This window comes from Bos javanicus, chromosome 27, assembly GCF_032452875.1.
Source record: "Bos javanicus breed banteng chromosome 27, ARS-OSU_banteng_1.0, whole genome shotgun sequence".
Taxonomy (NCBI): domain Eukaryota; kingdom Metazoa; phylum Chordata; class Mammalia; order Artiodactyla; family Bovidae; genus Bos; species Bos javanicus.
The window spans coordinates 16376787-16665144 of NC_083894.1; the positions used below are offsets into that span (position 1 = coordinate 16376787).

Genomic DNA, 288358 nt, shown 5'->3' on the forward strand with positions numbered 1-288358 from the left:
TGGCAGAAAGTGAAGAGGAACTCAAAAGCCTCTTGATTAAAGTGGAGGAGGAGAGTGAAAAAGTTGGCTTAAAGCTCAACATTCAGAAAAATAAGATCATGGCATCCGGTCCTATCACTTCATGGCAAATAGATGGGGAAACAGTGGAAACAGTGTCAGACTTTATTTTTTTGGGCTCCAAAATCATTGCAGATGGTGATTGCAGCCATGAAATTAAAAGATGCTTACTCCTTGGAAGGAAAGTTATGACCAACCTAGATAGCATATTAAAAAGCAGAGACATTACTTTGCCAGCAAAGGTCCATCTAGTCAAGGCTATGGTTTTTTCCAGTGGTCATGTATGGATGTGAGAGTTGGACTAGGAAGAAAGCTGAGAGCCAAAGAATTGATGCTTTTGAACTGTGGTGTTGGAGAAGACTCTTGAGAGTCCCTTGGACTACAAGGAGATCCAACCAGTCCATTCTAAAGGACATCAGTCCTGGGTGTTCATTGGAAGGACTGATGCTGAAGCTGAAACTCCAATATTTTGGCTACCTCATATGAAGAGTTGACTCATTGGAAAAGGCCCTGATGCTGGGAGGGATTGGGGGCAGGAGGAGAAGGGGACGACAGAGGATGAGATGGGGGGATGGCATCACCGACTCGATGGACATGAGTTTGAGTAAAAGGTGATGGACAGGGAGGCCTGGCATGCTGCGATTCATGGGGTCGCAAAGAGTGGGACACGACTGAGCGACTGAACTGAACTGAACCTTGGTGGCACTTGGCAATAAAAGAAAAGTTTGCACACTTTCTCCACTTGAATACATTCAGCATTTTCCTTAAAATTAACTCCCACTCTGTTCCCTGGACTATACTCTTCAATGAACATATAACTCACTGAATGTTCTGTTTCTCTTGGTAAGTAGAACCAGAGACTTGTTCAAAATGCTGACAGCACATTAGCTCAGACATATAGAGACACACTCTGAAGACTGTAAGCTTTCTCCTCCACATTGTTTTTCTAGGCATCTACCAAGAGGGAATGAAAATGAGTAAGGCTTGGAGCAGTGTTCAGATCTTGCCATTCATGCTCCGCATTTTTAAACGGAGTCCACCTTTATTTGGTTACGGTTGGCTATTAACGGAGAGGGTTTGCGTTTAATTCTATCTGCTACATGATTGGAGCTATCCACAAAGAACATCTTGGTGGTACACAATGAGACTATAATTTTTCTGTATTCCTGCCTGAAATTTTGGTTCAGTAGTCCATATATGATCGCATTGAGGCAGCTGTTGAAATATGCCATATAGTAACTGGCCACAAACAGCCACTCAGGGATCCTGGGTGCCATGCTGGCCGGGTCCGAGGCCACAACGAGACCAATGAAGTTCAGAGGAGCCCAGCAAATAGCAAAGAGGACAAAAACCACAAACATGGTGACAAAATTCCTGAAGTCCTGGGGCTTCAGTTTCGGTTTGTTGTCAGGTTTCACCCTCCATCTGACCTGAAGAACCAGGGCCCAGATTCTCAGGTAACAGAAGATGACTACGAGCATCGGAACGATGAAATGGAACACCACCACTGCGATCGTGTAGGCTGAGCTGACGGACTGCGTGAAGGTACAGGAATAGATCCTCGGGTCGTACTGCAGGGTCCCCACACACAGGTTGGGCACGATCGCCACGAGCGTCAGCATCCATATCAGGAACACGTAGCAGAGGGAATTCGTGCTGCTATACAGCTTGTCGTATCTGAGGCTGTGGCAGATGCAGCAATAGCGGTTGATGGCAATTCCCGTGATATTGAAAACGGACCCAATGACGCTCAAGCCCATCAGGAAGCCACTAAGTTGGCAATGCAGGGAGCTCAGGCTCCACCCATCGTTAACTATAGACACCAGCGCCAAGGGGTATGGATACACAGCCACCAGCAGGTCTGCAACTGCCAGGCTCACCACAAACACATTCCCTAAAAGAGAAAGGTTTAGAAAACATGGGTTAGGGCCAGTTTCACAGGGGTTGCATGGGTTTTCTTTCACAGGTATTCAAGAAAGAGCTGTGTCGGCTGCTCGGATGACCCGATATCACAGTTACCGAAAGACAGTGAAAAGTGTCGGTGGCTCAGTCGTGTCCAATTCTCTGCAACCCCATGGGCTGTAACCCCATCAGCTCCTCTGTCCATGGGATTTTCCAGTCAAGAGTACTGGAGTGGGCTGCCATTTCCTTTGTGGTTAGGGCCAGTTTCCATGGGTCGCATGGGTTTTCTTTCACAGTTTTTGAAAAAGAGCTGGGTCTGCCACTCAGGTGACATGACGTCACAGCTTCTGCTGCATTCTAAAAGAAGTGGAAGCCATCTCCCTGGGAACTGAACTCTTCATTGTCCTTATCAGATCAACTCCACTGTTCCCAAGCGCCTGGATTCCCCAAACAAGGCATGTTTCATGGTCAAAACTATTCTCTTTTTAACTCCTTGGTTTCTCTTGTGCTTTAAAAAATATATATCTTGAGGATACTCACATCACGTCTTTTATTCTGGAATCGTCTACATTATCTGAGAAACCTCATATCACTTTTTTTTTTTTTTAACCTCAAGCCAGGCAGGACTTCCCTAAGTTCCAGGCCTTTTATCTCTAACTCATCAAAGGTTCTCAAATTCCTGTTCCTGGAAAACAGAGGGCCCTCATCCATAGCATAGTTATTTAAAAAGGCATCCCATTATCAGCGGCTGGGTTAGAATATTGGCTTCGCCCCTTACTAGCTGTCTAACTAGGGCAAGTTACATTATCACATCAAACTTCAATTTCCTCTTCTGTAAGTGGAGCTAATGATGGCATTGTCTTTGCAGAGTATGATGAGGACTAAATGAGGCCATCTCTGTCAAGTACTGAGCAGTGTCTGTCACATGATAGGTGATCAATAAATGCTCTACAATTCCCTCACTTCAATCCGAAGGAAAAGGGAGAAATGCTTTTAGATTTTATAAACAACTTAAGGTAGAAAAATTAAACTCTAGATAATCAGGGTAACAGTTTTATATGAACACAATAATTCAACATATTTTAAAGTTAAGTATACTCTAGTCAAATTTTACAAGCTCTTTTACAAGGATGTTAAAGTTAAGTCCCCTATACATGGACAAGCTCTGTCCCGAGAGCGTATTCTTAAGTCCAATTTGTTTGCATGTCCAACAGAGTTAGCCTAGGCACCCAACTAGTAGAATCGGCTAGATAGTACTGTACTGTAATAAGTTTATAATACTTTTCACATACATAATACATAAATGTGCTAATCACTCAGTCATGCACGACTCTTTGTGACCCCATGGACTGTAGCTCTGTCCATGGGGTTCTCTAGGGGTGAACAGTGGAGTGGGTTACCATTCCCTTCTCCAGGAGATCTTTCCAACCCAGGGATTGAACCCAAGTCTCCTGCTTTACAGGCAGATTCTTTACCATCTGAGCCACCAGGGAAGCCAAAACACATAAAAAACAAACACACAAAAAAATTAAACATTTTTAATCTTACAGATATTAAGAAGACGTGGCAAAATACACAGAAGAACTGTACAAAAAAGATCTTCATGACCCAGATAATCACGATGGTGTAATCACTCACCTAGAGCCAGACATCCTGGAATGTGAAGTCAAGTGCTCCTTAGAAAGCATCACTATGAACAAAGCTAGTGGAGGTGATGGAATTCCAGTGGAGCTATTTCAAATCCTGGAAGATGATGCTGTGAAAATGCTGCACTCAATATGCCAGCAAATTTGGCCACTCAGCAGTGGCCACAGGGCTGGAAAAGGTCAATTTTCATTCCAATCCCAAAGAAAGGCAATGCCAAAGAATGCTCAAACTACCACACAATTGTACTCATCTCACACACTAGTAAAGTAATGCTCAAAATTCTCCAAGCCAGGCTTCAGCAATACGTGAACCGCGAACTTACAAATGTTCAAGCTGGTTTTAGAAAAGGCAAAGGAACCAGAGATCAAGTTGCCAACATCTGCTGGATCATCAAAAAAGCAAGAGAGTTCCAGAAAAACATCTATTTCTGCTTTATTGACTATGCCAAAGCCTTTGACTGTGTGGATCACAATAAACTGTGGAAAATTCTGAAAGAGATGGGAATACCAGACCACCTGACCTGCCTCTTGAGAAACCTATATGCAGATCAGGAAGCAACAGTTAGAACTGGACATGGAACAACAGACTGGTTCCAAATAGGAAAAGGAGTACGTCAAGGCTGTATATTGTCACTCTGCTTATTTAACTTATATGCAGAGTACATTATGAGAAATGCTGGGCTGGAAGAAGCACAAGCTGGAATCAAGATTGCTGGGAGAAATATCAATAACCTCAGATATGCAGATGACACCACCCTTATGGCAGAAAGTAAAGAAGAACTAGAGAGCCTTGTGATGAAAGTGAAAAAGAGAGTGAAAAAGTTGGCTTAAAGCTCAACATTCAGAAAACGAAGATCATAGCATCCGGTCCTGTCACTTCATGGCAAATAAATGGGGAAACAGTGGAAACAGTGACTGACTTTATTTTGGGGGACTCCAAAATCACTGCAGATGGTGATTGCAGCCATGAAATTAAAAGATGCTTACTCCTTGGAAGGAACCAACCTGGACAGCATATTAAAAAGCAGAGACATTACTTTGTCAACAAAGGTCCATCTAGAGGTCCATGGTTTTTCCAGTGGTCATGTATGGATATGAGAGTTGGACTATAAAGAAAGCTGAGCGCCGAAGAATTGATGCTTTTGAACTGTGGTGTTGGAGAAGATTCTTGTCCCTTGGACTGCAAGGAGGTCTAACCAGTCCATCCTAAAGGAGATCAGTCCTGGATGTTCATTGGAAGGACTGATGTTGAAGCTGAAACTCCAATACTTTGGCCTCCTGATGCGAAGAGCTGACTCATTTAAAAAGATCCTGATGCTGGGAGAGATTGAGGGCAGGAGGAGAAGGGGACGATGGAGGATGAGATGGTTGGATGGCATCACCGACTCAATGGACATGAGTTTGGGTGAACTCCGGGAGTTGGTGATGCACAGGGAGGCCTGGTGTGCTGCAGTTCATAGGGTCACAAAGAGTTGGACACGACTGAGCAACTGAACTGAACTGAATTTTACAGTACTTTGAAATACAGTAGTACAGTACAACAGCTGGCACACAGGGGCTGTCATCAAGTGAACAGGCAAAAGGAATTACTGACAGGAGCGGGGAGAGGAGGTGGGAGATGGTAGAGCCGATTGTCAGCAGTAGGTGATGGAGGGCAAGCTGCAATTTCACTCACGCCTCGTGTGGATGGTACAGGTTCTGGTTCCTCGCTGGATTCAATTCTATCTCCCCTCTTGAAAAATCTGATCCTGTGTTGTCTGGATAGTAGCTCTTTTTGTTCTCATAGATAACAGTAGCACTGAATTGCATTGTGAAGAAAGGCTGTTACAACCCTTGTGTATCATTCTATGTTCAGCTCCTGTGCCTCAAAAGCTATCAGTGCCTCCTCAAACAGAACTAACTTAGGTGGCTGGACATGTGAATGCACGCTGACATCTTTGAAATTTTGCTGCTTGAAGGCTCACATGCAGGGGACTTACTGTATTTACTTTTGTGGTTTGTTTTCCTTTGTTTCATACTCTTCTTCTGCCCTGAGCAGCTCCTCATCTAACTTTTCATTGCTCCCCAGCCCTCCCAGTCTGCGTTAAAAGAAATGCTTAGAACCTTCACTGGTTTGCCTCACCACAGAAGAGCTTTCTCTTTTGAAGGTTCCTAAATCACTTTATTTTTACAACTTTCAATTTAGGAACTGTTGTAATAAATTCCATTCAGTAAAAATGTATTAAGTGCACAGGTTCTGGGGAAATGGGAATGAATGGGCAGGATTCCTCCGACCCTCAATCTTAGAAAAACAAACACAATTTAAAAGAGAAGGAAGAAGTACAACATGAGTATGTACAGAAGACGAGACAGGAAGGGAGGGGGCTGGACAGAGTGGGAAGAACGTTTCAGGCAGACTGGGGGGTATTCTGCTTTGACTACATTTACTTGTAAACTTGGCTTTCTTCTGTGTCCACACTGTCGTCCCCTGAGATTGTCTGCCTGATATTTGTATCCTGAATAGTACCCAGCTGAGACTTCTGCTCTAATGTTCAAGAAAGTAAATTAAATTGTCTTCTCTCAACATCTGAAATAAAATAACCTCTGTGAGTTTTCTGTCTGAAAAATTTTATTCCATCCTGAAAAATGCTGCAAAGAAGTGAAGTAAAAAAGCTGCAGTGACTAAAAAAGGCAAGGTTTTGCATGTAAGTAGGAATTTCAGATAGATTGTCATGAAAACAATTTTCTTTGAAAATTGGTTATACTAAGCCAAATTGAAGCAATAAAAGCAAATTTATTTTTCCCACAGTTCAATTTCAATTACCAATGAAATGTTTAAATTCTAACGTGGGCATATTTCAATAAATTTTTTGACTCAGCATGTTTAATACCTTAAAAATGAGTAGAATATATGAAACTCAGCTACAAATGAAATTGTCATGAAAACAGTACATTTTTACCCAGAACGTTATGATGACAAATGGGCTTGATATAGATTTTTAAGTTTTAAAATAAGATAATAAGTGATGTCACAAATTTCTTTCATGGCTTTAATCCTCTGCTCCATTTATTTTATAGTGATTATGCTTCTTTTCTGTTCAAATAATTACCATAATCAGATGATTCATTTACTTTTCTTTGAAATGATCCTATTTTACAAGAGGAGAAGAAAAAAATGAAGCCTTAGATTCTATGCAGATGTTGTTGTTGGGGAACTCAGCTAGAGGCTTTGTCACAGCTGCCGTGTGTGTGTGTGTATGTGTGTGTGTGTGTTGTGTTGTGTTGTGTTGTGTGGCGTGACAGGGAGGAGGAGGAAAGCTGATTCCTATTTTTCATTTAAGAATTCTACCAGATAAGAGTTATCACAATTAGACACCTTATAAGATCATCTCTTCCATCTCAGCTCTGGGTAACTCCAGATAGATACAACCTATCTGCTTTTACAGACATCTAGGAGTCTATACAACCAGCATAGAGATGCACTCTGAAATTTAAAATAATCTCTGTTAATGGCTTACTGGGTTCCAGTCCTTCCTCCAAGGTTCAAGTCTGACTTCACTCTCCCTCTTGACATCCATCGTTTCTTCTCAACTGCTTTGTCTGTGAACTTCAGGCTTGGGATGGTTAATTTTATGTGTCAACTTGACACTACCTTGGTATATGTGGTTTAACATTTCTGGGTGTGTCTCTAAGGGTGTTTCCAAAAAAAGTACATTGGAATCAGTAGACTGAGTAAAGCAGAGGCCCTCCCCAATGTGGATGAGCATCATCCAATTCATTGAGGGCCTAAAGAAACAAAAATTTGGAGGAAAGGAGAACTCAGCCTTGCTGGCTATCTACTGAGTGGGAACCTTGGTCTTATGCCATTGGACTGGGACTTCTGCCTTAGACACTCCTGACTCGAAGGTCTTCAGGCTCAGACTAGAACTCTGCCCTGGCTCTTCTGAGACTCCAGCTTCAGATGGTAGACTGTGGGATGCCTCAGCCTCCACAGTCATGTGAGCCAACTCTTCATGATAAATACAGCATCTTCAATGTATATAAATGAAACACATTTATCCCTGAAACTCTGATGAGTGCTGGGTGCTTCCATTTATTGCAGCTGCGCCCTTCTCCAGAGAAATGCCCTTAGGGGAACAATGAATGACCAGCTGACCCTGGAGCACAAAGGCCAGCCCTCCTGCCTCGAGTGGCGACAACTGCATGGTTGGATTTACTCCTAGAGGCCCTCGCCTCATGGTCAGGCCAAGTCTAGGCTTCACCAGTGATCTCACCCTTGCTTGACTCGTTCCCTGCCTGGTCTCCTTCCCTCACTAACTTCTGCTCCCTCCTGAGTGCACACTTTCTACAAACCATGAGCACCAAACCTCTGATCTTGTTCTCAACTTCAGCTTCTGGCAAAATAAGACAGACCTTCAGCTCTATAATGAGTCTGGGTGGTTTTTGAAAGAAGTCATCAGCTTCTTGGTGGAAAACGAGGAGCTAGTTCTATGCCATCTTACAAACCAAACAACCAACCTCTTTGGGTACAAGTTATAGACTCTGAATGCCTCTTGGCATCACTCTTCAATTCTTGCATCCTCGCTAGGGGTGGACATGCTTCCTACATCTCACCTCCACCTGTGCGTGGAGGTCTGTCTTCCTCTAAGACTGTATTTGAGATTTAGGACAGTGAGAAGGAATCTTTCAATCCTCCCTGACAGCAAGGTGCCTGGCACATAACAGGTACCAAGAACAGTTTCCTGGATGAACTAATACATCCCTAGTCTCTAAACAACACCTGTCCAGAGCAGAAATTGAGTGCTCTTATCTGCCCGAATTTGGGTTTCTCAACAGACCGATATTCATTCCTTCTTTCATTTTCAGCCTGGACTTCACCCATGTGCGGAGCATGATTAGAGACTCACTGAATTCATTGCTCATACAGACTTTTTTCAACTCCCCCGCAAAAAAACCTGCTGTGCCTAGACTTTAACATTAAACTGGTAAAGATCAATTAAAATGGGGGAGGGGGATGAGCTTCAGCTACTCTTGGAAACATTTTTCATTTGTTTTACGCAGGAAATCCATAGACCCAGCTCTGAGAAATCTGGTTTAATGAAGACTCTGTTTATAAACCTGGATGATATAAAAAATTCCATGTGCATATTAAACGTTAAGGGTAGGACAGGGGAAAGTTGAGATGTTGAAGGTGATGGGGTGCAGTACAGGGAATGCAGAAGGGCTTATTTTGCACATCAAAGCACTCCGGCCATCTTATATTCTTGTACTTCAAAGGAATGTATCTCAGAAACCTGTCTTTTTAGATTATCAGAGGGAAAGTAGACCAGATGCTCCGAAACAAGCCACACCTGAGTTCGAATCCTGACTATGTTGCTTACTAGATGACCTCAGCTAAATCAGAGCCTCAGTCTCTTCATATGTAATAAGTCACGATACTAACGGCCATGGTAAAGATGCAAGAGAACACACGGAACGTGCTTGGCTTTGGATAAACAATGCATTCCTTACTTCTCCTTGGCTGTGGTGGAAACAGCGTTCAGCTTCATAAAAGGTGGCTCCCCAGAGCAGATGCACATCAGGGCTGGAGGAAGCGTCTTGTCCGCCCTGGCTCTTGCCTGGATCCCTGTCACCTTGCAAGGGGCCTACTCCAGGCAAATAAGCCTGCTTTTCTTTTTTAAAACTTTCTCTTTGGCTGCACTGGGTCTTTGCTGTGGTGTGCTGGCTCTTCTCTGGTTGTGGAGCACTGGCTTAGTTGTTCTGTAGCAAGTGGAATCTTCCTGAATCAGGGATAGAACCCGTGTCTCTCTCCGGCATTGGTAGGTGGATTCTTAACCACTGGACCACCAGGGAAGTCCCCAGACAAACCTACTCTTACCCTCCTGTCCCTGCAGCTATCACCCTCTTCCTCACCCCTCCAATTTTTCAAGCAAGGCTGTCCCTCTATTTCCTTTCCACCAATTTTGAATTCACTTTCTAGAATACCTGGGCGCTCCTCACACCACATTGCTCAAACCTCTCTCCAGTCATCAATGACATTCTTCCTGACCCCTTCTCTCAGCTTCATCCTCCTTAAAGTCTCTGAAACCTAACACCCTGATCCTAGGAGACCTGTCCTTAGACTACCTTGCCTGAATAGTAGAAGACGCTGTTCCTACAACACACGACTGCGTGTGAGGACAGCTTGGCTCTCTGGCCACCTCCATCCTACTTCCTTCCTGGGTCTTCAGTCTCTTTCTCCGTCATGCTGCACCTCCCCATTCTGCTCCTTAATTTGGCCATGACTCCCTAACACTGAACACAGATGACGACTAGCTGCTCTTAACTGTTAGATAAATACAGCCTCTCTACAATAAAAGAGACTAAGAACACCATAAGGAGCTCAACATAAAGTAATATAGTACAGAAACATACCACTGCACATCACCTGTTTCAATTAAAAAAAAAAAAACTTGAGAAAAAAAAGGTAATACACCTGACCCTCTTGCCCAAGCTCAATTTTGAGTTTTTAAAGGTGTGAAATCTTGCTTAAGGATTCTGCTGATTTTCTAGATCTGGTCATTCTGTTCTTAGAAGGATGGTTCAGGGAGACACCTGTAATATGTAAATACCCATATTATAGCTGTATTGATCCAGTCTTTCATCCTTACACTGACTACAAATTACTCATGTCTGCACTATTTTTTATATCACAGAATGAAGGATGAAACTTTAAAGACAGAAATGGAATACTTGAACCACATTTTTAAAAAGGTAATCAAAAAACTCTATTAACTCTACTTGGGATGTGTGTGTGTTAGTTCAGTCGTGTCTGACTCTTTGCAACCCCATGGACTGTAGCCCATCAGGCTCCTCTGTCTATGGGATTTTCCAGGCCAGAATACTGGAGGGGGTTGCCATTTCCTTCTCCAGGGGATCTTCCTAACCCAGGGATCGAGCCCATGTCTCCTGTGTCTTCTGCATAGCAGGAAGATTCTTTCCCCACTGAGTCATTGGGGGTAGAAGGTCTCAGGGAAATGCCAGCTTTAGTAGACAAATTAGATGGTAAAGCATCTGCCCACAATGTGGGAAACCTGGGTTCGATCCCTGGGTCAGGAAGATCCCCTGGAGAAGGAAATAGCAACCCACTCCAGTACTCTTGCCTGGAAAATTCCATGGACGGAGGAGCCTGTTAGGCTACAGTCCATGGGGTTGCAAAGAGTCGGACACGACTGAGCTACTTCACTTTACTTCACTTCAATAATATCTCCAGTTAATTAGAGAAGAACTCTAAATTGCTAAGTTAAAAAAAAAATTCCTGTCAGTATTAAAACTGGTGGGACTTCCCTGGTGGTCCAGTGGTTATGAGTCTGTGCTTCCAACACAAGGGGCACAGGTTTGATCCCAGGTCAGGGAACTAAGATTTCACATGCCACACAGGTGGCCAATAAGTGAATATTAGAAACGGTACAATCATATTACTGCCCGTTTTATATGCTAAAATTAAATGAGGAGAAATAAAAAATGCTAACAATACAGAACTATAAGATTCTCATAAAACTAAGTTTTAAAACTTCAAAATTTTGTTCTTTTTTTGATGTATTTAAAAGGCATACATCTATATAGTATATGCATAATATATATAAACATATATATATTACATGTAGCAACCTTTTTAAAAAGCTTATTTGGTAAAAGAATGAGAATAACTGAAAGTACTTCAAACTCTAAATAGAGGAAATAATTAATGTCAGCTAGTAGAATAAGTAAGTAAAAAGGGCACAAATGAAATTAAAACTTAAAAAAAAAAAAAACTAGCAAATAAAACTCGTAAAAGCATACATTAAAATGTAAACCAAATCTTAAAATTAACTGGATTAGTGTTTGTTTTGCCAAAGAACTATGTCCCAAGCTCTGATATTATCCCAGACTTGGCACCTAGGAGACACCCAACAAGTATTTAAGTAAAGAAAAAAAAAAGAAATTGAATGTATGGAAGATAAAAGTACATTATCCCTTTCTAGATCACAAGAGAGTTTTGTATTCCTAAGTGTTTCAGAGGAGAAGGCAATGGCACCCCACTCCAGTACTCTTGCCTGGAAAATCCCATGGACGGAGGAGCCTGGTAGGCTGCAGTCCATGGGGTCGAAAAGAATCAGACATGACTGAGCGACTTCACTTTCACTTTTCACTTTCCTGCATTGGAGAAGGAAATGGCAACCCACTCCAGTGTTCTTGCCTGGAGAATCCCAGGGACGGGGAGTCTGGTGGGCTGCCATCTCTGGGGTCGCACAGAGTCGGACACGACTGAAGCGAATTAGCAGCAGCAGCAGCAGCAGCAGCAAGTGTTTCAGAAAATTACATAAGAGAAAATACAAACCATTGATTATAAACATTTATTATCTGCCATTTAATAGATACATGAGAAAATTTTTATGAATTTAAATTATCAGGCTGGTCCTCGAACCTTCCCCAATAGGTATTTCTTCAGGCTATATTAATTTCTTCACAAGATATGGGGCCAATATATTCTCCTCAAAGCTCTGCTTTTGTCTCTATTCTTGTCTCTACTCTTACTATTGACTCTATTGATGTTCTCTCATTGACTTGCCCTTAAAGGAAAGTTCACATTTCTCTGTTTATTACCCTCTATTCTTTCATCCTGAGGTAACACTTTTAAAAATGCTCATGACTCCTTTAAGCTCCAGCTATCACCTACCAATCAACTTGAAAAGTTTTCCTGTTATATAACATGTTCTGAGTCTTACACCTTTATACTCCATGTTTTATATTTATTTGAAAATAAAAGAACAAAATTTTAAAAGTACCTTGACTGCAGCCATGAAATTAAAAGACACTTTCTCCTTGGAAGAAAAGCTATGACCAACCTAGTCAGCATATTAAAAAGCAGAGACATTACTTTGCCAGCAAAGGTCCATCTAGCCAAAGCTATGGTTTTTCCAGTAGTCATGTATGGATGTGAGAATTGGACCATAAAGAAATCTGAGCACCAAAGAATTGATGCTTTTGAACTGTGGTGATGGAGAAGACTCTTGAGAGTCCCTTGGACTGCAAGGATATCCCACCAGTCCATCCTAAAGGAAATCAGTCCTGAATATACATTGGAAGGACTGATGCTGAAGCTGAAGCTCCAATACTTTGGCCACCTGATACGAAGAACTGGCTCATTGGAAAAGACCCTGATGCTGGGAAAGATTGAAGGTGGGAGGAGAAGGGGATGACAGAGGATGAGATGGTTGGATGGCATTACCAACTCAATGGACATGAGTTTGAGCAAACTCCGGAAGTTGATGATAGACAGGGAAGCCTGGTGTGCTGCAGTCCACAGGGTCGCAAAGAGTTGGACATGACTGAGCAACTGTACTGAACTGATCTGAGAGAAGGTAATCTGTTGAAATAGGAGCCATGTTTTACATATGCTTAACATTGTGGCTTGCATTTTGACAACCAAAAAGGATTTGTATTCTGTCTCATATGGAAGGTATTCAATAAATACTTATTTAAATAAATACTCAATTCAATCAGCACCAAAAGTGCTCAACATCAAAGCAAGTAAGCATCTTTTTAAGCCATAAGCTCAACAACTCAAATTCACCCTAAAATAGTCTAAAGAGTATTCAGACTCAAGTAGATTCTTTTTTTTTTTTCTTTTTGTCCATTTCTCTAAGACTAATTTCTTCAGTGTGGTTGCCAAAAATGTACAGCTCTGTAGGAGAAAAAAAAATTTAGAGAACGTCAATCAGAAAGCCCAAAAGTTTATCCTTCATTTGCAGCATTATTAAATTTCACTAAATTTCCTTGAGCTATCACCCAGAGTCCTCTGGTTTCAGGTCAGCTAACCTATTTGAAAGTTGAGATTAGGTTGCTGATTAAGGAATCGACTTTGTGAATGAGAACAGATAATATTGATGACACCATGCAATGTCCTCAACATGCAAAAAATGCTTCTTTAAAAACAATCCATTAATTGCCTCTTTTGGTAGCCTAGAAAATCCTTAGTGTGTGTATTTATTTTTAGAAGATAGGGCATTTCTGTTAGACAACTGAAAAAATATGTAGGAAAAATAGGGAAATTCAAGGTACCTTGTAACGATCTTACTATTCACCTCAAATGTTCAAATGTTCTAGTTTTTATTTTTCAAAAGTGTTAATAAAAAATGAGCAAAACAAGCTTGGAGACTCAATGGAGATTTAAAATGACTTCCAAGGCAGACATTTTTCAAAGCAGGTATTTTTTTTAAAAAAAAGCAGAACCCTCAAATGTTAGTGAGAAATAAAACCAGAAGGTTTATATTTTATCCTTAGTTGACTTTCTAAATTGCCAAGAGAAAAATGATTCTGAAAGCTGGCAAAAGTAAGTTCTATCTCATCCATGATTAATTTAATGCTGAAAATTACTGCTTTCTTATGAGACTGAATAATGGAAGAATGCAAGATCCAAATTTAGTCATGTGGACCCAAATTCAATCATGTATTTAGGAATCTAAAACCACTGCCCTAATGTTTCCAGGGAATTTGACAAGTCTGGAAAATTTAGAGTTCCATATTAAAATACTTTTAAAAAACAATGCCTAAGCATGCAAAGGAAAACATCAATAAAATGTCTTTAAAGGTAACATACTGCCTTGAGTCAATAATTTCAAACATCGTGGAGAATAACGGGAAGAAAACAACAGTCTGAGAAGAAATACATTAGATTAGGGATTTTATTAAACATTAACTTCATTAGCCTGAAATCATTCTCCATTCTACAAGTTTGTACATAAAAGTTAGATCATAACTTTCTCAATAATAACATACCTGTCTGAGAAAGTTTTTGTAGCTTCCAGGACTAATACATTTTAACTTAAAGAACAGTTTGGCTATTGAGATAGTCAGTCTCTCAGAGGGTGGATATTGAAATAATCAGAATCTCAGCCCTACTTTGCTGTGAAAGGTAATGTTCATTACAAATGGGAAAACTGAGGCATCAGAGAATTTCCATAAATTTGCATAATGCTGCAGGAGAATTAGATCCTAAATCTTCAGTTTCTGACATTACATCTCTTGCCATGCATAGCCTCCAATTCCTTTTAAAAAATAGGTTAAAAAAAAAAACCTGAGCAATAATAAATAAAAACAACCTAAGAAGAACTACTCACAGAATACACACTAATAACAACATGAAAAGAAAATGTCAGTCGCTCAGTTGTGTCCCACTCTTTGAGATCCCATGGACTGTAGCCCACCAGGCTCCTCTGTCCAGACGATTTTCCAGGCAAGAATGCTGCAGTGGGTTGCCACGTCCTTCTCCAGGGGATCTTCCCAACCCAGGGATCGAACCCAGGTCTCCTGCATTGCAGGCAGATTCTTTACCATCTGAGCCACCAGGGATAACATAGTAATACTTTTACTTATAAAGTATTTTATGACTTCAAAATGATAGGTAGATAGGTGGATGGGTGGGCAGAATCTAAGTTTATCCTTCCAGCATCCCTGTGAGATAAGTACCCCACTGGACAGATGGAGAAGCTGAGGTTTAGAGACATTGAGAAACTGGGCTCTAAACAAACCACAAATAAGAGTATTGCAAATACAAGACTCAGCCTGGGTCTTCTGACATTCATTGCTGTGTGCCTTCCGCTGTACTACATTGGGCTGTGTGCTGAGATAAGAAATACTGATCATTTATCTAGGAATTTGGGGTTTAGTTTCCTTTATCCACCTGAGGAGGCTGTTATAGGGACAAATAAAACAAAATGTGGGAAAGTACTTTGAAAAGTGTAAATTGCTGTACAAAGTATATTGTAAGTACAAAGCAGTAGACATTCCAAATAAGTTATTTTTCCACTTTATCCACAGAAATTGGACCAAATTTGCTGTCTGTGACAGTGTGACACAAAGTACAATTCCAGCAGTTTCCTCCTCTAATTTTTCTCAAGCTTGAAAAACGCTTCAAACACAAATTCATAAATAACTTAAAAATAGAACGGTAGGGTTGAAAAGCTGAACTCCTTTAATAATCGGGGTTGGTTATTTGATATAGATGCTGTAAAATATTTATGTGTTAAATGGAAATGTTGACCAAAGATGGCCAGCGGTTTTTGCAAAATTGCATATGAACCAGAGCAATAAAAAGGAGGCTTCGGTGTTATTACAAAAGGTTTAGATTTACCATTAAAAACACCAGACAGATCAGTGAGGAAGACTGTATATCCTAGAATCTAGGCCTCTGTTACTATGTTAGTTACCTTATAGCTGATGTCATGGATATTCAGCCTACCACACAAAAGCATCGTTGACAGTGGGAAGAGAATGTAAGGTGCAGAATGAATGCGTATTGAAAAAGAAAGTTCCTGGGACTTCTTGGTGGTCCAGTGGCTAAGACTCCATGCTCCCAATGCAGGGGGCCCGGGTTCCATCCCTGCTTAGGAAAACTAGATCCTGCATGCCCCAACGAAGACCTGGCACAGCGAAGTAAATAATTTTTTTTTTTTTTAAGAAAGTTCCTGAAAGGATAAAATGACTCGGAAGTGTTGAAAATGAGTTGTTTTTATTTCCCTTTTTGGATTCGGGCACTTGGTTCATATATAAATAGTTTAGATTCTGCTGTGTTTTTCTTTGGCTTTAAAGAGTCTACAGAACTCTGGTTTTTAAATCACCAGGAAACTATGTGACTAAGCCACTTTCATGACCTCTACACGGACATTCCAAATTGATACTGCGGGAGAGACTGTTTGATTCTTTATTTTAGAACCACTTCTAACATCTGCCTTTGAACACTTCCATGAGAGGGAAGCGTTGGCTTATGTGAACCCGCTGTTCTTCAGGTGTGCATTGTTGCAAACCGAATAGCCAGGCTGGCCATATATTGAGGCTGTTCCTCCTGAGTGGTTACAGTTTGAAAGGGTCACGACAGGCCTGGAGGAGCCCATCTGTCCCTGATGGCCCACCCAGAGGCATTCAGGATTGCTTGCTCACATACTCTGCTGGTCAGCTCATCATGTGTGTCCCTGGCTCACTCTGCCCAAACTCATGAGTACCTCATTGTGTCCCAGAGAAGTAATCCATTGCTCCACAACCAGAAACAGGCCCACCAGAACAGGCTCGAATTATTCTGGGTAGTCAGTCACTTCATGCTCTTCCAAGGAGGGAAAATGATATGGAAAATTTCTAAGATTTGTAAACATTTCTTGGGAAATAAAGTGGGGAAACAACATGCCATTAAGGTATTTTCCTCCAGCCAATATATGACAGATGAACCAGATAGTTTAGGACAAGTGAGGCGTACTTTCATAAGAACTATGACACCAATTATCACCATCTACACACACAGCACTGCAACCACAAGTCTAGTCAGTTTCATAGCACTATGATTCCCAACTTCGTAGTCAGTTTCATAATCACGTAAATCAAAGGACTCCGAATCAGAAAGGACTCAGAGATCTTGTCCATCAATTTACTGAAGTGCAAACAGTCCAATGAGATGATGGATTAACACAGATCCATTCAGGAAAGAAGGCCCAGAGCCTCGGTTCTGGACCCGTTCTCTTCCCAAGCTCCTTCCACACCTCCCTATAGGATCTGATTTACTGGTCTCCAACACAGGAGCTCTCAACTTATGAGCAGCTGCACATACTTATACTTATTTCCACCCTATCTCTGACTCTAAATCCATTCTCTATTATCATGTCATGAACCCGAACCCTCTCTTGACATTTCTGAATTAATAAGGGAAGCTCCCTCCCACTCCCACCCACACCACCCTTTCCCGTCCTCACAGGATCCCAAGAGGCTTAGAATTCAGACAAGGCAGGTTGTTTTTCAGAAGCTCACGAGTTTCAGGTGACCTAGCAATTCTGAAGATTATTTCAGCCATATTGTTGGTCTGAATGCTCTTGTGGACTAGCTAGCATAAGAACCAAAATATCATATACATATCATATCAATATCATAAACAATATTCTTCTAATATTGTGTTAATCGCTCAGTCGTGTCCGACTCTTTGTGACCCCATGGACTGTAGCCCACCAGGCTCCTCCATCCACTGAATTCTCCAGGCAAGAATACGCGAGTGGGTTGCCATGCCCTTCTCCAGGGGACCTTCCCGACTCAAGGATTGAACCCAGGTCTCCTGCATTGAGGATAGACTCCTTACCATCTGAGCCACCCGGGAGTGAACTTGTAGAACACAACACACTTACAAGTTCAGGGCTATTTTTTGCTGATGCCCAACAGACCCAATTAGGAAAAAGAGATTCAGGTACGACCTTTACTAAGTGACTGAGTCTAATTATGTGGTTGAAGAAAATCAGAGACCAAAGAGCGAAAAACAGACAATGGAGAAGAACAAAAGAGAAGGCAAACAGAGAAAGGAGGGGAAGGAGGCAAAAAAAACTAGTGCAGGTGATGAGAATGGTCAAGGGCTCAATCAAGCAGCTATGAACACATTCACTGGGACCTGGGCTGCAGAACTGATGACCAGGAGGTGAGCGTGGTCAAGGCTAACAGAGACGGCAGCGAGCACTGTCCTTCATGGCCTGAACAAAGGATACAAGCAAAGAGTCAAGTTCAACACAGGCAACGATCTGCTCATCAGTCAGTCAGTCAGTTCAGTCGCTCAGTCGTGTCTGACTCTTTGCGACCCCATGAATCGCAGCACACCAGGCCTCCCTGTCCATCACCAACTCCCGGAGATGATAGAAAAACTTCAGGTTGGTGGTTTTCAGTACTTGGATTCTGCATAAATTCTAGTTCAAGCTGTGACTAATACTGCCATCTATCAACAGCCTTATTTCACTTCCCAAAAGTGATGGTCACTTATGTAAATAAACATGTTAAAATACACCAAACTGTACACTTATGTTTTATGCATTTTACTAAGCTATACCTGAATTTGAAAATAATATTAGGTAGGCATTGCTAAGACCTAAAAGCATCTTAAGACCAGCCCTGGTGCATCCAAGTTTAAAATTCGTAAGTCAAGGCAGAGGCTCCATGTTTTCTCCAGAGTTTGTGCAGCCCTTCCACTGGTGACACAGGACAGACAGAAATAATGTTCAGTATCGACCTGAAAGAAACAAGGATGGGAGTGGAATACCAGTGTCAATCACCCAGTCTTGGAGTCACTCTGGGAACGTTTTTGTTTTTTTTTTTACTCTACTGAAAGTTTACCCCACTATGCACCAGACTGAAAAATAATAATAAACCTCAGGTATCTTTCTAAACTATTGCATCCTTGTCTTCTTAAGCAGAACATCCTGAATGTGATCAGGATCTTTCCTTGATGGCTCAGGGTCATAGGTAACAAATCCATCATTGTGCTCTGTTCTTCTCGGGATTGGTTAATGCGGGGCAGTTATTTGTTTCTGTACAAAGTTCCCATAAAAGGCTGTGCTTGTTCAGCTTTCCAGACCTGCTTTTAATGAGTCTGTTTCTACCCATGCTGTTTGCCACGTGTACCATTCCCTGATATGTGTCAATCTTCCTTCTAATTCACTGCTTATAATTTATGAGGGTGCAGATACTAGCCTCAGAGGTTTGTGGCACTCCAATGCAGAACAAATCAGCCATGGGTGAGAGTCCATTATTTTTGCTTACTTCCACTTATTGCCTATTTTCTACAGAGGTTATACTGCCAGATAATTAAATTTTAAATAAATAAATCTTGCTTTATTTTTTACCTAAAGTTTTAAAGTATAACATGTATGTAGAAAAATTCATAAGTCATAAGTCTACAGCTTATTTTAACAAACAGAATACGCCTGTGTTAGGTGTACCTAGGGGAAAAAAACACAATTACACCTGCCTTATCTTTTTCAACATATGCATCAATTTCCACACGCAAAGTTTGCAAAGTATCCTTTTCCAAATACATCATCTCACTAGGTAACCACAACAATCTGTGAGGCTAAAAGATTAGATATTTTCTGTATTTGACAAACGTGAAATGTGCGGCTTGGATGTCTTAACTGATTTCTTAGATCACAAGGTAGTTAGCAAGTATGAATGCCAATGTTTCAGTGCAGAAATCTTTCCATTACACTACGAACTTTGCTCAGAAGATGCAAATACGATACTGTTGGTTCTTAATAGCAAATTTTGGACAGGAGCCCAGCAGACAGTCTGTCAGCACCTAAGATCCCGTGGCTGGCTGGGGTTGATGTCTGCGTCTGGTATGGTTCTGATGAACAGGAGGAGGGGAGCTTAGACAATCATGCCATTCTACCACTTTCCCAGAAGAAAGTCCTAGTTCAAAGTTTAAGATGCCTTGGCATTTCTATTTTCTTATCTCACCTCTTCCATTCTCTCCCATCCATCTTTTCATCCTTAATACCAATAAAATAAATTTAACTGAAATTGACGGACTGTACAATCATAATTTTTCATAAGGATCCCAAAACTCATATTCGAATCAGTGCTCTCTATCACTGTTTCATATTACCATCCATTCTGTTGTTGTTTAGTCACTAAATCACGTCCGACTCTTTTGTGACCCCATGGACTGTAGCCCACCACCCTTCTCTGTCCGTGAGATTTTCACAGGCAAGAATATTGGTGTGGTTGCCACTTCCTTCTCCAGGGGATCTTCCTGACCCAGGGATCAAACCCGTATCTCCTGTGTATACTGTATTGGCAGGCAGATTCTTTAGCACTGAGCCACCTGGAAAGCCCACCATTCATTCTAGAAAACCTTAAATAGTTTGAATTGTAATAGTGGTCCTTTTGAATAAAGATCCCCAATTATGAAAGTATCAGATCAGATCAGTCACTCAGTCGTGTCCGACTCTTTGTGACCCCATGAATCGCAGCACGCCAGGCCTCCCTGTCCGTCACCAACTCCCGGAGTTCACTCAGACTCAAGTCCATCGAGTCAGTGATGCCATCCAGCCATCTCATCCTCTGTCGTCCCCTTCTCCTCTTGCCCCCAATCCCTCCCAGCATCAGAATCTTTTCCAATGAGTCAACTCTTCGCATGAGGTGGCCAAAGTACTGGAGTTTCAGCTTTAGCATCATTCCTTCCAAAGAAATCCCAGGGCTGATCTCCTTCAGAATGGACTGGTTGGATCTCCTTGCAGTCCAAGGGACTCTCAAGAGTCTTCTCCAACACCACAGTTCAAAAGCATCAATTCTTCGGCGCTCAGCTTTCTTCACAGTCCAACTCTCACATCCATACATGACCACAGGAAAAACCATAGCCCTGACTAGACGAACCTTTGTTGGCAGAGTAATGTCTCTGCTTTTGAATATGCTATCTAGAAGTTTCAAATATTTAAGCTCACCACAGGTCTGTCCCCCAGTTAGCTACAGGAATGCAATGTTTTACAAACTCTATCAAAAAATTGCTCAGCAAACAAAATACAAAGCAGTGTGACGGGACAGCACCCTGCCTAAGTTCTTTTTTGTAAGGTAAGAAGTAGACTTGTTCCAGGCATGTGGATATTTTTTTTAAATGAAAGGTTCTGTAGGATTCAAACTTTCCAAGTGCTGCAACTGTTGATATCAACTAAGTGAGGTGAGCTCTTGGAGAAAGATCTGAGAATTACACCCTACTTGACAATTTAGGGTTGAAAGCAAAGTCCTGTTATTAAACCCTAATCCAAGGAGTCAAAACAATCACTAACGCAATGAGACTATTGCACTGCAGATTAACCCATCATAATCAGAGCGAGCATGCCCAGAACCTGGAGATCCAGGGTGCAGTGGGGACTGGCAGGAAATCAGTCCTGGTGAGAAAGCAGGCTTCTCAACTCTGCTCTTGGGATATGACAGAGAATTCTCATACCAGGCTCATAGTGCTGGTCTCCCCATATCCTCTTTTTTTTTTTTTTTTTTAAGAAAATTCCATTTAACTTAAAAAAAAAAAAAAGAAAACAAAAACATTTCACCCATTTGTCTCAACCTCTCTACCCATTTCTGGCAATCTACCCACAACGACCAATCTGTTTTCTATATCATGAGTTTTTTTTTTTTTTTTTTTGGGGGGGCGGGGGGAGTGGCTTTACATGTATGAGAGATAATGTGCTAGTTGTCTTTCTCTGGCTGACTTATTTCCCTTAGCATAATGTCCTTAAGGTCTATCTGTGTTGTCACAAATGGCAAGATTTCATTCTACTGTATCCATTCAGTTCAGTTAGTCGTGTCTGACTCTTTACGATCCCATGGACTGCAGCACGCCAGGATTCTACTGTATGGCTGAGTAATATTCCATTGTGCATTTACACAACATTTTGTTTATCCTTTAAGCTGTCAATGGACACTTACCTTGCTTCCATATCTTGGCTACTGTAACCAACGCTGTGATGAACATAGAGGTGCATATATCTTTTCAAGTTAGTGTTTTGCTTTCTTTGGGTAAATACCCAGAATTGGAATTGCTGAATCCTAAGGTAGCTCTATTTTAAATTTTTTGAGGAACCTCCATACTGTTTTCCATAGTGGCTGCATCGTCTACATTCCCACTAACAGTGTAGAAAGGTTCCTTCCCTCCACATGCTTACTATCGCTTGTTCTCTCTCGTCTTTTTGATGATAGCCATTCTGACAGATGTGAGGTTCTATCTCATTGTGATTTTAATTTGCATTTCCCTGGTGATTAACTATAGTAAGCATCTTCTTTTATACCTTTTGACCACCAGTATGTCTTCAGAAACATGTCTATTCAGATCTTCTGCTCATTTTTTAATCAGATGTTTGGGTTTTTGCTATTGAGCTGTATGAGTTCTTTATAGACTTTGAATATTAGCCCCTTATCAGATATATAATTTGAAAATATTTTCTCCCATTCCATAGGACGCCTTTTCATTTTGCATGACTTCCCTTGCTGTATAGAAGACATTTAGTTTGATATAGTCCCACTTATTTTTGCTTTTGCAGTACTTTTGATGTTGGATTAAAAAAATCAATGCCAAGACCAGTGTCAAGGAGCTACAGTCTACATTTTCTTCTAGGAGCCTCTTTCCAAAGGCAGAATTCCTTTCGGCAACCTCGTTTCAGCCAGTCAGTGAAGTGAGGCTATTCAATGGACCAACTCCAATTCAATTCATATCACCAGGTGCTGATTAATTCTTAAACTACGGACAGTGCCAAGCATTACAGAAAAAAGGGAGCCCTCTCGGAAGGAACTCAACAAAATCAAATTGTTGACTGACTACCAGTTAGAACAAAAATACTGCTTTTAACAAATTTGTAAGCACACGGTTCCTTCCCATCCCCACCCTCACCTCCTAAAAGTGTGCCTCCAAATACAGAAGTAGCCATCTAGTCATCATTTAGAGGTCCAAATAGCCAGTGTCCTCCTACGGACACATCATTCTGGGGCTTCCACCAAGGATAAACTAATTTCAATTCATTGCTTGGAGAAAAAAAAAATGAAGTTTAACTCAAGCACAAAGTTAGCTCTAGTAGTACAGTATGTGAAAACACCCTCTTTATTACATCAGTATCAATGTTTAAAATGTAAATTTGTTTAACGAGGGGAGAATAACAGTCACTTTTCCAAGCAGGTATAGGTGTCTGTGGTTCGTCTTTGTATGCTAAAACCCGAAAACTCTTCCTGACAACAAAACTAAAAATTCTTTCCCTATCATCTTGCCAGCTTACATATTTTCTCATATTTGAACAACGCTGGGAAAAATCGGTTACATGTCAAACCAAGCAATTGATTTATTCATTGATCTGATTTGAAAGGAACTTTCTGCAACCTGTATGTGGTCTCTCTCAATCTAATAAAGCTCAGAAACTGAAAATTGTACAGTGAGTCCCCCCCCCAACAAAAAGAAAGAAAATCTGACTCTGACTTAGAAATTGAAGGCTTCTTAGTTGTTTCATGGAAACACATCTTAGATGGGCAGGTTCAAGAAAAAGTACTTTGGTCTCTATTTTAAAATATGACTCAAGGCCCCAGGATTTAAGAAAAAAAGTTTAACTTTTCTAGGAAAGAGCCAGTTGACAGCCCGAGGCAGCTGCGTGCTTGCAAAAGCGGCAGAACAGGGAGAGGTTGCCGTCGGGGAAAGATGGGGGCTTGCCTGTGCAGCCTGCCGGGTCCTGAGAGCCCCTACCTGCGTTCCTCAGCTTCTTGTTCCGATACACGGACAGGACCACCAGGAGGTTGCCCACGATGTCCACCACGATGGTGAAGATGAGGATGGAGGCGAGGGTGGCGGCCAGCCACGAGGGCCGCGGCCGCGCGCCGTCTCCGGCGCCGGGCGCTGGCTGCGAGACGTTGAGCAGCACACTGCTGCCGTTGCCCTTGGGGGTCCCGCCTGGCGAGTCCCACAGCCGCCCCGCCATCGCGCGGGCAGGGCCGGCACCGGCGGATCCCCAGAGCGGCGAGATCCCGCCCCGCCGCCTTTTATGACCCCGACTCCCCAGCCCGAGGCGGCCGGACTCCGCACCTGCCGCCCCGCCCGGGACACCTGGTGCCGCCCGGGGCGCCGCTGCCTGTGCGGACAGCGCCCCCGTGCGGGGAGCCCGGGCCGCCGCCTGCGCCCCAGGGGGGCCCTGCGCCTTCTTTTTTTTAAAAAAATTAATATTAATTGGAGGCTAATTACTTTACAATATTGTATTGGTTTTTGCCATACATTGACATGAATCAGCCATGGTCCCCCATCCTGAGCCCTCCTCCCACCTCCCTCCCCATCCCATCCCTCAGGGTCATCCCAGTGCACCGGGCGCTGAGCGCCCTGTCTCATGCATCAAACTTGGACCAGCGATCTATTTCACATATGGTAATATACATGTTTCAATGCTATTCTCTCAAATCATCCCACCCTTGCCTTCTCCCACATGGTCCTTGCGCCTTTTTAAGGAACGTTGCTCTTTGGTCCAGGGACCCTTCCATGCTCCATTAAACAGTGTCCCCTCTGGGACATTTCCCCAAATCAGGGCCAAACTGCTTGGGCTCCAACTCTCAGATCGGGGTACCTTAGATAACCATCATGCGCCCCAGGTTCCTCATCTGTAAAATGCGATGTTATAAAAAGTAACTCATCTAACCTCCTAGATGGTAAGAGATGAAAAAAGATTCAAGGAACTTTTGCAGTCAGGGGTCGCACCATAACCCCTCACCTCTGCCTCATATGCTGCAAAGGCCATCGGTAATGATGATCATCTATCCCCAAAGGTTGTTTTGGGGACTTCTTGAACACTGTCCTTAAAGCGACAAATTCTTGCCCTCAACCTCTGTGTACACCTCTACCTGCTTCCACTACGTAGGAAGAATGGAGAATGCTGTTGGCTTGACATGATAGAAGGTTCCACTGAGAACACTGGCTCACAGCAATCATAAACTCATTGTGCTTTCAAATGTCAGGGATTAAATAGATTCAAAGGAGCCACAAGCTTGTGTCTATAGCTGTTCAATTCAGGAAATTGTTCTCTACCAGACTTCTCCCAGGAACAGTACAGACCTAAACACCTTTACCCGCCAAATCCCCGCACTCTCCCTGCAGACATCTGCAAGGCACACCCTCACCCTACAGCTTTTAAAAACAAGCCTCCTTTTAAATGCTGGAGGTACCCAAGAAATCTGCAACCTCAATATGTAACTACCAGCCACCAGGCTGTGGGAGTGACTTCCAAACAGTGTGAGATGAGGCAAGCCAACAGCAGTCTGGAACTTTTCAATAAATCAGCCAAAGACTGATTAAATTATCCAGGAAATAAACCAATTCACCTGTATCCCAGGTTTTACTTTTGTATCTTTTCTGTATCCAGGCCTTAAGGGTACAGTCTTTGAAATCAATTTCCTTTCATTCATGAATGTACTTGTTTAAGAAAAATTGACATACTTGGCTCTATGTTTAAAATACAGTCCGTGGCTTCTTTTTGTGCTAACGAATAAGGTAAGAGAACAGGTCCTAGGATGTGTGCATGCTAAGTTGCTTCAGTCATGTCAGACTCTTTGCGACCGTATGGATTGTAACCCCCAGGCTCCTCTGTCCAAGGGATTCTCCAGGCTAGAATACTGGAGTGGGTTGTCATGCCCTTCTCCAGGGGACCTTCCTGACCCGGGGATCAAACCTGAGTCTCTTATGTCTCCTGCATGGGCAGCTGAGTTCTTTACCACTAGCACCACCTGGGACCTCTCCTTTTAAGTACTATCTTGCTTCCAGCCCTGGAGAGCCGGAGGGGCATGCTGGCTTGTCCCAGGTGCTGTTTTTGTTTGTTTTGATGCAAAGAGGACAGTTTAGAAGACCTCCTTTTTATCCAGGAGATCCTCCCAGAAAAAGCATCATAGAACCTGCCTGCCTGCCTTTCATTTTTCTCTTGCCCTATCCTTTGTGGTAGAGGAGCCTGGATGCTGTTACCTGTGTGAAAGGACAGGGTCAGAGGAGCATCCTTTGGGCTTGAGCTGGAATGTGTTGCCAAACACCATGCCTTTCAAGATGGTTCTCCGGCTCATTCTTAGAATCCTGCTTTGGGGACTGGTACTTTTATATGGAACGTGGGGTCCAAATGACACAGGTAGGGCTGCCCTCTGTTGCCCTCCTGCATGAGGCCCCTGATTAGGAAGCTGCTAGAAGAAGCCCCAGGCAAGCAACAGAGGCCACGTCCTGGGTAAGCCTTGTGGTATATGCTGGAGTCATACCAGCGTTCAGCTGACACCCATGAGCACCGTAGGGAGAACCGCACTGTTGGAAAAAGTAAAATATAGTCCTTACCCTCCAAATGGCAGTGAACACTGTGGGTGTAAATGTGAGATAACAGAGGTGAAACGAGTCCCAAGTGAGAGCATTGAGGACGGAATTTGAAAACTAATAGATACTTCAAATGAGTTGAGTAATAGGATTTTGTTGTTTTTTTTTTTTTTAAGAGAAATTTTAGGTTTACAGCAAAATTGAAGGCAAGGACAGCTATTTCCTATATACCCCCACTGCTATCTACACAGCCTCATCCACGGTCAGCGCCCCACACCAAGGCAGTACTTTTATTACCATTTATAAACCTATGTTAACACTCCTTTCTTACCCAAAGCTGTAGTTTACATTAGGGTTCTCTCTTGGGGCTGTACAGTCTGTTGGTTTAGACAATTGTATAATGACGTATGTCCATCATTATAAAATCATGGAGTATTTTCACTCTAAAAATCCTCTGTGCCCTACCTGTTCCTCCCTTCTTCCCCCCAACCTCTGGCAACCACTGATCTTTTTTATTGGCATAGTTTTGCCTTTTCCAGAACATCCTCTAGTTGAAATTATACAGTATGTAGCTCTGTCAGATTGGCTTATTTCACTTGGGAATTTGTTTTTAAGCTGCCCCAAGGCCCTTTTATTGCTTAATAGCACCTTTATTTTTAGTGTTGAATAATATTCCATTATTTAGATGTACCACAGTTTAGTTATCCATTCACCTAAGGAAGGGCATCTTTGTTGCCTCCAAGTCTTTGGCAATTGTGAATAAAACTGCCCAGTTGTCACACAAGCATTGTACAGGCACTCTTACCAGTAAACTTAAAGCCAGCTGTGACACACATCATAAGTAATTATCCTCTGTGACAACTTCACTAGACAATTTTTTTTCCATCCTGAACATTGGGGTCAAAAATGGTTTGAAGCAAAACAACAGATTTCCATTAGCATTCTTTAAATTTCTTATCCAGTTCAGCAGTATGATCTGAAAGTTATCAAATGTTTTCCATATGATTTATTGCATATTCTTCCCCATCCAGGAACAACAGCTCAAGGACAACATTTTTATCATTTCTCAATAAAACCACCTTCATTCTTTATACCTTCTTTCACTGACAGCACACATCCTACTTGCTTTGCACACTGGAATGCTTCCCTTATCATTTTAGTAGCTGTAATTACATAATATTGTATAGTATAGCCTTTTGTTAAGGTTAAAATTCTTAACAAAACCAAGAAGTAAGCAATTGAACTGTTACACCTGCACCTACTGATTGGCGAATAAGTACATATTCCATAACTTCTAAAATCTTATGTTTTTCTCATAGCATAATTTCTCTTTAATGTGGTACAAAGTGAAAGTGAAGTCGCTCAGTCGTGTCTGACTCTTTGCGATCCCATGGACTGTAGTCTACCAGGCTCCTCTGTCCATGGGATTTTCCAGGCAAGAGTACTGGAGTGGGTTGCCATTTCCTTGTCCAGGGGATCTTCCTGACCCAGGGATCGAACCCAGGTCTCCTGCATTGCAGGCAGACGCTTTACCCTCTGAGCCATGAATAAACCCAAACACCTTTTGAAATTCTCCTAATTAACCCAAGAAAGACTGAACTCAGGCAAAGTGGACTGTGTTTGTATTTTGAGGACAGAAGAGTTCACTTCAAACTTTCTTTTAAGCATAGTTTTGTTCTCTTGGGGTCAGGATTTTGAAAACAGTATTTTATCAAACTAGCTTTCTTTAACTGCATATGCAAGGGGAAAAAAAAGTTTTGGAATTTCAAAAGAGTTTCACCTTGACCATTTTCCCCCCAGAGTTTAAAGAATACCATTTCATAAATCATCAAAAATTTTTTTTCTCTTTAGTCATAATCTCATACTTCAATTTTTCTAATGAATTGAACCTGGATTTACCATTTTACAGAAGATAACACAGATGCCAGTCACACAAAGGGAATATCTGCTCACACACCTTCAAACCGGAGGGTCACAAAGCCTCCAGGAGCATGATGGGAAGGGAATCAAACCAATACCTCCGCGACACAAACGGCCTTCAGAACCAACTGGCAAAACGCCCGAACAGCACTTTGTACTCCAAAGAGAAGTTAGCCGGTGCACACCAGTGGACTTACTCAGCCTTGGAGCTTGTCAGCTCTTCCGGACGCATGTTTCTGCTCCACCAAGGAAGAGAGTACGCTGGCAGCCGCTGCAGGGCAGGGGAGAAGCGGGGAGGCTCCCCGAAACAAGTGGTTTCAGCAGCTGCTAGAAACGTCCCCCTAAGACCTCCTCCCGGGGCCGGTGAGCCAGGAGCGGGGGTTCCTCGCAGCCATTCCTGCGCGTTGTCCTGGCCTCGAGTGAATTCAGGAAAACCCTGGAGTCAGCTCAGCAGCCCCACCTGAGGCACCAAAAACTGTAATTAAAAGTGTCTGGGTCCGGCTTCCCACCCATCAAAAACCGATAAAGAGGCAAGGTTGGTGGAAAGGAAAGCTTGCTTTACTTCCGAGGCCAGAAACAGAGGGGAGGGGGCCATGCCTGCAAAGGCCGACTCCCGCTGCTGATGCTCACTGGGCAAGAGCTCTTATAGATGGAAAGAGGGGGCTAATGCAGGAATGGCACCGTCAGCTCTGCCAATCATCTTGAAATTGGTCCTGCGGTGATCTGGTCAAGTGTACTTGTCTTCAGTTCCAGTTCCAGGATCGACGTGCTCCCATTTCTTTGACGCCAGCTCTCAGAGTTGTGGCGGCTTATGTCGTGACTAGTCTGGTCATCATGTAGTTAACCTCTTTCACCTGGAGGGGGTTTCAGTGCCCAAAGAAAGGCTCAAAGGAGATGGCTCAGAATATAATCTATAGCCCTTGAGGATGAATGAAATTAAACACATTCTTTGGCTTAAGTTTTCCGTGGACAAAAGGCAGACAGAGCACGTGGTGGGGTGGGGGTGCACAGTGTCTTGCTCTGTTTCAATATCAATTAGAATATTACCTGCTGTACTCAAATACAGCGACAAAGTGGAATACAAATACACACACACACACACACACACACACACACACAGATCCCCACAGCTGACCGTCATTAAGAATTTTCCTACAGCTTGAAGCATCAGACATTTGTAAAGGATTAGGGCAGCTTGGTTCTTCCTCATTGTAACAGAGAAGACAAGCCCCGAGTTCCTTGCTGGCAGAGCTAGGACCTCATCATAAGCCCTAATGAGAGATTTCAGTCCATTTGTTCTAAATAAGAATCCGGTTTCTCCAGGCGGGGCTCCATCAGCTTGTATCAGGCCCTGGGCCTGCATTCCATGAGCAATCTCACACTAAATATTTACCAAGCACTTCTGAAAAATTTCAGTGAGTCTGAACCTTAATAACTCAGGAAGTACAGTTGTGTAAATAAGAGGTTTTACCACACTCAGGGAGATGAAACGGCACTGGGGGTGTTGTGTGTGTGTGTGTGTGTGTGTGTGTGTGTGTGTGTGTGTACTGGTGAAGGATACTCATGACATGGGGCTCGCTCACCACATGAAACACTTTAACAGATTACAATGATTTCACAGTGATGTGGGCAGAGTTCCTGAAGTAAGCCATGTCCTTCCCACTTCATTGGCTGCCTTAATGTTCCAAGCCTGGGGACGAATCAGCTTTGTCCCCAGAGTACACCTTGACAGAGGATAAGAGGGTTCACTCTGTGTTCCTGTCTCCTTTTGTGAAAGCATCAGAGCACCCGAAATCCACGAAGGGAGAAGCTGTGTTTGTTACTACATCTTTAACTGCATATTGCTTACAGATAATAATCTCCATGCCTCCATGACAGTCACTGCCAAGGTCCTCCAGATACATAGGGGTCAGAATCGTGCTGCCTGAGTTTCAAATTCACATACAGAAAACTCATAAGTCATAAGGAGACCGTCCTGATTTTGATTTACTCTGTTACTCCAGGCATGTAACTATTATTTCAGCATTAACAAATACTAGAGCTTTTTGGGCTTTCCTAGTGGCTCAGATGGTAAAGAATCTGCTTGCGGTGCAGGAGACTTGGGTTCGCTCCCTGGGTTGGGAAGATTCCCTAGGGAAGGGTATGGCAACCCACTCCAGTATTCTAGTCTGGAGGATTCTAGCTTTTGGGGAGTGGGGAGAATTCTAGCTTTTTAGGAGCTTTTTCAGGAGTGGGGGAAAAAAGAGTGCTAAAGTTTCGTAGTTCAGTTTTTACTAAATGTGTTGCTCCATAGCACACAACCCTGGACCACCCTGGAATATTTCTCGGTCAAAGGTCATGACTACTCATAAGTAAGCTTTGTTCACTTTATGTGCAAAGGGTAGAGATTAATATCTGTTGATGCAATCCACAAGATGAAAGGAGCTGAATGACTCAGAGGATGGATGAACAAAGCAGACAAGGGGCAGAGTGAGGAAGGGCATGCGAGCCTCGGAAGCACCAGTACTTGGGCCAAGATGAAATGTAGAATGTTATTTTTATTTTGTTCAATGAAGCAGGTAAGAGAATGAGGGGCCACAGGGTAGGAAGCTGTGATCTTGACCCTGAACGTTCCCATCTTATTTCCCATTAAGAGGAGGGTGGGCTCCCAAGGATGAAGGGGGCTTTCCACGTGGCATCTTTGTCATCATGGACAAATGGCTCCATTTCTCTATATAAATGGGGGGATTATAAGAGATACTCCCCCACACCATAGTTGTAACTCTTATCTTGCTAGAGTCATAGAAGAAAGCCCAGTGCATAGACTCAGGAAGGTTTGATGTTATTATTCTAGCAAAGAACAAACCTAGCCTTGTCATTCAGTGTGGCGGGGGGGGGTGGGTCTCCAGAAGCATGGATCATTCAAAACCATGGCATAGACAGTATATAGAAGAACCATGACCTGAGGATATTTTTTAATTTTGTGAAGCTCCTCCTTAGAAGTAAGCACTCAGCGTTTTTATCATTAAAATAAAACTCAGAATTTATTATTATTAATAACTATCTCAGTCCAATAAGTGCTTTTAGTTGGAGAATAGTTTTATATTTTGAACATTCAGTTTAATTAAAAGAATTCATGTGTTTAATAAGGTTTACGAATGAAGTTTTATTTTATCCATCCTAACTTAAAACATCTAAAGTAGGCTTATTTTTGAAAGAAGGGAAAAATACTCATTGGAGGTAAAAATTCAGATCACAAGAGCATCACTTTAAAATGTCATTTGTAATCCTAATTTGCAGGTGGGGTTCACATTTCAAATCTGTGGCCAAGAAATGGAACCGTGCTCCTAGGTCTGTGGCAGGCATGAAGGGCTTGACATGTCCTCTGGGGAGATGATTTGTTTCTTTTCCTATCTCTCCTCATCCTCAAACTGTTAGGTAATATCCATAAACATCAAAATAAATGGAAGCAAGAGTCATGAGACATTTTGAGAATTTCACTTTACCCCTTAAGATAATTGGATGATGGCTCTGGTTTAGAAATCACTGAGCTTACACTTCTCATCTCTTTCTTGCAGACCCTGCGAAAGGTCTCAGCTCTGCTCAAGATTTATTTGGTCCCATGACATTTTCATTCAAATGCTATGCCTTTCCTTTCTTCTTTATGTCCAGCTTCATCGAAAATGGAGCCTCTTCTGTGGTCACTCTTTCCAACAGCACAGTGACCCATTAATGACCCAAGTGTTCACAGAAGCAGAGGTTTTCTTGGGGAAAAAATTACTTGTCATTCTCTTCAAGTGGCTCATTCTGTTTGCAGTCGAAGCTGTAAACTGCTGGTAAGAAAATTACATTCTGACAAGCAACGCTCTCTCGGCTGGCGCACTAATTGAAATTGAACCACAGGCCTTAGATGGAGAGCAATCAGAAAGTTTATGGAATGAATTGGTTGTTGTTTAATCGCTCAGTCGTGTCTGACTCTTAGAGACCCTATGGACTGCAGCCCACCAGGCTTCTCTGTCTATGGGATTTCCCAGGCAAGAATATTGGAGTGGGTTGCCGTTTCCTTCTCCAGGGGATCTTCCCAACCCAGGGATTGAAACTGGTCTCCTGCATTGGCAGGCTGATTCTTTACAGCTGAGCCACAGGGGAAAACCCTCACGGAATGAACGCCAGTCTGCAAAAGAGAAAGAACAGCCCACACTGGACCGTCAAAAAGTGACTGACCAGACTCAGTAGGCTGGTGAAAGTGGGGAATGGCTACTAGAGGGGACCCCCATCAACTGAAAAAGAGGCTGGGGGCGCTGGGCGGGGGTGGGGATACTTTTCCAAGTCCAATAGACTCTAAACCTAGATGGTATATTTATATGGAGTCCCTGAAAACTGAATGGAAATGAAGGCAAATTTTGTGACGATAATCAGTTCTTGTCTAGACTTTATTTTTCACAGAAATAAATTCACAGGAACAGGAAAAAGAGCAGGGTTGTCCAGCATCCCCTAGACCAGAGCTTTCTGGCACCAAGGTCCTGACCCTCCAGCCTGCTGGGTGATTGGGAGGAGCCCAGGGCGCTGAAACACACGGCCAAGACCTCTGGTTTAGAGAAGCCTAGCGCCTCACGTCACCGCACCATGAAAACATCATCTCCTACCCATGCTGTAATGTGGAAAAGGCAGGGGAAAAAAGCGTGCATAGAAATATCACTGGAGAAGGAAATGGCAACCCACTCCAGTATGCTTGTCCGGAAAATCCCATGGACAGAGGAGCCTGGTAGGTTACAGTCCATGGGGTCGCAAAGAGTTGGACACGACTGAAGTGACTTATCACAGCAAGAGCACTAGGTCGATTGTAAGGAAATGATGTAAAAATGCCGTCAAAGTTCTGCCGTTTTTGTTGTCTTAGGTCTAAATTTTCTTGTAGGCAATATTTTGAAAACAATCCATGTACCTAGAAATCTGTCCTGAAGAGGAACAAAAATGGGGAACAAAAATGAATCTACAAAGACATTAATACTGGATTTAAAAAGACATTAATGTTGGGACCACTGTGAGAAATCATAAACATCATTAAGCGTAGTAAAATAGATAGGTTCCAAATCCATATGATGAAACATTATGCTCTATAAAAGCACAGAAACATTATGCTCTTCATATGCTCTATGAAACTCTTTAAAAAGGCATTTTCTAAAAAGGATCATTTACATGGTGAAGCGGTGAAAAGCAGGGAGCAAAACTGGATACAAAGTACCAAGTTTGTAAATCAAACCTAGGTAGCACACTCAGAAAAGAGAATCAGACTACACACACAAAACAATAATGGATTTGTCTCTGAGTATGTGTGTGTAAGTCGCTTCAGTCGTGTCTCTTTGCAACCCTATGGACTGTAGCTCACCAGGCTCCTCCATCCGTGGGATTTTCCAGGCAAGACTACTGGAGTGGGTTTGCCATTTCCTTCTCCAGGGGATCTTTGCAACCCAGGGATTGAACGTGTGTCTCTTGTATTGCAGACGGATTCTTTATTGACTGAGCTACCAGGGAAGCCCTGATTAATCTCCTGTGATGCTTATATTCAGATGTTTTCAAACATTAAAAATTTGAACTAAGCTGCTTCCTAAGAAATCACAAGAGGAAGCCAAGAAGAGAGACCCCAGGGAGGATGTTGAGAGCCTGGCAGTGTCTGGCAGTCAGCAGCAGTTCAGTGGCTATTTATGAGACAGGGGCAGGGATGAACACACCCAGCGACCCTCTGTGAACATGCAAACAGGTTACAGGGGAGGAATTCTCTTTCAGCAGCATTTTTTTTTTTATTAAATATTTGGCATACGGGATCTTTCACTTGGGCACATAGACTCTCTGGATTCTCTAGTAGCGGCATGTGGACTCGAGAGATCTTAGTTCCCTGACCAGGGGTTGAACCCGTGTCCCCTGTATTGCATGGTGGATTCCTAACCACTGGACCGCCAGGGAAGTCCCTCAGCAACGTTCTTAAAGGAAAAGAACTCAAAGAGTCAAAGCTTCTCCTAACCCTTGTAGATAACTTGGCTACTAATTTGCGTTTTAATGATCAATAAATAGCAGCAGGCAAAATTCTGTAACTGGTCGTTCTAGCAACTCAAAGCACTGATTCCTCGCAGCTTAATTCAGTCTTTTCATTAAAGGAGTAGACAACAGCTTCTGAACTCATATTACTCATGTACAGCAAGTGTGTCTTGGGTCACCCTTCGTTCTTCCTCCTTCACCATGTTTTTAAAATCAACCCCCCAGTCATAGGTGAAGCTTCGTTTCTTTGGGAGGGATGTGCGAACTTAGGCGGCCTCTTTCTTCTTGTCACAAATAAAAACCCAAAAGCTTAAGGCAGCTTCCGGAAAGGCGCTGGGTATCTCTCAGCACCTGGAAAACATCTCTCACACTCTGCAGATTTGTATGATACCTCCACACACTTTATGATAAAAATAAATGTGACGAGCACAATTACCTAATGTAAATAGACTCTTCCCATCATACACACTTGAATCTAAATTTTAGAGACCGAATTGAAAAAAGTCAGTCCAAAATCGAAATTCAAAAGTTCAAATGTTTCGAACTAGCATTTTTTTTCTAATGGATACTTAGTCTGCCGATCTCTTTTCAACTAAATCATAATTTCCAAGGGCAGCAGACAACGAATGTGGCAAATAACAAGTGGCCTTCAAATACATCACCAAAAAAAAATATATAAAACACCGAATCCAGATGGAAATGACATTTAGCAGTGCCCAGAAATACGCAGTAGAATTTTCTAAGGCATCTGAATTTTGCAAGGGACCTCTAAATGGGCAACACACAGTCAAAACGAAGTCTAGTTGGCGAAAGCGACAGACCCTGACTTATGCCTACCAAGGGCAATGGAAACAGAGTCTTTAAGGAAAAAATGGACAACCATATGCTAGTTCTATGTGGTTGCTTAATTTGTCTGTAATAAATGTGTTCAACACTAATTCATATGGTTGGTGTTATGTTAATCATTTTCATTTGAAACCTTTGTATAATCTGTTTATTCATTTCTAACTAGCTCCGGATGATGCCTCAAAAAAAAAAATGCTAATAGTCTTCAGTTTGAAATATAGTCTGGAGTTTTGGAAGGTCAAAGTATTGGCAAAATAAAAACCGACAGAGTGCCAATGGTGGTGGGTAGACTTCCAAGGCGATCCACAAGAACCCCACCTGGGGAGCAGTAGTATAATTTCCCCCTTGAGCAAAGATGTGCAAATACAACAGGAATCCCCATGATTAGGCCACTAATCATTTGACTTTTAATTAGTCAAATGGCAGAATATCCTGGATGGGCCTGACCTAATCAGGTGAGTCCTTAAACCAGGGACTGGGCCCCTCCTGAGGTCAGAGATGGGAAGCAAGAGGGAAGTTCTTCTGCTCGCTTAGAAGCGTAAGCTACTAAATTATCAGAGGATCACAGAGCTAGAACCTGAGTCAGAGGCTGCCAAAAAAGTGGGTTCAGTCAGTGAGAAAGCAAGACACTCAAGTTGTACAGCCAGTAAGACAATGGGGACCTATGTCTCAATGACGCCAAGGAACTGAATCTGCCCACAAGATGCAAGCCTGGATGAGGACCCAGACCTCAGGAGGCCACAGCCCAGAGGAAAACTTGGTTTCAGCCTTGCAAGATGTGAGCAGAGATCCTGGTCCTACCATGCTGGGCTTCTGACGTGCAGAACTGGAGCTAACAAATGCGGGGTATTTTAAGCCACCACATTATGGTAATTTGCAATGGAGCAACAGGAAACTAACATACTGATGTTTTTCTAGGCACTGGGGATCAATGGTTAAGAGCATATTCCAGACGTCCAGTTTAAGATGGCAGAGGACTGTGTTTCTTCTCTTGAAAAACCAAGGCAGGGAAAGGGAGAAAAAGTTAAAAAGCAACCGTTTTCAAAGCAAGTAAGAGGTAGCAACTGTAAAGCACGCTATAGCGTGTGAAGATGGGTGGTGAGGGAAGTGATAAATCCTGCCTTCGCAGAGGAGGAATCAGACCTCACAGCCTGGAGAGGTCGTGCAGCCTGCAATGATTTCTCATTGGAAAATGGGCAATGAATGGGTGAGTCCCAGGGGTATGGGCTGCTTCAGCTATATACAAGTTGTCAGACCCCAGCCTCTCAGCTCGGTGCTGAGCAGGACTGTTCCCTGGAATGAGAGCTGGGGGACTAAGTGCATGATAAAACCGCCAGTCTTCCCATCCAGTCAACTTTAAAATAAGAGCAACAGTATTTCTCAAGCAGAAATGGAAGGTCCCTTCCATGGAGAAGTGAATTCTTAAAGTAAAAGACCTCTGGATATCAGCAGAGGTCCTCTCGTAGGTTTGACCATGTCCCAAGAGGCACTTTATAAATCTATGAGACCACACCTGTTTCCCTTCTTTTCTTTAACCTTCTAACCTTGGCCTTTACACGAGCCCTTCTGCCAGCAATGCTGGTGCCCCAGGTGGTCCCACTGGCATCATTCCCCCTTATCAACTTCAGCTGTTTATTCAAATACCAGCTTGCCATTGAGGTCTTCCACTAATTCACCTCCCATCCCCAACCCTCCCCATCACTTTCCTTCCTACGTACTAAGTTTTCCCCTTAGTGCTCATCACTCCATACACTGCCTTGTATTCTAGTGATTTGCCATCTCCCCTTGTCATCCATCCTCCCTTCATATAAAATCTAAGATGACAAGAGCAATTTTTGTCCATATAGAACAACACTCAGTAGGTGATCAAAAAGATTTTTTAGATACATAAAGACTAACAAATTTTTTAAAAATAAGAGAAAAGTTAAGGCAATTAAGAAAGAAAGAAAGTTGCAAAGTAGATGGAAAGAAACATCATATACTACTTACCTCTGTGGTAAATATTTACATCATCAAAGCAATGAAAACATTATGAATGAATGAAGCCAAAAAAGTAAGCTGTAACAATATGGGAGGATAACAAGAGAATTAGAGGCTTAGAGGTTTGATAGGTTACATCATCTTCTGCAATTCCTAAAATTCGTGACTCAAGAAATAATATATACACTTAAAAATTTCAAAGGAAAAAGGAGAAAAACAGCTTAAAGAGTTACAAGTGGTTTCAGCAAAATGTGAGTTTGATGCTTTTGGTTGTACATATTTTAGCTCTCTTTGATGTTTAAACTATATGTATTAGATAACATGTCATTTAATAAAAGGGAAAATGCGTCTTTGCAAAGTTATAGGAACGCCTGATTCTTTGTAATTCTTATCACAGTGGCTGGCACGTGGTCAGTATTGAACAAGTAGCTGTGGGACAGAGGGATGGATTCTGACTATAAATACACATGGAAGATGACTTCTGGGTTTCATTTTAAATCCTACAGAAGTAGGATGTGTTCTTTGACAAGAGAAAGGTAAAATGCTTCACAGAAAGCTTTGTGATATAAATCATAGGTGAAAACTATACATGCACTGAAATTATGGCCAAGTAACAGCAATAAAATAATGTATAAGAAAACAATTTTTTAAATGTTAGAAAATGTTTATTATGAGTGCTAAAAAAAAAAAGTGCTGGGCCTCTATACCTATAGTTTTGAGCGGTATCACGTGGCCATATACTGCCACCTAGTGGCAACATCTGTAAGTACAGTCTGGTTTTGGCAACTGGGAGAGACTTCACATTTAAGCCAAAAAAGCTATCCATCTATGTCCATCCACCCTTCTTTCTCAATTCATTAACCGAATCCTGAACAGGAGTATAAATACGGAGGAAAAAACAGGCAGCAAAGCTAAAGTATTTTATTAATAATTTATTGTCAGTAAGAAAGACTGGTTAATGGTAGTTTTCAGTAAAAACCTTTACAAGACCTTGCATCACAAATATACAGACACTATAAAAATTGTGTCGTGGTGGTTTTGGTTCTAAACGATTCTGCAGAAGGTCTTCATTACACTTTCCAATAATGAAAAATGTTTATAATCCTAAAATACAGCAACCCATTTATTTAAGACATGTTCATGGATCAGATCTGTCCTCATCCTATGTACAGCTGGAAATGAATGACTATACTGAAATGTATGAATGAAATGTCCTACTTCAGCTGAAAAGGACAGAGAGTGAAACCCTGGTTATATTAAAAAAAAAAAAAATCAGGGTGCTAGGTAAATGACACGAACACCACCAAAATCCGGTCAAAAACAAAATGCACGAAGTTATCTTGAAAATCTAGGGGGAAACTATGAAAAATCAAATCTGTACATAAAATTTACAAAAAAAAAAAGGAAAATTAAAATAATCAAATCTATATAAATACATGAATCATGCTAACGAGAGAGAGGAGAGCTGATTTTCGCTTCATTGTTTTAACACGGGACAAATGTAAATACAAAAAAAAAAAAAAGTCTGGAAATGGTGCGGCAGACGTCAACCGCATCCGACAACAGTAGGTCAGGACACTGGCGATGGTGGACAGGTCAGGAGGCGCGGGTGGGGGTTCAGTGCAGCCATGCCCGGGGGCGGCTCCCCAGAAGAAGGGGCGCAAGCGCTGCTGCAGAGAACGGTGCAGGACAGGGCATCCGCTGCAGGGATCGCTCTAGGTTCGCTGGGGTTCAGGCACTTGGGGGGGTGGGGGCGGGGGGCGAGTCTGCGGGGTCAGACCTCCGTGTGCTGCTGCGAGTCCAGCGGAGGGACCGTCACCTCCTCGAAGGGGCCGTCGTCTCCGCTCTCGTAGTCACTCATCATGACCTCCGACTCGGCTTCGCAGCACGCGGACACGTCGGAGCAGGACGCCGTGGAGGCGTACACCGACAGCGGCAGGCTTTCCACGGCGGGGGCTTCAAAGGTCCTGGGGTACCCCGCAGGGTAGGGGGCGTAGGGTTCTCTGCGGGCGCTGCCGTCGCCAGCGCCGGCTTTCTGAGGTTCGGACAGGTCCACGGCGTAGAAGCTGGGCAGGTACTGGTTCGGGTGGAACCTCTGCCGGCCTCGGGAGGCGGAGCCCGGGCTCCCCGCGGCCGGCGCGTCCCTGGGCGGGTGTATGGATTCGAACTGGTCGCTGAACTCGGGGGGCAGGGGCGGGAGCTCGTCCGCGCCGGGGAAGTCCTCTGGAGGGGGCGGAAAGTCACTCTCGATGTCGTAGCCTCCGGGGTAATAGTCCGTATCGATGGCGTTGGGATCGGCAGAGTACAGGGGGGTCTGCTCGTCGATTACCTCGTAATTGGGGAATTCCTGGATGTCCGGCAGAGGAACGCTGGGCATCCAATCCGACGTATCCCAGTGATACCCTTGTTGGAAAAGAAAACCAGATGTCAACGTGTTTTCCTCCCCAGAGTGTGCCCCGCGGCAAAGGGCCCAGTGTATGCAGCACGCACAGGCGCAAAGGCATCCGTCCCGCGCACCGAGGGCCACCATCGGGGGAAGCCTCGGTCCCTGCTTTGACCCCCTCCCCTCCCGCGCCGCTTCTGAGACCCTCTATGAGTTAGGCTCTGCTCCTGAAATGAGGACTTACAGTTTTAGGTAAGTACCTAACTTTCAAAGAAACGTTAAGTTTTTAACAGAAGCAGCAGTATGCTAGCGCCTAGAGGACATGCACTTTTCTTCAAACGATTCCAATCATCCTTTCAGCTTCCTGCAGTCATTGAAAACCCTCTGCCCTCTATGAAGAAGAGTGTTAGTTCAGCCTTAGGACCTTGATAAAGAAATTTTGTCCTTGCAGAAAGGCGGCTCAAGAATGTCACCTGATCTGCACTACTTGTCATTAAAAAAAGATACCAACGAATGTGTCTTTCAGATAATAAAAGTAATCACTTAGCATGCAAAATTTTAAAAATAAATTTCCTTTAGAATGTCATAAACTTAATATTACAATTGTACTATTTTCCATGAGTCCTCAGAAAGACAATAAATTATATTTAGTAACACAGCAAAGCATGCCTCAAAATCAAATGAAAGGCAATTAAACATTGACAAATGTAATACAATTTTTGATAAACTACAGTAATTTTGTTTCTTTAAAAAGGACTAAGGGTCATTTTCAACTATATAAAGGTATAATTATTAAAAAAAAAAACCCTTCCAATTTTGGGGTAGCCCCCCACCCCAGGATTTTTGAAATCCTTTGGCAGCCAGTGAAGGTGAGGCAGGCACGTTTAGAATGCAGGCCGCGAACGAGGAGGCAGCAGTTACGGTGCAGACACGTGCAGCAAGTCAGCACTGGGTCAAGTCTCCGCCCATGTGTTTAGTGAAAAATGAATGAACAACTGGCATGCATAAGTCACCTCTTGATTTGCTGAGGTCAGGAGCAGCCAAAGACTCTTTTGGTTGCAGAGTAGAGAGAAAAGAAAACACTTGTAATTAAAAGAGAAAGACGGCTGAAAAGGCAATAAAGATAAGTCCATAACACAATATAAACTGTTTTATTAAGGCCCAGTCAGCCATGTACTGTGCCTTCTAGGCCATTATCTACGAAAATCCCAAACGGTGAGAAATTTGTGTAGCACAAATAAAATGGGACGTGGGAGTGGAGGGAGAAGATGAGGGATGATGAACTAGGGATGTGGCTGGGAAACTCGGACAGGATTTTACTTTCTTTCCCTTGTTTCTGGCAAGCTACTCCTGAAAACACAAAATTTTGTTAGGAGTAATTGAAATGGAGTCTATAAGGCTCTAATAAAATGTAAACTGATAAGGAATTTAAATGACCCCCTCATGTTACTGAGAAAGATTACAAAATCATTTTTTTTTCCTAACACTGGGTAACATCAGGTTGCTTAGGTGATAATGCAAAATACATAAGCTATAGCTACATGACAGACACAAAGTTTACGGCACAATATAGCCTTCACATGTCCGTAATTCAGAGAAACCACAAACACACTTAGATACTGATGAATAGCTAAAAGAAAACCTCACCAGACCTTGCCCTGGGTGAACATGATTTTATATTCACATTGTCCACCTTTCCTTAGAGACACCATCAGCTGACCTTAACCCTGAGCCCACCCAAATCTGTCTGGCCTCTCCCTCTCCTAGAGTCCTTGTTTTGCACACAGAACTCTGCATGGGGCAAAGTCAACGTGAATCACGTGACCGCAGGGCAGGCTGCTTACCCTGGCTAAGCTTCAGGCTCTTCTCTTCGAAATGGAGGTGGAAATCCCTTAGTTATTATGAGGATTAAATCACATAATGTAGGTCAAGCACTAACCATTGACTATCATTGTAATTCTTATTGTGAAATAAATGACAAGTAATTTTCTAAAGTAGACCCATGCTTTCTGTGCATTCAATGATGCTCTTGAAAACCCAGTGATAAAGTAACTTGGAACAAATAAGATTTGGTTGACGGTTCTCTTCTAGGAATTTAAATCAAAAACTGAAAAAATTGTGGTGATTTCTAAAACATGAGTAAGCCAGTATTTAGCTAACATTTACCTCTGGAACTATTCTAAAAAGCCTGCTAAAAATGTGGTAGTTTCTTTCCAAAAAGAGGATTGACAACTTCTGTTTACTAAACAGCCATTCCATTATTCTTAGTTTTCCATTTTAAACTCAATTTATATTTAATATGTCAAAGATATTTTTCAACAAAAGAGATTGCCATGAAAGAACTATTCGAATTCTGTTTCTTTAAACTCAGTCAATATATTATATAAATATTAGGGTTCCATCATGGGAGAACTAAGGTTCAGTAGACAAAATATAGATCCCCTTCTGATATGCCAAGTGAAGACATGGTAACTTCCTGGAAACTAAGTGTAAGGCTCACCAGTAACCCAAATGAGTAAGCCGCACCCATCAAACTTGGCTTGAAACCATCCTTCTCTTACCCATGTCTCAGCAAACCTATTTGTTGTCCCAGCAGAAAGGATTCCCTAAGCTTCGTGGGCCCCAGTGGTCTAGGCCAGTGGTTCTCCAAGTGTGGTTCTTAAATCAGCAACATCAGAATCAACTGGGGGCTGGCTTGTTAGAAATGTGCATTCTCAGGGCCCCAACCAGATTTGCTCAATCAGAAATCTTGGAGTTAAGGCCTAACGATTAAGCTTTTCACAAGCCCTACAGTGATCTGATTTCTAGTCTGAAAATACCTGTGCACTTTGCATGTGATAACTCGAATTCCAGTGCACGGATGGAGGGCTAATTTGAAATAATTTAAGGCAGGAATTTCTTAAAATTTTGAACAGATAAAGCTTCCTAGAAAATGATTTTTACTCAACCAAATATAAAAATATTGCTTTCTATCATGTTCTACAATTTTCCTCAACCATACCAGGGAAAATACAAAAGGGAAGACTCAGGTATAGGCAATTATAAAAGCTGTGTTATACTTAGTTTTACTCCTATTCACACGAAGAGAATTTTCTATATTAAAACATTTTTTTAGATAGAATTACTTTTAATTTCTTCATACTGTTCCATGTAAAGGCAGTTGTCAAGACCCTGTGGGTGACTTCTGGCAACTGTGTAAATTCACTGTGAACCACAAAAAAGTAACCAAGACCACAGACATAGGTAACATACGTAACATACATACATAATGATATTTGCAACACCTCTGGATTATGAATGGACACACCTGCATAGCATAAAAGTATTCAACCTCTTGAGAACCATCACATAAGGACTTTGTACAACACAACAGCAAAAGCACACCACTCCAGGGACAGTCACTGTGAACACGAACACAGAACACACACACAACTATACCTTCTTCAGTCACCATGTCAACGACAGCATTGACAAGGTGTATTACAGTCACTATGGAAGCTTGTGAAAAGGCACAAGAGCAGTAAATTAGAAAGACCTTCAGTGAGTCAGGAACCTGCATTAAATATGATGTCTGCATACTATACAGTTTCTACCTCATAGTTTAACGATGTAAATACTTGAAACATAGCTATATAATTATGTATGATCTTTGCACTTGTTCCTTATATGTCTCAGGTTTTTCCAATCAAGTTATATATTTGTTACCATTAATCAAAGGAATAAAGAGTAACCATATTATACTGTAATTTAGGAAAAGAACTTTCAGCCATAAATTTGTTTTACAATTACAATTATGAATCAAGTCAGGACAAAACAACCCTGATTTTAACATCCCATGGGCAAAAGCTTTCACATTCAAAGAGTCAAATACTTGGCTAAGCCAATTTTCTGGGTCCATTTAATACACTCATACATTGTTTGCAGGAAAAAAATTAAGAGCTGCATAATAAGGTAAAATATGCAATACGAATACAAAAATGGCTTTGTATCTGTTCTCTGTACTCCCACCCCAATTTTCCTGTCTTTCTGCAGACGAGTTAACAGCTGGTGAGCTAACATACCAGCAGAGAAACGCAGACTGTCTGCCTGGCTGTTTCCTGTGTAAATCCCCTTTTCATTCCTGTATCAAACTGTTTCAAAGTATTTATGCCAAGATAAATAAGTGTGCATGTAACAGGCAGAAGGATGGCCCTCTGAAAAGGCCACATCCTCGCCCTGGGAACAAGTTACCATCCTTGGCCAAAGGGGCTTTGCTAATGTGATGAAGCTAAAGAGCCTGAGATGAAGAGACTCCCCTGCAGGATCTGTGCAGCCCCCATGTAATCGCAAGAGTTCTTAAGGGGAGCAACTTTCCCAGCTGTGGTTGGAGAGCTAGGACTGCAGCAAACAGACCGGTGAGGCGCAGTGCTGCTGTCTTTGACAGATGGAGGCCATGAGCCATGGAATGTGGGGAGGTTCTAGAAGCTGGAAAAGGTACAGGACAGGGTCTCTCCTCTGGCATCTCCAGAAAGGAGACAGTCCTGCTGATATCTTAATTTCAGCCTGCTGAGACAAGCGTCACACTTCTAAACTGCAGACCTATAACAAATCTATCTTGTCTTAAGCCACTATGTAATCTATTACAATAGCCTTAGAAGACTAGAAATATGACTTAAATATACTTTTAATACAGGCTTCAAATTTACGATTCATAATGATTAAAATTATAAAGATTAAAATAAAGACACTCCTGGATAATATATTTTTTCTCACCTTGTATTATCTGGCAATTAATTTTCATAACTAGTTTGACCATAGCTTACTAAAAGTATCTAAGACTATTAAGAAGAATGATGTTTCAGTTAAAAGAAAAAAAAACCTAGGAAAAGAAAGAAAATACTGGCAAAATTCTGAGATTTATGAAGAGCATTTAAGGACAAAGATATAAATGATTATGTAAACTGGCAACTCTATAATGTTTTAGAATTAAACCTAATGAAAGAAAGAATTCTACTTTGTTGTTGGTTTGATAAGCAGAGCTCTGTCCAAATACTTTATCACTAAGTAATAGACACTGTTGTACCTTCATATCATATATAACATGCTTGAAATGGCTCAGGAATGAATAGAACATACATATGGCCATCCTTAGTTTCGAAATGGTCTCTGCAGTGTATTATGGACTACTTACTCTGGGTTTACAAACAATCAAATAATTATTAGTGAGTTATTTCCTTCTATCAATAAACTGTTTACACATGGCATTTTTATGCAAAAAAATTACAATCAAACTAATTCTGACATTCAAAAATTTCCACTAAAAACTCACTTTATTGGGTTTCTGGATACTGACAGTTTTCTCTACTGGTATGTGCTAATATGGTAAAGCTGCTTATCAACGCCATTCACCCTCACAGAAACAAAACTGGCAGCAAAGATCCCACTGTCAAACCTTCTTCATTAGAAATATAATCCAACTTACTAGCAATCTCTTAAACTGCGCTCTCAGTCAGTACGCTCTGATCCAAATGGGAGCTGAGGCCGCAAAGGAGTCGGTGGGGAGAGACAAATAGAACCTTGTAACAATCACAGGTGCTGCTCAAGTTGCCCATGTCAGACTATCGCATCTCCTCTTAGGGCCGTGGGGGTGCGAGCGTGTGTGCAATGCAGGTGTGCTCAAGGAAGCCGGTACGAGGTGTTTTTTTTTAAAAATCCACATAACTTCTATAGCATTCACTGTCACGGAAGAAAGGTCGCTGCAGAACTAACCCATCAGACAGAGCTTATCTTTCAATCAGTTACGTTTTCTTTCTTAGTATGACCAGTCACTACCGTTCCAATTCCTAAGCATGAAGGATGTTTGCAACATCGTCCCCGGCGGATGTTCATGCAAGGCTGTGTAACTGTGGTCTGACGTGAGTGTGAAGACCGTCTGAGATGGAATCAGCGACTATGTCCCTGTCCTGTGTCACATGAGTGGGGGCTGCGGACGGTGAGCACTGCGGATGCGTGTTTACTCACCATTGTCATCGCACGACTCCGACTGGAAGGAGCTCAGGGAGTGCACTTCGGACAGGCTTTCCCGGGCGCTGTACGGCTGAGATGGCTTCTCCTCCAACGGCTTTTTGGAGAGACAAGGATCAAGATCCACTACTTTAGCTAAAAGGAGATGACAGACAAAAGAGTTACATGCCATGAAGGCAGGAGACTCTCTTTTCTTCCCTGCTGTATCCTGACCCGTGGACTGCCTGGGATTTATTCAATGAAAGAACATTGAAAGAAAAAGAAAAGAAAAGAAACATCTCCAAAACAGAACAAGATACTAAATACAAAACCTATAAATACAGCTTGCAGACTCATAAGAATAGAAATTCTCAATAAACCGGCCTGTGGGGGAGACCATCAGACAACATGGGGAATTAAAATTTTATTTGAAAATGGTAATATATAGCTTTTTCTAGGCATCCAATAGACGTCAGGCCACTTAAATATTGTCGCTTCTTCCAGCCACATCTGAGAAAAAAAAAAAATCCTATCATGCGAATGCCCTCCCAATTTTTCGTCATAAAAATCCCCCCACCAATTAGAGTTGAGAATCCAGATCAATTACAAAAACAAAATGATCTTTCCAGATGAATGGAACACAACTAGATTCAATTCCTAAATTAAAGCAACATCGTGGCCACAGTGCTCGGTCAGAGATGCGAAGCCAGGAAAAGGTTCCCAGTCGTACCAGAGCTCTGTGGAGTCTGGGCACGTTCATCACTAACAAAGATGCTACACTGCCGCAAGGTCAGAGACATTTTATCGAAAAGAAGAAAACCATTCTTACTATCATAGTCGAAGTCCCAGCTAGGTTTCTGGATGGAATCGCTGTCAGAAGGAGAGTTTGAAGGCGGCGGGGGAGGCAGGTTTGGGGCCACGCTGCAGACGGCCACAGCTTTCCGGTGTCCATGCATGGACTCGGGGTTGAAGGTGCTGAACTCTGGGTGCTCGGGTATAGCTGACCCTTCAAAGGAGTTGCGGTCAAGGTTGTTTCGAGAGTCACTGGGAATGCTTGGGGTGTAGGAGATGGGCCGCACAGGCACCTGGGGTGGTATGTCGGAGTAAATGTTCTTATTCAGCTTGGAATCGAAATACGGTCTTTGCAAGAAAGCCGCGCTGGGTCCCAAGTGTTTGTCCTCGGGTTCGGGTTGGGGTTTCTTCTTCCGACTGATCATCTTGCGGCAGAAGACGAACACCAGCACCAGCAGAAAGATGCCTGTGATGAAGACGACGATGCCGATCCCCTCGGCCAGGCCGATGTTCCAGGGGGTCGACACGTACTGGTTGGGAGCCACGTCTTCGCAGTGTTTCCCCTTGTACTCGTGGCTGCAGTTGCAGTGGTAGGAGCCGTGCGTGTTCTCACAGAGGGCCCCGTTCCGGCAGGGGTTGCCAGCACATTCGTCCACGTCGCTCTGACACCTGCCGAGATAGCCCAGGGTTAGGAGAGGCCTTGGCAGCCATCATAGAGACTAAAGGCTATTCATCCCTTCCTAGTTAAGACTCAGCCAACACTGACCGGGGCTTCCCAGGTGGCACTAATGGTAAAGAACCCACCTGCCAGCGCAGGAGACACGGGTTCTATCCCTGGCTGGGGAAGATCCCCTGGAGGAGGGCATGGCAGCCCACTCCGGTATTCTTGCCTGGAGCATCCCATGGACAGAGGAACCTGGCGGGCTATAGTCCATGGGGTCGCAGAGTCAGACACGACTGAAGTGACTTAGCAACACTGACCCAGACGTAGAACAGCCAAAACACACTATCAACAATAACTACACAAAAATCCTTCGTGGAGGAATGACTCGTTTGAGTTTACACCCTGTACACCTGAGAGATAAACATGTCACATCAATGTTTAGCTGCCATTTTTCTAAGGATTCAACAGATGACTGACTCAAACTCATTGGCTAAACGTCAGTCTGTCTCTATTTCTGATCCAGAGATTTAGACAAGTGCATGCTAATAAATGTATTCCAAGAGGGCTGGATTAAATTTCTCCAATAACTTTCCCACAGGGGACTATGACTGCTCCATACAGCATGTGAAAGGCCAGAAAACTCTCTGTTTTTCATTTTTAGATGTTTCTCCATGTTGAAAACCCTCCTTAGCTCCTCACCCTTACAGAATCGCCCACAGGAAAGTCCCCTCAAGCCCCCTCCTCCCCTCCCCTTCCCAGTGGGCATCTCTGGCACCTGTGCGGGTCCTCCCGTCACCGCTCAAACCCTTCCTCCTCTAACAAAATGCATCCTCCTCTAACACCCCTATACTCACCTGGCATTACAATTTTGATTACTGGGACATTTTTGTCAACTATATTGAGTACTGACTAAGATACAAGTAGATTAATGAATGAAAACCACGTGACTGACGGTGAAATTCAGAATTACTACGAGAACAAAATGTTATGTGAATCCCTGCAGGCAGGTCACACTTCAAGCCTTCTAACAAAAGGGGCAGGTGAAGGCTTTTCTAGATGTATAGCACTAGGCACTTGTATGTAACAAGCACCAAGTTTTTAAACTGAACCTGGGGGAAAGTCTAAGGTGAAATGGTCCCTGGAACTGAAAACCATTTCATTCAAAGTCAACAAGAGGCATCTTTAGTGCCTCATATTCTTCATCAAAAATAATGATCACCTCTCAGACTATGCAAGGCTCACAAAAGATACCTAAAGAGTTGAGAAATGTTTTAGATGCTACATAAACAATGAAAAAAAAGTCATCTATCTTATAGATAGGTAACAACCCCATGAGCATCTGTTTTTAAAAAAAACAATCTTACTGTTTCCAGTTACTTCCTGCAAGTACCCATATGTTCCTTGTTTATAAATAACATTTTTAAAATATAGAAGCATTTTATATTCAAAGCATATAGTACTCCAAGCATTATATCATGTTCACTTGTTCAATATTTTTTTTTTAAAGAATGAAAAGATAAATTATACAAAGAGTCACCATGAGCTCTGAATTCAAATTCTAAAGCAACACAGTCCAAATTACTGAAGTTTTGTCGCATCTGCCAATCACTGTGACCCTACAGAGAGCTGCAAACACAGATCTTGAAAGAAGTCAGTTACCTTTCTCCCCTAAAACCTGAGTCACACTGACAGACAGCACCATCCAAACTGTCAAAACACGTTCCGCCGTTTTTACAAGGTTCATCTTTGCAGTAGGGGCTGAGCTGGCACCTGAAGGACAAGGGAAAAGTAAGCATAAAAACCCAGTGTTTTTTCTGTACCTACAGGAGCAAGTGAATGTGGACACTGCACGCACACACGACGACACCGGAAGTGCGACTGCTGCAGTGAGTGATGGAGTCTGGGCAAACCTACGCACCTCTGACCAGAGTACAGTCCTCTGCACTGGCAGATGAAGTCTCCGTTGTCCACAATGCAGGTGCCGCCGTACAGGCAGGGGTTGGAGGAACACGGGTTGACACTCACCTCGCAGTAGGTCCCGACGTACAAGGTATTGCATTTGCAGTAATAACCTAAACCGCAAACGGGAACCCAAAGTACTATCACTCAGTAACTCAGAAAGAGAAGTCTCAGGGTATTGGTTTTTACGTTTAAGTGAAAATTTGGCTAAGACTTGTAAATCCTATTCGATCCCCTATACCCTCTGGGCACAAAGCTGTCTGCATTACCAAACCTTTCACCGCTGGTATCAACAAATACGAAGGACTGAAGAGGGAACTCGTGACTCGATCAAGGTCATCCTAACTTACCCAAGGGGGCCCAAGGCCTTCTGGAAAACCACACTCCCACCCCCATCTCGAGTGAGCAAGGCTGGCAGGCCCCTCACTGGGCCGCCGGGTAAAAGGAGGCTTAGGGAGAACTATGTGGAACCAATTCCAACCCCCTGGTTGGAGTCCTTATGGCTGGAAAGGCATTCAGGGTCAGCCGTGGTTTCCTGAGGCTAGGGTGCAGAATGACACACGTCTGGAAACGCAATGTAGTGAGGCCACTGCTCAGTGGGAGAGAAACTGACCCCTCCAGCCGCTCCCAGGATGAACCCTAAACCCAGCTCCACTCGAGCTTCTCTTACACCGGCTGCAGTATGTGACCAAACTGCACACGAAGAAGAAAAGCAGAAACGCTGGGAGGCCTCGCCCCAGTGCACACACGTGGACGGATCACTTAGGGGAGGCTCTGGTGTGAGGCTTACCTCCCGTCGGGGAGGGGTGGCAGACGCCCCCGTTCTGGCAGGGGCTGCTCGAGCAGTCCTCCGTCACCGTCAGCAAGCACCCGGGAGACACATCCACCGACTCCTCAATGTGCGCGTAGCTCCTGGGTCTGTTGTTTAAGGGCAGCTCCTGCCCGTTCAGGTAAATGGAGTCCATGCAGCCCCGGAAACCATTGCCCACCTGGGGGCTCCGTCCGTGCCGCGAGCCCTGCTGGCGGACGTGGCCCCCAAAATAGACATGGCTGTCGAGGTTGAGGGTTTTCAGTGTCCCCGGGGCTGTGCCCGAGGCAGTGTGGACCTGATCCAGAACCAGCCTGGCGTAGTTCCCGTTCACCTCCAGGGACACAGCGTGCCACAGCCCGTCGTTGACCTGGATGCTCTGCACCGAGACAATGCCGGGGCCGCTGCCACAGTCGAACTTGTACTGCAGCCTCCCATTGTGGATCTGAGACAGAGACAATCACTGTGCGTGTTATTCTCACGGAATCATCGAGCCCAGCCTCGGATCACACGTCTAAAGGAGGGGCTGGGTCTGCCGCCTGAAGGCAGCAAGTAGGGATGAAAGGGAAAGTCGCTTAGTTGTGTCCGACTCTTTGGCAGAGTAGCCTGCCAGGCTTCTCTGTCCATGGAATTCTCCAGGCAAGAAATATTGGAGAAGGTAGCTTTTCCCTTCTCCAGGGGATCTTCCTGACTCGGGGATCGAACCCAGGTCTCCCGCAATGCAGGCAGATTCTTTACCAGCTGAGCTACCAGGGAAACCCAAGGCCTCACATTTAAGTACTATAGAACACGTGCTTCTTGGTTTACTGTACAAACAATAAAAACAGGCCTCTCGGGGATATCAAAGTTCCAACTACGTAACCTAAAGGCATTGTGTAAGTGACTGACAACTGCTAACCGAACAACAGAAGAGCATCAGATTTTGTTTAAAGCCAAAAACGAATCACTCTTGATTAAAAAAAAAAAAGAGAAGGTAAGCTGATCATCTCTTCAAGTGTATGTAGGACCTTTCCATAAACTCTCCATATTAGTAAGATTAATATCAGAGTTTGAATGTAATGGTCATAAGAACCTGAAAATGTTTGTAAAAAACAGAAATAAATGTCTATGTTGCTGCTGCTGCTGCTAAGTCGTTTCAGTCGTGTCCGACTGACTCTGTGCGACCCCATAGACAGCAGCCCACCAGGCTCCCCCGTTCCTGGGATTCTCGAAGCAAGAATACTGGAGTGGGTTGCCATTTCCTTCTCCAATGCATAAAAGTGAAAAGTGAAAGTGAAGTCGCTCAGTCGTGTCTGACTCTTAGCAACCCAATGGACTTCAGCCTACCATTTTCCAGGCAAGAGTACTGGAGTGGGTTGCCATTGCCTTCTCCGAATGTCTATGTTACTGTAGAGCAAAAAGAGCCTTTCATCCCACAGAACTTATGTGTTGGTATCAATGAATCATTTAAAGGAAGAACTCAATCATTTCATGTAGCTTATCTTATTCTTTTAAAAAATGGGCCATCTGAATATACAATGGAATTTATACTTTTAAAGTCTCCCACAAGCTCAGATCCAAATATGCACAAACACTCACCTCCAAGATGCTGTAGTCGGTCCCTCGAGCATACATGACAACCGCGTGGGCAGAGTACGTTCGAAGCCTCATGGTCAGCTTCATCTCTAACTTGTTTTCATTCTCCATTAGACGATATTTCACAAAGCTGTTTCCAGTAAATGTTACGGATGCACTCCCTGGGAATCACAAAGAGAAGAAATAAATCAGAACAAGTTTAAGCATATTTATATGTTATCCCACCACCACCATGCCCCAATTCAAGTTTTGGATCTAAGATTTTACAGTATAAAATTCAACTCAATGGGAAATGTCTATTTGTTTCAAAAACAGCAACAGCAAAACTGGATCTCCATTTGCAGCGAGTAAGTCAGACTACTGTAAAACACAGAGAAATGAATTCTAAGATAAATAAGAGATCCACATATGAAATATCCATTAAAAAATCATTAGAAAACAATTTAGAAAAATACGTAGCCTCAAGGTGGTTTGCCAAATGTTCTCAAGCAAGACGTAAAACAATTCATATTTTACAAAAACGATGAAACCAGAATCAATCCAGAGATGAAAACTATTTTGTAAAATTAATCAGAAATGAGAAAATAAAAATTAAACAAAAGACCAGTGACAGACAGACAGTGGGGTCTGTTAACACGTAAATAATGTTAATGCTCAAAATTATACAGAGTTCCATCCATTAAAAATGAGAAACAGACAAATAATCCATACAATCGAGCAGACAGCATGAATTGGCCAATCCCTGAAGAGGAAGTGCTACCAGGCCATGAACAAATGAAAAGACAACTTTCACAAGTAGCCATAAAAACGGCAATTTAAATAGTTAGATGTCATTTCATCCCTGGTGGCTCAGATGGGAAAGAATCTGCCTGCAGTTCAGGAGACCTGAATTCGATCCCTGATTAGGAAATATCGCCTGGAGAAAGAAATGGCAACCCACTTCAGTATTCTTGCCTGGAGAATCCCATGGACAGAGGAGCCTGGGGGGCTACAGTCCATGGGGTCGCAAAGGGTCAGACACGACTGAGGGACTAACACTTTTACAATTTTTCCCTCTTTTATTCTTAATTGAACCTCTCACCTGGGCACTGACCAGACTTGCCACCTGGACAGACGCAGGTATAGGTCTCCTCTCTGGGGTCAGTGACACATTCCGATCCTTCAGGGCACGGATTGTCTTCACATCCATGATGTACAAGTGGGCATTTTCCCTCTTTGTTAAAAAAAAAAAGAGGGGAGAGGGAGAGCTAATGAACAGGAATTTCAAGAAAACAGATCTTTACTGTGTCGCCATCGAAGGCTGTGACATGAACCGGCCCGCACGCCCATGTCCACCCCCGCGTGCGTTACCTCTGCAGAGGCACACGGCCGTCCGCCGGTGGCGTGGGGTCACAAAGCTCAGCCTGGCCGTGCTGTGCGTTGACATCACACTCTCGTCCACGGACACCTTCTCGTCACAGAACTTCCAGGGGCAGTCGAGGCCCGCACACAGCTTCCGGAACACCTCCAGGATCCTCACACCGATGATCTCCTCGACATCTGACACGGAAGAGTTGATCTTCTGCAGGAGCTGTCTGGTGGAAACGTGGGCGACACCCGACCTCTCTACAAACAGCAAGACGTCCAGGTGCGGGTGAGGCTCGGCGGGCTGCAAGCTGACGATCTGAATGTCGTTCCTCCTCACGCCCAGGATGTTCCGCAGAGCTCGCTGGAAGTTGCGCCAGTAGTCGCCAACGAACTCTTCCGGGGTGAGGTTGGCGAAGCGGACGGCGACCGTCTGGTTGAGCATCTCCTGCGTCACCTGTCTGACCTGCACCGTGATGTCGGCCGCGGTGGTGAACTTGCCGTCCGTCACGCTCACGTTGAGGAGGTACTGCCCTATGTCCAGCTTCTTGTGCGCGATCAGCTTGCCCCCTGTGCTGGACACGGAGAAGAGGCTGTCCATCTGCGGGTCGAGGCTGTAGGTTAACGTGTCGTACACGTCTTGATCAGTGGCGTGGATCTTCCCGATGACGCCGCCCGAGTACTCCTCTCCAAAAGCAGTGATGAAAATCTCCAGCGGCAGGATCGCTGGAGGATAGACGCTCTCTTCAATGACCCTGATGTCAATATACGTCAGAGACGACAGCTGAGGCTTTCCATTGTCTGCCACCTGCGGGGAAAGGGGGGAAAAATCACCTTCGTCTGTGTCATCGTTCACAACTTCTTAATACAAATATATTTACACTGCTCAAGTTCTAAAACGTGACCAACTGATAGATACTTAATTCTTTGTGTGAGAAGCATTATCAAGGGACAGGGTAGAAAGCTTTTTCAGAGTAGCTATGTTAATTGGTCACAGTGGAATTGGGGGTATGATGCTTGAATTCATAGGAAAGAGATTGTTAATAGCAGTGACCAAGTGGTAAAATTAATCGTGTACAGTTCTGGCATGTACGGGTTGTTGAAAGAAACCACAAGATAAATACTTCTTTCTGGCCCTTTCACTGATTCATGCTGAAACTTAGCTCCAGCAACATCTACGCTCAAGTGTGTGCTAAGTCACTTGAGGTGTGTCTGACTCTTTGTGACCCCATAGACTGTAGCCTGCCAGGCTCCTCTGTCCATGGGGATTCTCCAGGCAAGAATTCTGGAATGGGCTGCCATGCCCTCCTCCAGGGGATCTTCCCAACCCAGGCGATCAAATCCGCATCTCTTATGTTTCCTGGATTGGGAGGCAGGTTCTTTACCATTAGCGCCAGCTGGGAAGGTCTATGATAAAGCAACCAAATAAATATGCCCTTGCCAAGTGCTATGGGATAAAAATGAAGATCTGACCAAAAAAAAGAAAACCAGACTGTAATTCTAATTCAGTTTTGCAGTTTTGTCTTCTCAAGAGGCATAAGCTGTTTACCCATGAGAAGATAGATCACCGCAGTGGCTCTTTTCTATGAGTCCTCAAAAAAAGAAAAAAAAAAACAAAACCATGAAGAAAGGCGTGAATACCTTAACATGCAGTATGTAATGATCCTTCACTTTCCTATTTATGGTGGCCGCCGTCAGGAGGGCTCCCTGCTGGTTGACTTCAAACGCCCCCTCTTCGTTCCCGCTCACGATGCTGAAGAAGAAGGGGGGGCCGTTGTGGGAGGAGTCCCTGTCCGTCACCACCAGCTGCAGCACGCTGAACCCCATGGGCTTGTTCTCCTGCAGAAGGGAAGAGAACCACACAGCTGTCAACAAGACGCCACGCAAGCTCTCTACAACAGGGCATTTACAGCAGACAGACATCGCTGCTTCATTCGGAAGGAGGAGAGGGGAGAGGGGCTGGTGGTGCTGGCAAGAAGGGTAGGGAGAATGGGCGGGGAAGGGGGGACTGGAGGGGAGCGGGTGTGTAGAGAGACTGGGGAGGGGAGAGGTGCTTGGCGGAGGAGTGGGAGGGTCTGCATGGGGCAAGGAGGAAACGCAGGGCAGAACGTAAGGTTAAGAACCAAGCTACTGAGCCTAACTTAAAAACCAAAGCCAAAAAAAACAAAGACGAAAGCATTTTGGAAATGGCTCATCTTTCAGTACTGACCGAGAGCCCTGTAATGTCACCCTTCCCATTTTTCTCAAAAGCCGTCTTTGGAAAAGGAAAGCTATTTTGAACGAACAATCGAGCCCCGTGAGAGCACACATTTCAACAGGACGTATTCCAGGAGCCCAGGACCCACAGTCACCTGGATGATCAGGCTGTAGTTCTCCCTGGAGAAGACGGGGGCGTTGTCGTTAACATCAGACACGTCGATGTTCACGGTGGTCGTGGTGACTCTGGGGGGACTGCCATTGTCAGAGGCCTGCACGGTGAGTGTGTAGCCTGAAATCTTGTTGGGGAAAACACAAAGAGAAGCGTGTCCGTTTCCACAAGACCAAAGAACAGGGTTCAGTCTCAAGCGTGCTTCTGACACCCCCAGAGGGGCAGATCTGAGGGTCTCCGTCCCCTGAGCCCTGCAGGCGGGCGATTCCCTAACCTCACACAGGGGCATGGCCACAAGCCACCTGCAGAAGGGAATGTGTCTGCCCGACAGAAAAAGTTACTAACACGGAGGAGGATCTCAGGTGCCTCTCAAAAACGTACTTGCTCTGTTAAGGTGTTCTAACTTTGAAAACGTGCCGATCTATTAACAGAAATTAAGACAGAAAAGGAACACAAATGATGAGAAAAAACGTGCACACGTGTCAAAGAGTGCAACCTTCCCTCTGCCCCAGTGCGACTCTCAGCTAGAAGCAGACACACATCTAGCTGTCTCCGGCCCTTGAGGGCTCACTCATTCTCAATGCTCAGGACTCTCCAGCTCATCTTCCCCATCAACATTGCACTTGGATTGCCGTCACCTGCCTGAATCTCCCAAGACCCTTCTCTTTGTGACTTCCTACTAGAAAAGGTGACTTAAGTGGGGTGGCTGCTTTTCTAGGACAGCTCCTTTTAAGGTCTCTCTTTCAGAGGAAGCAGTGAAGAGGCCAGGAGGCTGGCTGCACCCCGGAGGACATGCTGTGAAGTACCAGTCCTGTGAGACATGCCCACATGCCCACAGGAGAGGGCGACTCTGCCTGGGGAACTCACCTGCCACCTCACAATGGACATGAGTTTACTCAAGGTTTTGGGAAGTTGGTTTCAAGTCAAAAACACTAACTTTTGTTCTGCCCAGCAGCACTGCAATCCTAAGCGTTAATGGTCATGCTTCCCAATCTCTTGGAAAGTCCCTGCTCAAAAATAACGGGTCAGAAAAGGAATTAAAGAATGGAGATTTTATGAAGTATCTCAGCACTATCTCCCCAAATGCCTTTCAACTTGGATGTGCCCACTATTCTTCTGAAATCACAGTCTGCCTTACCCCCGATGCCCTTCTAATTCCCTGAACGAAGGCTCTTTCACTTCTTCCCTTCATCGCCTCTGTGGCAGCTCCCCTCCTGTCTGTGAGAGAGGGTGAGTAAATAAGTAGATGGGTGGATTGGTGGAGGGATGGAGACAAGGAGGGAGGGCTTGCCTCTCTCCTCATTTGCTCACATTTACCTCCAAACCTCAGATCACTTCCATGATCATCTCCAGAAGCACATGCCTTTTCTGTATTTCCAGCTTTCAAGTCTCAAGTTGGACTAAAGTGGCCCTAAACCGGCTGAACAATTTTACTGACTGAATATGCCACTTTCCTTGACAGATCAGCACACCCATCACCACATTCGAGCACCTCTCCCCAGTGCCAAGTCTATGCCCTGTGGGCTCCTTTAATGGCACTCCTCAGTCACGGCAAGCCTGAACAGCACCAAGGCATCAGCGACCTCCGATCTCCGTGGCGGGCCACGGCTCAGCTCTGTGGTCCTCACTCTTCCTCTGCCAAGCGTCCGCATTTGTCTCTCACTCACGTGTCACTGCTTGCTGTCCCCAGTCGGGCTCCTGTCGTCTTGTAATGACTGTCACTGGTCCTCCTACCCCCTCACGACACTCAGACCTCCCACAGGCCTGGTCCTCAGAGACCATCCCCCTGTGCTGCTGCACTTGGGTGCACAGACGTCGGTAACCACCTAATGCCCGCAGTGTGAGCCTGAACCTAGCATCCTGGCTTTGTCTGTGGCCTGAAATCTGTTCCTAAAACACCTGATGTATCTCCTCTCCCTCACTTGTCTGTAAGATCGCTCTCCTCCAACACAACTGAATAAAATCTCCTAAATACACCCCGTGACTGCCTTTCTCCATTCTTCCTTCCACCAGTTCCTCATGGGGAATTCCCTCCTCTCAACACTAGCGTCTCCCAAATCTCTGCTGTTATGTAAAACCCAGATTCTAGCTCTGCGAAGTGTCTCAAGACACTTGGTACCAACAGCAGTTTCATCCTAAATACACAATTTTATTCTCTAAACTCCACAAGTATGAAACAAATCACATATTCCAGAGATCTTCATACTATAATTGCTTTTCAGGTATTTATATTCTGCTTGTCACTTCCTGAGAACAAGGCTGGTTCTTTCGACATCTCCCAAAATGTTGGCACTTCCATCTATTTATTTGATAATCTGTAAACAATTTCATTTCTCCACTTACTGTTTCCCGGTCTAGAAGTTTGGTCACCTTCACTTCTCCTCTAGCAGGGTCGATTGTAAACGGACTTCCCTGGTTGCCATCTATAATCGCATAGTGGATGTGGCTGTTTGAAGGTCCGTCAGCATCATCTGCCATAACCTAGAAAACATCACACTCCTGTTTAGGAGACAGATGAGGATGTGACAGAAGTCTATTGAGCTAATTTCTGGTATCAACAGCAGTTACTTATAATAGAGCCAGTAACTGGGTTAATAAGAGACATTTCCTCATCTTCCAATTATTTTCAAGGAAGGCCACTCTAAGAATTGGATGAGAGCGTCCCTGGTGGCTCAGCGGGAAAGAATACGCCTGCCAGTGCAGGACACACGAGTCTGATCCCTGGTCTGGGAGGATCCCACATGCCACGGAGCAACTAAGCCTGTGTGCCATAGCTACTGAGCTGTGCTCCAGAGCCCAGGAGTCACAACTGCGGAGCTGACGTGTTGCAACTACAGAAGCCCTAGAGTCTGTGCTCTGCAACTGATAGAGTACCCCCACTCTCCACAACTAGAGAAACCCTAAACAGCAACAATGACCGGGCACAGCCAGAAATAAACAAACAGACAAATAGAATTAAAACAACAGCAGCAACAATAAGAAAACTGGATAAATCCCTAGAAAAATTCTTGCAAAGACTCAGAAGAAAACTGCAGAGGGAAAGATACACACCGTAATGACAGACTGTTCGAGAACAGCGTCCTCGCTGACGACTGCCGTGTAGGTGTCTTGGCTGAACACTGGGGCATTGTCGTTGATGTCTGTCACATTGATGCTCACAGTGGCAACATCACTCAGTGACGGGGTGCCTCCATCAGTGGCCTCCACAGTCAGATAGTACTCATGAGAGCTTTCATAGTCCAGGTTCTCAATGATAAATATGGCTCCTGAGTAGAAAATCAGAGTTACTTCCAGTGCTTTAAAATGCCACCACTTTCTCCTCCTATGACTGAAATCTTCAAGAGTTTACTTACCACTTACGTATGTTTTCTAATTTCTTAATTCAATAATTAAAACAGGAATTGGCTCATCCTAGGAACTTTATTGCTTTTACTTTCCTGATATTCTTTGGAATATTTAAATTGCTTTTAAACTTAAATTGCTCAGTACTCACCATATCCCTGTTATAAAAATGATTACATTTCTTATCTCTTCTAAATGACAGTTTACTACAGACTTTAATAGAACAGAAAGAAAACATAAAAACTATCTTTGGCTTTTCATTTTCTTTTCCTTCTCCTACTTCTACAGAAATTCATATCCTTTTTAAAAATCTCTTGAATAACTCTTTGTTTACATTCTATCATTTTTTTAAATCCCTTTTTGATTTAATAATTCCTTTAATGTCTTTCAATGTCTTTCTTTTTAACCTCCTTACAGTCTATCCTACTTAAAGAGTCCTAAAAATAACAATTTTATATGTGCTAAAAATACATTTTAAGATCGCGTCATCACACACCTACCCTTCATCTGAAATAGTCACATACAATTAAACACAGTTTGAATGGAGAGAGCAACTTCCTTATAGCTATTTTAGTCGACAGGTTAACAAGACTACAAAAGTATTTATGCAGCCAGAGTCAAGAGCTCCACTGACTTGTGACCCCACTGGCAGTCCCTCACTAAGGAACTCAGTCCAGGTATTTGTCAGTTGTACACAGCTAGCATAATGAAGAAGTCAGTTTAATGAATTATCAGGTGCCCCTACTGAATCTAAGATCAAAGAGGTCACAACTCCTGTTTCACTTGGGAAGCTATTTCATATGAGATCCACAAGGGGCCATTATGCAAAATTTTCTACTATTTTCCACTCTTTATCTTTACTGATTTATTACATCTTATATCTTTACTAAATTACTAGAGTATGATGCTTTAATTTTCTCCTTAAATTTGCTCATATCTATAACAGACAAGCCAGAAATGATTTTAGTGTGTAGAACTATGCTATGCTATGCTATGCTAAGTCACTTCAGTCGTGTCCGACTCTGTGTGACCCCATAGATGGCAGCCACCAGGCTCCCCCATCCCTGGGATTCTCCAGGCAAGAACACTGGAGTGGGCTGCCATTTCCTTCTCCAATGCATGAAAGGGAAAAGTGAAAGTGAAGTCGCTTAGTCATGTCCGACTCCTAGCGACCCCATGGACTGCAGCCTACCAGGCTCCTCCATCCATGGGATTTTCCAGGCAAGAGTACTGGAGTGGGGTGCCATTGCCTTCTCCGGTATAGATCTATAGTTTTAAAGCTTTCTAAATGAATCCCACTATGAATCCCACTTCAGATAACAACACAAACGAAACTTGAGTTTTCTCTTTTTTAGGGTATCTACTGACAACATATGACCTGTCTTTGTACCAGTAAAGTGCTGAGCAATCTAGACTTTCTGGCAGTATAAGGGCTTCCTCACATTCGTAGTGGTAGGTTACCTGTTTTAGAGTCGATGCTGAATTTTCCGTGTTCATTCCCACTTATGATAGAGTAGGTGATTTCTGCATTTGCTTCAATGTCCCGACTCGCTGCGTACACTTGGAGAACTTCAGTCCCAATGAGAATATCCTCAGACACTGTGGCACCGTATTCACGGTATTCAAACACGGGCGGGTTGTCATTTATATCCAAAACAGATATGACAATGGTGCCGGTAGCTGTCAACCTTCTGGGCAAACCGTGATCCACAGCTTTCAAAGTCAGAGTGTATACTGCCTGGAGTTCTCTATCCAAAGGCTTTTCTAACTGAATGATTCCAGATAATTCATTAATGGAGAACTGCCCATCAGCGGAGTTAAGCAGTGAGTAGGAGATTTTCCGATTCAGTCCTGTCAAGACACCACATCATGTCAGAATGCTTTATTTCAAGAAATGTAAGCATGCTACTTAAAAATATGTACACCTATGGCTGTTTCATGTTGATGTTTGACAGAGAACAACAAAATCTGTAAAGCAATTATCCTTCAATTAAAAAATAAATTTAAAAAATACATGTAGCATACATATGAAAAGGGAAAATGCTAATATGTATTATTTAAAAATTCTTGTTGACTATGATCTTTAAAATGTAACTTTTAAATGAAAGATTCACTGAGTTAAAACAAATATAATTTCATACTCATTTGACTTTTTTTAAGACCATATTATATAGGAACTTATGTTCTAAAAACCCAGATCTTTAAAAATAAAGCCTACTTACTACTTAGCTTCAGTGACAAACATTTGAAAATTAATATATTTGATATTCTAACTCTTCAGTATAGGAATGACCAAAGAAGTTATTTCTATTCTCTGCTATCAAAATGCTATGAATATATATCCTAGAGTCTTACTTTCTCCAAAAAAAAACTTGAAAGATCTGTAAAACTAAAACAATATACTGTTTGCTTCTGTTATGTTCCTATGATACTAAATCTCTTTGTCACAAATGCTTTATTCACCAAAAAATAACCCTTTATTAATTAATTCAATGGGATATAAAAATCAGTTATCACAGGCTAGAATTTTAGAGGCATCACAGTAAGTTCACTGTGAACAATTTTGAGATTTTGAATATTCATGAAAAATGAGTTCCTTATTCTGAAGATTTCATTCAATTTTTAATGCCAACACATTTTAAGTTTTGTTTTTTTGATATGCACCAGTTTTAAAGTCTTTACTGAATCTGCTACAATATAGTTTATGTTTTGGTTTTTTGGCCACAAGGCGTACAGGATCTTAACTTCCCAAACAGGGATCTAACCCACACCCCCTATATTGGCAGGGGAAGTCTTAACCACTGGGCCACCGAGGAAATCCCAATGCTAACACAACAACAACAGTGAGTTACTCAACATGCATCAGGTTAGGTACGTGGAAGGGGATGAATGTGTTTTAAAACAGCCCCTCAGGCCACAGTCTGAAGACAAGAGCATCTTCCGGGCTATACCTGCATCCGCGTCCGTGGCCTGCACTCTGGTCAGGAGTGTGCCCGGCTCTGTGTTTTCAAACACGGTGATGGTGTAGGGATCAGCAGAGAACTCGGGGGCGTTATCATTCACGTCCTCTAATGTAAGCACAACGCTAGCTTGGCAGAACCTTCCCCCTCCATCGGTGGCCTTGACGAGAAGATGGTAAGCTGCTTGCTCCTCGCGATCAAGGGGGGCTGATGTTTTCAGTTCCCCTAAAAACAAACAAATACCCAGGTGCTCACTTGAAAGTGAAGATGTAACTGCTAGCAGACATGCTTCTTCCTCTTACATTTATAAAATCCGAATAATGGCCTTTCTCTGGAGAATAATTTTGTCGGTGACAGAGTCAACAGCTGGGGGAGCCCTCTGAGTTGGAGGTTGTCAAACCCTGCTAGGGGCCAGCTCTAAGCCATAAAGAGCTCTAAGCCATAAAGATCTCCAGGCTGGGGTCTCTTGTATTATATACAGCGTCAAAAAGCAGAAGAGTTGCCAATTTACCAAGTTCAAGGTATTTTTTAATTGATTCAAAAATTAGATTCAAATGTCTGTAATTAATTTGGGGGCAAGCTTAATAGAAAACTGTTACTTGATCCCCAATTTTAACAAAATATAAATTCGAAGAGAAATACAATCTTAGAGGTTTAAAAATAGGTAAAATATCATTAATCATTTTAATTAATATTCTGAATTATAAATTTATGGTCACAAGTTCAATAAAACAAACTATATGGAAAGTTGATAAAGCAGAAAGCTCGATATACTTTAACTTCTGAGTTGTTTTCCTTTTTTAAAGAAGGTGATATAAAAAACTTATAAATGTTAAATCCTTGATTCAAGTAGGTGATATTGCTGCTGTTAACTTTTTATCTCACCATAAAGTTTACAGTTAATTATTGCTTACCTTTCTAAAAGATGCCATTTTTATAGTAGGAGAGTAAAATTTACAAGAAAAAAATACAATTTCAAATTATCTGTGTGATCCAAAACCACCTGAATATGTGACTTTGTTGAAACAGAATCTGTTTTGCCCAAATTCCACCTTTACCTGTGTCTGGATTTAGTTTGAATTTTTCTGCACCTGGACCAAATAATGTGTAAGTAATTTCAGCATTGGAACGGATATCTGCATCTGTCGCAGAGACCTGCATGATCAGCTTCCCAGGAAAGGCATCTTCTGGAATCGTGTCAGAATATAAAGTCTACAAAGATTGTAAACAATACTGTTAACTTAGAACATTGAAAGTTAAGATGACTGCCAAGGGAGCAACAGAAATCATTTAACTGGGGTCACAGAACACATGGGAAATGAATAAAACTAAAATCCAAGGGGTCTGCAGAACTATTTTTCTTACAAAAGAGGAGTCAAGTCACAGCTAACAACCCCACATGCTGAACTACAGCTCTTCCTTGGTACCCATGTTGTCCTCTGTTAAAAACTATGGGCTCCGCGGGGGCAGAAGCCACACCCTGCACCTCTGGGTTCCTCCAGTGTGTGCAAAAGCAAGGGCTCTAAATACAGTCTGCTGGAGCAGAAGAGAGCTGTGTATCAAGAACTCCTGGCCTAATATCCCCTCCTCCATAACCTCACCCCCAGATGAAGGGAATCCCTTCAGGAAAATGTAACAGAGCATGTTTCGAGTTAACACACAACTGTAATCCTGTCCATAATTCACAGTATTTTTGAATGATGTTTTCAAGCTTTTTAAACATACCCCAAAAGTACTTCTGAAACTACTCCAACTCTGGCTCCATCAACCCCATCTCGACGTAAACACTAAGAACTTACAACGTGGAAGACATCTGAATTACTCCACGTGCAGTAGCACCGTGTGACTGTCCGACTGAAAGGTTTAAGAAAGAAATCTGAATTCATAATACATGAACTTACAGACAGGAGTAGCCTACCTTTTCACAAACGGGAGTGTTGTCGTTTGCATCGAGGACTTTGACTTCAACTATAGCTTTGGATGAGAAGGTCCCGTCGGTTGCTGTGATGGTCAGAAGGTAACTGTCCCTTTCCTCTCTATCTAGAGGTTTCTTCACATAGACCTTCCATTCATTCTGTATATTTTCAATAGCAAACTGCCCCAAAGGATCCCCGCCTATGAAATCAAAGGAAGGAGATGACAGCCAATTTGTCGAAATTCAAAAAAAAAAAGGAATAAGTAGTAGGAAAAACAAATTGTATAAAAGATATATAACTTAAAAGTTTTTAAAAAATAATTCCATTTATATGTGTTTTATTAGCTTTCCCATTTACTAAGCTCCCCCAAGCCTCAACAAAACCAAAAAACAAAGCAAGTAGCACTAAAATGTGTATCTGAACACAGCACGAAGCCAAACAGAATTTAAAGACCATCAGCAACACTTTCGCCTACACTGCAACTGTATTTTTTAAATTGTAATATCTTTTTTATATACTACGTATAAAGTTCGACAGAATGAATCATAAAAATCAAAATCTGACTAATGAAACAAGGACTGGCCTTGCTCAGGCAAAGAACTTGAAATACAGCTTAAGAGATTGTTACTTTCTACTTATTTTAAATATACTACAATTGAATCTTTAACTCTCAACTGCCATAAAAGAATGTATCTCAGAATCCATGCTTCTGATACCACTTGATTTGAAATTAAACCTTTTACATGTGTTACCTGTTATGTAGTATGTAACTTGTCTGTTGATCTCCTCAGAATCAGCATCTGTAGTGCTCACGATGGCAATCACGCCCCCAGGAGGGTCATCTTCACTCACGGTCCCTTTGTAGATCTCGGCCGTGAACCGAGGGGGGCTGTCGTTGACATCAGTGACCGTAACATCCACAATGGCTGTGGAGGAGAGCTGAACCTTCTCACCATGATCTGACGCAACCACCTTGATCTGGTAGCTGTCTCTCTTTTCATGGTCCAGTTCCCTCAACGTGGTGATCCAGCCCGTTTCCATGTTAACGGCAAAGGATTCAATGACGTCCACGCTTTGTGACTGATCTAGATTATACATGACCTGGCCGTTGCTTCCTGAATCCAGGTCAGATGCCCTGATCTGAATGACTCTGCTCCCTGCCGGCAGGTTTTCAACAATAAAGGCCTCGTATGGACTAGACTCCAAGACAGGGCTGTTATCGTTGGCGTCCTTCACCTGGATGCTAACGTCGACAGAAGCCACCAGCTCGTAGTCACCGTGAGTGCACCTGGCAAGCACGGAGAACTGGAACCACTTCGTGGTCTCGTGGTCAAGACTCTTCTCCAGTTTCAGCCTCCCGCTCTGCCTGTCGATCACAAAGAACTCATCTCTGTTGCTTTCGGGGGTATTCCCTTTGACCAGGCTGTAAAGGACAGTCCCGCTGTGTTCTGCTCGAATGAGGTCTATTTCGGTTCCGATGGGCACGTCTTCAGAAACTGTATAGGTGTAAAACGGCTCTGAAAACCTGGGAAGTCGCATTTCTGGTGGGAGCACTTTCACATAGACGGGAATAACCGATTCTCTTTGTGGGGACCCGTTGTCCACAGCTCTGACGAAGAAAGTGAAGACCTCGTTCTCCAAGCCAATTAAACTTTCCTTTGTAGTAATTACGCCAGATGCTCTGTTGATTTCCAAATTCTCTTTAACGCTTTCAGAATCTGCTTCAATGGCATAGGTGATGTCGGCGTTGGAGCCCTCGTCGGCGTCACTGGCGAGGACTTTGATGACTGACGTCCCTTTGGGAGCATTGGACCCGATGTTCACCTCAAACTTGGTTGCTCGAAACTGTGGGGCATTGTCATTGTCGTCTGTGAGGATGACATTAATGGTGCAGAAGGCAACCTTGCCTCCAGTGTCCTTGGCCATGAAACGAATGGGGATTACTTTCTCTGCTGGGGTTTCTCGATCAAGCTTTTCTAAAGTAAAGATCTGCCCCCGCTCGTTTGTGTAAAACCGGTCTTTGGCAAAGTCATTGACAATGTGGTAGGTAACATGACCATAAATACCCGAATCCCCATCGGCTGCTTTGACCTCAGTCACCAGAGTGTGCAGGGGAGCGTTTTCAGAGAGCTCCACTTCATACTCATTCTGAAGAAACACAGGACTGTGCAAATTGCCTCCAATCACAGTCACGTGAACCTGAGCAGAACTCCTAAAAACTCCATCTGACGCAGACACCTGGAGGCTGTAGGATGGCTTCAAGGCGTGCCGGCGCAGGTTGGAGAGTGTGATGATCCCTGTCTTGCCGTCGATGACAAAATTCTTATGGTCATTGCCAGACAGAATGGAATATTCCAACTTGTCTGCATCTGAACTGTCTGCATCATAGGCCCTTACACAGGTCACAAAATGCCCGTGGGCGGCGTGTTCACTAATTCTGGCTTCATAAAGCTGCTGGTCAAAGAGGGGAGGGTGATCGTTGAGGTCGGTGACATCCACCGTGACGACCACGTCGCTGCTCAGAGGGGGCATGCCGCCATCAACAGCCCTCACGGAAATCTGGTGCTGCCGGAACTGCTCATAGTCCAGAGTCCTGACCAGCGAGATGAGGCCAGTGCCGCTGTCTATGTGAAAATGATCATGGCTCTTGCTGTGATTCCCCACCATGTGGTAGGAAATCCCTCTGTTTGGTTCCGAGTCGGCATCTGTTGCTCTGACTTGCACCACAGACGTCCCAATTACAGATGCCTCGGACAGGGTGGTGGCATAAGACTGCTGGGCAAACACGGGAGGGTTGTCATTGATGTCCTCCACGATTATGTCCACAAAGACCTCGGCGTGAGCGCCGGTCAAGGAGTCCGTGGCTCGGATGCTCAGTTTATATGCCGGGTGGGACTCGAAGTCCAGGGGCGCCACGACACTGATAACTCCGGTGTTGAAGTTAACAGTGAACTGGCTGAAAGGATCGCCCTCGGTGATGCTGTAGTGCACTTTCAGACCCTCCGGACTGTTGGCTTGTACGTGGACAACGGGGCTGTGCAGCTGTGCATTCTCTGGGATCTCGGCACTGTAGAAAGGCTTTTCGAACACGGGCATGGCTTTGTTCATCACGGTGATGGGGACGATGACCTCGGCGGAGAAAGCTGGATCTCCTCCATCTCTGGCGACCACTGTGATGAGATACTCTTTATTCAAGGTGTCGGGTTCAAACGGCTTTTTCAGTGAGATCTCCCCAGAGGATCCAATCTGGAAGTGTTCGTGGCGCTCCTTGAGGGAGTAATGAACCTCCCCGTTTCGGCCGCTGTCCCTGTCGACGGCGGTCACGTGGCGGATAACCTGGCCCACGGCAGCATCCACTTTCACCAGGGCGTAGTAAGGGAGGTTGACAAACACCGGGGCATTATCGTTCTGGTCCTCGATGACGACCTTCACGATGACGTGGGCCACGGCTGGAGGCTTCCGCTCCCGCGTGACTTCCACCACCACGTCAAAGGCCTCCTGCTGCTCACGATCGAACGGTATGCCGGTGGTCGACAGAACTCCGGACGTGCGGCTGATTCTGAACCTGGGATCTGGGTTGAGGATGTGGTAAAACAGGGGCTCATTGATTGGATTCCCAAGGGCAGTTATGACAGCTAGTGTTCTGGCTTCGGTGGAATTCTCTTTCACTACGGCAGAGTAGAAATCCTGCGTAAATTTCAGCTGGCTCTCCTTGCTTTCTTTCACATTAATTTTGACGGCCGCGAAGCTTGCAAACCTGCCATCGGACGCTCTGACGGTTAGCTCGTAGCGGCTCCTCAGCTGAGTCGTGTTCTGCACAGTTATGGTTCCAGTCTTACGGTCCATTAGGAACTTCTCCCCAATGTTGCCTTCGGTGATGGAGTACATTAACTGTGAGAACGCACTTGAATCGGCATCAGTGGCATTCACCGCGACGACCTTGACCCCTCTGTAGGTTGGCAGCAAAAGAGATGCTTCGTATAATGATGTGGAGAACACGGGAGGGCAGTCGTTAATGTCAATGACGTGTATCGTCACATTGGCTGCGTATTCAGCGAACAAACGTGGGGTTCCCATGTCATGAACTTGCACAGTAAAGTGAAAAGTGCTTGTTTCTTCAAAGTCCAAACTTAGGACTGTATGAATAGCACCTGTGCTAGAGTCAATGGTAAAGTATTTGTGTACAGATGGTTCAACGATGTGATAAACAAGCAAGGCATTTGATTCTCTATCGGCATCAGTGGCTCGAATAACTAATGGGACATTCCTGTCTGTTAGGACCACGCTGTTAATCGAAGCTGATTCACTAATGAGCCCTGTATACTCTGCTTGCACAAAAACCGGCAAGTTGTCATTTTCATCCAGCAAGTGCACCAAAACAGTTGTATTTGTAGACAAACCAGCCATGTTAGTTCCTTGTATTGTCAATGTATAGATGGGCAAGGTTTCAAAATCCAAAGCTTTCTGAGTGATGATACTTCCAGAGTGTGGATTAATATCAAAGGCATCAGCTACATTTCCATCCTTTATTTCATACACCACTGATGACTGGCTGTGGGCTGTAACCATTCCGACGAAACTTCCAACGCCAACAGTTTCACTAATTTCAACAGAATATTCTTTTGATGTAAACTTGGGAGAGGCGTTGTCAGCAATGGTCACAAAGACCCGCACAGAGGTGATTTCACTCATTGGTGGGTCGCCTCTATCTGTAGCTTTCACCATTAAGTCATATGCCACTTGGTTACTTCGATCTAATTCTCTGGCAGTTTTTATGGAGCCCAAGATGGGGTCGATCGTAAAAGAATTTCCAATGTTTCCTGGGCGGAGACAGAGAGAGGCATGTTGAGAGAAAAATACAAGGACCGACCAACATTCGAAGGGAACTGGTTTCATTCAACTTGTCTCATTTCTCAATGCGTTTTATTTTTATCCACCGAAACTAAGGCAAACTTTTCCAAGTTTTGTCTATAAATTATCAAAAAAAACCCCCAAAAAACAGAACCTGTATCACTCTGCAACTAAAGCTAAAACTCTCTCTGGTTGAACCAGGAATGTGTTGTGGGAAAAGCTGATTCTCCTTCATAAAGCAGTGAAGTTAATCATTTCCGAGAGTCCCTCAAACCCCCTTTGGAATGTATTCATTGCTTGCAAATTCTCCAGAATCTTATATGAAAGGGAAGACTTCAATTAAATTCAACAAACTTCAATAGAGTTAGTCCGCATTTTAAACATTTGGGAACTGATGAAGAAGCCTGTATGTAATCTGCCCCACTTTGCAGGTTTTGAAGATTTCAATAATATTCCCTGAATTTTTTTCAGGTCAATTTAATTTCTAGGTGAGTGTTTCTCAACTCAGAGGCGATTTCACCCAGAGGGACGTCCAGTCGGACATATTTTAGGTGACCACCACTTCTGGAGAGAGGGTGCTCCTACCATCCAACGGGTAGAGACCAGGGATGCTGCTAAACACCCTACAACACACGGGACAACCTCACAACAAAGCATTTTTTGATCCAAAAATGTCAATAATGCTAAAACTGAAAATCCTAAGATAGTTTTACTTGCTTTCTTTAGACTTTTTACAGCTACATTATCTACAACAGCTACACGTACAACTCCACGATATTCCGTGGTTTTGCATCACTGACTGAAACCTATCCGAGGAAGCCAGTTTACTACGGTTACACAGTTTACTATCTTTTTGGGTAGATCATGGCAGTGTGAGGGTCCTCAGATTCGATCCATCCACAAACCCTTCGTCCCTTTCCTGTTTTCTAAACAAAGAATCCAGAATCATTTATTTGAGTCATAGAATTGAACTTATTTTCCCCAAACGAATTCTTACACTGACGCAAAACAAGGCTGACTTGCCACTTAACTGCTTTCTCAAACTCTTGCTTTCCTCTCAGTTTGCCATCAAGTCTGGCCCATTCACGGAGCAGAAATACCCGGAGTGACTTGCCAACCAGGGGCTCCCAAGGCAGCACTCCCTTCCTCACATCATTACTAGTAAACACTTCCTCAACGGCCTTCATTTCCTTCCTTCAACACATTTTCCAAAAATCCGTGATAGTTCTTCCTGAGGCCAGACCCAGTCTGGTTTTCATTAAGTCTGCCTGGCTCCGTGTCCAGGCCCCGGGGCCGTGTCCTGACCTGCAGCAGGACTTTGGCCTGAAACGACTCCAGGCCACGAGGTGCTGAGCTGAAGCCTGGCCCGCGAACGGTGTCACACTGCCTCTGCCAGGCCTTGCAGACACTAATTTCCGGCCTGTCTGTATTTACGAGAGCCAGTGACCCCGGATCCTCTCTCGCTGTGTTTCAGGCACTCATCGGAATTTCGAGGCCCTTTCTCAGCTACCTGTGCGTCTTCCTGCGTCCACAGCTGTGTCTGAGTGGCTGCCTGGCCTGAGACGGGGACCGTGAAAACCTTGGACAACCGTCTGCATCTCCGCCCTTTACTCTCCTGTGTCTGTACTGATAAAATATATTTTATATTCATCCATCTATATGCATTTCTCTTATTTTGTACAGTGAAAGCTTCAAATACACAAGGCCTTACTTGGAGGAGTGAATGGATTCTATCTGCACCGAGAGGCTCTTCAATCAGGTAAACACATCCTCAGTGGGTTTGGGGGGTGTCCTCTCCTGGAAAAGCCTTCCCCCCAGCTATTCTTCATTCGTTCTCTCTCTCAGGCTCTGCCCAAATGCCTCCTTCTTGGAGAACTCGACGGTGAGGTGTCCCTGACTGTCCCACTCATCACGGCTGGTCTGTCCCGCTACCCTGGCCCTTTTCTACAGCACGTCATACTGCCACTTGGTTCTTATCTGTTCCCCCCCTGGAATGTCGGCTCCACTTCAGCAGGGCTTGTCTTATTCGTTGTTTTATCACCTCTGCCTAGAAGAACACCTGATACTTAGGAGACACTCCACAAATATTTGCTGAATGAAACAACTTTTAGACATGTATGGAAAGAAAAGAAATTAATCACCAAACAGGTTGATCAGCAGCTTGGAAAAAATTAATACGTTCATTAAATACTACATTTCTATTTACAGTTTCCCAGCTGGTACAGTGGTAAAGAATCTGCCTGCCAATGCAGGAGATACAGGAGACTTGGGCTCGATTCCTGGGTGGGGGAGATTCCCTGGAGGAGGGCATGGCAACCCACTCCAGTATTCTTGCCTGGAAAATCCCATGGACAGAGGAGCCTGGTGGGCTGCAGCCCACGGGGTTGCAAAGAGTCACACATAACTGAGTGACTGAACATGCATATATATCTATTTGGTTTTCTTTTCCTCACTGATACTATACTTCAATCACTGCCAACAACCATTTATTACAGGTAGCACCTTATTTAAAAGAACTAACAAAAGGAATATGTAAGGACTAACTGGAAATCTGTGATAAAAATTTTCATCGGCAATGTGAAATTCAGAAACACTCTTTACCACGTGTAGTATTTTTATTTTGATAAAGACAGTTCTGAGCTTGTCAATGATAACAAGAAGGTTAAACAGGAACACAGCTGGTTAGTTAATATATGGATCCTACCCATATATACACTACAGCAGAAACCATCAGATTTGTAGATGCGAAAGCAATGTCACATTTACGTGGAAAAACCCCGAGGGCTGCTGAGTGGCTAAAATGCGTCTTTGTCTGATTGAGTAATAGCCACATTCACCCATTACTGAAATACACAGATGGCATTTGTGAACAAATTGACAGGGCAGTGACAAAAGTCTGTGCTAGGGTGGGGCCTCGGTCATTCACTTTAGGGGAGATTATCGCTGATTTCTAAAGTCTTAATTTGTTCCTTCTATATGAACAACGCAGTTATCCAGACAAACATGCAAATGTGTGCATGTCAGCTGTGACTGTATTATATATACCTACACCCCAAAAGGCATGTCCGAGAGCTGTGCTAGGACCTGCCTCTACCCACGGAGGACACGCTGTGGGTGCCCACTGCCTGACAGTACAGCAAGCTCTGTAAAAGTGGCAACTGCAATGACGGTTAACCTAAGTTTGGGGAAGAAAACCAATTCTAGTCAATACATATTTTTACTGAGTGTCTTCTAATTCCAGAGGTTACAACAGTTTTGAAGACACAATCATCTACTTTAAAAAAATAAAATACTATAGCTCAGAGTATGGCACAGATGTGTCTCTAAACACATAACTGTTTCTGAAAATATTCTTCAGGGACTTCCATTTTCCCTAAAGACTTGTCATCAGACCAAACTTTTTGCTCAATAAATTGCTGCTAATTAAACCGGCAATGTTATGGCCAGAATTTATAGCTACTCTTCTGAGCTTTATTAAATGACACAAGTCAGGAGCAAGTGAGTATGAGTACACTGTTGAACAAAGGCTGTGTGACCATTTAATACTGTCAACAAATTTACAGACACGTAATTCTATTGCATTTTAGTGGCAGTCATTTCCTAAAAATCAAGTGGAATAGTATGATTTTTACATTACCAAATCTATGAAATTATCTTAAGTCCAAGTTTTATATCCGAATAGGCCCCTTGTACTGGTTTTTGAGTGGAGACACAGTTCCATTCCTGGAATACCAGATTACTAATCCCATCAGTCATTACAGGCATTTAAAGAATTCTCATGCCTTCAGTCAGGCACCGACAATCATATTTTAAACACCCAGTTGTTGAAAGTTATGTGAAAGCTAAGGGAAAGTTTAGCATTTTCTCCTACACAAACCCAGCCAGTTTGTCTAGGAGAAAATTATTTTATTGAAGTGCTCAGGCATGTACAAATGTAATGTGCTGCTTTTTTTAATGGATAAATTTCTGAACCAGTGGAAAAATCATCTTTATTCAAGTCAACTACACTACACTACATTTCAACACTGCAACCTCAGGCAGTATATGAGGTTTTATTTGAAAGAAATGGCCTAAATTTGGTCATTTTCAGGAAAAACATGAAACTTCAAATATATTAAGAAATAAAAATCGTTTAACCACATAAAATACAGTGATTAAGCACTGTTTTTTAAAAAGTGCTCTCCATTTGCTCAGCTTTGGATTATGTGATCTAGAGTTAGTTATACCCCTATCAATTCTAATGCCTAGAAAGATATATAATTCCTAAATATGCAGAGGTATGGACTTATTTTAAAAAAAAATCAGGTGAACGGGATGATCTCAATATCCTAAAATCACCATAGGGAAAGAATGGAAGAGAGTATGAGCCTTGTACTAATGGCAGAGAGAGATGGGAAATTGGAAGCTGCTTTCTCCATATTTAAGCGCTAATATTAATACTAATACTTATAGTATTTGGCATGAGTCAGGCAAGTCCTGGAGCAAGGTAACTTCTGACTGGATAAGTCACATGTTCTAGAGCAGATCCTGGCTTCATCAGGGGCAGAACTCATTCACAAGAACATACGTCTGTGGACTGATGGAAGCCCCTACCTGCCAAGCACAAGCGTGAATGCTCCTAGCAGAGCACCTGGCACATAAAATGACAGTCCAGATGAAGACACAGACGACTGAAGAGCAGCCGCAAACAGACAGAACAGCATGCCACTCTGCTGCCGCCACTCTGCTGCTCCAGGAATCGGCAGCAGGCCTCTGGCGCCCTGCCAGGTGCTAAGCTGAGTTAGTCGTGTCCGACTCTTTGCGATCCCAGGCTCCTCTGTCCATGGGATTCTCCAGGCAACAATACTGGAGTGGGCTGCCATTCACACCCGGAGCTGTCCAGGCCCACAGTTCCAGCTGGACTTCCCACCCTTGCTGTCTCTTGCCCGACTGCAGCAGGGCCCCAGCCTTGTCAGCATTTCTTCAAGTCCTTGTCCCAACCCAGGGACCTACTGCAACCACCCTCTTCCATGAGTGAAATGCAGCTGTGAAAGATGCATGGGGTGACAGCGGCAGAAAAGCGAAACCTGGAAGGGGTAGGAGCAGCATAGTATCCTTCATCGGACGTGACCCAGTGAGAACTGCGGGAGTCAGCACTCCCATCATGGGGCTTCCTGCTCTGCCCCAGAGAAAACACTCTCTGACTAAATGAAAAATGTTAAATCACTGGGCCAGCCTTATTCTAAGAGTATCTGTGGAGGACCGTGACTGTGTGGTTAAAATCATTTTGGAAATCCTAAATTGGTCAAATAAAGTTTTCTTCACTGCAGGACTTCTCAGAGCCTTGAATTATGCTAACATTATGAAATCTTTGAGAACATCACCCAAACGTAGTTAGGACTCTCTATCTTTGCTTTCTAATGAGTTAAAAGTTCAACTTTTTTCCTCTTTCTCCTTTCGGTTTAAGCAGTTTTCATAGTGATATACAGAAATCTTTCAACATCTAGAAGTAATTTTAGAAGAAATATCTTTATAACAAGTGCAAAGTTATAAACCTATGCAGTGCTCCAAAAATACCTGATTCGATGGAGTAGAGTACTTCAGCATTTTTCCCTTTGTCCTTGTCCAGAGCTGTAACCTGCAACACAACTGAGCCCACAGCTGCCGACTCATAAACCCGCCCTTCGTAGGAGGAGCTTGTGAACCAGGGGGCGTGGTCATTGGTGTCGCTGACATTAACAACAATCCTTGCAAAGTTGCGCTTTACAGGGACATCTTGATCTCGTACCTAAAAGAATCAGCATATTATCAGTCCTGTTACGGGTAAAAATCACTCTCAATCACATGGAGCCCTCCAGGAACCATATGGTAGCAGAACAATGAACAGAAAGCCCTACCATGACTGTGAGAATATGCTGGTGAATGGCTTCATGATCAAGCTTTTCTGACGTACAGAGAGAGCCGGTTGCAGGATCAAGACGAAATTTCTTGAGACTCAATGGATCGATACTGCTCTGCAGAGTGTAGATGAGTTTGTTTTTTTCATCTTTATCCACAGCACTGATTTGCAAGATTTCTGTTTCTGGCACTGTGTCTTCAGGAATAATAACTTCATATTTTGATGTAGAAAATTGAGGACGATGGTCATTTGTGTCTATTACTTTGATGAATACCTGCAACGACAAAATGACTCACATAACAATATTCCTAATTACAATGTTTTCGTGTTAAAAAAAAAATCAGGAAAAATCAGATGCACACTGAAAAAAAACTAATTTTGAGCAAAACAGAATTCAAACATGAGAAATAAAGGCAACCAAAATCTGGAATAAAAAAACGTTTTAAATTTTTCATTGACATACTACCTGTGTTAATATGAGTAAGATAATAAAGACCTTTCTAAATTATTGAGACTAATTTTTGAGAGAAAAATGTAATACACATTTCTTTTTGAAATGCATACTTACTTTCTCTTAGGTCTCCAGAGAAGAGATATTTCTAGATTACTCATGGAAAGATAAAAAATTTACTTTACCAAGTTTCATAGATTGATTTCCTGTATCAGATTTGCACCTGTAACTACTAAGCTACTGAGGTGAGGATGCTATTTAAAGGTCACAATATCTGAAGTTCTTGCTCTAATCTTGCAAACTCCAAATCTCTACCCATAAGATATTATGAATAAGAAGGAAAATTAAGAATGTGCTTTAAAAGCCTTATATTTTTTGATCACAAACTACACATAGATAGTACAGACATTTCTCACTTAAAAGCAATGTTAAGTACACTGGAGATAGTTCTCTTAAGTATGCCAGCATAGGATGAAAATCTTAAAGGAAAAAAGAACAGATGTGTATAAAGTGAGTCCCAATCTAAACTAAAAAAAAAAAATTTACCCTGACAGTAAGAAGATTAACTTTTAGATTGAAAAGACACATGTGGATAAGGGATAGTAGAAATCACTATGATTACAAAAGGCAGTTCAGTTATAAACAAGAAACCAGAGCTTCACTAGCTCATATGGAATAAAGCTCAGTAGTTTGAATGGCACAAGAGGCCAAAGTCCCTGGACCACATGAGGGTGTTTAACCACTTTGGGGTTAACAGAGGTTAGCAAGTAGGTGGACCAGAGCCCTTTTCATGAAGATGATACTACCATTCTGTTCTAAGAATACCAAAACCTCAGTGGTGAATCTGTAACATTAAACTATGTGAATACTAAGTGCATCCACCAAACCCCAGAAGAGTTTTATGTAAAAGTTATGTATGTAAACATTTAAAACTATAGATACCTGAAGGTCAATGATGATCTAAAAGTCATAGCTATAAAGATAATTTCTATAAATTAAATTGTTATATATTCACTTCCAGTATACATTAAAAGACCCTGATGCTGGGAAAGACTGAGGGCAGGAGGAGAAGGGGACAAAAGAGGATGAGATGGTTGGATGGCATCACCGACTCAATGGACATGAGCTTGAGCAAACTCCAGGAGACAGTGAAGGACAGGGAAGCCTGGCATACTGCAGTCCATAGGGTTGCAAAGAGTTGGACATGACTGAGCGACTGAACAACTGAACAACAAATACATTAAAATGTATTTTTCTCACCAAGTGCTGGGCAGAAATAGTTTAATCCTTCTTCAAGATCACCTGATCCCACCTAAACAGGGACAGCTGGAGTAAGAACAATTCTTTTGATAAAGCAATTCAACTGACATATTTTCTGGGCACGTTCACACTCAGCACTTGTGTTTACGGAGGGTGTAAGGGAATTGTGGATGTCCCTGCCTGCTGAAGCTTTCAACCTCACTGGGCAGTGCCTTGCACACACAGGTTTCCTATATTACCAAGGAGGTTTTCAGGAGTCTAGAGATGGTCTGGGCCATTCAGGAAGCTTTCGAGGAGGAGGCAGACTCCGCTTGCACGGCTTTTCGACTGGCGGATGAAATACACCGGAGTGGAAGGAAAAGCTTGGGCACAGACATGAAGGCAAGGGAGGAATGAACATCCTGTCTCTAAGAGACTGCAGAGGAGGGCCTGGACCAGGGGTGACACAGTAGGAACAGGGAGAAGGGGATCCAGGAGCAGACCTGTCTCCCAGCAGCGGCGGAGAACTGCATGGCCTGTGTGCCCCAAACTGAGAACTGCGTGGCCTGTGTGCTCCAGACAGAACTTCATGGCCTGTGTGCTCTAAACTGCCCGATGGGGAAAATTCACCTCCCATCCTTCCAGTCGGGCTGACAGTCTGGTAGCAGGCAGGGCAGGCTGAATCGCTGGGATAGAGGATGGAGGCAGGAAGGTGACTCAGTGCCAAGAGGCGTCACAAGAGCCCAAACCGGTGCTCATGGGCAAGAGGGAACACACGGGGAGCACTCACGGGGCACAGGCCTGAGAGCCTGGAGAAGGGGACACTGGAGTGTTATCTTGTTTCGCCCTCAGAGGAGCTCTATGAGGAGGGAGTCACTGTGCCCATTTCCCACAGAGGGTACCTGCCCACATACAGGTGTTAAGAGGCAGAGCCCCCATTCAACCCAAACGGCCTGCCCCAGGGTATGCAATCATGATGCTCTAGAGACACCGAAAGAAAACATGAAAGTGAGGCTGTTTCCAAAATAAGAAAAAAAAACCCTGTAAATTGGATTTGGCAAGTTACCTTGAGATATCAGATAAAGCAAAGTGCCTTGATTTAATACCAGTCAGCATCCTCAACAGAAGACGGCAGGACGGGAAGGCAAGGATGGCAGTTGTTCCAACGGGGCACCGACCGCTAGGTCACAACCCTGCACCGCCCACCTATGTGAGGATGCGCCCAGCATAACCACAGCAACGCTTTCCATCCATGGACCTGACGCCTGCCGCTCCTGACCTTGATGAAGCAAAACGTGTTCTGTTGGATCCCGAGTTTCACCGGCAAACAGGCATCTACCCGCTGTGCCTTGTCAGCCTGGCTCTGATCTCCGTGTTCTTCTACAGCTGGTGCTTGCCTCTCTGCTCCCACTCAGATTCCTATCTTCCTATACTCAGCCCCAGACTGGGAATCAAAGCCTCATTACTGATTGTTCCCTTACCGCCCACACCTGGACAGGTCAGCCTAGGCCCTGGAACTGCTCTCTGATACTCTGATCAGCTCTCCCTGCCAGCAATTCACTACAATATTATCAAGATCCTCCGCGGATGACTCAGACTAAGTTACAGAAGTATGCCTGAAGCACTGAAATGGAAGAATTTCTGTGTCCCTGAGAAAAGAAAACTAGAACATATTTACTGGACTTTATGGGAATTTTAGTCACCATATTTCATATGAAGCTCCTAACTACAGCAAGGAAAACTACAATTACCAGGAGTTACGTTTTAAGTGGTAAATACCACCTGTAGGTATACCATCTTCAGGAATGAAAACGCGCGGCACCCAGGGTCATTTCTACGCTTTTAAGTTTCCTTTGCTAGACTTCTGGTTAGTCAATTACTTGAACTGATCTCCATACAGTTACACTTTTTAACCTTTCAAAATTATCCTGCTAAATTCATTACAACTTTTGATGCTTTTACTCCCATTTTCATGCTCTAGAGTCTAGCTTCTACAATGAGAACAGTTACTGACAAGATTGAATTAATACTGTGTTGGCAATTTTACATGACAATCTCAAAATGACCCCAAAGCACGATTCATATACCAATTCTAAATACACTAAAAATCACAAGCATTTGGAGAAAGAAATAAGGTCATTTCGCAACTGACTTTAAATTATCTATTCATTTATTAATTGAAAAGACGTCACAGACTGTAATTTTTTTTCTTCAATACAACTAAATGATTTAGCAGATGATCTGTCTTAAGATTTGAAGTATTATAATCTAAAGACAGGAAATTGGAATTCATAAGCATTTTATCTTCTAACATTTAATTTCTTCCTTTTACCTTTCAGACACAGCAAATCATAACACAAGCCTTTAGCTTCTACCATTCTAATGTAAACTCAAAGAGGACAGGACTCTGTGTCCTGTTATTCAGCTTTTGGAACAATACTTGGCACACAGCAAGTATTTAACAAGTTCTACAACCAGCCCTCACCATGAATCAAAGAGAACTGATATGAAAGAAGAGAATTTAAATGTAATTTTTAGGGCTCTGACATTTAAATTTGAAACTCAATGATCTGACCATGTCTTAATCATCAGACAGGAACAAATAAAGATGTTAGAGGAATTACTAGAACAGTTTAATCAGTTATTTTACACAACCAAAGGTAGCCAAGGGGAAAAAACAATTCGAAAAGGTATTTTAAAAGATAATCACTTTAACCAGTTTTAATGCAAATGACTTGGGACAAGTCGTTCTCAACAGTGATATACTTTATACTAATACAATTCAAAATGAGAATTAAAAGATTTTGATGGCATAAAAATGTGTGGGGCTTTTTAAAGTCTACTTTCAAATTTTTTAAAACTGGCTAATTGCATTCAAAACCTAAATCAGGGTTTATGGTGAATTTTCATTGCCTAAATAAAAATCCTCAGTGTGTACATGTATATAAACTGTATCAACACAGTAACTTCTGATGTGGGAACCTCAGAGGGCAGAACCAACTGCCCCACTGCCTGTGGACCCCTAGACCAGAATTCTGTGCCATCAGCCATTCACCTACCTGAGTCAGGATAGTGGTGGTCCCATCTGTAGCCTCAACTGTGAGGTTATAGTTTGATTTCTGTTCTGCATCAAGAGGCTTGGCAATAATGATGGTTCCAGTGCCCCTGTCCACATCAAAGTGACTGTCGTAGTTGCCACCTAGTTTAAGTTAGGACAAACAAAAGTAGAAACAGGTCACAGGATGAAAATCTACCAATTATTTTATGGCTTTCTAATTTTTAATGGCAGTTAAAAAAAAAGAAGAAGAAAGAAAAAAATTCTGATACAGTGATCAGAGTGATTCCAGGGAGCTTTTATTTTGAAAGACCAGAAAACAAGGACCAACTGGAAAGACAACATTTGCTTACTGAAAAAAAAGGAAGAAAAAAGGCTGATCCATGACTGTTGAGGAAGCTACTAAGTGAGAAGAAGCAAGAACTGAGAACAACAACAACAAAAAACCATTTCTAATTCTACCAACCAACTGCTGAATTACTTTCAGTTTGTTTCTTCAAGGGTTTTGAATACTTTACACCTCAGTAGCTACATATCGCATCATTTAGTAACCAAAGGTGGCCACTTAAAATTTTACTTAAAAATTTTTTTTACTTAAAAAAATTGTGACAATTAGAGCATACAGATCTAATAAAATAACTATTAAAAACAAATGTTAACTTTGAAAAAAATAGAAGTTAATGCCAGTTAGTCCTGACTCTACACTATTGGACATTTTTTCCCATTGCTGTGGGACACAAAGCTTAATGAAGCAAAGTTTTCTATAATATTAACGTTACCCAAATGCATTCCCCATCATATTCAAGACAAAACTCTCTTTTCAAAGCTATTGAACTTGAGATACCTATACCAATGAAATGAGATGGCATGAAAATAAAGTCTAAACACCATGATGAAGTTCTATGACTAAATCTAACCAAAAAGCAAAACAGCACATGCACAAAACAGAATGTTGAGTTAAATCTAAAAATCCAAGGATCTACGGATGTATGGAAAGTCAGTACATTTGCAACTGGGATGGATGAGCATGGACCCGCTATGAAAAGAAAAAGCAATGACAGATGGTCACTGGAAAGAATAAAATTTGAAAAATGGCTGTTTTTCTTTAGATCTCATAATCTGAGGCAAATTATGTGATCTCAGCAGATACCTTCTGCTGTACAGTTCAGGTCACAAGTCATCGGAAAGATGTAAAACACTTCTCTAGCAAGTGTGTCTCCTGGCACAGCCAGAAAGAAGCAAGCATGGAAGGCAAGCACAGAACAAGGACAGCAATCAGTCACAGTGGTTCGAGGCAGTCCGCTTACACGGCGGTGGGGGCTGGCGGGGGGCGGGGGTGGAGGGGGATGGGGGAGGCACTGAGAGGGTGTGAGGTGCTGCTTGGGGGCAGCCTGCTCATCTGGAAATGCGACAGGAATTAAGGCAAAGCAAGCAAACTGCTCTCACTGCAGTTGACTATGAAGAGTCCTTTTTGTTCATTTAAAACTAAACTGTAATGGTTTCACAGGTGTCAACAGGATCAACAATTTCATTCAAAGACCAAAGTTGGGAAAATAGCCCAGCTATCTAGAGAGAAAGTTTAAGGGGTACAGCCTGAACCCCGTGTCCCAGAAGCTTCAACCTGCTGAGACAGCAGCTGGGGCAGGAGAGCTCGGGGATGAAGAGGGAAAAGGGATACTGGGTTCCAGCTAGAAACAACCTGAATATACCTCTGATTTTAATTATCTTTGTAATTAAAATACTGTGTAGACATAAGAATTAAAATACTAAGATATCAAAGTCTAATGTAAAGTTTTCAGGATGTTGTACGACTTTCTACGCCTAGCTAAATTAAATGACAGAAAAAAAAAAAAAAAGAATTGGCTGAGGCATATAATTTTTTTAGCCTGATTTAATCTAGTGATCCCCCAGGCGGTACAGTGGTAAAGAATCCACCTGAAATGCGGGAGACATGGGTTTGACCCCTGGGTTGGGCAGATCCCCTAGAGAAGGGAACAGCTACCCACTCCAGTATTCTTGCCTGGGAAATCTCTGGACAGAGGAGCCTGATGGGCTACAGTCCATGGGATTGCAAAGAGCTGGACACGACTTAGTGACTAAACAACAACAATCCAGTGAAGCCTGCTTCCTACTGAAAACGAGGTAAATCAAACTTAAAAGTCATAGTTGACACTACCACTTATAAATTAGAAATTTTAACCATATTCCCTATAAAATACTGACATGTGACAATCACACAGGCAGTTATTTTAAACATTCAAATCATATTCACTAAAAATAGTTACGTGCCATATGTCATATACCAAGAAGGAAAAATTAAGAAGCTGTGGCTTTGGACCAAACATTTATATTTCTCTGTGTCCTTTTGATGTACTTTTAAAAACCTTACTTTTATATTAATAAGGTACATACACAGTGCTTTTATTTTAAACACAGTGCTTTTATTGTATTTTTATGTTGGTTATTACTGTAAAAAAATGTTGCAGGCAAAATGATGCAATTTAAAACAAATTCTCCACTTACAGGTCTTACTATCAATTTTAAATTCTGAGATGTGCACAAAAAGCAGAAAACCAGAAATGGGCTCCCCTCAGTGTGACCTAGACAGGACAATGAGAACTATCATGAACACTTACCGATGATGTCAAACCAGAGAGGTATGCCTGGAGGCTCAACAGATATGACTCCAATCATGTGAGCAACTGGATCACTTTCCATTACAGTAAAGGTAAAAAATGATTCTTCAAATGAAATCGGCTCCAGGGATGGTTTCGGTTTGGAAATCCATTCAATGTGGAGTCGAGTGGTTGATGACTTTTGGGGGCGACCATTATCAACAGCCTTAATCTATAAAATGTGGGCAGAGAGGGGAAAAAAAACCGCATATAAAAAGCTGCATCCCATAACTGAAGCATGCATTGGTTTGGGCTGCAGTCCATGGGGTCGCTTAGGGTCGGACACGACTGAGCGACTTCACTTTTACTTTTCACTTTCATGCATTGGGGAAGGAAATGGCCACCCACTCCAGTGTTCTTGCCTGGAGAATCCCAGGGACGGGGGAGACTGGTGGGCAGCTGTCTACGGGGTCGCACAGAGTCGGACACGACTGAACTGACTTAGCAGCAGCAGCAACACTGAACCAATTTCAAACACTTAATATCCCGTGCTGTCTATTCCATGTGTTTAATGCCTGATAAAAAGAGCAACCTTTTCATGCCTCGCTGAACAGAAATAACTGGAATAATGAAGGGAAAAACAAACCCACACTTCCCACTGTTAGGTTACCACAGGGAGGTCAGTAAATGAAGAGAGAGAAAGTTGTGAGAGAAGAGACTTAAGGCTAGATTAATAGTCAAAGCACGGAAGAAATTCAAAGACTAGATCTTCACTCACTGAAAGAATATCATATTCTCCAGCTCCAGAAAACTTCTTGGACAAAACCACTCCCGTTTTTGGCTCAATAAAAAATTTGCCGTGCTCATTCCCCTCTTCAATGCTGTAGGAGATTTCTGCGTTGGGACCTTCGTCTTTGTCTGTGGCGATCACACGATACAAAGGCTCTCGTTTGGCGTTTCTTTCCCGTTCTGGCTTTTCCCGCTCTGGGAGTCTGATCTTGTAGAACTTTTGCAGGAACTGGGGCTTGTTGTCGTTTTCGTCAAGGATCTTCACGATGACTCTTGTGATGGTTGACTTGGGGGGGCTACCGTTGTCTGTCACAGTAACCTGTTTTTTTTTTAAAAAAAGGTAGTATCAAGAAATGTTTTTAAGATATACTGTATAAAAAGTGAGTGTCTTCTTCCTAATGATAATCAGCTTTTGTATAAGCCTCTGCAGTTCACACAGCACTATGACATACACAGGTTCTCTGACCACTGCCCCGTGAGGGGGCAGGACCACCTCTTCACTTTCACACAGCAATTCGGGGCGGGGGGCGGTGGGCAGGGGATAGGGAAGAACCAGCTCTGAGCTCCGGCTCTCTCCTTACCCCGTTATCCCTCTTCCTCACACACCCTAACAGTAATGTGACAGCCACCAATGTTAAGCTCTCACAAACTTAGTATTTTTAAGTGAAGGAAGAGATACATGAAGATTTTGTTAAGTACTTAAAGAGTCCTCTTATATATGTTTAAAAATAGAATCTTAACACGCTGCATTTAAAAACTATCACTTTTAAACCTCATCAATAAAATAAGTTAAATCAGCCAGTTAAAATACACATTAAGTATAAGGAGCAAGCCTTTTAATACTAGCGATCATTTTGCTTGGCTCTCTTTTATTGTACAGAAGTTCTGGTAGAGAGGACACAAACACTTAAATTGAAGGCCAACTTATTAAAGAAGGTTTTCAGTAAAAGAAATGCAAAATAACTTTCATTCTAGGTATTCGTGTATTGAGTTTAGGTATGAAAATCTAAGATTCTTGAGGATTATACTGATGAATGCTTCTGTATGCATAAGAAACAATTTCACCCTCAAATTACATGTTCATTTCCCCTTCAATATGTACATTAAAAGGAATGACCTCAGTTATTCTCCCCTCACCCACATCCTCCCAAATTAATCAATGTAATACTAAAACCATTAAAGTAGACTGAAGTTTCCTGTGGAACTATGTTCCTTTTAAAGCTTGGCAGGTGTAAATTCTGTTGTTTATAAAAGTGTGAATGAATGTATCCTGAGGGTACTTGTCAAGACTATTTAAGTAAAGTTAACTGCTTTAATTAAAGTACATGATTTTCCTTCCCAAACTCTCAAAATAAAACCAAATTGTATTTACTATTTTAATTTTAACTTCTCAAAATATTTCCTTTTGATCAGTTTTCATATGATCCATAGGGAAAAGGAAAAGGAAAAATTAAAGAGAAATACACCATGTACTATGCTTTGTAGCATTCATCAAATTGTTCCTAAATTTGGGGTCCTAACCTGCCGCCAGTCACAAAGCTTTTCACATGTGACTTAACAAAAAAAAAAAAAAAATTCTTTTTTAAGACAGTCAAATCCATGCCAACTCTGGCCTTCAAATAAATGACCACAAAAGGACTCCAGAAAAACATACATGTTATTATAAGCAAACTAATCTTATTTCCCATCAATATCTTACTATCATCTTTGAAGCCCTAAGTATCTTATACCTGCTCCCATCGGCCTCTGACACTCACTGAGAAAACAGCCTCCAGAGTGGGGCACACAGCTAACAGGTGTGCAGTGCGGTTCTAACCAGGGTGACAGGGCCACACAACGAAGGCTGCCATCGTTTGCAACCTGCGGCTCTGGATGTTGTGGCATCTGTTTATTTTCTGGGAATAAAACGGTGTATAAAGGAGACCTGAACTATACTCACAGTGTTTTCTTTATTTTCCTTTTTCTTAATAACCAGAAGCTAATATAACAATATAGCAGCAGCTATGAATGACTAATGTGAGACCGCTCTTTCTCATAATATTTATGATTACAATAGTCTTCACATTATTACAATATCCTTCAAATTATTAAAAATAAAGAAATGCTTACTTCCAGTATGTGTTCATCTTGCTGCTCTCGGTCTAGTTTCCTTGCTGTGGTTGTGATGAGACCTATGAAATGATAACAGCTCATGAATCCTAACAAAGTAAAGTCCATTACAAAACACCGTACCTGAAACCACACACTGAGAGTCGAAGTTTGAGTAAACGCTTAATCTATTCTCAAGAGGAATACATTATTCATTCATATATAGCTAATTATTTTATTGACAAAAATACACATTATTTATTAACATACTTTATACTTTCTCAGGGCTTCTCCGGTGGCTCAGACAGTAATGAATCCGCCTGCCATGTGTATTTTATTGACAAAAATACACATTATTTATTAACATACTTTATACTTTCTCAGGGCTTCTCCGGTGGCTCAGGCGGTAACGCCCGCCTGGGTTCGATTCCTGGGTTGGGAAGATCCCCTGGAGGAGGGCATAGCAACCACTCCAGTATCCTTGCCTGGAGAATCCTCATGGACAGAGGCCTGGCAAGCTACAGTCCATGAGGTTACAAGGAGTCAGACACGACTGAGTGACTAAGCACAGCACACAGCATACTTTCTCTTCTTAATAGTTCTTAAACATATAAATGACAAGGATTAAGTGGAAAAAATCAGTTCCATTTAAAAATTTTGTTTAGTAGTTTCCACATTACATTTTCTCAGAAAAAATTTTTATAGAAAGATGAAATTATCCAGGATTTCAACCTCATCCGTATCTCCTGTGACTGCTGCAGAGGTAATTAAGAATTGACAGAAAAAGCTTCTATATCAAAAAGGACTACCGGAAAATATAATGTTGACTATGATTTATTACCTCTGGGCCATCCACCCTCAAACATGAGGAACTGTCATAAAAAGTAATGGGATTTTCCAGTAAATGCTAGTCAAATAACAATCTTTCAATTTCCCCCAAAAAGAAGAAAAAGATCATTATCCTCAAAGAAACCCCATGTCCATTATTCCTTTGATTTTCCTATCAAATAAGAATATCTATATCTTATATTATATAATATATTATATATATATATCTTAATATATTTTAATTCATTAAAATTAATGAAATATATTCTTATATTTCACACAAATTAAAAACAAAATCCCTCCAATCACTAAAATATCCTCTGCAAATTGTGTTGATGATGGACAGGTATAACCTGAGTGGTTCTGACATCAGATGTGAGGATCAGGTAAGGCCTTCAGGTGGCAAATCACCGCCATGACTAAGCCTCCTTTTGCCCAGCTTTCTGTGGCTTTCCACAGAGAAATTTCTCAAATAATTCATATTTAAGAACAGATTTTATCATTCTAATTGATTTTCCCCTATTATCCTAGCTAATTTGACAAAACTACCAACTGAAGGCTATTTAAAGCATTTCTCTAAACTTGTAAATGAAAAGTTTGTGTTTTCATTTAATTCAACGTCTTTTTTTCCCTTAAATAGTCACTAAGAATCTACATCAGCATTATCTTCCCCACAATTCAGTGAAGCAACGCTCTCTTTTTAATATGGACAACAAAAGACTATATTGTACGTTAGAATCTGGGGTTTTTCCAAAACCGTATTTCTAGATTAAAAGAGGTTCAAGGCAAATGGTTCACAATGCTTAATGGTGTGAAAATGTGGCTTACTGTCACACAGGTTTGATTTTCATTAGTCAAAAAACTTTTAAAGTTAATCCCCTTTTTCTCTCCTTATCAAAAGTTTACCACACTTTCTGATTGTGGTTTTAAGGAATTCAAAAATGACAGAAAATCGCTGTGATTAGTCCCATCTAATTGTCCTCATGTACCTATCAGAAACTTGCTCTTAATGTTAACATCGCAAGAGGCCACAGCTTGTCATGTTCACAGCAAAACAGGGTTCTGCTCTATAGAACATAATGATTCATTACAGGAAATCTTAGCAAATAACTTTCTGTGACCAATAAGTAAGTATCTTAGCAAATACGATTCCTCACTTTACAATTTCCTTACAGCACACCAGACTGCTAATGAGGATGACCTTATGTCCATATTACCAGTTCAGTATAAAGACGAAAGAGTTCCCTGGGTAGTTCAGCTGGTAAAGAATCTGCCTGCAATGCAGGAGACCCTGGTTAGATTCCTGGGTCAGGAAGTTCCCCTGGAGAACGGTTAGGCTACCCACTTCAGTATTCTTGGGCTTCTCTGGTGGCTCAGATAGTAAGGAATCTGCCTGCAATGAAGGAGACCTGGGTTCGATGCCTGGGTTGGGGAGGTCCCCTGGAGGAGGGCATGGCAACCCACTCCAGTATTCCTGCCTGGAGAATCCCCACGGACAGAGGAACCTGGTGGACTACAGTCCATGGGGTCGCAAACAGTTGGACATGACTGAGCGACTAAGCACAGAAAGACAAAAAGCAAACCTATCACCTAGGTTTGGAATTAACTGAATGCTCTATATCAGATCAGTCGCTCAATCGTGTCCGACTCTTTGCGACCCGATGAATCGCAGCATGCCAGGCCTCCCTGTCCATCACCAACTCCCGGAGTTCACTCAGACTCACGTCCATCGAGTCACTGATGCCATCCAGCCATCTCATCCTCTGTCGTCCCCTTCTCCTCCTGCCCCCAATCCCTCCCAGCATCAGAGTCTTTTCCAATGAGTCAACTCTTTGCATGAGGTGGCCAAAGTACTGGAGTTTCGGCTTCAGCATCATTCCTTCCAAAGAAATCCCAGGGCTGATCTCCTTCAGAATGGACTGGTTGGATCTCCTTGTAGTCCAAGGGACTCTCAAGAGTCTTCTCCAACACCACAGTTCAAAAGCATCAATTCTTCAGTACTCAGCCTTCTTCACAGTCCACAGTCCTTCTCACATCCATACATGACCACAGGAAAAACCACAGCCTTGACTAGACGAACCTTTGTTGGCAAAGTAATGTCTCTGCTTTTGAATATGCTATCTAGGTTGGTCATAACTTTCCTTCCAAGGAGTAAGCGTCTTTTAATTTCATGGCTGCAGTCACCATCTGTAGTGATTTTGGAGCCCAGAAAAATAGTCTGACACTGTTTCCACTATTTCCCCATCTATTTCCCCTGAAGTGATGGGACTGGATGCCATGATCTTCGTTTTCTGAATGTTGAGCGTTAAGCCAACTTTTTCACTCTCCACTTTCACTTTCATCAAGAGGCTTTTGAGTTACTCTTCACTTTCTGCCATAAGGGTGGTGTCATCTGCATATCTGAGGTTATTGATATTTCTCCTGGCAATCTTGATTCCAACTTGTGTTTCTTCCAGTCCAGCGTTTCTCATGATGTTCTCTGCATATAAGTTAAATAAACAGGGTGACAATATACAGTCTTGACGAACTCCTTTTCCTATTTGGAACCAGTCTGTCGTTCCATGTCCAGTTCTAACTGTTGCTTCCTGACCTGCATACAAATTTCTCAAGAGGCATATCAGGTGGTCTGGTATTCCCATCTCTTTCAGAATTTTCCACAGTTTATTGTGATCCACACAGTCAAAGGCTTTGGCATAGTCAATAAAGCAGAAATAGATGTTTTTCTGGAACTCTCTTGCTTTTTCGATGATCCAGCAGATGTTGGCAATTTGATCTCTGGTTCCTCTGCCTTTTCTAAAACCAGCTTGAACATCAGGAAGTTCATGGTTCACGTATTGCAGAAGCCTGGCTTGGAGAATTTTGAGCATTACTTTACTAGCGTGTGAGATGAGTGCAATTGTGCGGCAGTTTGAGCATTCTTTGGCATTGCCTTTCTTTGGGATTGGAATGAAACCTGACCTTTTCCAGTCCTGTGGCCACTGCTGAGTTTTCCAAATTTGCTGGCATACTGAGTGCGGCACTTTCACAGCATCATCTTTCAGGATTTGGAATAGCTCAACTGGAATTCCATCACCTCCACTAGCTTTGTTCGTAGTGATGCTTTCTAAGGCCCACTTGACTTCACATTCCAGGATGTCTGGCTCTAGGTCAGTGATCACACCATCGTGATTATCTGGGTCGTGAAATCTTTTTTGTACAGTTCTTCTGTGTATTCTTGCCATTTCTTCTTAATATCTTCTGTTTCTGTTAGGTCCATACCATTTCTGTCCTTTATCGAGCTCATCTTTGCATGAAATGTTCCTTTGGTATCTCTGATTTTCTTGAAGAGATCCCTAGTCTTTCTCATTCTGTTGTTTTCCTCTCTTTCTTTGCATTGATCTATATACTTAAAATTAATTCTCCCTTAATTCAAATGCAATATTAATTCCATTTAAATGCAATGAATTCTACTGTTCCTTTTTTTAATCATCCCAGCTGCTCCTACCCATTCTTCAGCCTCTCAGTTTAAACCTCACTTCTGAGGTCTCCTGTGACAAGCCTAGCCTGGGGTTCTGCTCCTGGGTCTTCCAGGCTCTCTCATTTGCTCTGTCACAACATCACCACACGGGCACTCCAGTCACTCATTTCAGTCTTTTTTGTATCCTTCAAAGCCCACAGGACTCTGCCTTTCCCGTGTACCTTGCTTATATTACTGTATCTCTACTACCTTAAAAACACACATTAAATGTGTGAACATACGAATTTCTTAAAACCGTTAAGAGTAGATTTTTAACATATGTATTGGAGTAAGAGGCATATAATAACCTACACTAAACTTGGAAATAATATAAATTCATAGCTTATATAAGAGAGGACCATTTAACATGTGTTTACAGGTAAGAGGCGTCAGGCCTTGAGGCCGGTGGTCTAGGTGACACTGGTGTCCAGCAGAAGACAATTAGAGGCACAGATGTGAAGTGCAGAGAAGTTGCCAGAGGCCGGGCAGACTTAATTACTCCCCAAGTACAGAAAGGAGAGTGAAGAATGGTGAACAGGGCGTGCGTGTGTGCTCCGTTTCTTCAGTCGTGTCCGACACTCTGTGACCCTATGGACCACAGCCCGCCAGAGGCTCCTCTGTCCATGGGATTCTCCAGGCAAGGATACACGAGTGGGTTGCCATTTCCTTCTCCTACCAAAAAAATAAAGAGGAGGGTTGGCCAACCTTATTGAAGTGTCCAGAACGCCATGAAGAAGCCTCAGAAGCAAAGGAGGGAGTCCCTCTGCCAAGGAACTTCAGGGAAGCTTGGAAAAGAAGACCAAGCGAGAGCCAGGGAGGCAGGAAGACCAGGAAAGGGATTTCTCTAACGAGGAGGGGACGGTCCGGCAGGCTAGCAGAGTGATTATAACCACGAAGGAAGGAAGACGAAGATCCAGATGTGGACTAACCAGTATAGGAGCTGCGAGCCAACCACACGTAAGGTGTTTCAGCGCTTCCTGCCTACGTTCGCACACCTGTACAAAAGGATGCCCACCCCGAGGGCCACAGTTCCCTGGTCCCTAACACCACAACAGGGAGGGGCAGGGCTAGCCTGACCACGGGGTGCTGTGAGGTGCAGCTGCCCCTCGGAGAAAATGAGTGCCTCCTGTGGAATTTCCACACAGAATGAACTCTGGAGAGAAAACGAAACACTATAATGAAGCAGGAACATCGAGGAAGACCGTGGATGCTCTCTGGAGGGGCGCTTGACCTCACCGCAGGCCACCACACCGGGAGCAGAACACCATGGAAATGCTAGCCAAGGAGCCATTTAGCTTTGGAATTCATGACGCAGTTCACTTCCATTTTCACCTCTGGAACTTTTTCACATCTCAAGCCGGCTAATCCTCCGCCTTGCCTGCCTGACAAACATCTATTTTCAAAAACGAATCCAGGGCATACCTTTTCTACATGCATGCTATTAACCCTGTCGGGATGAAATATGTAATAAATGTATCCATTTCTTTCTCTTTAAACGCTGGCGCTCATCTGTTATTTTTACCACTAAATCCCAGAAGCAGCTATACTTCATGAAATAGTGCACTATTTCAGAAATAGAGAGAAGCCTTTAAGATGATCAAACTCAGCTACCTGAGCCGGAGACAAATTAAATTCTTCCAATTCACCAGTAAATCAGCATCAAAGCCAGGATTAGAATTTAGTTTTCCTGAAGCCCAGATGAGAGGTATGGGGTCTAATCCTCCCTTCCCCATCACATCACACTGTATAATTTCCTGCACTTTGGTATTTCAACTCTCTGAAAATTCTCAACTGTCACTTACGTGAAGTTTAAGGAAAAAAAAACCAGCAACAGTTAATTATTCGTCATTTAACAGGTCCAAAAAAGTACCTTAGAGAATAAAATAGAGTGGGAGAAGGCAGAAAAAAAGCACATGCGAGTGCTGCCTCTTGGAATCTTGTATCTTTCTCTTCCTTTTCTCCTCAACTCTGTCAAGTTAAAAATAGAAATGAAAAGACAACAATTTCCTTGCCCTACAAAACATCCCATTTGTAGACCAATGCCATTATAAACAGAAACGGACTGAGACAGCAAATACAGTTTATTGTTGTTTATTTGAGAAGTTAGGTCTGGCTCTTTGCAACCCCATGGGCTTGTAGCCCGCCAGGCTCTTCTGTCCATGGGATTCTCCAGGCAAGAATACTGGAGTGGGTTGCCATGCCCTCCTCCAGGAGATCTTCCCAACCCAGGGATCGAACCCAGGTCTCCTGCATTGCAGGCAGATTCCTTTTACCATTTGAGCTACCAGGGAATCCCTTGCTGCAAAACAAAAGCTAACTAATGCATCAAATCAATTCATCTCTAATTGTTTTCTGGCTCAATAAATCCCCAAGTATTGTGCTATGACCTTTAAATGTATTATCTGACTCGATCCATAGGTATACATATGGCGATACCTGTATCATAATAAATAAACATTTTTACAGGCTCAGAAATTAAGGTGCTTACTCAACATCATCGAGCAAAGGGGCGAGATGGGAGTTGAGTGAACACCGAGCATCAGAGCCTGGAGCCACATTAAGAATGGAAGAAGCCAAGGAGGGACGATGGAAGGCTTAGGTTCTGGAAGGAAGGGTTTGAAGTATCAGCACCATGGATGCAATGAGATGGCAGCTGGAGAACAAAAAGCAAACGAAAAAACAGAATTTCTGAATAGGATTAAGGTCCAACTGCCTGGAGAGAGAAAATAACTTGTGATCTGCAGAAGGAGTTTTTAAAGAACCAAAACTATGAAAGAAAAAGTCCTGACTCTGAAAAAAAACAAAACAAAAACAAAAACGCTGTGTGGTCATGCGTTCACCTTGCTTGGCAGAAAACTTACTTTGAGTCATTTTCCAGTTATTCTACTTGAAAATAAGCAGAGGAAGGAGAAAGATCAAGGAAGAGAACAAAAGCCTGCTCACCTAATTAACATTTCCCACTATTCTGATTACTCCTGCGGCCAGTCTTCATCCTTTTGCTTGTTTTACAGAAACGCATGAACTACAGCAACATACATTCTGGAAAGGCACTGTGGTCACAGCACTCCTGGAGATGATGGACAAGTCCCACCTTGCGCACCGCGTGATACGCTGCCCCTCCAGCATACGTGGTCACCGAGCACTGGAAATGTGGCTGGTGTGAATGAGACACTGACTTTTCAAATTAATTTAAATGATTTAACTCATCTCTATTCCTTTGGAGAGTCTCCAATTTCAAATTATACATGTCAAAACCCAATTTTAACATCCACAATAGTCAGAATCTTTTTCTGTGGTTAAAATTTGAAGCAGTATTTCAATAGCAAACATATTGTTATATCAAGACCCAAATTCTGCAAGCAGCTGTCTTAACTCTAAACAGTGAAAATAGCGAAACTTTCCAAGATTTTGAGATGCTGATACTGTTCGAATTTTTTTTTTTAGTTTCCATGGTGCCTGCTCTGAGTTGTTAAGCTATCACAAAACTACAGGAACTAATCAAATGTATGGAAAATAAAGGAGGCAATACATCAGTAATTATTAGTAATAACTGTCAGTTACTCTAATTTTTTACTCTAATTTTTGGAAAAGACCCTGATGCTGGGAAAGATAGAGGACAAGAAGAGAAGGCGTGACAGAGGATGAGATGGTTGGATGGCATCACCAACTCAATGGACATGAGTTTGAGAAAGCTCTGGAGATAGTGAAAGACAGGGAAACCTGGTGTGGTACAGTCCATGGGGTCCCAAAGAGTCAGACATGACTGAGTGACTGAACGCCATCACCATTCCAATTTATAAAATAAAGTATTAAAGGAAGCAAAGGACAGTGAGACAGGAAAGCAAGAGCCATTAACTGTAGAATTCCATGTGGAGCACGTGACAAATACTGTCCCAAGGTACTATCTAGTCTACAGATCTTTGTGCCCAACCAGCTTTAATAAAGTGACAGTGTTCTCAAAACAAGACTGCTAACTGCAATTTACAAAGAGCCCAGCTAAAAGTCCTGAGGTCTGGAGAGTGGGTAGACAGAGGACACCACAGGAAGGGGGAGGACAGAAACCAGACCAAGGACAGTGTTTTCCTATTCAAATTTCTAAGACTCCTCTTCTAACAGGTGAAATGGAAATCGTATGAAATTTTGCTAATTTTTAGACAAGTCAACTGGAGAATAAGTATTAAGCAGTAACCACATCCTCCCTATTATGCTTGGTTCTCACCTTGACCCTCCAGGACCTTAGCCAGGACTGAATGACCACAAAACAAGCAAGATGAGACGAGCACCCGCAAAGGCAGGCAAGGAGGTGGGCACTGCTACCAGAGTTCGCATCTAAAAATACAGACTGCCTGACAGGCCAAGAGCGAACTTCCAGTTTTTCTGCAGTTACCACTCAGCATCCGTCCCCTTGGAGCTTTGGCCCTTGGGCCCAGCGATCCTCTGCAGCACGGCACTGTCTTTATTTAGGTGGTGTTCTAAGGCTGCATGTAACCACAGCCTGTCTGGAGCTCTCTTGGCAGCTGCCGCCATCTGAGCAGCTATTGTTTGTCTCTGCAGTCCTGGTGCCAGCGGGATTAGGCTTGGAGCCAAAAATGGAACTCTATTCATAGGCTGTCAAGGCTGGAGGGGCGCTCGGAACTCATTTAGTTCAAACTTTCACAGTCCCGTGGAAAACCCTCAAAGAATGAAATCAAATGACCAGCCTAAAGTCACACAAGCAGGGGCTGAGCAAGAATTTGCACCTTGAAATCTCCAGACTTCTCTTCTGGCTTTAATTCTATCTTGACTAGCTGCTTCTCACTGAAAAAATGGATGGTGCTGAGACATGAGATAAACATAAGATCAAAAGCCAAATGCAATTTACTGGGAACTGCCTTCAACATTCCCACAAATGTCAGATACAGCACTGATAGTGAAGGGAAGAAACCCAACCCATCTTATAAAGTTAACATCATGTTGATGTAAAAGAGGCTAATCTCACTTAGGCACTTAAATGCAAAATCTTAAAATACTGGTACTTAAAATAATTTTAGCAAATGATATCCAGCAACATAGAAAAGTACAGAATACTCCTTGAAAGAATTTATCTTAAGGATTCAAGATGAACAGATTTTGGGGGGAAAAGCTTATCTATTCCAACATGTGCAGAAAAAGCAGTGCACAAAATCTGATTTTTATTAGACTTTAAGGATAACATACTTCATGGTAAAATAAAAAATAAGCAGGAAGAACAGGTAAAATCTATAGAGTCTTCCTTAATATTTGCAAATATTTGGGAAAAGACCACAAATAAGTAAACTTTTTTTTTTTTAAATGAATTCCTCCCATTGTAAAATGACTGGCCCTTCATTTCCTTCCTGTGCTGCTATCAAATGTTACCGGAAACCCTCGGAAGTTGTTTGCAGCTATAGCTGTTTCCTATTGCACTTTGTTCAGCCACAATAAAATGCCATTTACTCTGATTGAGAAAAATCAGTTGTAATATGACACTTGACTAGAACATGGATGGTTACCCAGCATACCTATTCACTATTATAGCATTTTATGACTTTCCCATGCTTTAGGGACTACTATATATATATATGTACATGTGTATATATTTTATGTATATACATGTATACATATATACACATATATACATTATTCTATCTGCAATTAAAGAACATTTCTTACATTGAACATAAAATAACCCTACATTATTCTATTCAGCATGTAAATCAATGAATAAAAGGTCCCTGTATAAAGTTGTCCTCTACAAAGCATATGAAACTGTAACTTGGTTAATTTGAGCATGAACATCTCAATGCAGAATAAGGAATAAACAAAAATGGAGAAAATGGTAAAGATTTGATAAATATACATAAAATCAACTGTGAGAGCTGGAATTTCAAGCTCTGAAATATTTTTTAACAGAATATAATAGCACAAAGAAGTGTGAAAAATCTCAAAACTTGAAAATATTTTATCTTCTAACAAGAAATAGTTATTTCTCAAAGTAGAAGAGATCTGAATAATAGTCTATCATCAACTTGATAAATGTCTTCTGAGATTTCAACTTTGGTAACTAATATTCTACTCCTATTCTTTAAAGAAGAATTTTAATAACCTGGAGAAGCAAAATACAGATCTCATCTTTTTTAAAGTATTCACTGCTTGGAGTAATGGAAAATAAATTTAATTCTTACTGCAGGAATATCAAGTATTCTACCCTCTCAGAAATAAATCAGCAGTACCACCAGCCCATCTAGTAAATACATCAACATATAAAGGGTCAGAAAACTACTGCCAAACTGATTTTGTATAGCTTACAAACTAAGAATGGCTTTTACATCCTTAATCAGAAATAAACAAAAGGATATATTGTGACACAGGAAAAGTACATGAAATTCAAATTTCGATGCTCATAAATAAAATTTCATTGGCACACACAGCCATTCTCATTAATTCCCCTGCTGTCGAGGGCGGTTTTCACTCCGCAGTGACAGAGCTGAGTGGCTGTGACAGAGACTGTGTGGCATGCAAAGCTGAAATTATTTCAGACTTGGCCCTTCCCGGCAAAGGTTTAATGATCCTTGCCGTACGCGGTTAATAAAACAAGTTTAAACACTTAGTGTTATTTACAAGCTTTGTGCTTTTCAGTCTGAAAATATTACTAGAAATAAGATTCACCTAAAAAGCAACCATCATCTAATTCAGCAAAAAAACAGAGAAGGTACAGAAAAAACAGATCCAAAACCGCATGTACATCCCAAACCCGAAAGCCCATCAAGTGAACATGGGATCCTGCATCCCGAAGCAGCAGTTATGAAACTCATGTCTTCCTGGCTCTGACCTCAGGTGGCCTCTACCTCTCCCTGAAGCCTGATGTACTGGCGGTTTAGTTGCTCAGTTGTGTCCGACTCTTGTGACTCCATGGACAGTAGCCCACCAGGCTCCTCTGTCCACGGGATTTCACAGGCAGGAATACTGGGCTGGGTTGCCATTTCCTTCTCCGCTGAAGTCATATAATTTACTTGAAAACTGGGAAAAACACAAATGGAGAAGACAGCAGACTGCTGGCATTTGCAGTCTCTGCCCATCTCACAGGGTTTCTTATAAAGATCAACTCCGTGAGGCTGCTGTAATATAATATATAAAGTGCCACATGCTTAATAAGCTACACTTGTCACTGCCCTTCTGGCTTCTGGAGAAAGTTTTACTTCAGCCTGATCTAAAAGTGAGGTCAGGGGTAGAAGAGTGGGGATAAGAAAGATCAGAACACAGCACAGAAGAGCAGCAAAAGAAGGAAGGCCAAGGGCTGCTGGCTTCTCTTGGGCCGTCTCCTTCAAGGTCAAGTCTCAAAGGTAACAAGCGTGTGACGGTCTCACAGAAATCAGCCCAAAGAGAGGGAATCTGTGGCTTCTGTGATTCCAACGGTGCCATGTGCTCCGATCTAATAATAAGAGATTAAGAGTGGAGATCAGGCTCCAAAACACATGAAATCTTAACTCTACCAGAATTGATAAAGGAACAGCTAGGAAAACAGTAAGCTGAAACAGCCTCAAGAAATTTTTTAACTGTTTAAAATTTTAAACAGATGGAAACAGATCCAATAGTTGTCAAAGAGCCTAAACCCTTTGAAGATGTTCTTGCAGACACACAGAAATCACATCCACAAACACACTCTATATTCAAAAAGGACAGCTCTACTTAATACATACTTAATTAATACTTAATTTCTGATGAATTTATTTTTAACCATAAAAAATTTCTTTTCCAGTGTTTGTTCCCAAATAGGAAGATGTACCCCAATGAATGGGAAGATACAAAAAACAACAACAACAACCCAGAAACATTTACTAGATAGTGTAAAGTAAGTGGATCAGTGAAATGGGTATGAAAGGTACATGGATATGTACCTGTATTCTTATAATAACGTGGCAAGCCCATCAATGACTACAATAAAGTAATTTTCCTAAGGTACAGCCTCTAATGCTAATAAGGGAAAAACCCGAGATATTTATCACCGTGTTCAGTATGCTACCACCCCTGTGAAAAAGAGAAAAAAAAAATAACGCACGCTTGTTTGTACATTAGTAAAAGAAATACAAACAGTAGTTGCCTCCAAGTGCTTGAAAATGTAGGCTTTCTTATCATTCAAGAATGGTGAGGCCACCAGATCAGAAGACCACTGTCACTGAAAAGACAGTTTATTATTCACTGCAGCCAAGCGGGTCTGCATCGGGGTCAGTCAGGAGGCAGGAGGAGCAGGAGAAAGAATGGGTCGCAACCTTCCCTGCTGTTTCCGGGGAAAGGGCAAGATGCTGGAGCTCAAGCAGGTTTAGAACTGCCTGGTATGAACTATTTCAGTGGGCCCCGGTCCTCACTACAACATCCGTGACTCCCAAAAGAAAGTTATGTTGAGTGTAAGAACCTTTACCAAAAAAAAAAAAAGTATATACTCTATGAGTCTATTTATAGAAAATTTTAGGGAAGGCAAACTAATATACAGTGATTGAAGGCAGATCAGTGGCTGCCTGGGGGCGGGAGGAGGCAGCAATAGAAGGGAGAGGCTTGGGCAACTCAGGGAGAGAGATGGGTAGGTTTGCTGCCTGACTGTGGTGATGGTTTCACAGCTGCGAAGCTATGTTAAAACTCATCCAATCGCAGGCTTTAACTATGTGCAATTGATTGTACGTCAACAACACTCCAATACAACTTTTTTAAAAGTAAAGAGCAATACTTGCTTTGTGTCCAAAACTTGTAAAATACCAACAGAGATAAGGGAATAAAAGCGTAGTCGTTTCTAAAGCACGCACAGGCCCCAAATGAACACTTGGAAATTACATGCCAACTGTAAGCTACCTGCTCCTGCTGCTGCTGCTAAGTCGCTTCAGTCGTGTCCGACTCTGTGCAACCCCATAGACAGCAGCCCATCAGGCTCCACCGTTCGAACCTATCAGACCTCAAAAGTTCAAGTTGATAGCACTGACTAGAAAGACACTTTGCTGGGGCGGCTCCAGTTTGCTGAGGTTCCCCACAGAGCGGAGCCTGGGAGTGCACACTGGTCCCCATTGTTTGGGTCCCCTTCGTCTCTGTCCTTGACATTCTGCAAAGGAAGCTGTGACGCATGTGTGTGTGCAGGAGCCAGGCTGCCAGGGCTCAGACGATCTAACACTCTCTGCTCCTGCCTCTCTCCCACATCAAGCAACTGCATGATTTTTGTTAAAAGAAGCAGATTTACCCTGATACTGAGCATAATCAAACAAAAAATGTTATAAGAACTTCTGGTGTTAACAAAAGTGTGTATTAGAAAAGAAAACTAGATCAAGTCACTTTTGCTTGTACCTTCTGTTAAAAGGAAACACCCTGCCACCCCAGCTATAAACAACATAACTGGAACCATCTGAGATGCAGAAAGGCAGTTTCAGGCACAAAATACATTTTAAAATGTTCATCCAAACTTGTCACTGAGAACCTCCAATTCAGCTGATCAAACCCAGTCCTAGACAAGGTTTTTTAGTTCCATTTTAAAAAACATAGGCATCCCACTATGACAATAGGAGAGAGAAAGGTTCTAGGGGGATGTTTCCTCCTCTCCAGGAGGACTTTGTGAGGTCATCTGATTTAAGTTTATACAGAACATTCCAAGGGATTGCACAGAGACTCTCCAAAATAGGTCATTATTTATAAAAATAACATAAATATTATCCTTGAACCCTTCTTCTGGTATTTACGCCTTTCCACCAAGCACAGCCATTCTCTCATATACTCATCGAACCGGATTTCTTGGCCTCACCACTCCTTCCAACTGTCCCAACATGAAGAACACCCCCGAACCCCTTCTCCCTCCATCCACTTGACTACTTGCTGTATCGGCACACTACCTTTCCCAAGGGGCCTCATCCTCCTTACTGCACCACCACATCCGTCATCATCACTTTCCCACTTCCTCCAGAGGCGTTTATTAGCACCCGGGCACACATCTCACATTCACCTGTCTCTCTCTGCTATTTCACGCACGCAGACTACCAACTCTCAAGCATCTCTTAACATGCTGAATAGACAGCAGCGGCTCAGTAAACATCTGATGTGTAAAAAATGATTTGAATGGCAATGAATTCAGATTTCCTTCAGTCTGCTGGATGTTGTGATCATCACCAGGTTTCTAAATTTCTCTTCACCACTCAGAAGCAAGTAGACCCATTTTACTCCATCAGATCTGCTCATCCAAAGGACAGGCATGCATTTATCAATCTACTGAGACCCTGCTTATCTCACGCAGTGTTAACAGAGCAGAGGTAACTTACACATGCACACGGGCGAGGCCGTGGCATCTCTCCCAGCTGCAAAGATGCTCATCACTAATCATAAACCTAAGGACCTGGCAGCCAGTTTTGTCCAAGATCTCAGAGGTAAACCTCACTACAGCCCACATCTCATGCCTTCCAGCCCGGTGATTTTCTCCCTCTGCCATTAATAATTAAGCAACATGATTCTGGGACCCCAGGTGGTGTGATGGGTCAGCGCATCACAGGAACTTTCTTCTACCTGACTGTCTTCACCAGCTATCACAATCTGGCCCCCAGTGATCCTGACCAGCCTACTGAAAGTCAATCTGCTTTAAAAGTTCCGAGGCACATGTATCCTACGAGGCGTTACATTTGGACCCTGAAGATCATGCCCAAATTATCTGCTGAGTTGCGGAAACAGAAGAATCCAGAGGCGGACCTTGTGAGGCTGTATATTTACTATCTTCTTTTACAGTGCCCATGCTAACATATGGTTATTTCTAGACTTTTAGAGACTTAGGTGACTTGTAGAATGATCAGACATTTTTACGAACAACACTTTACTACATGCTTCACAACAAATAATCCTGAGTGCTAACTATAGTTATTCTCCACTGTTATCTGCCGTCAACTCATACATAAATAAAACCTCTTGGGAATCTGCATGAATTTTTCCCCACTGTTTTATCAACAGGATCTGTATTCCGCCCAAGGGTCTGGGAGCTAGCTGTGGACTCCGAAATGGGATTTCTTCTCCCCAAAGATAAGGAAGGGTTTTGAGGTTTCAGCAGACATCCCTTCCAAAGAGTTGTCAGAACAGACAGACTTAAAGGGAGTGACGATGCCACATTAATCCCGTTTCTTCAAGACATAACACAACAGCAGCGTCATCATCATTTCAGAGGCTGCAGACAGATAACCAAGGTTTCAAGGCTCCCCACAGTAGCTCCAACTTATATAATTTCTCTCAGTTTCTTTCTCCTTCTCCTCAAATACACATTATGTCCAGACATACGGTGTCTGCTCAGATATCCAAAGGGCACATGTACAGCCTGCTTGCCTGTCTCTTCACAGAGGACTTAATCTAATCTACAAGAGAGATGATATAAAAAAAAGTGAAAACATTTTAAAATCTAACCAATCAAGCAACTGTTTAAAAGGGGTGGTTATGTTCCTGAATTACCACCTCGAGGCTGTGGATTCTAGACTTCGCAAGGTCTGTGACCAACCCCCGTTTCAAGCAAATAGTTTCTTGACTGTGAAATCATCCTCTGAAATTTTTATAAATATCTTATCTTTCTTCTTTTATATTTGACAGTGCATTCTAAATTTTTTAGCTCTTAGTTCTTTCCTTTTATTTCCCCAAAAATGAGACTGAACTGACTTATGAGTAATGCAGTGAAACAGTATAAAAGACACTGCTTAAACAAGCCTTTAGTAACCAGAGGTATTGCTGATTCCAATCTTTCTGAAAAAGTAAAGTGAAATTGTTACTCACTCAGTCAAGTCCGACTCTTTGTGACCCCACAGACTATAGCCTGCCAGGTTCCTCTGTCCATGGGGGTTCTCCAGGCAAGAATACTGGAGTGGGTTGCCATGCCCTTCTCCAGGGATCTTCCCAACCCAGGGATTGAGCCTGGGTCTCTTGCACTACAGGTAGATTCTTTACTGTCTGAACCACCAGGGTGTTCTTGTACAATCTGTTAGTTCCAGCGCGTATTCTTGGGCTCAAGAAACCCTCCTGGAATCCTACTCCTAATACTTCCAAAAGCAAAGACCCTCAAGTCCTGTTTCTCTCCCACATAATTAAATTCTTATAGGGCTTAATCATTCTTAATCAGCTACTGGTTTTCTAACAATCCAAACCTCACTCTTAATCTCCATCAGAGGAACACATCGGAATTTGGCCAAAGAGCATGAGCATATTAATCTCAAGGCAAAAGTATAATCAAAAATCAATCTTGTTTACTTGTACTCATCAAGAAAGACAGTCTATAGGACAGGTTGGAATATGGTGACAAGAGGTTTGAAAACTAATTTTTTAACATACATTTTAAGACACAAAATATTACATACACACATGCTCCCTGATCAAGCATCTTTTTACAGGCATTTCAGTACATGGATATTGAACTCAAGCTTCTCTCCACCTTAAAAACTGCTTCCTTTTAAGTTCAACAAAGTAAATTATAAAATAAGAACAGAACAAAAAAAAAAAAAGAATAACAAAGACTGGCAAGGAAGCTGAGAATGCCTTCTTAATTCTCGTTTTTATATATTATTTCCTTGATATATCAAATAGACAACTCAAAAACTGAACAGGACAGTTCCCCCAAATAAGACACAAGAAGCAAAGTCCTGACAGAGGTATGTAAATTATAAATCTACCTCTTCATAATCTAGATTATGGAAACTAGATTCTATGGAAAGTACTGACTCACTGAACCATCGAGGTCCAAAGGCTCATGACCTCCTTCAAGAGAAGTTTTATCTCCTATGAAGGAACTGTGCTCTTGGCGTCATGCGGCAGTTCCTATTTAACTCTGATCAAGAGAGCCTGTAAACTCCACTTGCAAACTTTTCATGCATAAATGGTAGCTAACTTTTTACTACACAAAGGATAGCTCTGCTGAACCTCTGTGTATGTGAAATAGGATAAAGAGAACCAAGACTTAAGGAAAAAGTTGATGCACTGTCAAATGTAAAAGTTCAAACATTCGTAGTTTATAAGGACTTTGGAGTCAAGGAATTACCTTCTTAGAATGTTGGACATTCAGAGAAAAAAAAATGGTCAGAAGGAAAATTTGATATGTGAGTTCAAAAATTTGCTCCCAATTTGAAAATTACTGAATTCTGATCCTTTACTGCCTGCAGACACACAGCATTGCTCTATGCAAAAATTCCAAAACAACGTTAAAAAAAAAAAAAAGTACTGTGAACTGTGAAATAAACTCTTTTGATAGTTTTCATAAAATGGAAGAGTTTGGAAAATGCAGCAGCAGTAGAATCTGCAGTTAAGTTTAAAATACATTACTAAATTTAAGAGCTATTAACAAAACTACAATATTTGCTTTTTCACCTGCAAATGAAACTCTACTAAGAAGCAAAGTAGTTTTATAAAAGCAAATTGAAAGGAAAAAAAAAATGGGGCTAAATTTTCATCAGAGAATAAAAGCTTGTCTTGAATAATTCCAAAGGAAAATGATTTATCAAAAACGAAAGAAAAGTGGCAAATAAAGAAATTTAATTCTTAAATTTCCCCAAATCAAGAGCGTACAAGCATGAATATTTCATACATAATAGTATTAACACATACCTGTTTTAGAATTAATTGAAAAAAATCCCTGTGGATTTCCACTTGTGATTTTGTATGTCAGCTTGTCATCAGAGCTAGAGTCTGGATCAAATGCCTCGATCTGGACCACAGATACATCCTTGGGAGAGTTTTCCATTATTTCCGGATAATAAACAGGCTCTGACGTCTGCGGAGCGTTGTCATTCACATCCTCCACCTCTATGTAGACCTCTACGAAGGAGGACAGGGGCACCACGCCCTGATCAGATGCGTAGACTGTCAGCCAGTAATGAGAGGTCGACTCGCGGTCCAGCCGATCTGAAGTCTCTATGACACCTAGCGAAGGAAGAAGAAAAGCGTGAAGCACGATGTCAACAACAACAACCTGTCTCCATGGTAAAGTGTCAGTCGACACGACAACTCTGACTTATGCAAGGCTCACAGCTAAGCCATCTTAAGCAAACTCTCTCACCTCTCTACATCTTGGTTTCCTCTTCTATACAATGGGATAACAACAGTATGTTGATTAAATGAACTAATACACTTACCGTGATCAGAATACAGCATTCGGCACATAATATCACTCTTATAGAAGTTTCTGTCATCATTAGTATTAGGTGCCAGGCACTATGTGGAGTGCTTTGCTTTACAAAAATTATCTGATTTAAGTCTCAAAACAGCCCAAAGAAATGAATGGGCAAATATGGTCTCTTACGTCCTGAAATCCTTCTGTTTCTTTTAATAGAATTGTGTTGCCTAAATAGATTGCGTTGCCTTAAACAAATGGCAACACAATCAAGATGCTACAAACATCAGTGCTCTCACCACGTTACAAGCTCCATAGGGGCAGACAGCCTCTGTGTCAAATACCAGTTTACCCAGCACATTACTGTTTATTATTTATATAACTATTTATTAAATGAATGAACAAGAATGAATGTATATCTTAACTGAACTTGGTACAGAATTGTCCTCATATGGACCCAAACTCGGACACAAGTCAACTAGTAAGAGGTAGAGCTATAAAATTACTAGGAAGACGGCTAGAATGTCTGTCTGAAATCACTCACAGGCTTACTTAGTCTCAGGATGATTAACAGCGGACATATCCATTTGTCTTGGGCACACACCACCTTTTTATTCAATGGTGTAATCTTGTCATTTGGTTTTCCCAAAATACATCACTGCATTTTTTCTCTTATGCACTGTGTGTGTGTACTAGTCACTCAGTCATGTCCGACTCTTTATGACCCATGGACTGTAGCCCACCAGGCTCTTCTGTCCACGGGACTCTCTGGGCATGAATACCGGAGTGGGCTGCCATATCCTTTTCCAGGGATCTTTCCATCTCAGGGACTGAACCTGGGTTTCCTGCACCGCGGGTGAATTCTTTACCATCTGAGCCACAGCAAAGAGCATCACTGTGAATTAATGCTACTTTTAGTGTTCAATATGATCCAGGTTGAATTTTGGAAATCCTGCAACTCTAGATGCAGAAGGCAATGGCACCCCACTCCAGTACTCTTGCCTGGAAAATCCCATGGACAGAGGAACCTGGTAGGCTGTAGTCCATGGGGTCGCTAAGAGTCTGACATGACTGAGCGACTTCCCTTTCACTTTTCACTTTCATGCATTGGAGAAGGCAATGGCAACCCACTCCAGTGGTCTTGTCTGGAGGATCCCAGGGACGGGGGAGCCTGGTGGGCTTCCGTTTATGGGGTCACACAGAGTCGGACATGACTGAAGCGACTTAGCACAACTCTAGAATCCCTAAAGTTTTCCATTGAATGCAAAATACTATAGAAAAAGTAACAAATATTAATTTAAGCTGTGCTCAGAAATGAAGCAGTATTTATTTTGACCAAATATACATCTGGATTTCTTATTTTTTGATCACAATGTAAATTTATATATATGCTTATCTGAGGTTATTAATATAAAAAAAGACCTCCTTTATTTTACATGTTAAATAATTATATCTAACCCTTCCCCAAAGGTTACCAACTTATAAAGAGCAAACCTAAATATTAAAATGTGAAGTGGATTACCATAAAATGAATATGTATTGCTATTCAGAAGCATTACGACTACTGCTTCATTAATTCCTAGCAAACCCTCAAAATGGATCTCCTAAAACTATAGAACAAAGACTCAGAACTCTTAAATAAAAAAGGAGCTAGCTGGTGTCTGTGCAGCAGATAAGTCAAACATGTTTTCCTCTTTCTCTTGTCCAAACATGAGGCTATGCATACTGAATCTGTTCACTAAATTAGCAAAATTATATCTGTTTTTAGCCTGAAAGAAGAGCGCCCTGTGTAACCGTGGGAAAGTAATCTTTTCCAGTTTTTCTTTTTTATCACTCCCATCAATTGATAACAAAGGACATCAGGGAATAACTGAATGTCCTAAGAGGATTACATAAACAAATGAATGCACACATGCTTCTCATTTCTGCCCTGTCATGAAAATGCAACATAATTCACTTGGCAGGTGAAGCATTATTAGAAAATTTCAAGACAGGTACACGGTACTTGTACTCACCTCTTTTGAATGCTAATCCTCAACTAGTTCATTTTAAAAGCTGTGTCTCCCTCTCAACATCATTTGTAGGCATTTAATAACAATAATTAGGAAAAGGTTTGTCCGTCTTTACTATATATCAGGCACTATAACTATCTTACATGCATTATTTAATTCACTCCTTATATCTAATCTTCCCATATATGTGGTGTTATTATTCTCATTTTGTGAATGAAAATCTCAGATTAAAAGTGATGAGGCTTTCCCAGGGTCATAGGAAATGGCAGAGCTGGAGTTCCAACACCAGGAATCTCTGACTTCAGGTACCAACAAAATCCCATCAGTCTTACCGTTAGTATGACAAAGGTGCAGCCAACCAAATTTACTGTGAAAACCCTGAAAAGACCGGTCAATGCTGTTCTGTCCATTTTTTTGCAGATCAGTATTCAGAAGGAGTAAATTAAGTGTTCATTCATATACGATAGGTTTTTTTTTTTTTTAGTGTCAGGGTAGAAGGAAAAAAGAGACAGAAAATGCAAATACATTACAAGATTTAAATCACAGACAAAAACAGCTATTGATTTTCCATCCAGTTCCACGTGGAGTCTGGTCTGAAAGCGTCCAGACTGCAGTGCGCATGTATGACACAGATGCTTCGGCTGGGAACTGCCCTCTCTCCCAATCAACCTAGCAACTGAGGGGGAGCCCACCTGTCTGCGCCTGACTGCTGAGCCACAGTCTGGAGGGAAGGTGTCAAGGTCCAGGAATTGCCAGATATTACCATCAGTTCAAAGTGAGACACCAAAGCCGCTCCACTCAAATATGGGAGAAACTAGAATTGCGTGAATCAGCAATTAAACATACCTAAGTGAGATACTCAGGTGTTCCTATTTCATGAATTCTTGGACTGATTATCTTTATGTATATTTCATATAGTGACTTCTGAGATGTTCATGTTTTAATGTCTTTTATTAAATCCTTGTAAAAGAGCAAAATTACTAAAAAATAAGGTGAATTTTTAACTTCCAAAGGGAAAGGAGGGCATATGGAATAATCCCTTCTTTAAAAAAAAAAAAAAAAAAAAAGCTTAGATAATAAAACGAGTAAATTTGCTATATTTATAATAATTTAATAGTACAAGGATTTACTGCATGTCAAGGACTTCATTAGGTGCTTACATGCATTAAATCATTTAAAGAACACAGGAATCATTTGATTTTCTTCCAAGCTTCACAAACGAGGAGGCAGAAGTTTAGATAAAGTAAGCAAATGGCCGTAGCCATAAGAGTGACTGAGAAGCACAGTGATTAAGGAGTCAGTCAACAGTTAAAGAGCTGGAACTGAGATGTGAATGAGCCAGTCTGATTCCAGAACTTTGGCTCTTCACCATTAGGCTATCCTGTTATCATTAGCCACAGATTCATTGTCACACACACCACCACAGCAAGGGTGCTGGGTACCACAGACGTGGGTGGGGGCTGCCATGATGAGACTCCACAAGCAGTTTCCCACTGTGGAGGTAAGAGTCCTTCCCAAACTTAAAGGGCAGTACAGCAGAGAAGATTCCAGGGCTCTGCTTGGTCACAGAGGTCCAGGGTCCACTGCCTAAGCACTATTTTAATTGCAGATTCTAATTCGAACCACTATTCTGAAAGCACGGCGTAGGTGGGAATAGACCATACTTTGGCAGAGAAATTTTTGCAGAGGGTTTGTAAGAGTCCAGAGTGAGGTACCTCCTTAACCAGGGGCTCATCAGAATCTCGGTTATTCTTTATAGGCATCCTGGTTGCTGAGACAACCAACAAAGCAATTACTTAGAAATCTGGCCAGAGCAGTTTTTATTCTTTCAGTCCTTACTCAGTTATTCCTTATTCCTTCAGTCATCATTCCAGTCCTTGTACACTTGTCACCATTCTCTCCCCCATCCTTCCTAGAGCCACAGCTAGCATGCATAGATGGCTCTCTTCTGTAACTCCAGTTATCTTAACTCATTAAAAAGAAACAAATTTTCAAAATTCCATCATGAAGACTTCTTCATTGGTACCTTTTGCTGGAAGTGAATCGACCTACTGCGCTCATTCTCAAAACTAAACCCAGTCCCATTTTCCTCAGTCCACGATCTTCTACCAAACCAGCTTTCAATAACTCCTACTTTCCTGCACACTGGGTTATAAATTCACTTTTCCTGAAACAACCAACAAAACTATAAATACCTAAACTCTGGTTTTAAAGAGATTTTTTTTTCAACACACTCCATTTTATTTGGCACGTATATACATCCATACGCTGACTTCCAATGATTTCCCTCTTGTCTTCAAATACCTCCCTCTCTGTGCCTATTTTTTGTTCCTCTTTCACTTTCTGGGGGAGCAACAATGGCATGCACCGGCTAGATGATCTGTAAGCCTGGGCTGTGAGAGACAAAGAAGTGATAGCCCAGGGCTGCGCCAGAGCTCCCTGCAGCCAGACGAGATCATCCGTGACGTACCAGAAAAAGCCAGTGAGATGGCTATGGTGGAAATGACACCTTTCTCGTCGAAAGGTTACAGTGCACAAGCAGCAGGCAAGGTAAGGATGCTGCTGTGTGATTCGACACTGTGCATGCTGAGCACAGAAGACAAGTTCAGACAAGCTTGGTATACACGCACCATCCAGCAATGTTCTAAGAATCATTTATCAGCTTTAATGAAACACGACGGAAGCAAGAGATGGCTAGTTTCTCCAATCTCAAGAATACAAGGAAGGCATTTTCAGGGGGAGTTTGTTAAAAGCTGAAAAATTTGAAAGAAGCCGGAAATCTGGAGCTATTAAATAAAAATATTTATCATTCCTAACATACTCTCTAGGATTTCAAAACTACCACCAGATGTCACTATGGAAACTGATTTTAAATGTGCCTACAGTGGAAAAATAGAGCTGAAAGAAAAAATACAATGTAACTGTTCAAAGAGCTTGACCAATGTGGCTGAAAATACTGCTCACAGCAAAATTTCTTTCAAAAAGGTTTCATTCATGTCCATATATTTAAACAGGCCCATGATTAGACAGGTACCGATGGCATCTTCCTTACACAGTCCAATTATTCAAAGGCTGTAGGGTACAGTGTTAGTTGCTCAAGTAAGTGGCCCAAAAGTAAATAAAAGTTTCCAAAAATAACTGCTTTCTGCTGCCCATCCCTGATGGCTGATGGCCTGTTAACTTGAACACTGGCCTTGGACAGGAACGGCCAGCAGTCTCCCCAGCTGCCACCAGTCAGCAAGATGCTTTCAACACAGCAATCTTTAAGGCAGAAATAAAATAATATGTAGTCACTATAGTGCCCAAAAAAATTCAACTGATTCAAATTCCCATGGCCAGAGAGTACCTTTTCTTCCTGGAATTTTCCTATTTTCTTGGTTTAACAGGTGTTGGCCCCATATCAAGTTCTAGTACCAAAGCTTTCAACAAAACCCTGCTATTTCAGCTTCTTTGGCTACTCCAGCTAAAAATTACTTACAATCAGCAACAATTTGGCAACATAAACTTGCAAACCCTACCCTCATCTCGGATATACCGTATCATCATACCTTTTTTTTTTTTTTAAACTTCTCTGCAACCAAGCTTATGGCAGCAATTGTATGAAAAGCTTCTTAGTCAACCACCAGAAAAACTTCAACTGTAATTTTTGATGATATTTTCCCTGGAGGCAACAAGGGGTTGACCGTTCTTTTCTCCATTTCTATAGTCTCATCATAAACAGAGTAACTCTTTTGGAACTAAATGTTTTCTCAAATGTAAAAACAATACTCACTTAAAAAGAACAGCTGTCTTTTACAGACTAGAGATACAACAGCTATGCTTCTGCAGTTAATCTGCAAATGGTTACTCCATTTTTTTCTGCTCATTATGGAAAAATCAGAAGTCGCTCAATTGTCATATTAAATAGCAATGTGCTTAGTAATGTGCTACAAGGCATTCGTCTTTAAATTTAAAGAGTAAACGATAAGCTCTCTCCTAAAAACTAAATCTTTTGAGGGCATGGATTTGTTGCCTGTTTTGTTCAGGGCCTGGTAAATGGGCGCTTATTAAGGATGTGCTGAAAAACAGATGTTCATCAAAAAACAAGGTAAGTATGAAAAACAAGTCCCAAACCAGAGTAACTTAAGGAAATATGACGGCTAAAGGTCATGTGAGGTCCTGGGTAGGATCCTGGACCAGAAAAAGCACACTGGATAAAAACCAAGGAACTGAGTACCGGCCTTAGTCAACAAGAACGTATTGATATTAGTTCGTCAATTATAACAAATAGACAATAATAGGGGAAACTGTGTAGGGCAGGGGACCATATGGGAACTCTGTACTAGCTGCTCAACTTTTCTGTAAATCTACCAAATTTTTTCAAAAGACATCCATCAGAGATAATGAATATGCAATGTTTCTTCTTTAAGTGATAAAAACTTTTCTGAATTTTCTTTTTAATCTCATTTTCATTAAACAAAAGATTCAGACTGATAATGTTATTAACATAACACCTTGAGAGATCCTGGAGTGTCCACAGGAAAATCCTTGTTATGTTGGGCTAAAGATTTAAACAGCAATCCAATTATTTATCTGTTTACACTGTAACTTCTAAATTTACTGTAAATATAAGAAAGATCTGCTATCACTCAAGTTTTGCCTTGATAACATTAATGTGCAAAGGTGATAAAATGAGTTTCTTGATATAAAAAGCTCTATTTCTGAAATTTAACCACTCTTGAAAATGACTGCACCAATCTGACATGCAATAGTATCTAACAAATGAAAACTCTTTAGTTCTTTTAGAAACGTTAAGTACAGTAGATCATAATATAAATATGTAACATGTATATATTTAATGTTCCTGCCTGTTTTTGCATTAGTTGGCAAAATTACATAGTTATTGCTGACTAAAATATAGCAACAAATGAGATAAGAGTCTGTTAAATTAAAGACATTTCAGATGCTAAAATGGCTATACAGTCCACCTAGGGAATGACACAGAAAAAATGCTTTTGGGAGTCAAATAAAAGTTTCATACTTCCTTTCACCTCAAGAATATAAGATATTATCATGTATTTTTACTGGCGTTGGTAAGTATAAAACATAAGGAAAATATAGAGAGAGTCATGTTTAATAGTCTTGCAGACAAAAATTCTCTGCCAAAAAAAACAAAAAAACTTATACTTCTAAAAAGAGAGTAATACACTTTCACTAAATGCTCAAGAGCACACAAATAGGATAAATATCCCATGCTTTTGATAAATTTAAAAAAGGGCAAAATGAGTCCACTAAGAAGCAACCCCCACAGGCCACGCAAGCTCCTATGCAGCACATCAGCATACAGCACAGTCCACTGTATACCGCTCTGTCTTCTCATGGCTAAAAAGAGTAGGACCTGTCACAAAGGTGAACAACACGGTACCTACTGCGACCATCATCCAGTCTTCCAAAAGCAAGAGTTTGCCGTGTTATTTTGTGAGAAGCTATTTGTGACTAAGAACACAGCAAAGTCAAGTGGTAATGGTGATATTATTATAAAACAGCAAATCCATCTATTATACAGAGTTCACGATATACCAGCTACGATTTCAAGTATTTCTCAAAGCTTTTCATCTTTACAGAAACTCTAAGAAGTGGGTAATAGAGTTAGAAACTCTAAGAAGTGGGTTGTTAGTTAGTTTAATAGAGTTAAATAGAGAAGAGGAAACCATGTCTATTTCAGATGAGGAAACAATGTCAGCCACCTGCCCAAAGTCACACAATTAAGTTTATTCCTGGTGGAACCGGGGCTCAATCCCAAAGAGTCTGGCTCCAGCCATTCTGTTACACCTCTGAGTCTCTGGCTGTGTCCTCTGATTGGAGAAACGCACAAGGGAAATTCAACACAGCCTGCCATTTCCTGGCAAAGTCCTATCTTCAACAGAATGCACAAATGCAGAGACTAGATGGAAAAAACTGGTTTTGTTGTTTTCCCAACATTTGGGGATCTGGGTAAAAGATCTGATGCTGCAAAAAACCTTGCTATTCTGTGTCATTAAAACATTAAGCATGTTTCATAGCATCAGGACAAAAAGGGGACGTGGCTAATTTATTACGGTATTTATGACAGCTTTAAAAAATGGTATGTCTATTATTTATAAGGAACAGTGTCAACAATATACAGATTGAGCAAAAATATAAATCTTTATAAAACTGTATATATAGAGTACAACCTTGATTTGGTTTAGTTATATTTCAAACACCAGAAGTACAAACACAGAAGTATATGCCCGGTGGGGGGACAGGGGGGAAAGTCCAGAATAAACACAGTGACAGAGGGACAATAAAGGAAAGCAATGAATTAAAAAAAAATTTAACTGTAAATTTCCCTAACCATGAATTTTAAGTCATATTTAAAATGCACACAATAAAAAGCCAAGTCAAACTTAAGTACCAACAGTCCTTTAAGAGTTTTGCCAGTATAACCTTCTTTCATTTTCTCTTTATAGTTTAGATATACTTTCATCTCTTTCATTTAATCTGAGTCAATGGATAACAACTGACAGCTTCAATGATTTAATATTCAAAAGTATTTATTAATATATATGAAACTACTTCCAGTGCCAGATCGAAGTACAACTTTATGAAACAAATTACATTACAATGAGAACTAAACAAACAAAAAAGACTTCTTAAAAGTCTTATTATATATAGGAAATTATATAATTATATTGCATTGAATTAGATCATAAGTTAATGATTAAAGGGAAAGCTTCTTATGCAGTAACTGTCAATCTGTTTTTTCATTATTTAGATTGCCTATTTAAATCATTTTAATTAAACTGTATATCTATCAACTCTTTCAATTAAAACTGCTGCAGTTTTAAAATCAGCTGAGGAAGCTTTTTGACTTGCCAAGTTACTAAAACGTATTAATTAAAGTTCATAATCAGATTTTAAGCATCATGTTTCAAGTCCAGGGATTGCTTTAGCTTTGCAAAGAGTCATTCCCATGGCAAGCCCTGCTAAATCATGTTTTTATGCTTTGTGGAAAATGGTTCCAAGTTCTGATTTCCATGTCAGAATCATTAATATTGTTAATGAGGGCTTCCATGGGTAAGCTCGTTTAAAGAGGATCATCCTTGGGTATCAAATGTATCATCTGAACACATACTGCTGCGATAAAACTACATACACCAGCCAGTCTTGGGAGGGAGGGATTAAGAGCCAGAGGATGCAAGCGTATCACATTCCAACGGCACTGCTTCTAGCAGTTTGTTTCTCGTTTTAAAAGGTTTTCAATTCCAACGTAGATTACTTTTTCCACCTTATAGTTCTTGGATGCACACTCAGCATATGGTTTATATATGCCATTTTGTTGAATACTCACAATTATTCTGTAAGCTCAACGGCCTCTCCTCATCTTCCATAACACAGAGGGTTAGAGCTGAAAAATCACTGGACTAAGGTCATCATCATAGTACAGATTCATCAGTGAATTAATTAAAGAATTCCCTTACTCTTAGTCATCTAAGCACTTACATTCACTAACCTGTCTTAAGCCTCAAAAAGTTGAGTAAGTTGCCTTAAGTCACCCAACCAGTTGCAGAGCTGCTGCTAAGTCGCTTCAGTCGTGTCCGACTCTGTGCGACCCCACAGACGGCAGCCCACCAGGCTCCCCCATCCCTGGGATTCTCCAGGCAAGAACACTGGAGTGGGTTGCCATTTGCAGAGCAGAGAGAATCCAATGGCACCCCACTCCAGTACTCTTGCCTGGTAAACCCCATGGACGGAGGAGCCTGGTAGGCTGTAATCCATGGGGTCGCTAAGAGTCAGATACGACTGAGAGACTTCACTTTCACTTTTCACTTTCATGCATTGGAGAAGGAAATGGCAACCCACTCCAGTGTTCTTGCCTGGAGAATCCCAGGGATGGGGGAGCCTGGTGGGCTGCCGTCTATGGGGTCACACAGAGTCGGACATGACTGAAGCGACTTAGCAGCAGCAGCGGCAGAGAATCCAAAACCTGGCTGACTAGTCCACAGCTGAAACTCACAGCCACCAGGGGGCTCCCTTCTGCTTTTCCTGTTCTTACGGGGTGAAGAGATGTGATTTAACAGGCCCAGCCAACTCTTCAAGTCCCGGTTCTTTCCTCATAAGCCTGGGAAGGTGATCATGGGCTTTCCTGGTGGCTCAGTAGTAAAAAGAATCTGCCTGCCAATGCAGGAGATGCAGGTTTGATCCCTGGGTCAGGAAGAGCCCCTGGAGAAGGAAATGGCAACCCACCCCAGTATTCTTGCCTGGAGAATCCTATGAACAGAGGAGAGACTAGCTACAGTCCATGGGGTCACCAAGAGTTGGACATGACTTAGCGGCTAAACAGCAAAAAGGTGATCTTCATAAATCTATCACTATTGATGGAAATAAAAAATCAACACATCAAAAGTTTACCTCACCTGCCCATAGTGGGAGGAATGAAAAGAATTAAAGTATAAAGGATCGAACCCGTGTCTCTTGTGTCTTCTGCATTGGCAGATGGGTTCTTTACCAGCTGAGCCACCAGGGAAGCCCATAAACCCAACTAAATGTGGGCCAAATGGATCCCCACACAAAGTTCAAGGATCCCATGTGACTAAGTTTAGGATAAAAAAGGGAAAAGGATAGAAAAAACAATTCACACGATCCTGTATCCATCAAGTTAGTATATTTATCATGCCATCCTGTTACACAGAAGTGCAAACTTCATTTACATTAAATGAAGCATAAAGTTATAGGCATTGGAATACCACGCTAAGAACATCATAACTGAGTTAGTTGTGAATGTGCTGTTATTAATCTTAAAATATTGAGAGGTAGAGATGGAGTTCTAAATCTTAAAAGCAAGTTGTAAACATTTTGTGTCAGACAAAAACTGATTGCTTTAAGAAAACCCTCCTTTGGAAAAGAAATCTTGGTGACATCTTAATCCAGACTCCAATACTCAATAAAACCTATACCAATATCCAATACTCCAATAACAGATTTAAAAAAGAAAACTGTACTCTACAATACTGGTTTCATCAGAAAGGATTTACTATCGTTTAAGGTGGCCTGGATCTTGCTATAAATTACTCTGGAACCTGGTATTACTGATTTATACCTTCTTTCAGTCATTCAACAAACACACGGGTCCTAAAATGGCCAGGCCTAGAAAGAAGTACTAAAGAAACCAAGAAGAGTCAAACAAATTATTATGGGGGAAGGTAGTTAAACAAAATAGTAATGTATTCCTTCAAACTGCCTTTTTCAGAAGGGCAACGTAGTATTTTAATGACTAGTTATCAGAACATTTATTTTCTATTATTTCTATCTCTTGCACAGAAGTCATGCAAATCCATTTTTAGGTTATCAGTGCCTGACTGAACTTTAGGATGCAACATGTAATATATGATTTTAAAAAATAAATTATAACATTAATTCCATTTTCTGAGAAAAGACAGAGAGAAGTTGTATATATACACTAAAACTGGTAGATTACAGGGTAAGTGAAATTTTTCTTCCTTGTGTTCTCATTTTCTAATTTTTCTATAAGAACTACATACGTGTTGCATAAAAATACTTCTTTTAGCCCACATGTGTAAAGGATTAATCCAAAGTGTATCAACTAGAACTTGAGAAATTTCAGAAATGTAAAAGCAACCTTTAAAAGTTAAGAGTGACTTCGAGGTTTTCTTAAGCCGGGTAACAACTGCCTGAAACACTTGTACTGCGAAGTGCGCTCCACATGGAGAGGACAAGGGACTATTCAGTGATTCAAATGTCAGTTGAGAGGACTCTGCCTCATGCCAAACTCCTTAACGCACTCCCTTGCTAAAGAAGGAATGGAATGAGATTCCTCGGCTACAGTCAAGTATTACAGTGGCCACTGTATAAACACAGCTCTTTCCAAAAGAGACAGTTGTCTCCGAAGTCCTGGAAGGCACCGGGCTGGGAGAAGAGCAAGCGTTCCTTTTCCTCAAGTCTGTTTAGGTTTCTAGAAAACAGATTCTAAACACAGAAAACTGCAACTACTTTTCTTAAAATAAAACTTGAGACCCACATGCAGTTCAGCGACCCATACGCCATTCAGCTATGCAAAGGGTACATGTGTTTTACATGATCTGAATCCTAGTTGGAGAAAATAAAAATCCCTATACCGTATAAATCCCCCCCTTTCCTAGCTACTCCCAAACAGCATTTTTTTTTTACTTTTGATCAGTGAATGAAACAAACCTGTTTCTCTATTAAATTCCATTTTAATAATAAAGCAGTTTTCAAATTAAATTCAAATTAATGTACAAATTGAAAAGCTATAACTTAGAGGTAATATTCAGCTACTCTTAATATCCAATATGCTGCCAAACCCCAGTCTCTAAAAGATCTCACAATGCAGGTGAAGCTAACCTAGTTGCAAACTCACTCACTGCCACTAATAACTTAGGATAAACTCTGGGTAAATTGTGTTTTATGCTAACAAATTAAATCAAACACCTATCAATAATGACCTAAACTCATTACAAGATTTGATTAAACCTTACTAAGAATACCAAGGCAAAACATCACTGTGTATTATACACAGTCCCCTCTCTAACTTCACCTATTTTCTGAATTCACATTTCTTTAAACGAAGAAAAGGTATTAGGAAGGGACTTCAACAGACCAGAAGATTCCTAATTTGAATTTTTTTTTTTAATCACAAAAGATAGGGGAGGAATTATATAGTCTGCACTATGCTAAGCAAATAGGAAAACAAACTTCATGAAGTACTCTGAAATCAGTAATCCATTACCTTAGAGATGATGGAGACATAATTCTTACTGGAGACAATAATAGGCTATACAAGAGTAGATGGATGGGGTCTCAAATAGCTGTCATGTGTCTACACTAAAAAAACACTAAAGCAGAGAACTGAATTTGGGAAAACAATTAACTGTATAGAATAAATAACCACAGTAGTTCTCATATTATTTTTTTTTCTTAACTTCATCTGAGACCAAAGTTGTTCTTTAAAAAAGTAGTAATGAACATTTCATTAACAAGTGAAATATTTTCTTCTCTAGTTCTCCCAACCATTGCTAAAAAGCGGGGGGGGGGGGACAATAGAAGATACAGACTATGAAAATAAGCACAGGGATATCATGTAGCCATGCTGCTGCTGCTGCTAAGTCGCTTCAGTCGTGTCCGACTCTGTGCGACCCCATAGACGGAAGCCCACCAGGCTCCCCCGGCCCTGGGATTCTCCAGGCAAGAACACTGGAGTGGGTGGCCATTTCCTTCTCCAATGCATGAAAGTAAAAAGTGAAAGTGAAGTCACTCAGTCATGTCCGACTCTAGCGACCGACCTCATGGACTGCAGCCCACGTAGCCATAGATATTAGAAAAGTATATACAATCTAGTTAGAAGAAATAGTCAAAATTGCACAACAATTAATTACAGCATTCTGTTGTTCAGTCTCTCAGTCGTGTCCACATCCTTGCAACTCCATGGACGGCACACCAGGCTTCCCTTGTCTTTCAGTCTCCTGGAATTTGCTCAAAGTCATGTCCACTGAGTCAGTGATGCCATTCAACCATCGAATACTACTTGTAATTAACTAGTAAAGCAGTTACTGAAACGTCTCAGAGACGATATAAAAATATAAATAAATACAAATAAAACCTTTTTGATGAAAGGTACAACCGACCAAAAGTACAAAACACTAAAAACACATCTTCCTTAATAGTTAAGTAAATGGTAATCTAATAAAATGGAAGTTTTTCACATTTTGTTTTGAAAATTATCTTTACTTTCCAAAATTCTCCCCCCACCCCGCCCCTGCCACCAAAACTAAATACAAATTCAAAATGCAAAGGGGAAAAAAAAAAGCACGAGACATAAACATTACTGGCATTTCTAAAAAACCTCAACGATTTCTAGCACATGACAGGATATCAGATAAGTTCAAAGGAAGGAGGCCAGATGTTCTCTTATCAACTCTATCATTTTTAAAATGATTTTTAAAAAAGAGATTCAATCCTAAACTCCTGGATAGATTTGTCTCTTCATCCAACCATTCACGAAAGAAGTAATAAAGCAATCATATCTTTTCCAGTTATTTTACTTTTTGGTTGGTTTGCTATAACAAGCTATTTGTTAAAATCTGAAAAAATTTATAAATGATCACTTTATAATTTGGTAACTTCTCAAGCATAACTCACAGATCCCGTAAGCTAATCCATTTACTTCTAACAATATCAATTAATGGAAAGAATACATATGTTATTTCCCAAATGATCTAAGTACCAAATCAGAAAAACAAAATAATTGTGTTTGTAAATTTAGTCTCAACTAAATATTCAAGGAATTTTAAAGATGCTCACTTGACTAGCATATTCTGAAATAATGCTGGCATAGCCATGGCTTTAATTATTGTCTTTAAAAGAGAAATATAACCCAACAGACTAACCTAATCTGTTCAAAAGAAATTGCAAGGGGTCAGAATAAAAGACTGAGATTCCTTTAGCAGAACTGATGTTTTCCAAAAGAGAAAAACAGCTAATTCAAAGATTCAACGACGAGAACTCATAACCATGAGATCTGAATTATATTTGTGACTATTGATGATACCATAATAAATCATTTAACATGCTTCCATAAAGCAGTCATTTCTGCAGTGTTTCTCTCCTCCTCATCTACCACTTTTCCCTGGGCCCTCAACCCCCACTCCTCTGGAGGAAAACATAATGGGATCCATACTCCCAAATACCTCTACAAAGGCACAGGGAAGCAGCTGATCTCCTAAGTAAACAGCATTTTATGAAGTTTCGTGGTACTTAATTACTTTTTATGAAGTTTCGTGGTACTTAGTTACTTTCAACCATCAAACTAGATAAAATAAAGAATTAAAAAACAAGTGATAAAAATCATCTAATTCAACCCTCTAACTTCACAGATGACGGAGCCGTGATCGAGAGATACAAGACGTGTCATTAGGCTGCAGAGCTTGAATCAAAGCCCTAAGTGGAACCCCATCTCCTGAGATTCCAACCTACCTTCAAGAGCAGTACCTAGCAGAGAAATGAAGGGCTGTCTTAGCCCAAATTCCAGTGGGAGTGAAATGAGGCTTCGGGTTTGTGGGAGAGATGACTGGTATCAGGAATAGTAAGCATCAGTGGCACAATCTCAAGGTTAACCACTAGAGAGCTCAAAATACTCCTGGCCCGACCTTACCTCGCTCTCCACGACTCTCACCTAATCACACTTGCCAATCACTGATGAAGGGTATTACTCATTTCAGAACTGGAGAGGGCAACGGGATTTTCAGAAAATGTAGGCTCTGTTCTTCAAATCCATCACTCTGAAGCACATTAGTCTTCAAGCAATATAATCAATCATTCTTACAGTGTCCTTGTTAACGGTCCCAACTCTGCACTTCAATAAATGTGTGACTGATGGTTATTTATTACTGTCAGTGCCTCAGTTTCCTCACATATAAAATGGGGAGAATAGATGTGTTTCAAGGATTACTTGATTAGTATTAAAAAATACAGGCAATAACTACTACTAAGTCCATACTGATGCTTAAGAAGCTAAAGCAGAGCCAAGATTTAGGAAGATTCTTATAGAGCTGAAATGTGAATGTGAAAGTCGCTCAGTCATGTTTTTGTGACTTCATGGACTATACAGTCCATTGAATTCTCTAGTCCAGAATACTAGAGTGGGTAGCCTTTCCCCTCTCCAGGGGATCTTCCCAACCCAAGGACTGAGCCCAGGTTTCCCGCACTGCGGGCAGATTCTTTACCAGCTGAGCCACAAAGGAAGCCCAAGAATACTGGAGTGGGTAGCCTCTCCCTTCTCCAGGGGATCTTCCCAACCCAGGAATTGAACCCAGGTCTCCTGCTTTGCAGGCAGATTCTTTACCAACTGAGCTATCCGGGAAGCCCAAAGTTGCTCGGTCGTGTCCAACTCTTTGAGGCCCCGTGGACTATACAGTCCATGGAATTCTCCAGGCCAGAATTCTGGAGTGAGTAGCTGTTCCCTTCTCCAGGTATGACACCTTAATCCCTAACTTTGTACTTTACAAGGATGCTACCATTACTTCAGAGACAAACTAAAGAACAGAAACCACATTATATTGAAGTAGTGTTTGAAGCAAAATATTAGAATCACTTGAAGACCAGGTGACTAAACCACTCTGAGTGTCCTGAATGGGATACTGCAGAGCAGGGGACTAGTAGATTGCTGTGTCCACACTTTACACAGAGGCACGTAAGTCAGTTGTTTCACTGTCCGTACAAAAAAATATGTTAAATGTTTGCATCCAGACTGCAGAAGCGGTCACTGAGGCCTGTTATAAACCCTCTCCCAGAATCCCAGTAAAGGACAGAGTTACTTTTAGAAGATGCTATACAGTCTCATTTCAAATATGATGTGATTATCAAAACTAGAAAAAAAGTCAAATTAGAACACTTGATTACTAAAAAAAATTTGAAGACTAAACTATATATTATAGTTAATCCCTTTGTCATCAAAGGGTATAAAACTGTTAGTATTGGAGATAAGGGACATTAGAGGATTTCTTTGTCTAAGTTAAGAGCTGGGTACAGGAAGATGAAGCAGAAACCTCCCAAGATTCTTTTCAAAGGTTCATTAATTTTACTTCTACACTGCAAAAAATTGTTGCTGTTGTTATTTAGTCACTAAGTTGTATCTGACTCTTTTGCAACCCCACGGACTATAGCCCACCAGGCTCCTTTGTTGATGGGATTTCCCAGGCAAGAATACAAGAGTGGATAGCCATTTCCTTCTCCAGGGGATCTTCCCCTCCCGGGGATTGAACCTTTGTCTCCTGTATCAGCAGGTGGATTCTTTACTGCTGAGCCACCAGGAGAAGCCCTAAAGTGTCTCTAATTCAGACTTTTTACAATGTATAAGCACAAAGAAAAACTTCTTTGAAATTAAAAACTTGCTTCTGAAAGAAATCAGCTGAGTTTTAATGATATTTTTTAACTTGTTAAAACAGCAATCTTATTTCAAAGGTTTATATCCAAGAGAAAAGTCTATTACCAAAGAGGAAAATTGATTTGGCACACCATCAAAACCGAAAGCAGCCTTTTTCTTCTTTTCCTCCTTGACACCAGTGATTACCAGCTATCACAGAGGTCCTTGAGGAGCCAGGCGTAAAGCCTGGACTGGCATAAGAATTCACAGTGGGACTTCCAAAGGGTAGAGCAGAAGGTGGTACGGAAAAAAAGAAACCTCAGCAGCAAACTGGGAGGGCAGGCAAGCTGGACCTCCGCTGGGTGAGTCAGGGCCACACCCTGCTCTGGCCTGAAGGTGCATCCCAGCAGTCACCTCCAGCCATGTTATCTTCTTTGTGAAAAGACAAACTTTTGAAAGACTTTTTAAATTACATAATTTTTTTTATAAGGTTTCAATTGAACTTCTCAGATGGTAAAGTATCTGCCATCAATGAAGGAGACCTGAATTTGATTCCTGGGCTGGGAAGATCCCTTGGAAAAGGAAATGGCCAGCAACTCTGGTATTCTTGCCTGGAGAATCCCATGGACAGAGGAGACTGGTGTGCTACTGTACCTGGGGTCAAAGGAGTCAGACACATTGATCAAGTAACACACACACACACACACACACACACGCTCACGCACACACAGACTGACCCTTCATGCAGATGCACTAGATCCAGGCCCAGCCTAAGGTTCCGCTGTACGGTGTGTTTAGGGCTTCTCTGCCTGACACCATGAAATGAGTGATGAGTGCTTGAGGAAGGCCAGGCCTGCGGCTGTGCGAGGGAGAGAGTGCTTGTGTAAATTTCCTGTTGGCTCCCAGACAAGACTCACCCGCTACTGTGCTTCTCACCTAGAAGGCACCTGCATTCCACACCTGTACATTTCCAGGCACAGAAAGTGGAACTGATATTTGGCCCACTTTCAGCAGAATGAAATCACGAAGAAACTTCTTTAGAAAACTTCAAATAATTACCAAGCATTTTCCCGAGCAATCAACATCCTTTCACAAGTGAATGATCACAGGTTAATCATTAACTTTTGAGGGGAGAAGGGGTAACTGGGGTGGGGGGAGAGGGGGAGGAGGGGATAATTGGAAAAAAAAAATTACAGGTCCCATTACCCCACTAATATTAGAGGCAGCACAGTGAAACACTTTCAGGCAAATCATCTGTATACGGCAATAAAACGAAACAAAAACTCAACAAATTTAAAAAAAAAAAAAAAACCTTTTGGATAGGGTACAGTATTAAATAAAAGAGGTGTGGTTTCTGTTTACTATTCTGAGTTTTGACTAACCGAAAATGTTGATTTCTTATTATTTTTGGCAACTTCTTTTATGTCCAGAGTCAAGTCATGAATTTTAGGAATGCAGCAGGCAAGCCCCACTTGTGCATGAAATACTGTATCTAAGAGGATGAAAGACCAGTGCCCTAATCCCCTGGGCAAGAAAGGTAAGTATAGAGCCTGGGTCTCAAAGCCAGAAATGACGGAGGAGTCACCGAGAATCACATTCCTGTCTTATCTGGCTCGACTTTGATTCACCTCACCTTGCTTTCATCACAGGAAGGGCAGTCCAAGGGCATTCCCCTCAGATCAAACACAGCATTCGGAACCAGCAGAGGCAGACAAGTGAACTCTTCTCAGGGGGAAAGGAAGGACAAGCCTGGCATTTCATGAATGGATAAGCTGTAATGAAGCATTTTGGTCTGTGTCCTTACATAAAATTTCAAAGAGCTGCTAGAATATGGGACTGCAACACAAAGCGTTAACCACTGCAAGAGAGGCAGTTAGCCGCAGAGTTAAACACCCACGTTTTTTAGTAAGAACGTCAAATACACGAAGACCTGCAATTTCCTATTTCAGAGGAAAAATCTGCAAAAAGATTTCCTTAAAATCACAGATTTTGCAACCAGCAAATAACGGCCTGGCTTCAGTGCCTCCAGCTATTCCTTAGGTGAAGATTACACAGTAAACATTTAAAAAAAAATCCAGTTAACTTTTCTTTTGAACACAACTTCTTTAGCTTTTTGAAGCATTTAGCTAGTAACTTTCCAGCCAGTAACATTTAGCCAGTATAAGGCTTTCTACACATAGGATTCTGTGACAATAACAGAAATCTGCTTTCCAGAAAGCCAACACACACTTGGTTACTTACGCCGTGAAGACTTCGGGGTAACATTTACCTTAGACTATTTTATTTGCTTCAAATTAGGTAAGAAACATTATTCTCTCGAATTAAAAAACACTGGCAGACTCTGGATTCTCTGATCCATTTGGCAGGCTGCTTGGTAACTTATCCAAGTCCATTTTGAAGCGGGCTTCCCAGGTGGCAAGAGTGGTAAAGAAACTGCCTGCCAACGCAGGAGGCATAAGGGACAGGAGTTCGATCCCTGGGTTGGAAAGATCCCCGGGAGAAGCGCAGGGCAACCCGCTCCAGTATCCTTGCCTAGAGAATCACGTGGACAGAGGAGCCTGGCGGACTATGGTCCATAGGGTTGCAAATAGTTGAACACACTGAGGCAACTCAGCATGCACACACGTCCATTTCAAAACACCCAGGCTGTGGGAATCTGCTGTAAGGAAGTCTGCTTCCCTTGATGAAACAGAATGCAATGTACCCTCCCCCACCCAAAAAACCTACTAAAATAAATGAATCAACCTCAGATCCCTACTCTACCTCCGTTGACTCTCTGACTCACTTACGACAATCCCTGAAGCTAGAATTCAAATACATACAGGAAGGAAGCATTGGGAAATACAGCCCCAAAGAGCTGCAATCAACCAACTGTTCCATTAAAAGAGACAACTACTGTCTGGTTTAGAAAAATAATGGAATTTTTACTTCCAGATGATTAAAGATGCATCCATTCAGTATTGTCGCCTTTAGAACAAGTCCCCCACAATGCATAAGGCATCGTGCACATAACTATTTGTGAATTTTCTCCACCTAAATTCTGAAGAAACCACGTAGAGACTTTTTGCTCTGCATACTTCCTCCTATCTTTATCATTTCATTGGTAAATTAGACTCTAAAAGGCACTCGTTATGATTTACTGCCATTGTAGGTATGCAACAGGAAGCTAACAAAAAACAGACATTTGTGGATTTCCAAATGAGTGTTCTTTTTTCCAAGGGCTCAATAAAATCACCTCGGCATATTTAAATCAATGTAGTAACCTCATAACATCCAGGTCTAATCTGTTTAAACGCAGTACTCTGCCTCAATTACAAATCTAATGTTAATATTTTATTCTCAGGTCGACTGCCTAAGTCATTATCTCAAAACTTTGGTTTTCTAAAAACCTATTCTTCACACAATTCTCTTTGAACAGAATCCTGTGTCTTTTATCAGCGTCAAGAGCTGTTCCCAGGTACTTAATTTGAGTTAATAGCTGTCAAGGAATTGCTTGTTGCCTGATAACAGAGCTTGGATAATCTGTTCTCATATCATCCCATGAATAAGTTAATTTGTTTTAATTCGATCCCTGTGCTGCTGAGTGTATATCAACTATGGATGTGTGTTAGTGAATTAATTTACAAGGACCACTTAGGGAAGGAAGAGAGAAGAACTTGTATTCTTGGTTTTAACAGCAAAAGAACAGTTTTTATTTGAAAAGCCTCACAACAGCTAACATTAGAAATTCATACTAAACATATGCTGTTTTTTTTTAAACTTTACATAATTGTATTAGTTTTGCCAAATATCAAAATGAATCTGCCACAGGTATACATGTGTTCCCCAAAACAGATCAAGTGAAATAAAAAGTAAGGTCTCATTTTAGAGTTATTTCCCACCCTACCCACCCACAAAGGAACTTTAGTACACAGCAGACATACATTAAAAAAAAAAAAAAAAGGCAGCATTAAGATGCCACTGGGGAGAAAGAGCTTTTTAAAAAAAGTTGAATTAAATCAGAGGACAGTCTCCAAAAGTTTGCTTGTAAAAATGAGAATCTTCAAACGCATCACCAGAAATACAGCCACAAAATAATAATCACCATTTCAATTATGATAGTTCCTTGAATGAAGTAAGTTTTTTTGACTAACAATATTGGCATCTTTTGGGTTTTTGCTTTGAAACCCAAATTGTCAGTGGCAGCCAGAATGCAGAGAGAGGAACTCTCTTAAATTGCTGATGAAGCTTTCATTTCTAGATAAGTATGTGGCAATTTGTTTTGTATCAAAAAGTTTTTAAAATTTTTATTTCCTCTGACTTAGTAATTCCACTTTCTGCAATCCATGCTAGGGCAACAGAGAAACAATACACACACAAGAAAGTAATTTAAAAGTATCTAAAAACTGGGTATTGTTATACATATCACCATTAACCTCTGTGATGGCATACTATTTTACCAAGAATCAAGTTCTTTAAGAATATTTAAAAATCATAAAAGGATATGAATATTGAAAGAAAGTCAACAAAGCGATATGTACGATGTAAATTAACTCTTTAAAAAACCCAGCACTTGGGAGTTATATAGGGATGTGTGTACACAAGTTAGGAAAACATTTCAGTGATGCTCTAAAGAGCAGAACCTTAAGAGTTTTTTCTTTATAATAGCCTACATTTTCCCAGAGCTCTACAATGGTTATATATTTCTTTCTTTTAATTGGAAAATAAAGCTCATTTTAAAAATGCAAGTGGTTCCCTGCCAACTTTGCCCAAATGCTACGGAGAGTCAACTCTTCAAAGAAAATAATCAATATTATGTAATCATTTTCAAACTCCCCTTTCAAGACCTTTAAAGGGAACTTTTAAAGCTAACAGAAACCGCAAGCAGGAAATAAATTTGCAACTGAACAGATGCACCCCCAGAGATGGGACGAGATGCACCTTCAGTGGCTTGGGGAACAATTTCCTTTTATTGTTCCTTCGCTCCCAAGTGCTTTTCAATGCCTGAAGAAGTTAATAGGTCCTTAATAAGGACTCGGCTCCCAGAACCGATTCCTGTTCATAAGGTAATCTGGAGACCCGCATGTGGCCCTTTCACACGGGCTTTAGCAAATTTCCTGCCGTGAGGTGGCCCCAGGGCAACTCTGTTTTCCTGTGACCTAATCAATAGGGCCCGAGCAGGACAATCCCTCCAATCTACAGTCCTGAAGAGGGGCGGGAGGAGAGCTCAAGCTTTATTAAGGAATGCTATTTACCTGTCACAGTGATGGCTCACCCCGCAGGGGTTAAAAAAAAAAACTCCAAACTCCAGCTGCTCCAGCAGATTCCCAGCCAGCAGCCAACACAAAATAAACATATTTACTTAAGCTTCATTCATAACTTTTGATGTGAGACTGCTGAAGCCCCAAAGGAAACAGGTAGATCTGTGAGATCCCAGGCCAGCAGTTGAGGTACATACAGCACAGCAAGTTTTAATGGTCTGTCCATTCAGATGCCCTAAAGAGGGTCATTACTAGGATATGACAGGAGGAAAAAAAAAAAAATCCCAGGGTGCACATCCCAAAATTTACACAGAAAATCCCCAAAGCTGAAACTGTGAACTTTTAAACTTTGAGATGAATTTAAAACTGAAGTAACACAGAGCAAGTTTACAGAAGGGCTGCTTATCATCATTGCCCTTCATCTCAGAGAGAATTATGAAAAGTACAGGTTTTAAGCTACAAAAGCTAGCAATTTCACAAGCCCATAGGAACTTTTTTCTTAAGTACCATAGGTTTCACTTCACTTGGAAATGGCAGACCTGGTCTAATCACATCTTTTCGAAAATCACTCTGTAAAATACTGTCTTAAGACATCATACACATTCACATGAGGAAGATTTAGGCACCATAGGTCAAATCAGACTGGAATTATGTTACCACCCCAAATATGCACCCAAAAGACAATATGAATAGGACTAGTTTAATAAGACATGTTTATCCTTGGAAGAAAAGCTATGACAAACCTAGACAATATTAAAAAGCAGAAACATCACGTTACTGATAAAGGTCCACATAGTCAAAGCAATGGTTTTTTCAGTAGTCATGTATGGATGTGAGATCTGGACCACAAAGAAGGCTGAGCACCAAAGAATTGATGCCTTTGAACTGTGGTAACTGGAGAAGACTCTTCAGAGTCCCTTGGACTGCAGGAAGATCAAACCAGTCAATCCTGAAGGAAATCAACCCTGAATATTCATTGGAAGGACTGGTGCTGAAGCTCCAATACTTGGGCCACCTGATGTGAAGAACTGACTCACTAGAAAAGGCCCTGATGCTGGGAAAGATTGAAGACAAGAGGAGAAGTGGGTGACAGAGGATGAGATGGTTGGATGGCATCACCGACTCGACGGACATGAGTTTGAGCAAGCTCTGGGAGATGGTGAAGGACAAGGAAGCCTGACGTGCTGCAGTCCATGGGGTCGCAAAGAGTTGGACACAACTGAACAACTGAATAAGTTACAAAGGTTAGCAATTTCGCAAGTCCATAGAACTTTTTTGTTAAGTACTACAGGTTTCGTTTCACTTGGAAATGGCAGACCTGGCCTAATTACATCCTTTGGAAAATCATTCTATAAAATACTGTCTTAAGACACCATATATGTTCACATGAAGAAGATTTGACCCACATGTCAAATAGGACTAGAATTATGTTACCAATTCCAAATATGCACCACAAAGACAATACAATGGAACTGGCTTAATAAGAGATGTTTATCCTGGAAAAAAAAGGACACTTAATTGACTGAGAATTTTACAAAAGCTATCACTAGGCAGTTTTTAATTGAAAGCAAAGTTCTAATTTGAAATGAAGCGCTAGGTCGTTTTCCAATGTCCATTAACACAAAGCAAGAGAGAGGCCAAGTTAAATGATTGCAAAATGAGCTTCCATCTACTCTGACACTAGCTTAACATCACAAGAATTGCTCCACTGTAATATTTTTATATGCCAGGATCTAGGCCATCAGCATCTTTGACAAAGAAAATTTCTGCAACACCAGCAAAATGGGTTTTTAACATCCTAACTAAATACCATCCCAGACATTCAACTCATCACACAGAAATACTCAACTCTTCCCACCCACCCTTCCCCACAAGGTGCACCAACCAACCACGGAGGAACAGACTGCGGCCATCACCTCACTGGGTGATTGGGCCTTGCTCTGGGGCGGCAAGTATTCTTTAAAGTAACTGAACACAAATCTCTGGGTCTGCACTGTGGTAACAGACACTGGAAGTGGGGCTAGTGTGCATGGGGATGTGATGTAAGTGCAAATACACATCAACTCAAGGCTTCAGGTGAATAAAATGCAAGGTCTCAACACTTATGTTGATTACATGCTGAAATATACGTTAGATTAAATAAAGTACATTAGTAAAATCAATCTCGGGTGTGTGTGTGTGGCATCCATGTGCTCAGGAGCTCGGTCATGTCCAATTCTTTTGGGACCCCACGGACTGTAGCCCGCCAGCCTCCTCTCTCCATGGGATTTCCCAGGCAAAAATTCTGTAGTGGGTAGCCGTTCCCTTCTCTGGGGGATTTTCTTGACCCAGGGATGGAACCCTTGGTCTCTAATGTCCTCTGCATTGGCAGGCAGTTTCTTTACCACTAGGACCAACTTATATACATGGACAGCCCTATTGAGTAATATTGCCTCAACTGGCAAACTAATTTTTCATTAAATATTTGAAAAATAAAAGCAAACATTGGCAGAATTTATATAATTGTGCAAATATAAGCTGTGAAAACAGGCTCATTTTTTTCATACAGGCACTTGCATTGGAATAAAATGCTTCAACAATGGGGTATTTCCAATAAACAGTTGTATTGTCTGCTCTGGGACATGAATTTGTTTGTTGTTACACAGACTGTCTTAGTTACGCAAACTGTACTGATTAGGTGTCATTAATACTACAATGAAGGTTCATCTCTAATCCCCAAATAGAGAATTTAAGAGTGCTAGTCTCTTAGATGAGGCTTCCCAGGTGGCTCAGTGGTAAAGAATTTGCCTGCAATGCAGGAGAGATGGGTTCGATCCCTGGGTTAGGAAGATCCCCTGGAGAAGGTAATAGCAACCCATTCCAGTATTCTTGCTTGGAAAATCCCATGGACATTGGAACCTGCGGGCTACAGTTGATGGGGTCGTAAAAGAGTTGGACATAACTCAGCAATGAAACAATAGCAGCAAATTATCTTATATAAAACGATCTTCCATATACTCTATTTTCAGAGTCACTATTAAAATATCAAAATTCAGGTTAGCATCTCTAGACCAGGTTTCTAATGAAACCTAAATTAAACTTGTTATAGAACCTTAATTTCCTCCTATGAAAGATTTTTATTAGAAACAAGACCATTCATTTTGATATTTAATTATGACTATACAGAGATAAACAATGAACAAATATTTGCGCTTTACTGAGGTCATTTACCCTTTTCTTCTCTAAGGAGGATTATTTTTCCTTGTTTTTCTAATCTCTTTGCAGAAAATAAAACTAACCAGGGTTTATTTATATCTTCTTAAAAAAATAAAAAGATAGCCACAAATTTCCTTTTCCATGGATAAGTCAATGTGATCAAAGCCATTAATCTCCCAAATTTCCAGACAGAAACATCACAATGCTTAGTCAGTCAGTACATTTATGAGTTTGTTGCCAGTCGGTACATTTAAAAGTTGGTTTCAAGTCCTGAGATTTAAAATGTCATGGGGGGATTTTCCAATTTATTCTGTTGCATTTGTCCCATAACTCTAATAAAAGTTAACTTTAATATAATACTAAGTGGCATTAAAATACATCTTTAAATTATTTTTAATACATTTCCACTTAAGCTATACAGAGGTATAAGGAAGATTCATGAAGCCAAGAGACAGCAAAGCAACCCTCCTATATCCCTCCCTCTTTCGATATTCCCCAGATCGTCCCTCCATTTCCCATTTCCCCAAGTCTTCCTCTAAGAAAAAGTAATAAATGGACGAAATAACTTGTGACAAATTAATCAACATGACAAGTGGCATACAAAAGAACATTCAGAAGCCAAAAGCTATTTGTGAAGACGCCTGGCTGCCGTTACCAGACACTCAGTCTCTCTGCCTTTGGCATTAAAATGCTGTTCGGGAACTGGGATCCTCAAATTCCCCTGGGGGCAAGCAACTTCAGAAATCTCTGCGCTAACAATTGGGAATAAAGACTATGGGTTTGATGTCTTTAGACTTGCTATCTTTGCTCAAGTTCTAGCTTTCATGAAAATGTTCTTTTAAACACCTTGAAGCATTTTAAAACTATGAAATATTTTAATAGCATTAAAAACCTTATGTATACATGAATATGTAAGGGAGAACATTTTCAAGGCACTATAGATAGATATTTTCACAATTTTCAAATGCTTTTAAATTCTTATTACATTTAATATGCAAAAGGAGTTTCCTTAAAGGGAAAAAAGTCAGGTACGGTGACTGTAATGGACTGAGAAATGAACAATACTTTGCAACTCCTCCCATCGAGAGGTGGAGTCTATTTTCCTATCCATTGAGTCACCTTGCTCAGTCAATAGAATGTAGGAGAAGTGGCAACAGATGAGTTCTGAGCACAGGCCTCAAGAAGTCTTGCTGCTTCCGTTCTCAAGCTCTTAGAATCCTGAGACCATTATGAGAACAAATTCAAGCTAGTCTGCTGGGCGATGACAGACATAGGGCCTATAGCCCTGGCCCCCAACCACCATTTAACCATCTCCCAGAAGCTGAGCCATCATGCTGACAGCAAACGACCCAACTCATGAGAGCTCAGCTGAAACTAGCAAAGGAAGCACCCAGCTGAATCCAGCCCCAGCTGCCAACCTACCGAAATATAACCTAAATAAACTGGTGGTATGAAGCCACTAGGTTTAAGGTGGTTTACTTCCCAATAAAAGGTGCAGAGTTCTCCGTGATTTTCCTCGCAGTATTTCAAATCAGCCCAATGATGATGAAAGTTTCAATTCAGCTTTGAATTTGTCTGCATTTACTCCATTAAATCTTCTAATCTCCCTCATTAAACTTAACCCAGACATCCTCTCTCCTTTTCTTGTAACTCTCAACTGTTCTCAAGCACCAAGTGTGCCTCCTCTGAACAGATCTCTACCCAAAAACAAAGAACTTCCATAAAGGTTTTCTGCTCTTCCTTGAATCATCCTAAGGAGTTACTTGTATGTTAGAGGGAGGAGGGGGGAAATGTTAACTGAATTGGACACTGCTAACCATCTATTCATAGAGATGAAAGGTGTGGAATCAGATGCCTAAATAAGCAAGAAAAGCAGACAAAGAGCAAATGTTAGTTAACAAACTTTTTTCACCTAGATGCAGTCACTTAAATGAGAATATTTTTTGGTTTTTGCATATATTACTCTCTTTAGAGTCAGGGCATTGAATTTCTCCTTAATTTTACTATGCTTTAAAAAAAAGTTTTGCTATAAGTAAACAGCATCCCTTTAACAGAAATAACCAAGAGATTTACAACCTTCAACAAATGGCTTTTTAAGAGGCCAGTGTATATATGCTCAATCTACTGCAGAAAGCTGACAGTTTCAAAAACACTCTAGAAGTAATTACTTCTTTCAAGCTTTAAGAAATTCATCAATAATGATACTCACAAATAAAAAAAAGGCTCTATCAATCTAAAAGTCTTTCAAGTGTTCAAATTTTTGCCAAATAACAGACAATAGAAATGGATATTCATCTCAATACTTAAAACAAGAAATATTTTTCAACCCAGAGAATTACACGGGCTATGCTACAGCCCAAGAAAACAACAATCCCTAAAGCAGGTGTCCTCACCTAGGAAGCCACAAAAGCAAGGATTTCTAATTCTAGGTGTTGGTAACTCAATCTGACAAATGAAGTTGCTTCTGGAGAAGGCAAACTATAACAAAAGGAATTGGTACCACTACTGAAATTTTGCTATGGCTGTAAACCTAATTCTTTTGCTTTAAATTATTTCAGAGATATGGAAAAAGCAGTATTCTAAGTGGACGATCAGTTTTAACTATAGCACATATGACACCTTTCTATCCCAATTAGAATTTTCTCTCAATATTCCAGGTAGAACAAATTTAAAGGTCCTTCCCAATCATAGTTACTTAGCATATGTGTCTCCTTTTATTATTTGGTAATAATCTATTTCAAGTGCAAATTGTTCTCATATGCCAAGTGCCACTGTGTACCTACTACATGCCAGGCACACTTCTAGACACCAGTAATAACAGCAAGAACAACACAAAGTCCCTGTCCTCATTAGCTACTATTGTGGTAAGTGAAATGACAAAAGTAGGTTTTCTTAAAAATAGGCTGCTGCTGCTGCTAAGTCGCTTCAGTCGTGTCCGACTCTGTGCAACCCCATAGACGGCAGCCCACCAGGCTCCCCCGTCCCTGGGATTCTCCAGGTAAGAACACTGGAGTGGGTTGCCATTTCCTTCTCCAATGCATGAAAGGGAAAAGTGAAAGTGAAGTCGCTCAGTCATGTCCGACTCTTAGCGACCCCACGGACTGCAGCCTACCAGGCTTTTCCATCCATGGGATTTTCCAGGCAAGAGTACTGGAGTGGGGTGCCATTGCCTTCTCCTAAAAATATGCTAGAACAGTTCTAACATACAGTTTATGTAAAACACATTATTTGAAAACTCAGGGGCTTTAAACCTTATATTCTGTAGATGCGTTTGCTTTTCTTTCTAAAACCAACAACATTGAGCTAATTAAAACCAAACATGGATACTATTCATGTTCATTCTTTTCTAATCAGTTTTCATCTTCTCCATGAAGTCATCACTCTCTTAGGAAAGAGTCCTTAAACTGTTTTAGTTCTATCCTTTAAAAGCAATGGATTTCCATTCACATGTCTCAAACAGTGAACTAACTTGTTTTTTACACGGCAAACTCATCTTTTTTTTTCATTTAAAAATGTAAACACCTTCAGCTGAGGAACAGATCAAAGAAGAACAACATCATGGAACAAACATTTACTGGCCTTATCAAAAGATGACCATCACCAAACAAGTATTTACTGATGAGTAACTGTGTGCCAAGCACTGTGACAAGATAAATGAAGATGTCTGAGATAGCTTGAAGTCACGTAGTTTTAAGTCTAAACAGGCAAGTAAAACTGTTAATGAAAAGCCAAAAGCAAGGAGTTCCCTGGTGGTCTAGTGGTTAGGATTCGGTGCTTTCACTGCCCTGGTCAAGGAACTAGTCTTGCAAGGTGTGACCAAGATTAAAAAAAAAAAAAAAAAAGCTAAAAGCAAATGGATCTCAGAGAATCTTTTAACCAAGAATTTATGGTTGAACTGCTTTAAAATACTTTAAAAGTTAATTCAAATTAAAAGTTTTCCAAAACAGCTTTCTTTCCAAAAAGCTGTTTTCAACTAACAAAATGCTTTCAATTTGTGATAAAGAAAACATATTACTTCATAAATGATTTCAAAATCACTGTTAACAAAAACTGAAAAAACATATTTACTGGAAGTGATAGGAATCTCATTACGTATAAATCTCAGGGCTTCCCTGGTGGCTCAGACAGTAAAGAATCTGCCTGCTATGTGGGAGACCTGGGTTTGATCCCTGGGTTGGGAAGATTCACTGGAGGAGGGCATGGCAACCCACTCCAGTACTCTTGTCTGGAGAATCCCCATACATCGATCAGAAAATGTTCCCACACAAACATTTATTTCATCTTTCACTGTAAAATTATTCAATGCTCCTTTTACAACAAACAGTCGCCTTAAAAACAGGCATTATTCACCAAATTTTTTTTTAATAAAAGACTACTTACAAAACTAAAATAGTTTATTAAATCCCCAATGCTCTGATTTTTTAAGGCCATTTAAATAAAAATCCAGTCTGTCAAGAGAGTTAAATTCAATTATTAGAAGTCCACATTCTCTCACCCTGTTTTACTTTGATAAATAAAGGCATACTTGTAATTTGGGCTATGCAGGATTTCCACGGGAAGCTGGCTGTTGTGAATATACGTGTGTGTGCGCACACGTCTGCATGTGTGTGTGTGCTCAGTCGTGTCCAACTCTTTGAGACCCATCAGCTGCGGCCTGCCAGGCTCCTCTGTCCATGGAATTTTCCAGGCAAGAATAAGCTGCCAATACTAAATATCAAATCCTGGTCCAGAGGGTTGCTTATTTAAAGATGGACATATTGCCTATCATTTTACTACAATCGTTTGTCTAATCAATCTTAATGGGGAGACAGGAATATCTGAAGATAACAGGTTTGCAACAAACCACAGGTTATTACTTCACTTGGAAACAGACTTGGATAACAGATTCTCTTGAATCATTTTACGCACATGCACAAACACACAAAGAAGTGATTTCCATTTGTCCATTGTAAAGGTTTACCTCCTTCATTTATAAAGCAGAAATAAAACCCACCGCAGAAGCACATATTAGACTAAGTGCCATATACTGTATGTAAGACACCTGCGGGCTGTGGAGCATTATACAAATGCTGTATTCTCCACTGTCACCACTGTGATCACTGCTCCTCCCATCTCTGGTCCTCCCTCATGAGAACTTTGGAGGACTGGTCATCCTGGAACCTCTAGGACAGAGGGACTTAGACCCAGGGCCCAAGGACACTGAGGGTCTTGAATACAGTTAGCCATTCATGAGTCCCTGGTTCCGTAAGAAAACTGCTGAATCTCTGAATAGAGAATACACAGCTTTCAACAGGTTCTGAAAAGTTTTTGTGGTTCTGAAAACAAGCCTGTTTTGAAGATCTGGGCTCACGTATCCAGGCGGGTAGGAGAAGAAATGTCTTACACCATTTTCACGAACACCATTATTATCTGGTACAATCAGTCTGTTTGCAGAACAAAGGCTATGCGCGCTGCGTCAGCCTCTGTGATTAAAAGCAGCAGGAAAATGAGTAAGACCGTGCTCTGTCCTTGAGTTCTGGGACACACACACGAATAAGAGCAAAAAACAAAAAACCCTGAGTCAGATACGTACAGAAAGGGGAATAAAGACAATCAGACTAACGACCTGGTCTCAGGAAACGCTTCTCAGGAGAGGCAACAGGGGCTTATTAGGCCAACCTAAGAAATATTTCCTGAGTGCCTATGACATGAACCCAGTATAAAAAGTTTAGCATCCACCCTCACAAGGAGATGACAACTGAGAAGAAAAGAACTGTAAATAAACAATTACACTAGAGTGAAACTCACAATAATGTGGGGAAAAAAAAGCCACATGCAAGAAAAGAATCAGCTCTATATGAAGGAGAAAGCTTGTCAAGAAAGATTTATGAAGCAGAGTCGGAAAATAAGAGCCGATCAGGAGATCAGTCAGCTTTATTACCAGAAGGCAGGGAGACAGGAAGGGTGGGGCGCAGAGAGGTGAGCCGGAGCGGGGAAGGGAGGGGCCCCACGTGGCCGCAGCACAGGATGAGCGGTAGTGATGAGGGAGCACAGGCAAAGGACACAGGAGGAGAGAGGCGAGTTCACTAGGGCATCACTGGCTACGCTGGAGAGCCTGGACTTTGTGTAATAGGGACTCGAAAGGTTTTCAGGAGGAATTCCTCGAGAGATGGAAGCCCCTGGTCAAGAACCATCTCTGTATTACCCAGAATACCCTCAATGTATCACACCTTTGTGATTGTTTAATTGGTAAGTCACATCCGACTCTTTAAACCCACGGACTATATAGCCTGCCAGGCTCCTCTCTGTTCACGGGATTTCCCAGACAAGAGTACTGGAGTGGGTTGCCACTTCCTTCTTCAGGGGATCTTCCTGACCCAGGGATCAGCCCTAATCCTGCAGTGGCAGGTAGATTCTTTACCATAGAGTCACCTGGGAAGCCCTGTGTCACACCTTAAACCACATCAATTTCTATGACACTACTTAGTTTAAAGAAATACGTGCATATAAATACTTCAAAATTCGATGAACAGAGTACATTCCCATCTATTTCTACTCATGAATTATGATGATGATCTAATGAGACAATAAGGAGTACGTCAAGGCTGTATATTGTCACCCCGCTTATTTAACTTCTATGCAGAGTACATCGTGAGAAATGCTGGGCTGGATGAAGCACAAGCTGGAATCAAGACTATTGGGAGAAATATCAATAACCTCAGATATGCAGATGATACCACCCTTATGGCAGAAAGTGAAGAAGAACTAAAGAGCCCCTTGATGAAAGTGAAAGACGAGACTGAAGAAGTTGGCTTAAAGCTCAACATTCAGAAAAGTAAGATCATGGCATCTGGCCCTATCACTTCATGGCGAATAGATGGGGAAACAGTGGAAACAGTGGCTGACTTTATTTTGGGGGGCTCCAAAATCACTGCAGATGGTGACTGCAGCCATGAAATTAAAAGATGCTTACTCCTCAGAAGGAACGTTATGACCAACCTAGACAGCATACTAAAAAGCAGAGACATTATACTTTGCCAACAAAGGTCCGTCTAGTCAAGGCTATGGTTTTTCCAGTAGTCATGTATAGATGTGAGAGCTGGAGTATAAAGAAAGCTGAGTGCTGAAAAATTGATGCTTCTGAACTGTGGTGCTGGAGAAAACTCTTGAGAGTCCCTTGGACTGCAAGGAGATCCAACCAGTCCATCTGAAAGGAGATCAGTCCTGAGTGTTCATTGGAAGGACTGATGTTGAAGCTGAAACTCCAAAACTTTGGCCACCTGATGTGAAGAGCTGACTCATTTGTAAAGACCCTGATGCTGGGAAAGATTGAGGGCAGGAGGAGAAGGGGACGACAGAGGATGAGACGGCTGGATGGCATCACCAACTCAATGGACATGAGTTTGGGTAGACTCTGGGAGTTGGTGATGGACAGGGAGGCTTAGCATGCTGCAGTCCATGAAGTCGCAAAGAGTCGGACATGACTGAGCGACTGAACTGAATGAGACAATAAAATAAAGAGCTTAAAATAGGGCTAGTACACAGTGGGGTTAAGTTAGATCTAAGCTCAGTCATGTTGGACTCTTTGCGATCGCATGGCCTGGAGCCCACCAGGCTCCTCTGTCCATGGGATTCTCCAGGCGAGAATACTGGAGTGGGTTCCCATGCCCCTCTCCGGGGGATCTTTCCGACCCAGGGATCGAACCCAGGTCTCCTGCATTGCAGGCAGATTCTTTACCATGTGGGCCACCAGGTAAAGCACTCAATGAATATTAACTACAATTACATGTCAATGGTGATAAAGATGAAGGAAATAAGAGTACAATATGGCTAAACTGGCTCAAAGTAGAAGTCTTACATCACAGAAACAGCTGGGTAACTTTATCAAAAATGAAAGAAAGAAAGAAAAGCAAAAATCAACTAGGCTAAAATTAAAAAGACCACATTTGGTAGACTTTCTCCAGTATAAAATAAATAAGACACCTCTAAAGAATCTCTTTCAACGGATCCGTTTACTCAGCTACACAGAGGCCTAGCAATGAAACAGGTTAAATACGATAGCAGACATTCCGAGAGGGCATACTTCAATTCCCAAGGCAAGTTAATTGATAAGACTGGCCCTTGAAGTATATATGTGAATAGTTTCCTCCACTTTTATCACTGCTGTTAAACTGGATAACTGCCAACTCAACAAGTTCCGCATGTGCCCTTGAATAACAATCTTTCCAAGCCCATTTATCCTCAGTAACAAAGACATGAAAGGCTGTGCTTCGTGGCATTGCGTTCTGTACAGTGAGCACGCACTCTGTACATGAATATGCTTGGTTTTTTTAAAAAACTAAATGCTATGAAGGCAGCTGCGAAGCAAAGCAGCACACAAAATACAAATAGATAATTAACAACTTGACAAACCCAGGCTTGTGAATGCAAATAATCCACAAAGTCAAAACAACAGCAACGAAATGGTTAAGAAAAAAAAAAAAATCCAACATGAGCAAACAACTCGAGTTTCAAGATCTACTCAATTTTCAGAATTGGGCAAGGCAGGCAACATGGAAAGAACAGCCTGGATGTGAATGGGGTATTAAATCTTTACACACACAGGCCACTCAAAGTATGAACACTCAGGTCTTCAACACGTTCAGAACATAAAGGTGGTTCCCTGCCAGGAGGGCTGCGGGGGAGAACAGGCTCATTAGGGCGTCGAGCCACACGCGTCACGGTGGCGAGGACAGCACCTGAGGCCAGGGCACCGAGGAGGACAAGGTAAGACAACAAGGACACAAGGAAATCCATTCAAAGAGGAAGCGTGGGCTAAGCCAGCTCCCGCCGCTGTGTGGGTTAAACTGGTTTTAAAGGTTAGCCAGGACCCTAACAGCCAGCTAAAACAATGTTTCCAGGACAAGAGGCTTCGATTAACGTCCAACAGAGTTCAGGCAGGCAGGCATATGGCATTTTTATTCATGGGAAGGTCAGAGTGTCACAACTGCAAACACAGGTGAGATACCTGTCCCCCGCCACCAGACGGCAGAGCTCACTACTGTCTATATTCGGCACCAGATACTAAACACTTCAGAGCAATAATCTAAAGTGTTTAAATGCCACCACTTCGTAACACTAAAACTCTGTTCTACTAAATGTGCCAAAGAGCCACACATCATTCTGGGAATAAAAATGAAGGAAGGAGAGTCTCTGAGTCAATATTCCTTTCAAGACCAACCCTCAAATTTAGGACTGAAGTGAACAGCCCAGCCCACCCCCATTCAGGCCAGACTCCTACTCAACTGGTGGTTTTTATATGGGCTCCCTCCGGAGAATGCCATGGACAGAGGAGGCTGGTGGGCTACAGTCCATGGGGGTTGCAAAGAGTTGGACACGACTGACCACAAACAGTGTGGCAAGACCACTCTTGAGTGACGGCAGTTCAGTGCAGGGTTCCCGTGCACACAACTCCCTAGTTCTGCCACTTAGCACTCAAGTGGTTTTGCCTATTCAGTGGCATCCAACTCTGCGACCCCATGGACTGTAGATCACTAGGCTCCGCCGTCCATGGGCTTCTCCAGGCAAGAATACTGGAGTGGGTTGCCATTTCCTTCTCCAGGGGATCTTCCCAACCCAGGGATGGAACCTGGGTCTCCTGCATTGTAGGCAAACGCTTTTACCGGCTTTTAGCCGCCAGGGAAGTCACAGGTGTAAGTCAAGTGTGAGTTGCAGCTGTGAGTCTTAGTTGTGAGGATTAAACACGTTAACATACATAGAGGGCTTAGGACAGCACTGGCCGTGACACTCAGTATCTGTGGCTCATTATTACCACAACGTCCACGTCACTACTGTCATTATCACCAAAGGCTTGACGCCGGAGAGCACCCCAAGTGGTTCCAGCCCGTCCCCTCCCGGTTCTGACCCTCACATGCCACGCAGGACTGGATCAGTGCACTGCACACCTTCACCACGTGCTGCTCAACAACACGAGACCACGCGGAACCACAGGGCACAGGGTGTTATATCCCGCCCCCTCCTCCAAGCACCGTCCCTCGGCGCCTAAAGCATCAACTTGTTAAATACACAAATAACTAAAGGAAAGTTTTCACTTTCATGCATTGGAGAAGGAAATGGCAATCCACTCCAGTGTTCTTGCCTGGAGAATCCCAGGGACGGGGGAGCCTGGTGGGCTGCCGTCTATGGGGTCGCACAGAGTCGGATGTGACTGAAGCGGCTTGGCAGCAGCAGCAAAGGAAAGTTGAGCCCTGTTTCCTAGCATGGAAACACACATTACAGTATGTAAAATACAAAGCCAATGGGAATTTACTGTATGACTCAGGGAACTCAACCCGGGGCTCCGTAACAACCTAGAGGGGTAGGATGGGGAGGGAGGTGGGAGGGATGTTCAAGAGGGATGGGACACATGTGTGCCTATGGCTGATTCAGGCTGATGTACGGCAGAAACCAACACAATACTGTAAAGCAATTATCCTTCAATTAAAAATAAATAAATTTAATTATTTTTAAGTGAAAAAAAAAACCCACAAACCAAAACAGAGTTCCCTTTGGATTTCTAATGAGATCCTGTTTTCACCTTAAAACCCTCCTGGCTCCCCAGAGGATCCCCGCCCCAGCAGAAAGGACTACCATGCCCTCCATCCTCTGACTCAGAGTCACAGATTCTTTACTCCCGACCAGAGCAACGGCACATACATGATCATAACATGCTTCCTGCCAAAGCCCCTTTTTCGGTCTCACTGGGGCCTTGAAACCAGTTTCCTTTCTCCTCAACTTTCTGGGGAGGAGAATAAAGAACAGGACAGAAAGCAGCTGTGGCCACTCGAGGGAGGAGATGGCGACACAAAAGCCCTTTCACCAGCACATTTCTTCACTCCCTTGCGGCCTCCCACCAGTCCCTATTTTAGTTCCTGCTGCCAGGAATTCTAGACCCAGCTCCAAGCAGGGTAACTGGTCCCACCCCAGGAGATCACACTTCTAGGAACCGCCCGGCCCTCAGCCACTCTTACAGGCTTTTCAGTCCTCCAGCTTGAGCCCATTAATAGCCTTCCTTCTCCTCTACAGGCTACTATCTGTCCCGAGAGAAGTGGCCGTAGGAAAAATCATGGGTCCCTGGCAGTATGCAGGATATCCTACTTTTAAGTTAGGAAAAGGTCTTTTTTAAACTTGAGCGAATAATTAAAATCATAATGAAAACACTCAAGAGCTCTGCCAAACCAGACTGAATCCCCAGAGGCATTCTCCCTCCTCACTGAAGTCAACAATAAGGTGAGACTGGACTGGAATTCCCTTCTGTTTCCACCAGGCTAACTCATTGCTCCTTCGTCCCCTAAGCCAGTCTCCAGACCTAGGAATGGTGCAGTAACACTCCCCCGGAATGACACTGTAGCCGGGTTCTCTCAAGAAAGACGTAGTCCTTACTCTCCCTCCCGTCATTCATGAACGATGATTTATCCCGTTGCAACAGCTGTTACTTCCATGTTAATTCATTCCAAGTCTTTTCACTGGAATGTAAATTTCAATCCTGAAACCACAATTGGTGTTCTAAGAGTAATACAGCCCTAAGAAGTTCAAAAATTTGCTTTTATCTTAGTGAAAAACACGGTCTCCCGAAATACGTCGAGTCAGAAAGGGAACACTCTTACCGGGTTGCATTACAGTAAGAGCCCAACTGAGGCGCTCTAGACAGTAGGGAAATCACACACAGAAGGCGTTCATTACGATACAGACACGGGTGGAGCAGGGCTCAACTAAACCCTGCTTCGATATGAGGTCCCGTTAACAATTTTAAAAGTAAACCTTTTGGCCAAGGCTTTCGCTAGTTTTAAAAATTATACCCTATTTTAAAAATGAGCAAAGACCTGCAACGTTTTATTGGCGCTCAAGTAATAATTAAGTTGGTTTGGTCCTCACCAGCCAAGAATACTAAGCTGAATTAATTCCACAAATCTCCAGAAGGAAGCCCTAAGATTCTACTCTGCTCAACTCGGAAGCTTCCGACAAAGCAACCAGCAATGTCCTGGAAGTGAGAATGGGGTGAATGCTAAGAAGTATAAAGTCAGGCAAATAAAAACCGAAATGTGAAATTACACATTTCCAAGATACCTACTCCTGTAACATTTCTGTTAAACCTGCTTTACAATCCTCACTGCAGATTTTAAGGAGACAAAAAGGGGAGACTCTTTATAGAGTACTGGAGATTGATCTCTAACGGCAGGCTTTTCAAATAATGTTTCACCCAACACTCAACCCTTCCAAACCTCAATCATGCGGGCTTGGATTTGTCAGAATGGTTCACTAACACCCAGAAGCCTCTCCAGGAAAAAGCATATGACACAGTGAGAGATTAACTGATGAGTCAAATGACTGTCACCCCTACACTGCAAGTATGTGTTACCTCCCTGCAAAGCCAATTAGCAAAATATGCATAACACCCAGAGCTGACAGGGCTGTTCACTCAAATACATATTTTCGGTAGTCCATAGAATTTCCATTTCCAAAAAAAAAAAATTGTCAGGGGATATTTCAAGTTTAAGCAGCGTTTTTTTGTTTTGTTTTTTTTTTAAGGGAAAAGGGAGGATCTTAAAAATAATAAGAACTAAATTCAGACAGCTGAATATGTCCTCTGTTCTATGAGAAGCATACAAATGATATGCCTATGTAACAATGCTGAAATAGGTAAAACACCACAAAAACTTGATTTTATTATATTCAGCCAATGATCTAGTTTAAAGTTAAGTCAAAGGCAAGAAGCAAAGCGACAATGAGGCGGGCAGGTTCATGGTCTTCACAGTCACAGCAGCTCTGAACAGGCCCACGGCCATCAGCCCTGTATGAAAGGCATCACTAGAGGAGAAGGTGAGAGCTCACCAGAAGTGGCCAAGCAGCAGAGACTTAAGTTCTCTTTGTCTGATTCTTCAGGAACCCATGGACTGAAGCCCACCAGACTCCCCGGTCCATAGGATTCTCCAGGCAAGAATACTGGAGTGGGTTGTCATTTCCTTCTCCAGGGGATCATCCCAAGTCAGGGACTGAACCTGGGTCTCCTGCATTGCAGGAAGATTCTTTAGTCACCAGGAAGCCCATACTGACCTTCTAGAAAGATGCTAATGACTCCACCTGGGCCAGGCCAACCCCAACTCATGCTGGAGTTTGCCTGCCTTGTCTGAGGGGGTACCCACTGGTGTTTCAGAACTGCCCCTACTTTTCCTCATCTGCCAGGCACCTCCCCACACTCCCAACCTGCCTTCAAAATCAGTGAGGCAAAACCCAAACAGAAAAGTGGCATATCTAATTTAGGATTTCTATCGCACAAACATATTGACTTTTCATGAAGGAATTCGACACCATGATATCAGATGTCTTGCTGGGGATCTCTGTAAACGCCTGGGCTGATAATCCTACTGACAAAAAGAAAATATCTTGCAACGTTTACCAGAGCAATGTATAAAAACTATTATATCACCTTTATGCAACTTCAAAAGCATATAAACCTAAATCTGCTGTATTTTCCTCTATAACGGAAGGACTATAGAAGAGATGACCTAGAAATTTCCAATTTTTCTCTCACCTTTAAATCTCAATCTTTGTACCAATGCATAACAGTTGATCATACACTTTCCTAACCCGATGCCCATAATCCCAACCCATGCCCGGCCTCTCACTAAATTACCACCCTTGAAGTCTAGCCCTGCCATTCAGCTTGAAAACGACTAAAATTATTTCAGAACGCTGCCCTGTTCAGCTGGTTGGCTGCACACCCTCTCCCCTATCCGCCCACCCCCAATAGTAAGACTATTCCAGTCTCTTCAATTTATAGACCAAAAATGCTAGTTTCTAAATAGGTCTTTAAAAAGCAACAATAGAAATACTCTTCTGAACTTGAAAGAAAAAAACCCAAAAGACAGTGCTCACATAATTTAAGACATAAAGGAAATGTAAATTAAGATTTTGTTTCTATTTTCTGTCTTTCAACTATGACAGTTCTCTTTCAAGGTGTTCAAAGCCCACCTTGGAAAAGAAAAAAATAAGTAGGAAAAATTGTCCTTATGAAATTCATAAAACACTTCATACTTTCAGCTTCAGTTACTAAATTCTGGGTATTTTTCTATGTTGCCAATGTACCTGAAAACTAATTCATATCAGAGAGTATGATAAGGGAAAAGATCCATTCCACTCTTCAGGTGGGTGATTACTAACTGCTGCTGGCAACGCTATTTTCTCTTGAATTAACCATTACAGATCTTTTGGATGAGTGGCAGATGATGAGTCTGCAGATCTATACCACACACTAGAGGTATGTAATTCACTAGAGAAAGAATCCTCTGAATAAACAAAAACATGTTAAAAATTGTGTACCCTCTGAAATCACTTATTTCTAGGACAATAATTAAATTTTTCACTTGCTGTACACCTATTAGACATGGAACTGCACACTGGGGTGGGTACTGAGTGAAGAACTTATTTGTGGCATTACTGAATAAAAACTTGAAGATTTAAAACAATAAGAAAAAAATATGCCTTTTAGAATGGACATATTCGTAAAGGAAATAGCAGTGAGATTAATAAACAAACCGAACTCCATCTGTGGCTGATGACTGCTGGGGTTACCCAGTTTCCTTCTATTTCCCTAGCAGTTTTAGAAGGCAGGACATTCAAAACAAAAATAATCTTTAATTTACTCATTCAATCTTTTACCATGTAATAAGCAGCTTCTATCAGGCAATATCTGGTGGGTGCTGAGGACAGAAAATATATGCGCTAAAAGCCTGTCCTTAAAGGTAGTTTTGTTATGAACTGTGTCTCCCGAGATTCATGTGTCCAAGTCCAAAATCCCCAGTCCCTCAAAACATGACTGTCCTTAGAGACAGGGCCCCAAATGAGATAAACGAGTTAAAAAGAAGTTAAAATGAGGGGGCGGTCCCTCATACAAAGAGATGAGGACACAGACGTTAACAGAGAGGATCATGTGATGTCACAACGGACGATGGTCAACTACAAGCCAAGGAGAGAGGGCTCGGGAGAAACGTACTCTGCCAACACGTTGATCTTTGACTTGCAGCCTCCACAACTGTGAAAAATAAATTTCTGTTGTTTAAGCACTGTGTCTGTGGCAGACCTTTGTTATGGCTGCCCCAGCAAAGTAATAACACGGTTCACACGCCAGCAGGGGAGACTGACATATAACTATAAAATCCATGAAAAGCAGTTAAATTAGAGGTATGTACAAAATGCAAAATAATACATATATACTCTAGCATAAATGGCTGTCCTGGATGTTCTGTTTTTAGGTCCTCGTTCCAGGAGGAAGGATGTATAACGGAGCATTGTTACCACTTCCAAAAGACATTAAACAACAGACGATAACACGTTATTTCACTTTATCCCCACAAAAATCTTTCAGTAAATTGGGGTGCCCCCATCTTATAGGTGGAGGAAGTCAATTTTAAGAGGATAATCAATTTGTCCAAGACCATCAAATTAACAGCTGAGAGAGCCACGATTCAAAGCCAGGTCCCTCCAACTCCACCTTCTACAGCCTCCATCTGCCGTTCAAACGAAACCTAGAGAACGTACACGGTCCTCTCTCTGTAGGCTCCCTTACTTGCGGGTGTGCACCAACATCTGAATAGCACGCCAGGCAGCGGAGTGGTCGCCTATGTCTGCACCTGCACCAGCTGGAGAAACTTCGGAAGGGCCTCTCAAGAGTTACAGAAAAATCACAATGAAGCTTTTGATAAGATACAGAACAAACCTGGAGGTCAGGATCAGGGGTCATGGTTTCAATTCAGGTTCCTCTGGTTCCATACTACACAAAGACACAGGCAACAGGACAAAAAGCATGGATGTGCACTGCGCCCTAGGGGCCAAAGGGGAACTGTGAAAGAGTCAACACGGGGGACATTTACTTTAGAAAGAAATGAGAGGGAAGAGCAAGCCAGCGTAAAGAGAACACACTCACCTGTTTCTTCATCTATTCTGAAAACACCAACACCAGAACCATCCCGAATGGAGTAGTGGATCTCCCCATCTCTTCCCATGTCCTCGTCACGAGCGGACACCTTCATGACTGAAGAACCAAGAGGGGCGTTTTCTTTCACCGCACCCTTTTCCACGAAGCTGGGAAACACGGGCGGATGGAGGTTCTCATTCACGTCGATGACCTCCACTTCAACGTAGCAAGTGGAAGACAGAGAAATGGGCTTCCCTTTGTCTTTGGCCCTCACCGTGAGGTTATATACCTGCTTCTTCTCAAAGTCCAACTGCTGTATGATCCTCACGGCTCCGCTAAGCTTATCCACATCAAAGTTTCCTTCTCCGTGGTCCAGGAGACTGTACCTCACTTGACTAGACTGACCCAAATCAGGGTCGTGGGCCTCTAACCACATGATTATGGTCCCTTCTGGAAGGTCCTCTCGAACTTTCACGCGGTAATTAGGGGGAATAAACTTGGGCGGGTTGTCATTCACATCGTCTAAGGATACTTTGAGAATCACCGTAGAGAGCAGCTGGGGTTCTTCCCTGGCTTGATCCCTGGCTTCAACCTTTAAGTAATGCACCTGCTGCTCCTCACGGTCCAAGGGGTTCAGGATTTTAACCACTCCAGTCACGCTGTCGATTGAGAACTTGTCTGTGTCGGTGAGAATAGAGTACCTCACGTGTCCGTTTGGCCCCAGGTCTTTGTCTGTGGCTTCCACCTGGATGATTTCACTGTTTATCTCTTTGTCTTCGCTCACTTCAACAAAGTAGCTCTCCTGTAAAAATTCAGGTGGATTATCATTGGCGTCCAGGACTCGGATCTCCAGCAGATGCCACGCCGCCCTCTGTGGCAGTCCCAGGTCAGACACTGTGATGTTCAGGGTGTACCTGTCTGTCGTCTCACGGTCAAGGGGAGACAGGATTTTGAGCATCCCCGTTTCCATGTCCATAATGAAGCAGCTATCTTCATTTCCTCCGGAAATGGCGTAGACCAGCTTCCCGTTGAAGCCAGTGTCGAGATCAGTAGCATTCATGACAAGCAGGCTGGAACCCACAGGCTGGTTTTCCTTGACCTGGATCCCAGCTGGAAGAGTACTTCTGAACTGGGGCGCGTGAGCATTGACAGAGTGGGAGTCAAAGAAGACGTCCTCGACCTCTCCCTGACTGTGCAGCTTGTTCGCCTGCAGGAGTTTCTCCGCCAGCATTTTGGCCACGCCTGTCTCCTCACACTGCAGGCTGACTGGCTTGCGAAGGGCAGCCACGGTCATGTTGATGTATAACGGGGTGGCAAAATTCTCTCCATCTGTAGCCGTGATTCTCAGGCTGTGAAATGACACCTTGGCCCCTAAGCCATCCATCAGCGACTGCTTTAATGACAGTACCCCGGAGTTGGGGTTCAAGCTGAACAAGTCCAGTTCATTTCCAGCCTCGATCTGGTATCGCACCAACTGAAGTTCATCTGCATCGATAGCAGAGACGGTAGTTATCTGCTCCCCGACGCCCAGATCCCTGGGAATCGTTCCTTCACAATTTATCTTCTCAAATAGGGGTGTGTTGTCATTCAAGTTATTGAGAGTAAGGGTGGCAAGGATCTCAATCTCCCGGCGGTAGGGCGAGCCCCAGTCTGATGCGCGAATCCTCAGAGTGTAAACCCGTGGCATCAGCTCATAGTCCAAGTTTTCTGAAGTACTCACGGCGCCTGTGAAATGGTTAATGACGAACGGCACGTGATTTAAGTTTGCAATGCTGTAAGTCACGTACCCGTTCTCACCCTCATCAGGGTCTACAGCGCTCACACTCATGACCGTAGTACCAATGGGCACGTTCTCATCAAAAGATGCTTTGTAGGCTGTCTGGGTAAATTCCGGAGGGTGACTGTTGGCACTCAAGACTTTAACCAAGACTCTGGTCGAGGCTTTTCTGTCACTGGTTGTGACTTCGAGTTCAAAATGGGATGCCTGCTGTCTTTTCAGGGGTTCTAAGATGGAAATGAGACCAGTGTTGTGATTCAGACTGAATTTAGCTTTTCCAGGTGTGCTTTTAAAAACATACTTCAAATGAGGGTAGCTAGGCGTGGCTTTTACCATGACCACAGGTGTGTGGGGAGGAGCGAATTCGCTGATTTCTGCTCTGTAAACCTCCTTCTCGAACCTGACCGGCCCCGCTTTGAACCGTGGCGAAATCACATGGATCACTTTCACAGAAGAGAACTGGGGAGGAGTTCCTTTGTCTTTCGCCTGGAGCGTCAGGTTGTAGCCGAAAGGATGACTGTCCCAGTCGATGGCGCCAGTGGCTTTGAGCTTGTATTCTCTGCTCCCTGGAGAGGACCTCACTGTTCTGAACTGCTGAAGGAGGTCTCCCGCCACGATGCTTAAAGAAGCGACCTCCCCATTGACACCCTGATCGCAGTCGTCCACGGTCACGATGGCGTACGTGGGGTCCCTGTCCAGTTCGGACGGTGACGAGGTCACGGCTGTTATCACGGGGGCACACGCGTTGGCCTGCTCTACGTGAACCGTGAGCTTGGCCATGCTGCTGATGCCGCTGCTACCGTACAACTTCATGCCGCGGTCCACAGCGAGAATCTCCATCTCGTAGACACTGGTCTCTGTGTAGTCAAGTCTGCCCGTTAAAACAATGGTGCCACTGGTGGGGTGGATGGCAAACATGTCTGTTCGGTCTTTGAAACTGTAGTAAAATTCTCCATTGGTGCCTATGTCTGCATCCGTGGCACTGACTCTCGCGATACTGGTCCTTATGGCTGTGTTTTCAGGTAGAGACACGCTGTACGAGGTGGGGGAGAAGAGGGGTCTCAGGTCATTTGTATCCAGCACTTGCACTCTGACCTTTGTTCGTGCTTCAGCGTTAGTATTTTTTTCCACTGCTTTGACAATCAACGTGTAGTGGTCTTTCACTTCTCTGTTGAGAATAGCTGTATTTCCTCCTTTGGTCCTTATTCTCAGAAAGCAAAAGTCTCCAAGAACGTACTCTTCGGCTTTGAATAGGTTTTCGTTGTCTCCTGAGATGATTTTGTACCTTAACTCCCACAGTGGATTTGTCATGTAAATACCCATCTTTACGGGATGCCCCACGTAGGTTTTCGCTGCAGAGTTTTCATGCACTGTGACATTGTACTGGAAATGTGTGAACTGCAGGGGCATCTCTTCCAGCGTTCCGCTTCCATCACCATCTCCGAAATGCTGGAGGAGGCGCAGCAGAAGCAGAAGCGAGGCCAAGTGCCTCCCCATCGCTTAACTGTCAGGCACCTACAAGCCAAGCAAATAAGAAACATTACTTCAGGGAAATGAACAAAAAGTGTACATCTTTTCTTGTTTCAGACCTCACATTTTAATACAGCATTCGCCATCTACACAGAATATGAGTAAGTGCAATGGTTTTCCAATAGAAGTATCAACACTGCTAATATTTCTAGAATTACTAAGGTCAAGAACAATTTTCAGTTTATTGACTCCAACGATCTTAATGACCATCTGCCAGCTGTAACAACAAAATTTATTCCTGCACTTCAATCTTGAAGGTAAGTATGCTGCTGCTGCTGCTGCTAAGTCACTTCAGTCGTGTCCAACTCTGTACAATCCCACAGACAGCAGCCCAACAGGCTCCTCCATCCCTGGGATTCTCCAGGCAAGAATACTGGAGTGGGTTGCCATTTCCTTCTCCAATGCATGCATGCTAAGTCGCTTCAGTCATGTCCGACTCTGTGCGACCCCACAGATGGCAGCCCACCAGGCTCCTCTGTCCACAGGATTCTCCAGGCAAGAATACTGGAGTGGGTTGCCGTTTCCTTCTCCAGAAGGCAACTATGACTGCTAAAAAGGTACACAAAGGTCTGTTTAGTCAAATCTATGGTTTTTCCAGTAGTCATGTATGAATGTGAGAGTTGGAGTATAAAGAAAGCTGAGCACTGAAGAATTGATACTTTTGAACTGTGGTGTTGGAGCAGACTCTTGAGGGCCCCTTGGACTGCAAGGAGATCCAACCAATCCATCCTAAAGGAGATCAGTCCTGGGTGTTCATTGGAAGGACTGATGCTGAAGCTGAAACTCCATGACTTTAGCCACCTGACTCGAAGAACTGACTCATTTGAAAAGACCCTGATGCTGGGAAAGATTGAAAGTGGGAGGAGAAGGGGACGACAGAGGATGAGAAGGTTGGATGGCATCACCGACTCAATGGACATGAGTCTGAGTAAACTCCTAGAGCTGGTGATGGATAGGAGGCCTGGTGTGCTGCAGTCCATGGGGTCACAAAGAGTCAGACACGACTGAGCGACTGAACTGAACTGAAAAAGGTACACAGTGAAGACTCTTTCCATTTGGTACAGGTGTGTGCATGCTCAGGCGTATCCAACTCGTGACCCCGAGGACTGGGGCCCACCAAGCTTCTCTGTCCATGGGATTTCCCAGGCAAGGATACTGCAATGGGTTGCGATTTCCTTCCCCAAGGGATCTTCCCCACCCATACGTCTCTGTGTCTCCTGCACTCGCAGGCAGAATTCTTTACCACTACGCTATGTGAGAAGTCTTTGTTTACATTAACTTACATGAAGTGAAAGTGAAAGTGTTAGTTGCTCAATTATGTCTGACTCTTTGACTCCATGTACTGTAGCCCACCGGGCTCCTCCGTCCATGGGATTTCCCAGGCAAGAATACTGGAGTGGGTTGTCATTCCCTTCTCTAGGGGAGAAGGCAATGGCACCCCACTCCAGTACTCTTGCCTGGAAAATCCCATGGACGAAGGCTGCAGTCCATGGAATAGCTGAGGGTTGGACACGACTGAGTGACTTCACTTTCTCTAGGGGATCTTCTTGACCCAGGGATTGAACCCAAGTCTCCCGCATTGCAGGCAGATTCTTTACCATCTGAGCCACCAGGGAAGCCTACATTTCCTTGTATACAGTAAATTAAGTGCTCAAAACCTCATGAACTTAACACTATTACAGTATCCTAAGCATGAGAAGCTTCGGACAACTAAATCAGAACAACCAAAAAAACTGTCAATGGTGGTTCTATATAACCTCCCATAATGACAGCTTACAATCTCATTTCAAACTTTATCCTGAAATTATATTTCTTTATAAGAATGATTAAGTTCACTCCCTACATAATACAAGGGTTTAGCATCTCATTTGGCACTATATAACTATTTAAAGGTATTAAAATAATTATATCATCAAGTTTAATACTAAGGTCATTTCTGAACCAACAAACTGAGCCAAAAAAAGTCTGTTCAGAAAGAGAAGACCACTAGCTTGCTGTCCAACAGAACCTGCCCTCTCTCAACCAGGGACGCGAATCTTGGCATCAGCACTGGGGTGTCACGACTGCTGCCCACAACCAGTACTCAGAGGACGCACTGTCTTCGGGGTTCTGAATAACCTGTCCCCTGAACACAAAACACAAACACATGCAAACACATGTAGAGGGGCCGGATCAGCAAGGTAGCAGGCACTGCAGAGGGCCCAAGGGTGAAGCAGGAGGAAAGAGCACATTTGAGAAAGGGGTGCCCTGAACCAGCAGCAAGGCAGCCAAGACCACTGGGCTGGGGCCTGGCTGGGAAGCAGGACAACTACCTTCAGACCAACTGTTTCCCTAGGGGCCGACATCATTCACTTGGTAAATCAAGGCAGCTTCACAAGAGTCCAGGACTGTGGCCCTGAAAAGGACCTCTCCAATGAACACCTGGGAAATGGGACTGCTCCCTGAGCTGAGAGAAACAGCAGGCTGGAGGGCTGGCCAAACAGCCAGGGAATTAGCATGACAACTTAAATTCAGAGGAGCTTAACTCAGCGACTGCCAACTTTGCCCCATGAGTCATTTCATTAGGGAAAAAAAAGGAAAAAGCTGATATGCTGAAAGCAATTAGACACTTAACTGATACTGAATCACGTTGAAGTCGGGCAGCCTAACTTGTTCTTTAGTGACCGCGTCTTCTCACCAGATCAAGTCAGGAAAGCAGACAGATTTTTGGCCTCTAGAACAACTGATATTTAAACAAAATAAGACAATCTTTTCCCAAAACTCTCTTAATTTGGTCCACAGATCTAATACTCAAGGGAAATTTGAGGAGGATGCAACAATCTGGTGATTTTATCAAAACAAGTGACAACTTTGATTCATGACTGAATTCAACCTACAGGTATCGAGAACCCGAAAGCAGACAGACTACTGTGCTGCACTTGGTCACTCAGTCGTGTCCGACTCTGTGACCCCATGGACTGCAGCCCGCCAGGCTCCTCTGTCCATGGGATTCTCTAGGCAAGAATACTGGAGTGGGCTGCCATGCCCTCCTCCAGGGGATCTTCCCAACCAGGAATCAAACCCAGGACTCCCACACTGCAGGTGGATTCTTCACCATCTGAGCCACGAGGGAAGTCCATGAATACTGGAATGGGTGGCCGATCCCTCCTCCAGGGGATCTTCCCGACCCAGGAATCAAACCAGCATCTCCTACATTGCAGGCAGATTCTTTACCAGCTGAGCTACCAGGGAAGCCCAGACTGTGCTAGGTACATGGAATTCAACAACTCATAGAATTATTTTAAAAGGCAAAGATCCTGATTCTGAGGCATTTACAAACCAGGGATAAGATGTAAAGAAAATGCTTTAAAAAACCATTAAAAAGATGATGTTTGCACAAGCATCTTTATTTTAGAACACAATGTTACTATCAACAGTATCCACTTTACAACAAAATCTCAATCCAGGATTCTACTGCAAAATACTTTTGCTTAATTCTACAAATAAAATATTATGGAGTCATCAAAAAGAGTAAGACAGTACTCTATACACTGACATGTAAAGAAGTCTAGATATAGTAACAGGGAAAACTAAACCCATCCCATTTACATTTGCAAAAAGGAAGGGGAGATAAATACGTGCATAGTTCATGGATGTGCTTAAAAATGATTGAGAAATTCTGAATGGATAAGAATTAAACTGTTAACAGCAGTAACTTCTAGAGAATAGGCAGCTGGGGGGATGTTTACACCTTCACTTTACTATGTGAATTTTTAGCATACATACATATATATATATATATATATATACACACATACATACATACACACACTCACATACACACATTATCGTGAATTCACTTTTCTTTTGTTATTTGATTCATTCAACACCTTTTTAATGAACACCTACCATACCCATTTTCCCCGACGGCTCAGCAGATAAAGAATCTGCCTGCCAATGCAGGAGACACAGGAGACTCGGGTTTGATCCCCTGGAGTAGGAAATAGCAGCTCATTGCAGTATTCTTGCCTGAAAAATCTCATGGACAGAGGAGCCCAGTGGGCTCAGGTCATGGGGTTGCAAAGAGTCAGATACTACCAAGCATGCACGTACCACTGTGCTGGACGACCACGTCTGGAATAATTCTACATGCTGCTGATACATACGGAGAAGGCAATGGCACCCCACTCCAGCACTCTTGCCTGGAAAATCCCATGGACGGAGGAGCCTGGTGGGCTGCAGTCCATGGGGTCGCTAAGAGTTGGACACGACTGAACGACTTCACTTTCACTTTTCACGTTCATGCACTGGAGAAGGAAATGGCAACCCACTCCAGTGTTCTTGCCTGGAGAATCCCAGGGACGGGGGAGCCTGGTGGGCTGCCGTCTATGGGATCGCATAGAGTCGGACACGACTGAAGTGACTTAGCAGCAGCAGCAGCAGCTGATACATAAGTGAACCAAACTATCAACTCCTCACGGAAGGTACAGTTCCTGGTGAGAGTCAAACAAACATGGAAACAAAGAATCTGTCAGAGGCTGATGATGAGTGTTAAGGAGAAAAATAAAGTAGAAGCAAATAGAGACGGTAGTCAGAAACATGGAAGGAAAAGACAAAAATGATGCGAGTTTCTCAACCTCAGCCGTATTGACGTTCGGGGCAGATAATTCTTGACTGGGGAAGAGAGGCTGTGGGACAGAGAGCTGCCCCAGGCATCCTTTGGTATTAAGCCTGCTCTCCACCCAACTAAAAGCCTACAGCCTTTCCTCCCTGCAGCCCCAGCAAAAGAGATGTCTGCAGACAGTGCCAAATGGCCCCTGGAGCTCAAAGTCATGTCCGGGAGAGAAGTGCTAGTTAGAGAAACCACAAAGAGACAGACGGCGGTGGCTTGGCACAGTGGGTGAGGGGAGAGTAGCAAAGCAGATCCTTTCTTTAAGTATGCCCGACATTTTACAATACCTTTAGATTGTCAGAAAAATTACAAAGACAGTTTCCCCACTGATAACATCTCACCTGATGATGGTACACTTGTCACAACTAATGAACTAATATTAACACAGTTAGTCACTGTCTCAGAGAAGGCAATGGCACCCCACTCCAGTACTCTTGCCTGGAAAATCCCATGGACGGAGGAGTCTGGTAGGCTGCAGTCCATGGGGTCGCTAAGAGTCAGACATGACTGAACGACTTCACTTTCACTTTTCACTTTCATGCATTGGAGAAGGAAATGGCAACCCACTCCAGTCTTCTTGCCTGGAGAATCCCAGGGATGGGGGAGCCTGGTGGGCTGCCGTCTACGGGGTCGCACAGAGTCGGACACGACTGAAGCGACTTAGCAGCAGCAGTCACTGTCTAGTCCCAATGCCCTTTGTCTGTGCCAGGATCCCAGCCAAGACAGCCACGTTATATTCAGTCACCATATCGTCTCAGACTCCTCTGGACTGTAACAGTTTCTCTGATTTGCCTTGTTTTTCATGACCTTGACAGTTCTGAGACGTACTGGTCAGGTATTTTGTAGACTGTCCCTGGACTGGAATTTGCCGGATGTTTTTCGCATGATTAGACTGGGGCTATGCATTGAGGGGAGGTTGAGCAGGGGGGCGTGGGGGGGTGAAGTGCCATGTTCATCACATCGCCTCGGTGCTGATGCTGACCCTGGTCACCGGGCTGACACAGGGCTTGTCTGCTTTCTCTGCAGTGGGAGACTCGCTCCCTGCTTTCCCTACTGTACCCTTTGGAAGGAAGTCACTAGGCAGTCCACCAGTCAGCAGGAGAAGAGTTCTGCTACATAAATCATTTGGAGTTCTTCTGCAAGGGATATCTGCTATCCTCTGCTAATTATGTCTTTATCATTTCTTCTGATCAGTGTGGCTTCATGGATAAAGGGTGATTTGTAGGACTTTGGATGCTATTAATACTACAAGCAAAATTAAAACAGGCGAGTGACATGCTGGAATCTAAAGTGAAAGGTTATGACCAACCTAGACAGCATATTAAAAAGTAGAGACATGACTTTGCCAACAAAAGTCTGTCTAGTCAAAGCTATGGTTTTTCCAGTAGTCATGTATGGATGTGAGAGTTGGACTATTAAGAAAGCTGAGTGCCAAAGAATTGATGCTTTCAAACTGTGGTGTTAGAAAAGACTCTTGAGAATCCCTTGGACTGCAAGGAGATCCAATCTGTCAATCCTAAAGGAAATCAGTCCTGAATATTCATTGGAAGGACTGATGCTGAAGCTGAAATGCCAATATTTTGGCCACCTGATGCGAACAACTGACTCGCTGGAAAAGACCCTGATGCTGGGAAAGACTGAAGGCGGGAAGAGAAGGGGATGACAGAGGATGAGATAGTTGGATGGCATCACCGACTCAATGGACCCGAGTGAGTAAACTCAAGAGTTGATGATGGGCAGGGAGGCCTGGTGTGCTGCAGTCCACGGGGTTGCAAAGAGTCAGACATGACTGAGCAACTGAACCGAACTCAAAGTGAAAGGGTTGCTCAAGTACGAGGGTGGACAAAAGAAGGGAGGGTGGCCGGGGTAAAAGCTGGAGGGAGACCAGTTAGAAGACACTGCAGTAGACACTGTACAGGTTAGAGACCCTGGTGTCTCTGCCCCAAATGTGGTCATGGAGGGGGTGGGGAGGAGGGCGACATTCTGGATCCATTTCAGGACCCATTGATGAACCGGAGGGTAGAGGCAGGAGGAGAGAAAGGGGGAGACATCCAAGAAGATCCTGGAGATTGTATGCTGAGCTGGAAGTGGGCTTCAGGTTCTGAGAGAGGGAAGCCTGAGCTGAGGGAGGAGCAGATGTTAGGGAGCACAATCGGGGGTTCAGCTTTGGACACGTTAGGACAAAAATGCCAACTGTTATCCAAGTAACTGATTTCCAGTTGGCAGTTAGACATGCAGGAGAGGCCCACCCCTGCAGACAGAAGCCTGACAGTGGTCAGAATGTGGAAGATACTATTAATATATTTAAAAGCAGAAAACTAAATGAGCTCACCCGCGAAGAGGACACCGACAGACAAGAAAGGAAAACCAAGGACAGAGCCCTGCTGTCCTCCAAGATGTAGGAGACAGAAGACGAGAGGAACCAGCCACTGGGGCAGAAGCAACAAAGAGTGGTTGACAATGCCATTGGTAAGTTAACAGATCTCTCTGAACATCTGAATCCTAACATGAGGACTTGGAAATGACCCATCTATACTGGCTGGTGCCCTGCGGATCCCTACACCACGGGTGCCCTGGACACCCCCACGGCACGAGGAGAAGGCTCAAGATGTCAAACCACTGCAGCGGTTTTTCCGCACAGCATCTCTGTGACCAGCAGCCCCTGCAGCCTCTGCAGCCCCCACAGTTCCCTCACAGCTGGATTCCCATCATCTCTCGCCCTTCACAACTCACCCACCGCAGTTCTCAGGGAACACACCACAGCTGGAATCAACTTTTGTGGCCATGTTCATAACAAAGACCTCTTAAAATCCTGAATTCACTCTGCAAACTTGGCTAATAGAATGCCACTGTAATCATAATAAACTATTAAATGAAAGGCTTTTCATCAGAAAGAAAAAAAAAATCCACTTTCTAAGAGATAGTCTTATATTGTTGTTGTTTGGTCACTAAGTTGTGTCTGACTCTTTGCAACCCCATGGACTGTAGCCTGCCAGGCTCCTCTATCCATGGGATTTTCCAGGCAAGAATACTGGAGCGGAGGATCCAGTATTATTCCACTTCAGAAGTATTCTTCTCCAGAGGATCTTCCTGACTTAGAAAGAATGGAACTCGTGTCTCCTGTGTCTCCTGCATTGGCAGGCAGATTCTCTACCACTGAGACATAAGGGAAGCCCAAGAGATTAACTGTAATTTAACCAAGAACTGTGAACTCAGGTTTCACCTTAAAATGCCATGATCAAAGAAACTGTGGCTACTACTCTAGGTAAAACAAACAGCAAAGCTGGAAAGCGCACGCACACACACACACATACAAAAAATCTTAGAAAGATACCAATACCATTTCATCTAAAAAGTACATTATTACCCAGCGCTCACGCTTATGAAAATTAAACTCCAAAAACCATTTTAGCCAAAGGCTACACTTTTTATATTTAGAAGGTGATCACACTATTTGAACACACAGTAATCCAGGATTTCTTCTGTACATTTTCCAAAGTGAAAACAAAGAATGTTTATCTAGTTCAGCCTTTAAGGAAAAGGGCCTCAGGTCGAAAGCTTAAGTATCTTTAGCACAGATTTCTGAAAATCCATATATAATAAAGATCATTTTACTGGTAGAAGTCAGGTATTAACACGTTCATGTTTCTTCATCAGCAAGACTTCCATGTAAAGTGTTTCAGTCAATTCCTGTGATCACACAGGCTTCACACAACAGACCACAGCCCCATGCTGAGAACATACTGCCTAAGTTTTAGATCAAGTATGCAGATCTAGTATTTAGATCTGAATCTTCTGAGTGAAGATTCACAAGTGCTAGGTGGGACCCAACACGATGCAATTCATACATTCTATTAAATGTTTCGTATTTATTATTCAAAGTCACAACTCTTATGCACACCATTAGCCATTCCAGCCCTCTAAGAGGAAAGCAGGATCAGACTCTCCATCCCACATACAATAATAAAATTACACAGAAATATTCAAGAATTTTGTGTTTTCCCTCATTATACTCCTATCTTCTATCTACCTCAGTGAGAATGTCACTAGAACTCAACTTATTACTGCAATTTAGAGCTTTCTGTTCTATTTGAATAGGGTCACAATTTAAAAGCATCTTCTAGAGATGTCTCAATAGTGAGGAAGATAACTGTTTTCAAAAAGAACTGTCATGAAGTTGTCAAAAGACAATAAGGAATGTAAACGATTCTAGCTTTTTGAAGATATTGTATATTAAATAAATGTTTAATGATCTCTAAAATCACTTAACAGGAGTCAATAAAGAGTACTGTTTGTCTTACAAAGCCTGCTTGTTACTCAGCTATAACCAATTCACAGCTTCCAGATGACATTCAAAACAGGAAAAAACCCTGCATTTTTCTAATAAATTATAATAGCCACAGAGAGTAATTGTAAAAGCTTTCATTCTCAACACTGAAAAATGAATGGGCAAGTCTTGTTTATTTCTGGGTGCGTACTAAATCCTTTTAAGCCATCTTTGTACTTTTTTTCAGTAAAAATGGAGGTGATGGGTGGCACTATCAACCCAGAACTGGTATGCTTTGGTCTTTTTCTCTCGCCATTCATCAAACCACAAATCAAGTTCACAGCTAAGATTTCTACAACTTGCTTTGCATCTATGTCCTCTCTCTCAACCATTCCCCCCTGGATTCCCTCTTCCTGCAGACTTCACCCTAGCCTAACACCCACCCAATCCCAGATCCCTAGCTCACTGAGGTGCTATGACGGACTACCCTGACCCGGATGGATCTCTCTTATAACGCTGGAGATCACTGTTCATTTGGCCTTCTCCCCTGCTGGACTGTAAGCTTCTTGAGAGGAGGACACCTGCTTTGCTCACCACTGTTTACTGTATCTGGCTCAGTGGTTGGCACAGAGGAGATCCACAGTTGGGTTCATCAATGGACAGACGGACGACGTTTGGGGATGGAAAACAGAAGGCAGGACTGAAGGGAGGCTGCTGGGAGGGGGAATAAAAGGAGGAATAACATGGGAAATTAACTCTTCCATCACTGTAAACCTAACAGAAAATCCAGGCCCAACCACTAGGCCAGTAACAGTACCGCAGACAGGTGCCCTCAAGGAGGCTCTAATTTCCAGCAGCTCAGAAAGGGGTCACCATCTACCTCAAAATGCTTCCAAAATGGCTACGGGCAACGCCAGATTAGTGAGCTTATTATGAAGTATTATGCTTGAACATTCCATGAAAATAAGAATTAAATAATTACTGATTTTCCTAAGTGGTCTGTAGAAGACATTTAATTATAGACGTATCTCCACATATATAATAAACCTTTCGAGGTAAGCCAGAATTTGGCCAATATAATTAAATCTCAGATTTAAAGATGATTTTTAAAACTTATATGCTGTGAAATAGATTCCTCATTTAATTCAATAGATTTTTCAAATAAAAAGTTGCTTTCAGACATGAGAAGAGGAAAAAACAGCAACTTACTGATGTTAGTTAAATGAATCATCTGCATCGCTCACTTCAAACACTCCTTACCAGCGCCTAAGGACAAACTAACACTTGCAAATTGAACAATTAGTTGAGACAAAAAGACATACCTTGGCTTCATCAACTATGTAATTTGGTCAAAAGAAAGCTTACCTATTACAGTTTCCTACTCATAAAGATTAAATAGACACCCAGCCTTCCAGCTTCCTGCTATTAAATCAGGTCCTTTAGGCCACAAATTAAGCCACGGAGACATTTAAGGCAATAATAATGCACTAATTTGATTCAGTTTACTGATTCCATGTAAAATCAACCAAACTTGGGTGGGAAAACAGGGATAAGAGAGTTAAAAAAGTCTGTAACATCTCTTTCACTTCTAGCATTCAAACAAATGACTACTTCGGAGACGACTTAGGAGCTAAGTCCAAACACATACACTAGCAAGGCATGGGACCAGGGCAAGGAAAACAGTATTACTTTGCACATCATTTTTACAGTCCTCTTTTGGCACCTGTCCATAACACGGATTTAAATGGTCTATTAACATGGTGGGAACCCACTAGGAGTACTTGTGTGTGTGTATGTGTATGTGCATGTGTGTGTGTGTGTGCGCGTGCGCTCAGTCACTAAGTCATGTCCGACTCTTGGCAACCCCATGGACTGCAGCCAGCCAAGTTCCTCTGTCCATGGGATCTCCCAGGAAAGAATATTGGAGTGCGTTGCCATTTCCTCCTCTGGGGTATCTCCCCCACCCAGGGATCAAACTGGCAGTCTTCTGTCTTGGCAGGCAGATTCTTTACCACTGAGCTACCAGAAGTACTTTTAGTGACTAATTAAGACACAAATGAATACATATACAGGAAGCCTGAAATATTTTATGAAGTCCTCTAATAATCTTACTTCCTTTCAGAATGCCAAAGAATTTGGCTCATTTAAGGTATTCATTTTTCAAGAAACAGGTACACAATCACACACTTTACTCAGATCAAACCTATTATACCCATTGCTGTTTTTAAAAATTATGGAATGTTTTAAGCGCTTTTCACCCATCTTAAAGCTTAAATAAATAGCAAAGAAAAGTGTTAGTCACTCAGCCATGTCCGACTCTTTGTGACCCCCATGAACTATACCCCCACCAGGCTCCTCTGTCCATGGGATTCTCCAGCAATAATACTGGAGTGGGTAGCCATTCCCTTTTCCAGGGGCTCTTCCCAGCCTAGGATGGAACCCAGGTCTCCTGCATTGCAGGCAGATTCTGAGCCACCAGGGCAGCCCTATAGAAAAGAAAAGTCAAAGTGAAGTGAAGTGAAATCGCTCAGTCATGTCCGACTCTTTGCAACCCCGTGGACTGTAGCCCACCAGGCTCCTCCGTCCATGGGATTCTCCAGGCAAGAATACTGGAGTGGGTTGCCATTTCCTTCTCCAGGGGATCTTCCTGACCCAGGGATCGAACCCAGGTCTCCCGCATTGCAGGCAGACGCTTTAATTTCTGAGCCAGGAGGGAACCCCACAGAAAAGAAAGGGAGACGGTAGTTCCACTTGTGGAACTAGAGCTGTCAGAAAACACTGAAGGCAAAGCCAAACATCAGAATTAACCTATACAGCTGGAGAAACGCCCATGTACTTGGATTTTATGAGTAACTGCAGTACTGGATATGCTGGAGAAGCACAACTAAGAATAAACTGAAAAAACAGCACCATCATCCAGTTTTAACACGTGCAGCTATCTTCTTAAAACTATTGAAACCTAACTCTGAACGTATGAAGCCTTAAGAATCGGCTTTTGTGAAAAATACATAAATAACTGAAGATCACTTGCATTTCAGATCTTTTCCAATTTTCATAATCACTGTAAATATCCAAGCTTTTTAAAAACCAAAAACAAAACAAAACAAAAAACCTCCTCTACTGGGCACCAGGGAATTGGTTAACAAAAGCTATTTAATGAAACCACAGTTCAGACACATGCGGAAAGAAAGGGGAAAAAAAAAAACAAACCTCTAACTGCATAGAAAATATTTATGAGTTTACTTTCCTAATGCATACAATTGCGTTCTTGTCTTCAAAGCTCCGCAGTTCACATCCGTGGGAACAAAAATATCTTCAGAGACTAAAGAAAGTTAGCTTCCTAGAAGAAAGCAGTTAGAGGAAAAAAACGCAAGGAAGAAGCAGAATCTCTTCCTTAAAAAAAAAAAAAAAAAAAAAAAGACCTTAAAGTTTCACTTTCAAAAAAGCTAGAAACACCCTGACAGCACAATTGCAAATGTTTAGTCCGGAGATTTCTCAACCGCACCTATTCTAACTACCTTCAACCAGCTACCACTCAAACCTCATGGCAGCACTCCCCGCCACCCAGCCAGGGTACAAAACATCCAAGGAAACCGGCCACTCCATTTCAAAAACTCATCCCTCAGTAGCTGGCTTCTCCTCCCATCACACATACGCCGTGAAATCTCTCGCAAATCGGAAGCAGCAGCCGCGGAGCGAGATCGGCTAGGTCCTCGGCAGACACGCGTGTTACCGGAGGGGAGAGAGCGCGGAGCGCGCGCGTGAAGTTTCCGAGCTCCCGGGCGCCGGCGCGCAGGTTCTCGGCCCCGCGGGCGCCCGAGCCCCGCGCCGCAGCCGCCGCTCAGATTTCCAGCAATGGCTCCGGGGGCCAGAGCCGGGGCGGCCACCCGCCCGCCCGATCCAAGCGCTTGGATCGGTGATTACCAGGCAGGTCACGTCGCGAATTGCCCGCTCCCGCCTCTCCGCCTCCCCCGCGCCACCCGCTCGAACCCCCGGGGGCTGCCCTGAACTTTCCCAACGAGCAGGCGGCTGGGCACCTACCACCCATCCGAGGGGTCTCTTTCTCTCCATTCCGTTCCCAGGAGCCGGCGGGGCACGATCCTGGGCTGGACACTCCCGGGCAGGAGTCCCCCCGTCCCACCCCCGCCGAGCCGGGTGGAAGCCCTCCAACCTCTCAGCAGCAAGGTGCCCGACCGATTGGCCGGCGATGGCACCGCGAGCGCCGCCGCGCCCCTCGCCCACAGTCCCCGGGTCCCTTCTGGCCTCCTTCCAACTTACAGCAAAGTTGGCCCCAAGTGGCCGCCACAGAGTTCTCGGGGGCGCGCGCCTCGCCGCCTCAGCGCGCCCCCGGGCGGGGTCCAGGTCGGCCGGGCGCCTGGCTGGGGCCGCCGCGCTGCATCGTGTCCCAGCGAGCGGCTTGCCCGCGCTCTCCGTGCGCCCCTACTCCAAGGCAGCGCCCGGCGGCCCGCGCGCGCGCCCCGCTCTCCCAGGCCGCCCGGCGCAGACACCCGCGCGGCTCACGCACCCGGCGCGGGGGATATCCCTCCGCTCCCGGCCACGCCCGCTCGCGCCGGCGCTCGTTTCTCCCGCGCGGAAACTCTCGACCCTACTTTCCCCCGGGCTGCCGGACATCCCCCAGCCCGCCAGGCCCCCGGGGCCGCGAAGCCTGGCCAAGGGGTCAGGGAGCTCCCGGCCGCTACAGCGACCGGCTCCTTGCCAGGAGATCAGTGAATGCCCAGGAAGATCTAGCGACACCGCGAGGAGAAAACAAATCGCTCTAGCGCCGAGGTTAGTTATGGCCAGCACACATTTGTGCAAGGAATTAATATGGAATGTTCCCTGCTAGGAGAGGGGAAACATTAGCTTAGCTCCAAAAAAAAAAAAAAAGTCAGCTATGGGTTTAAAGAAAAAGCTTCCCACGCCTCCTCACCCCCCCCCCCCTTTAGATTTCCGAGTACCTTGAGGGAATTCCTAAATCTGCATTTGAATGCCGTGGTTGCCGGTCTGCCCTAGCTCGGCGGAATCAAGTCTTAAAAAAGGTCTGAAAAGGAATGCAGTCTGATGGGAATCTACTTCCTTCTTCAATCTACACTGAAACCCCAGGAAAGTGAAAACGCTTCCTCCGCGACCTCTTAGTGCAGAGGTTAGACCGCGGAACCTCTCAGGCCCGGGTTACGAACCCCAAGGCCTGCCTCCCCCGGCGCACGCCCCCGGATCCCCAGGGCTGCGGGGACAAAAGGCAGCTTGTGCCGCCTCGTGCTCTTTCCCACCCGGTGAGTACACCCCGCAAAGCGTGAACGCAGTATAACGTGAAACTCCAGGTTCTTTAGGGAGAAGGGGAAACCTCGGGGAACCCTCCCCCCACCTCCGCTAGCCCGAGCGCGCAGTCGGGGTATCCCGGGGCTGTGAGCCCATCCTCGGCGCGGGCAAAGCTCCAGGCGCCGGCTCAGGGCAGCCCGGAATGCTCCCGGGCGTAGAGAAACAGCCTGGGGAAGAGGGCGGACGTGACCTCGGAAAGTTTGTGGAGCTAGAATACGTTAACACTGTGAGGACAAAGAGAGATGATTTCCCCAGAACCGGTGGAGGGGGCTGCTGGAGGAACTACCAGGCCGATGGGGGCGAAGGAGTCTAGGGTTAAAGAGGGAAATGCCTTAGTTCAAAGTTAATGCAGCCTACTCTTACGCCGTCTCAAAGACGGTGATTAGAAAAAAAGTGTCTACCAGGTCGTGGCTGGGAAGGAGAAACCACGCCTGCAGAATGAGTGTGCTGATTCGCGGCACTAAGAGTATGTAGTGTATTCCCGGCGTATTATTTAGAATACACACAAATTCACACATCCAACAAACATCATCATCCAAACATTTGGCTACGGCCATAACTGCGCAAAGCGCTCCCGGGGTTACAGGTCAGCTTCATACATGAAACACCTAGGAAGCAGGTGACCTGATCTCCAAGCTCAATTCGTTGGCGCCCCGGGCCGAATTCTAACTCTAAACGAAACACAGCCACACGCGAACGCCAACAGTTTGTAGGGGCAGTATGCGGGGTTAAGGGATAGGAGGGGGTGAGTAAAAAGGCTAAAAAGACACCATCCTATAACATACAATCACAAGATTTTGAAATGGCGCAAAAGAATTCCTGGAGAAAAAAATTACTATTCATTAATAAATAATACCGCTTACTTGAACTAAACATCGGTTGGGGAATCCCGATTTGCCGGCCAGGTCCACTGAGAAACCTAATTGCCTGGAAGAAGTCGCACTTTGTCGCCAGAGGAACAGCCAAGAGCCAGAGATGTAGATTTCAGAGTCCGGTGCTGCCACGTTTTTAACTGATCCTTTAGCCCCAAAGGAACGAAAAGGAGGTGCCTTTTAGCTACCCTCTAATTACCTTCACATGAACGAGAGATGGAGTTCAAGCTCCACGTTTGTCCTCTCAATAGTCAGTCCTCCTTAACCCAGTACCCATAGGTTCTGGGACATTAGGGGGATGGGGGCTGGGTTCCCCAAAATTAAATAAATTAAAAAAAAAAAACAAAACCACTTTCTGCCAGCACCAATTCTGTATCCAGTTCACCCACGCTGGTATTTGTAAATCAGACACAGAATGGGCCGGAGTGGGTGGTAAGTGAAGGCTAGGGTGACGGCCAGGGACCTCACGCCCACGTTCCATGAGCACCCGGCAGGTCCAAGTTCGCGGTCCGCGCGGAACCCCGCAGGGAGCGCGCGCTTCGCCGGGTGTCCGAACTAGAGGGCGCTGCGCCACTGCGGATCACGCGGCACGGAGGCGCCCTCCCCGCGCACCATTTCTATAATAAGTTACATTCGAAATAATGCACAAACGGCGTAGCTTTTCAAGTTCTTCTGAACAGTGCTCTGCAAGTATTTCACGAATTCCAAAACCTGTGCATACTGATCTTTGATTCCCGAGCTAAACACAGCCTTTGGGGGTGGTGGGGGGTGGTAGGGTGCTGTTCCCCAAGCGGAAAGCCGGTAGGATGCACACGCTTCCCCATACTAGTGAAGCACCCTCACATTATTTCATTTCTGTTTAAACTTTAAAAAGACAGAAAGGCTTGCACGAAAGAAGGAACTCACCCGTCCAGCCGAGTCCTCGGAGCCCTGCTTTAAAGTGCCGACAGCTCCGTAATCCCCACACTATCTGGATGTTTGTTAGAAGCCGTGTCTGAAGTACCAACTTTGCTTCTTCCCTGCGATCTTCACCATGTCCCCAGCGAGGGTGCGATCCGCCCGCGCCGCCCAGGTGGCCGCATCTCCGGAGGCTTACCGTCCTGGGGGAAAAAACTTGAGCAGCGAAAAAGGAGGCGAGTGCGCGAGGGCCGGGGAGAAACCAAGTTTGTCAGGACTTGTCCGGGCAGCCGAGCCGCGGAGTTTGGGAGTTGCGGCCGGGAACTGCGGCGGATTGCTGCCTCTCTCGGCGCTCCTCCCTCCCTCTCTCCCTCCCGGAGGCCGCGGGGGAGGGGAGGTGACGTCAGCGCCCCGCCTCGCCCCCCCGCCCCGCGCCCCGGACCCGGGTGCTCCCGCGGGGTCCGCCTCCCGGACAGTAGCGGCGGCGAGCGGACAGGCTGGGCCGGCCTCCCTGCCGCAGCAGTGTCTTGCGGTCCCGACGGCTGACCGTCCGCCCTTCTCCACCGCGCCGCGTCTCCCCCCGGCGCCGCCGAGCCCCGGCACCTGAGCGGCCCCGCGGCGCGCACCTCTCCGGCGGGCTTCCTCGCCGGCCTCCTCCGCCGGCGTTTCCCACGCCTCGAACTGCAGGTGATGCTCTTCCCCTTCTGCCGCTGAGATTTCGTCGCGACGTGTCGCCTGCCCGTTGTTTTTTTTTTTTTTGCAGGGCGGAAGCCCGAACAACCTCTGCAGACTGGCCTGGACGACTTGTACTTTTCTTGCAGCCCTCCAACTTCAGGATGTGATCTGTTTTAAATACTTCTCGGGCTCTAGCGCTGTTTGTGGTCTGTGCGTTGAAAATCACGGAGCCATATTTTAACGTGCAAATCCTTTCCAAAGGCGCCTCCGTTTTTAGACCGTACTCTGAAGCATCAGAGGATCCGGGGAGGGCGGGGGGGGTGGGGGGGCGGAGAATGGGGGAGGAGCCAATTTCTGTTTCTTACAAGTCATCTATCATGATAGGGGCTAATACGAATGAATCAATCGTCTACTCATAATATAGGATCAGATAAAGGCAAACGCTGTTGAAGTTGAATTTGTAAGTGAAATGCGTCTTTCTGTGGAAGCATCCAGACTCCTTTATGGAAACATCCACTCCAGGAAAATATCTGCTGTGGAATATATATTTTTTTAATGCCGCTAAAGTACCAAAATAAAAATCTCTCCTCAACAGCATGAAATTTCCAGGGAGCCACTTCTGTGAGTTTACACTGTCCCCAGAAGGTTGGCATTAAAATTCAAAGACCCCTGGAAAAGGGCTGGCGGCTAGGAACGGGTTCTGTTAATACCTTTGCAGCCATTGGTGTATATCTAGTGGTCAATTTAGCTTGTGTTATCTTTGAAAGGCAAAGAGCAAAACCCCTAGGACACAGGAAGCAAGGCAAAGACTTAAACAGTTAAGAGGAAAGACTATTAAATGTTGGCGCGTTGGGTGAACTTAGCCTAAAGGAAGTCATATAACTTCTCTACATTTCAGTTCCCTCGTCTTGATAAGGGCATGATAACAGTTTCACGTTGTAAAACTGTATTCTTGTGTTTTTCCATTTTAAAATGTTTATTGAATGTCATTTATTTGCCAGGGAAGCAGCATTCAAGCAGGGAACCCTTTTCCCCAACATCATATAAAGTATCTAGTAAGCACATAGTAGGGGTTTCGCTGGTAGCTCAGCTGGTAAAGAATCCTCTCAAAATGCAGGAGACCTGGGTTCAATCCCTGGGTTGGGAAGATCCCCAGGAGGAGGGCATGGCAACCCACTCCAGTATTCTTGCCTGGAGAATTCACGGACAGAGGAGCCTGAAGGGCTACAGTCCAGTGGGGTCGCAAAGACTTGGACTTGACTGAGCGACTAAGCACAAGCAGGTAGGAGCTCATCAATAGTCCTTTTCTTTCCCTCCGTGGTTCTTTGCAATGACTCGGGTTTCTCCTCTATACAATTAGGATGAATTTAAAGGAGGTTTTAAATGATTTTAAATGATTTCAATACGAGAGGGAGAGAAGGGCACCATAAATCTGCAGACCCAGGGGCACCCAGAAGGTGCCGGATTTCGGAGGGGGGAGGAGGAAATCAAAGGACAATTGACCTGAAAGGCCAGTCCATCAGTGCGGAGGACAGACGTCTGATGCTTCACCGTTTCATCTACACAGGCTCGCTCCTTTTGTGTCAATAGTTGACATTAGAAATTGACCGCATATTACAAGTATTTTATGAGTAATATACATAAATTTGCCCAAGATGCTGCTGTGCAAGGCAACTTGGTTTGCTCTGCTCACCTTGGAGTTATCATAGGTAAAGAAACATTTTCCAATAGAAAAAAAAAAAAAAACCCACGGAATTTATATATAAAATTGATGGCATTAATCGAAATAGGTACTTTTGAAAACAAACAAAGTGAGGAGAGCAGAAAACTTTAAACAAAACTACACTGGGCTTCCCTACTGGTCCAGTGGTTAAGACTCCATGCTTCCACTGCAGTGGGCATGGGTTCCATCCCTGGTCAGGGAACTAACATCCCACAGGCAGAGCAGTGCAACCAAAAAATAAATAAATACAAATAAAGACCACTTCTGGACTTACACAGTCCAATACCACCAGCCACAAGTGGCTGAGTAAAGTCCAATCCCTTTGTGTCAGTAGCCACACTTCAAGTACTCAATATCCACTTGTGGCTGATGGCAGCTGTATTATTTAGGACCGATGAAAGAACATTTTTTATCATGGTAGGGTTTTGTTGGACAATGTTGTTACAGACTTTGCTATTGTTTTTGGAAGGCTACATCAAGCATTATAATTTTGATACATTCAACACTGACTCACTTCCAAAGCCTTAAAAAAAAAAAAAACCAACTATCACAGAAAGATTCACTCATGTCCCAGATTTTATCACGTTACCAACAGTATGCTAAGTGAAATCATAAAGGATTCAAATTTTAATGACTTAGGTGTGTTTGGTGATTAAGAAATATTAACATGGCTTAAATGGCCTTTTCATTGTCTCCAACTATTGCTGAGTAGGAAAACCAGGGGGAGTCACTCAGTTTAAAGTAGAAAAGAATTCTAAGACATTTTAAAAATAGTCCTAGGGTGACATAATTGTAGGAAGGCTGACTGATTTCTGTCATCCCACCCTCTCTGCTCCTTTTCAGTGCTTTCTCATCTACACCCTCTTCCCCCCTACACTTCCTAAAGGTGAGGCATATTTTATCCTTTGCATTCAAATACAGCTCTCCTTCAGGAGAGAGATGAAACGAAGCCATTGCACTCTCCAAGGGAGCCATTGAAACAGACAACTAGTCCAACGGATAAGAATCAGTAGTAGTTAACTAGGGGTATGTCTGTGTTCGTTTTCCTGGTCCCTTCCAAGTCCATTATAACAAGGGCTTTCTTAAAGCTAAACCTTAGTCGTAAAATTGTATTCTAATGGTGAAATTCCAGATGGCAGTGCCAATATTCCAGGTGCCGGGGGATATTTGGGAGTGTTACACTAGATGGCTAACTACTAAAAACAAACAAAAACATTTACCTTCATGTCAGGCGTAAATAGTATAGTAGAAAAGGCTTGTTTGGACCTTCTGTCCCTACAGATATGAGATCAACCTCCCCATGTGGTTTGGGAACAGATTCTGCTGGATATGTACCATCCAAAGCTTGTGACGCTTTCCCAGCTCAGTGACTGAAAGATTCCAAGTCTACCTTTTTGAACAGTAAGCAATGAATCATGCAGAAACTGTTGAAATACTTTCTCAATAGAGGCAGTAAAAAGAACATTAGATCCAAGGTCAATAAATCTGGTTTGAGTCTTGTCTTTGCCACATGAAATCTAATGTACTTTTCATTACTGAATTTTGGGAGTCTTGCTTTACTTCATAAACATGCATTTCTAAAGCGATCTTAAAAAAAAAAAAAAAAAAAACACCAAAAACAAAAACCCACCTCGTCTGTTGTGAGAGACACAGTAAAGAATGAAGATAACTACAATATCATTATTTTCAAATTTACCCACTGTTTCTCCCCCTACCACTCCCTCTCTGCTACGAGGCTTTATATAACCAATAGTAATAAGTAACATTGACTTAATGCCAATTATAGCCTGAACTCCGTTCCAGCTTGTACATATGTATCATTTCATGTAGTTCTTACAAAATTCTGTAGGATATTAGCAATTAATAACCTACCTCCTCATTCCAGATGAAATAGTGAGGTTGAGGTAGATTGGATAACTCATGCTGGGTCATGTTTTGGACTGAAACTCAAGGCTGACTGTCTTCATAGCTAACACACTTGTCAACATAACACCCCCAGCTCCTTACACCCTACTCCTCGTTTGCGCTTTATGAACCAAGGACTTTGTCAGCAATGTTGTTTAAGAAGCAGCCTAAGAGGAGAACAAAAAACTCACATGATGATTGAAGAAAGATGTTCCTTTGTACCAGCTGTACCAAATACAGACCAAAATATTGTTTAAAAGAGGGTCCTTTAATCACTGAGCGAGCGTACCACTGATTTGGTCTCATAATAGATATGTAATACATCCATTATTTGTTTGGCTTAACCTATTTGCCTAGGTAGATATGCCAATTCTGGATCGCATTTCTTTGCAACTTGAAATCATTGTCAGACTTTAACTTATTTGGTCTGAGCAGCAAAAAAATATATACTAATAATTCTCACTAAATTCTGACAAGGATTATCTCATAGGATTTTCATGATCAGCACTTCAATTTATATTCTGCCTTTCGTTTTCCTGGTCTGGAACCACTAGGGTTTTTTCCTCCAATTCTCCTTTCCATCTTTAATTTATGCTTTTCCATATCTATACTTTTTTTTTTTTTTTTACTACCAAGATCCTTTTTCTGGTAGTATATTTTGGTGATAAAAACTAACCTGATATAGAGTCTAAGAGGTTCCTATTTGGGAAACAAGAATTGTGATGGTTCACCAACATCCTTTCTCTAACAGATGATCTATTTAAGCCCATTGTGGTGGTTCTGTACTCTTTGTCATGAGCAATAGACCAATTGTAGCCAATGAGATATCCGGAAGCATCCAGGATGTTTACTGGAGGCCACTGGGGGAAAAAATTCCTCCCTCCTAAGAGAGAGCCTCAAGACACATCATGTGTCCTGTGGATGTTGTCAGATCAGGATGTCATGCCTGGGACTGCTGCTATCGTATCACTTGCTGAGGATGAAGCCTAAACTATCTCCAAAGGCCACCCCAACTCAACACTTCTTTGTGTGAGAGAGCATACATTTTCATTTTACTTAAGGTGGATTGTGTCAGGATTTGGCTTACTTTTACCTGACATCATCTCCCGCAGCTAGCCTTTAAATGCCATATTGAAAGAAAAGATAAGTGGATGGACCTCCTTAACTCATAGGTCAGTAGGAATTGAGACTGACTCTAATGACAAATGGAAGGACCGTTGGAGTCCTTAATGATGAAAAAAGTTTTTAGAAGCAGCATGATTCAGTCTTGCAAACTGCCTATTTTTCTACCATAATAAGACAAAAAATTGAAAGTTTATTTGTTCAACTAAAAGATTTTTCTTTATTCCTACTGCTCTTTCCTCTCAAGTATCCAAAAATATTTCTAGCATATTTTCCAGTATCTTTGTTATCCAGAAATAATTTCTTAGAATCGACAGTGAATGTTAACCAAACTTTGATTTCAAATAATTATCAAAGGATAAAGCAGTCAGCTGGAATACCCACAGCCAGTAAATCCATGACATTTGGAATTTGAATCTACTTGTAGCCCTGACTGCCAATATTGAATGCCAAGCCAAAAAGTGAAATCAGTTGAAATTCACCATAGCCCACTTTTTCTACACTTTGCCCTTGAGTTGAAATAGAGTTATTAAAAAAAAAAAAATTAAGATGTGCTATGGTTGGAGGTAAACCATAGCACATCTATGTGTATGCTGTGTAAACTAAGTCAGCTTTTTTTGTTTTGTATATTTCGGAAGGAAGGCAGTTTGCCTCTGGCCCTTCCCTGAGCAATAATTTGTAGAAAGTCTCTTCTGTGTGGTTAGGTGTGGGAGAGGAATCTTCCTCTTACTTCTTCCTCTCCACTTGCTGTCTCCAGAGGCACTAAAAAAAAGTTTTCATGACACTTGTTTGACACTAAGACGGACTTTAATCAGGACCATTATGATGGGTGTGGGGTCAACAGAGATGGCATTTTTGCAACAGGAAAGAGAAACAACTTCGAATGCAGTAAGGAAAACTGGGAATTTTTATTCAAGGAGCAAGGTGGGGGTCAGTGGATGGAAAATTACTAACAGGAGACTATCAGGGGCAAAGAGGGATTCTGGATAAACCAACATGACAGGCTTTTTGCTGAAGGCAGGCCAAGGTGATCAGATATTACATGGGAGTTGGGGAGTGGTAAAAGAAAGGGTTTCCCAAGTGGCGCTAGTGGTAAAGAAGCCCCCTGCCAACGCAGAAGACATAAGAGATACTGGTTCGATTCCTGGGTCAGGAATGATCCCCTGGAGGAGGGCATGGCAACCCACTCCAGTATTCTTGTCTGGAGAATTCCCATGGACAGAGGAGCATGGTAGGCTACAGTCCATGGGGTTGCAAAGAGTAGAACATGACTGAAGTGACTCAGCACGGAGCTTGGTGAGAGAAAAGGAAATCTGTCAGATAGCGAGGGTGGGGCATTCTGGCTAAACCAACTTCACAGGCCTGTTGCTACAATTGGGCCATGCAGGACCGACAAAGATGGACATCAAGGTCAAGGTCAAGGGGCTAAGAGGAGCCAATCTAGAGTTTGGTCAGGACAGAGTGCTTGTCAGGAGCAGGCTCCTTCTGTTCTTTCTACTCTCCAGTTATTTTCTTTTTTTTTTTTTTTCCTGAGAAAGCAAAGAAGAGGAGCAATTGTTACTAAGACCCCCTGAATCCCAGCTGTAGTATTTGCAGGTTGATGATATTAGTCTGTGTCACTGGTTTATTAAAAAAAAAAAAGTCAAATTGTTTAAGGAAGTTGAAGTAACACCTTGATGTGTGAAGCCAGAGTACTGTGGAAGAAAGGAGTAAAAAGTCAGAGGTTGTGTGTGTGTGTGTGTGCACGCTCAGTCATGTCCAACTCTGCAACGCCATGGACTGCAGTCCGCCAGGCTCCTCTGTCCATGCGATTCTTCAGGTAAGAATACCTGAGTGGGATGCCATCTCCTACTCCGGGGGAGTTTCCTAACCCAGGAAACTCCTGCATCCCCTGCATTGGCAGGCGGGTTCTTTACCATCGCACCACCTGGGAATTCTTTTAGATGCGTGTTCTTCTCTAATGTTCTCTCAGGTTTATCAGCTGTGTGAGTTTGACACGTTCCTGGGTGTCTTAAAGAGCAACATGATTGGCTGAAGTCTAAGATGGGCTGGATGATCTCCAGCTTCTCACAGTCACTCCTGTGTGTGATCTCCTCCCATATCTTGCCAACCAGGGTCTGTGTAACAGTAGGATAAGCCAGAAGTGATGGTGTGTCACTTCAGAGATCAGGTTATAAAAGACAATGCTCTCCCTTCCTTCCCTCCCCTGCCCCCTCCGTCTCTCTCTTCCAAAGTATTTACTCTGGAGCAAGTCGAAAGGCCACAGGAAAAAGGAACTGAAAGCTTCTTCCAACAGCCACCTGGCCCCAGCTTCAGCACGTATCTGATTGCGGCCTCATGAGGGACCCTGAGCCAGATTACTCAGCCAAGCTGCTCCCAGATTACTGACCTCAGAAACTCCACAAGGTAATAAATGTTTATTTTCAGTTGCTAAGTTTGAGGGGAATGTGTTACTCAACAGTAGATAAAGACACTTTGAATAATGCCTTTCTACCAATCATAGAGTGAGCACCCAGTCAAAGCATGGACCGGAAAGCACTTAGTAAACTTTAAAGTACGACATGAATTTAGATGTGAATGTGAATAGAGTGGAAGAAAGCATCTAGAAAAGCACTCTCCAGAGGAACTGTCTGTGAAGATGGAAATGTTCTGTCTTTGTTGTCTTGAATTGGTGCTATGGAGCGCTGAACAAATGGCTAGTGCAAAATGCGGAGCTGAACGTTTTATTTTAATTCATGTAAATGGAAATAGTCATAGGTGGCTAATGGTACTGTTTTGGCCAGAACAGGTGTGGACAGGTTTCTAAACCCACAAATGACTATTCCAAAACAGTCAGAACACAGTACAGGAAAATCCAGGTCAGGTTTTCTTCTCCAACGATGACTTTTCTAAAGGAGGACTTGTGTTTTTCATGAGATCTGGAGATTACGAATTGACTTCAGTTAAGCAATTATTTCCTTCCTTGTGTAGAAAAAGGGCAGTGGTAAAATGAATGCATTTAGTGAAACTGGGTTTTCTGAGAGCTCAGGTAGCTTTACTTTTGTGTGTACATGTGAAATTTATTAGACATGAAATTATGGATTCAATGGACTGTCCCACACAGTTGACTAATTTTCATGATTGATGGAAGAGCCATGCAGGGAACCACCTGTGCCCACAGTTACCCAGAATGTACAGGGCACTGCTGATTCATCCACCTGGCGGCTGAGTGAGGGTTAATAACCTGGGTGTTTCTTGGCACCAATTTATTCAGTGATGTCATTTGGTAAATATGTAACCCCAAGTTCAAAGTAGCTACTCTAAGTTACTTGCAATGATAGTTAAACCTGGCTAAAGATAGACTTCAGTGTGTATAAAATTGTATCAGTTAAGGTTTGCAGGATGTCATGTAGATTATGCTGTTAGTTGAGTAGGAATGTTGAACTGGATTTTCTTATTCTTTCTAAATGATACAGGACTGTCACTTAAATATTGGTGCTATTGTAAGTGCCTATATCACATCAGATTATGTCTTTCATCCTCGAGCTTGTCGTTACTTTAGCCTAAGATAACTATTGTGGCTCTAGACATGGATCAAGACAGGATGAGGGGGAATTGGTTATCCATTATTCATGAAAAAAAATAAAATTGGATCCTCATCTCATATACTGTGAACAGAATTTTTCTCTTGATGAATGAAAGATGTAAAACTATAAGAACAATGGTCAAGATATTTAGAATAAGATATAAGAAAATTTATTTGCGGCCACGGAAGAGTTTACTACATAAAACATAAAATGTTCTAACCATAAAAGAAAAGATAGCAAATTCAATTACATAAAAACTAAGAACCTCTGTTTATCAAGACATCATACTAAAAAGTAAAAATGTAAGTCACAGATTGAGAGAATACTTGTTTAGCAAATAGACATAAAATGGATATCTTTAAAGAAGTTTTACAAATCAATAAGAAAAAGGCTTAATAGGAAAATAATAAAGATTCAATAGATAATCGGGAGGAAAAAACATGAACCTGTGTTTTACAAAGTGTGAATGGTAATTATTTTTGTCGTGAGTTAAATTGTGCCTCAACTACATGCCCTGATCCTTAAATGTCCATGTCCTAATTCTTAAAACCTGTGAATCTGACATTTTTGGAAAAAAAGGTTTTTGCAGAAATAACTAAGAATCTCATGATAAGATCATCCTAAATTATTCAGGCCGCTCAGTGGTAAACAATCCTCCTGATAACGCAGGAGACACAGGTTTGATCCCTAAGTCAGGAAGATCTTCTGAAGAAAGAAATGGCAACCTGCTCCAGTATTCTTGCCTGGAAAATCCCATGGACGGAGGGGCCTGGCAGGCTATAGTCCATGGGGTCGCAAAGAGTCAGACACGACTTAGCAACTAAACAACAAATTATCCAGGTAGGTCCTAAATCCAACGACGAGCATCTTTATGAGAGTCATTCAGGTGAGAGACACATGGATCTAAAAGGCCACATGAAGGCAAAGAAAGAGATTTGACTGGAGTTATTCAGCCACAAGCCAAGGAAGGCCTGACACTACCAGAAACAGGAAGATGCGAGAAGGATTCTTCCTGAGAGCTTTCAGAAGGAGCGCAACTCTGCCTGTGCTTTGATGTTGGTCTTCTGGCTCCCAGAACTGGGAGGGAAAACATTTCTGTTGTTTCAAGTCACCCAGTGTATGGAAATTTGTTACAGCAGCCCTAAGAACCTGATATGATACATAAGAAGAGATACTTTCACTAGTGATTAGTGAAACAGAAGTTAAAACCTCATGTAATACCCTGTACACAAACTATACTGGCAAAAATTAAGGTGACCGATCATATCAGAGGTGGTAAAGATGTGGCTTAATGAGAACTCTTATGCCATACTGGTAGGGTTGTAAATTGGTGCAGTTACTTTGGAAAACAAGTGCATAATGCCCTGTGAAAATGAATCTGTATGTATTCTATAATCCAGCAATGCTATGACTAGGTTCAGTACACTCAAGAGGGACCCTGAAACGTGTAGGAGACATCTACAAGAAAACTCACTGCCACTTTGTTCATAAAAACAAAAACTAGAAAAGACACAAATGTCTAGCAACAGGGAAATGAATAATTTGAAGCATCTTCACATTATAAATTTACACAGGGAAAATGAATATACAACTTCTACATGTAACAATATAAACAATTTTTAGAAATATAATATGGAATAAGGAATAGAAGCTGCAAAATTTGCTCAGAATCCAACAAAATTAAACAGTATGCTGCTTATGGAAGTCTACATAAGATATAGCATATGCATTTTTTTTTAAAAAAAGATGGTGTTTACTTGGGGGCAGAGGAGACCGGTGATGGGAAAGGAGGTATATGCTGGTCCAGGAATACTCTGGTCCTGAGATGTGGAATGGATCCCTAATTGTATGGATGGATGGATGGATGGATCCAAATTGTATCCATTTTGCGCATATTAACTAAGAAGGTTACATAAGTTTTTTTAACAAGATTATTATTAAAAATATTTAGTATCAAAACAAAAAGTAAAGAAGAATGCTATAATAACAAGGGCTACACAGAGATCATCTATAATCATCTATAATCATCTATAATCTAAAGCCAGTGTGTCTGCTGAGTGTCCTTTCGACAGGTACCAGAAGAGATGGAAGAATGGCTGTAACCTCCCATGTTAGTCACTCAGTCGTGTCTGACTCTTTGCGACCCCATGGTCTGTAGCCCTCTATCCATGGGATTCTCCAGGCAAGAATACTGGAGTGGGTTGCCATTCCCTTCTCTAGGGGATCTTCCCTACCCAGGGATCAAACCCATGTCTCCCACATTGCAGGCAGATTCTTTACCATCTGAGCCACCAGGGAAGCCCACAACTTCACATATAGAAATTTAAAGAGATAAAATAACCCCCTGCATATATGTTGAAGTGAGAATAGTTGTTACAGCAGGTAGAAGAAAAATGGGCCATTGATCAGAGGAAAGGAGATAAGACTACTCAGATAAAATTTGTATACATCAGTAAACCTTTCCCAGATACTTTACTTTCTCAGGTGAAGTCCTGAGTCATGCTTTGGGTAAGGACGACAGAGAGCTAAAGAGGGCAATGCCTCCAGATACTCTGAGAGAAAAGAAATAAACGTGTCAGAACGTACAGTTAGGATACCTCCTTGGGCATTGTGGCTAGCGTGCATATGGAGGTAACCTCACAACCTGCGTTGTGTCAGCTGTTCTAAATGACTGTGTGTGAAGGTGGGCCGAGTTCAATCTTGTACATGGATGCTTAGGTCTTCATTGCAAAACCCTAGGGCCTAACAAGGTTTTCACTTCTTGGCTGTCAGGACTTATCCTATCTGAAGCATGCCATCTGTTTCCAGTTGAGACCCTAACTGATACAAGCAGGCCTATTAATTATCTCTCTCAAACCAGCTGTTGGCAATCCTAGGCGTGGTTTCCTGGCAGCTATTACCCTACACTATTTGCCTCGATTCCATGTAAACAAAGATGTCAGTATAGAGCTGTGATTCTCAAAGTGCTGTCTCAGACCAGCCTCACCAGCATTACCTGGGAACTTGCTAGAAATGCAAAGACTGCCCCGCCCAAGGCCTGCTGCTGCTAAGTCACTTCAGTCGTGTCTGACTCTGTGCGACCCAACTCAGTCCGAAACTCTGGAGGTGGGCGCAATAACCCGCTTCATGCAGCCCTGCAGGGACTGCCCTCGTGGCGCAGCGGATAAGAATCTGCCTGTCGATGCAGGGGACATGGGTCTGATCCCTGGTCTGGGAAGATTCCTCATACCTGGAGCAAGTAAGCCTGTGTGCCACAGCTACTGAAGCCTGCATGCTCTGGGGTTCACAGGCTACAACTAGTGAGCTTCTGAAGCCTGTGCACCCTAGATCCTGTGCTCCCCAGCAAGAGAAGCCACCACAACGAGGAGCCCGTGAACCACAATGAGAGAGTAGCCCCAGCTCTTTGCAACTAGAGAAAGTCCGAGTTCAGCAATGAAGATCCAGAGCAGCCAAAAATAAATAAATAAAGCAGTGTGTACATGTTTAAAAAAAAAAAAAAACAGCAAAAATTAAGAAAAAGAAGAAGCCTTGTAGGTGATTCTATATGTGTTACACTGTGAGACCCATTAGCATGAGGAATTCGCAGTGGACACTGAAGCATCTCAAAGACAATATTTTATGTTCAAAAGAAAAATTGTAGCTCCTTACCATGTATAGCATGATGCTTTGAGATGCGTATACATAGTAAAATGATTACTACAGTCAAGCTAATTAACATCTCCATATCCTCACAGAATGATTATCTTTTGTCTGGTAAGAGCCCATCCGAGGATCTAAGTGAAGTTGCTCAGTCATGTCTGACTCTTTGCAACCCCATGGACTATAGCCTACCAGGCTCTTCCATCCATGGAATTTTCCAGGCAAGAGTACTGGAGTAGGTTGCCATTTTCTTCTCCAGATCCTAGGATATAGGCTCTTAGCAAATTTTTAGTCTACAGTACAGAACTATTCACTGTAGACGCCACGGTGTATATAAGTTCTTGAGAACTTCATCCTATGTAACTGAAACTCGGACCTTTATCTCATGTGATGAATAGCTCCCCATTCCTCCCACCTCCCCACTCCTGAAAACCATCATTCTATCCATACTCTCTGGTTCTGTAACTTTGACTTGTCTAGCTTCCATGTATAAGTGAGATCATGCAGTATTTTTCTTTGTCAGACTTATTTTGCTTAGCATAATGTCCTCTGGGTCCATCTATTTGTAACAAATGCCAGGATTTCCTTTTAAAGGCTGAGTTCAGTTCAGTTCAGTACCTTGGTCATGTCTAACTCTTTGTGACCCCATGGACTGCAGCACACCAGGCTTCCCTGTCCATCGCCAACTCCTGGAGTTTACCCAAACTCATGTCCATTGAGTCAGTGATGCTATCCAACCATCTCATCCTCTGTTGTCTCCTTCTCCTCCTGCCCTCAATCTTTCCCAGCATCAGGGTCTTTTCAAATGAGTCAGTTCTTCTCATCAGGTGTCCAAAGTATTGGAGTTTCAGCTTCGGCATCAGTCCTTCCAATGAATATTCAGGACTGATGTCTTTTAGGCTGAGTGGTATTCCATTAAAGGTACCACAATTTCTTTATCCACTGATGTTGTTTTAGATCTTGATTATGGTGAATAATGCTGCAATGAACATGGGTAAGATAATGATTTCATTTCCTTTGAATGTATACACAGAAGAAGGATAACTGGATCTATTTTCAAGTTTTTGATGACCCTCCATGCTGTTTTCATAATGGCTGTACATTGCCACCAACAGTGTACAAGGATTCCCTTTTCTCCACGTCCTCACCAACACATGTCATCTTTTGTCTTTTTGACAGTAGCCCTCCTAACAAGTGTGAGGTTATATCCCATTGTAGTTTTGATTTGCATTTCCCTGATAATTAGTGGTGCCAAGCATTTTTTCATGTATCTGTTGGCCATTTGTATGCCTTCTTGGGGAAAAAATGTCAAGTCTTCTGTCCATTTTTTCCATTGGATTGTTATCTTGCTATTGAGTTGTATGAGTTCCTTGCGTAGTTTTGGATATTAACCCCTTATCAGATAGATGACTTGCAAATATCTTTTCCCATTCTGTAGGTTGTCTTTTCATTTTGTTTGTTATTGCCTTTGATGAGCAGAAGCTTTCTAGTTTGATACAGCCCTTGTTTATTTTCACTTTCATTGCCTATGATTTCAGTGTCATAGCCAAGAAAATCATTGCCAAGGTCGATGTCAAGGAGCTTTTCCCTGTGTTTTCCTCTAGGAGTTTTACCAAGCCATGTTTAAGACTCACTCCAAGTTGAGTTGATTTTTGTCTATAGTACAATGTAAGGGTTCAATTTAATTCTTTTGTATGTGGTTATTCAGTTTTCACAGCACCATTTTGACTTACTGTTTCTCTCAAGAGAGAGATTCTTTTTTGTCTATTGTGTATTCCTGGTGCTCTTGTCGAAAATTAGTTGACCCTATATGCTTAGGTTTATTTCTGGAATTCCTATTCTGTTCTGTTGGCCTATGTGGCTATTTTTATGGAATTCTCCCACACTGTAGAAGTGGAAGAACTTAGGAGGGAAGCTTTAAAAGTAGGGGAAAATTTTTCCTCTTGGTGAATTTAATGTGGGGCAAGTCTTAGGGGATCATTATATCATGATGTTAAGTGACTCAAGGCTATTTTAACAATGCCCTAAATAAATGACTTTATTGAAGATTAATGAACTGAGTGAATCTGTTGAAGAGATTTGTGCTGATTGGATCATCATCTAATTCTACAGCCCATACCCTTTCTAAATTTGGTAGTGAGAGAAAAAGCATATAAACAAAACAATTTCAGCATGTGATAAATTACTCTAGTCAGGGCAAAAGTAGACCAGGGTCTAGTAGCTGGAGTTTAAAAAAGAACTTGGTAGCTTACTAGGGATCTAGGGTTTACTATGTTAATTTTGTGAATTGTTGTTTTTCAGTCAATGATTGGTGTCTGATTCTTTGTGACCCCATAGACTGCAGCACCTTGGCTTCCCTGTCCTTCATTTTGTCCTGGAGTTTGCTCAGATTCATGTCCATCGAGTCAGTGATGCCATCCAACCATCTCGTCCTCTGTCATCCCCTTCTTCTCCCGCCCTCACTCTTTCCCAGCATCAGGGTCTTTTCCAATGAGTCAGCTCTTCACATCAGGTGGAACAGTTCTCTAAAGTTTTCTACATCTCAGATAAGGACTAAAAATGATTCTGTGAAAAACTACAGTTTTGTCATGACCTCATAAATTATTTATAGCATTATATTCAATATTGTTACCAGCACCACCTGGTCAGCGCCCAGGACTTAAGGTCTTTTTAGGCTTCAGTATTTAATGTTTGCTACACAGACCATAGTACCTAGCAGAAGCTCATTGCTTAATCTTCAGTTTAATAAAAAATTGCTGTTTCTTCACTTTTAACATTTTTTGAATTTTTGGGGGGCGGACACCCTCCTTTATCAAGTCTCTTAATGACTCTGAGGTAAACTGCATTTTGATTAGTCAGCCATTAAATGTGTTTACATGTGTTTCATTTGCCGCTGACTCCCTGCTGTCAGATTTGCCTGGATGTGAAACTAAAGGTTATAAATAAATTGAATACTTTGACTACATAAGCCTAAATAACTGGTTTACCTCTCTTTATTGTTTTAGTTTTTCTCTTTTGAACTTGTACGTTGGTCATTTCTAGTTGTCTTAGGGAGGCAACAGGAAGATAGGTCTCTAAATTTTGCCTGATATATAGAATAGATAGTTACAGACCCATTTCCCTAGAAATGTTCTAGTTCTGAGATGTCCTGCTGAAGTGTGTGCATGCTTACTTTCTCAGTCGTGTCTGACTCTGCGAACCCATGGACTACAGCCCTGCAAGTTCCTCTGTCCATGGGATTCTCCAAACAAGAATACTGCTATGGGTTGCCATTCCCTTCTCCAGGGGATCTTCCTGACCCAGGGACTGTGCCTGGGTCTCCTGCATTGCACATAGATTCTCCATCATCTGAGCCACCAAGGAAACCCATATTATCTTGGCATGCAGCTCTAATTCATTTGTGGATGAGATTCCATAGTCAAATGTGGAAAGCCTATTTGAAATACCCACTTTAAAACATGGTGAATGTTTTTATGCATTCTATGAAATTACCTGTCAATTGACTTTATTTTAGGCTCAGATCTGCCTCTTGCTTGACTAGTTTATATTGCACTTTGCATGTGCAAAGACTTCTTTTTCAATGCATCTACCCAGTATTCATGTGTTGAAGGTTTATGGAAAGATGGTTTTGCTGAAGTATACAAGTGATGCAATGAAAAGCTCATGGCATTTGCAGCCAGACAGACCTAGATTAGGCTGCTATTTGTGGTGAGGGACAAATTACTTAAGAGCTCAGAGCCTTAGTTTTCTTATCTAAAAATGTATATAATAATATTTCCTCAATAGGTTGTTGAAATAACACGTATTAGTATCTAACAAAGTCTGATACATAGCATAGGTTTCAGCTTTCTCCCTTTTAAAAAAGTTATCTATTAACTGATATAAAGCATATTCAAATTCTATTTATTTGAGCAATAATCTTAAAGTCTACTTTATATCTATAAAAGGCATAGATTAGAAAATTTTTATATAGGAAATTTGATCTCCTAGAACAATATAACTCTTCAAATCAAACTCTATTAATAATAAGCTTTCTTCCAAAGATTTGGATCTTTAAACTATCTTTAGCCCTATTATCGGTATTTCAGATAGGGCCATTTGGATGCAAATCAGCCAGAAAATGAACTCCAGTAGAAGTATTTATTTAGAGACCAATGCTGTAGTTCTCTGATCCAGAGAACTTCCTCACAAAATGGGATCACACAGAGGTCAGTGGTAATAAAGCAAAACCATAAATCAAAGTAGAATCTTCCTATAAATCAGCAGCAATACACTCAGTTACTACATCAGTCAGGATTATTTATAAATATGTCAATAAATAGTGTAGTATCTCTTGGTTTCTCTTCATGTTCCACAGTTTATACAATTTGCAATAATTTATAATGTACCTTTGCAATGTAAAAGGATTCTATTGTTTAATGAATATCCAATTACCTACCTTACGGAGCACACGTGTCCTCCCTTTACTTATCTTAGAATGTTAATTACTGTAAGCCCTTACTTCTGTGCTGGTGGGTCTCAAACTTTATCAGGCATCAGAACCACTAAGAACTTACTGAAACACAGATTGCTGGGTTCCACCCTCAGTGTCAGATTCAGTAGATCTGGATTGAGGCCTGAGAATCTGCATTTCTAACAAGTCCCCAGGTGATGTGATGCTGCTCTAGCTGGAAGAGCAGGAAAGGAAATGCATGATGCTTAGAGACCCTACAGAGATTCCCCCGTCTGGTTTACTTCCTTTTTTCTCTTTGCTCTTTCATGCTTATAGTCTTAGAATAGAGCTGTAGCCAAACCATAGTCCCACTGATAGACAAACGTTTTGTGTTGTAAGCCTTTGAGGTTTGGGGGTTGTTTGTTATCCCATCAAAAGGTGGCTACTGTATCAGTCCACTTTAGCATTATTTGAATAGTAACACTTGGAAGTGATCTAAATATTTATTTAAAGAGATGAATAAATAAATCGTGGACTATTCAGGAAGTGGTATAAAATTTGGCAGTTAAACTGAGTGAATAAACGCCATCTTTGTTAATATATAAATCTTAAAACCAGTCATGAGGGTAAAAATATTTACATAGACTTTAGAAAATGCCAAATACTTCTCTGTATTATGGGCATATATGTAGTGAAATAGTTAAAATATGAATGAAATAACATATTCTAAATTCAGAAGAATATTTACATGTCAGAGGGGAGTGAAAAGGATGAGATTAGGGAGGAGTGAAGAACCTATAACTGTAAAGTTTTGTTTCTTCATAGAATGAGGACTAGATGTCAAGATCAGGCAAAGTTAGATGGTAGGGATGTACTGGTCTGTATACTCTCCTTTATGACTAGAGTTCTTCATAGCACAATAAAATATATCTTTTCAAGGAGGGAGCTTGCATTAGAAATGTGTTTTGCAACTCATGGGGTCTAGCAGCTGCAGGTGTGTGGCAGAGGAATGAGCCTGGAATTTTGAGATTCTCCCAGGTTATAAAAACAAAACAATAGAAATAAGCAGTTCAAACTATTTGTGAATCAGTCTTAAACCTGTCTTAAACATGGGCACAGATATCAAGCCACATAGTGGCAGTCAGCATGCTTACCAGCTATATCCTTTTTCTTGAATGCTGATTTATTTACTCGGTTGGAACATTTGATACTGATTTTAATTCATTAAAAATGCTGGGCTAGGCTTTCAGAGGTTACACATGAAGCCCAATTTCCTTTCTCTCCCTCACTCTCTCTTTTTTTTTTTTTTTGTTTACTGGAGACAAGAAAGGAGGATAATTGAATGGGTGTGATTGTTTCAAAACTTTACACACTTCCTTCGTTTCCCTTCAGGAGGAAAGCAAAAGGGTAGTGTTGCTTTAAAAACTCTACGGAGAGCAGCTGAATAATCTGGAGAGCTTTTGAAAAGCACAATTTTCCAGGCCCCATCTCACATCCTAGTGAATCTGAATTTTCCAAATACGAGACAGAGAATCTGTTTATTTATTCATTCATTCACTCATTCATTTATTTACAAGCTTTCTACACTCACTGTTACCTTCAGGGAACCAAAATCTCCCTAACTTCCACCAGCTGAGAATTTCTTTTCCGATTTACCACTCACTGCTGCATATCATTCATTTTTTTCTACCTTATAAAGCAGTAAGCAAGTGCTAAAAACAGAGCAAACCAATAAAGTAGGAACGTTATATATAAATCAATTTACACAAGTGTTATAAAATTACGTGGGTCTGTTAAAAGGAGAGCAACCCAATTATAGAGTTTACCCTACTGAGTCCCAGATGCTGAACCTCATTTAGAAGTTGGCATATGTAGAAGATTCCTTGTAGCTATGCTTAGAGTATCTTTGTTCCCTGGGTGTGTAAGCCTTCTTTTAAAAGTATCTTAACTCTTCCATTCAAGGTGTAGAGTATGGAAATATGCAGAGCTTGGGAGGACACTGACTTGGAAACTGGTGTCTTTCAAACTGAAATTGTTGTAATGATAACCTGTTAATAGGTTTTCTTGTGGGCCCGCCCGACTTGGCCTCCGTGGGCCGGGGAGCCGGGTTGACCAGCTGTGCCTGGCCATGAGGGATATCTGTGTTTCCTGTTTATTTTGTTTTGTTTTGTTTTGTTTTGGCTGAGTCGGGTTTTAGTTGCGACACCTAGCCTTAGTCGCTCTGTGGCATGTAGAATCTTAGTTCCTCAACCAGGGATTGAATCCGTGTCCCCTGCATTGCAAGACAGATTCTTTTTTTTTTCCAGGTTTACATACAATACAAACACTTTATTAACAGCAGATCATCCTGGTGGGCCAAGGCGTCAACCCAGACATCCAGCACCCAGTCACAAGTTCAGCGCAGCCTCCGAGCCTCTCGCTCTGACTCCAACAGGGTGAGCACGTCGCCCTCGCGCTCGGGGCCTTTCACGTTTCGGATGATGGAGCGGCTCGTGTCGTCCATGAATTCTACGCGCACCTGCGTGCACTGTCCCTGAGAACTGGTCCTGCCAACACCTTGGTGACCCTGGCATGCTTGATGGGCTGCACACGGCTCGTGTCCATGATGGCGGCGCGGCGGTGGTCGGGCGGAGAGCGCAAGACAGATTCTTAACCACTGAAACAACAGGGACGTCCCCATTTGTGTGTTAATTGAAAATTAAAGTTTTGCTGGCATTTATGAAAATATTAATATATTTTATGATTAAAACTTAAACGCTAACCTTTTATTGATGTGTATTTGTGTGTATGTATGTGTGTTTTGTGGAAGACAATTTTTCCACAGACCAGGGGTACCGGGGAGTGGAGGGATGGTTTGGGGATAATTCAAGTGCATTAAATGTATTGTGTATCTTATCTCTATTATTATTACATCAGCTCCAGCTCGGATCATCAGACATTAGATTCTGGAGGTTGGAGACCCCTGACTTAAAGGACAGGAAGCAACTGCAGCGAGCCCAGTGTGGGAGGGTGCTACAGTGACTGGCCTCCACCCCGAGGTGGTAATGAAGCTTAATGAGGCTTTTTAAAAATTTCTTTAATTGGAAAATAATTGCGTCACAGTGTTGTGTGTTGGAGAAGGCAATGGCACCCCACTCCAGTACTCTTGCCTGGAAAATCCCATGGACAGAGGAGCCTGGTGGGCTGCAGTCCATGGGGTTGCTAAGAGTCAGGCACGACTGAGCGACTTCCCTTTCACTTTTCACTTTCATGCATTGGAGAAGGAAATGGCAACCCACTCCAGTGTTCTTGCCTGGAGAATCCCAGGGACAGTGGAGCCTGGTGGGCTGCCGTCTATGGGGTTGCACAGTCGGACACGACTGAAGTGACTTAGCAGTAGCAGCAGCAGTTATGTGTTTCTGCTGTATAGCAGAGTGAATCAGCTATGTACATATATCCCCTTCCTCTTAAGCCTCCCCCAACTCGCATCCCCCTCACCATGAGACTCTCTTAACTGGTTTCTCTGTGGCTGTTTTTGTGCCAGTCTGGCCTTATTGCGTGGTCTTCAACAGTGCCAGCCAAAAATATGTGTGTGTGTGTGAAGTTGTTCAGTTGCGTCTAACTCTTTGTGACCCCATGGACTGTAGCTTGCCAGGCTCCTCTGTCCATGGGATTTTCCAGACAATAGTACTGGAGTGGATTGCCATTTCCTTCTTCAGCCAAAAATGATAACCAAGCAAACCCTGGGTGGCACATACCTGGGGCCACTGCACCAAGTCTGAAGTGCAGCCAACAGAGAGGCTGATTCTTTGGCCTTTTGTACCGGAAAGTAAGAAGGCTGCCAGATGTGGGTCTTGTCACGTAGACGCCAGTGCCCATTTGAGAGCACCTGTTGACCAAAATGGCACAGAGGTAAAAAACCCACCTGCCATTGCAAGAGATGTAGGGGACATTGATTTGACCCCTGGGTCAGGAAGATCCCCTGGAGGAGGAAACAGCAACCCACTCCAGTATTCTTGCCTGAAGAGTTCCATGGACAGAGGAGCCTGGAGGGCTACATTCCATGGGGTCTCAGAGCTGGACACAACCGAGCGACTGAGCATGCGCGCATGAACATTTCATGATAATTTCAGGAGCAAAAAGAATGAGTGCAATGGATAACAACACAACAAATATATAAAGAAAATTTTTTGGATTAATAGTGATGGTCTAAAGAATTCATTGTGGTTGCCAGAAGCAAGGGTGGATGCTGGGGCAATTTGGTAGAGTCAAAAGGGACAAACTTCCAGTTATAAGATAAATAAGGACTGGGGATGTCATTCCAGCATGGTGACTATAATTAATACTACTCTGTGGTATATTTGAAAGCTGCTTAGAGAGTGGATCCTAAAAGCTCTCATCACAAGGAAAAAAATTGGGGGGGGGCGTGCCACACGGCATGCAGAATCTTAGTTCTTCAGCTGGGGATCGAACCCGTGCCCCCCGCAGTAGAAGCACTGAGTCTTAACCACTGGACTGCCAGGAAAGTACCCCCAGTTTTTTTGTAACTATAAGAGGAAATGGATGTTAATGAAACTTACTGTGGTAATTATTTCACAGTATGTATAGGTCAAGTCATTATGCAGTACATTTTAAACGTTTATGGTGTTATATGTCACTTATAGCTCAGTAAAGGTAGAGATAAATAAAATGCAGAAGGAATGACAGAATTTGAGAATGCTTATTTTGCAACCTTTAATAAACTAGTGGGTCTAGGCAGGGATAAACAAAGGCTCTTAAAACCGTTAGATAAAAGGTTAAGGGGTAAACTTCATAAGGGACGGGGCAGTCTGATGATACCAGAACCCACTGATCAATCTTACCACTGAAAGTGAGCAGGCAACCAGACACGAAGTACCTGCTGTGAAATATCAGTGTCTCGAAAACTGAACCTGAATCTAATTAAGCATCTTGATCTACGAGTTGACAGGAAATGTGAGGGACAGAAGAGCATATGTAAACTGATACCTTGAGGATGCAATCTACCAAATTCAGAATAAGGGAAATCCCATAGCATAGAAAAAACAAGAGTGAGGCACAAAAACAGTAGATATTTAAAGAGGCTCTGAAAACATAGCAACAAAATACAGTCCTCAGGATCTTGTTTGGATTTTGATTCAACCAAAACAACTTTGAAATACATTTTATAGAAAATCTGGTAAAATCGAACATAAACGGGGTATTAGGCAATAGTAAAGACTTGCTGCTAATTTTGTCCAATATGATAGTGTCATTGTGATTACATCTTTTTTAAGTCTTCATCTTTTAAATATAGGAGAAGGCAATGGCACCCCACTCCAGTACTCTTGCCTGGAAAATCCCATGGACAGAGGAGCCTGGTGGGCTGCAGTCCATGGGGTTGCTAAGAGTCAGGCACGACTGAGCGACTTCCCTTTCACTTTTCACTTTCATGCATTGGAGAAGGAAATGGCAACCCACTCCAATATTCTTGCCTGGAGAATCCCAGGGACAGAGGAGCCTAGTGGGTTGCCGTCTATGGGGTTGCACAGAGTCGGACATGACTGAAGCGACTTAGCAGCAGCAGCTGTTAAATATTCTGAAGTATTTATGGATGAAACCATATGATAATTGGGATCCAGAAGAGGGCAAAAAAAAGTGAGGAGGAATAGAGGAGAAAGTAGGGACAAATGTTGCTGGCTTGTGGAACTTGGGTGGGGATATGTGGCTTTCATTATATTGTTATCACTAGTTTTGTGTATGTTTGAAAAATCCTTGAAAAATGATTAAAAAATGACAATACATGAACAAATGCTTTTTAAACAAATGTACAGCCTCTCATGGGTTCTGTTGAATAAGCCAGCTTTGAGAATCATTTAGGTGGAGAGGACCTTGGAATGATGCTAGGGGCAAGTGTAGAGAGGCTGGAATAACCCCTCCCCCCACCACTACCTCTGGTGGCTCAGACTGCAGTGAATCTGCCTGCAATGCAGGGGCCCCGGGTTCGATCCCTGGGTTGGGAATATCTCCTGGAGAAGGGAATGGCTAACCCACTCCAGTATTTTTATCTGGAGAATTCCTTGGATGAAGGAGCCTGGTGGATTACAGTCCATGGGGTCGCAAAGAGTCGGACACGACTGAGTGACTGACTAATGCTACCCTCCCCCCGTCTGTCCCCCCCACCATGCCCAAAACAGTTCCCAGTCACTCTCCTGCTCTCACGGGTTCTCAGTTTTAATGATGGGCGAAGTACAGAAGAACTCAGGATGCAAGAATACTTGCATGATGTTATAGTTGGAAGTTTTTAATAGAATTTTAATAGAATTCCTTCTCTGATCTGAGAAAAAGATTAATGGGTATTAATATTTAGCTTCTATTTCCATGAAAAGCCTGTGGAAAAGCATTTTGCAAAGCATCTATGGTAACTAATCCAGAAAATAAATCAAATTAGTCACTGTTGAGGGCTTGCATTACAAACCAAAATAAGATACGTTTTTTTGATGAGTGGCTAGCTTGAGGGTAGAACTTCATGGTTTTATGACACCAACATTTACTATTAATTATTTCCAAGTTAGTTTAGCTCATAAGATGCTATTGAAATAGCACTGAGCTGGATGTTCTGAGACCAGGTTTTGATTTTGGATCTTTCGCTGGCAAGGCATGTGACTTTCTTCAAGTTACTCCCTCTGAGGTTCAATTTTTTTTCTTTTTTCTAAAGAGAAAACAGAATAAATGTCTGAGGTCCTTCCAGCTATAAAATTCTATTTGTCTCTGAATTTAAAAAATGTTCTCATTCCTTTGCCTACACAGTTTCATTTATTCCTAAATCAGACTTATGACATTGGAAGTTTTATTATTCACAGCTGACAGATGTAGAAACTGAGGATAGAGACAGTAAATAATCTAATGAACAATGAAAGTTTAGGTGTGACCTGATTTTCATTCTTAGAGAAATATCCAGTCATTGACTTCTCCTATGTGTACTGTTGTTTACTATTAGTAGCTGAGGTTCAATGCACTTAGACATTTGAAATCATTGCAAACTGTGAAATATTAGAGAAGTTTGATTTGTCTTAACGGTCATAAAAGTTTTACATCTCAATATGAACTATCATTTTTAAAATATGATAAGAGCATTTCTATAAAATATGTTCCTTTCCAGCTGGATTTGTGTGTGTGTATGTGTGAAAATAAGTTTCCTAAAATTTCAAGGACTTTAAATGAATCAATAGTATATAGTATGTCTAAGATGTATTGTAAAATAAACAAAAGATCTCTAAATATTAAAAGACCAAATTTATTCATTTAGCTTCCCTTGTGGCTCAGCTGGTAAAGAATCCGCCTGCATTGTGGGTTCGCTCCCTTGGTTGGGAAGATCCCCTGGAGAAGGGAAAGGCTACCCACTTCATTATTCTGGTCTGGAGAATTCCATGGACTATACAGTCCATGCGGTCGGAAAGAGTCGGACACAACTGAGAGACTTTCACTCACTCACTCAAGTATTTAGTAAACATTTGCCATTGCCTTCCCAGATAGCTAAGTGGCAAAGAATCCACTTGCCAGTGCAGGAGACTTAGGAGATGAGGTTTGATTTCTGGGTCGGGAAGACCCCCTGGAGAGTGGGAAATGGCAGCCCATTCCCTTATTCTTTCCTGGAGAATCCCATGGGCAGAGGAGCCTGGCAGGATGAGTCTGATACAACTGACTGAGCACACACAAGCATTCGCTCTGCACCTCTTTGTTCCAAATGAATTTGAATCGTTAGCGTGGTTCAAAAGCCACCTGGATAGGATGGGACTCAGTTCCTGTCCAGGTGTCCTAGGATGGAGCTTGTTATCTACCTGATTTCCAGGGTCATAGCATTGTTAGCCCACACCCAATACATTTTGGCTCTGTAATCAAAATCTGGCGTCTCTGAGAAAGTTCAAAATGCCAAACTACTTATGCTATGTAACAGAACCTTGCATATAATGGAGGTGCTCAGCAAGTAAATATTGAATTAAAGCTAACATGAGGACAAGGTTAAGGTAAAAAGTAGTCAAGGTTAAGGCCGTTTGAGCAGGTGAGATTTCAGGTGGCAATAAATCAGGTTATTATTTTAAGGGTAATAGATACTTGGTTCTTTGTGGATTTTCTTGCGCAAAACCAGACCTGTGTTGTTCTTAAGATTTGACATCCACAGTGGCAATGAGAGTAAAGATAGCTGTCTTTCTTTTTCACTTTATACTTTTCAAAGCACTTTAATTATATCTCATTTAACTTTTAATATCAATTCTTGATGACATATTCATGTAAACATTGGCTTGAATTTTAAGTGGGAAATGGACAAACCCAGTTTTGTAGGGGGTTAGTGTCTTCCTGCTAAAAATAATGTAATGAAAGAAATAGAAGTGTACTTTGGAGGCAGCACACATTTATACATTATTTAGGCAGTTTATAGTTATAATACTGACACTGTTTCCTTTGGGGAAAACGAAAACTTTCATGTTAATGCCACCTTTTAAGGTCTGAATATTCTGGTGAAATTAAAGGGAACTTTGAGGGCAGGTAAATAAAAAGGCATGCTGCCCTGTTTTAAATTGTGTGACCATGAAGATTATGTCTTTACAAAACTGTTTTTCTAATTTATAGTGCATTTTCATGAGCATAATTCAGTTGTTTAATTCCCAGTAGCACTGAACAGAAAGCAACACTGTAGGTGGCTGATTAATATAATATTTTATGTTTATCTTTAGTCAGTAACCATGTCAGTATGTGAAGATGTTTTGAAAGCAGCAAGATGTTCAAAACAGACTTTCTTTGCTATGTAATTTTCTTGAGATATTTCATTTTTAAAATGTTTATATTAAAGCTTTTCAATGTTGTACAGCTTAGCCAAATAGCATTTGTACTGCACCTTTAATAACATTTAAATAAAATTTTAAGGCTGGAAAATTATTGGTTCAACAATGGTTTAAGGGATGTTTCTTTCCTATTATCACCTGCTATATTTAAATCTTTATACCTTCATATACTTTGGGATAAACTAAGTCCAGGTGGTTTCCATTTAAAGTTCTCAGACTTTGTCCAGATTTTCCTTTGTGTTAGCAACAGGCATGTTATTAGCTGTCTTGTACCATCATGTATCCCTAATTTGCATTTTCTCCACCCTTCGCACACAGCTTGATGTCTCAAATCTTCATTTTTCAGGGGATACAAATTATTCAGTAAAAGGCATAATCTTTCTTAAAGGAAATAATAATCATCATTGAGATGATTCAGGTACACTTATGGACCAGTGAGACCATAATTTATAAAATATTCCAAATATTTAACAACTGATAAGGCTAGGGCACTAACCAATCAGAACAGGCAGGAGCCATAAAGCTGAACAAAGTCCTGCAGGCCTCTTTGGGGGCAGATATTAACCCTTTAGTCGATGGATCCTGAGAAGGGGGAAGGAGGGGATAAAGCAAGAGCGATGCAGAGGAGAGAGGAGGAAGCTTGCGATGGGGCTCATGTTAGTGACTATATATATACACACACACACACAGGGTGTCTCAGCCTTGGCACTACTGGCATTCTGGGACCAGTAATTCTTTGTCGTTGGGACCTGTCCTTTGCATAGGGTACACAGCTGTGTATCTGATTTCTACTCCCTGGGTTCTGTGATCACTGCCCCCTTAGTTGTGACAACTAGAAGTGTCTCCAGAGATTGTCAAATGTCTCCTGCGAGGCTGAGGACTACGGTTATATAGCATCTGGCACAAAAGTATTTCAATATCCTAACAACTGTTACATTCGTGCCCTCATCCACAGGGTCTTAAACGGTCACCTGCCTTTGTTTGTCGCTCAGTCGTGTCTCTGACTCTTTGCGACCCCAAGGACTGTAGCCCACCAGGCTCCTCTGTCCATAGAATTCTCCGGGGAAGAATACTGGAGTGGGTAGCCATTCCCTTCTCCAGAGGATTCTTCCCCATCCAGGGATTAAACCCAGATCTCCTCCATGGCAGGCGGTTTCTTTACCGTCTGTACCACCAGGGAAGCACAGAAATATTTCAATATCCTAACAACCATTACATTCAGGCCCTCATCCCCAGGGTCTTAAATGGTCACCTGCCTTAGAGAGCTCAACAAATATTTGACAAATGGATGAATGACTTAGGCATTCAGTCAACACACGGGGAATCACCCTTCAGGAAAGGTTGATGCCTATGTTATCTATCGTCCTCTGAGTGTGGGTACAACTTGATTTATGGCTAAACAGGTGTTCAGTGAGTCCCTTCACCGTGTTGACCACAGGATATAACACTCTGGGGGCTGCTGAGGTGTGAGGTCTCTAGGGTTCATTGACTGCATCTCCTCTCACTTCATATACTGTTTATGGATCATTTCCTCCATGCTGAAGGTTTTCACTTACATGCAGATAAATCCTACATTTGCATCTCTATTGCTCTTTCTGAACTTAAGCTGTATTTCTACCAGCCTTGCATGTATTATACCTTTGTAGAAAATACAGAAAACTGAACTCAGCTTTTGCCTGTCCTCACTGCATCCAGACAGACTCCTTGTCTGTCACAGTTTGCTTAAACTCATTAGATCATTATCATCTCATTCACGGTGGTAATCTAGATAACTCTCTTGTAATTCCTATAGGTAAGAAACAATCAATCACACGCAGTTTTAACCTAACCACTCATTTGAAAGGACCCTGATGCTGGGAAAGATTGAAGGCAGGAGAAGGGGACGACAGAGGATGAGATGGTTGGATGGCATCACCGATTCTATGGACATGAGTTTGAGTAAACTCTGGGCGTTGGTGATGAACAGGGAGGCCTGGCATGCTCCAGTCCATGGGGTCACAAAGAGCCGGACACGACTGAGCAACTGAACTGAACTGAACCTAACCACTGAATAGTGTGGATAACATTCCCTTCTCTTTGTCTTCTCTAGTCTTTCCCATTCTATTGTTTTCCTCTATTTCTTTACATTGTTCAGTTAGGAAGGCTTTCTTATCTCTTCTTGCTGTTCTTTGGAATTCTGCATTCAGATGGATACCTTTTCTCCTTTGCCTTCCACTTCTCTTATTTTCTGGGCCCTCCTTAACTGTAGCCTTGTCACCCTGGACTGAAATGATCTATTTAACTCTTATGTGTCTCATCATTAGGACTGAGACTGCATCTTTTTAAAAATCATTATGTGATGATCTGTTTTTTCATTTTTAATTCTTAATTTTTTTGGCCTCACCGAGTAGCATGTGGGATCTTAGTTCCCCAACCAGGAATCTATTCCTTGCTTTGGAAGTGCATGCATGCTCAGTCATGTCCAACTCTTTGCAACCCTGTAGACTGTAGCCTGCTAGGCTCCTCTGTGTCTGGGATTTTCCAGGCAAGAATACTGGAGTGGGTTGGCATTTCCTTCTCCATTGCAAGAATGGAGTCTTAACTACTAGACCATCAGGGAAGTCCTGAAAATATGTCTTATTCATCTTTATATCCTCTGATATAAAAGATATCCTCTGATATCTTCAATCAGAAAGATAGCCATGTAACACAGCTAGATTCTATACCTTTGACACATTATTGGGACTTTCACCTTGGCCACAGGAAGTATTGCTACAGCACTTATCCATGTTACTACATCACAGAAGGAAACTAAAGTTGGTTTGTAAATTTTGGGGAAGCCTGGAAAGGAATGGGATAAGGGGGAGAAAGGGAAGAGGAGGCAACAGCAGTAACAAAAATGTAAGCTTTGCTAACTGTACCCCATTAAATCAGTGCTGGAATGGGAAGTGCATCGTTCTGCTATGATTTCTGCAATGATCATAGTTCTGCTGACTTCCCTTGTTCATTGTGAACAACGCCCAGTCCCTCCTTCCTAACTACCCTGACACCCTAGAAAAAACCTTTTTGAAAAAAATGATGTTTTGTAATTTTTTTTTTTTTTCCTGCTGCTTTCAGGACTTAAGCTCAACTGAGGACATAAGGCTCACAGATGGGTGTAGTTTTAAAGAAGTTATAATATTTGGGTTGAAATTCCCTCCTCTGTTAATTATGACCCTGAAGACTTCTTGTCATAATAGTAAAATTTCACAGCCCCTTGACATTAGAATGTTGATACTCAGGCCCTTGTGCAGCTGTCTGTGCATGAGGCCAACAGATGGGATAGTGTTTAAAAGAAAAAAAAAAAAAAAGCTGCATTGCTAAGGTTCAAATTCTCTAATCCTCTCGCTGAGGCTCTGAAAGCTGACTGCTTGAAAAGGAGGCTGGCTGCTCCCTCATCTGAAGAACCTTGGTCCTCTAATATCCTCCTGGTCTCAGCCCAGCGACACATGTGGAGCTGCAGAGTGGAAGATGTTCAGAAGGCATACCAACTCAGTTAACATGTCATGGAAGATATTCCTGTGGTTGACTTGCCATCATGATCCTAATGCTGGTTCTGTTCTGGAAGAACACTTAGGACTAGGGATAAAGGCCGCAAGGTGGAAAAACAAAAAATAATCATCTTTTCATACTTTTTCTAGAACATGGCATTCAATTTGCAAAAAAATTTGCACATCAGTGAGGATCTATTTATAATTGGTCAACAAACAAGTACTACAGACAGTAGTGCTCATTTTTTATTTACAACAGTCCATTAAAAAAAAACATTCGCTCACAATCCATGTGCAAGTTTACTAAATTTACTGAATATCATAAAATATGGGACGAAGACTATAGGAATGGAATGTCTGCAACCTAAAACAAAGCTGACTCTAATCATGAGGGAGGCCACATCTTACATTCAGTGACATAGTATGTTGGAAAGAATATGACTTTTCAGACAGTCAGGCCTAAGCTCAGATCTCATTTCCTGTACTTACTGTGTGACTTTAAGTGAATCAATCTACTTCCGGGCCCCCGGTTTATTTGCATATTAAACTGGAGATAGAATAACCAATTGACAGTTGGATCTCATTGAGGTTAGAAATTTGAGTTTAAGTTCATTTAGAGTGCTCATTTGGAACCTGGCCGGGTACAGTCCATGGGGTTGCAAATACGTCGGACACGATATAGCAACTAAATACCAACAGCTTCCTAGTGTAGATTCAAGCCATTCATCAAAGATTCACAGTCTGTCTTTCAAAGCCCCTACACTCTGCCCTCAGAAGTTGCCAGGCTTCTTGTTTTACATCTTCCTTTTTGTGGGACCGGATCAGAAGTGGCAGTCACCTTCCCATTCTGGATCATCCCTGATTCTGTAGGTTAGGGTATGCTATTCTTCACTACATGGCTGTTTTATATGTGTATCACTTATTTATTTTTTTTTTTTTTTAAGGGGAACACAGGTATACCTGTGGCGGATTCATTTCGATATTTGGCAAAACTAATACAATATTGTAAAGTTTAAAAAAAATAAAATAAAATTTTATTATTACTATTTTTGTATGCATATACCCCCTCCCTCTTGGACCTCTCTACCACACCACCTACCAACTAATTTTTTTTTTTTTCTGCTCTGAAGTTAACATACAAATACCTAGGACTTGAGTTTTACTTATTTATATGTAAATAAATATCCTTCTCCAACCCGCTGATATTAAATTAAATTTTTAAGGGGATGAAGAATTTTTATAGATGATGAAAGTCCAAAGGTATTAGAAATGAAAGATTTACTTGAGATTATTAGTCCAGTTTCAGTTTAGTCACTCAGTCATGTCCAACTCTTTGCAATCCCATGGACTGTAGCCTTCCAGGCTCCTCTGTGCATGGGATTCTCCAGGCAAGAATACTGGAGTGGGTTGCCATTTCCTCCTCCAGGGGATCTTCCTGACCCAGGGATCGAACCCAGGTCTCCTGCATCTCCTGCACTGGCAGGCGGATTCTTTACTGCTGAGCAACCAGGGAAGCCTCTTGGGATTAGTACCGAAATATTAATTGAACATTGCATGGATGTTACTTGGGTCTCCAAAAGGTATTGACATGAAAAACTTCCTCATGACTCATGTACTGATGCTGGACCATCTGCCAAGTGGCTCCAACATTTGTGGGTAACTAAATGCAGTTGCTTTAGTTAATGAGGAATTTAGTACAGTGAAGAGACAAAGGATTCACCTGGAAAAGACATCTAGGTAAATCCTTTGTTTTTAAAAACTGATTCTCGAAAAACAAGCTGCCACTTGTCCTTTCCAAGTCCGGGTTTATAATCCACCAAAGCAGAGAGAGAATCTCTTCCTCTCTTACTATTAGTCACCCCCGGGGGGACTGTGCAATTGGCTCATGGGCTGAGTTTAAGGAAAATGCTCAGAAGCCCTTATTTCTGTTGGTTCTGCGGACTGATCACCAGCAAATTGCTCTCTGGACACAACTGCCCTCTCCCTGAGGATTTAGTGGAACTGATGCCTCTTCCACCCTTTTATGTCCCTGGAGAATATTCATTTTATACAGTGAAGTGAAAGTCGCCCAGTCATGTCGGACTCTTTGCAAACCCATGGACTATACAGTCCATGGAATTCTCCAGGCCAGAATACTGGAATGGGCAGCCTTTCCCTTCTCCAGGGAATCTTCCCAACCCAGGGATTGAACCTAGATATCCTGCATTGCAGGTGGATTCTTTACCAGCTGAGCCACAAGGAAAGTCATAGAATACTGGAGTGGGTAGCCTATTCCTTCTCCAGTGCATCTTCCCGACCTGGGAATCAAACTGGCGTCTCCTGCATTGCAAGTGGATTCTTTACCAGCTGAGTTATCAGGGAAGCCCTGATACTATACAGAGCCTTCATTTAACCCTGGTTTTATACCTCAGCACCTTGTCATTCCTATTCAACCAACATGCCTGTCTAGGCCTAACATTTGAATATCTTGAAAGACTCCTAACTTGCCTGTGGATCCTGAGCCTTTACTATGACTTTTTATTCACCTGTTACTCCCTCAGTATTCCCTCCCAATCGCCACTTAAGCCTAGCGTCTCTCTTCTCTACTACTGCCAAAAGGTGGTTGCAGAGACTTCCCTGGTGATGCCGTGATTAAGACTCCACCTCCACTGCAGGAGACAGGGACCATTCAATCCCTAGTCAGGGAACTAAGGCCCAACATACTGTAGGTGCAGCCAAAACTTAAAACATAAAGTGTGGTTCCTGGAAACACTCTGAACTCAGCAACATCTAATTTAATTTGAATTTTAAAGTCAAAGGCAATCTGAGATACTCAAACATCATGCATAAAGCCTGATTGTGAAGTGCAAGGTTTGTGCATCGGCTGGTGTGGGAAATTATTTCATGTTGGGGTGTTGGGAAAGAATAAGTGGGAAAATGGGATCCCTTGACTAATGAAATGACTGCATATAGATTTAGTAAACCCCTGGAACGTGTGCTTTGATGGACTGAATTATTTTGGGAGGATAGCAGAATTCAGTTGAGAATTCAGGTTTGATTTTCTTGGAAAATTCAGAATGAATGGTGAATGAATGGAGTGTGATATGCCTGGCTCTGTCCTATTAAAAAAGAATACTTCCCTAAATTCCTCCTCCCCTAAATTTATACTCTGTTCTCTTTCTTCCGGTCTTTCCTTCTCTACAGCTTCCTTTATCTGCTTTGGCCACACACTCATTCAGAACTTGAGAACACCAGCCCTGAAATAGAGAAAAGTTTGTTTTTGATTTTGACACAGTGCCCTCTCTCTGTGCTACCTTTATCCAGTCATATATTGTGTGTTATGAAAGGTTTTCTCTGAGATCTCCACATGAAATTGATGGTAAAAATATCAAGTGTTCTATTGAAGTGTCTTCCCCTTGGATGTGTCCACACCATACAGGAAGTCACCTGTTTCAGCAAGGACCAAAGATATATAAAGATTTGTTGCCCTCATTGTCCTTTAATGGGTTGACGCAATAACAGGAAGAGCAACAGTATTAACCAAATAATGATGATTATTCGCTGAACGCTTCCCTGGTGCCAGGCACTGTTCTGAACACTCTCTGTGAATGAACTCATTTAATCTGCATGACATTTAATGGGGAAGACAATCCTACAGGGAAGGTACTAATTGTTTACTCATAAGGGATGTGCATCGGGCCCATGTTCATCTTGAACTTGTCTAGGAAGGTGCCAGATTATGTGCTGTGCCTTTGGTAGAATACAAGAACAGCACAGTGCCAACATCAGTCCCTGTGGGGATGCCTCCCAAGGTGTGACCCAGGGGCCAACATGGATTTGCAGAAAAGCTAATTTCATCCTATTCATGGGCACTGAATGCATTTTTCCCTCTTATTAAGAACAATGGATTAAAATAACTAAGCTAAGTTAAATCAAATCCAAAAGTCTCATAAAATTATTAAATACCTAACATGACCTGTATTGCTGTGCCCAGTCATGTCCAACTCTTTGCAGCCCCATGGACTGTAGCCTGCCAGGCTCCTCTGTCCATGGAATTTTCCAGGAAGAATACTGGAGTGGATTGCCATTCCCTCCTCTAAAGAATCTTCCCAACCCAGGGATCAAACCCACATCTCTTGTGTCTCCTGCACTGGCAGGTGGATTCTTTACCACCAGTTCCTCCTGGGAAGCCCTGAACTATGACTCACTGAAGGGCAAATATGCCATCATCAATACTAAATGAATGTCTGCAGCACATTTCTGAAGTACGCTTTGTTTTAGCTTCCACTGTAATTGGATTCAATTCAGTATCTCATGACATTTTTTTAAAATTTATTTATTGGGGTATAGTTGCTTCACAAGGTTGTGCTAGTTTCTGGGGAAGAGCAATGTGAATCAGCCATATGTATACACATATTCCCTCCCTTCTGAATTTCTCTCCCATCTAGATCACCACAGAGCAGTGAGTCACTTGACTTTTTCTTTTTTTCAAAGGGAATTGATTCGCTGAGGATTTGTTCTAAGGATTACTTTCAGTTAGCTTTTTGCCATGAAAACCAAGCCATTAAAATATTTAATGGAGAGCATGAACTGCAGATTTTATCATACACTGCCCTGACTCCATCTCCTTATGCGTTCCTACACCGCCCTGCTGCTGTGGAAACCACGTGTTCTGACCTTGGAAAATCTGGTCTCCACTTGCACAGCTTTGCTCAGTAGGAGGATCCTGCTTTGGTTAGGGACGGTTTAAGTAACTGCACACAGATCCGCTCAGATGAGTGAGTAGTTGCAGGTGGAATTCACAATGATGGTTTGAAGCAAGTAGGGATTTGTTCAAGACTTGAAAGCTTTGAAGCTGAAGATTTGGCTTTCTCTCATCATGACTGAAGAATGAAGTTCTCCTTAGCAAAAGCGTATACTGAGGGAGAAGATAATTTAGGTTGATTTTTACCACCAGCCTCACCTTCTACCTGTACAAAAGTCCTTTGAAGTCTGCAAAGTAAGAAAGGGAAGAAAAATGGGCCAATTGTGAGTCATTACTTAATTATTCATGAGGTGTATGGTGTATGTCAAAGATAGGGATTAAAAATGTTTGATGTGTGCTGCCTGAGAGATGAATGTTATCCCAGGGTATATTCATTGTCAGGTGAAGAATTTAAAGCATGAGCAGTCAGATATTCCAGGCCATGAAAAGCAAAGGAGGTGAGTCTTATCTCTTACGACTGAGCAGTGCTTCGCGACAGACATTTGCACATCTTAATCTAGCAGAGGGCTACGAAATGCTTCAGGAAACCTAAAAATCACAATGGATCACTAACATTTGTCCTTTCTGATTATTCCCTCACACTGAGAACCTTTGCCAAAGGGTAGCTTCACTTTTCACTTCCATGCATTGGAGAAGGAAATGGCAACCCACTCCAGTGTTCTTGCCTGGGAGAATCCCAGGGACGGGGGAGCCTGGTGGGCTGCGGTCTCTGGGGTCGCACAGAGTCGGACATGACTGAAGCGAATTAGCAGCAGCAGCAGCAGCAGCTTCTACTTACTGGTGAACTTGAAATTCCTGCTGCTTAAGTTTAGGACATTATAGATACAACAGAGCCTACTTTAAAGACAATAAGAATATGGTACAAAATGTCAGCCTGGTTTTTGACCATCAAAGTAATGGTCAGCTTGCCCTTGCCCCCTGCTTCAGGGGAGGGATCCCTCTAAGAGACACACTCGAGGAGGCCCTGTGGACCCCTGGGGAGAGGGTGCCTCGTTCAAGCTTCCTCAGTGTCACGGTGGGAGTGACACTGCCTCTCCAGAGGGCTCAGAGGGTAAAGCTGGAACCAAAGAGGATTCTTCTTAACCCCAAAGAGATAACGGAATCTGCTTTGCTGCCTTCTGGGTTTACTTGGGATTTGTCACCCTTAGTTTCTATGTCTCCTTTGGGAATGGGAACATCTCTCTTATGCCCAGCCCATCATTGAATTTGGGAAGCACATCTGGTTTTACAGGTTCACAGCTGGAGAGGAATTTTGTCTTAGGATCAGTCATATTTCAAGTCTCACCCATAGGTGATTCAGATGATACTTAAGTGAGATTATGGACCTTAGGCTTTAGACTTGATGCTGGTTAAGGCTTTTAGGGCTATTGAAATAGAATAAATGTATTCTGCATATGAGAAATTTATGAATTGGGGGGGTCAGGAGCTGAATGTTGTTAACTGAATTATGGCTCCCCCGCCCACCATTCATGTGTAAAACCCTAACCGCCAATGTGAAGGCGTCTGGAGATGGACCATTTGGAAGGTAATTAGGTTTAGTTGAGGTCTCGAGGTGGGGCCTTCATGATGGGAATGTGCGTGCTCAGTCACTCAAGTCGTGTCTGACTCTGAGACCCCACGGACTGTAGCCCGCCAACCTCCTCTGTCCATGGAATTCTCCAAGCAAGAATACTGCAGTGGGTTGCCATGCCCTTCTCCAGGGGGTCTTCCTGACCTAGGGATCAAACCTGCATCTCCTGCATCACAGGTGGATTCTTTACCGTCTGAGCTACAGGCAGACTTCATAATGGGAATAGTGCTTTTATGATAAGAGACATCAGAGAACTTCCATCCTCTTTCTCTTTCTCCCCACCTCATGAAGGCACAGTGAGAAGGTGGCCATCTGCAAGCCAGGGAGAGGATCCTCAGCAGGAAGTGAATCTGCCCGCTCTTTGATCTTGGAACTCCCAGCCTCCAGAACTAGGAGAAATAAATGTCTGTGGTTTAAGTATTTCAGTCTACAGGATTTTGTTAGGAAAGCCCAAGCTGGCTAAGACAGTAAGATTCCTAGGTCTGGGCCTTGAAGAAATGGGATAGATTCTAGATTTTGATCCTAATCATTATAATAGTAACCACCAACATTAATTGGGTGCTTACTGTATTCCAAGTGGGGGTTTAGCAGTGGGACAGTCTACAGACCTAAGCATGGGGGAGCTTTCCTACACGGAGTCCAGGAGACCCAGAAATAGAGTGGACTCCTTTGGCCGGCATGAGGAAGTGAGATGTCTGGCTGATTTTAACCTCTTCACAAGTTTTCATTTGTAGATTTTCTATTTACAAAGAACAGAAAAAGGTTTTGAAATTCCAAATAATTACATATTGACTTAATCACTAATCTTGATGAAAATTTCATTTAAACTATGTGATTTCCATTTCAGGTATGGAAAAAAAGGAAGTACTCTCTCTCTGCATGACTTGGGAATAATAATCTCCTGAGTACCAATAATTTGACAGCACTGGGCTGAATGAAATAAGCATTCTGATCTCTAATCAGAGAAATAAAGACCTGTGAGAAGAATGGAAAGAAACTGTAGGATTCACATGTCCAGAGAATATAACTGTTTAGAGAAAAAAAAAAGAAGCAAGACAATTGCTACAAATCGATACATGTCTGGAAGGTTTAGAATTGTTTTTTAATCTTTAGTTTTCTACCTGAATGAGAGTGTTTTTTAAAGCAAACAATGGGGGGGAAATGTTTGACAATTTTCAACCTGGGCAGAGGGGAAGTATCCTCCATTTAGTTGTAATGTTTTAAAATAAACTACATGTATTCTCCAAATAGAGTAGAAGGAGACAGGATGGTACTAGAAAAAGTAAATCAACATTGAGATCTGAAATTATTATGAAATATGACCGTCCCTTAAAAATTTGCAAAAAAAAAAAAATTTAAGTAGTAACCACTTCTAAATTATTTATGCTTTCCTAATACACTCTGCTTCCCATTTGTGCTTCCTTAAACTCTGATTTTACAACCTATTTATTTTTATTTATTGAATTATGTTATTATGAGTAGTATCATTATTGCAATAGCTACTTAAGACAATACCAGCTATCCTTTGGCCATTGTGGCATGCTTCAAGATTTTTAAGGAACTCTCAGTGGATGGTTTGCCAAGGTCCTCTTATTACCCAGTCCTCCAACCATCCTGAGTATGCCCAACCGCCAATACACATGGATTCCCCAGGGGCTCTGAGCAGTGGTGGTTGCTGCCTCTATGAATGCCGGCGCTGCAAAGATGAACTGGGGTTGCCCCTGTATTTATGTGTCTATGTCTTGAGAGTCCCTTGGACTGCAAGGAGATCCAACCAGTCCATTCTGAAGGAGATCAGCCCTGGGATTTCCTTGGAAGGAGTGATGCTAACGCTGAAACTCCAGTACTTTGGTCACCCCATGAGAAGAGTTGACTCATTGGAAAAGACTCTGATGCTGGGAGGGATTGGGGGCAGGAAGAGAAGGGGACGACAGAGGATGAGATGGCTGGATGGCATCACTGACTCGATGGACGTGAGTCTGAGTGAACTCCAGAAGTTGGTGAGGGACAGGGAGGCCTGGTGTGCTGTGATTCATGGGGTCGAAAAGAGTTGAACATGACTGAGCGACTGAACTGAACTGAAGTGATGCTGTATCCTCCATTCCATGTCATCACATATAAGTCAAGAGGAATAAATAGCCGTTTCCTGTCTTGTGTAAGCTTGCTTTGTTCCATTTAGAAAATCTTTTTGAGCCTTCATGTTGCTGGTGCAGATTTTTTTAAAATGTAGCACACAAGATGTAGTCACTGTATCATGTTCTTCGTGGCTACCCTAACTCCCTGGTTTGTTTATTCATCCTGAAGGCTGTTAGGGTTAAACCGAACTTATCGGCGTTTGTTTTCAGCAGCATCAGGGTCTGGTTAGTGCTTTGTCTCTCAAGTTCCGTCTTCCTTCTGATGTGCTTGGTGCGCTTGTGGTGGCCCTGGGGCTCCAGGATGGCCGCGCCTTCCCAGATCCTCCAGCATCGCCCAGGTAATGACAGGTCTTCCTTTGCACTCTGCCCCTGCCCTGCCGGCAGTCCTAAAGGGAAATGGCCTCAAACCCCGCCTCCAAGTTCATTAGAAACCCTATTTCTCTTACACAATCTAAGCATTCAGTCTTTCATTGATCAATTCACAGACTCCGCAAGCAATTGAAAAGAAATTCATCTTTGTCCCCAAAGGTTCACATTGTGTGGAAATTATTGAGTAGGTGGTAGATGTTTTCTCTATTTACATTAACAAAAGGCAAAGTTTGGGCCTTAGGGATTGATAAGGATCTGTTAAGTAAGCACACACCCCCACCCAGTCCTGAGGCCAGCTCCCTAGCTGCTGGGGAGAAGCTCACAGCCCCCTGATAAGTAAATGCCTACCATTTACTTCCACAGAGAGACTGTTCCTGAGCTCTTGGCAAAATCCCTTCTCACAGGTTGTTTTCTGGCTTTGACCACTGTCTTGATTTCTCATCCCTACAGAGAGCATGCTGGGTGGATTAATGCATATGATCTAAAAGATCCATTTCCTTATATGGGCAGAGGCTATTAAAGCACATTTATAGAAGCACTGGATTCAGACCAATCAGGGATGTAGTCTACCCTCTGGTCTAGCACATTTGACCTTAGAAAGGGTCTCTTTAACCTAATTATCTGGGAATATTTGAGACGCTAACTCCTGTTGTGCATTGACTTCAATCATTGAAGAGCAGTGCCAGAACTAAAAAACTCCAGATAATTCAGTACCGGCAACTTTGGCTCCACCAGGAAAATTACTTACTTGCCTAGTGATTTGCATCATAGTTTTGTTGACACAGCTTCTCATTTAATCCATCACAATATCAGTGTGAGATAGGTATTATTTATCACCCTTTTCAAATGTGGAACCTGAGAAAAGAACTTTCTTTTCTTTCTCTATGTAAATAAACATCTGGAGCTTCACAGTTTACCTACTGTTGAAGCCTGGCTTGAAGAATTGTGAGCATTCCTTTACTAGCATGTGAGATGAGTGCATTGAGCACTAGTCTGAACATTCTTTGGCATTGCCTTTCTTTGGGACTGGATGAAAACTGACCTTTTCCACTCCTGTGCCCATGGCTGAATTTTCCAGATTTGCTGGCATACTGAGCGCAGCACTTTCACAGCATCATCTTTTAGGACTTGAAATAGCTCAACTGGAATTCCATCACCTGCACTAGCTTTGTTCCTAGTGATGCTTCCTGAGGCCCACTTGACTTTGCATTCCAGGATGTCTGGCTCTAGGTGAGTGATCACACCATCGTGATTATCTGGGTCATGAAGATCTTTTTTGTACAGTTCTGTGTATTCTTGCCACCTCTTCTTAATGTCTTCTGCTTCTGTTAGGTCCATACCATTTCTGTCCTTGATCGAGCCCATCTTTGCATGAAATGTTCCCTTGGTATCTCTAACTTTCTTGAAGAGCTCTCTAGTCTTTCCCATTCTATTGTTTTCCTCTATTTCTTTGCATTGATCACTGAGGAAGGCTTTCTTACTTCTCCTTGCTGTTCTTTGGAACTCTGCATTCAAATGGGTATATCCTTCCTTTTTTCCTTTGCCTTTTGCTTCTCTTCTTTTCTCAGATATTTGTAAGGCCTCCTCAGACAACCATTTTCCCTTTTGCATTTCTTTTTCTTGGAGATGGTCTTGATCACTGCCTCCTGTACAGTGTCATGAACCTCCATCCATAGTACATTAGGCACTCTGTCTATCAGATCTAGTCCCTTGAATCTATTTGTCACTTCCACTGTATAATCATAAGGAATTTGATTTAGGTCATACCTGAATGGTATAGTGGTTTTCCCTACTTTCTTCAATTTAATTCTGAATTTGGCAATAAGGAGTTCATGATCTGAGCCACAGTCAGCTCCCGGTTTTGTTTTTGATGACTGTATAGAGCTTCTCCCCATCTCTGGTTGCAAAGAATGTGATTTGATCTGATTTCTGTGACGTCCATGCGTAGAGTCTTCTCTTGTGTTGTTGGAAGAGGGTGTTTTCTATGACCAGTGCATTCTCTTGACAAAGCTCTGTTAACCTTTGCCCTGCTTCATTTTGTACTCCAAGGCCAAATTTGCCTGTCATTTCAGATATCTCTTGACTTCCTACTTTTGCATTCCAACCCCCTATAATGAAAAGGACATCTGTTTTGGGTGTTAGTTCTAGAAGTTCTTGTAGGTCTTCATAGAACCATTCAACTTAGCTTCTTCAGCAGTGATTGGGGCATAGACTTGGATTACTATGATATTGAATGGTTTGCCTTGGAAACGATTGGGGCATAGACTTGGATTACTATGATATTGAATGGTTTGCCTTGGAAACGAACAGAGATCATTCTGTCATTTTTGAGAGTGCATCGAAGTACTGCATTTCTTTTGCTGGATTCTTTGCTGACTATGAGGGCTCCTCCATTTCTTCTAAGGGATTCTTGCCCACAGTAGGAGATACAATGATCATCTGTGTTACATTCACCCATTCCAGTCCATTTTAGTTCACTGATACCTAAAATGTCAATGTTCACTCTTGCTATCTCCTGTTTGACCACTTCCAATTTGCCTTGATTCATGGACCTAACGTTCCAGGTTCCTATGCAATATTGCTCTTTACAGCATTGGACTTTACTCCATCACCAGTCACATCCACAACTGGGTATTGTTTTTGCTTTGGCTCTGTCTCTTCATTCTTTCTGGAGTTATTTCTCCACTGATCTCCAGCAGCATATTGGGCACTTACCGGCCTGGAGAGTACATCTTTCAGTGGCCTATCTTTTTGCCTTTTCATACTCTTCATGGGGTTCTCAAGGCAAGAATACTGAAATGGTTTGCCATTCCCTTCTCTAGTGAACCACATTTTGTCAGAACACTCCACCATGACCTATCCATCTTGGGTGGCCCTACATGGTATGGCTCATAGTTTCATTGAGTTAGAGAAGACTGTCATCCATGTGATCAGTTTGATTAGTTTTCTGTGATTGTGGTTTTCATTCTGTCTGCCCACTGATGGATAAGAATAAGAGGCTCATGGAAACTTCCTGAGGGGAAAGACTGACTGAGTGGGAAACTGGGTTTTGTTCTGATGGGCAGGGCCATGCTCAGTAAATTTTTAATTCAATATTCTGTCAATGGGTGTGGCGGGGCTGTCTTCAACAGTACATGAACTGTGAACTTCCAAATTTTCAAGCTGGATTTAGAAAAGGCAGAGGAGCCAGAGATTAAATTGCCAAGATTGAAAACAGCAAGAGAGTACCAGAAAAACATCTACTTCTGCTTTATTGACTACGCCAAAGCCTTTGACTGTGTGGATCACAGCAAACTGTGGAAAATTCTTAAAGAGATCGGAATACCAGTCCACCTGACCTGTCTCCTGAGAAATCTGTATGCAGGTTAAGAAGCAACAGTTAGAACTGGACATGGAACAACAGACTGGTTCCAAATCGGGAAGATAGTACATCAAGGCTGTATATTGTCACCCTGCTTATATAACTTATATGCAAAGTACATCATGAGAAATGCTGGGCTGGAGGAAGCATAAGCTGGAATCAAGATTGCCAGAAGAAATATCAATAACCTCAGATATGCAGATGACACCACTCTTCTGGCAGAAAGTGAAGAACTAAAGAGCCTCTTGATGAAGGTGAAAAGGAGAGTAAAAAGTTAGCTTAAAACTCAACATTCAGAAAACTAAGACCATGGCATTTGGTCCCATCACTTCATGGCAAATAGATGGGCAAACAGTGAGAGACTTTATTTTTTGAGGCTCCAAAATCACTGCAGATGGTGAGTGCAGCCATGAAATTAAAAAACACTTAATCCTTGAAAAAAAGCTATGACCAACCTAGATAGCGCAGTGAAAAACAGACATTACTTGGCCAACGAAGGTCTGTATAGTCAAAGCTATGGTTTTTCCAGTGGTCATGTTTGGATGTGAGAGTTGGACTATAAAGAAAGCTGAGCACCAAAGAATTGATGCTCTTGAACTGTGGTGTTGGAGAAGACTCTTGAGATTCCCTTGGACTGCAAGGAGATCCAACCAGTCAATCCTAAAAGAAATCAGTCCTGAATATTCATTGGAAGGACTGATGTTGAAGCTGAGACTCCAATACTTTGGCCACCTGATGTGAAGAACTGACTCCTTGGAAAAGACCCTGATGCTGGAAAAGATTGAAGACGGGATGAGAAAGGGATGACAAAGGATGAGATGGTTTTTGGCATCACCGACTTGATGGAAAAGAGTTTGAGTAGTTTAAGTAAGCTCCGGAAGTTGGTGATGGACAGGGTAGCCTGGCGTGTTACAGTCCATGGGGTCACAAAGAGTTGGACATGACTGAGCGAGTGAACTGAACTGAACTGAATATACATAAAGCTCATGTTTCTTTCATTACTATAAATGCTCTTGTCTTGTAAAGGGTATGGGATAAGAAAGAAATATATAGACATTTCATTTTTTTCTTTAAAAAATAAAGAAATTTAAGTATCCTTATATTTATTTCAGTCCTGTTCCATCTACAGAAGACTATGCTTCACTCCCACTATTCTTATTTCCACCTCAGAATAACTGTTAAGGACTTGTCCTAGTTCTAAGAATGCCTCAGTTGGATTAATATTACTATTTTTAATCTCAGATTTGCACCATTTTTATGGATGTTTGTCAGGAAAACCTAACTCCTAAGAAGAATTACTTAGAAAACTTATGTTTTTTTTTTTAAGATGCACATGTGCGAAAATGAATATGTAAAAAGCTAATTATATGGCAACTTGAACAACAGAATGTGATGGGATTCACGTAGCAGAAAATTCCTTGTCTCCTTAATAGCATTCTCCCCTTGATAGTGATCTGGCTGTTGCTAAACCCAGGGTTGCTTAGCTGGAGGCTACATTTCCCATCATCCCTAGCAGTATGGTGTGGTCATGTGACTAAGTCTCCACTAATGGAGTGTGCATCACTGCTCTGTCACTTCTCTGAGAAGAAATCACTTGCTCTCCGCTTCTGTTCTTCCTTCCTAAAAAGCTGGATTGTGGAGGTGGCATTGATTAGAGGCAGGCAAAGGTAACACCCTAAGGCAGTTGCTCTGAATCTGCTATCCCCAGACCTCTAGAGGTCCCGGAGACACTTTCAGTGGGTCTGCATTGTCAAAACTGATTTCAGTAATAATCCTGGGATGTTTTTCGCCTTACTCACTGAGTTGACATGGGCGCTGATGATACTAAAGCAGAGACGGATAGAAAGGCCAGCGCCTTAGTGTGAACCAAAGTGGTAGTAAAGCAAGTGGTCCTGGCATGCCTCCTGCCATACTCTCACAGAAGGAAAAAATGGCAGACTCGCTTAAAAATATCCTTGATGAAGCACCAACAATGATCATTATCGTTAAATGACTTTTCGATAGCAGGCGTAAAGAACCAAGAAATACACACGTAACACTTGTGCACGCGGAGCAGTGATACTTGTCCGGAAGAGAAGCCCTCATGCAACTGTTTGAGTTGAGGACTGGACTGTTCACTTAGTATTTTTTGAAATGTCACACCGTTTTTTACTTGAAGAAACAGCTCACAGACAAACCACAGTTATTCAGATGTGGATCCTTGGAAGACAGTTTCTTGAAAATGACCAAAGGAAGTCTGGTGCTTCAAGGAAAACGAGTGCAGTACGTGTTGCCACAGATAAGATTCAAGATTTAAAGAAAAACAAAAAGTAGAATCGGAAAGCTTATGTCTTCCACTGGGAGCTTAATAGCTTCCCAAGGTTTAAAGACTTTTCTAATGAGATTAGTGGGGCTATACTAAATGTTTTAAAATATTGTGTCATAAAATGTTCTAATAATCAAAAGGTAGGCACCATCTAGTGAACTGGTATTTTCCAAATAATGATGATATGATGTGGCAAGAGAGTTCAAAGTGTCACATGAGTTTTCACATGGCAGAATATGAAAACTTCATTAAACGTTTCAGATTCTACATTGCAGCCAACCTTTAAAAAACTGCCGCTTGTCAAGTTGTGGTGGAGTGTGAAATAAACATATCCACAATTATCTGAGAGGTCATTTAAAATACCCCTCCTTTTTACAAATATGTGATTGTGTGAAGGTGAATTTTCTTCTTATGGGTGCGTGCTAAGTTGCTTCAGTCATGTCAGACTGCGACCCCATGGACTGTGGCCCACCAGGTTCCTCTGTCCATGGAATTCTCCAGGCAAGAATACTAGAGTGAGTTGCCATGCCCTCCTCCAGGGGATCTTCCTGACCCAGGGATCAAACCCAAGTCTCTTGTGTCTCCTGCATTGGCAGGCGGGTTCTTTACCACTAGCGGCACCTGCAAAGCCCTTTTATTTTTCTTATACTTCAACCAAAATAACACATCAGAACAGATTGAGTGCAGAAGCAGATATGAGAATCCAGCTGTCTTCTAGTTATCAAGTCAATGAAGAGATCTGCAAAATGTAAAACAACGTCACTCTTCTGGCTAAACTTCAGTTTTAGTTTTGGAAGATACAGTTATTTATGTTAAAATTAATGGCTTGTGTGTGTGTTGGGGGGCGGGTAGGCTGAATAATGACAATTCCTACCCCCAAAGATAACCACATCCTAGTGGGAAGAATCTGTGAATATGTTCCTTTATATGGTAAAAGGGACTGTGAAGATATTAAGAAGGTGGGGAGATGTTGTGGATTTTTTAAAATATAAATTTATTTATTTTAATTGGAGGCTAATTACTTTACAATATTGTATTGGTTTTGCTATACATCAACATGAATCCACCTCGGGTATACACGTGTTCCCCATCCTGAACTCCCCTCCCACCTCCCTCCCCGTACCATCCCTCTGGGTCATCCCGGTGCACCAGCCCCGAGCATCCTGTATCATGCATCGAACCTGGACTGGTGATTCGTTTCACATATGATATTATGCATGTTTTAATGCCATTCTCCCAAATCATCCCACCCCTGCCCTCTCCCACAGAGTCCAAAAGACTGTTCTATACATCTGTGTCTCTTTTGCTGTCTCGCATAACAATAACGAGGGTTATCGTTACCATCTTTCTAAATTCCGTATATATGCGTTAGTATACTGTATTGGTGTTTTTCTTTCTGGCGATGTTATGGATTAAATAGGTGGGCACAATGCAGTCACTAGGATCCTTACAAGAGGGAGGCAGAAGTGTCAGAAGCAGAAAAAGAAGATGTAATGAAAGAACTGGAGTCTGGAGTCATATACTTTGAAGATTAAGGAAGAGGCCAGTATCCACATAACGTAGGCAACTTTCAGAAGCTGCAAAAGATAAGAAGACGGATTCTTTTCTGAAGCTTCCAGAAGTAAGCTGCCCTGCCAAGACCTTGACTTTAGATTTTTAACTTCCAGAACCATAGAAAAATAATGCTGTATTAAGTCCCTACATTTGTGGTGATTTATTATAGTAGAAACTGAAAACTAATATAGTCTTATTTTTAAAAGAATTATTTCTTAGTTAATGAGAAATCAATGAGTTAATTAAACTTGTTTTCATTTTGAATACAATAAACACTTATAGGTATAATATTTACAAACAAAAGTTCTTTGGAGTCCTGAGTAATTTTTGAAAATGTAAAGCAATTCTGAGACCAAAAAGTTGGAGAATTGCTGCCATAAAAGAAGGCAGAGAAACAAGATGGAAGAACCATGAATCCCTGAATGAATATATAAGCTCAGCTGTCTTGCCAGGCTGGACTCTCTGCCCATCTCTGGACTATTACTGTGTAAGAAATAAGCTATCTTATTTAAATTGTTGTATCCTGGGTCTCTGTTATAGCAACACAGCCTGTACCTAATTAATAAATAACTAATGTTGTCCTTATATTCTCTTCGTGTAGATTCCTATTTCAAAATCAATTTTAATTGATTTAATGATTTTAAATCTTACCTGATTTTTAATGAAAAAAGGTCAAATTAAAATGAGTGATAGTTTTAGAAAAATTTATTTTTTTCATTCTGAGTCCTGTTTCTTACTAATATTGAGATATTCTGGTTTCTCTGCCTTAGAGGAAAAAGTGTCTTAATATGATTTTCCTAATCCTTAGATTGAAGTCAGAATTTTTACCAGCAGTTATTGGTGTGATCTCTTGGTGTTAACTCTTCTGTTAATTCTTGCTACTCTTTCAGATATGTCAATAAATTGAAATCATTTTGAGGAATGATGATGCTTATGATTCTGCCTTTGAAATAACTTTGATTTTAAAAAATTTCTAATCACCTGATGAGGCAGGGTGGAAAGGCACTATTTCCATTTGCTGGGATGTAACAGTTATTCAGAAGAAGTAAGAGACTTGACTCAAATGATAGAACTATCTTACGGTAGGGCCGAACCCGAAATCAATTTTATGCAGATGCACTAAAAAAGCAGAGTTTTGCTGATAACTCACAGTTGGTTATTTTCAGAACATTTGATAGGTTATTAACTTTTTGGCAGGCAACTGCTTGAATTAGAAATAACTGGTTTCCAAATACTCAATAATATGTCTAATTAGCTTTTTAAATGTGCAACTTTATCCTATGAAAATGCCAAGACATGATATAGGGAGTGAATATAGGTAATAAGCATTAGGATTGCAATTTAAGCACATTTACAGATATTACCACTATATTCTTTACTGTGATATTTACCTAAGAATAGACTCAAGATCTCAGAGCTTCAAGGGCACAATGTGAAGTCTGGAGAAGTTATGTCAATAAAGCAAAAATAAGCCAGAACACTTAAACAGTTAGAAAGACCACCAAGTCTGTATGTAGAAAAGGAAGCAGTGAGAATAGACAAAATGTCACATCACAGAACATACCCTTCAGGAGGAAGAACTAAGAAATTAAAAGCAACAGTGTCAGAAAGGATGCTCCTGTATTCACACGGCACACGTGACATTGTGATTACTTTCCACTGACAGAAATAAATTATATCAATAGGACATCAAAGGGAATACGTAACTTTGATCTCATTTGTAATTAATTGCACTCAGAATTTTCAGATCACATAAATGAGGGCTAGTAAGTGTTGCTTATGTAAATAATTAATAGGCATATATAACCTATTGGACTTTTATCTGTCCTTCCAAATGGGGGGGGGTAATTATCTAGAGTTCAGCCAGTAAGAAATAAACTTATCATTTATTTCTCTTCTCTAGGCTTCTTTCTTTACAACTGGAAGAGATTTCCTCAAGAGCAAAGCCACTTCTATCATCTTGTTTAGAAGAATGAGTGCTGGAGCACAAGCCACAATTAAGAGTTTCTTTTTAAAGACGCTTGTGGCCAAAGTGTTTAGTTCATCACCAACATCTGTTCTCATCTTCTTCCTTAGAAAGAGAACTGTAGCTGGGCTGTAACTGTCCAGCAAGGGATTACTTTTTCCAAGCCCCCAGCAAGGAAGTGTGTCCCCAGGACTCATCAAAGCAGTGTGTCTGGAAGTGAGGTCTTTAGTTTCACCCAACTTCCTCAAGAGCAACTTTTTGTCTCTGGGCCACTGGTGATGCTCAGAGAGACCCTGATAGCCATGTGTTCAAGATGGTGTTTTAAGCTTTTTAGAAATAGGAATGATGTGTTAAGTTTTTTTCCTTCTCTCCTGAAATAATTACCATTGTAAACTTGAGTATGCTGCTGCTGCTAAGTCGCTTCAGTCGTGTCTGACTCTGTGTGACCCCATAGACGGCAGCCCACCAGGCTCCCCGATCCCTGGGATTCTCCAGGCAAGAACACTGGAGTGGGTTGCCATTTCCTTCTCCAATGCAGGAAAGTGAAAAGTGAAAGTGAAGTTGCTCAGTCATGTCTGATTCTTTGCGACCCCATGGACTGCAGCCTACCAGGCTCCTCCATCCATGGGATTTTCCAGGCAAGAGTACTGGAGTGGGGTGCCATTGCCTTCTCCGAAACTTGAGTATAGAACTTGCTTAATAAGTGTTTATTGAACAACAAAAAAAACCCTAGCATTAAAATTTCAGGTAAAACATTCTGATGGTCTAATAGTGAAAAACTGATTGTAAAGAAACAGTTATAAGAACCTTTATTTTTGTTCAATACACATGTGTGTGCATGCTCAGTCACTTTAATCATGTCTGACTCTTTGCAACCCTGTGGACTATAGCCTGAGAGGCTCCTCTGTCCATGGGATTCTCCAGGCAAGAATCATATATGCCCATTTGGACAAAATACATCTTTTTCTTATTTTAGGATATATTAATTTACAGATTGTTTTTCTAGTAGAGGTTTACTTCCCATTCCAGGCTCTGGAGTGGGTTGCTGTGCCCTGCTCCAAGAAATCTTCTTGACTCAGGGATCGAACCTGTGTCTCCTGCTTTGCAGGCAGATTGTTTACTGCTGAGCCACCAGGGAAGCCCATTTTTGTTTGATAGTTCATGTTATTTAGACTGCTACACATTAATCAAAATGTCTACATGTTAATCTTTAGAATACAGGAGAACAAAGTGGACACAAGTGTGCTATCGTTTAAATATTAAAATACCTAAAACAGTTTAGGTACACACTTAGAATGAAATGATTTTCATTCATTTCATTTCATTTACAAAAGAACCAAATGAAATGCAGGAGGAAATGCCACAACAGGACATGTCGGTTCCTTTGGAATATTAGGTAGATGGTATTTATAATTTCCAGGCAAATTTGTGCAAGCCAAGTCATCAGCCAAGCATTTGTTGACATTGCACAGTGATTTGTGTAAATCAAAGCAAGAACACCTCTGTTCAGACAATAAATTCCTCCAGAGGTTGATTAGAATCAGAGAATTTTTAAAGAGGATTAGAAGACAATTTTCAGCAGGAGGCAAATTGGCATATAAAAATATAGTCATTAAGATTCTCTAGGGATGAATAAGAGTTAGACGAACTAGAAGAAAGAAGGCGTCTGATCTCTGCTAAGAGGCTTCAAAATTAAATGCCACAACCAAAGATTGAGTGCTTTATCTGTAATTTTTTCTCTAATAGGTTTATTTCCAATGAAACAATCTATAAGTTCATTTATGCTAAAATGAGAAAAAGATGCATTTTTGTCCAAATGGGCACATTTGATTATAAGAAACTTAGAATTTTGACTATTTTTTTTTAGACAAAATGAACTATATTTAACATTTGAAACTAATGAATGACTGTTAAGTCTCTCCAATGACATGGGAACAGGAATTGCCAACACCCCTTGTTCACCCTCTACCCTATCTCAGTCTTTCTTCCCTGATATACACAAAGACAATTAAGGGAGACATCCATAGGTTGTCTTTCATGCACTCATTCAGACTGTTGCTTATAAAAATCCCATCTTTGGGGACTTACCCGGTGGTCTAGTGGTTAAGTCCTTGTCTTCCAAAGAAGAGGATGTGGGTTTGATCCCTGGTTGGGGAGCTAAGATCCTACATGCCTCCTGGCATAAAAAAACCAAAACATAAAACAGGCGCGATGTTGTAACAAATTCAATAAAGACTTTAAAAATGGTCCACATAAAAAAAAATCTTTAAAAAAAACCTCATATTTGGGGCCACCTCTACTCCACAAGTGTTCTTTTAGTTTTCTCTACCAGGCTTGGAATTCTCTCGAATCTCCTCTGTGAATTGCTATTAGGAAGGCCTCTGAGTTACTCCCCTCTGCTATTCTCTAACCTCGCCTTCACATTGGCAGCACCAAAAAACACAGGAGGGAAGGAACAGGTGAATGTTCGCTTTCCTTCTCTAGTGCTTCCAAAAGAGGTGCCTCAGCAGCAGGTTTTAAAGGTAAAATGTTGTCTGTTGACGTATCAGTTGTTAAAAGGAGAGGAGGTGAGAGGAAGCAATCTGAATGTGATTCTTCAACCCACTTAGAAGGGAGTGTGGGGGTCTTGCCTTTGTATATGCAGGGACCACCGTGGGCGAGCATCACACCCACCCTTCCCTGGGCCCTGGGAGCCCACCCCTTCTCAGGCTCTCTCTCCCCACCTCTCCCCCAGCGCAGCTCGGGCTCATCCCCCTGATGCTGGATTCTGGCTTCTCCTCCGAGCAACACCACCTTTCTATCATGTTCCTCTAAGCTGCTAGTTCCCAGATGTGAGGGTATACCTGATTTGGGAAGGGCTAGGTGAGGAGCAGCAGTCTAGTTAAGCAGGACTGAGAGTTATCCTCCCAAGTTCCAACAAAATGACAGAGGACACACTCAGGTACCCACTTCCCTGGAGGAATGTGATTTCACTTTAAACCACCTGTGAGTCCCCTTCTTTCATTTATTAAGGACCTTCCCTCTTTTGCTGGCTTTTGTTTGTTTCCTCCCTAGCTGCACTTACTGCACCCTGGATCTCAGGTGTGATGTTTGCTCCTGGTTTGGACCTGCTGTTACATCCACGTTTCACAGTGTACTCATCTGCTCAAATATCCAGTGGGAAACGGTTTCACAAACAGAAGTGTGATATTTCATTTCGTTCAGAAGAATGTTATTGGCATTGTTAGACTCAAAATAACATTATACCTGGAGGAAAATGCCTACCTATGTAACCACATGCCCGTGAAATATTCCATATTTTTTCATACAAGTTCCTTTATTTTCTGACTTCAAAGTTAGTATATTTCAATACTTGGGGATGAAAAGGTGACAGGTCATTTTTGATGTTCTCTTTAGAAACTTTTCTCCATTTACTATGTTGGCTCAGATCTGCAAATTGTCCATTTATTTGTTCAACAAGTGAATGTTTCATGACTGTCTAGCAAGTGGCATGTAAGTGCTAGACACTTGCAGGTTTGGGGACAGAAGGAGAGAGGGATGGGCCTGAGAGAGGAGACGGGACCTAAAGACATTAGTTGTGCTGTGGAGGACTCATAATTTAACACGTCATAGGGCAGTGAAGAAATGGACATATAAATAAATCATTCAACTTCAACTCATTAAGTGTTGCAATAAAAGTAGATATAAAGTCCTGAGGCCGTAATTATCAGGGAATGACCAACTATGGCTCAAGGAAGCAGGAAATGCCTCATAGACTAGCCTAATAATTACGATGCTTCTGCTGTACTTGGCATCATTGTTGAGGGTTGATGCCCAACCTAAAACCCCATGACCTCATCGTTTCACTTGCCTGTGACTCTTCTGGGAGAAGATGATGAAGGCCGGAAGGAGAAAGGACTTTGGCCACCCTTCTCTCCCAGGACGGCAACCACATCTTAATTTTATTACCCTTCTGACCATCTTATGGTCAAAAAGAAAGAGTATGCCTGAGGTGGCTGTTGGCAGTCAGGCTTAGCACCCAAGAAGGGGATCTTGGATCCCTGACTTGGTGCCCAGTATAGACCTGGAGGAAAGTTTGAGGAAGTGGAGAAAGCAATGTTCATCTGGTCAACCCTTTTTTTCTTTATTCCCTTCAGTGCTTGGATTATGTGTGTACAATGCTTGCCCGAGGTGACTGACTCAGAGTGACTGCAGGGGAGCCTGTGCTCTCTTGCTAGAATCGGAAGCTTGCCCTACATGCATCATCAATCTGTCATTGGAACTTTAGTTAAAAAAAAAAAAAAAAGGCATTTTTTAGGCTGCAGTTTTTCCTGAATTAGTCTTTTTAAAATATTGTACCCATGCCGAAAAATCTTACATCGGGCTGCAGACATCACAATGCACGTGAAGGCAATTTATCAGCCGCTAAATTTCGAATGACTCAATCAATCAGTATTGTCTTTGGCTGTAGAGACCCCACTTTGAAGTCATCATCAACCATGCATATTTAAGGTGGTAGGATAGAAATATCATTTTGCAAACAAATTTGAAAGAGACTCTTTTTTCTCTTGTCTCTCTTGTGATGAGAAGGTGGTCACACACCTGCTAGCCAGGCCTCAGGGCTTTTACTCTTTTTCAAGCATTTTCAGGAGTGAAGCACAGCAGATTTCCCCTGGAATTGGCTTTTCAGCAATCCTTAACACCTACCGTGGCTTGCAGGGGCTAGATTCTGAGCCGCATTTTTTCCGATGGAAGATATAAAGTTTATCTTTCCAAACAAAGGACAAGTGTTTATCACATTTATATTTGGTCTTCCATTTGTCTTTCAATACATTTTCAATCTCTTTCTTTAATCAATCCAAATTGTTTATTTCCCTCCGAAAGGAAGATAAATGCCATACCTAGCTTGTCTTGTTGAAGCTTGTCTCTTTGCTGCTAACAGTACTTCGATTGTTAACAGAGGTTGACGTTTCCACATGTCGTGTTTTTTTTGTTTTTTTTTTTTAACTCACAGACCACAGTGCTTAACATAGTAAAATAACCGCTGTAGCTCTTCAGGAAATGAAGACCATTAGTGAAATTTCTTTCATTATAAAGAACAAATAAAAAAGAAAAAGCGTATCATTTTAATTTTATTGTCTGAATTCAGAGATTCTTCACTTCTTAAATCCCAACAAAAGTATTTTTGAAAACTGTAATCCCAATTAACCTATATTTTATTTACTTTGGCTCATGTATAACACCTAAAGTGATAATGTGTCAGCTGTCAGGATTTCTGATTTACTTTTCATTATATTGTACTTTTTAGCCACTGGCAAAAAAAAAAAAATTCTTTATTCCTTACATAGTTAGAATTTTTTAAAAAGTAGACTCAACATCCAAGAGCTAGAAAACTCTACCTGTTTCTTTTCTCTCTGTATTCTGTCTCCTTGTTACTTGTCTGCCTTTTCAGTGACTGCTTTTAAGGAAGTTCAATAAGCATTCAATTTTTTTTCTTAGGCACTAAGAATTAACTTTGTAACAATTAATTTCAGTTTTTCCTTCTTAAAGTCACATGCTAAGTAACATCCTTCAGAAGACACTATTTTAATCTTTTTCCCTTTTCTCCCCTATACTTACTATTATGCATATTGTGCTCAGCTGTGTCCGACTTTAAGCTGTGACCCCCATGGACTGTGGCCCGCCAGGCTGCACCGTCCATCTAATTTTCCAGGCAGGCATACTGGAGTGGGTTACCACTTACTACTCTAGGGGATCTTCCCGACCTAGGGAAGAACTCCGCCTAGGGATGAAACTCGAATCTCTTATGTCTGTCTCCTGCATTGGCTGGAGGATTCTTTACCACTAGCACCATGTGGGAAGCCCATTTTGCATATTGCTGCTGCTGCTGCTGCTAAGTAGCTTCAGTCGTGTTCGACTCTGCACAACCCCATAGACGGCAGCCCACCAGGCTCCCCATTCCCTGGGATTCTCCAGGCAAGAACACTGGAGTGGGTTGCCATTTCCTTCTCCATTTTGCATATTAAGCAGGTATAAATTATGTGCTATATGGCAATCTGTCATTATTTCCATGGATGATACCCTAGACTGGGAATTGGAAGAAAAAGTATTTTTATTCCCATCAACAATTCCTACCACAACTACAACTCTGAATCACTATACTGTATATCCTGTAGCCATTTTGGGGGGGAAGAGGGGGACACACTGTACAGCATGAGTCATCTTAGTTCCCTGACCAGGGATTGTCCCTGGGCCCCCTGCAGTGGTAGACCAGTGTACTGACCGCTGGACCACCCGAGAATCCCTGTAACTGTTTTTATCTGGATCTCAGTCTATGACCAACCTAGACAGCATATTAAAAAGCAGAGACATTACTTTGTCAACAAAGGTCCCTCTAGTCAAAGCTATGTTTTTTTCAGTAGTCATGTATGGATGTGAGAGTTGAAGGCCGAGCACCAAAGAATTGATGCTTTTGAACTGTAGATTGGAGAAGACTCTTGAGAGTCCCTTGGGCTGCAAGGAGATCCAGCCAGTCCATCCTAAAGGAGATCAGTCCTGAATGTTCATTGGAAGGACTGATGTTGAAGCTGAAACCCCAATACTTCGGCCACCTGATGCAAAGAACTGACTCAATGGAAAAGACCCTGATGCTGGGAAAGATTGAAGGTGGGAGGAGAAGGGGACAGCAAAGGATGAAATAGTTAGATGGCATCACTGACTCAATGGACATGAGTTTAAGTAAACTCCGGGAGTTGGTGATGGACAGGGAGGCCTGGCGTGCTGCAGTCCATGGGGTTGCAAAGAATGGGACATGACTGAGCAACTGAACCGAACTGAACCATTAGTAAAAATGATATCACTTCTTTGGTGGCTGTGTCAGTAGAGCCAATGGTTCAAACGTAAAGGCAATAACAGATTATACCCGGTGATCCTTGGAGAGCTGTTCTGTGTGAAATTAGAAACTGTCTCTATTTTTGGCCAACACAGATATTAGTACAGGAGCACTTCATAATATTTCAGACTTTATTTTGAAACCCCTTTCTCATTATCTCCAATTTGCTTCCTTTTCCCTGGGAACATGTATGTAGGGTCTTGTTCCTAGTCTCCCCAGGTACAAGAGAGCACCATAAATAGATAACTTGATAAACTAATTTGAGCATTGATATTAATGACCTCTTTCCCTACCCATAAAATGCCTGCATTTTAACCAAGCTTTTTGAATTTCAAATCAGATGAATGATCAGTGAGAGTTAGATATTCATATCCAAGTGTTTATTCCATAGAATCTTGAACACTTTAAGCCTTTAAAAGGACTGAAGAGATAGAGTCTAGGAGGAGCTCATATCCACGACCCTCAGAAACTGCTACATTTGATTTTTCTTCTTTATCTCTATTCATTCCATAGTTATTGTTTCTACATTGTGTCTGGCATTATTCAAGGTCGATAGTAAGGAACAAGATAGTAAGCTTAAAAATATAAGAGGTTTTCCACCCTGATATATCAGAGTCCAGAGAAACCAGAAACTACTCAAGTTCCATTTATTTTCCTGTCCCAACATCATAATGTGAGTTTTGTCCTCATGGTCCTAAAATGTTGCGTTTCACCTCGTATCCCGACATCATCCATAAGTACAAGCAGAAAAAAAGAAAGAGCAAGGCAAAGTGCAAAAGGCAAAGACACGTGTCAACCAATTTTCTCTTAAACGAATTGTTTTTGTAAGCCTCCCTAGGAGACTTCTGATGAACTCTTAACGATCAGAATGACCACTAGGTCACATGACCACTTCTAAACAGACGCTAATAACTGGTCACATTATCACACCGAACACAATTTAGGTTGTGTTATTATGAAAGATGATTTGAGTGAATTTCTTATGAGAAACTAACCATGCTTGCCACAGGGATCTAAGTAGTTTGAAAGCAGGGGAAGGGTCAATCTTTTTTTTTTTAATCATTAAAAAATGAAGTATAGTTAATTTGCAATTTTGTGTTAGTTTTAAGTGTAGAGCAAAGTGATTAGTTACGTATATATTCTTTTTCAGATTCTTTTTTATTATAGGTTATTATAAGATATTGAATATGGTTCCAGGCCAATCTCACAAAGTAATATTATTACTAATACTAAGAAGTGGCCAGGCCAAAGCAAGAGTTCAAGCTGGAAGAAAAAAAAAAAAACAAACACCTGGAATGAAGGTCATCTCTGAGATAAGTTGGAACTTGGTACTTTAAAGTGTGTAAAGGAGAATAAATTGAAACTAATGCTGACAGAAAGAGAGAAGGATAGCTCTTTATTAATTCAAGAAGGATAAGCAGACTTTCATGCAACATTAAGACTTTTAGATTTGAATCCATGAACCCTAGAAATTATTAGCATACTTTAATGGTGAATTGACTTCATGAGTTTTACCTTTTTAGAACACTCTGGATTTTTCCAGTGGGAACTAAAGAGAATGCAAGGGAATATGGAAACATCATGTTTTTTTAACAGAGGAAAGAGGTGATGTTAGCCTGGACTAGGCTGGAAGCAGGGGAGTGAAGAATGGTGGAATTCTTTAGGATGACTGGATTAAGTAATTATTTTGATGTGATCTATGGGAGGGAGAGGATACTTGTGTGAATGAGCACGAAAAGCCCAAAGTGGCCCCAGGTTGTTGATCCAGGAAAATAACAACGGTGTTGTGTGCTGAGATGTGGAATGCAGCCTTTGGGGGCGGGGGGTGGGAAATAATAATGAGTTCCATCCTTGACATTGGTGTTGGAGATGTCTGCTGGATATTCAAGAGGGGTTGGCTAGTTTGACATTAGGGTCTAGAACTCAGGAGGGAACTCTAAGAAGAAGATACAGGTGAAGATGCTTTGGATAGAAAGATCATAACGGAAGCCATGGGAAGGGATGAGAAGGTTCCAAAAGAGTGGGCAGAGTGAGAAGCCCAAGACAGAACTCCTGTTTGGGGACTGAGGAAGTAGTAAAGTTGGTGGCTGGAGGAATGAAGAGAAATTGAAAAGGCAACTTCAAAGGGAGACTAGAGATGTGAGATCGAGTTTCCAAATGAATAACGTGATCATGTCTTGTTCTATGTGCAGACATGCGAATGTCGCAGGAGCTTTCTTGAATTGTTAGGCAGTACTGACCCAGCAGGGTAGAGGCATCTGCCATGCCTGGGCAAAGCTGGGCAGAGTGCAGGCCAGCACAGTTAGTTCCCACCCAGGTAGAATATTAGATACTGAAAGTGTATCTACATATCTTCAGTTCCATCAGCAGAGAGATAGGCGGGTCCGCAAGAAAGCTAAGAAGCAGCCCAGTGGAGCTTGTGTCAGATGCCTTTGGCCTATCCCTTCTATTTCCTTACTCCTGTTTCAGCTCCTATTTTATGTCTAGCTACAGAAAATTCTCTCAGTTAAAAATAAGACAAACTCTAACTACAGTTATTTTGCTGTTTGTTAAAAAAAAAAAAAAAGTGTGATTTTTGCCAAAGTCTTTAAAAGAACTTTAAATTGGAAATTGAACAATAGATTCATTTAATTTTAAATTAGTAAGCAAGAACTGCAGGTTACTGAGGCAGTGGAAATGCTGACAACAACTTTTCAAATAATGCTGGGAAGATTGGGTGAGAACGTGTGATAAATGTCCCTCTGCAGCCTCCCCACTTATCTAAAGGATGGTCTTTGAATATACATAGTGCTAAGGGTTCTATACACATCTGCAGCTTTGGGTATTATTTTTAAGCTCTCTCTATAGACTGTCCCTTCCTTGCTTCTCCAGTCTGGCTCCCACATCCCCATCTCTTTGTCTCAAGATCCCCAAATGCCAGGAGAACATTCTCCTGGTGTCCTTCTCTTCTTTCTAGCCTCTTGACCCCTTGCCAGGATTTCTCACTCTTCCATGCTCTGAGGATGCTTCTGTTATGTGATAGACAGGCAGACACTGGGTGGTAGCTTACAATGATTTACGAAGCACAAGGAATCTCAGCCTTGGGGCATCTAGATATGACAGCTTGGAGTGGAGAGGGGAAGTCTTAGTTGCTGAGAAATTGTATCAGAAGACTTTGCCTTTATATGTGTGGAGAATTTGTGTGTGAAAGGGAAAAATGGGAGCTAGGTTGGCATGGGTGGGACTGGTTTTTGCCAGTTGTTGTCGTTTACTCGTTTAGTCGTGTCCAACTCTCTGTGACCCCGTGCACTGCAGCACGCCACACTTCCCTGTCCTCCACTATCGCCCAGAGCTTGTTCAAATTCATGTCCATCAGACGGGAGATGTCGCACAATCTCCTCCTCTTCTGCCCTCTTCTCCTTCTCCTCTTGCTTTCAATTTTTCCTAGCATCAGGGTGCTGATCCTGGTGCCAGACAGACCAAGATACCAAAAAGTACATGGTTTCAGATTTTACATATTAGACTCAGAGTTTGGATACTGGAATACAGAAAAACAATCCGTAAAACACTGGTTTGCATTAAAGTAAATTTTAATTTTCGTCATTAATGCAAATCTCTCTTAACAGGTATGTCTAATAATTAGTATGAGACGTGTGCATATCCTACTGTACAGAGATAGGCACACATATTTAACACATTTGAATTGAATACCCACACACATTGTACCCCTTTAGCCAACTAAGAAATTTCATATCAGCTGGAACTGCTACCTCCTTCTCTTTCACCCATCAGTCATTTTCTTTGACCATTGTCATCCTTAAACATCTAGTGTGACATTATATATGGGAGTCTCTGAAGTGGTATGCCCGCCTCATGTTAGTAGGTCCATAACTGTAGAGTGTGGGTAAGATGTTGCTCTTTTATTTTTGTAAATTGAATTGCTTGAAATGGTAGTATAGAAGTTAAAAATGAATCATGGAATTCCTTATTGTCATCTCACACAACCTAAGTGAGAAACCATTTACAATGTAGAAAGAATTCAGAGGGAATTCCTCCTCCTCTCCAGAATGCTTGCCGTGGAGTGAACCCTATTTGCCTTTTGAAAGCCAATCTTTCAACTGCACTCATCTGTGACAATAAATTTAACGCTTATACCAACGAAGAGAGCAGAGAGAGAAAGATGAAACCCTTTGCCAGAGCTTGGCTGGACAGCTGTTATTTTTTGTTAGGGATATAAGAGTTTATAAGAAAATGCCCCTCAAAGGATGGAGTGCTTATATATACATTCTTTGCTTTTACAGAAAAACCCATCGACAGAATCCTGTGAATGTACACATACAGAAACATATGTGAACACAAAGGGCGATATTTAAAATCCTCTAAAGTCAGAATAGTGCAATCAAGACTGTATTCTTCCATTTCCCTTTAAAAAGTCATTTATTTTGTTGCTGTTTTTCCAAAATAATAAGGCCACAACCTTGAATCTTTCAACCAGAGAAGATCTGTAACTCCTCTCTTATGTGGAATGGTGATCTTCATCTCCAAGGGGACTGGAACCAAAGCTTTAGCCTGTTTAACCTCTGGGTGCTTTTAAAATGTGCAGATTTCCAAGCCTCTGCCAGGATTTTGTTTAGCAGACCAGAATGGACACAGAAATCTGCCTGTTTAACAAACAAACCAGTAGATTTTAATGCAGGGAGTTTAGGGAATCACGCCAAGTAAACACTGCCCTGGGGCTAATCTTGCTATTAATTAGCTATTGTCAGCTAAAAGTGTTTCTTCACTGGAGATGAGAAAAAAAAAAAAACCCTCAAACTCAAAGCTTCAGCAAAACTTTCAAATTGCAGATCATTTTCTAATTTTTTTCCTCTAAATTTCAAGACTGCTATTCCAGATAATATTATTCTCATACAATAATCAAATATTTTAATTCTTTATTTCACTTAGAAAGAACCGCTAAAAGATTAATTATCAGCAAGTAAGACTCAGTTTGTACCTTCTCACTCTAGTTTCAAGACTCGACACACACCTACAGCTGATGTTCAGATTAATGACTAGAATTCTGAGATATCCTGGCAACTAAAACATTGTGGGTGGCCTTATTTCCTTAGACTAAATTCTGAAAAGTGGAATTTCAGGGTCAGAAGCTCATGCTTAATCTAAAGGTTTTGTTTGTATTGCCAAACCTCAAAATTGAGAAGTAATATTAACACATAAGGAAATTGAACATGTAAATGCTTACAATGTGCCAGGTAGTACCTCTCAATCTTCACTACAACATGACTAATTTAATTTTATCAGTATATCCATTTTAAAGTTGGTAAAAAAATGGGGGTTAAAGGACATAAGATCATGCAGTTCAGTTCAGTTCAGTCGCTCAATCATGTCTGACTCTGCAACCCCATGAACCGCAGCACACGAGGCCTCCCTGTCCATCACCAACTCCCGGAGTCCACCCAAACCCATGTCCATTGAGTCGGTGATGCCATCCAACCATCTTATCCTCTGTCGTCCCCTTGTCCTCCTGCCCTCAATCTTTCCCAGCATCAGGGTCTTTTCCAATGAGTTAGCTCTTTGCATCAGGTGGCCAAAGTATTGGAGTTTCAGCTTCAACATCAGTCCTTCCAATGAACACCCAGGACTGATCTTTAGGATGGACTGGTTGGATCTTCTTGCATTCCAAGGGACTCTTAAGAGTCTTCTCCATCACCACAGTTCAAAAGCATCAATTCTTTGGCACTCAGCTTTCTTTATAGTCCAACTCTCACATCCATACATGACCACTGGAAAGACCATAGCCTTGACTAGACAGACCTTTGTTGACAAAGTAATGTCTCTGCTTTTTAATATGCTGTCAAGGTTGGTCATAAATTTCCTTCCAAGGAGTAAGCATCTTTTAATTTCATGGCTGCAGTCACCATCTGCAGTGATTTTGCTGCCGCTAAGTCGCTTCAGTCGTGTCCGACTCTGTGCGACCCCATAGACGGCAGCCCACCAGGCTCCCCCGTCCCTGGGATCCTCCAGGCAAGAACACTGGAGTGGGTTGCCATTTCCTTCTCCAATGCATGGAAGTGAAAAGTGAAAGTGAAGTCGCTCAGTCATGTCCGACTCTTCTCGACCCTATAGACTGCAGCCCACCAGGCTCCTCCGTCCATGGGATTTTCCAGGCAAGAGTACTGGAGTGGGGTGCCATTGCCTTCAGCCCAGAAAAATAAAGTCTGACCCTTTATTTATGTATAAAGATGATACAACCAGTAAGTAAAAAAAGCAGAAGTGGGATTTAGGTAAGATGGTAAAGAATCTGTCTGCAATGCCAGAGATCGGGGTTTGATCCCTGGGTCAAGAAGATCCCCCTGGAGAAGGGATTTTCTGGTACTCTTGCCTGGAGAATCCCATGAACAGAGGAGCCTGGCAGGCTACAGTCCACAGGGTTGCAAACAGTAGGACACAACTTACTAACACTTTCTCTTTCAGAGCCAATTAAGTGTTGGGGTAGTTTCAGGTGGACAGCAAAGGCACTCAGCCACACATGTACATGTATCCCTTCTCCCCCAAACTCCCCTCCCATCCACCTGACACTGCGCTCTTGTTGCTAACCACTCAGCCCCCTGCCTTTGAAAAGTTGTGCCAATTAACACTGTCATCAGAAGTATATGAGAATTCCTGCACCCTAACCAACCCACAGACCACCTTACCTGCCTCCTGAGAAATCTGAATGCAGGTCAAGAAGCAACAGTTAGAACTGGACATGAAATGACAGATTGGTTCCAAATCGGGAAAGGAGTACGTCAGGGTTGTATACTGTCACCCTGCTTATTTAACTTCTATGCAGATACATCATGCAAAATGCTGAGCTGGATGAAGCGCAAGCTGGAATCAAGATCGCTGGGAGAAATATCAATAACCTCAGATATGCAGATGACACCATCCTTATGGCAGAAAGCGAAGAGGAACTCAAAAGCCTCTTGATGAAAGTGAAAGAGAGTGAAAAAGTTGGCTTAAAATAAATAAATCCAATATGAAAAAAAAAAAAAAAGTTGGCTTAAAGATCAACATTCAGGAAACTAAGATCATGGCATCCATCCCATCACTTCATGGCAAATAGATGGGGAAACAGAGATTTTTTTTTTTTTTGGCTCCCAAATCACTGCAGATGGTGACTGCAGCCATGAAATTAAAAGACGCTTGCTCCTTGAAAGAAAAGTTATGACCAACCTAGACAGAATATTAAAAAGCAGAGACATTACTTTGCTAACAGAGGTCCATCTAGTCAAAGCTATGGTTTTTCTAGTAGTCATGTATGGATGTGAGAGTTGGACTGTAAAGAACGCTTAGCATTGAAGAATTGATGCTTTTGAACAATGGTGTTAGAGAAGACTCTGGAGAGTCCTTTGGACAGAAAGGAGATCCAACCAGTCCATCCTAAAGGAAATGAGTCCTGAATATTCATTGGAGGGATTGATGCTGAAGCTGAAGCTCCAATACTTTGGCCACCTGATGTGAAGAACTGACTCATCGGAAAAGACCATGATGCTGGGAAAGATTGAAGGCGAGAGGAGAAGGGGACTACAGGGGATCAGATAGTTGGATGGCATCACTGACTCGATGGACATGAGTTTGAGTAAACTCCTAGAGCTGGTGATGGACAGGGAAGCCTGGTGTGCTGCAGTCCATGGGGTCACAAAGAGTCGGATATGATTGAGTGACTGAGCTGAACTGACTGAACCCAGGGTATTACTTTTCTTTTTAAATTACCAGTTCAGTGGGAACAATCACTGGTTTAAAGAATGAACTATCTTTTTTGGACAATAGTTCTTGAATTCAAATTATACCCATCCAGCTCCATTTCAGTCGCTTAGTTATGTCTGACTCTCTGCAACCCCATGAACCACAGCATGCCAGGCCTCCCTGTCCATCACCATCTCCCGGAGTTTATCCATATGCAGAGATTAATACTGCACCCAAGTATTTTGTGCTGTGTAGTTGCTCACTGAAGCCAGGTTACCATTTTTCTCTGTAGTACTTGGTAATAAACTGTTCTTGGACCCTTTCTCATGCCATGCTTAGTTGAACATGCACCATGGTGTGTGTGCACTATCATGTCTGACTCTTTGCGGCACCATGGACTGTAGCCAGCCAGGCTCCTCTGTCCATGGAGTTTTCCAGGCAAGAATACCAGAGTGGCATCTGGTATCTAGTGGAGTGGCATCCTACTCAAAGGCTTCTTCCTGATGCAGGGATTGAACTCCTGTCTCTTTTGTCTCCTGCATGGGCAGACAGATTCTTTACCACTAGCCACCTGGGAAGCCCCTTAATTGGTTTTAATATAATCTGTTTATGTATGATGTCTAAGCTCAATTTCTTCGGACATAGATTTGATTCTGCTTTGAATATGCAAAAATGTAATAAGCAGGACAATTAAAAAGAAAACAAAACAACTTTAGTTAAACAGAATGAGGAAGTACATACATCAGGTATAGGGTTTGTGTATTATAGCAGCCGAGTCCTAAATTTAGTCCTGAGTTCATAACCAAGGAAACACAAAGATTCTGATGTTTCGATTGTCCTCCCCAAATGGAAGCCGGGAAGTTCTTCTGGAGAACACACTTGCTGGCATTAAAGTCAGGGATATCAGATAAAACAATGGATGATGACTTTATACTACAGAGTTAGCCATCCGTATGTCTTGTTTGGAAAAATATCTGTTTAGTTCTTTTGCCCACTCTTTGACTGGGTTGTTCGTTTTTCCGGTATTGCGCTACATGAGCTGTTTGTATATTTTGGAGATTAATTCTTTTTCAGTCATTTTGTTTGCTGTTATTTTCTTCCTTCTGAAGGCTGCCTTTTCACCTTGCTTACTGTTTCCTTCCTTGTGTAAAAGCTTTTAAGTTTAATTAGGTCCCATTTGTTTATTTTTGTTTTTATTTCCATTACTCTGGAAGGTGGGGTCATGGAAGATCTTGCTGATTTATGTCAGAGAGTGTTCTGCCTATGTTTTCCTCAAAGAGTTTTATAGTTGCTGGTGTTACATTTAGATCTTTAATCCATTTTACACTACAGAGCTGCAAGCAGAAATAGTCCTCAAATGAATATTTTTTTATATGTGACTGTAAATAGATATACTTTTAATTACAACTATACTTATCAAAATTGTCCTATAAAAGTTTGAGAACATGAGGTGATAACTACTCCAAGTGGGAAATAATTCTCAAGGGACTCTTTCTGCATGCTTTTATACTATCGATTTTCTAGCCACAAATGTCCAGTATTCCACAATCTAAGCTGTTGTTGGGTATGAATAAGACACTGAAAATTATCTTATGGGGGTTATTCATGGTTCAAAGCATTATTTCTTGGTTATTAGTAATAATAATAAATTTTGTCCACATTTTGGATACTGGCAGTGATTGACCAGCCACCTGCTTCCATTCCCTGAGTTCATAATTCTGACACTCCAAACTGAGCTACACTCTTGCAGAAAATGATAAAATAGTCCTGTCTAGTAGGGCTTTTATTCTTAATGGGATTGTAATAAATGGGTCTTTTGGGTTTTATTCACTGTTTTACTGCAGCTCCTTTTCCTGGAACTTTAGCGCAGGTGAACTTGTGCTGAGGACCATGTAAGTGACAGAAAGTACCTTGTGCTCAGAATCACCCGTCCAACCCACCCTACTGTCTTTTCAGTAAATGTGTATATTTTGAATAAGTCGTCCCTTAAGATGGGGGCTTCCCTAGTGGTTCACTTGGTGAAGAATTTACCTGCAATGCAGGAGACCTGGTTCGACTCCTAGGTCTGAAAGATCCTCTGGAGAAGGGAATAGCTATCCACTCCAGTGTTCTTGCCTGGAGAATCCCAGGGACAGAGGAGCCTGGTGGGCTGCCGTCTATGGGGTCGAACAGAGTTGGACACGACTGAAGCGACTTAGCAGCAGCAGCAGCCAGGTGCATCCAGAGTTCATGCTGACAAGCTGCATATTCAAAAGCTGCCCATTTCTTTCATCTCCTTTTGCCTCATGTCTTGCCAGTTGCCATACATTAGCAAAGTTAGCACTTCTCACGCGTGGCAGAGTCCATTGAGTCCATGATGCCATCCATTTCACAGAAACTTCCTACCTGTTATTAAATAGATCCCTGCTAGGTTGACCTGACTAGTCTTCCAGACAGGTCCAGACATGTCAAATCTTAGGTTTAACCTAACTTAGGTTTAAACTGGGGTTCATACTACACTTATGTAAAAAATATGAAAAGTGAAAATAATCATATTTTCGGAGATATTCCTGTTGACTATTCTTGGTGGTGTCCCTTTTTCAACTTGAAAGGGAGATAAAGACTGCCCTCTAGGAAGTTAAATTGTAAGGTTGATTCCTTAACTGATCATCTCATATTGTAGGGAGAAAGGAGAATGGCTTTTGAGTCTGGAAGACTGTAACTCTATTTTGGGTGTTAGCATGTTTAAGGGAAGAGTAGTACTCTTGCTTGGAAAATCCCATGGACAGAGGAGCCTGGTAGGCTGCAGTCCAAGGGGTCATGAAGAGTTGGACACGACTGAGCGACTTCATTTTGACTTTTCACTTTCATGCATTGGAGGAGGAAATGGCAACCCACTCCAGTGTTCTTGCCTGGAGAATCCCAGGGATGGGGGAGCCTGGTGGGCTGCCGTCTATGGGGTCGCACAGAGTCAGACACGACTGAAGCGACTTAGCAGCAGCAGCAGCAGCAAGGATTTCTATCAAAAGAGAGGTCAGGGAATAGTGGAGGCCTAGAAAAATGGAAGTAAAAGAAGCAAATGATGGCCAAGCCAGCCGATCACTCTCAAAGGGAGAAGAGTCTTCAGCTATTCCTATCCTATTAGAAAGGGCATCCCTAATAGGGTGGGTTGCAGAATGTCTTTCTGCATGGACTATTTGAATCCCATTGGCAACACCATCCACTTGTGAGATTGATGAATCAGACGATCATGTCTCATGGCATAAATGTTTAGTTCAGTTCCTTTCCCTCATTCTGATCCATGTACTTTGACATTACAATTCTTCCTACTGTTACTGTTGTAGCCACGCGTTCCGGGAAACAAACTCACTCAGAAGGACAATGCAGATAGTGGAGCGCAGTTTATTACACGGCGGGCCCAAGGCAGGGTCTGCTCTTAGCCAAGGACCCCGACCGACTTTTGTGAAAACCTTATATACTTTAAGTGTACTGCTCAAGCCCACATCCCCAAATTCCTTAAACCTAGTCTGGAAAGTGTTAAAGAGAGCTACAGTCAGGTTACAGCCATGATTCATAATCAGAAGGGTTAGCTGGTTATACATTGTGGCCTACACCAGTGGGTGCCGTAAAGATTACAAAGGCGATTGACTACGTAGGGGATTATTACATTCTTTTTGGAGACGAGAAATCTTGGTATGGAATCTGGTGTTTATCAGTCCAGGAGGCCAGTTTGGCCCTAGGTATGTTATCCCCATGGCTACCAGGCACATAGTCCAAAGTTCACTGAAAGTGCAAGATGGAGTTTCCTTCTTCAAGAAGGAGTGAGCTTGGCCTGTTCCTTTCCTCCCTCATCACTTCTCCGATTGGTCCTTTTGAATGCTTATTGTGTGATATCATTCAAATATATTCTCATTTAATTTTTAGACCGACTCCATGAAGTGGGCTATAGTCCACAGGGTTGCAAAGAGTCAGATACGACTGAAGTGAATAGCACACAGGCATGCACAACGGGACATTAATTTCTCATAAAATAACTGAATTCTTCTTTGAAGACTAAGTGAATTACAAGCATCAAACACTGTACATTCATTTGGGCCAAACAGTGGCCTGCATTTCCAAAATATTAATTACGCTTTTTTCTCTTAAAAAAAAGAGATTTTTTTAGACTAAAAGTTTTGCTTCTCTTCTTGGATATTATTTATTGTTTTAATAATGGTAGAAAAGCACATAGAGTATAAATAATCAAAAGCTCATTTACTATTGAAATTGGACCAGTGTGTCTAAGATTTATTGTTTTCCCTCTCTAAAGTCCGCATTTTTCTCTTCTTTGGCTGATGGTCCCTTTCTGTCTCCACACACTTCATGATTATTTTGCTTTTATTTCCTGTACAAGGTTAAAATTGATTTTTCAGAACTTCCAATAACAATTTATAAAGGATATAACTCCAAAGATGGCATTTCCAACCGAAGTGCTTAGCTTATATCTGTTAATTTAATATCTCAAACTCCATTCTTTAGTACAATAATTTATTTCTTAACAGAGGATATGTGAAGGACAAAAAGTATGCTAAGTTAAGTGGTACTATTTCTGCCAAAGTGTTCTCGAGACAGTCACATTATATATGGCATGTGAAAGCCACCACCATTAACTCAGAAGTGTTTTGATGTGAAGGCGGATCCCTTACTGACACATACTTAACATTTATGCACCATGCTCCTCCAAAATTCAAGAATTTGCTATCAATAATTTCCTAACAATAGTATATAGGATTTACTCTTTCATATGCAATATATGACTACCTGTGTATGATATGTGCATGTGTATGCTCAGCCTTGCTTGACTCTCTTGAGACCCCATGGACTGTAGCCCACCAGTCTTCTCTGTCCATGAAATTCTCCAGGCAAGAACACTGGAGTGGGTTGCCAGTTCCTTCCAGGAGATTTTCCTGACCCAGAGATCAAATGTGCATCTCTTGTGTCTCCTGCATTGACAGGAGGATTCTTTACCGCTGTGCCACCTGGGCAGCCCTATATGATATGACCTGTAAATTTTTAGTTGTACTTTGGTCATATTATTCTTTGAGGCCATTTGGATATGTTCATGATCCTTATTTTGACATCTTGATGGCTCCATACACATCATATTACTCCCATAAACTGCACATTGCTAAAAACTAGTATAATAAGAGAGGGAAACTTTCAAAATTTAGGAAAACACAATGTAAGAGGAGTATCATATATATATTCCAAAGATTTTTGAATCATCCTATTACATCAGCATTTTTTTGCTTTGGTGCATTGTCTTTCACGCAGGGTAACAATCATCGTCGTTCTTATTGTCAACTAATCAGATGGTTTAGGGACCCTGCAGCAACAACCAACATTAAAATAGTTTGGGGACTAAAATCCTAAGGATAAGTATCTGTGCCATTTTGCAGTGTTGTTAAGGAATAACTGCGCCTTATTTATTTATTTATTTTTTTATCGCTCTGAATAGCTGAGATATGTGGTTATCTGGCTTTAAGTCACCTATAGATCAGGACTTGTCTTGGTATCAGCGATGCCTGGCACTTGCCTCTCAGGCGGTATTGTAGGTGCTGCAAGAACATCAGCTGGGTAGATCTGGGAGAACAAGACTGCTGATGCTCTGCAGTTGAGTGGTACATAGAGTCAGCAGTTTTCTTCTTGAATATATCTTAGCAAGGCCGTCTAAGAGGTCTTTCCTAAGAGCCTTTCAAAGAAAGCTACAGCATTATTAAGCCCCAAATATTATCGTAGGTCCTGTTTTACTATTTGCCAAGAAAATAAGCAGTGCTTTAGCATAAATGCTACAATATGCTCAGGAATTTCTACAGTTCCTTTAAGATTTGTGTGGGGGTTTCATTAGAGTCCAGTAAGCTGGCTATACTACCTGCTTGGCTCTGTACCAGCAGGGAAACCTGTGAATGAAAAAACGAGCTCTTAATTTTAGGAAACAAGTACTTTCAAAAATAAGATATTATTGGCCCACTTTTGTACTCCGTTAAATTCCTTGAATCCTCTTGGTCTTTCCTCCCTTCCTTCAGTGGTTCCTAACTACTCTGATTTATGATGGTTCATCTTAAAATTTTTTGACTTTGTGATGGTCTGAAAGTAGTAGTTGTACTTCAAATTGTGAATTGTGATCATCCCCCCGACTAGCGCCACTTCGTCCCCTCCTCGGTCGTGATGCTGACTGCAGCAGCCACAGTGCCCAGGCCACCATTCACTCAGAGGAAGCGACGACACGACCATTCCGTACACACAGCCAGTCTGGTTCACTTTCAGCACAGCATTCAATAAAGCACAGGAGATGTTTTGTACTTTATTATGGAACAGACTTTGTGTTTTGCTGAACAGTAGGGTAATGGAAGTCTTCTGAACACATTTAATGTAGCCCCAAGTAAGCCATGATGTTCTGTAGGTTAAGTATGTTAAATGCAATTTTGACTTACAATATTTTCTTTTTTATTTCTCTTAGCTATGACTACCTTTTCCTAAAGTATTTATTTTCTGATTGATATACAGACAAAAACACTCTTTGAATTTTAAAAGAAAATCTGCCTTTTATTTTCAACTTACAATGGGTCTGTTGGGATGTAATGCCATTGTAAGTTGAAGAATATTTGTTCTTAATCTCGAGTGAATTGAAGATGAGGAAGTGAGGAAAACTGGTATTTTCTGAAGTGAGGAAAATTGGTATAACATGGTGGATTTTAAACCAAGTTGTTCTTTTTTATCTTGAAAGATTTTTCTTCATTCTGATATTGTGACCTTCCTACCATTTTGGCTAGAACTGTTTTTTGAGATATGATTGTCATTATAATGATTTTTTTTTTTAATTTTAAAAAATGTTCTTACCTGACAAAACTCTAGGTCAGTAACTCTACTGCTGCTGCTGCTGCTGCTAAGTCGCTTCAGTCGTGTCCGACTCTGTGCGACCCCATAGACGGCAGCCCACCAGGCTCCCCCGTCCCTGGGATTCTCCAGGCAAGAATACTGGAGTGGGTTGCCATTTCCTTCTCCAGTGCAGGAAAGTGAAAATTGAAAGTGAATTCGCTCAGTCGGGTCTAACTCTTCACGACCCCATGGACTAGCCCTACCAGGCTCCTCTGTCCATAGGATTTCCCAGGCAAGAGTACTGGAGTGGGTTGCCATTGCCTTCTCCAAGTAACTCTACATTCATCCCTAAATTCATATTTGAAACTTTATTGATCTATGAAATTCCAAGTCTGGCAGGCACAACTGTACGTAAAACCTATTTCTGTCCTTCCAGATTTCTCTGAAAGGAACACACTTGGCAGCAGAGATTATAAATGCTTTCAAGAATACGATAGATGATTTTTCACATCAAATAGGTGATAAGGCATCACTTGTCAAGTTTCCACTTGGCCATTATCTTTTATCCAACATCTACCCTCTACACACCTGGCTTTAGGTGTGGTTTTTTCTGGCTTCAGGGCTTCCATACTCATCCCCCAGAGAATCACCACATGGGTCAAACTCCAAGGGATGATGCTCATCAGATTGGTCTTCTTGTGGTTCTCATCTCATCTCATCTCAAGGTGTGATTTACAAATGCTATTGCTTGAGCCTGAATGTGACTCAGGCCACAGTTTAAGAGATGTTTTTAACACCTTCTTCCAATTTTGAAATAATTATCTGAATTGGGAGTTGAAGGATTACATCACAAGGTTTAGTTTTGAGTTGTGGTTTATGATGAATTGAGGCTATATATTTCTCTACTGTTTTCATCAGAAGAAGATCCCTTGGTAAATCTAATCATCTGCAGAAATATAAATGGTGGTTTTTAGTCCCAGATGTTCCATTAAGGTGTTGTTATATCTTTTCTCCACCTAGCTATTTAGTGTAATGCACAATAAAACAGATACAATGCAGAGTTTTGCCAAATGCCAGTTATGGAAGAAGACTCTGATATGAACAAAATAGAAAGAATTTATAAAGTCTGGGTGCAGAATGTTGTTTTCAGATATAAAATGTAACTCCTAAAGAGGACAGGCAGAAGGAGGCTATCTAATTTCAACTTTTGCATAGGTATTAAAAAGTAAAAAAGGTTATTCTGTTTACATACCACTGTGCCTTAAACATGAAAGACACTAAGTAATATCTTTGAATCACTGAACTCAAAGATGTCATCGGTTTTATTTGTATCAGTTTTATTTACCAATACCAACTATACAAGTATGTATTGTATAAAATCATACATTATTTTCTGTCAGTATGAGTCTGTAATTTGCCAAATGCTTAAAAGTCCATAAAGAAACAAAACATTATGCATTATCCATACTTCAAATAACTTTAAAGTAGTTTTATTATAGAAGTAAGTCATATATAATTTGGTATTCATCTTAATTTTTATCTGTATGTAATACTTAATATAGTAAGTATATAATACTTAAAGATAGCAATACAGAGAAGCAAATTTTGAAACAAATTTAAAATTCTCTAGACTCCTACACACCAGGAAAACTTAGTCTTTCAGTTTTTTTTTCTATCCATATTTTAGAGTCTATACAATCAAATAGCAGAATATATAGAGCTAACTTTCAAAATTCAAGACAGTTTATCATTGTGGAAAGAGTTGCAGAATGAAAGAAAGAGGCCCCGAGACCTAGCTTTGCTTTTTTTTTTTCTTTATAAAATAGGCAGTAAGGCTACAACATCTTTATCATTTTTTCAGCTTTTTATTTCTAAGCTATAAGAACTTGTTTTTGAACGTTAACTAAAAGAGTAGTATTGATACCTCTGCCCACAGCTTCTCAGCCTCATCTTTCATCATGCCTCCTAGAGGCTCTTCTTGTTAGTATCCTCTCTCCCACTAAGCCTGCCTCAAGGAAGCTGTTTGCTGTTTGCTGTTTCTCCTCCCTGAGGGGCCCAGATCACTCTCTCTCCCTGGAATACAACACACACACACACATTGCAAGCACACAGGGTCAGCTTCATAAACACATAGTAATCCTTTAATTCCTAGCTCAGAAATAACATCCTCTAGTCTAGGAAATCTTTACCATCGGCCACACGCCACCACTTCCTACCTTGTTGATATATCACGCTACATGGTAATTTATTTGCTAAATGTCAGTCTGCTATTTTATAAGCTCCTTTAATTCTAGCAACTGTATTTCCTTTTATATCTCAGGCTCTCAGTCCACCGTGTGGTACACAGTAAACCTTTATTAAGTGTTTGGTGAATGAATAAACAAAGAATTTGAATGATGCGGCGTGCGGGCGTGCTAAGTCGCTTCAGTCGTGTCCAATTCTTTGTGACCTGTGAACTGTAGCCCTCCAGGCTCCTCTGTCCATGGGATTCTCCAGGGAAGAATACTGGAGTGGGTCGCCATGGCACCCTCCAGGAGATCCCGACTCAGGGATTGAACCCGCATCTCTTATGTCTCCTGCATTGGCAAGCAGGTTTTTTAGCCAGTGTCACCTAGGAAGCCCCTGAATGCTTGGTCCATCTAGTAAATCCTGGCTAATATCTTCTGTAATAATTCAGGCAGTTGTTTGGTAAATATTTGCCCTTGGTGTAAGATAACTGTGCCCTGCACTTTGCAGATTACAAAACTGAACCGGGTAGAGTCAATCCTTTGTGCTTTGAGACAGAAGATGTATGCATGTCACTGAATTTGAAACAGAAAGCACAAAACCCCACAGGTCCCATCGAAAAATGTAAGCATGTTTTTGTGTAAATTAGTGGAGGAATGGCCAAGAGGTACACTCTTTAGCGAGATGGCAAGGATTTAATCAAATTAATTGTTCGACAGTACTTGAATAATGTTTATGTTTTTTAATGAAACTTTTACTATTTGTTATTGATACCACTGTAAGTGATGGAGGGACAATAACAGATTCTAAACTGGGAAAGTACCAGTCATTCCAGTAGCACTGGGGAGGACAGTTTAGGGTCGAGAATTACCACAGATAGGATGGGTCAGTGGGTAAGAAATCCACCTGCAATGCAGGAGACGCAGGTTCGATCCCTGGGTGGGGAAGATCCCCTGGAGGAGGCACGGCAACCCACAACAGTATTCTTGCCTGGAGAATCCCATGGTCAGAGGAGCCTGGCGGGCTACAGTTCATAGGATCACAGAGTCAGAAATGACTGAATGACTAAGCACACAGAGCATAGGAAGACCTACTTCGGAAGCTGCTGTGAGTGTCTAGGCGAGAATTAATAAAGGCTGAGACTCTGCTGGTGTCAGGGGTGATGGAGGGCAGCAGATGGCTACCCAGCTGCTTACTGCTCTCACACAGAAATTTAGATTTTCGCTTCTATTAACTCACATGGTTTTATTTTCTAGAAAGGCATTTAAAACTTAAACAATAAAAGTTATGGCCAAGAAGATTAGTAGAAAAGTCCAAAAGTTATGCTGATAGGAGGGAAAAAAATTGGAATTAAAAAGGCACAAGAACCTTACTAATTAGGTTTTAGAACATGGGGGAAAGGCTTCTGTTCACTCTTAAGGGTGTCAAACCCATCATAATACAAATGTTCTGAAAGGATTAAAAAATCTACCTCTTCCGTCTAGTTGACTTTTATTAGATCTGTGAATTATCAATGCCAACATATTTCTTATGTGTGTGTGTGCATCTGTGTTCAGTCACTCAATCGTGTCTGACTCTGTAACCCCATGGACTGTAACCTGCTGGGATTCTCCAGGTTTAAGGATACTAGAGTGGCTTGCCATGCCCTTCTCCAGGGGGTCTTCCTGATCCAGGGATCGAACCCATGTCTCCTGCATTGGCAGGCAGATTCGTTATCACTAGCACCCCGTGGGAAGCCTAATGCACAAGAGTGTGTGTGTGTGTCCTTATTGATTTGGTTGAGTCTGCAGGTGTGTGCAGGAGCATCCGCAGAACCTTTACCAGGGGAAGGGCAGCAAGCTTCACATTGTAGGTGAGATTTGACAAGCAGCCTGAGACAAAAGGGGGATACTAATTTGGTAGGTTGAGAATATAATGGAAGTGTGAGATATGAAGTATAGAACTATGTGAGGGTTCTCTGTGGGTGTTTCCTGAATTAATCTCTGGCAGAGAAATCCTTCCTCTTCCCAGGAAGAAATGGAGAAGGAAGACATGAAACTCCATGCCACTGAACTTAAGCTAAACTGCCTAACACATAGGAGACTCGCGATAAGTGTTCTAAGATTTATGTAGAAGTATGTGGAGGATTTTGAGTTTTAAGAACAAAATATAAGTAATACTGAACAGAAAGATAAACACAAACACAAATTCTATACTTCTGAAACTTCATTAAACAAAGCTATTTAGCTCTGCATTTTTTTCCCCCTAAAAAAATCTTTGTTTATTACCGTTAACCAGACAGTGAATCATATTCTGCGTAAGCTGGTCAGTTCAGTCACTCAGTTCAGTCACTCAGTCATGTCCGACTCTTTGCATCCCATGGACTGCAGCACACTAGACTTCCCTGTCCATCACTGACTCCCAGAGCTTTTTCAAATTCATCCATCAAGTCAGTGATGCCATCCAGTCATCTCATCCTCTGTCATCCCCTTCTCCTCCTGCCCTCAATCTTTCCCAGCATCAGGGTCTTTACCAGTGAGTCAGTTCTTCACATCAGGTGGCCAAAGCATTGGAGCTTCAGCTTCAGTCCTTCCAATGAATATTCAGGACTGGTTTCCTTTAGGATGGACTTATTTGATCTCCTTTCAGTCCAAGGGACTCTCAAGAGTCTTCTCTAACTCCACAGCTCAAAAGCATCAGTTCTTCAGTACTCAGCTTTCTTTATAGTCCAACTCTCACGTCCATACATGACTACTGGAAAAACCATAGCTTTGTCTAGATGGACCTTTGTCAGCAAAGTAATGTCTCTGCTTTTTAATATGCGTTCTGGGTTGGTCATAGCTTTTCTTCCAAGGTGTAAGCTGGTACCAGAAGTAATTCTATACCTAAATAAATTACTTGTGTCTTTTACTTATCACCAAGAATTAGTAAAATTAGTCATAAAGAGGCATCTTATTTTATATTGTATCCTGCATATATTTTTAACTTGTGTGGGAATTTTAAATATATACAAAAGTAGACTCAGCATAATAAACCCCAATGTACCCATCACCCACTGTCAACATTTATTATCTCATCACAATCTTGTTTCATCTTACCCTTTTTCTTATTATTTTCTAAATTTAAAAGTTTAAAATTTCTCCCCTTGTTATTATTTATTATTATTTTGAAGCAAATCCCAAATATTGTTATTTCAATCCTCCAAATTTCAGCATATGTCTCTAAAGATGAGGATTCTTTGGGGAAAAACATACCCCCAATATTGTTATAACGGTTACAAATTGACAGTAATTCTTTCATTACGTATCTAGCCAAGGCTCAATTTTGTAATTATCTCCTCAATGTCAAAAATAGATTTTTAATTGTTTATTTGGGTCTAGACCCAAATAAGGTGAATACATTGCAGTTGCCTGATATGATTAAGTCTTTATTAGTCTGTAGTTTTCACTTGACCTCACTCTTTTTCCTTGCAATTTATTTGGTTAGGACACTGGCTCATTATCTGATACAGTTCTCTCAGTCTAGATTTTGGGAGTTAAAGCCCCAGAGTGTGATTCAACATCTTCGCTCCTTTACTCTGTGTATTTCCTATCAATTGGTAACTGGATATAGAGTGTAGATCAGTTAGCTTCATCTGTTAACTTCATAGATGAAGTTAATTCTCTTTTTTAGACAAGACTTCTTCATAGATGAAGTGCTTTTTCAGTAGGAGACCCATAACTTCTGGTGTGTCCTCTTATTATGATGTAACAGCTGTTGCTGCACAGTGCCTAAATTTTCATGCACATACTTTAATTTAAAAAGTTCTGGTGTAAAACCTATTTAAATGGATTTTCGGAGGAACCAAAATTGGTTGAGAGAGAGTAGGTAAGTGCCACCTGAGATTAACCACAACAAAAAACACTTTGGTGCACTGGGATGACCCAGAGGGAGGGTATGGGGAGGGAGGAGGGAGGAGGGTTCAGGATGGGGAGCACAGGTATACCTGTGGTGGATTCATTTCGATGTTTGGCAAAACTAATACAATATTGTAAAGTTTAAAAATAAAATAAAATTTTAAAAAAAGAAATATTAAATAATGTGGAGAAACAAACAAACAAACAAAAAACCCCGAATGTAAATAATTCCTAATGACCCTATCGAAGGTTTGTATCGTTTATCCAAATTATACGCCATGGATCAGCAAGTGCCTTGACAAGGAAACTTCTTTATGTGTGATATAAATCACCAATTGCTTCCTTATTTAAAAACTGGATGATGATCACAGCTCGGTGACTCCATAAATTTGAGTTTCTAATATTATGCAGAGGAACATAAAACCTGTTTATGCATTATAATGCAGCAATAATGTATCTTTTCTCAATCATTGGCATAACTAAATCTACTAACTTGCCTATAGCATGCATAATGACAAGTTTGCAAAATGATCAGAATTTTAAATTTTAATTCACCTGCAATTCAAATCCCTGCAGCAATTAAAGAGAAAACCCACACATATCAAACCAGTAAGTGCCTTTAACTGAGGAAGATGCAATTTACAGGGAGGGTGCTATCATATGCTCTTTGAGGCTTTAGCAAAACTGGAGCCCAGTAGATACATCTGCATATGAAAATAAGTCCTGATTGAAATGCTTTGCATTTGCATCTTCTTTAAAATAAAGAGTCACAGAAATTCAACAGAAACTGTGTTAGTTTGCGCTGCCCAAAGGCCTATTTTCTCACATTTTTGGCTACTCTTGTGGAAGTAAAATGGGCTGCCCTGGTGGCTCGGTGGTAAAAAAAAAATCTGCCAGCAAAGCAGGAGAGGCGGCAGGCCTTGCATGCTCAGTCCCTGGGTTGGGAAGATCTCCTGGAGAAGGGAATGGCAACGCACCCCATTGCCTAGAGAATCCCATGGACAGAGGAGCCTGGTGGGCTATGGTCCATAGGATCAAAAAGAATTGGACAGGACTTAGTGATTAAACAACAGCAACAATGGAAATAAAAACGAAGTAAAAGTTGAGAGATTTGTCTGGAGCAGGAGTTGGCACATTTTTCTCTGTAGAAGTCTAAATAGTAAATATTTTAGGTTTTGTGAGTCATTTGGTTTCTATCACAACTACTCCATTATGCTACTGTGCTAGGAAAGCATACCTGGATATTACGTGAATGAATGAAAACACCCATGTTTCAATAAAACTTTATTTATAAGAACAAGAGGTGGGGCTTATTTTGCCTGTGAATCACAGTTTGTTGACCCCCTAATCTGGATAATTCCAGTCAGATCTTACTGCCTATTGAAGAAAATATGTTGTATTTTTTTTTTTCCTTCTTCCTCTACATAATCAAGGTTGGCTGCCCACACTAATTGAGTTCAGCAAAAGGTAGCTTCATTCTTCACTTCATTTGATACTTGTCGACACAAGTTTTGTTACATTTTTAAAGCAAGTCCTTTGAGAAGGCCAGCCACCTGTCTGAGTTGATTAGAATTAATGAAGGATAAGAATGGATTGTCCTATGTGGAACAAAAGAAATCTGCCAGAAGTAGGGCCAATACTTAAAGGAGTCCTTGTGCATTTTTACTTGGTTTCATAAAGCAAATACTTCAAAGTTGAAAACCAAAGAAAAGTTGAAGAATAGAGAAAAGGAAGAGAGAGGAAAAAAAGATTTTATGTCAGGGTAAGAAATCAATCATTAACTGTAACATTAAACATGAACTTTGTATTCCTGTTAATTCAAACAACAACAATAACAACTTAAAACTTCACAATTCATTTAAAGTTGGCAACTCACTTCAAAGAAGTTGTTATAAATTGTTTCATTGTCTGCAATTAAAAAATAAATATGTTCTATATATCTCACATTTGCTTACTATTAGCTTCTGTTATAACAGATTATTAAATTGTATAATTATTCCTTGCAAAGATAGTCCTCGGTCTAAAGGATTTTATAATATTACATTTAAAATATGATTTATAAGCCCAAATGAATGTGTTCCAAAGAGCAAAGACGATTTATTTCAGTCTGATAGAAATTTGTCATAGATTTTCTGATTAATTTTTGTCCCTGGGTAAATCAGGAAGAACCTAAATCAAAATGACTTTTTATTATATTTTAAAATTTACAGAAAAGCCTAACACAAACTCAATTGTGGACATACAAGGAAAGAACATTTTAAGTTGTGATCAGTTGTGATGAACTGAAACCTGGAGATCTATATGTCACTTTCTTTCCCTTTTAGGGTGAAATAAGTTTTCTTTGCTGGTAGCAAAAATACATCTTTAAGCTCAGATTTGTTTTCAAAGGACATTTCCTGGAAGGTGGTCCAACTTGTTTTTCAAATGTTGAAAAGATTTAATTTGTAACAGTCAACAAATGATCTAACCCTTACTATTTGCATTTTCCCCAGTTTTATGAAGTGTCAAGTGGACTCAAGATTGCTGGAGTCCATAGCCATTTTTTTTTTTTCTGGCTCAAGGGAAAATTAAACTTTTGAAACATGAGGGAAGATTTTATAATAGGTGCCTTTCAAATGAGGCTTGACATTTGAAAACTTTTAATACTGAGGACACAGATAAGTACTCTTATTATATACAGAGGAAAAAGAAGAATTGGTAAACAAGCCTACGACTGCTATTTATAAAATCTACTAATGATCTTGCTAATAAGAGACAGATTAAGGAATGCATTTCCCACAAAGTTGTCCCTGTAGTAGCTACAGTGAAACACTATGATTTTGGCATTCAGCTCCTAAATGACAGGGCGAAAAGAAGAAAGGGCCACAGGTTACACAGCGATGCACTATGGGGTGTTTGCTAAACATATTTATATGCTTTCAGAGATGGTTTTCAACACAGACTTGAATTTAGATATAAAAGTGTTTTTATTTAATGATGAAACTCTAAATATGGAACATGTCCTCAGTACCTGTTCTTGCTTGTGTGCTTCTGATCTCATCAGAGAAATGCTTGTTTTGAGAGAATTTCTGGCTGCTCTCTGCTCATTTGTACAGTCTTAGATCTGATGACCTTTAAATTTATGACCTAGTAAATAATCTTTCTCAGCTTTGGAAGAAAAAGAGATGGGTCAATAGAGTTTTAATTACAAAAATCCTGGCAGTGACCCTGCTAATAGAATACAGATTCCACAATACACGATGCATTCTGGTCAGCTCTCTATTTATTTACACTTTGTTCTACCCCAGAACCTTGCCAGTCCTGGGTGTTCATTGGAGGGACTGATGTTGAAGCTGAAACTCCAATACTTTGGCCACCTGATGCGGACAGCTGACTCATTTAAAAAGCCCTTGATGCTGGGAAAGATTGAGGGCAGGAGAACAAGGGGACGACACAGGATGAGATGGTTGGATGGCATCACCGACTCAATGGACATGGGTTTGGGTGAACTCCGGGAGTTGCTGATGGACAGGGAGGCCTGGTGTGCTGCAGTTCATGGGGTTGCAAAGAGTCGGACACAACTAAGCGACTGAACTGAACTGAGAACATTACCAACTTAAAAAATATGGCTTTTAGAGCAGAGTAATTAAAAATGGCTCATATACTCATTAAGTCTGAGAAGATTCTTGGGGTATCTGTTTTTGTGGAACCAAAGACATATTTTCAATTGAAAGATACAGTACAGCTTTCTGAAATGTATAAAATGTTTTTTTTTCCCCTGAAAAAAAAGTACATGGTAATATTTATAGGACAGCTGTTACTCTAATACAATTTTTTGCTTATTATCTTTTTAGCAGATTATATATATAATAATGGCAGAAAGTGAAGAGGAACTAAAAAGCCTCTTGGTGAAAGTGAAAGTGGAGAGTGAAAAAGTTGGCTTAAAGCTCAACATTCAGAAAACGAAGATCATGGCATCTGGTCCCATCACTTCATGGCAAATAGATGGGGAAACACTGGAAACAGTGTCAGACTTTATTTTTTTTTGGCTCCAAAATCACTGCAGATGGTGACTGCAGCCATGAAATTAAAAGACGCTTACTCCTTGGAAGAAAAGTTATGACCAACCTAGATAGCATATTCAAAAGCAGAGATATTACTTTGCCAACAAAGGTCCATCTGGTCAAGGCTATGGTTTTTCCAGTGGTCATGTATGGATGTGAGTGCTGGACTGTGAAGAAGGCTAAGCGCTGAAGAATTGATGCTTTTGAACTGTGGTGTTGGAGAAGACTCTTGAGAGTCCCTTGGACTGCAAGGAGATCCAACCAGTCCATTCTGAAGGAGATCAGCCCTGGGATTTCTTTGGAAGGAATGATGCTAAAGCTGCAACTCCAGTACTTTGGCCACCTCACGCGAAGAGTTGACTCACTGGAAAAGACTCTGATGATGGGAGGGATTGGAGGCAGGAGGAAAAGGGGACGACAGAGGATGAGATGGCTGGATGGCATCACTGACTCGTTGGACGTGATTCTGGGTGAACTCCGGGAGTTGGTGATGGACAGGAAGGCCTGGCATGCTGCGATTCATGGGGTAGCAGAGTCGGACACGCCTGAGCGACTGAACTGAACTGATATATGATAAAATTGATTTAAATTGCTGCAGTTTGCAAGTATTTCAGGTTTAACTATATTGTTATATACAAGTGAATGAGTAAGTTTTGAACCTGTAAAGGATTCTATATCCCTGGTACAAGGAATTTCTGACATAGTGGCAACTAGTTCTGGCAGATCCAGATCAAGCCAACTACAAGGGGGATAACAGAGGCCTTTCATGATGTTGTGAATAGATGATATTCAGTTAGAGGCTTTTAGTCAAGGATTACAGTGCCAGGCAAAATGAGTTTTATAGAAAGAGACTCACAGACTTAGAGAACAAACTTATGGTTACAGAGAGGGGTAAGGGTGAGGGGAAGGGATAGTCAAAGAGTTTGGGATGGACATGTACACACTGTAATATTTAAAATGTATAACCAACAAGGACCTACTGTATAGCACAGGGAACTCTGCTTAAGGTTATGTGGTAGCCTGAATGGGAGGGGAGTTTGGGGGAGAATGGATACATTTACATGTATGGCTGAGGCCCTTTGCTGGGCACCCGAAACTAACTCAACACAACATTATTAATCAGCTGTACTCCAGTATAAAATAAAGCATTTAATTAAAAAGATAAAATATACCACTTTTTTGTGCAGTCAAAAAAAATTGTAAGAGATTTAGAGGAATGTTTTACTATACACACAAATGCCCTGGGATGAGAAAGCATTTCTATGAAAGAATGTATTGAGAGGTTTGTTTTTTTTTTCAATCAAATAATAAAGAAATAAGGGGAAATTATGACAATGTGATTTGTAGAAATGATTGGCTTTGGCAGGTAAGACATTTGATATTGCCTTTGGACTGTTGTCTCTGGTGAATTTGTTTTACACAAAATAGGTTGTAAGTAAATTCTCTGAGTACTTAGGCTGTGTCTGCATATTCAGTTTGAGAACTTTTATTGAAGTTAATAAGTACATTTATTTATATATTTTTTCAGTCTTAAAATATTCATTCCAATAATACATACAGAATAGTGCACATATTCTGAGTACACACAGCTTGATGAGTTTTCAGAATTTTCACCGTAGTATCCAGCCCTCAGGGGCTTCTCAGGTACTGTCAGTGATAAAGAATCTGCCTGCCAATGAATGCAGGACACTTAAGCGATGCGGGTTCAGTCCCTGAGTCAGGAAGATCCCCTGGAGGAGGAAACGGCTACCCACTCTAATATTATTGCCTGGAGAATCCCATGGACAGGGAAGCCTGGTGGGCTCCAGTCCAGATGGTCACAATGAGTCGGACCTGACTGCAGTGACTGAGCAGGCATCCAGCCTTCACATCAAGAAATGTAACATTCCTAGGATCTGAGGACCTTTGCTTGTGTTTCTTTCCAAACGCGTTTCCCACTCCCGAGGTAACCGCTATCTCCTTACTTCTCAATTATAGATAATTTTTGACTTTTAAACTTTGTATAACTTGAGTCACAGAGAATGTATTCTTTGGGGTTGGACTTGTTTTGCTCGACATTGATTCATCTCTACTATCATGAGTAATTTCAGACTGTTCATTTTCATTGCTATGTGTGTTTTCTTGTGTGAATACGTCGTGATTTATTTATCCATTCTACTGTTTCTTGGGTGGTTCCCAGTTTTAATGATTGTGAACAGCACAGCTATAAACATCAATGTACATGCTTTTTGGTCAATATATCTAGGCATTTCTGTTGTGTACATCATTGCCCTAAAAACCAAGTTTATCACAGTTGTTTAAAAGTATTTGCCAACTCTTATATTAAAATAATCTGCATCCATTGTTTTATTTTCTCCTGTTGATGACTGGTCATATTTCCTTGGCTCTTATATATCTAGTAATTTTTTAATTTTATGCTGTACATTGTATTTATAAGAACCAGAGAGGCTCTAGCTGACTTTGTCTACACTTCCACCAAAGTTTAGGCAAAAAGATGTAGAGCAAGGGGAAAGTGAAAGTGAGAATCACTCAGTTGTGTCTGACTCTTTGCGGTCCCATGGACTATGGTAAGGGGAGCATCTCTAGTCAATCAGAGGTTGGATTGTGTGGTGGCTGTGTGAGTTCAGTGTTTGTAAAATTCAATGTCTTGCTTGCTCCCGTTCTTTGAATATGGCTGTATGGTATTTTGATTGAAAGCCTATCAATGATTTCTCTCTTCAGTCAGACCTAAAAGCCTGCATGAGACTCAGCTCTCTGCTTTGAAAGTTCCGAGTTCAGCTCCCAAGCCACCTCTCCCAGGCAACTTCAAGAAACGGTGAAAGTCTTAAGGGAAAAGACTGATCACATGCTTTAGGAAGTTCTCTCCCCTGGCACGTGTGCTTCCTAAGCTCTAAGAAACAGCAGGAAATCTCATCTGCCTCTTAGGAGGAACTCAGGCCTAGCTCCACAACCATCTGTGTAGGCTCAGAGCTCAACAAATGTCCCCCGAGGTAAAATAACAGCATTTCTGGGTCTCCTCAAGTTTCTAATTTGTCATCTAGCATTGCCCAACTGCTGAATGCTTTTCTGGTTTCTATTTTCCATGATAATGATCTCTGGTTGGGACCTATCCTAACCTACACTTAGCCCAAACCTAGAACAGTGAAGGCCTGACTTTTCACAAGGTACACTTATAATATTTCCACCTTCCCTGAATTGTAGTTGGTTTACTCTTGTTGTTTTCACAGCTGTCTGATGTTGTTATGAACATTAAAAACATCTCTCCCTCTTTTTCTACTTTTGTAGTAGAAATATTGGCTTCTACATCACGGAAGCAGAAGTCAAGTAAGTTCATCTTAATTATATATTGCATTAAATAATTCCCCATAGTTTACAAATTAAATATGATATCTCCATTTGTATTCTCACAGCAGTTCTATGAATTAAGCAATGTGTGCAACAATATTTCTATTTTGTGGATTAGGAAACTAGTGTCCGGTAAATTAAGTCTCTTGCAAAAAGACCAATATGCCAAGGGTCAGAGAAGGACCTTGTGTCTTTTTAATTTCCTATACTCAGTGTTATTTTCCGCTCACCACAGCTAGTTTTAACTAAAAAGTTCAAAAATAGTCACAAACATTTTGGCAGATACTTCCAGTTTAATCATAGGCTTAACACCAGCAGGAAGCTTTTATGTCTTGTTTTAAAATTTGATATCAGTGTTAAAAACCTGGAAAGCCACATACACAGTGGGGTTTAAGGACACTGAGAACTACAACCCTGACCACCGCCCCCCGCCAAATATTCATCCTGCCTGGTTGTCCTGAATCATGCCTGGATTGTCATCATTCTCCCGCTGTACCTTTGGGTTAAATGGAGTCTTCCTGAGACTCCATGTCAAAACACAGATATTCTTGGAAAAGCAGGAATGTTTTTAAAATGATAGTGGGAATGAATTTTCAGAGCATGGGAATAACATGCTGGAAGAAGTGAGTGAGAGTGGTGAAATGCACAAAAGCAGAAAGAACAGATAACATACAAATTTCCCCATGTCTCTGAACAGAGGCCCAAGTGCAGGGAGACTGCACAGAGCAGGATGCTCATAGAAGACCAGTGTGGTGAGGGGCCAGTTAACGGTAAGGCTGTGGACACGATAGGTGGAAGGAACCAGATAAGTGGGTTGAAAAGCCGTCTAGTTCAAGGGACAGAACGAGCAGCCTGAGAGCCAGATGGTGTCGATGTGTCTATTCGGGTTCTCAGTAGGGTGGTTTTTAAATTGAATATGAATGTCATTAGAGGGGCAGTGTTTTTCAGTTCAACACAGTCCTCAAATACTCCTCTGATCTTTTGTTCATTGATGTTTCCTCTCTGCCTCTTGATAGTGTTTGAGCTCAAAACCCTTGATGAGTTAAGTCATTTTTATAAATGAGATTCTGAGCCCAGAAAGTGGCACATCCAGCTTAATGAAACATATCCTTCTTGTCATTATTCTCAGAAAGCGCCTTCTCAAATTAGTTCATAACCTATTAATCATTAGTTTACCCAGTGGTTATTTCACTGCACAACATGTTCTTCTTTTTTTTTTTTACACTTTTCTTTCTACTAGACTGCCTTTTCCTTCCTCCATCCATAAAAGAACAGACATTCTAGCTTCAGATGATTGATCTAAGGCTAATGGATAGAAAATATGAAGCGGCTTTCAGCCTCACTATAATGATTAACTTTCTATAAATTTCAGTTGTCCCACAAAGGAACAGTGGTTTTAAATGATGCACTCTCTGTCATTGGATGTGCTCCAGGCAAAATGAGAGATACGGAAGAAGGAATTCCTACATTCTATGGAAATTTGAGATCTCTAAATTCCCTTCCAATTTATGGAAAAAATATAAATTGCAATCTGTATCTGTAGCATCTGTAAATGTAGCATCTGTAGCCGTAGCTCTATTCATGTCTACACCTAATTCATCTTCTCTTCCTGAACTATATTCTGTTCTGGCTCTGTGTTTGTCTCTGTTTGTGTGTGTCACAAAACATATAAACTTATTTGTGCTGTTATATATTTATCTAATATAAATGAATCCAGTGTTTATTAGGAGCAATGCAGTATTTTATGTGTCACTGAGACTATACTAATAGGCCAATTGCCAGGAATAAGTAAAGCTGTTCAGGATTAAAAGAATTTTGGAATAAACTGCAAGTGAAAGAGATTGAGGATTCTATTAGACATCTTTGATTTAATCTGTGAGTCGCTAAGACATCTTCATGGAATATTTTCTAGGGTTTACATCTCTATCTGAAGCAGCCAGAGGTCTTGTTTTCCAGCAGGTTTTGATAATGTAAGTAAAATACTGCTGGGTTTGGACAGAAGTTGTAACCATAGAATTGGATGAGAAAGAAGCTGTCTTTCAAGAGATCTTGTATCTATTTAAGAAATCTAAAGAGTGGTAATTAGAGATTTCATTTTCACTCTCTTTCTTTTTCCTTGTGAAATAGAGAAACAAAACAATCTTTGTGCCTTTGTAAAATTCTCAACTAATGAAATGTTTGGAGATCCATAAGGAGAGACAATATGGCAAGGCTAATTGAGTTTTTAGAGAATTTCATTTATTTAAATAAACTGAGCAAACACATGGGGTGGTTTGCAAACTTCCTATAATTGAAAACAATGACTTTCTTGGCTCAAAATTTCAATAGTTTGTTTTTCTGAATTGATGTGGCAGATCGGAATGAAGAAGTAAGTAGAAGGGGATGGTATTAATCTTCTAGTTTGAAACCTTCAGTGACTAAAAGTCATGAAACCTTCAGTGACTCAAAAGCTCTGAATTGCTTTACTAATTTCTCATAAGAGAAGTATATTATAGGGAAAGAAAAACAAAGTTTTGTACTTCATAAGAGAACTGTTTCTTTATCAAATAGCTATAAATATCAGCAAATTTCTTTCTAGCACCTTGCTACATGTAGGACCTTTGTTTTGTTTAGTCGCTAAGTCATGTCTGACTCTTGGCGACCCAATGGACTTAGCCTGCCAGGCTCCTCTGTCCATGGGATTTCCCAGGCAAGAATACTGGAGTGGGTTGCCGTTTCCTTCTCCAATGCAGGACCTTTTAGTTCAGTTCAGTTCAGTTCAGTCGCTCAGTCGTGTCTGACTCTTTGCGACCCCGTGAATCGTAGCATGCCAGGCCTCCCTGTCCATCACCAACTCCCGGAGTTCATGCAGAATCACGTCCAACGAGTCAGTGATGCCATCCAGCCATCTCATCCTCTGTCATCCCCTTCTCCTCCTGCCCCCAATCCCTCCCAGCATCAGATTCTTTTCAAATGAGTCAACTCTTCGCATGAGGTGGCCAAAGTCCTGGAGTTTCAGCTTTAGCATCATTCCTTCCAAAGAAATTCCAGGGCTGATCTCCTTCAGAATGGACTGGTTGGATCTCCTTGCAGTCCAAGAGACTCTCAAGAGTCTTCTCCAACACCACAGTTCAAAAGCATCAATTCTTCGGTGCTCAGCCTTCTTCACAGTCCAACTGTCACATCCATACATGACCACAGGAAAAACCATAGCCTTGACTAGATGGACCTTTGTTGGCAACGTAATGTCTCTGCTTTTGAATATGCTATCTAGATTGGTCATAACTTTCCTTCCAAGGAGTAAGTGTCTTTTAATTTCATGGCTGCAGTCACCATCTGCAGTGATTTTGGAGCCCAGAAAAATAAAGTCTGACACTGTTTCCACTGTTTCCCCATCTATTTGCCATGAAGTGATGGGACCGGATGCCATGATCTTCGTTTTCTGAATGTTGAGCTTTAAGCCAACTTTTTCACTCTCCACTTTCACTTTCATCAAGAGGCTTTTGAGTTCCTCTTCACTTTCTGCCATAAGGATGGTGTCATCTGCATATCTGAGGTTATTGATATTTCTCCCGGCAATCTTGATTCCAGCTTGTGTTTCTTCCAGTCCAGTGTTTCTCATGATGTACTCTGCATATAAGTTAAATAAGCAGGGTGACAATATACAGCCTTGACGTACTCCTTTTCCTATTTGGAACCAGTCTGTTGTTCCATGTCCAGTTCTAACTGTTGCTTCCTGACCTGCATACAAATTTCTCAAGAGACCTTTAGATAGTGATAAATGTTTCTATTAGGTAGGCTTCAGTTTATGTTGTCTCTAAGAGTGTCCTAAGTCCCTTCAGACATGTCCGACTCTTTGCGACTCTACAGATTGTAGCCCTCCAGGCTCCTCCTCTTGCCTCATAAAAAAGCCAATCCTTTCTTAAATAGCTATAACTTTCTTTTATATAGCAAATTTCTTTCTAATATGCTGCTACATGTAAGATTTTATGTCATGATAAACTTTGAAGCAGTATGCTTGAGTTATAAATATTGAAATTTTATTTTATGTATTTTTTAAATTTTTTAAAATTTTATTTTATTTTTAATCTTACAATATTGTATTGGTTTTGCTGAATATCGAAATGAATCTGCCACAGGTATACATGTGTTCCCCATCCTGAACCCTCCTCCCTCCTCCCTCCCCATACCATCCCTCTGGGTCGTCCCAGTGCACCAGCCCCAAGCATCCAGTATCCTGCATCTAACCTGGACTGGCGACTCGTTTCATACATGATATTATACATGTTTCAATGCCATTCTCCCAAATTTTCCCACCCTCTCCCTCTCCCACAGAGTCTATAAGACTGTTCTATACATCAGTGTCTCTTTTGCTGTCTCGTATACAGGGTTATTGTTACCATCTTTCTAAATTCCATATATATGTGTTAGTATACCGTATTGGTGTTTTTCTTTCTGGCTTACTTCACTCTGTATAATAGGCTCCAGTTTCATCTACCTCATTAGAACTGATTCAAATGTATTCTTTTTAATGGCTGAGTAATACTCCATTGTGTATATGTACCACTGCTTTCTTATCCATTCATCTGCTGATGGACATCTAGGTTGCTTCCATGTCCTGGCTATTATAAACAGTGCTGCGATGAACATTGGGGTACACGTGTCTCTTTCCCTTCTGGTTTCCTCAGCGTGTATGCCCAGCAGTGGGATTGCTGAATCATAAGGCAGTTCTATTTCCAGTTTTTTAAGGAATCTCCACACTGTTCTCCATGGTGGCTGTACTAATTTGCATTCCCACCAACAGTGTAAGAGGGTTCCCTTTTCTCCACACCCTCTCCAGCATTTATTGCTTGTAGACTTTTGGATCGCAGCCATTCTGACTGGTGTGAAATGGTACCTCATAGTGGTTTTGATTTGCATTTCTCTGATAATGAGTGATGTTGAGCATCTTTTCATGTGTTTGTTAGCCATCTGTATGTCTTCTTTGGAGAAAAGTCTATTTAGTTCTTTGGCCCGTTTTTTGATTGGGTCATTTATTTTCTGGAATTGAGCTGTAGGAGTTGCTTGTATATTTTTGAGATTAGTTGTTTGTCAGTTGCTTCATTTGCTATTATTTTCTCCCATTCTGAAGGCTGCCTTTTCACCTTGCTGATAGTTTCCTTTGTTGTGCAGAAGCTTTTAAGGTTAATTAGGTCCCATTTGTTTATTTTTGCTTTTCTTTCCAATATTCTGGGAGATGGGTCATAGAGGATCCTGCTGTGATGTATGTTGGAGAGTGTTTTGCCTATGTTCTCCTCTAGGAGTTTTATAGTTTCTGGTCTTACGTTTAGATCTTTAATCCATTTTGAGTTTATTTTGGTGTATGGTGTTAGAAAGTGTTCTAGTTTCATTCTTTTACAAGTGGTTGACCAGTTTTCCCAGCACCACTTGTTAAAGAGATTGAAATTTTAAATTGTCTTCTATCAGTTGAGAGTGTAGAACATCTCAGGATGTGTGAAAAGTGAAAATGAAGTCCCTCAATCGTGTCCGACTCTTTGCAACCCTATGGCCCGTAGCCCACCAGGCTCCTCCAGACATGGGATCTTCCAGGCAAGAATACTGGAGTGGGTTGCCATTTCCTTCTCCAAGGGATCTTCCCAACTCAAGAATCGAACTCCCATCTCTTGTATTGCAGGCAGACTCTACAGCCTGAGCCACTAGAGAATCCCCAGAGAATCAGGATGTGTGGTGAATTAATATTTAGTAATTCTTTATTAAGAGAGAACTGATGGAGCTTCCCTGGTGGCTCAGTGGTAAAGAATCCGCCTGCCAATGCAGGAGACGTGGTTTTGATCCCCGGTCTGGAAAGATCCCACATGCTCATGCCACTGAGCGACTAAGCCCATGAGTCACAACTGTTGAACCGGTGCTTTAGAGCCCAGGAGCCGCAACTGCAGAAGCCTGCATGCCTAGAGCCCATCCTCTGCAATAGGAGAAGCCACTGCAATGAGAAGTCCAAGCACCGCAACTAGAGAGTAGCCCCTGCTTGCTGCAACTAGAGAAAAGCCTGTGCAGCAACGAAGAACTAGTGCAGCCCCCAAAATAAATAAAACATTTTTAAAAATTAAAAAAACCCACAAACAAAAAAGAGGATTTTGGGTGAGGCAGAGTGTATTGAGAGAGTAGCACCCTTGGCTTTTGAGCTCAAAATTGAAATGCTGCCACACAGCTACAGGGCATTGGTTCGTGTAGCCACTATTCTATTCTGATTCATTGTTCCAATTTTCTTTTTTTCAAAGTTGTTTTGATTATTCTGCTGCTGCTGCTGCTAAGTTGCTTCAGTCGTGTCTGACTCTGTGCGACCCCATAGACGGCAGCCCACCAGGCTCCGCCGTCCCTGGGATTCTCCAGGCAAGAACACTGGAGTGGGTTGCCATTTCCTTCTCCAATGCATGAAAGTGAAAAGTGAAAGTGAAGTCGCTCAGTCGTGTCTGACTCTAGCGATCCCATGGACTGCAGCCTACCAGGCTCCTCCGTCCATGGGATTTTTCCAAGCCAAAGTACTGGAGTGGGTTGCCATTTCCTTCTCCAGGGGATCTTCCCAACCTAGGGATCGAACCTGGGTCTCCTGCACTGCAGGCAGATTCTTTACCGACTGAGCTACAAGGGAAGCCCCAATTCTTTTTGGGGTACTTCAAATCTTAACAATATTGAGTCTTTTATTCCCATAAAACAATACATTTCTCCTGCTATTTTGGTTTTCTTTAATTTCTCTCAGCAGTGTTTTGTAGTTTTCAGTGTACAGGTATTTATCCCTGTGTATTTCATGTTTTGATGCTATTATTAATGGCATTGCTTATTAAATTTCAGTTTCCAGTTGTCTCTCACTAGTGTATAGAAGTGAAGCTGATTTTCTATATTGAACTTGCATCCTACAAACTTACTGAAATCAATTATTAGCGCTAGTAGCAGTAGATTTCACTGAATTTGCTGCATAATTTTGTTAGTTGTGAGTATGGACAGTTTTGCTTCTTCCTTTCCAATCCAGATGCATTTTATTTCTGTGTCTTGCATTATTGTACTGAGTAGAACTGCTAGTTCAATCTTGAATAGAAACAGTGAAAATAGAGAACTTTGGTTTAGCTTCCTTTGTGTTTTTTGAGTTTGTTATTTGTTGAGCTCCTTGAATCTGTGGTTTTATAGTTTTAATCAAATTTGGAAATATTTGGTCATTGTTTCTTCCAATATTTTTGGTTTCCTCCTTTCCTCTTTCTCAAGGACTCCAGTGAAACATGCATGAGATTTTTTGATTTTGTGCCATAGATTACTGGTGTTTTTTCACTTAATTATCTTTTCTTCTTGGGATTGATTTTCAGTAATTTTTCTGCATTTTCTTCAATAATCTTTTCTTCTGCAATGGATCAGATCAGTTGCTCAGTAGTGTCCGACTCTTTGCGACCCCATGAATCGCAGCACGCCAGGCCTCCCTGTCCATCACCAACTCCGGGAGTTCACTGAGACTCATGTCCATCGAGTCAGTGATGCCATCCAGCCATCTCATCCTCTGTCGTCCCCTTCTCCTCCTGCCCCCAATCCCTCCCAGCATCAGAGTCTTTTCCAATGAGTCAACTCTTCACATGAGGTGGCCAAAGTACTGGAGTTTCAGCTTTAGCATCATTCCTTCCAAAGAAATCCCAGGGCTGATCTCCTTCAGAATGGACTGGTTGGATCTCCTTGCAGTCCAAGGGACTCTCAACAGTCTTCTCCAACACCACAGTCTGTTGTTAATTTCATTCTGCATATGTAAAAAAATGGCTTCTCCTGTTAAGGCAACATCCTTTTGAGAATTCCACTCAATGCCTTGGGATTATGATGTTTTCCAGTATGGCTGATAGGAACAGGAACTATTTCTGTCTCTGTGTGATGCCCTGGCACTGCTCATTCTAAACCTTTTAAAGATTTTTACCCTCTTCTTGGGTGGTTTGGTACTGTTCAGTACTCTGCTTAATGCTCAAGGAGGGTCTGTGCCCACCTCCATGGTCCTCTCTGTGCAGTACCTGGGCATCAGTGCCAAGGATACGCCTTATAGAATGATGCATACATCGTAAACATGGAGTTGGCAAAGTTTTCCTGTTAAGGGCCAGATGGTAAATATTTTAGGTTTGGCAGGCCATATGGTTTCTGCTGCAGCTCTTCAACTCTGCCATTACAGCCTGAGAGCATTTACAGTATGTAAACCAACGGGCAAGACTGTGTTCCGATAAAACTTTATATACAAAAGCATGTGGCAGGCCAGATTTGGCTTACAGCCCTTTGTTAATTAACTCCTGTGGCTGTCTTTTGGATTTTGTTTTGTTTTTACTTCCTCATGACTGTCTCCTGGGTGGGACTTAAGACAGCAAGCCTTGTTTCAGTTTCAAAGCTGAAAGTAAAGTATACTGCTATTGAAACTTCTCAGGTTGGTGTACACTGACACTTGGATTCATTATTTTTTGTTTCTGTGCCTGAAATGCTAAGTAGTGAATCGTTTAATGCTGACATTTAAGCTAATTGCTCTTTAATGTACGTTTGACATATGAAGCAACATATTGCAATCTAAAAATAATTAAGATAAATCATTTGCATAGATTGCTGTGGAAAAGCCAAACCATTTTTCATCTCCCTCCTTCTTGGGTGGGAGGGATGCACTGCAGTTAGATACAGAATTTCTATCTGTCTCTCTTGATGTACCTCCGCGTCTCTCAAGAACTGTCAGGGAGCCGCGGATGGAGCTGAAGTGCCAGCTCCCAGGCTGTCCTGTCGTCAGTCAACCTGCCCAGACGCCGGCATTCCCTGGTCTGCACTGCTGAATTGCCCTGGAGAACTTTGGTAGGCAGGCAGTGTGCTGTGAAGGATTAGATTCTGTCTCCCAATTATTTAAACCCCCAGAGGACTCCCCTCACCACTTCAAGTTTTAAGATTTGGCTCCAACCAGCAAGTCCAACAAATGGGCACCTTTGTGAGTTGCATTATCTTGGGAATGATGCTATACCAATAGGTCGTGGTCGAATACCCAGTGCAGACAAATTGACTTTTTTCTTGGTGGAGGCGAAGGAAAATCCTCACAGTTTTCTCTAGGAGGGATTACACGCCCTTATAACAACTGTCCAAGGGCACAATATGTCTTTGAATAGAATGGGTCATTTGTTCCTCTGGCACCTCATCTTTAAAGTGAGCTCATTATACTTCAAAAGGCTATTGTATGTTCTTTCAAGGAAGACTTTTTCTACATTTGTGCAAAGCAAGCAACAGTTTCCAGCTTTATCCTGTGATTACAAGTTTTGAAATCAAAAGGCTATCAGTTATTTCTATACAAAGGCAATTTGTTAGCTCTTTGTAAATACAGATTTTTTGGGGCCAGCTTTGATAAACTGCACATGCTATTTTTCTATACTGTAATTTAAATCAATTTTAAGAACAGATTTATCATGTTTAATTAATTAAATAATTCATGCATATTATGTATAATGTGTCTTTGCTACAATGGTAGCTCAGCTGGTAAAGAATCTGCCTGCAATGCAGGAGACCCCGGTTCGATTTCTGGGTTGGGAAGATCCCCTGGAGAAGGGAATGGCTACCCACTCCAGTATTCTGGCTTGGAGAATTCCATGGACTGTATAGTCCATTGGGTCGCTAAGAGTCAGACACGACTGAGCAACTTTCACTCAAGCTCCATAATAGCTAGAGCTATGTGTGTCTTTTCATCACTGTATCCTTCATGGCTCGAGATACAGAACACATAGCTTGTATCATGAAATATTTGTGCAGTGAATGAATGAATGAATATAAATGACCTCAGTGAGCGAAGTGACTGAATAAATGTTGCAGTGAAAAAAGGTGGCTAGGTTTTCAGGAAATAATAACTTCATTTTTACAGTGCTTAAATGTGGCAGGTCTCGTCTGTTGAGTAGAGCATGCAGTGTAATTTTTCAAGAAGGTCTGTGGTGGTAAGACAATTTATAGAGAACATCAGAGAAACTTCTATGAATAACTTAGAGAAAATTACTTATAATAAAAGGAAGAGTGAGGTATATGAGTGAATCAAATGGAAGAACCACCTTGATTTAATGTTCGATGTTTGTTCCTGCTCGCTTTTCGGAAAACATCAAGACTCCTGGCTGAAAATACTAATTTGCATTTTGCTTTGAAAATTTTTCATATGGTTTAAAAAAATGAGTCCTCACATAGAGAATTATTAGAACATACAGAGCCAGTATTATGCTTATGCCACACAATAACATCATAACAGATTTACAGGCTAATTAGTGCAATCAAATTTTAGGTGAGGCCTTTTAGCAAACTTTATTCTCATGAAGTGGGCGCAGTCATTCAGATGAAACTGTATCAGTCCTCAATTTCCAAATGCCTGGGATTTTTCAACCCTTTTTGTCACTGTTGCTAGTCTCTATCTGTATTGAGTTATAGCTAGAATGTGTAGTTTGCATTGTCTCTTTGCAATTTATTTATGCATCATTTTTGTCTGCCTCTCACAGTGGCTTTTCGCCCTGTTCACCCTATCGTTGATGCGTTCCTGGGTCCTCATTTTCGGCAGAGGTCTCCGACTGTGTAGAAATCAAACCAAAGTTGAAGGTCATCTGAAACTGGTAGCTGCACCCAGGTCAATGGTTGGCTTAATTGATGATTTACTTCTTAGGGCTGTGTTTTAACGTCACTTCAAGTCCCCCAGGAATTTTTTCACTCCCTGCCCTCCCCTCCCCGCCCCCCAAGCCCAACCATTTATTTGTAAGGGTATTGTTAGTATTTCATCCAGCGGGCCTGTGTATTTTCTAAAGGAATGCTTTAGAACTCTTGCTAAGATATGGCGAGATAAATCTTTTCTTTTTCCTTACATCTTTAGGCTAAGGAGAGAAGGGGCAAAAGTGAGAAAATGAGCCATAAACACTCAGTTTTGATCATTATTATTGTATCTATTTAATTGATGCAAGATTTAATGGTGGTAGAATTTGATAATGAAGGAAGCTGGAGGTAAGAGCTGAGTGCAGAGAATGCGGTAAAATTTTAAACTGATAAAAAAAAAATCCCTTGGTTTGCATTCTAGTGGTCACTCATGTCCTTTGCAAAATCAGAGTGAGGATAGCCTAGCAAGTTGCTAACTTTGTTACCAATGTTTAACATCAGGGATGTGAGATTTTAGAATTCCATTGAGTAAATGTAATCTTAGAATTCCACTGAGTTCTATCTCTTTTTCCATTGTTAGAACTAATTATCTAATTGTTTACTTTAAAAGAGTTATAAATGCTCCTTTTTTATGTGAAATAATAATAACACTACTATGATGCAGCATTTTACCTAAAGCTGTTACCTTGCAGGGCTTCCCTGGTGGCTCAGAGGGTAAAGAATCTGCCTGCAATGCAGGAGACCAGGGTACCATCCCTGGGTCGGGAAGATCTCCTAGAGGAGGGCGTGGCAACCCACTCCAGTATTCTTGCCTAGAGAATTCCGTGGACAGAGGAGCTTGGTGGGCTACAGTCCATGGGGTCACAAAGAGTCGGACATGACTGAAGCAACTTACACAGACACGTTACCTCACAGTATTTATATAAAGATATTGTTCTTCTCTTCCAGAAATGGTGGTGGTGTAACTTGAGCTGAAATTAACCATTATCACTGTTCAGTTCAGTTCAGTCACTCAGTCGTGGCCGACTCTTTGTGACCCCGTGAATCGCAGCACGCCAGGCCTCCCTGTCCATCACCAACTCCCGGAGTTCACTCAAACTCACGTCCATCGAGTCGGTGATGCCATCTAGCCATCTCATCCTCTGTCGTCCCCCTCTCCTCCTGCCCCCAATCCCTCCCAGCATCAGAGTCTTTTCCAATGAGTCAACTCTTCACATGAGGTGGCCAAAGTACTGGAGTTTCAGCTTCAGCATCATTCCCTCCAAAGAAATCCCAGGGCTGATCTCCTTCAGAACGGACTGGTTGGATTTCCTTGCAGTCCAAGGGACTCTCAAGAGTCTTCTCCAACACCACAGTTCAAAAGCGTCAATTCTTCGTCTATAACCCAGGCTATATTGGCTAAATATGTGCCTTAACATATTTATTCTCCTCATTTACAAATTTTTCTTTCCTTTTTCCAGTTTGTGTATGTACCTGCTTTCCCAGTTGATACATGAATAAACAACGACTTTAGTAATATTGTTATAAAGCGATGGACTATCTTAGGAATTTAAGTAAAAATAACTTTTTTCCCCCTAGTGTTTACTACTAAAGGTGTAAATGGTAGATATTGGAAGATCCGCATAACAGGAATTAATAAACCCAATTTTTAGAAACTCTGCAACTGTCTCTCCTAAACATTATATATATTCCACTCATAGATCTAATGGCTTAAATATCATTATTTGTTTAGTTGTTATTCCTATGAAACAGTAAGTCATGAAATTTCTATTTCCAAATGAAACCTATGAACTTGTATGATATTTTACCTGCTTTTTCTTTACTGCTTATTCTGGTGAGTGTGTAAAGCTTCTTAACTTATGACTGCATAATCAAGTTCATCTTAAGGCCAAGGCATAACAAGTGGCCAGCAATACAATTTTCAAGTGCTTTACAGAAATGATCTAACCATTTTCACTGTTACAGTACTTAAAAAATCACATAAACTAAGAGTCCAGGCATTGGGATATGCGAGGAAAAGCTTTGGATGAGAGTCCTACCTATTAGTTTAAATTAAATAAAATTGTAATTTTTGGTCAAAAGTGGTTAAATATTGTCACTTGCTCACTAAGTTCTACCTAATCCTGTGTAGGTGACAGTGGGAAAGCTCATTATCCTCACGAGCTGCAGTTTTATCAGCTGAAAAATGAAGATAGTGCCCTGCTCAGGATGGTGGTCAGGCATAAACCGGATACTATATTTTATTGTCTTTTAAACCATAAAGCATTATAAATGTATGTTGTAAATATTATGGATTTTAACTTGTATTTTCACTTTAATCCCTATGACTTTAGTTCTTTCTAGAAATTAGGTTTGTATGGGTGGGGAGATAAAGATATGTGAGAGTATTGGAAGAGTTTAGGTCATGATCACACCTGCACACACACACACCACACTCACACACACACACCACACAAGCACACTCATGTACACACACCACACACTCACCAGGGAAATGAAAACATTACGTCTTAGGAAAGAAAAAGCTAATAGTATTGTGAGATTTTGAAATGTGGAAGTGATGGGGCTGTTTATTTAGACACTTTTCTCTATTTACTGTCATCATCATATCCTTATCATCCTTTATAGATTAAAAATGATGAAAAAGACTCCCTTTTTTAAAAAAGATTTTTTTTTGATGTGGACCATTTTTTGAAAGTCTTTATTGAATTTGTTACAACACTGCTTCTGCTTTTTTTGGCCCTGAGGCACACGGGATCTTAACTCCTCGGAGATTAAAACTGCATCCCCTACACTGGAAGGCAAAGTCTTAACCCATGGTCTGCCAGAGAAGTCCCTGGACTCCCTTGTTAATGATATAAATTCTTGACCTGATTGAATGAGGTTTCCATAATGTGCATGAAGGAACGACAGCCTCTTCTAGAACTCACTTAAGAAGGGAGTTGCCTCAGAGGCCTTGCTTTAAATTTACTGCTGCTGCTGCTTCGTCACTCCAGTCGTGTCCGACTCTGTGTGACCCCATAGACGGCAGCCCACCAAGCTTCCCGTTGCTGGGATTCTCCAGGCAAGAACACTGGAGTGGGCTGCCATTTCCTTCTCCAATGCAGGAAAGTGAAAAGTGAGAGTGAAGTCGCTCAGTCATGTCCGACTCTTAGTGACCCCATGGACTTCAGCCTACCAGGCTCCTCCATCCATGGGATTTTCCAGGCAAGAGTACTGGAGTGGGGTGCCATTGCCTTCTCCTTAAATTTACTATGCTATGCTATGCTAAGTCACTTCAGTCGTGTCCGACTCTGTGTGACCCCATAGACGGCAGCCCACCAGGCTTCCCGTTGCTGGGATTCTCCAGGCAAGAACACTGGAGTGGGTTGCCATTTCCTTCTCCAATGCATGAAAGTGAAAAGTGAAAGTGAAGTCGCTCAGTCGTGTCCGACTCTTAGCGACCCCATGGATTGCAGCCTACCAGGCTCCTCCGTCCATGGGGTTTTCCAGGCAAGAGTACTGGAGTCGGGTGCCATTGGGGATGAAGCAATTCATAATGTTTGGCAAGCGTGTGGAACTCCGTGTGTTTCACACACATTAGCAAGTTTGAAACAATACCTCTGTGTTAAACCAAAAGATGTATGTCAGGGAAATCAGGCAAGCATCTGCCTCTATCGAGCCTGGGGGGAAGAGACACATGAGTACAGAAGCTGATGGGTTTGGGAAGTCCTGGACTGGTGGGCATCTCTGCAGAAGTAGAGAAGAGCCAGTGAGTGGAATGGCAGCAGGCCCTGAAGAAGGGTGCTGGCTGTCTTGATGGGAGCCAGATGGTGAGCCCCATGGGGAAGGAGCCAAAGCTACGCCAGCTCAGGGTGCTTTGAATTGTGATGTTACAGCTGGCTTGGGCATCACAAATTTGCAATTCCATGCCTTTTATGAATAATGGCCCAGTGGTTAGTACCTAGCCAGAGACATTCAAAATACAAATGTTTTGCTGCTCATGACATTTCATAAGAAGACCACAGAAAGCACAATTTGTATGAATCCTCCAGTCGATGCATTGCCTACAAATGTACTTCATGTGGTTTCTGAGTAAACATTCAAATGGCTTTTGGAACAGAGATCTGAGACTCTTGAATATGTCAAATTGACATCACTAATATTTTCATGCCAAACAAAGCCTGCCATGAAAGCACAAAATGGGGTTAGAAATGATATTTGATTATTTCAACTTGTTAGCATACATCATTACATACATCTATATGTATATACGTCTATATATCCATAAATAAACATTGGTTGGGTTTACGGAATTTTAATTAGTCCCTTTGGTATTATCAGTAACATGTCTATCGCCCTTCAAACAAAGATCTTGTTAGAAGTAAAATAAAAGACAAATAAAAGAGGGATAATCCATGTGAAATGAGTTCTGTAGCTTGTTTACCCTTAATGTAAATCTAGCATTTAGGTGAGAAATAGCATTTAGAGTCAGAAAGAACTGGGTTTTCATTCTAGCACTACCATTTTATAATAATAATGAAAATAACATTGAGTTAATGCTTACTGAATACTTACTGTATGCAAGATGCTATGGATAGAGCATTATCCATTATCTTTATCTATTATCTATAGAACATAATCTATAATCTTTATAGCAATCCTATGATGCTGCTGCTGCTAAGTCGCTTCAGTCGTGTATGACGACTCTGTGCGACCCCTATGATGAGATGATTAGAAAATGTAGCTCTTCTCACAGCTACAGCTTTCAGCTCCTCAAAGATTCCCCACTTTGTGTATCTGAGCTGGCCACTCTCTCAGTCTGCAAGTCTACATCTCTTCTTGGCTGACAGGTGCCCTCACTACTCGATCAAACACAAACTGTCGAATATAGAATTTATTAAACTCCCCTCGCGTACGTGCTAAGTCAATTCAGTCATGTTTGACTCTGCGACCCTATGGACTGTAAGCCTGCCAGTCTCCTCTGTCTGTGGGATTCTCCAGGCGAGAATACTTGAGTGGTTGCCGTTTCCTTCTCCAGGGGATCTTCCCAACCCAGGGATCAAACCTGTTTCTCTTAGCATCTGCAGGCAGGTTCTTTACCACTACATGCCCCCTGGGAAGCCCATCCCCCCTTATCCCCACCAAATTAGTTCTCCTGAACCTCTGACTTCCTTATTTCTCTGAAATATGTCTTTTTTTTAATCAAATGCTACCTACTCCCTGAATAGGGTTCCTTCCTTTCCCTTTCCCTACATTTTCATTAAGTCATCGAGTTTATCATCTCTCTTTTTCTTTTGTTTTCTTTTCAATTCTACTGCTCTCAGGCTCAACAACTCCTGGGCTGACTTGTCTCTTTAAATTCTTGGCCATGAGCATCAGCTGAATCCTTCATTTTGCCTGGAAATGACACATGAAGTACAGTCATTTCCCCACTCTTATTTCATGCTTCCTTTCTTTTTCCAGCACCTTCAACCCTAAGCTCTACCCTTACCTCCTGTCCTTGTTTCCCAGCTGTTGGGAAAACAGGGGCCATCACAGGAAACTTCAGAGCTTCCAGCTTCTGTGGCTCCACCTACCATCTCTAAGTACACTCGTATCCTACTCTGCTCCTTATCCAAACCTGCTAGAGTAGTCCCTGTGGCAGGTACTGTATGCCCCTGCCCGAGATATCTAAACCCCAGAACCTGTGACTATGTTATGTTATGTGGCAAAATGTGATTTTGCAGATGGAATTCAGGCTACAGACCTTCAAACAGGAGGATTAGGCTGGACCACTCAGGTGGGCTCATTCTAATCACTGCTGCTGCTAAGTTGCTTCAGTCGTGTCCGACTCTGTGCGACCCCAGAGACGGCAGCCCACCAGGCTCCCCCATCCCTGGGATTCTCCAGGCAAGAACACTGGAGTGCGTTGCCATTTCCTTCTCCAATGCATGAAAGTGAAAGGTGAAAGGGAAGTCACTCAGTCGTGTCTGACTTCCAGCGACCCCATGGACTGCAGCCTACCCACATCCTCCACCCATAGGATTTTCCAGGCAAGAGTACTGGAGTGGGGTGCCATTGCCTTCTCCAATCACATGAGCACTTAAAAGGAGAGAATTTTCTCTACCTGAAATTAGGAAAGATGTGGCAGAAGAAGAAGATGGTGAAATCTCACATCCGAGAAGGATTCCATGTTTTCCTGCTGGTTGGCATGGAGGGAGCCCAGTGATGAGGAACATAGGTGACCTTGAGCTGAGAGAGTCTCCTGGCTCAGTATCTCGGTGCTAACCATGGACTAGCTGTGCTCTTACAGCTTCAGGGTGGCCTCAAGGGGCAGTAAGGGAGGGAATTCCTCCCAATGGACAGAAACGCAGGGCCTCGATTATTCATATTTTATGGAACTATAGGATGTATATGTACTCTTGGGTTGTGGTGAATAGCTTGGCTAGTCGGTCAGGGGTCTGGAAGGAGAAAAAGTGGAACATTGGAGATGAGGACATCTGGGGGAAGAGCATGTTGTTGGATAATCAGGGATGGGCACAAAATGTGTGGATCTTTGTGTGTTAAGGTAATGTCCTCAGAGAGCATCAACACTAAGAGTCTTGAATAACCAGCTGGGTATGAAGACTCAGCCAGTGAGGTTAAATGGCCTCTGTCCTTGGCTACAGAGTTCTCATTCAAGATGCCTATGGAGAGCAGGGCCCTCGTGGCTGGTGTGGCCGCTATTCATGGGCCCAGGCTGAGCTAGTTACTCAGTGCCCAGCCCCTCACGGTCCAGCCTGTCAACAGCAGAGACTGAGGCTGGAACTGCTGTGAAGAGGCCAACCGGCCCCTTGGTTGCACTTTGATGACTTTGAACCCTCCACTTTGTCAGGGACAATATTTCTTCTTTACTAGAACTGATGTCAACGCTGGACTTGGATTTGCCTTGCATGCCTGCAGTGCCTCTTCCAGATCTACCATCCGAGGGCTTTCAGATTGCTTAACTTGCCAGCACTGGTTTTTCACAGCAGTGCTTCAGATCAAAGAACCCCCTTTTGTTTTTGGCAAGGAAATGCAACACTGGGTAAATGAACTTGGGACCCCCTGGATCATGTACAAACATGATCTGGGAGCAGTCGGCCTAATAGAGGGAAAAAATGACTCACCGAAGAATCATCTAAGGCAACAATTGGAGAATGCATTGTACAGTATCGGGGTGCTGGCCTTGGGTTGAGGTATGTGTTTCTTCATCTCCAACAGAATTCACAGGCCCAGGAATCCTTCCCAGTGACCCGTTTGCAGAATTACTGTTTCCTGTCCTTGCCAATTTGTGGCTCTATTGGATCAGAGGTCTTGGTACCCAGAAGTGCTTATCATAGATGGTACAACAAGCACAGCCCAGAATTTGAAACTGTGGCCACTGCCTGATCATTTTGGATATTTCATAAGACAAAGGAAGCAGTTACATGTTCATTACCATGAGCAGTTACAGTTGCTGCTCCTCAGTAGAGGCAGGAGGAAGTGTGCCTGGAGCCCAGGAAACTCAGTGAGATGTCTGGATGCCTGCATGACCAACAATAATTATAAATACCCAACAAGGATGAAGCAACTCGGTACTAGATTCATTTAGGGCTGAAGGTCCTTTTAGGGTTGAAGGGCTGCTCCACCAGGCAAGCGATCGAGACCTACCAAGGGGCAGCCAAGAGTGATGGCAGTTTGGGATGAGTGCTGGAGGAGGGGTCAGGTGTGGAGTAGTGGCTACTGAAACTTGCTTCCCTCTCCCTCCTGTGTCTTTACTGTGCTAGGTCTGTGGGAGGGATTGTAGTTAGGTCACACCTTAAAGGTTCTTTGACAGGCCCGTTTCAATGGAAAGTCCGAGTGGATCTGAGTGACGCAGGTGGTGGGTTGTATGGACCCTTCTTGTGCCCCACTTCACATCCTCTTGGCCCACAGGTCACTCGACTCATTAGCACAGCAACTGGCTTCGTGCAGAGAGAATCTAACAGCTCCTGGTCTCAGCTACACTTTGCTCTCTGAAGTAGTTTGTGATGAAAAATGAACAGATACGTGTGTTTGTGATAGGAGGATAGCCCATAAATGGCTGTGAAGATAAAGCAAAGAGAAGAATATTCCTCCCCAAGCATCAAGTTTCTTGACTTACCTGAAAAACTCAAAATTTAAAAACCAGGTTCTATTGTTACCAAAAGGTGGAGGTCCGGTTGCTTGCTGCTCAAAAGCCATTAAAGAGGCCAGGTTGTGGAAAAGACAGTTTGCTTTATTTCAGGTGCTGGGACTGGTGGTGGGGGGTAGTGAGGGGGGGATGTCTGTCCAAAGACTGACTCCCTCCACTGACAATCATGGGGCAAGAGCTTTTATAGGCTGAGGGGGCCACATGCAGAAACAGCCCAGTCATCTCTGACAGTCATATTCAGATTGGTCATCGATGATCTGACCAGCATCATCTTGGTTGTTTTAGGTTCAGTTAATCTTCTGTATGGATATGAGAGTTGGACTATAAAGAAAGCTGAGCACTGAAGAATTGATGCTTTTGAACTGTGGTGTTGGAGAAGACTCCTGAGAATCCCTTGGACTGCAAGGAGATCCAACTGGTCCATCCTGATGGAAATCAGTCCTGAATATTCATTGGAAGGACTGATATTGAAGCTGAAACTCCAATACTTTGGCTACCTGATGTGAAGAACTGACTAATTTGAAAAGACCCTGATGCTGGGAAAGATTGAGGGCAGGAGGAGAAGGGGACGACAGAGGATGAGATGGCTGGATGGCATCACCTACTCAATGGACATGAGTTTGAGTGAACTCCAGGAGTTGGTGACGGACAGGGAGGCCTGGCATGCTGCAGTCCATGGGGTTGCAAAGAGTCGGACATGGCTGAGTGACTGAACTTAACTGAATCTTCAGTTCTAGGGTCAGTTTGGTTCCATTTCTTTGAAGCCAGTTCTCGGAATTGTGGCATTTTAAGTCACAGCTGCAGTCTGGTCATCATGTAGTTAATTTCTTCCACCTGGTGGGGGTTTCAGTATCTTTAAGACAGCTCACAGGAGATGGCTCAGAATATTATCTACAGCCCTTGAGAAGGAACTAAAGGACCTTGACTATACTTAATGACTACATTATTATTATTTGGTCTGCTTGGGGCTGTTTTCCTTTGTTTTTGCATGTTCTCATTTCTCTGAATACACTTATCCTTTGACTGAAGTTTTCCACAGACAAAGGGCAGGCGAGGACACGGAGGGGCAAGGACCATAGCGTCCTGCTCCATTTCGAGATGATCAATCTTTACTTTGAAATGTATTAAGTAAAAAAGAAAAAAATGTTTGTCCAAACAGTTAGCAGGAAGAAATAGCCTGAAGCAGTTTTCTAAAGCTGTAATGCTCTTAGTAATTATTTTTTCTTGTTAAGGGTTCAGTGTGACACGGCATACAAAGGTCCTTCTGCTCATGTGTCATTGGAGCCAATAGAACAAGATGGAGTTTGGCTCAGAAGCAAAGTTCTTTTCTCTGATCAGAGAATGGAGAGGTGTGAGCTCGCTCTAGAGCAGCGGTCCCCAACCTTCATGGCACAGGGACCAGTTTCATGGAAGACAGTTTTTCCAAGAACCAGGAGTAGGGAGGATGGTTTGGGGATGAGTCAAGGACGTTACATTTACTGTGGACTTTGCTTCTAATCCAGTGCTGCTGCTAATCTGACAGGAGGTATTGATCTGTGGCCCAGAGATTGGCGACACCTGCTCCAGAGCATACGTGGACAGGTGAATTCTTTACCCAATTGTCTGCAGCCAGCCTGGAGGAGGGGGTGAGGGGGCAGAGTAACCCCCTCAGTGCAGCTGCACTTCTTATGCTCCGGATTGCAGTGGGAGACACGGCTTCTCTGCACATGGTGTGGTGTCTGCTGGGCATGTGGACGCCAACTCCATCTCGACTCCAGGAGCCACTCGCCAACGCCACCTTGAATGGAGGATCCATTCTCAGAGCAAGTACATGGCCACTCCCTGAGGTACTGGCACCGCTGTTTAACACCAGGAATGCTCATCTGAAAGGCTGGGTGTGAGACCTCTGCACATATCCCCCTGTGAGTAACTGACACTAAACATAGAGGACAACAAAGTTTAGACTTTATTTTATTACCCAGGTTCTATTTTTATTTCTTGGAAATTGTTAATGAGCTTTGCCAGTGACACTTATATATTTAGTATAACTGTTTTTGCCTTTTTGTTATTAATTGACCATCTTTGCTTCTCAAAGCATAAAGCTCGTAGTGTTTTATTTTGCCTATTTTAAAAGACTCAGTAACTCATTTATTTTAGGATGGATTATTCTCAAAAGAGATGGTAGCTCCAGCATGCTCTTGGGAACATCTCACCCCTTAGCATCTGCTGCTGCTGCTGCTGCTAAGTCGCTTCAGTCGTGTCCGACTCTGTGCGACCCCAGAGACGGCAGCCCATCAGGCTCCCCAGTCCCTGGGATTCTCCAGGCAAGAACACTGGAGTGGGTTGCCATTTCCTTCTCCAATGCATGAAAGTGAAAAGTGAAAGTGAAGTCGCTCAGTCGTGTCCGACCCTCAGCGAACCCATGGACTGCAGCCTACCAGGCTCCTCCAATGGGATTTTCCAGGCAAGAGTCCTGGAGTGGGGTGCCATTGCCTTCCCTGCCTTAGCATCTAGATAAAGTTTATTTACTGTGTTCTTTGTTCCCAGAGGAAATAGAAAGGGCAAGGCTATTCCTCAGATTTTGTAGATATCCTTTGGATTTCCATTTTTGTAACATCTCTGATTTCATACATCCCTGACTTTTACTGAAGTTTGGGAATCCTGCCACAGCAATGAAGCAGTAAAAATTCTGTGGTATGCATTCGCTTGGAAGGTCTTCGTTGGTCTTAAAGGACAAGTTAATTTTATCTGGTCTGTGTCCGCATCGTGTGTGACCTCTCTCTCTCCTTACATCTCTGACTTCTAGTTATTGTAATGCAGAACAGTTGGGTTATCTAATATGTAAAGCATTGATAGAGAATTGGTTATTTCCCCTAACTTACAAACAGTGATTATAAAAAAATATAGAGAAATGCAAAAGAAGGTTGGAGATTTTGAGAGAGAGGGAGAGATTTTTGATGTTTGGTAAAGATGAAGATTGTGAAAGATATCCAGAATTACTATGTGTGTGGGGTTGAAGGCTATGAGAATCAGAAAAATACTGATTATAAATTTATTTTGACCACTTAAACTCCAAATATTCAATGTAATTAACTAAAAAATTATTTCATTGACTCAATCAATTCAATCCATTTGTCTTAGCCTCATGCACAGAAAATGCTATTCCAAAACCCAGTTCTTCATTTCAAAGATTATGTTGCAAAGAGGGCAACTGAATTAATAATATGGAAATTCTTATCAAGTAAGCTAGTCAATTTAGGTTAAAAGAAGCTTTTTCTTCAGTTATCCAGAGAATGACCTTTTCTGTTTTCTTGCATGGGTACACAAGTCTGAAGAATTTTGACCTTTAGATAGATTTTATAAAGTTACTCTGTAAGTAAACTTATATATTGTGTTGCCAAGTGACAAAGTGCCTGTTATCTGCCGAAGGAGCTCAGAGCCAGAACTTGCTTCAAATTTCAGCTCAGCCACTTATTAAATATGAGCTGTGGGGCAAGTTGTTTAACTTGTAAACCTTTTATTCTTCTGTAACATGAGGATAATAAAAACAGCTACCTCATAGAACTGTGAAAATAAACAAGTAAAAAGCCCTCAGTAGAGTGGTTGGGAATTGGTTAAGTACTTATTTTAACTTTTCTTGGTTGTTGTTGCTCCCTATAAAGACATACCATAGTCAAAATGCAATAATAATAATAATAATAATGACATGAATGTCCCCAGAAATATAACTTAATAAACTATGTAAATATTACTCTTTGAAATTTTGTCTGAGACTAAAATTCAAATATTTAGACACTTACTTTACTTAAAAAAATTATAACACTTATAGTGTTATCATAATCATTTCTCCGCTTATTTTTCTTTTATTGAAAATGACTAGTTAGCTTATATGCATGTTTTCGGATAGCCTAATAAATGAATAAAAACAAATGTACTTAACAGAATGGTGCATCGTTAAAAGCAATGGTACAAAAATATTTAAAAGTAGAAAATTTTAAAAAGTACCCTAAATGTCCTTGGCTTCTTATGAGATATTAAAATTTAATTTTAGAAAATACAATTAATTTAACATTATCCATATGAAATGAAGCATATCTTTTGTTTCATTTTTTATTCATATTTTAAAGATATATAAAAAGAGTTGCTTTTAATTCTTAGTGGTGCAATGTTTGAAGGAATGTTTGTCAATTAAATTGACAACTGAAGACAAGTTTAGAGATTTTATAAGTAAAAATTTAGTGAATTGAATAATACAATTTTAAAATGAACAAACAAATGCAGTTTGATGATAAAAGGAGCAAAATGTTTAAGAAAGTATTACCATCAAAATCTTAGATAATACATGAATATGGTATGTGTTTTATTGTATAGTTCCAAACACTAATTGCATTAAATTACAATAATCATTTACCTGCCTTGAATTTTGCAGACAATTTTTAAAATACTGAATTATTTACACTATTCTCCTTAAAGCAGAAATCCATCAATGGGCAAACTCTGGGAAAGAAATTTCATTTTGGAGCTGATTGTTCATGTAAATAATAGTTTATGAATGTATCAATTTTAGAGTATTTGCTCTTGCAATCTATTACAAATATATTTTAGATAATTACAAGCAGAGGCCATAGGTGTCTATCATAAGATAGTCTAACAATCACTAAGAGTCTACAGGAAAAATCGTTTTCAATGATACTGTTATTTTTTAGGATTGTTTATTTGTTTATGCTGTGCTGGGTCTTCCCTGTAGCACGGGCTTTTCTCTCCTTGTGGCCTACTCTTTACTTGTGGTGCTTGGGCTTCTCGCTGTGGTGCTTCTCTGGTTGCGGAGGAAGGGCTTTAGGGCACGAAGGCTTCAGAAGTTGCTGCACACGGACTCAGTAGTATTTGTGGCTCCTGGGCTCTAGGGCACAGGCTCAATAGTTATGGTGCACCGGCTAGTTGCTCTGAGGCACATGGGATCTTTCTGGATCAGGGAAGGAACCCATGTCTCCTGCATTGGCAGGGGGATTCTTCACCTCTGAGCTACCACAGAAGCCCCTCAATGATACTATTAAACTATCACATCCTTGAAGTAAAAACATTACCATCTCCATCTCCTCTTTTTCCCTTTTTTCTTTCCTATCTTACTTTTTCTATTTCATATGCCATCTCAAAAACATTCAAGTGTTTACCTCTAAACTAAATGCTCTTGGAGAAAGTGAACTTTTGGCATCCATTGTGTTCAATCTATATTCTTTGTTTAAATGATTTGGAAGGACCTGATGTACAACAGATTGATAAACACTGGTTTATCCCACCAATGGGAAAGAAAGAATCAAAACTGTTCTCAAATAAGCTAATTTTATTGTAATTATTAATGGAATTTTTTAAGTTGAATTCACTCAATTCCTTACTACTATGAAATGCTGAAGCAGAATAATATACTGGGAAGACATGAGTTTGGATGAAAATTAGAAGAGAGGATTGAGGAGGTTGAGGCATTGACAAATCCTAGTTTCTCATCTTGACTGTGATGTTGTCTAACTGGGTGGCCTGGAGCAAGTCACCTGCCTTCTCTTAGCTCTAGTTTTATAATATCACCTGTTAAGTTTGAAGGTAGGAATCCTTGATCTCAAAGAAAGCCGAGGCCAAAGAATTGATGCTTTTGGACTGTGGTGTTGGAGAAGACTCTTGAGAGTCCCTTGGTCTACAAGGAGATCCAACCAGTCCATTCTGAAGGAGATCAGTCCTGGGTGTCCATTGGAAGGACTGATGTTGAAGCTGAAACTCCAATACTTTGGCCACCTGATGCCAAGAGCTGACTCATTGGAAAAGACCCTGATGCTGGGAGGGATTGGGGGCAGAAGAAGGGGACGACAGAAGATGAGATGGTTGGATTATATCACCAACTCAATGGACATGAGTTTGAGTAAACTCCAGGAGTTGGTGATGGACAGGGAGGCCTGACGCACTGCAGTCCACGGGGTTACAAAGAGTCGGACACAACTGAACTGAACTGGAGAACGTTTCTAGGTAAAGATGTCGAACTATTGAAAGGAGGATAATTTACTTTGATACATGAGACCTAATGTAGCTCATTGTACTGTCTCTCTTCTCTCATTAAAGCCCCGTGAGAGCTACTAATGAGGGATCCAAGTGCTTCATTGTGTTCTACCTCCAAACTCTTCTTTGAGCCTCTTATCTTCACATGTTAATGAACAGGTACAAAGCTAAAGAAGAGAAGCAGGGAAGCATAAAATGAGAAAATGGTAGAAAAACGAGTATGGTTAATCCATAAACTGAATAACCTGCTTTTGGACAGTCAGGAATAGACCATTCACTGTAGCTAATTGCATTCTAATTGGTTGTAGTTAGAAGAAGCTTTTTATTTTTAAACTTTTCACAAATTGGTTTTGTAAGGACTGCATATCAGGACAAGGGAGATGGATTATCATGTGCTATATATATTTTTTGTGCTAAGATCCATAGTATGTAAGGATTATTTGGGGGTTATTTTTCCTTCTTTTTATTTATATTACACTTATTCAATTCAGATTACATTTTCTCTGAAGAATCGTGACCTTGTATATATATTTGAGAAATGCATTTTTTGTATATTCAGTTCAGTTCAGCACTTAGTCGTGTCTGACTCTGGGCGACCCCATGGACTGTAGCATGCCAGGCTTCCCTGTCCTTCACCAGCTCCTGGAATTTGCTCAAACTCATGTCCATTGAGTCAGTGATGCCATCCAACCATCTCGTTCTCTGTTGTCCTCTTCTCCTCCTGCCTTCAATGTTTCCCAGCCTCAGGGTCTTTTCTTATGAGTCAGTTCGTCACATCAAGTGGCCAAAGTATTGGAACTTCAGCTTCAGCATCAGTCCTTCCAATGAATATTCAGGATTGATTTCTTTTAGGATGGACTGGTTTGATCTCCTTGCAGTCCACAGGACTCTCAAGAGTCTTCTCTAACACCATAGTTCAAAGCATCAATTCATTGGAACTCAGCCTTCTTTACGGTCCAACTGTCACATCCATACATGACTACTGGAAAAACCATAGCTTTGACTAGATGGACCTTTGTCGGCAAAATAATGTCTGATTTTCAACATGCTGTCTAGGTTTTTCATAGCTTTTTTTCCCAAGGAGCAAGTATCTTTTAATTTCATGGCTTCAGTCACCATCTGCAGTGATTATGGAGTCCAAGAAAATAGTTTGCCATGGTTTCCATTGTTTCCTCATCTATTTGCCATGAAGTGATGGGATCGGATGCCATAATCTTTGTTTTTTGAATGTTGAGTTTTAAGCCAGCTTTTTCACTCTCCTCTTTCATTTTCATCAAGAGGCTTTTTAGTTTCTCTTTTCTTTCTGCCATAAGGGTGATGCCATATGCATATCGGAGGTTATTGATATTTCTCCTGGCAATCTTGATTCCAGCTTGTGCTTCATCCAACCTGGCATTTTGCATGATGTACTCTGCATATAAGTTAAAGGAGCAGGGTGACAATATATATTTTTGTAGGTAGTTGTACATAAATAAATTAAAAATTAAGTAATACAAAGAGGAAAGTGGATCAAGAAAAGGGTTTGTGATTTCAGAGCATCCACTTACTAATCTAAAAGTATATTTTAAATTTAATGAGCATAAAACATATATTATAGGTACACCAAAATAATACTATGTTTGAATCTGTTAAAATAGCAGCATATTGTAGAGTGCCTCTCATGTGGTTGGTGAATGAATAAATGCCTGGAAAAAAGAGTGAATGATGGGAGGGTCACTATATCAAAGTCATTCTAGTGACTAAACTAATGACTGACCATAAAATGTCAAGCTCCTCAATATGGAACAATGATTACTAATCATTTTAACCAACACAGATCTTGAGCTCTGAAGAATGTTGTCTACGAAACACTACTTTTTTGGTAGCAACATCTTTTTCTCATTTTTAATAACAAGGACATAGAACAATGGTGCTAGAAATCATTGCACGTTAGGTTTAAATACAGATAAAGGGTACGAAGCAAAGTGGTTAATAGTGTGGGCTTGTAACGAAGAGCCATGGACTCTTAACCAGATTGCTTTGTTTAAGACCCCAGTTCATTAGCTGTGTGGCCTTAGATAAGTTTTTAAAAACTGTTCTGTGTCTCAAGTCCCCATCTGAAAAGGGGGATAATAATTGTGGTAACTTCATAATGTTGTGTTGAATAAACTAGAATGACCTAGAATGACCTAGAATTGTGTCAAGGATGTAGTAAGCGCCCAAGAAAGACTGGTGATTCCAGTCTAAGTAATCTGAATGCTTACATGGATTATTCCCGACACTAATAGAGGCATGATATAGAATTATGCCATATTTACAGACAAGCAAACTGAGGGCTGGTGAGATTACACATCACCTAATTTAACAAGGACTGATGCAAGTCTAGAATGAAATTCTGCTCTGTTCCTCTTGTCTCTCTCCCTTCTCCCTCCCTTCCTGTTTTCTCCTTTCTCTCTCCTTGTCTCTGTAACAGAAATTCTGATCAGCAAGAGATAACCAGTGTTGCCACATTACATTAATATAATTCCACACTGAATCAAAGGTGCCTGACACTTCAATTAGCCCATGCAACTTCATTGAAAGTGAACTTGCAATTTCTGTTTAACTCTTAGAAATATTGAACATGCCTTCAGGAACTCCATTTCTTTCAGCTCAGACACCACTGTTACAAGTGGTTTATATAAAAGCTTCCAGTTTGTAAATTCATAATTCTTGATGCTTCAATTTTAGGTAAACCGTTTAAACACTGCCATAAATCACATTATGAGGGAGGAGTAAAAAGTCTTATTGACTCTTTTTAATGGAGAGTTCTTGATTTTGTGATTTTTCAAATATTAAGAACCCTGATATTTTCATAAGTCCACATTGTGACCAACCTGAGGTACAAGGCAGAAAAGTTCTTGCAAATAATGATTTCATATCAAGTCCTGAGCATTCATTCTTTCTGTTTCTGTTTCAGAAGCAAAGAATGCTAGCACCATGGCCACTGCTAGTCCTAACGTTAACATTGAGGTTTATAATCCATTTTCTGCCTTTTCTGGCTGCTGCTGTTATTATTAAGGCGCAGGCTGGAGGGGCTCCAGGGCCACACACAGACAGCCTTCTGTGTGACAGTATCTTTTATGGAGCAGAGCAAAGACAGTCCACACCCTCAAAAAGGGAGGGAGGCCAGAAATGAAGCGAAGCCGTAGAATACCCCTCATTATCCTAACCACCCACGGAACCAGGAAATGGCAGTTCAAGTCCTGGCTGCAGACTGGTGAAAGGAACAGCTGAATAATGGATAAGCACCGTGAAGTTAAAATATGGTGACTTGAAGAAGACGAATACTAGTTATTGTGGGTTTTCTTTTTTTTTCTTTCTTTCTTTCTTTCTTTTTTTCAAAGTAGAACCTGCTTATCCATGTCTCTGACTTTCAGGAATGGTACCTCATCTACCCCACCCTTACAATCACCACTGGCTCTGTGTTTTAAGGGAACAGCCTTTGTCTTAAGGAGTGTGCCAGGTCTAACCAAGCCCACTTTCTAAACTTCCTGTCCGCTGCTCCACTACCTGCGAGGCACTTCCTTTTCCATCTTCGTTTTCCTGAGACCCTTCCCCCTCATACTGCCATCTTCCATATTGTTGGTTGCCTTCTTCCCTCTCCTCCCTTCCCGTCCCCGCCCTCACCTTGTTTGGTATGTTGCTTGGGTTTCCCCTCATTTTGGACCAGACACTTTCACTTTTCTCTTTTTAAAGTTTTTAGGTTCCTTATCCTCCTCCAGAGTTTTTCTTTGCTGAGTCAACAACATGGCCGCCCTCTCCTCCTGGGTTTCCCTCATGTCTCCCTGGGAGCAGCCTGGCCGTGCCCCGATCTCACCAAGGCGGCTGCCTTTGTAGTACAACTTGGCAGACAGCTCTCTTCTTCCTGGAACTCCTGCCAGGAGACACTGGTCTCTGAAGTTGCCCCAGGAGAACGCTCCTTGTCACTGAGTAGTACATTCAAGTGCATAGGTCACCGGGAAGGATAAGACCATAATTTAATTTATCCCCAAGCAGTTGGTGTTTCTCAAATCCCAAAGAACTAAGAGTCTAATATAGTCCTCCTGCATATTTGCATAAATAAATGAATTGATAATTGAGGGCAGTGGCAGGAGAGGATGGAAGAGTATTGAAGACCTTGCCCATTTCTCGCAGTTTTGCTGAGGGCTGGCTCTAGGCTGTGGAAAAAAAAATCCCTAACCTTGCATACCCATGCTGATTGCATTCATTAAATAGCTTGATTTTGGCTGCCACTTTCTGTAACTGTTTCTGTTACTGTCATTTTTTTTTTTTTATGACTATAAAAATTTTAGAATGTGTTTCCTGAAAAAAAATTTTTTTTAAACAGAGCCTTAAGCTCTTCAGAGTAAATGTACTACATGAAGCTACTAAATCAATCAAAGTGGCAACACAGCTTTATGGAGCATTTTTATTAGTTATATAGTTCATTTTTTCTTCCAGGTTCTATATGAGCTATGAGGTGAATTTGGAAACTTCTTCCCTTGTTCCAATAAAACAAAACAAAACAAAAATCAACTTTTTTTTTTTTTTCTTACAGAAGTAGTATATGTTCATGGAAAAATCAAACAAGCTAACAAAAAATAAAAATAAATGGTTCAGAAGAGGAGAGATGAGAAGTCAAGTCTCTCCTCCATCTTCATTCCTCAGAGCAGTGATCCTCCACTAGGGACAGTTTTGCTTCCCAGGGGACAGTTGCCAGTGGGAAACATTGGTTGTCACAGCTAGGGCAGAGGGCAGAGGGTCCAGAATTGCTGTAAAACGTTCTGCAAGGCATAGGACAGCCTCCATAGCAAAGAATCATCCGGCACACCCTCAGTGCTTCTGTGGTGGTGTCCTGGACTAGAGTGACGGCAATTAGCTGTGTATGCATATTCTTTCAGAAAGTTAAACATTGATATGAATTTTTTTCCCCCACAAATGGACTCAATAATTCCTCTCTAATCTGCAACTTGCTTTTTCCACTTAACAGTGTCTTGGTTATTTTTCCACACTGATACACATAAGAAAGTGAAAGTCGCTCAGTCATGTCCACCTCTTTGCAACCCTATGGGCTGTAGCCTGCCAGGCTCCTCTGTCCATGGAATACTCCAGACCAGAATACTGGAGGGCACAGCCGTTCCCTTCTCCAGGGCATCTTCCCAACCCAGGGATCGAACCCAGGTCCCTCATTGCAGGCGGATTTTTTTTTTTTTTTTACCATCTGAGCTACCAGAGAAGTCCTTGATATGCATATAATTTACCTCTTATTGTGAACTAGCCAATCGTTGTCAATGGGCTCGTTCTATCATTTTTAAACAGCTCTCAAAGGTAGATAATTTTTTGTTGTGTTGTCTCTGCTGTTCCTTGGTTGTAAACAAACATGCTAGGAAGGGGTTACTGAAGGAGAAACTGTGCAGAGGGCTGAATTCTGCCCTGGTACTTTTGTTTCTGCCTCACTTTAGTTTTTCTCAAAATCTGATTTAGAGGTTAAATTCACAAGGGGAGGTTGAATCAGCCTCTTTTTTACAAATCCCCAGTTCACTCCCGACTGTATCACCCAGGAGCGTGGGTGGAGGAAAGAAGAGCGACTGTTTTTTGTACGAGGCCACAGTGGAGCTTATCCAGGAGACGTTTTTAATGTCTGGCTCACAAGCCAGCAAATCAAGTCAGCTGTGGAAATGTTACACTCAGGGGGCTTGCTGTTTCTGAATTATATCCAGAACTTTTTTTTCAAGAACCTGGATTATTTGAGATATGCTAGAGATTCCGGGTGTCCCTTAGGTTAATAAAGAGACAACTACTTCAAAGCCAACCCCTCATGGTGTAAGTTTTTTTTTCTTTTCTCCCTCTGGGTGAGTTCAGTCAGTTGACATTCTCTGCCGCTTTTCTATGTTGGCTTTCATTTTGGATGAGGAAAGTGAGGTTCGTATATCTCCTGTACACCTGTGGTAGAAAGAGTGTGTGGTTCAAAACCACACAGCGTTGCTATTGAATGGTGAGGATCAAATTGATCACTTAAGGTAAATGTTATTTTTCATGACCCCAAAGAGAGGGCTGTCCCAGGGAAAATATTACATAATGATTTACACTTTGCAAGAACATAACTGGCCCCAAGAGTAGTACTTTTCCATTCTTAAACGGTAAGGACTTATCTACTTCATCTCCCTTCATGCAGCATAGAAGTTAGTTTTTTTCAAATTAGCCTCTGCTACTTCTGTGAAAACAGCCAACGTTCATAACTGGAGGGACTTTTTAAAAAACAAGTGACTGCTTTAAAAAAAAGAAAAACTCTTGCTTCTCACCCATAGGCATTGCAAAAGATGTAAAAACAAAATTAGAAAACTGCTTCGCATTGCCCCCTTTTAAAAATATTTTTATATGTGTTCTTATTCCTTAAAAATTTAATATCCTTTCCTCAGAGTCACTGCATTTCATCCATGACAACCAGCAGCATCCCTATATAAACAGCTTCCTGATTTTTCCATAGAGATAAAAATAAAAGAGTAAAAATGACCAACTCTCTTGTAAGGGCTCAAGTATAAACAAGATTATTTTTAAGGGCTCCCACAGAACCATCTGCCAGTAGCTGTAGATTGTAAGGAACCCATACTGGAATCATTGAATCCTAGTTAATCATTTTGCTGTGCATTCCATATGGGGCTGTCTCGTGGATGTGAAGTGAAGGGGCATAGGAAGAGGATCCGCAGGGTCCAAAAGTCAGTTATTGCTTCCTCTGCCAATGATTCACTAAGCGACTTTGAATAATTCACTCATTTCTTCCTTCTGATAAAGTTATTTGACATGAAGGAGAAGTGGCAGGGTTTTCTTATCTTCTCTGGAGCCAGAAGCAATAAAGACAGGGCCATGAGCAAGCCTGCTTTCAACTGTTTCTCCATATATCCTTTGAAACACTTATGAGAGCTCAGCTGTTGAAAGGTGACTGAAAGAGAAAGTGCCTAATTGTGTCGGCAGCAGAGTGAACAGGGCAAAAGAGAGTTAACACAGAAAGACCTGTTAGCAAAGAAGAGGCGTGCATAAGAAGTTTTCTTCATGTGGCCATGAACTTTCCTTACCTTTGAACAACTTCTTGTCTTAGGTTCTTATGGCAGAAGTTTAAATGAATAGGAAGATTGTTCAGTGATGTCTAAGAAGGAACCTTGTTTTTTTTTTTTTTTTTAAATCCCTTTCCCTAGGGATTAAACTCTAAGCAGATTCTCAACTAGGGACACACAAAGCTCAGTCCAATCTACCTCGCTCCAGCTTCTTGCCCTTGCTGTTTTTGTTGTCATTGTTCAGTCTATAAGTCATGTCCGACTCTTTGTAACCCCATGGACTGCAGCTCACCAGGTTTCCTTGCTGTTTTTAGAAGTCTTTTCTAAATGCCTTCTCTCTCAGAGTCATTTGTGAATTATTATTATATTGCATGACAGCATTATCCAAAAATTATTTGTATTTGATGTATTTTACAACCTTTTGATGATGACCAGTTCAAGTGATGGGGTGTCCTTTTCGTAAAACTCTGTACTATAGTTTAAAAGGATGCCTTGCACGTGGTTTAGCCTCATTAAAATGAATGTCTTTAAGTCTTGGAGAATGATAAGGACTAAAAGCAAAAAGTCTAACTGCTTGCCCCGCTTCTTGCCATCATATAGCATCATCTAAAAAAAAAAAAGGATCTCTCACTCTTCACTTGAGTGCTAAGTGAATGGAGTTCTTAACAAAACAAAGGAAAAATAGCTTCTTTGTGCAATCTGAGTCTTTAAGTTTACATGCCTAGAGAGTTGCATAAAAATAGTACAGGGCTGAAGCCTCCAGTGAAGTTATTTTTTCTAACAAAACAATTTCTGGAAATTGGAACTGAAATTATAGTTTGCACATTGTAATGCATTGAAATTCTCTTCTACTTTACTCTAAATAGCATTGTACTATATCCAGTTGTGGGGATAGAATAAAATTACCACGGGAGGTTTCTGAGTATTACTCTTAAACCCAAATGCAGCTGGTTACACATGAAAACTGCATCAGTGGGGAAAAGCAAGAAAACAAGTTGACATTAGTAGAGTGCTTTGTGGGCTCTGACCTTTACTAATAGAAGGAAACACACTTCCAGTTTTTGTAAATATGTATGTGTAAGCAATATGTGCATGCATAGTATATACATACACATAAATCTGTGTATTTTATATTTATCTACATTTTTATAATTTTGCTAAAGACTGTGTCTAGTCAAGGCTATGGTTTTTCCAGTGGTCATGTATGGATGTGAGAGTTGGACTGTGAAGAAGGCTGAGCGCCGAAGAATTGATGCTTTTGAGCTGTGGTGATCGAGAAGACTGTTTAGAGTCCCTTGGACTGCAAGGAGATCCAACCAGTCCATTCTGAAGGAGATCAGCCCTGGGATTTCTTTGGAAGGAATGATGCTAAAGCTGAAACTCCAGTACTTTGGCCACCTCATGTGAAGAGTTGACTCATTGGAAAAGACTCTGATGCTGAGAGGGACCGGGGGCAGGAGGAGAAGGGGACGACAGAGGATGAGATGGCTGGATGGCATCACTGACTCGATGGACATGAGTCTCAGTGAACTCCGGGAGTTGGTGATGGACAGGGAGGCCTGGCGTGCTGCGATTCATGGGGTCGCAAAGAGTCGGACATGATTGAGCGACTGACCTGAACTGAAAGACAGTGTCATAGGACATATTCTTACAACCTGTTTAAAATTAAGTGCTTTTGAACTAAAGGGAACTTAAAAAGAAATGACTTTTTTTTTTTTTGCCAGACACATACCAAATATTCCATTGTCATAAGCCAGTTATGATTTATAAACATAATTACCAGTCATGTCTTGGAAAGGGAATCTAGGGGAATTCAAATTAGTTTTTAAAAATGACTCCCGATTTACTACATATACCCTGAAACTATTAGCAACTTGATTGGCTTAATAGGCAAATATGCTTGTTTCTCAAATTTTCCCACAACAATTTCTCTTTTGTTCTGTTTTTAACACCTCACTTATTTTCCTGCCCATTTATCAAAGGGAGCTAGTGTGAGTATATACTAGCTCTCTGAATGTCACACATTTTTAATATTTGGTTCATTTTGGGGTAAGCTTTCATAAGAATCTATGTTTGTATTACTTCTTGATTTACTGATGTAGCTAAAATACACTTTTCAGAGTTAATATTGCCAATTATGGACCAAATTATCAGATGCCTCCTGATCCAATGTATTTCCCTTTTATGTCTTTCTGCCAAAAGTGCATATCTTGAATTTAAGCCTGAAGAAATATCAAACAAACCCAATTTGAAGGACATTTTACAAAATAACTGGCTTATAGGCTTAAAAAGAAACACAAAAAAAGGCCAAATAACTATTCCAGACTAAAAGAACCGAAGTGACATGACCATCACATGCAATGAGTGATCCCGGCTTGGATGCTGGATTTGGGAGTGGGGGGAAAGCTATAAAGGATATTATGGGGACAGTTGGCAAAATTTTACCATGGATCATAGATTAGATCGTAATGTCAGTTAGATTTTCTAATTTTAAAAATTGCATGTGGTCTCTGTTTGGTCTATGTTGTTAAGAAATGCATACTGACATATTCAAGGGTAAAGGGACATGATGTCTGTAACTTCCTCTCATGATTTAGAAAAAATCATATCTAAATAATTTTTATAAATTCTTCTTTGTAAGTAAAATTATATACTATATCAGATCAGATCAGATCAGATCAGTCGCTCAGTCGTGTCCGACTCTTTGCGACTCTTTGCGACCCCATGAATCGCAGCACGCCAGGCCTCCCTGTCCATCACCAACTCCCGGAGTTCACTGAGACTCACGTCCATTGAGTCAGTGATGCCATCCAGCCATCTCATCCTCTGTCGTCCCCTTCTCCTCTTGCCCCCAATCCCTCCCAGCATCAGAGTCTTTTCCAATGAGTCAACTCTTCACATGAGGTGGCCAAAGTACTGGAGTTTCAGCTTTAGCATCATTCCTTCCAAAGAAACCCCAGGGCTGATCTCCTTCAGAATGGACTGGTTGGATCTCCTTGCAGTCCAAGGGACTCTCAACAGTCTTCTCCAACACCACAGCTCAAAAGCATCAATTCTTCGGTGCTCAGCCTTCTTCACAGTCCAACTCTCATATCCATACATGACCACAGGAAAAACCATATCCTTGACTAGACGAACCTTTGTTGGCAAAGTAATGTCTCTGCTTTTGAATATGCTATCTAGGTTGGTCATAACTTTCCTTCCAAGGAGTAAGCGTCTTTTAATTTCCTGGCTGCAGTCACAATCTGTAGTGATTTTGGAGCCCAGAAAAATAAAGTCTGACACTGTTTCCACTGTTTCCCCATCTATTTCCCATGAAGTGATAGGACCGGATGCCATGATCTTCGTTTTACATACATTTTTCCAAATTATATGAGAGAAAGTATGTGTATATGCATATATATGAGAGAGAGAGAGGGCAATACACAGTAAAATGGTATAAAATATATACTGGAGTTTATAAATTTTATGCAACTTTTGAAAGTTTGAAATTACATCAAAACGAAAACTTACTAAAAATAAAAAATATATCCCTTATCTTATTATGCATCTTTCTTAGGGCATAATTTACTGTTGGGGGAAATAGTAATTTTTATGTTCCTATTATTCTATTTTTGTAACTCTGTTCTTGGGGTCCACATTGCATACCAGGAGAGCACCAGCTTTTCCAAAACCTTCTGCTACAGTTAACGAGGAATCTGGTGCAGTGTTAATTTTGAATAAAGTGTGTGTTGAATGATAGCACCAGCTGACGGGGAGGCATTAATGCTGTTTGATTTCATGCAGGCAAAATATATCCAGCTGTGGAGGCCTGGAAGGCCCTGGGGGGAGAAAAGTTTGAAAAGAGAAAAGTTTTATAAAACTTATACAGTCTGGAAAATAAGGAATGCTAATTACTTTTCAACAATTTTGGAAACAAAATAGTTTAGCAAAATCACTGAATTCAGCTATAAGAAGGAGTATAAGGAAATGTTAAATACATTTAATTTTTCTGGCTGCAGTGTGTTATGCTATTCTTTAACCCTTTCTCTTATTAAATGTAGTTCTTTGCATTTCATTTGTAATCCAAAGAGAAATGGTTCATCATTTTTGACACATTATGGTGTGATGACTAGAAATACATGTATGTAATTCTGTAGTTGGACATACGGAACTATATGCAAGGCATTGAACTAGATCCGAACAGACTCTAAGAATGCAAACACTAATAATATGAGGTCTGATTTTGTAAGAATGTAGTTTGGCATGTAGGGAGCAAACTGTTTAACAGCTTATGAAGAGATTAAAATTCTGTAGAATAGAGTAAGTGCTGTGATAGGCATGCAAAGCTCTGGGAACAAATAGAAGGGCATTTGGAAAGGAGTGGTTACTAGAGAAAACTCCAAGGAGAGTTTTAGATCCAGGGAGACACAAAGAGAAGGCAAAGAAGTGAGAGCGGATGTTAAGCGTTTCTTCACTTTCCATTTTTCAGACCTCTTGGAAGTTACAATCAAGGGATTTTTGGATTGTTTTATATTGCTCTATTTTCACAAAAATAGAAAATTTCTTCCTTTCCATTAGTAAAGGTGATAATCCATAAAGCATTAACTCAGCTAGTGTCACTTTGGTTTGCTACCTTTCTGCCTTTGTGGAGTTTCCAAATGTAATAGGCAGCGTTTAAGGAGCAATACTCAGAAACCTCCCGTGATAATTTTATTTCATCCCCTCTGAAGCCACTAGGCTTAACCTTTTCTGCCTCATGGCATCTACACATCCGGCTTATGAGGTCCTCTGAGGCCAGTCCAGCCACTGATTAAGTATCCACTCCCACTTTATCATAGGCCACTTCTAATTAGTCTGGCCTTTATCATGTTGGTGCTATCTGAAGGTTTCAAGGGCTAAAGTGCCACATGTACTCTGCTCATGGGCTTCACCATTGAGAAGGTGCTCTGTCCTTATCTCCTTTATATTGTCTCTTCAATAGTCTCTCTCTTTTTTTGGAACTCTGGTTGAAAATATAGATGATAAACCTTATTGCTTTAATTCTTCACATCTCTTAAACTCTTTTTGATATTTTTCTTTTTCACTCTATTACTTTCAGGATAACTTTTTGGATTTATCTTCTAGTTTATCTCTCTGTAGTTGCATGTATTCTCTTTGTCCTGTTGATTGAGTTTTTAATTTCTAAAACTGCTATTTGATTCTTTTAAAAATAGCCTCTGGTTTTTTTTATAGTCTTATGTTCCTGGGTTCTATTTTTCTTTTTTTTCCATAAGACTGATCTATACATCGGTGTCTCTTTTACAGTCTCGTACACAGGGTTATTGTTACCATCTTTCTAAATTCCATATATATGCGTTAGTGTACTGTATTGGTGTTTTTCTTTCTGGCTTACTTCTGGGTTCTATTTTTCAAGTTATTATTTTTTTAACCTCTTAATGATTGCAAACATAATTATGTAATATTATAGATCTAACAGTTCCAATATTTGAAGCCTTTTTGGTAATCTTCTGTTGTTCTTGCTTGAGTTTATCTTGTTTTACTATTTCCTTTATTGTTTGTGACTTTACTGGGAGCTCGTATTCTTTTTAACTATGGGAATTCATTAATGTCTGGCTTGAAGTAATGTTCTTCCAAAGAGAGTTGGAATTTGCTTTTTCAGTCATCTTAGGCACACATACTCTTCAGTTCAGTTCAATTCAATCGCTCAGTCACGTCTGACTCTTTGTGACCCATGGACTGCAGCACCCCAGGCCTCCCTGTCCATCACTAACTCCTGGAGTTTGCTCAAACTCATATCCATCGAGTTGGTGATGCCATCCAGCCATCTCATCCTGTTTTGTCCCCTTCTCCTCCTGCCTTCAATCTTTCCCAACATCAGGGTCTTTTCCAGTGAGTTAGTTCTTCTCATCAGATGGCCAAAGTATTTTACCACTTCAAATAAAATTCTCTGCCAAGTGTCCTATATCACATAGATAGATGAAGTTGAACTTCAGTGGTATAAATTTCAAGATATCTTTTTTTTTTTTTCTCTTCTATTTTGCTCTAAGATTGAGTCAGGCAAATTGCTATGTTGTCTGTTTTTTTGAGGTGGGTTTATTTTTCATTTGTCCTAAGGCTGAGTGTATGTAACTCTTTGATATCTCAGCACTATGTGGACCCTTCTCCCTATTTACTTTCCCACTTGGGCATGTATTTATTTCCTGCACCTCACACTCTATGCAGCTGCCATGGTGGAAACTCAAGGTCTTCAGGGCTCAGCACAAGCAGTTAGAGGGAAAGCTGGCCCTGGTACTTGTCTAACTTCTGGGTTTCTGCTTTCACTTTAATTTTGGCCTCTGCGGTGCTCTTTCGTGCCATCTCCTCAGGGCAATTAAAGACCTATTTTTTCCCTTAATTCAACATTTTAGTCATCTTTTTTGGCAAGGTCTTGCAGGATATCTAGTCTTTAATAGTGCCAGAAACGGAAGTTGGCTCTAAGTTTTCTCGCAGCCAACAAGAAGAGGGAAATCTAATCAATTACATGGTCACAGAGGCCAGGAAGAAAATGATTCTCAGTTCCTCTGGAGAGATACAACAGTTTTTGGCCTTGAGACCAGACAGGATTTCTCTCAGCAGCCCTTCCAGCAGGCACCATAGTCTTTCCTGTCGCTTGGATGGCAGGGTAGGTCCAGGCAGCTGTTCCATCAGGCTTCAGAACCGACATCCTTTAGAGTGCCAAATCCGGGTGGTGTTTGGTATTGAAGAGGATCCAGGAAGACAAAGTACTCTTTAAAATTTGTATTATGTTCCATAAGATAGGGCCCAAAGTGATGGAGCTATCCCAAGAGGTTTCTGAATCATCATGCCTATAATGTCAGTTTCTTAGACATGCTCAGGCAGATTGGAGTCCAGGCATGGAAGGAATTTTTTTTTTCTTTTTTACTGAGGCAATTGCACAGTTGTCCTCTAAATGACAAAGGTGGAATGGGTCCACTCTCATGTAGTAAAACTGAGTCATAGCACCTTATAACCCTTTATATGGCCTGGTTTAACCACTCGAAAATGTCTCTAGATAAGCTGAAATCAAAGATCAAAATGTTTCCTAATTAAAGAATACCTTTTGTAATTGTTAACCATTACAAATTTTATACCTTGTTCTAGTTATATTTTAATTTAGTTTGCTGGCATACAATATATATAAACTGAAATAATGCTTACTTGGTTAGATTGATAAGAACTTAAACTTATCTTTTAAGTTAACCATAATTAATTCTATTAAAAAAATGAGAGTTTGGAATGATACTTGGCTTCTAGCTTGTTTTCTAGAATAGTGAATCGATTATATGGCAAATGGGGTCCTAGATTTGCTTCAACTTAAATTAAAATATGTGGAAATATTAAGTAAAAAATCTACAAAGAAATGCTCAGTGAATCTCATTCTGAGAACAGCATGATAAATGTGGTTATTTAAAGCTTCTATACCTGGGAGAATTGAGAGAAAGTCAAATTTTGTTATAAAGTAAGAAAAGTTCAGTGAATTAATAATACCAATGACCAAGAAGGGATTTATGAGTTAGGGATAACTTCAGTCAAAAGAGAAATGACTTGTAACTTCAGTTGGATTTTAGTAAAGAAACAAAAGTGTGAAAGAAATTGTGTGAGTCCCCTTATCTCATATGCATAGTGAAACAGAATTCATGTTCTTAGAGAGAGTTTTCTATTATATCTTAGAGATAATTAAAAGTACTGTAAGGATTTCATGAAGTGAATTTGAAAGATTGTGTAGTAAATCATATCTGATTGATTGAAATCCCTGCTAAAGAAATAGCCAGATAGGTGATTCTGGCCACACTGTGAGTTTAGCAAAAACTCTCACCTGTCTCTGAAACTGTTGGGATCAGCAAACTTACTGAATTATACTTTTTGTCTTAATTTTTTAACCTAGCTATTGTTTTCTCTTTTGTGTAGGCATGCATAGCAATGTGTATGTGTGTTAAATCCCTAAGTCATGTCTGACTCTTTTGCAACTCCGTGGACTGTCGCCCATCCCCGATTGTGGGATTTCTCAGGCAAGAATACTGGAGTGGGTGGCCATTTCCTTCTCCAGGGGATGTTCTTGACCCAGAGATTGAATCCACATTTCCTGAATTGCAGGTGGATTCTTTACCACTGAGCCACCGGAGAAGCCCGTGCATAGTAATAGCATCTTTAAATTTATAGTTGTCTGTTTTGTTTGTTTGTTTTACAGTTTCTATCATTATTTTTCTGATGTCTAACCATTTTCCACCTCCTAGACAGCTTTGCCAGAGAAGGCAATGGCACCCCACTCCAGTACTCTTGCCTGGAAAATCCCACGGGCGGAGGAGCCTGGTAGGCTGTAGTCCGTGGGGTCGCTAAGTCGGACACGACTGAGCGACTTCACTTTCACTTTTCACTCTCATGCATTGGAGAAGGAAATGGCAACCCACTCCAGTGTTCTTGCCTGGAGAATCCCAGGGACGGGGGAGCCTGGTGGGCTGCCGTCTATGGGGTCACACAGAGTCGGACACGACTGAAGCGACTTAGCAGCAGCAGACAACTTTGTCATAATGACATAAAGGCTACACAGTAGGCAGAGTGTACAGATCTAACCTTTGATTTGTTAGCAGGGAATTATTGTGCTTAGGTTCAGGATTTTTTTTTTTCCCCCCTCAAAAATAAGAACCTGTTTTGCCAGATAGAAGATCACACTCTGGATCACACTGAACTCTTTCAATGTGAATCTTCAAACCTGTGAGTAAATTCTTAAGTCTACGATTTTGTCAAAATTTAGAGAAAGCGCTTGAAGAATAACCATTTCCCTTTTTAACTCCATTCAGTTAGTTGGAACTGAATTAGTCTCAATAATATCTCACTGGTTTAAGGCACATTAAGAAAGAATTGTTTATCCAAAGAAGCTTTAAACTAGGATATGAGAATGTGAAAGTGAAAGTCACTTAGTCGTGTCCAACTCTTTGTGACCCCATGGACTATACAGTCCATGGAATTCTCCAGGCCAGAATACTGAAGTGGGTAGCCTTTCCCTTCTCCAGGGGATCTTCCCAACCTGGGGATTGAACCCAGGTCTCTGGCATTACAGGCAGATTCTTTACCAGCTGAGCCCCCAGGAAAGGCCAAGAATACTGGAGCGGGTAGCCTATCCCTTCTCTAGTGGATCTTTCTGACCCAGGAGTCGAACTGGGGTCTCCTGCATTGAAGGTGGATTCTTTACCAACTGAGCTATGAGGGAAACCCAGGATATGAGAATGATCACCCACTTTAAGGGTAGGGATGGCTTTTAGTTTTGAACGTAAGTGTTTATGCTAATTTCAGAGGTGAAATAGGTGTGGCTATTGATACTGAAAAGCCAGCTTTTGTAAGTTTCACAGTGAAGTCCAATGATAATTTTAAATTGATGAAGAAAATAATGTGAGATTCTTCATTTTGAATTTAAATGTAAGTGATAAAATTTCATTGGGTAGTAATTTGTTTCCCACATTATAATCTGATTCCCACCTCCCTCAGACTTTGGGTGTAAGGCATTCACCTGATTTATTTTCTATTTACCCATTATATTCTCCAGATTCATGACTTCACATTATTCACTTGCCTTTAGAATTTTCAGATGTTGAATGTCCGCCATCCACATAGGAAATATTATGCACAAGTGACCTTTCATGCATTGGTTCAAGTATAAATGATCTCTCTGCTGATTGGTTTAAAAGTTTTCACAAATGAACAGTTATGAAAAACCTATAGAATCCCCTTTATTGGGATGGTCTTTCTCATATTGTGAAAATCTTTTCTCTAGAGCTTGCAGTTTTGTCAGGAGGACAGAAGGTTTGCAGGGACTGGTGGAAGCTGTAGATTTTGTCTGCTCAGCATCATTTTCCACCCTCCTCTGTCTCTTCCTTCCCCATTATTAGTGATCCAGCTTGTGATGTCAATCAGAACGGCCTGTCCCCACTTCCTGGGTAAGCTTGTGGACAAGCCTAGCTACCGGAAGTGCCGAGGCTTCATTCAGAAATGTGCATGTGACTCAAGGAAAATAAATCAGTGTCTTTTCTGAGATTCACATAGGGCTTTGATGGGTGGAGGATGTCCGATTCCACTGTGATTGCTAAGCAGGGCGCGTGTGTATCTAGGGCAGAGGGACTTCACCTTGCCTCGCACACACCACACACACACAAGGAGAGCCTGCCTATGATATGACAAGGAGAGATAAGCATCGCTGAAATATGGGGAAGGAGAGAGGCAGAGCTTTCCAAGCACATTTTTAAACCTCCAGATCCATCTCTTGCAAAGATAAATCCATTTCCAATTTCTAACTGCAGAGTCACTACACTCCCCTTTTCCAGAAGCCAGTTTGAGCTGGGTTTTGTTAATGTGCAACCAAAGAAGGGTCTCTGCTAATACTGTTTCTGCTGCAGCTCTTCTGTCAAGACTTGAGTGTAATTCTGCTTAAGCTCTCTTTCTCTCACTTTCTTTTCTCCTTTAGCCTGCCCAACAACCAGATAAGATATTTTGAAGTTTTTATGGTAATATGAACAAATTCGCCTGAACACAAAGAATGATTTCACAGTGCAATTCAAACATAGATTCCCCAGTGAGAAAACGTGACAATGTATGTAGTTGTCCACGGCTGTGTGTAATAACGTGGGGCGTAATGCTTTCATTTACAGCTACTGTTGTGTGCAGCTGAGAGCATCCTAGGGGTTAACCTGTGGGACAATGTAAAGAGGAGCATATATTCTTTCAAGGTACTTGTAGCCGTCATTTTGTGTTTTGAGAGTTATGAATGGAGGCATTGTTGCAAGCAGCTGTACCGTGAAGGCATTTAAGCCAGTTATTACTGCCTGTGGTGTCTGAACTCAAAATGTTGCAAACACTGAAATTATGACTTACAGAGGTGAAAAATGTAAGCTCTGTAAGATCTAGCTGCATGCCTGGCCCCGTCTCTTCATATTATCTGACAGATTCTTTTGTAATGATGAGTCTAAAACTGAGGGCTTGTGATCCCAATTAATTCAAAAGAGATGGACAGAATGTATTATGCCACATGTAGTATTAACTTGGAAAGCAATGTGGTAACATGAATGTTATTTTTAATATATTTAATTATTCCCCAATACAGTGTGTTAAACCTATATTATGTGGAACATGATCTGCGGATTTAGAATATAGCAAAAGAATTTCTAAATGTTGTGTATCTGGGAT

At 41.7% G+C, this 288358-nt stretch overlaps 2 protein-coding genes and 1 pseudogene across 8 annotated transcripts; all 3 read right to left on the reverse strand.

Annotated features, from left to right (window-relative positions):
• Positions 1-679: 679 nt before the first annotated feature.
• Positions 680-24011, reverse strand: MTNR1A (melatonin receptor 1A). The gene is made up of 2 exons (XM_061404262.1): positions 23623-24011; positions 680-1951 (listed from the first exon to the last, which is right to left on the reverse strand). The coding sequence occupies exons 1-2, from the start codon at positions 23852-23854 to the stop codon at positions 1083-1085; spliced, it is 1101 nt and encodes a 366-aa protein (XP_061260246.1). The 5' UTR covers positions 23855-24011; the 3' UTR covers positions 680-1082.
• Positions 24012-37877: 13866 nt separating this feature from the next.
• Positions 37878-163118, reverse strand: FAT1 (FAT atypical cadherin 1). Of its 7 annotated transcripts, XR_009734025.1 has the most exons (29): positions 163032-163118; positions 143719-147001; positions 101928-102242; positions 84041-84102; positions 81921-82250; positions 81164-81374; positions 78532-78671; positions 73781-74056; positions 73461-73671; positions 63806-67873; positions 63056-63252; positions 62196-62349; positions 61129-61362; positions 59639-60028; positions 57887-58101; positions 57179-57316; positions 54819-54962; positions 54109-54306; positions 52474-53275; positions 52205-52336; positions 51127-51284; positions 49531-49993; positions 48700-48853; positions 48441-48551; positions 46155-46786; positions 45344-45481; positions 44805-44857; positions 40357-40392; positions 39321-39363 (listed from the first exon to the last, which is right to left on the reverse strand). XR_009734025.1 is itself a non-coding variant. In XM_061404264.1 (28 exons), the coding sequence occupies exons 2-28, from the start codon at positions 146981-146983 to the stop codon at positions 38735-38737; spliced, it is 13803 nt and encodes a 4600-aa protein (XP_061260248.1). In that variant the 5' UTR covers positions 146984-147001; positions 163032-163118; the 3' UTR covers positions 37878-38734. The 7 variants fall into 7 exon arrangements, 6 of the variants coding, with proteins under 6 accessions (XP_061260248.1, XP_061260251.1, XP_061260249.1 ...); XM_061404264.1 differs by lacking the exon at positions 44805-44857 and having other exon boundaries at positions 37878-39363; XM_061404267.1 differs by lacking the exons at positions 44805-44857; positions 163032-163118 and adding an exon at positions 162117-162675 and having other exon boundaries at positions 37878-39363.
• Positions 163119-182391: 19273 nt separating this feature from the next.
• LOC133239898 (small ribosomal subunit protein eS28-like) lies at positions 182392-182703 on the reverse strand (annotated as a pseudogene).
• Positions 182704-288358: the final 105655 nt, after the last annotated feature.

Excerpts from the sequence above, each read along its gene's own strand:
- MTNR1A (XM_061404262.1), bottom strand. The coding sequence starts at position 23,854 with ATGGCGGGGCGGCTGTGGGACTCGCCAGGCGGGACCCCCAAGGGCAAC. Across the intron at positions 1,952-23,622 it reads CAAGAAGCTGAGGAACGCAG|GGAATGTGTTTGTGGTGAGC; the intron begins GTAGGGGCTCTC and ends TTTCTCTTTTAG.
- FAT1 (XM_061404264.1), bottom strand. The coding sequence starts at position 146,983 with ATGGGGAGGCACTTGGCCTCGCTTCTGCTTCTGCTGCGCCTCCTCCAG. Across the intron at positions 58,102-59,638 it reads CAGCATCGACTCTAAAACAG|GAGCCATATTTATCATTGAG; the intron begins GTAACCTACCAC and ends TTTTCTACTCAG. Across the intron at positions 48,854-49,530 it reads CCACCCCTCCCCGACGGGAG|GTTATTACTGCAAATGCAAT; the intron begins GTAAGCCTCACA and ends TTTGCGGTTTAG.